General features: G+C 46.6%; 4 protein-coding genes across 6 annotated transcripts in view; 2 read left to right on the plus strand and 2 right to left on the minus strand.

Annotated features, from left to right (window-relative positions):
- Nucleotides 1-41197: 41197 nt before the first annotated feature.
- On the plus strand, nucleotides 41198-171130 carry PKN3 (protein kinase N3). Of its 2 annotated transcripts, none has more exons than XM_082263794.1 (21): nucleotides 41198-41322; nucleotides 96559-96841; nucleotides 101989-102143; nucleotides 117924-118193; nucleotides 119552-119762; nucleotides 119853-120035; nucleotides 122947-123056; nucleotides 123158-123301; nucleotides 129742-129817; nucleotides 130611-130770; nucleotides 137534-137672; nucleotides 141190-141257; nucleotides 144234-144300; nucleotides 144461-144552; nucleotides 148504-148680; nucleotides 148768-148830; nucleotides 157662-157738; nucleotides 163131-163273; nucleotides 165841-165948; nucleotides 167453-167533; nucleotides 170539-171130. In XM_082263794.1, exons 2-21 carry the CDS (start codon nucleotides 96571-96573, stop codon nucleotides 170749-170751), a joined length of 2808 nt encoding a protein of 935 aa, XP_082119920.1. In that variant the 5' UTR covers nucleotides 41198-41322; nucleotides 96559-96570; the 3' UTR covers nucleotides 170752-171130. The 2 variants fall into 2 exon arrangements, with proteins under 2 accessions (XP_082119920.1, XP_082119921.1); XM_082263795.1 differs by lacking the exon at nucleotides 41198-41322 and adding an exon at nucleotides 96333-96405.
- A 23068-nt stretch (nucleotides 171131-194198) lies between these two features.
- Nucleotides 194199-222271, minus strand: ZDHHC12 (zDHHC palmitoyltransferase 12). 2 transcript variants are annotated; one of them, XM_082263942.1, is made up of 5 exons: nucleotides 222159-222271; nucleotides 210097-210257; nucleotides 208410-208496; nucleotides 202556-202722; nucleotides 194199-194689 (listed from the first exon to the last, which is right to left on the minus strand). In XM_082263942.1, exons 2-5 carry the CDS (start codon nucleotides 210205-210207, stop codon nucleotides 194374-194376), a joined length of 681 nt encoding a protein of 226 aa, XP_082120068.1. In that variant the 5' UTR covers nucleotides 210208-210257; nucleotides 222159-222271; the 3' UTR covers nucleotides 194199-194373. The 2 variants fall into 2 exon arrangements, with proteins under 2 accessions (XP_082120068.1, XP_082120069.1); XM_082263943.1 differs by having other exon boundaries at nucleotides 222095-222267.
- Nucleotides 222272-260451: 38180 nt separating this feature from the next.
- On the plus strand, nucleotides 260452-273711 carry PTRH1 (peptidyl-tRNA hydrolase 1 homolog). The gene is made up of 5 exons (XM_082263941.1): nucleotides 260452-260636; nucleotides 266840-267059; nucleotides 268860-268959; nucleotides 270106-270151; nucleotides 273489-273711. Exons 1-5 carry the CDS (start codon nucleotides 260526-260528, stop codon nucleotides 273690-273692), a joined length of 681 nt encoding a protein of 226 aa, XP_082120067.1. The 5' UTR covers nucleotides 260452-260525; the 3' UTR covers nucleotides 273693-273711.
- Nucleotides 273712-286910: 13199 nt separating this feature from the next.
- Nucleotides 286911-288358, minus strand: part of ZER1 (zyg-11 related cell cycle regulator) — a 110453-nt gene continuing 109005 nt past the window's right edge. Inside the window, exon 16 of the mRNA XM_082263928.1 lies at nucleotides 286911-287520. Within this exon, the coding sequence (XP_082120054.1) occupies nucleotides 287463-287520 (58 nt within the window). The 3' untranslated portion in view covers nucleotides 286911-287462. The remainder of the gene's footprint in view (nucleotides 287521-288358) is intronic.

Raw genomic sequence — 288358 nt, forward strand, 5'->3', positions numbered from 1 at the left:
ATTTGGCTGCTATTGTGGCGACTTTGGTGTCAAAAATGGATGTGCTGATGTCTGAACGTGCTGCTAGGAAAAGGCCTAGGATTTCCTTTTCTTCGGAGTGTGACAAGGTTGCTGTAGGTAGCGTGGCTCTTTCAGGGTCTCTCTCTTCTCAGGACCCGCAAAAGTCCAAGGGGGGGGGCGGAGGTCGCAGGGGTGGATGAATCCCCCCCCCCCCCCCCCGGGTCGCCCGAGGAACTCGCAGCTATGGATGAGTTGATCCTAGCAGTGAAGGAAACGCTACATTTGGAGGATGAGCCCACTCCTCCGGGCGTTGTCCTCTTTTGGAACACAGGACCCGCAAGACGGCGCAGGTTTTTCCTTGCCCCGCAGAATTTCATCATAAGGTGACTGAGCTATGGCGTAATTTGAAGCACACCTTCGTGGTGCCTAAAAGTTTCAACTTCTCTACCCTTTTGCGGCTACTACGGCTGCACGCTGGTGTGTGCCTCAAGTGGATCACATGGTAGCCAGATTGAACAACGCTACTCTGGTCCCCACCGAAGACTCTCCGGTGTTTAGGGACCCTACTGATAGGAGGCTGGAATCTCTTGCCCGACATTCCTACGTGGTGGCGGGTTCCATGCTCAAGCCTATTTTTGCCTCTGTAATGGTGGGTCAGGCTTTGGCGGATTGGACCAAGGTGCTCAAACGCACCCTCGTGGCTGATTCTGCCCCCCCCCCCCCCCACTACCGTGGAGATGGTGGATCAGATTTATCAAGGGGTCATGTATTTGTGCGATGCAGCCTTAAATGAGGCCCCTTTAGCTGTGCGCCTGTCCAGTGTCAGTGATTAACCGTCAACTAATCCTGGTTGAAAAGCTGGTCGGCTGACCAGAAATCCAGGAAGACGGTGGTTGATATCCCCCTATGCGGGGTCTCGCCTTTTTGGGGAATCCCTGGATGAATTGGTTAAAGGAGTCACTGGGGGTAAGAGCACTCTGCTCCCCCAGAACCCTAAGGGTAAGTTTTTCCGCGGCAAGCGGGGCCCCTCCTTTAAACCTAATCAGGGGTCCTTTCGTGCCTTCAAGGCGCAGAACAAGGGAAAACCCTTCAAGAGCCAAGGTAGCCAGAAAAAGCCCTGGTTCGGCAAACAAAAATCCGGCCAGGCAGGGACGGCGGCTCAGTTGAATAAGTCTACCCTGTTACCCACTGAGGACTCCGGTGTTTAGGGATCCTACTGATAGGAGACTGGAGTCTCTTGCCCGCCATGCCTACACAGTGGTGGGTTCCATGCTCAAGCCTATTTTTGCCTCTGTAATGGTGGCTCAGGCGGTGGCAGATTGGACCAAGGTGCTCAAACGCACCCTCGTAGCCGACTCTGCCCCTCCCACTACTGTGGACATGGTGGAGCAGATTCATCATGGGGTCATGTATTTGTGCGATGCGGCTCTGAGGCCCCATCGATACGCCTGTCCAGTGTCGCTGTGGTTAACCGTCGATTAATCTGGTTAAAATGCTGGTCGGCTGACCAAAGGGCCAGGAAGCCAGTGGCTGACATCCCATATGCGGGGTCTCGCCTTTTTGGGGAATCTTTGGACGAATTGGTTAAAGGTGTCACTGGGGGTAAGAGCACTCTGCTCCCCCAGAATCCCAAGGGCAAGTTTTTCTGCGGTAAGCAGGCCAGTCCTTTAAACCTACTCAAGGGTCCTTTCGTGCCTTCAGGGCACAGAACAAGGGTAAACCCTTCGAGGGCCAAGGTAGCCAGAAGAAGCCCTGGTTTGGCAAACAGAAGTCCGGCCAGACCGGTGCGGCTGCTCAGTCCGCCTCTGCCTGAAGGGGTGCCCTCACCCGTTACAGGGGTGGGGGGGGGGGGTGTTTGCGCGGTTTCCTACAACCTTGGCTGCTCCGAATCACGGCCAGGTGGGTTCAGGAAATCATTCAGTCAGGGTACAAGATCGAATTTCTTTCACGGCGGTTATTACTCTAATCTGTTAACTGTGCCCAGAAAGGAGGGCAAAGTGCGTCCGATTCTGGACTTAAAAGCGCTGAACCGCTTCGTGCGTGTTCAAAAGTTCCGCATGGAGTCACTTTGTGGGGATCTGTCCTGTTCTTTTTCCTGCCTTGCCTTGTGTGCTTTTCCTTGGCCCTCGAAGGGTTTACCCTTGTTCTGCGCCCTGAAGGCACGAAAGGACCCTTGAGTAGGATTAAAGGACTGGCCCGCTTACTGCGGAAAAACTTGCCCTTGGGATTCTGGGGGAGCAGAGTGCTCTTACCCCCATTGACACCTTTAACCAATTCGTCCAAGTGGTGGCCTCCCTGAATCTGGGACAGTTCCTGGCTTCCATAGACCTGAAGGATGCGTATCTGCACATCCCCATTTTCGAGGGTCAACAGAGGTACCTCCGATTTTGCTATTGCGGTGGATCATTACCAGTTTGTGGTGTTACCTTTCTGTCTCGCTTTGGCTCCAAGGGTCTTTACAAAAGTCTTGGCGCCTGTTCTGGGCACAGGGCATCGCGGTCTTGGGATATCTGGACGATCTCCTGTTAAGATCGAGTGCCAGTCAGGACCTGCTGCGCGATCTGTCTACTACGGTCCAGCCGCTTCAGGAGTTCGATTGGACGATCAACGTTCAGAAGTCGACCTTGTCGCCTTCGGTTTGTCTCCTGTATCTGGGAATGGTTCTGGACTCTGCCCAGTTTCACACAAGGTCTCTTCAGGCGGAGATCCTCGCCAGGTGGGACAGACTACCTCAGTCTTTGGACCTGAGGGTGTCTGAGTCACCAGACCAGAACGGATCTCTTGTGGTGGCTTCAGTCCCGGGCGGTGTCAGACGGAAAATCCTTCCGGCCAATTCTGTGGACGGTGGTAACCACGGATGCCAGCCTGTCGGGCTGGGGTGGCGTCTTTGGCAACCTGTCTGCCCAGGGCACCTGGTTGAAGGAGGAGTCTTCCCTTTCGATAAACATTTTGGAATTGAGAGCGATCAGGCTGTGCCTGCTCCATTGGTCGGATCGCCTTCAGGGCCGTCTTGTGCGGGTGCAGACTGACAATGCCACTGCGGTGGCTTACATCAACCACCAAGGGGGCACCAGGAGTGCCCGGGCGGCCCAGGAGGTGACCAGTATTCTGTCTTGGGCCGAGACTCATGTCCCGGCGTTGTCGGCAGTTCACATTCTGGGTGTGGAGAATTGGCAGGCCGACTATCTGAGCTGCCAGACCTTGGACCAGGGAGAATGGTCCCTACACCCCGAGGTGTTTCAAATGCTGTGTGCGAAGTGGGGATCCCCGGATGTGGATCTGTTCGCGTCTCGGCTGAACCACAAGGTGGAAAGGTTTGTGGCAGGAACACGCGATCCTCTGGCAGACGCCTCGGATGCACTGGTGGTGCCATGGCGTCAGTATCGTCTGATGTATGCCTTTCCTCCGCTTCAGCTGTTGTCCAGGTTCCTTCGCAGGTTGGCCTCGGAACCATCACTGGTGATTCTGGTTGCACCGGACTGGCCTCGCCGGTCCTGGTATGCGGACATCGTTCACCTGGCCGTAGAGCCTCCGTGGCGGCTGCCAATGCGAGAAGATCTGCTGTCCCAGGGACCATCATCCTGCTTTAGTCGCTGGCTTTAACGGCCTGGCTGTTGAAATCCAGGTCCTGAGAGACGGGTCTCTCCTCAGAGGTTATTCCTACTTTGATCAAGGCTAAAAAAGCCTCTTCTGGTAAGATTTATTACCGTACATGGAAAGCTTACTTTTCCTGGTGTGAGTCCAGAGGTTTCCCTCCCCGTTCTTACTCAGTGTCGAGAGTGTTAGCTTTCCTCCAGACTCGGGTGGACCAGCGCCTTGCGCTGGCCACGATAAAAGGTCAGGTCTCTGCCCTGGCTGTTCTTTTCCAGTGCCCTGTGGCGTCTCATTCCTTAATTCGCACATTTATTCAAGGTGTGCAGCACTTGGCTCCTCCTAGGAAGGAGCCCTTGCCTCCATGGGACTTGAACTTGGTTCTGTCCGTGTTACAGATTTCCCCGTTTGAAAACATCAGGGAAATCTTGTTGCCTATGCTGTCAAAGGTGGCGATCACCTCTGCTCGCAGGGTGTCGGAGTTGGTGGTGTTGTCTCGCCGCTCCCCTTCCCTGGTGGTTCATGGGGATAAGGTGGTCCTGCGACCTAATCAGTCCTTCTTGCCAAAGGTGGTTTCGGGATTCCACCTGAATGAGGGCATTGTTTTGCCTTCGCTTTGCGCGAATCCCAAGCATCCAAAGGAGGTTGCTTTAAATGCCTTGGATGTTGTTCGGGCGATCAGGGTCTACCTATCGTCAACTGAATCCTTTCGGAACTCGGATTCTCTGTTTGTCCTTCCTGAGGGATCTTGGAAGGGTATGGCTGCGTCTGCAGCAACCATTGCCAAATGGATCAGACAGACCATTATACAGGCCTACTCGTTGCGGGAACGGGTTCCTCCCTTCCCTGTCAAGGCGCACTCTACCAGGTCCATGAGTACGTCCTGGGCCTATCGGCATCAGCCCTCGGTGGCCCAGGTGTGCAAGGCTGTGACTTGGTCGTCGGCGCACACCTTCTCAAAATTCTACGAAATTGATGTTCTGGCATCAGCTGATGCATCCTTTGGGCGCAAAGTTCTCTGTGCGGCTGTTCCTTAGGAAACCCTGGTTTTTATTCGGGTTCCTAGCTGTTGGGGTTTTTTCCCCTTGGTTATGTTTTCCTGGGTTGTTGCTCATGTTGAGCCTTTGTTTTTTGTTACCCAGGTTACCTTCTTGTACGTGTAAGGTTCCTTTCTCTGATGTGAGTACTACGTTGCTTTTCTGGCGGTTGCGTTGCCCACCCCTCATGTCTACACTGCTTTGGAACATCCCCATAAGTGAAGACTGTGAATGGGCGGTGACTGTCGAAGGACTTAAGAGAAAACTGAATTTTCTCTTACGTCCTCCGACAGTCGCCGCCTCCTCGAAGTCATCATTGTGTATTTTCTTCCCATCCGCAGGAGTAGCTAAGCATATAGACTTAGTCCAAAGACATTAGCATATACACACCCATGGGGGCTGTCCCATCTGGTCAATACCCCCCCCTGCATCACCACTCCCAACTCAGTTTTAATCTGCCTAGCGTCAGGAGTAGTCAGGCTTACCTTGTGCTGGGGCTTCAGTCTCAGCCTTCCTAATCTTTTCTTTTGATTTTCTTTGAAAATGTCAGTTTTTTTTCTCTTACTTTACTAGCTGTTTGTCAGCTTCTAGTGCTAGTCTTCTCTTTGGATGAAGATGGATCATGCGGTGCTGGGATTCGGACTGACCGCCCTGGTTTTCCAGGGCACAGAGGGTCAAATGGACCCCCCAACCCGCCATTGAGCGTTCAGCCATGGTTCGCCCTGGCATTACGAACGACCCATCCCTGTTTGCTACAGGGATGCAGCCGTGAGGTGGCTACCTCACAGGACTCGTCTGCGGTGCAGCGGCGTCATTTCCCTGGCTCACGGCACTCCCTGTCAGATGAGGACAGCGGTTTTCCGTGCATAGAGGCTCCCCACGCCATCTGGTACAGGTAAGTACTTCTGTGTGGGGACTCTGTCTGGGGTGGCAGTCTGTGTTGCTGTGTGTCCCCCTGTCTGTGCCTGTGTGACTCCCTGTGCGATCCCTGTTGGGATCGCTTGTGCAGATACTGTAATGTTGCCCGGGGGTCCCTGTGTCACTTGGGTGCATTGTTGGGGGTGCAGACGTTTTTGGTTATGCGGCGACCGCAGCTGTGTTTTTTTCGCGCGGTCCGCCATCTTAACTATGGGCAAACGTGTAGCTCCTCTGGGGCGATCCTGCATGTTATTTTGGCGCCATCCGCCGCTATTTTGTGGGCGGTGGAACGATCGGTCCGGCCGCATGTCGGCGGCCATTTTGGCGTAGCCTCCAATGCATCCCTATGGGGCAGCCATTTTCCCAGGGTCTGGCATATAGTCCAGCCTACTTCAGCAGCACTTCCTTTCCATCGGTAGCAACGCTCTGCAGGTTATCGCTCTCAATTTTCCTCTGTTATCGCTTCTGGCACACCGCAGCGCTCTTAAAGGGAACAGTACATTGTATTGCACTGTAGTTTGTTTTCTGATAACTTGAGCAATGGATTCTCGGGAAAGCAAGTTTCCTCCAGCTTTAGTGGGGGGGGCCCCAGTTCTCCTGTGGCCCCTCTGCGACCCGATCTGGCTGCTGTGGTGGCGATTTTGGTGGCAAATATGGAAATGCTGATGTCTGAACGCGCTGCGAGAAAGAGGCCCAGGTTGTCTCTTCTGATTCAGATGGGGATATGGCTGCTGCGAGCGTGCCCTTTTAAGAGTCCCGCTCATCCTTGGACCCCCCGGGGTCTGAGGGGGAGGCTGAGATGGAGGGGGTTGATACCTCCTCCCCGGGGTCGCCTGAAGAACGGGCGACCATGGATGAGTTGATTGTGTCTGTAAAGGACACCTTACATTTAGAGGATGAGCCCTGTCCTCCGGGCGTTGTGTCCTTGTTTGGGACGCACAGGACCCGCAAGTCTGCGCAGGTTTTCCCCTGCCCAGCGGAATTCCATTACACTGTTAATGAAATGTGGCGCACGTTAAAACCTCCATTCCTGGTACCTAGTCGGTTCAAATTGCTTTATCCTTTTGCGCCGGCTACGGAATCACGATGGTGTGTGCCTCCACAGGTAGATCACACTGGCCGTATTGAACAAGGCTACCTTGGTTCCTACTGAGGATACCCCGGTTTTCCGGGATCCCACGGACCGGCGGTTGGAGTCTCTAGCGCGCTATTCCTATACGGTGGCGGGTTCGTTGCTCAAACCCGTTTTCGTGTCCGTTCTTGTGGCGCAGGCGGTGGCTGATTGGACTAAGATGCTCAGGAGCAATCTCGTGTCTGATGTTCCGGCTGGAAATGGTGGATCAGATCCACCAAGGAGTCATGTACTTGTGTGGTGCAGCCTTGAATGAGGCCCCCTTGGTGGCTCGCCTCTCTAGTGTCGCGGTGCTTAACCGGCGACTGATATGGCTGAAGAGCTGGTCGGCCGACCAGTCCTCACGGAAAACTGTTGCTGATTTTCCCTATGCTGGCTCTCACCTTTTTGGCGAGGCGTTGGAAACCCTGGTAAAAGGCGTCATGGGGGCAAGAGCACTATGCTGCCCCAGAACCCGAAGAACAAGTCTTTTTGAGGCAAGCGGGGTTCTGCGCCTAGATCCAATCTGGGGTCCTTTCGGAACCAATCCAAGGGCAAGGCCCAGGGCAGTCAGAAGAAGCCATGGGCGGGTAAGCAGAAGCCCAGCAATGTCGGCTCGGCGGGTCAATCCGCCTCTGCCTGAAGGGGTGCCCTCACCCGTTTCAGGGGTTGGGACGTTTGCGCGGTTTCCTCCAACCTTGGCTGCTCCGGATATCGGACAGGTGGGTTCAGGAAATCGTTCGATCGTGTTACAAGATCGAATTCCTTTCCCGGCCGGCGAACAGATACTTTCCCTCCAATCTTCATCTGCTTCCGGGGCGTCTGCAGGACTTGCATCAAGCGGTGCAGGACCTGCTTGCTCAAGGAGTGATTGTTCCGGTGCCTCATCGGGACAGGTTTCAGGGGTTTTATTCAAATCTGTTCACTGTGCCCAGGAAGGAGGGCAAAGTGTGTCCTATTCTGGACCTGAAAGCGCTGAACCGCTTCGTGCGTGTTCGGAAGTTTCGAATGGAGTCTCTCTGTTCGGTGGTGGCGTCCTTGAGTCCAGGAGAATTCCTGGCTTCGATAGATCTGAAGGATGCGTACCTGCACATCCCCATTTTCGAGGGTCATCAGTGGTACCTTCGGTTTGCTATCGCGGAGGATCACTACCAGTTTGTGGCGTTACCTTTCGGTCTCCCTTCGGTACCAAGGGTGTTTACCAAAGCGTTGGCGCCGGTTCTGGGCCTGCTGAGGGCCCAGGGCATTGCGGTCTTGGGTTACCTGGACAATCTACTTCTGAGATCACGTGCCAGCCAGGACTTTGTGTGCGATCTGTCCATCATGGTACAGACGCTCCAGGAGTTTGGATGGACCATCAACGTTCAAAAATCGGCATTGTCTCCATCGCTTCGCCTTCCCTACCTGGGAATGGTTCTGGACTCTGCTCAGGCAAAGGTGTTCTTGCCGGAGGACAAGCTCCGGACTTTGCGGGACGAGCTCAGGTCCCTCAGGGACAATCCATCCTAGTCACTCAGGACCTGTATGCGGGGCCTGGGGTTGATGGTTTCGGCCTTCGAGGCGATACCCTTTGCTCAGTTCCACACGCGGGCTCTCCAGACGGAGATCCTGGCCAGGTGGGACAGACTACCTCAGTCCTTGGATCTGAGTGTCTCCTTGAGTCATCAGACCAGATTGGCTCTTCTGTGGTGGCGGAAGGCAAGTCCTTCCGTCCGTTGGTGTGGACGGTGGTTACCACGGATGCCAGCCTGTCGGGCTGGGGTGGAGTCCTGGGCAACCTGTCTGCCCAGGGCACTTGGTCGAAGGAGTCCTCCCTTCCGATAAATGTGCTGGAATTGCGAGCGATCAAACTCTCTTCCAGTGGTCGGACCGTCTCCGGGGCCTACATGTCCGCGTACAGACGGACAATGCTACCGCGCTGGCTTACATCAACCACCAGGGGGGCACCAGGAGTGCTCGAGTGGCCCGAGAGGTGACCGACATTCTGTCTTGGGCCGAGACTCATGTCCCGGTGATCTCAGCAGTTCACATACCGGGTGTGGAAAATTGGCAGGCCGACTATCTGAGCCGCCAGATCCTGGACCAGGGGGAATGGTCCCTACACCCGGAGGTCTTTCAGATGCTGTGTGTGAGGTGGGGATCCCTGGACGTGGATCTGTTCGCATTCCGGCTAAATCAAAAGGTGGAAAGGTTCGTGGCAAGAATGCGCAATCCGTTGGCGGACGCCTCGGATGCGTTGGTGGCCCCTTGGCATCAGTATCGTCTGATGTATGCCTTTCCTCCGATTCAGTTACTATCCCGGTTCCTCCGCAGATTGGGCTCGGAACCGCACCTGGTGATTCTGGTGGCTCCGGACTGGCCTCGCCGGTCCTGGTACGCCGACGTTGTTCACCTGGCAGTGGTGCCTCCGTGGCGTCTGCCTCTGCGGGAAGATCTCCTGTCTCAAGGTCGGATCTTCCATCCTGCTTTACAGTCGCTAGCTTTAACGGCCTGGCTGTTGAGACCCAGGTCTTGAGGGACAAGGGTCTCTCCCCGGAGGTTATCCCTACCCTAATCAAAGCTTATTTCGCCTGGTGTGAGTCCAGGGGGTTCTCTCCCCTCGTTCTTACTCGGTGTCGAGAGTGTTGGCTTTCCTCCAGTCTGGCGTGGACCAGCGCCTGGCGCTGGCCACGATAAAGGGCCAGGTGTCTGCACTGGTGGTCCTTTTCCAACGCCCTGTGGCGTCTCATTCCTTGGTTCGCACCTTCATTCAAGGTGTGCGACATTTGGCTCCTCCCAGGAAGGAGCCTTTACCTCCATGGGACTTGAACTTGGTTCTGTCCGTGTTACAGCGTGCTCCCTTTGAGAACATCCTGATGGTGAGGATGACACCTCCCTCTGCCATGGAACCTCCGGTCTGCAGACTGAATAAAGCTACCGTGATCACAGTGGATTCCCTGTCCTTTAAGGATTCGGCAGATAGGCAATGTTTGTGGCCTGCAATATGTTCTCCCTGGTGGGGTCTGCACTAAGACCGGTGTTTACTATTGCCCTTTTGTCACAATCCTACGCCGTGACCTGGAGGGGGTACAACTGCCCCGCTCTGCCTTTGTGGAGCAGATGGACCAGTTGGTGCAGGGCCTGTAATTTGTTTGCCTTGATGGATGTGGATCCAATATTGGCCCTACTGTCTGTTTCGCCATTGGTCCTCTGGCGTATACTTTGGCTAAAGTGCTGGTCTGCGGATCAGACCTCAAAGAAGGCCTTGACTGATCTACCTTTCAGAGGTGGTTGCCTGTTTGGGGCTACTTTTGATGACATTATCAAAGGTCTTACAGGGGGTAAGAGTACCTTTCTTCCACAGCCTAACAACCCTCGTAGATGGGGGTCCCTCCTCCTTTTCAGCACAGTTTTTCGCTCCTCGTGGACAAGTTATAATGGATTGAAGTTATTCAAGGCCTCCTCGGGTGGCACCAAGCGACCCTGGTCTGGCAAACAGAAATTGGGTTTCTTCAGACCTGTGGATAAGACCCCTTGGGCCTGAAAGTGCACCCTAACCTGTATCTGGGGTGGGGGGCATCTTTGCCGGTTCCCGGACCTGTGGCTATCCCGTATACAAGACAAGTGCGTTCACGAGGTGATTAGGTCTGGTTACAAGATCGAGTTTCAATCTGTCCCATCGGTGAGGTTTTTCCCTTCCAATGTATGACTGTCCCCGGATTGCTTACAGGCTCTTTGGGGCGGTATAGGACCTGTTTAAACAAGGAGTAATAGTTCTGCTTCTGTACTTGGAACGTTTTCAGGGCTTTTACTCCAAACTGTTTATGGTCCCCAGGAAGGAGGACAAGGTGCGTCCAATTCTGGACTTAAAGGCACTGAATTGTTTTGTGCGAATTCAAAAATTCAAGATGGAATCCGTTTGCACGGGGGTGGCTTCCCTGCAGCAGGGCGATTGCTTGGCCTCTGTAGACATCAAAGATGCCTTCCTTCACATCTGGATATGTGCAGGAAATCAACGGTTTCTTTGTTTTGCCGTGGGAGAGGATCATTATCAGTTTGGCGTTACCCTTTGGTCTCTCCTCTGCTCCTCAGGTCTTCACAAAGGTGTTGGCTCCTGTCCTGGCGTTTGTTATGCCAGCTGGCAATATCGGTCTTGGGGTACCTGGACAATCTGCTTCTCTGCTCAGTCTCCCACGGTGCTAGTGACAAACTTGGGAGAACTCTGGAGGAGTTTGGGTGGTTTCTCAACCTTCAGAAGTCGTCCCTGGATCCTTCCAAGAGACTGGACTCTCTGGGCCTGACTTTAGTTTTGTCCTCAGATAGGGTGTTTCTTCGGAAAAATGTCAAAAGCACGACTGTAATTCAGCTATTGCTGTCCAGCAAATGGTCGTCCCTTCGGACTTGTATGAGAATTTTGGGACTGATGGTGTCCTTCCAGGTGGCCCCTTTTGCTCAATTCCACACGAGAATCCTTCAGGAGGAAATCCTTCTCAAATGGAACAAAGATCCAAATTCCCTGGACAACCAGATCCAGCTGAGTGAGGGGGTCCCTGATATTATATGGTGGCTTTGGTCCCCGACACTCAATCTAGGAAAATCCTTCCCCCCCCCCCCCTATATTGGACAGTGATCACCATGGATGCCAGTTTGTCTGGGGAGGTTTTGTAGGCAAGTCTTCTGCTCTAGGGGTCTGGTCCCTGGAGGAATCCAGGTTACCGATCAATGTTCTGGAGCTGAGAGCGCTCAGGCTTTGCCTAGTCCACTGGACGTAGTACCTCCAAGGCTGGCCAGCATAACCCTACTGTTATGACTGCGTCCGTCAATGAACTTCAGAGAAAATGGAATTTAGAGTGGGACAAAAATCCATTTTTTTTAAACTAGTAATAGAGATCAGCTACTTGTAGCAGGACTGTTATTGTGGTGGACACTGACATTTTTGGGAACCAGTGACATGAATACAGTGACAGTGATCAGTGCTAAAAATTTGCATGGGCACTGGCCAAGAAGGAATTATCAAGGGTGAACTTGGACGGTGCTGGAGATGCTTTTACTAGGGGAAGACATGGATTTTAGTCCCTGCTTTGCAGAGACACAGGATCCCTGCCTTCCCTTTTGTCAGAAATAGGCAGACTGCTTCTGACTCTGCAGTATGATTGCCAGGTGCTGGTTAACAAAGTCCACCGTACCCGTTGATCAGCTCCCAATGTGTTCATGCCTCCTACTTGGAAGGGCAAGATCATGTCTGTGTATATGTGATCCTGTGCACAGCGGCCATCCTGTAACAGAAAAACTGATATAGGTTGGTTGGCAAACGGTAGGATGGTTGTAAACTTAAGACATGAAAATAGAAAAAAAAAAGGCATGTCCTATACTGTATACTTGTCAATCTCCAAATCACCAAGTGTCATTTGCTGCCTAGTTCTCTATTCGCAGTAAGAGTTCTGTCAGATTTTCTCAAAACAGTTAAAGGTGACGGAGCGGCAGCATTCCGCCTGTGACTCGTATTAATAGCTGTTCTTGTTCTCTGTGAATCTGGGCCCTCTGATCTAGGAGCAGGGCTGGGGATCTGAAATACTTTTGCAGAGTAATCTGCAGAAGAAATATCTACAGATAAACAGCTACAACTTATGTAAGGCCCTTTTCACACGGGTGATCCGATCCCCCTGTCAGTTTTTCAGGCGGACCTGATCAGATGCTCCATGCATCCCTATGGTGCAGCGGGTGTCAGTGGAGACATATCTGCTGACACCCGCTGCTATCCGATCCTGTCTGTGAATTCCGGAAACCCTATTTTCCATCCGTGTGGACTTGCTGTCAGTTTGACCCCCCTGGGAGGATCGGATGAGAATGGACAGGCGCTCCCCGTTCTCATCCGATCTCCCCATAGAGGACAATGGGGATCTAACAGCTCTGTCTCTGCACACAGCGGAGATAGAGCTGTCATCCACCTGCTCAGCGGCGGGATCGATCTGCCAATGTGAAAGGGGGCTTAGAGTTTTTGTTTAATCTGTGTATCACCTAATGCTTTTTGCTTCACTGAGTATATGTAAGTGTTTACAATTACTTTAACGCTCATTGAGTAGATGGGTTTTGAAGGAAGCTAGGTAGTAACTGCCAGGCCATCCGAATGCATCGCCCTTGTTATAGCTCAGATCTGATTGGCAACATCAGACAGCTGGGAGTTGGCTGGTTTGGTATGAACTCTGGATCATAGCAAATGGTAGAGGGTATTATTTCCACTAACCGTAGGCTAGCCATATAAGGTGCAAAAGGAAAGACTCTCAGTTTATGGGAGAATCCCTCCTGCTGAGCAATTGGGTGGGGGAAGCCAGTGATATTGCTAGCGTTCATCGCAAGACAATCGGGCAGGCTGGTTTGACCCAAGTTGATCGATCAACTTGGTACGTTCTGCCAGCCCATTGGCTGTTTGAATCTTGGCCAGTTCCTGCTGCGCTGGCCAAGATTCAGTGTGGGTCATTGGTTTAAGAAGGCAGAAACCGCCTCCAGACCCACCACCCGGTTAGCATTGAGGGTGATAGTTTGGCACGTGTGAATATAGCTACCCCTCACAGCTGACTTACAGCCAGAGTTCACCTGTTGTCAGCAGGCCATGTCTCAGTGATGGCCAAAGTGCTGGGAAAAATGGAGAAGGTTCCTAAATTCCTGTATCAGGTAGGGAGGAACCTAACAATAGCTCCCCTTCCAATAGCTCCCCTTCCAATAGCTCCCCTTCCAATAACTCCCCTGCGGGGGACCATTTAGTTCCATGTGGATCTGATTCCCTTTCAGTTATCGGGCTTTTCAACCCCATCTGCAGGGACCTTCCTCCCTCTCAGTTCCTTTTTATGTCCAGGGCAGAATTTTTTCTTTTGCTTTCTGGTTAAGAAAACTTAGCTTGCAAACAAAACTACTTCCTCTCTTCCTTTCTTTTTGCTAAAGTAGGAACCACAGAAGGAAGAACCGGGAACTGGGGAGGTAAAAAGAATATAAACAACCCTCTGGGGAGGAATCTACTGAAGACACCCAGAGCCTGTGTGCTCACTTAAAGGATATGTTGTATGTGGCAGAATCAACCAGTCATTTGACATAAAAGGAAATGTAGACTTTTATGTGATTTATATTGTATACATGGACCACCATACACAGGTTTTTATTTTTAGGGGTAACATTCCAGCTGTAAGCTTATGTCAGGCCCTCAAATTTTGGGCTTGATGGACGACACAAGCTAACATTTCTGAGCAGAGGACACACTGAATCAGGCAGATACCTGGAGGAATTCCTCTCGTGCCTTTTTCTTAGTGGATACCTTGAAAGACTATTCGACAGTTCCTCTTTTGGACATGAAGGTAAAAGTGTATTAACCACTTGCCGACCGCTTACTATATATATATATATATATATATATATACACACACACACACACACACACACACACACACACACACACACACACACACACACACACACACAGCGGCACGGTGGCTCGTACAGGCAAAACGACGTATGGATAAGTTGCTCGCCTGGTGGCAGATAGGGGCAAGCGCGCGCCCCCTCCCCTGATTGGCAGCGGAGAAGCCAATGCGTGTGTAAGGCGGCTCCGATTGCCGCCTGACACCCACGCTTGCTCCCCGCTGAGAGAGGACGGTTGGCTGTTGGTAAACACAGCTGACCGTTCTCCTTGGAATGGTCATAGAGCCCATGTGATCCTTCTATATAGGATCACATGTCTCTATGGTCATTTTAGAAGCCATGAACCCCCACAGTTAGAATCGCTCCCCTATGCTCACGTTTAACCCCTTGATCACCAACAGGGTTAACCCCTTCCCTGCCAGTGTCATTACAGTAACTGGATATTTCTCTTATGTCCTCCGACAGTCGCCGCCCACTCATACAGTCTTCACCAATGGGTATTGACTTCCTCTCCACAGGAGTAACTAGGCATAAGACTTGTTAAAAAAAACAAAGCATTTACATAGACACATCCATGGGGGCTGTCCCACTGGTCCAATAACCCCCTGCAATCAGCCATCCCAACTCAGTTTGTCTTCTGCCTAGTTAAGGAAGGAGTAAGATAGGCTTCCCTGTGCTGGGGCTTCAATCTCAGCCTTCTATTTTATGATTTTATTTTACTGCAAATGTGTTTTTTCTTTGCGTTACTAGCTGTTTATTTTGTCAGCATTAGTCAGATCAAGACGGCGTTTGCGGAACTGGGAGTCGGAAAGGTCGTCCTGGTTTTCCAGGACAGAGGGCCTGATGGAATCCCAGCCCGCCATTGAGCGTTTAGCTGGCTATGTGTTCGCCCTGGCCTCGCAAACGACCCATCCCTGTCCTCAGGGATGCAGCCTGCGAGGTAGCTACCTCGCTTGGACGTCTCCCCACGGTTCTCCGTGTATTGTTAGCGTCCTGCGTTTTTTTTTTTTTTTTTTTTTTGTAGACGGCACCCCTTCCATCTGAGATGGTGGGCGGTTTCCCGTCGAGAGGCACTCCACGCCATCGGGTACAGGTAAGTACATTCTGTGTGGGGCTGGCAGTCCTGTGTGTCTGTGCGTTTTTGGGCTTCCTGATCCCGATCCTTGCAGGGTTTTCTCTCACAACCTGTGCACTGTGGGGGTCCCTCTCCTGTGTCACTTTAGGGTGCATTGTGGAGGTACAGACACGTGCGGCGACCGTTGCGGGGTTAAAAACCGCCGGTCCGCAAATTTTAGGTGTGGGCAGCATGTCTGGCTTCACTATGGATGCTTATACAGCACTGTATGTGGTGTTTTTTGGCGCCTTGCGGTGCCATCTTGTGTGGGGCAAAACATTTGTTCCGAGCACATGTCGGCGGCCATTTTACCGAAGCCTCCTATTACTTTCTATTGGCAACCATTTTTCCTTAGCCTGCAGCCTCAGTTCAGCCTCCTGCGGTAACATCACTTCCTCCTTTTACTCTGGAGAGTTCGCCTGAGGTGGTAACACTTGTGGGGGTCTGTCTGCTGTCTTTTTACTTGTGCTATCCTGATTAAGGGTCTGTGTATCAGTCATTGTAGTGGTGTGCTGCGGGGGTCCGCGGCGCGCTCAAAGGGCCAGTACCTTATTTAAAAAAAAAAGTTTTTTTTGTGTTTTCACATGGATTCTCAGGACAGCAAATTTGCCATAGCCCTGGTGGGGGATTCAGGTTCCTCTGAATCCTCTACTCTGTCTACTTTGTCTGCTGCAGTGGCGACTTTGGTGTCCAAAGTGGAGATTCAGATGTTTGAACGTGCTGCCAGGAAAAGGCCTCGTTTGTCCTTGTCCTCTGATTCTGAATCTGATATGGTTGCCATAGGTGCCGTACCCCTTGAGGGGTCTCGCTCTTCTCAGTCTGAGGGGGAGGCGGAGGTTGCAGGGGTGGATGATTCCCCCCCTGGGACGGCCGAGGACCGCGCAGCTATGGATGCGCTGCTTGCCATTAAAGAAACTACATTTAGAGGATGAGCCCAATCCTCCGGGCATTGTGTTCTCTTTTGGCACACAGGACCTGCAAAGCGGCGCAGGTGTTCCCTTGCCCCGCTGAGTTTCACGATACTGTGAATGATCAATGGCGTCATTTAAAACGCACCTTTCTCTTACGTCCTCCGACAGTCGCCGCCGCTTCATATTCGTCACATATGGGGTATTAGACTTTGCTCCGAAGGAGTAGCTAGGCAACAGAATATGTTAACATTAAAGCTTTTAACATATCCCACCCTCAAGGGGTGGTCCCCTCAGTCAATACCCTCCTACTTCCTGCAACCATATCTCAGTTTCAATGTCTAGCTTGTCAGGAGTGGCTGGCTCTCTCTGTGCTGGGGCTTTGTGCCCCAGACTTTCTTCTTTTTTGATTTTTTGTTTGAGTTTTCTCTCTACCTTTTACTTAGCTGTTCTTTTTGTCAGCATTAGTTAGTTCTTCTGATGAAGAGGATCATGCGGGCTGGGTCTCGGGCTGATCCCCCTGGTCGCAGGTCGTGGGTCAGTGGCTTCCCAGCCTGCCATCGAGCGTTCAGCCAGGTAACGCTCCTGGCACAGTGAACGACCCATCCCTGTTCGGTGCAGGGATGATTGGTGAGGTGGCTACCTCACTGGACGCTGTGCGGTTTCTTAACCCCCATTCTGTGCGTCTTGTATGCGACTCTCCCTGCCTCATGTGCAGCGGCTTGTTCGCCTGTGCGGGTCCCCCACGCCATTGTGAGGTAAGTGTATCTATGTGGGGACCTGTCTGTCTGGGGGGGGGTGTCAGTCTGGGACTGTGTAACCTGCCTCTGTTCTCACTGTTTGTCTCCCTATCACTCGGCTGCATGCTGTGGGCTGCAAGGGGGGGGGAGCTGTGTGACACTGTGTGTCAGCCTTGTCAGTGTGAGAAGCTGTGTGCTGTGGGGCATGTTTTGTGACATGTTTGGGCACTATACAGCGATCGCTGCGGCGATCTACCATGTTTTTTTATATATGGATAACATGTGTGCATTACTGTACTGTGGAGCGGCGGTTTCGGCGCCAAACGGCGCCATTTTGCCTAACTCGCTCCGGCCGCATGTTCTACATGCATGGCGGCCATTTTCTTGTAGCCTCCCATAGGCTTTAATAGAGCGCCCTGGCCGCATCATTTCCTCTTCTCCCGGGTACACCGATCGAGGCAGCAGCAGCGGCGAGGGTCTCCTCAGGTTATATCCTTCTTATCCATTGCCTGTCAGTTTTATTGTCCCTGTGGGGGTCTCATTGTGCTTGTGTGTGGTGCGGTGGGCTGCGCTCGCCGCGCTTGTTAAAGGGGCAGTTAACCCTTTATTATCCGGCATTTGATATTGGGGCAATGGATTCTCAGGAGGGCAAATTTCCTACCGCCTTGGTGGATAGGCAGGGGACCGCTGTTTCCCCCCCAGGGGGGGATTTAGCCACTATTGTGGCCAGCCTTGCTGCTCAGGTGCAGATGCTGGTGGCTGCTCAATCTACTAAGAGACCCAGAGTTTCTCTTTCCTCTGATTCTGAGGGTGAAGGTGATGGGGCTGTTATGCCGGGGGTCTCCTTATCGGGGTCCCGCTCCTCCCTGGATCTAGTGGGGTCCGAGGTGGGAGCTGAAGTTGAAGGGGTTGATAATTCTCCCCCTGGCTCGCCTGAAGAGCTTGCAATCATGGATGAATTGATTGCTTCCATAAAACAAACGCTGCGTTTGCAAGATGAAGTCCCCCCGCTGCCTTGGCGGCTTATGGGACGCAGAGAAAACGCAGGACGCCGCAGGTTTTTCCCTGCAATGATGATTTTCAGCGCGCTGTTAAGGAACAATGGCGCAATCTACGCAAACCTTTTGCTGTGCCGAGTAGGTTCAAGCTGCGTTATCCCTTCTCGCCTTCCACTGATGAACGGTGGTGTGAGCCCCCCGGTGGATCACCCAATTGCGGTTTTGAACAAATCCACTGCGATTCCTGCAGAGGATTCCCCAGTTTTCCGTGATGCCACGGATAGGAGATTGGAGTCTCTTGCCCGTCATACTTACTCTGTTACGGGTTCTATGCTTAAGGCTCTGTTTGCCTCTCTCATGGCGGCCCAGGCTGTCGCAAGTTGGACGCAGATGCTTAGGCGCGTCCTAGTGGCCGATTCGGCCTCGCCGGCGACCCTGGATATGGTGGATCAAATCCACCAGGGTGTCATGTATCTGTGTGATGCGGACTTGGACTTAGTCCCGTTGGCTGCACGTGTGCACAGAGTGGCGGTGTTGTCTCGCCGCCTGGTTTGGTTGAAATGTTGGTTGGTGGACCAATCTTCACGTAAGACCTTAGCCAATCTGCCTTATGATGGGTCTCGCCTTTTTGGGGAGTCCTTGGATGTGTTGATTAAGGTGATCACCGGAGGTAAGAGCACACTCTTGCCCCATTTCCCCAAGGCTAAGGGGGCTTCTGGGAAGAAGCATGCTAATTTTCAGCCCCCTCAGGGGTCCTTTCGTGTCTTTCGGTCGCACTACAAGGGCAAACCGTTCAAAGGTCAAGGCTCTCAGAAGAAGCCCTGGTCTGGGAAACAGAAGTCCGGTCAGTCCGGACCCGCTGCCCATAACAGTGCGGCCTGAAGGGGCGCCCTCACCCAGTTTTGGGGTGGGGGGACGCTTGCTCGGTTTTCTTCAACCCTGGTTGGCCCGCGTGCGGGACAGATGGGTTCAGGAGATCGTTTGATCTGGTTACAAGATCGAGTTTCTCTCTCGGCCGGAGAGCAGATTTTTTCCCTCAAATCTTCAACTGTCTCCAGAGCGTTTACGGGACCTGCACCTGGCGGTGCGGGACCTGAGGGCTCAGGGAGTGGTGGTTCCGGTGCCTCATCGGGACAGATTTCGGGGGTTTTATTCCAATCTGTTCACCGTGCCCAGGAAGGAGGGCAAGGTTCGTCCAATTCTAGACTTGAAGGCTCTGAACCGCTCTGTGCGTGTTCGCAAGTTCCGCATGGAATCCCTGCGGTCGGTGGTGGCTGCCCTGGTTCCGGGGGAATTCATGGCCTCCATCGATTTGAAGGATGCGTATCTTCACATCCCCATTTTCGAGGGTCACCAGAGGTACCTTCGATTCGCCATTGCGGAGGATCACTACCAGTTCGTGGCGTTGCCTTTTGGTCTCGCCTCGGCTCCGCGGGTTTTCACCAAGGTGCTTGCACCGGTTCTGGCATTATTGAGAGCCCTGGGCATTTCTGTCCTGGGGTATCTGGACGACATTCTGGTTCGGTCTGCGACCAGCCAGGGTCTGGAGAAGGACCTGTCTGTCACGATGCAAACTCTGCAGGAGTTTGGTTGGACGATAAATTTTCCAAAGTCCGTCGGTTCGTCTTCCCTACCTGGGAATGATCCTGGACTCGGTGCAGGCGAAGGTCTTCCTGCCGGAAGACAAGCTCAGGACTCTTCAGGAGGAAGTCAGGTCCCTCAGGGACAGTCCGTGCTCGTCCCTCCGGACGTGCATGAGATGTCTGGGATTGATGGTCTCGGCCTTTGAGGCGATTCCCTTCGCCCAGTTTCACACGCGGGGTCTCCAAGCGGAGATCCTGTCCATGTGGGACGGGCGACCTCAATCTCTGGATCTTCAAATCTCGTTGAGTCATCGCACCAGAAGAGACCTTCTGTGGTGGCTCCAGTCCCCGATGGTGTCCGGGGGCAAGTCGTTTCGTCCTATCTCGTGGACGGTAATCACCACGGATGCCAGCCTGTCGGGCTGGGGTGGTGTTCTGGGCGTTCTGTCCGCCCAGGGAACTTGGTCGGAGGGGGAGTCCTCCCTTCCGATCAACATTCTGGAATTGCGTGCGATAAATCTCTGTCTTCATCGCTGGACGGACCGGCTGCAGGGCTGCCCGGTTCGGGTGCAGACGGACAATGCCACGGCGGTGGCCTACATCAACCACCAAGGGGGCACCAGGAGTGCCCGAGCGGCTCGAGAAGTGGCCGACATTCTGTCTTGGGCCGAGACTCATGTCCCGGCGATAACGGCGGTGCACATTCCGGGGGTGGAGAACTGGCAGGCGGATTATCTGAGTCGCCAGACCCTGGATCAGGGGGAATGGTCTCTCCACCCGGCTGTCTTCCAGATGTTGTGCGCGAAGTGGGGTCTTCCAGATGTGGACCTGTTCGCGTCTCGTCTCAACAACAAGGTTCGTGGCAAGGACGCGCGACCCTCGGGCAGACGCGTCGGACGCGTTAGTGGCCCCGTGGCATCAGTACAAGCTGATGTACGCGTTTCCACCGATTCAGTTGCTGTCCAGGTTCCTTCGCAGGTTACACTCGGAACGCAGCACGGTGCTTCTTGTGGCACCGGACTGGCCTCGCCGGTCCTGGTACGCAGACCTCGTGAATCTGGCGGTCGACGCCCCGTGGCGTCTGCCTCTTCGAGACGATCTCCTGTCTCAAGGGCCGATATACCATCCTGCTTTACAGTCGCTGGCTTTGACGGCCTGGCTGTTGAGACCGAGGTCCTGAAGGAGAAGGGTCTCTCCCCAGAGGTCGTTCATACCTTGATCAACGCGAGGAAGTCTTCCTCGGGGAAGGTTTATTACTGTACTTGGAAGGCCTATTTGCCTGGTGTGAGTCCAGGGGGTTTTCACCCCGCACATACTCGGTTTCCCCAGTGCTCTCCTTCCTTCAAACAGGTGTCGATCAGCGTTTAGCGCTGGCTACGATAAAGGGTCAGGTGTCTGCGCTGGCCGTTCTGTTTCAACGTCCCGTGGCTTCCAACTCCTTGGTTGGCACTTTTGTTCAGGGAGTGCGGCATCTGGTTCCTCCTAGGAGGGATCCTCTGCCCCCTTGGGACTTGAATCTCGTTCTATCTGTGTTACAACGTGCTCCTTTTGAACAGATCAGGGAAATCTCGTTGTCTGTTGTCCAAAAAGGTCGCCTTTTTGGTTGCGATCACTTCGGCTCGCAGAGTGTCGGAGCTGGCGGCTTTGTCCTGCAAGTCTCCGTATCTGGTTGTTCATTTGGATAAGGTGGTCTTGCGACCTAATCCTTCTTTTCTTCCGAAGCGAGTTTCGGAATTCCATCTTAATGACGATATTGTCTTGCCTTCGCTGTGCGCGAAGCCTAAACATCCAAAGGAGGTGAGACTACATTCTTTGGATGTTGTTCGGGCGATAAGGGTTTACCTTAAATCGACTGAGTCTTTTCGAAAGACGGACTCCTTGTTTGTTCTTCCAGAGGGTCCTCGGAAGGGCATGGCGGCGTCGGCCTCTACCATCGCCAAATGGATCAGGCAGACCATTGAACAGGCCTATGCTTTGCAGGGGAAGGTTCCCCCTGTGCCTGTGAAGGCGCACTCTACTAGATCTCTGAGTACGTCTTGGGCCTGTCGTCATGGGGCTTCTGTAGCCCAGGTGTGTAAGGCGGCGACCTGGTCGACCGTGCACACTTTCACAAAATTCTACAAAGTAGATGTTCAGGCATCGGCGGATGCTTCCTTTGGCCGCAAGGTTCTTAGTGCGGCAATTCCCTAGGGTCCCTTGTTGGGGACCTCTGGCTGTTGGGATAAAGTTTTTTATCCCCTGGTTATTTGTCTTTTCCTGGGTTGTTGCTCCTGTTGAGCAATTATTTTTCCTGTAGCCCAGCTGGTTTCCTTCCTTTGGTAAGGTTCCTTTCTTTGATGCGGAGACTGCGTTGCCTTTCGGCGCGGATGCGTTTCCCACCCCTCATATTTGCACTGCTTTGGGACGTCCCCATATGTGACGAATATGAAGCGGCGGCGACTGTCGGAGGACGTAAGAGAAAACGGAATTTTTGTAAAATCTTACCTGTAAAATTCCTTTCTCTGAGTCCTCCGACAGTCGCCGCCCCCGCCCCTCTTTTGGGGTTTGGTTGTATACTCTACTGCTATTCCACTGAAACTGAGATATGGTTGCAGGAAGTAGGAGGGTATTGACTGAGGGGACCACCCCTTGAGGGTGGGATATGTTAAAAGCTTTAATGTTAACATATTCTGTTGCCTAGCTACTCCTTCGGAGCAAAGTCTAATACCCCATATGTGACGAATATGAAGCGGCGGCGACTGTCGGAGGACTCGGAGAAAGGAATTTTACAGGTAAGATTTTACAAAAATTCCGTTTCGTGGTGCCAAAAAGGTTTCAGCTCCTTTATCCCTTTGCGTCTCCTACGGATTTGTGCTGGTGTGTGGCCCCTCAGAGGGTGGATCACACCGTGGCCAGATTTAAAAGGCCACTCTAGTACCCACCGAAGATTCTCCGGTGTTTAGGGATCCTACAGATAGGAGAATGGAATCACTTGCCCGCCATGCCTACGTGGTGGTGGGTTCCCTGCTAAAGCCCATTTTCGCCTCTGTCATGGCGGCTTAGGCTGTGGCGGACTGGACCAAGGTGCCAAGACGCACCCTCGTGGCTGATTCCGCTCCTACTACTACCGTGGCAATGGTGGACCAGATCCATCAAGGAGTCATGTATTTGTGTGATGCGGCCTCGAATGAGGCCCCACTAGCTGCGCGCCTGTCCAGTGTCGCAGTGATTTAACCGTCGCCTGATATGGTTAAAGAGCTGGTCGGCTGAGCAGACTTTGAGAAAAACGGTGGCTGACATCCCCTATGCGGGGTCTCGCCGATTTGGGGAATCCCTGGATTAATTGGTTAAGGGGGTCACTGGGGGCAAGAGCACTCTGCTGCCCCAGAATCCAAAAGGCAAGTTTTTCCGCGGTAAGCGGAGCCCCTCCTTTAAACCAAATCAGGGGTCCTTTCGTGCCTTCAAGGCACAGAACAAGGGGAAACCCTTCAAGGGCCAGGGTGGCAAGCCCTGGGCGGGCAAGCCAAAATCCAGCCAGGCTGGTGCGGCGGCTCAGTCCGCCTCTGCCTGATGGGACGCCCTCACCCGTTTTCAGGGGTGGGGGGGCGTTTGCGTGGTTTCCTCCAACCTTGGCTGCTCCGAATTCTGGACAGGTGGGTTCAGGAAATCATTTGATCAGGTTACAAGATCGAATTCCTTTCGCGGCCGGCGGATAGATTCTTTCCCTCAAATCTTCATTTGACCCCAGGGCGGTTGCAGGACCTGCTTCAGGCGGTGCAGGATCTCCTCGCCCAGGGGGTGATAGTCCCGGTGCTTCATCGGGACAGGTTTCGGGGGTTTTTACTTGAATCTGTTTACCGTGCCCAGAAAGGGGGGCAAGGTGTGTCCGAAACTGGACTTGAAAGCTCTGAACCGCTTTGTTCGCGTTCGGAAGTCCCGCATGGAATCGCTCCACTCGGTGGTAGCCTCCCTGAGTCCAGGCGAGTTCCTGGCCTCTATCAACCTAAAGGATGCGTATCTGCACATCCCCATTTTCGAGGGTCATCAGAGGTACCTCCGATTTGCCATCGCGGAGGCACACTATCAGTTCGTGGCGTTACCCTTCGGTCTTGCTTCGGCTCCAAGGGTGTTTACCAAAGTGCTGGCTCCAGTTCTGGGCCTGTTGCGGGCTCAGGGCATTGCGGTCTTGGACTATCTGGACGATCTCCTGTTAAGATCGAGTGCCAGCCAGAGCCTGCTGCGCGATCTGTCCACTACGGTACTGACGCTTCAGGAGTTCGGATGGACCATCAACGTACAACAGTCGGCTTCGTCTCCCATATTTGGGAATGGTTCTGGACTCTGCTCAAGCGAAGGTGTTTCTGCAGGAGGACAAGCCCCGGACACTGCAGAAGGAGGTCAGAGTCCTCCGGGACAACGAATCCTCGTCACTCAGGACCTGTATGCAGGCCCTGGGGTTGATGGTGTCAGCCTTCGAGGCGATACTGTTCGCACAGTTTCACACAAGGTCTCTCCAAGCGGAGATCCTGGCCAGATGGGACAGGCTGCCTCAGTCCTTGGATCTGAGGGTGTCTCTGAGTCACCAAACCAGAGTGGACCTTCTGTGGTGGCTTCAGTCCCCGGCGGTGGCGGACGGGAAATCGTTCCGGCGGTTACTGTGGACAGCAAATACCACGGATGCCAGCCTGTTGGGCTGGGGTGGGGTCCTAGGCAACCTGTCTGCCCAGGGCACTTGGTCGGTGGAGGAATCCTCCCTCCCCATAAACATATTGAAATTGAGAGCGATCAGTCTGTGCCTGCTCCATTGATCGGACCGTCTTCAGGGCCGCCCTGTACGGGTGCAGACGGACAATGCCACTGCGGTGGCCTACATCAATCACCAAGGGGGCACCAGGAGTGCCCGGGCGGCCCAGGAAGTGACCAGTATTCTGTCTTGGGCCGAGACTCATGTCCCGGCAATATCGGCAGTTCACATTCCAGGTGTAGAGAATTGGCAGGCCGATTACCTGAGCCGCCAGACCCTGGACCAGGGGTAATGGTCCCTGCACCCGGAGGTGTTTCAAATGCTGTGTGCGAAGTGGGGATCCCCGGATGTGGATCTGTTCGCGTCTCGGCTAATCCAGAAGGTGGAAAGGTTCGTGGCAAGAACGCGCGATCCGCTGGCGGACGCCTCGGATGCGTTAGTGGCCCCGTGGCATCAGTATCGACTGATGTATGCCTTTCCTCAGATTCAGTTGTTGCCCAGGTTCCTTCGCAGGTTGGCCTCGGAACCAACATTGGTGATTCTGGTGGCGCCGGACTGGCCACGCCGGTCCTGGTACGCGGACATCGTCCACCTGGCCGTCGAGCCTCCATGGTGGCTACCAGTGCGAGGAGATCTACTGTCCCAGGGCCCGATCTTCCATCCTGCTTTACAGTCGCTGGCTTTAACGGCATGGCTGTTAAAAGCCAGGTCCTGAGGGACAGGGGTCTCTCCTCAGAGGTCATTCCTACCTTAAGGCTAGAAAAGCATCCTCTGGTAAGATTTATTACCATACATGGAAAGCTTATTTTGCCTGGTGTGAGTCCAGGGGCTTCTCTCCTCGTTCATACTCGGTGGCGAGAGTGCTGGCTTTCCTTCAGACTGGTGTGGACCAGTGCCTTGCGTTAGCCACGATTAAGGGCCAGGTATCTGCTCTGGCAGTCCTTTTCCAGCACCCCGTGGCGTCTGATTCCTTGATTCGCACCTTTTATTTAAGGTGTGCGTCACTTGGTCCCTCCTCAAAGGGAACCCTTACCTCCATGGGACTTGAACTTGGTTCTGTCCGTATTGCAACGTTCCCCGTTTGAAAACATCAGGGACATCTCGTTACCTCTGCTGTCTAGAAAGGTTGCCTTCATAGTGGCGATCACCTCTGCTCGCAGAGTATTGGAATTGGCGGCCTTGTCTTGCCGCTCCTTTTACCTGGTGGTTCTTGCGATCTATCCCGTCCTTTCTTCCAAAGGTGGTTTCTGATTTTCACCGAAATGAGGGCATTGTTTTGCCTTCGCTCTGTGCGAAGCCTAAGCATCCTAAAGGAGGTTACTTGGCATTCCTTGGATGTTGTCAGGGCGATCAGGGTTTACCTGTCGTCGACTGAATCCTTTTGAAAATCGGATTCTCTCTTTGTCCTTCCTCAGGGAACTTGGAAGGGTATGGCTGCGTCTGCGGCGACTATTTCAAAATGGATCAGACAGACAATTGTGTACAGGCCTATTCGTTGAAGGAACGGGTGCCTCCGTTCCCTGTCAAGGCGCACTCTACTAGAGCGGTGAGTACGTCCTGGGCCCTCCGGCATCAGGCTTCGGTGGCCCAGGTGTGTAAGGCTGCGACTTGGTCGTCAGTACACACCTTTTCAAAATTTTACAAAATTGATGTTCTAGCATCGGCGGATGCCTCGTTTGGCCGCAAAGTTCTCTGTGCGGCTGTACCATAAGGGAACTTTGGTTTTCTTTCGGGTCCCTGGCTGTTGGGGTTGTTGACCCCCTTGGTTATTTGCTTTCCTGGGTTGTTGCTCCTGTTGAGCCTTTTTTGTTCACGTAAGGTTCCTTTCTCTGTTGTGGGTACTGCGTTGCCTTTCTGACGGTTGCGTTGCCCACCCCTCATGTCTACACTGCGTTGGGACATCCCATTGGTGAAGACTGTATGAGTGGGCGGCGACTGTCGGAGGACGTAAGAGAAAACAGAATTTTTGTAAAATCTTACCGTAAAATTCCTTTCTCCGAGTCCTCCTCCGACAGTCGCCGCCCCCGCCCCTCTATTGGGGTTCTTATACACTTAACTGCTTGCTACCAAACTGAGTTGGGATGGCTGATTGCAGGGGGGTATTGGACCAGTGGGACAGCCCCCATGGGGGTGTGTCTATGTGAATGCTTTGTTTTTTAACAAGTCGTATGCCTAGTTACTCCTGTGGAGAGGAAGTCAATACCCATTGGTGAAGACTGCATGAGTGGGCGGCGACTGTCGGAGGACTCAAAAGGAATTTTACGGTAAGATTTTACAAAAATTCAGTTTTTTAGCATTGATTACTGTAGTAACGTCACAGTTACCCCTAAAAATGTCAGGGGTCTGATCTGTCCGCCGCAATGTCACAGTCTCGCCAAAAATCGCAGATCGCCGTGATTACTGGTAAAAAAACAATAAAAATCACATAAATTTTTCCCGTAGTTAGTAGACTCGATAACTTTTGCGCAAACCAATCAAAATATGCTTATTGCAATTTTTTAACCAAAAATATGCAATTTTTTTATTTACCAAAAATATGTAGCAGAAAACAAATTGGCCTAAAATGTTAAAAAATTTTGATTTTTTACATTTTTTCTTTTGAGAATGTCATATAGCAGAATGTGAAAAATATTGTTTTTCTTTTTTTTTTCAAAATTGTCGCTCTTTTTTTGTTTATAGCGCAAAAAATAAAAATCACACAGGTGATCAAATACCACCAAAAGAAAGCTCTATTTGTGGGAAAAAAAAAGACGTACATTTTATTTAAGTACAGTGTTGCATGACCACGCAATTGTCCGTTAAAGTAACGCAGTGCCGAATCGCAAAAAAGGGCCTGGTCATTAAGGGGGCAAATTCTTCCGGTTTTACAGTGGTTAGTGATGTCCAGGATTACAAATATTCATCAACATATTATATACAATAGTTATTGTACAACAGGGTAAATAACCCTCATCTCAGGTTACAAGAAAATGGAAAGACTAGTAGTAGCAAATTCCATAAAACAATAACTAGTTGGAGATTAAAAAAAAAATGCACTCAAAATGTCAGCATTTAGCGATATAGGAGTATTCCTTCGGTGTATATCTAACTTTATAATCCAAAGGTACAGTCATCGACTATTAGAGCGTTTTTTCTGTGCATATGCGCAGGATCAATGGCTGACATGTTGCTTGGTGGACTTACCTTGTAAGGAGGTAGAATGCCTACCCTTTCAAGGGGAAAATTTGTTTAGCTCTGCCTTGAATGATTACATCCAGACAGTAACTGACTTAAAAGTAACCTATTTCTGCTCAAAAAGAAGGAAAAGCCTGTGGTGTAGAAGCCTATTCCTACTTCTACGAAGAATTCCATTTGTCAAAGGCTTCTGGCTCTAAAGGCCCATACACGTGATAAGAAAATTGGAAGTAAAATTTCGTCCGACGAACGATCTGCTGATTTTAGAATCGTTAGTATAGTGTTTTCGACAGCCGATTACAAATTTTCGTACGACAAAAACGATGTGCAGGCTATAACATTTTTATGGTACGTGAACACAACATCCGATTTTTCTTTTAATTAGTACAGTTTTTGTTCCGAAAAAAATCATGAGCAAGAATAGGCATGCTTGGAAATGAAAAAATACATCCAAAACAACACAAGACATTACTTCTGAAGTTGAATTCTGTTGTACGAGAATTTTCGTATGAAAGTAACCTTCCATATGAGACTAGCATGGAACAAAAAACTAAAGAAAATTTGTCCGATAATCTGATCGTGTGTACGAGGCTTTAACCTAAGCCAAACACCCAATTTATCAAGAAGCCTTTAACCTCAAATCAGTAGGACATGTGCTCCCTACTTGCTTTGCTTGGAGGATAATTGCTGTCCTTGGCGTACATTTGGACCAAGCCGATTGCCAACAAATGGGTCTGGAGTGTAATAACTCATGGTTATCAACTAGAATTTCTTAAGCCTCGTACAGACGCACCGATTGTTGGCCGTAAATCTTCGGCCAACGTCCGATCGGCCGATTTTCGGTTCGTTAGTATGATGCTTCCGACAACCGACTGCGACTTTTCGGCCGGACAAAATCTGGTGTGCATGCTATAAAATTTTTGTTGGCCGTCAGCAGAACGGCCGCTTGTTCGTCAGTCAGTACAGATTTCGGCAGACAAAAATCAGATGAGCAAGACTGGGCAAGAAAAAACACACGGAAAGTAAACCATCACGTGACATCACTTCTGAAGTTGGTTGTTGTTGGCCGAAAAAATTTGTGTGCAGTCTAGAGCACATTTCAACCAACACAACAACACTGCACAAAAGTCGGCCGATCGGTCGGCCAACAATCGGTGCATGTGTACGAGGATTTAGCCTTCTGCCCTCCAGGTTTTGAACTCATAAAACCTTGATTGAATCCACAAAGAACAGTCCTTTTTTAGGCTCTTGATAGCTAACGGCACTTTTGTCAGAAAGAGAAGTTTCACAGTTTCTATTTGAACCTCTTCACAGTGCCTAATCCAAACTGTTATGTCCATCCAAAATTGGATTTCATTGAACTCAACGGGTTCCTGTGTGTACAAAAATTCCAAATGGAATCTGTCCCGTCAATGGCCATGTTCCTTACAGCAGAGGGATTTGCTGTTGTCAGTGGAAATAAAGGACACATATCTACACATTCAAATTTACCTGTCGAATCAATGGTTCCTATGGTTTGCTTTGGTGAACAGGCATTTTCAGTTTGAAGTTCTGACATTTGGATTCTCCACTGCCCCCAAGGGTATTCACCAAGGGGGACGCCTGTACAGAGACCGCTGTTTGAGAAGTAATTCCTCCTCACTTTTAAAAGCTATTCATTCTATAACTTTCTTTCTGTGGCTAGAAATCGACTAACTGCAAACGCAACACATTAAAGTGGTTGTAAAGCTTTACATTTAAAGAAAAGCAGAAGATCCCAGCAGCCACACATCAGAACAAGACATGCTGTGTGTAGACAAGTGGCAGTCTCAGCCTGGACCCCCGCTAGGCTACGTCCCCCAATGCATCTCACTCTGCCCACGGGAGCTTACTCATGGGAATGAAAGCCTTAGTGAAGTGACTGGCCTATAGAAATCCTATGTACTGTAAGTTGTACCTGTTTAGCTGCAGCTGTCTTTCCCCTATATCCATTCAAAGTGCACAATTTACACTAGATCTCCAGGCTCTGAAATTCAGGGGGTGGGGAGCTGAAGTTACATCAGTTGACATTTTTGACACTTTTGGGGGTACCAGTGACATTACTACAGTAATCAGTGCTATAAATATGCACCGTTACTGTAAAAATGACACTGGCAGGGAAGGGGTTAATTTTATTGGAGAGGGAGGGGTTAATGTATGCCTGGTGCTTACTAACGTGTGTGGGGGGAGGTGACCGAGTGACACAGGGACAGATCGCAGGTTCAGCTATGCTGAACCCTGCAATCTGTCACTGTCTGTCACTTAGGAGATCGGCCCGCTTTGTTTACGCAAGCGGGCGGATCTCCAAACTCGATTCCCTGACGATCGGGGAAGAGCAGCGGCGATCGCCCCTGGCCCGACTCCCGCTGTGACTGAATACAGCGGGAGCGAGCCTCCGGCGGTGCCGCCCACAGGGGGAGGAGTCCATCGACGTAGACCAACGGGAACGAGCCACTGTGCTGCAGTAGAGGCACAGTGAGCGGTTGGCAAGTGGTTAAAGTCCATTCTTTCTCACATGGTTTCCCATATAAGATATATTTGTTTTGTTCATGTTTAGGACGTGGCATGCTCTAGGAAGCTAATTTGCTGCTTAGTTCTAATAATCTTTTTTTAGCAAAAAAATTTTTTCATTTACTATTCCTGAAGCAACTCCATAGCAGGCTTCAGCATGCTGGTGGGCCCCAAAGGACTGGTCTAATTTTTATTACTTTTCCCTAGGAGCCCATTCCTAGTAACTATGCAAAGAGCACAATAGGGAGGGAATTGTATACAACTGTGCATACACAACAAGAAAGGAATAATATGGCATAAAAGTGTTAGGGTTTGCATACGTAGATGGGCAAATGCAGCTTATGTTTAGGTGTATTTAGCTTGCACTACTGTTTGTGCAGGCTTTCTTGTGCACCATCTTCAGCAGAGGCTTCCTTCTGGGATGACAGCAATGCACACCACTACATGAAACACAAAAGTGACAAGCCTGGTTAAAAACCACTTGTCCCTTTCTCACAGTGCCTGTGGAAAAACAGTGCCAGAGGATATTCACGTAAATCAAAACATACAAAACACAAATTCTTAGCACAAAAGCAAGTAAACATAAAAAAAATTGGTTTGTCTCTTGGCAGTATTAGCAGCTGCTATATTAAGTCCAAATCATATTAGTATGCCTACATCGTCCACAAAAAATAATGTCCACATTAGCAGCACTCTTATAGAAGAAATTATACTCCTGTGCCTTTTAAGAGTCCTTTAAATTCATTAAGGGTGTCAGTGATAATAAACAATTGTGAAGCCACTGGCCCGTCACCACACCAAGTTAACACTCACCAGAGATCACATAAAATAAGCTTTTAAATATTCATCCAAAGGATCATGCAGCCTCGTCTCTGCCAGCGTGCCTCTCCTCACCAGATGGGACCCAATCTCAGATAAGCAAGCATCTGTTAGATCATCCGCAGGATCATGCAGGCTCCTTCCACCAACACTCCTCTATTTATCGGGCTGTCATCCAGGTTGTTAACCCCTTAGATCAGTGTTTCCCAACCTTTTTATCGCCGCGGACCGGTCAACGTTTGATAATTTTTCCATGGCCCGCTAGGGGTGGGGGGGAGACGTCAATGCAGAGTGACCAGCGTGCCCCCAATCAATGCAGAGTGCCACAGTGTGCCCCCATTCAATGCACAGTGACCACAGCATGCCCCCAATCAATGCAGAGTGCCACAGCATGCCCCCAATCAATGCAGAGTGCCACAGCATGCCCCCAATAAATGCAGAGTGCCACAGCATGCCCCCAATCAATGCACAGTGACCAGTGCACTTACCTGATTTGCAGCGCTGGCTTCTCCTCAGTTTCCCTGCGTCTCCTCGAGTCTTTCCTCCTCGGCCAATGGCATGGGTTTGCCTTTCGGCCAATCAGGAAACGCGTCTCGGACCCGCTTCCTGATTGGCCAGGCGGAGGATCCGTGTGACAATAGTTAATATTCATTCTCTATTGTCACACAAATGGGTGGGTTCAGGGCGCACTGCTGTGCCCCCCGGGTCCACCCTTTTCTGAAAAAAAATATTTTTTTCTAAAATGGAAATGTTCTTTGGGCGGACCGGTACCGTTTGATCCACGGACCAGTACCGGTCTGCGGCCCGGGGGTTGGGGAACACTGCCTTAGATAGTAATCACATAAATCAACAGACATCCACTGGAATAACGGCAATCCACAGATAATCCGTGTAAGTCAATTCAAAATGCAAAGTGTGTGGACAGCAAACCTCAGATCCACTGCACGACACTACATATCTGGATGCAATCAGATATAAACTCTCTTGCCACAATAATTAACCCATTAAACTATCCGACCACTTGTCCTGGATCATATACTCAGAAAAAGAGCACTAAACATATATGGGTCCATTATGTGTATATATTATATGTATATATATATATTTTATATGTAGCACCCTCATAGTCAGGTGCTAGGTAAGAGAATGTAGTTTTTGGCTCCCTCTGCTTACCAGAAGAGCAGCAGGTAAAACATTTGTGCACTCTGCTTATCAGGGAGCAGGATTGATAGTTAGGTCTGGTCAATGTGCCCAGTGTGTGATTCATCTGGTCTCAGGGAGTGTCCCCAGCAGATCCAATAGGGAGACACGTTGGATGCTGGAGAAAACCTGGCCAATGACACACAGGCTTTTGGTACTGTCCCAGGGGTTGGCACAGGCAGTGGTGCATTATGGGACAGGGTATAAAAAGCCACGAGCGCATGATGTACAGGTCTTTGGGTGGGAAGCCAGGTCCCAGAAGGAGGGTGGTGGCTGCCTCCTCTTTTGCAACAGTTGGTGGTGGTCGCAGGTAGTCGGCCTGGTGTACAAGGGGCGTGATTCTGAACCCAGAGGTCCAGGAGAAGCTGGCTACAGGAGTTGGGGCACAGCAGAATCTGGAAAAACAGTGTCCATGAGTACAGAGGATCTTGCCCAGGGGTCTGCTCAGGAAGGGGACCACTCCGGAGTGTAGAGTCAGTAGATGGGTGTCAGCTAGCCCAGGTCCTGTCTACTTTAATGAGGCCAGTGTCCAGCTGCACTGCCTCTATCTTCTCCATCAGGACAGACTGGCAGGCTGTTATCGTCACCATAACTTCAGGAATGTCCTTGAGAGAAAGAGCAGAGGTGTCATCCGCATGATCCGTCTGGGTAGCCATATTGGAACGCTTCCCGCCACACACTGCACAGGACTGGCTGGATCAGGAACACAGGGGAAAACTGAGTTTCTTACCACCCCGCAACTTCCCAAATGTTTTGTAAGGCATAGGGGATCAGTTCACCCAGCGCAGGATAAGGGCAAGCCAGGTAGGGAGAAAAAGAACGGATTCATTGCAGAGCTTCGGGAAGCACGACTGCTTACGCCCCCATCTTGGACGCGCCCCTGTATGTTGACTTTTTAGGCTTCCCTCTGATTATCTGCAGACAGTTACTAGGGGTCTTTCACATATCCCTCCTTACTCCCGATCTGCTTGTTACTTAATTAACAGTCCAGGGTATTTGGTTTTTGTATTTATTGTGGAACTTGGATGCGAGAAGGGAACAGAGGGATACTCCAACTGAACTATTCACAGTAGATAAGAGCAACTCTCATTTGGCCTCACCAGATTATTTGTGGAAGCAGACACACTGCTTTACCATACTGCCACTTGTATGGAACAATTAAGTCTTCTTGCTCTCTTTAGCAGCAGACTTGATGCAACTACTTTATTTTCAGGACACTATCTAGCATCCCCTTAACTGACACCCGTCCACTGACTCTTCCACCAGAAGGGATGACCCTCACATGACAAGCCCCATGACACAGATCTGTATTCACTGTAGGCAGAATCAGATCCTTTCCAGTGTTTCCCTTCCATGCAGTTCTGCAGGACATCTGGGTTCAGCTCCTATCTGACTTTCAGGCCTTCAGGTCGACTACCCAAGGCCGCATGGCAGCTTCTACAGAGGAGGGGAAGCCGTCACCTCCCTGCAGGACCCAGCTCTCCAGCCGAAGACCCTGAGCACATGTGTAGTTATTCAGTCACCAGCATGCACTGAGGCACTTTCCTCTGCCAATCACTAGGGCTGTAACAAAGTCTGTGCCCTCACTTGTCAGGTTTCCTTCCACTGTCCAATATGCCTTCCTATTGGACCAGTGTGAAACATTCAGACAAACTGAGCTGCACCTGAGCACCTAGAGCAGACCCTATCAATAGATCATGCTCCCTGGTAGGCAGGGTGCACTATAAATTTACCTGGCAATCTTCCTGGTAAACAGAAAGACCCAAAAACTAGACTCTCTTCTATCACCTACCTAGGAGGGTGCTACACATAAAACCATTTATGAAGAACATGACAGTCACTCGCAATAAAAGGTGCTATCCCAGCACTGAGGAAACTCTTGCTTGATCATGTAGGAGGCATCACATCACTAACCTCCATGACTGTTGCAATCTCTCCCAATTTAATGACGTCACAGTGCAAAGCCCTGCCATTACTTCTCTATGGTAGCAGTCAATACAGGTTTACTTTAATTGAAATAAGAGAATCATGTAGGCTACCACTAGTAAATTCCCTTTAAAAGAATGCAAGTTGACTTTCTTAACACTTTAAGACACTGCCGTAGAACATGCATGCAGATCAGAGTGAAGTCACGATTCGTATTCTGCATAGGGGTTTTGGGTCAGCTCTACTGAATGTACTGAAGCCACTGGAGTAGTATGACAGCCAGAAAACTAATATTTTTAGAAGATGAGGTTAGCAATTGCAGCTTCCATAATTCCATAGTAAAGGTTTCTTTTAAAATGGCTGGGCAACAGCAGTTGAGCACCAGTGTGGTGTTTTATAATAAATTAGCCTTTACATCAGCTTGTGAGATGGTGTTTGTCTGCCAGTCTTTATACACACTAGGATATTTAAAGACAGACCTGACATAACACAAGCAGAATAATTACACATTGCCAGTTTAGAGCAATTCTCTTGAGCATGTGTGGAAATGGTATTATGTTCTACTAGTAACAGAAGATTAAGCAATGTTATCACACAGAAGGCCAGTGTCTGCCAAAATGAGGTCCATGCTCCATTGGTAATATTAGGCTTCCCTGTGGTTGGTGCATAAGAAAGCTTGAAAAGACATATAATTCCCCACAGGATAATTTGCTCTTCACTGTTGGCAACCAGTGGGAGGTTTTAGAGGGATTATTTTAGGATACAAGGGAACTATAGTGGTTTTTGGTCAATTTGCATTTTTTCAGTTTTTGTTTTTAGGTTTCTAAGTTTTTAAATCAATGTTTTATATCTGCTTTTTTTTTTTTTTTTTTACTATAATTACGCAATATTTGTTTTACAAAGATTCCCAAAGTGCAGCACAGTCCTCTAACTGAGATGTCAGTTGAGGGATGTGTCACTGCAATGACTCATTCAGTTATGTATTTGCACATTTTAGCTTCAGATTTTGCAGCTTCTGTCAGCAAAATATTTAGGGATACACAGCTAAACATGTGAAAATGATACTAGAGCACCACCTGCTGTCTATACAATGGAAAATTGTTATCACACTTACCGTAATTTTCCTTTCCTGACAGACTCCATGGCAGCATACCTTTGGGGTAGCCCCGCCTCCACTCCTACCCCATAGGACCCCACTCCCATAAATCCTTGCTCCTTTTCAGCATCCGTGTTCTTTTTTTGTCCTCCTCCTGCACCAGTTTGGTGCTGAATTCCTACAAGTTATGTGATGATCGTTTTAAATGATGCAGGGTCATTGAGAGTCGGCAGGATTTGATTTCCCAATAAGCCCTTGCTACTGCGGAGTATGGGATGGGCAAGTTGAAGAGGAGCCTAAAGATGCCCGACAAAGCAGGTCAAATGGCATGGCCAATGAGCCCAGCTGCTGTTGGTGGCCTCATTGTATTGCCACAACGCTGGATTATGTATCCTGGTCGCTGGCTCTGATGTATCCCTGGTGTCTAGCGCAAGATGGAGGGGAAAGTGTTTTCCCTTTCATACTTTCTCTTATTTACCTGGTGGTCCGGAAGGCAGATTATCTCTTTGTCCTATTGTCTGGGAAGAACAAAGGTATGCGTGCCTCTTCAAGATCAATTGCCTCCTGGATAGTAGGGGCGATTCAGTGGGCTTATAGAGAGAAGGGTTTGGTTCCTCCTAAAGCGGTGACTGCGCATTCTACTCGTGGTGTCGCTACTTCATGGGCAGCTTCAAGACATTTCGCTCCGGATGTGGTCTGCAGAGCAGCGTCTTGGTCGTCCATTCACACATTTATGTCACATTATTGAGTTGAGCCAGCGGCTCTTTCCTCTGTTGCTTTTGGTACTCAAGTGTTATCTGTTGCAGGTGTTAATTAAACTTTGTCAGCATATGCCCACCCAATTGTGTTTTGGCGAGTTATTTCCCGAACGTATGCTGCCATGGAGTCTGTCAGGAAAACCGAAAATTGATATCAAATACTTACCGTAATTTTCCTTTCCTGATGGACTCCATGGCAGCAGGAGTCCCCTCCCAGGTCCTGAGTAACCTAGTTACAGAACACGGATGGTGAAAGGGAGCAAGGATTTATGGGAGGGGGGTTCTATGGGGTAGGAGTGGAGGCGGGGCTACCCCAAACGTATGCTGCCATGGAGTCCATCAGGAAAGGAAAATTACGGAAAGTATTTGATATAAATTTTCCGTTTTCCTGGCCTATCCTCACGTCAGCACACAACGGGTTAACACCTCCTCTGGAGCCCACAGGACCACCTCTTCCTAGCTAAATAAAAGACAGCCCCTCCCCCAGCTGAAGTGTTCGATAACCTAGCCTGCGACAGGCCACTAGGGAGGGAGTCCTGTGCTGACGTGAGGATAGCCCAGGAAAGAAAAATTACAGTAAGTATGATAACAATTTTCCATTTTCCTGGCCCACCTCAAGTCAGCACACAACGGGATATACCCAAGTTGAATATAGGGCGGGAGAGAACATATGAAAAGAGACACCCAAAGAAAATCTGTTAAAGACAAAAAGAATTAATCCTTCTTGTCCCAAACTTGCTTTGTAAAGTTGAAGGAGATAGACATAGTATCACTATTTCTGGTAAAAAAAAAAAAAGGAAGGACACAAAAAGGGCCCCTGCAGGAAAAGTGTTGCAATCTTCAACGTCCTTCTGTCTGAAGTAGTTGCCGGCAGTTTTTCTGTGAGGAATTTTGAGGGAAATAAAACCATTGGAGCAAAGGGTGCCAGCCTTAGGCCTCTTTCACACGGTCCGCCTCCGTAGGCGGATCCGTATTTCTCAGCGGGGATCGATCCGCGATCCCCGCTGAGCCGGCGGATGACAGCTCCGGAGAGGGAGGTGTCTCAGCCCCCGCTGCCCTCTATGGGGGATCGGATCTATGGGGGATCGGATGAGAGCGGACCGCCTGTCCGCTCTCATCCGATCCGATTACTGAACGGATGGAAAAATAGGGTTTCCATCCGTCCAGATTTCACGGACAGGATCGGATACGGATGGCAGCGGGTGTCAGCGGAGGTGTCTCCGCTGACATCCGCTGTCACATAGAGCTGCATGGAGGATCCGATCAGATCCGCCTAAAAAACTGACAGGCGGATCTGATCGGACCGCCCGTGTGAAAGAGCCCTTAGTGCTCTCAGATCCAAGCCTAAGTCCCACAGAAGGAACAAGGATCTCCTTCAATGTCATGTTTAGATTGTGGCCTGCAGAAAGCATCTGATAACTGGCTCTTCCATCCGTCTGAAGCCTGTGAAAGATAAGGTAAAGAATTGCACCTTAAATGGAGTTAAATGGAGTAGCGCTGACTGTAAAATGTCCAGGATATTGGCTAGAGCAGGGAACACAGGAGAGAAAGCTTTTGCTGAGCAAACAAAACAAACTTATTTCATATGCTCTCATATGTAGCGTTTACAGTCGATACTCTGGACACCAAGGTCTGAGCAAACTTGGATAAGAATCCCTGCACCTCTTGTCTGGTCTATTCCATAGCCAGGCTGTTAAAGTAGTCTCATTGGATTAGGGTGCTGTCACTGACATTGCCATATTAAGATTTTATTTGACCAGAAACGGGTTTGGTGGTGCTGATGACATCTGGGGAGCAGTGTAAGCCAATGCCTTCTTGGTAGGTGGAAATGACTTGTATGGCATGGACTTGTCCTGTCCAAATTTTCAGAAGCATCTTTATGTAGCTCCCTCCTAGGTAGGTGCTAGGTAAAAGCATTGTTTGCTCTGCCTGCTTCACAGGGGAGCCTGATCATTAGTTCTGCCTGTTACATGTGTCCATGTGTGATTCATTTGGTCTGAGGAAGTGTCCCCACTGTATCCAATAGGGGAGCCTGTTGGACAGTGGAGGAAACCCAGCCAAAGATGCACAGGCTTTTGTGGCTGTCCCAGAGGGTTGGCACAGGAGTGGTGCATCCTGGGATTGGTGATAAAAGCCGAGGGCACATGTGACAGGGCGTCTTTGAGCGGGAAGCCAGGTCCCAGGAGGAGGGTGACGGCTGTCTCTCCTCCTGTCAGTGTGGAAAGTGGTCACAGGCTGGCGGCCTAGTGGACCAGAAGTGTGGTGCTGAGCTAGGAGGTCCAGAGGATACTGAGGGTGCAGCAAGTGGCAGAGCAACCTGAGGAAAAACAGTGTCCGTGAGTACCAGGGAGCTTGCCAGGGCTCTGCCCAGGAAGGGGACCACTCCGGTGAGAGTCAGTGGACAGGAGCTAACACACACAGCAAGTAAGAAAGGGGGTGCCAAGTTAGACCCTGAAGAGTAACCTAAAGCATAATTCACTTTTTTATCTTCACTGCAGTGGCAAGGTGAAGAAGTGGCCTTGCCGCACACACTACAGCTGGATGTCCTCAGGATTTATGCATAGTTCTTAAGTTGGAATATCCCACTCATCCCTTCTCCCATCCCAGTTCCAAATAAAATACAAAAAAAAACAAATCCCCTGGACTGTTCATTGACTGAGCCAAGGGCTTAAAGTGATACATTTAACAGGCTGTTGCTACGGGTAACCCAGAAGAATCCATTCTCAACAGCTCCCAAGGGGGCAGTGCTACATTTATATTCAAGGACATACGAGAGAGACAAAGATCAAACATAAAATTCCATGGCACTATGAACCTATCTTGTATGACGGAGCCTTTGCATTGGTATCCTGTTGCAAATATCCGAAGCTGCATGTTCAGTGGAGTCTTCCTGTGAACTACTGCTGGAAAGCCTCATTCGGCTAATAGTGGTTTGAGGCACTTGTTGAAAATTATTTTGCCTAACCAAACCACTAGTTAATTTTGCTTTCCTGGCAAGAAGGCAACCGTTAACTAGCTGTAAGTGGCTCTCTGCCCAGCAAAAAGATTCTGTTGCAAGATGTAACAGGAAAAAAGGCTTCTGGTGTCCCCTGGGATGAAATTTAGGCTACTGCTGTCTTGTTGTCAACCAAAAAGACAGGTGTTTGCATGGGGCGGCATTTTTCAGGGGGTCGGCGTCTGTATCAGCATGCACCATCCCAGGATCATTCTTTAGAGCCGGCGGTCGGCTCTTTTGTAATACCAATCAGAGCGGCTTACTAGCTGGTATTTGCTAATACAAGCAGCTGAAGGGGATGTACCCCCCTCCAGCAGCTCTCCCATTCCACCGTGGGACCAGCTGACACATCCGCTAGGTGGCCGGACAGCCAAGCTGGTCGTAACAGTAAACCAGAACGTCACTTTATTCGGGACCCATCGGAATCAGTTTTCAAAAATTGAAAGCATTCAGAAACACCGACCTTGGTGTTTTTAATGCTTTTATGTACAGAGGAGGGACTTAGGGTTTTATAGATCCCAGATCTCCCCATAACGAGTACCTGTCATATGCCTATTGCTGTCACAAGGATGATTACATTCCTTGTGACAGCAATAGAAGTGATAAAAAAAAAAAATACAAGCAAAAGTGTAAACATAAATAAATAAAAAAAGGAACTAATATTTGGAAAAAAATGTAAAGTGCCCCCCGTCCTCCCATGCTCTCACGCAAAGTCATACGCGCTTGTCGGTATGCAATCACGCAAACAGCGATCGTCTAACACATGTGAGGTGCCACGGTGAATGTCAGATCATGGGCAGTAATTCTAGTACTAGACCATCTCTGTAAATCTAAAGTGGTAACCTGTAAAGGCTTTTGAGCACTTCAGCCTCGGAGGGTTTTTACCCCCTTAATGACCAGGCCTTTTTTTGCAATACAGCACTGTGCTACTTTAACTGTCAATTGTGGGATACACGACGCTGTACCCAAATAAAATCGATGTCCCTTTTTCCCACAAATAGAGCTTCCTTTTGGTTGTAATTGATCATCTCTGCGGTTTTTATTTTTTGCGCTATAAATAAAAAAAAAAGCGACAATTTTGATATAAAACAATATATTTTATACTTTCCACATTTACCATAAACATATCCAATAAAAAAAAAATTAAAAAATCGAATTTCTAATTGAAATTTAGGCTAATATGTATTCTGCTACATAATATTGGTAATAAAAAAAAGCAATAAGTGTATATTGATTGGTTTGCACCAAAGTTATAGCATCTATATATTTATGGAATTTTTTATTTATTTAGTAATAGCGGCAATCAGTGATTTTTACTGGGAACGTGACATTGCGACGGACAACTCAGACACCTAACTGACACTTTTTTGGGGACTAGTGACACTAATACAGTAATCAGTGCTAAAAATGTACACACTAACTGTACTAATGACACTGACAGGGAAGGGGTTATTATCAGGGGCAATAAAAGGGTTAAATGTGTCCCTAGCAGGTGTGTGTGTGTGTGAGATTGTGTGTGTAAATTGCTCTGACTGGGGGAAGACAGAGATCCGTGTACCTGCTTAGTAACACAAGATCTCCATCTTCTCCCATGTCAAAATGGCGGTCTGCCTTGTTTACATAGGCAGATCACCATTCTGCCTCTCCTGGGAACGATTGTGGGTGGCTGGTAGATATCAGGTGCACTGGACCAGCTGGTTAACATCCCCTGTGCCCAATCAGCGCGTAATCCCGCCTCTGGCGGTACTTGCGCCCCCCCCAGTGGCTATTGCATGAAATGATGTATAGGTAAGTCGTTTTGCATAATAGAGCCGACCTGCTGCAGTACATATGCGGTATGCGGTTGGGAAGTGGTTAAAGCGTTGCATATGGATAGTAATATTTATGTAGTTTACCGGCGTGCACAATTTTAAAAACCACTGCGGTGGGACAAATTTAGATGGGGGGGGGCACCCAATTTTAGTATTGCACAAAACCAAAATACACCACTAAGCGTAGCTCAGAAGAACCCACCCCCGGGGTAGGCCCTGGATGTAACATAAAAGTACGTGACAACCAGTGCCGGGACAAGGTCATCCAGCTCCCAGGGCAAGGATGCCAAATTGTGCTCCCTCTTCCCTTAGGGTTAGGGTCAATCTGTCCCCCATCCCTGCAATAAACCATTGCGCCCAGGGCAACCCTCCCTCCTGCCCACTCCTTGTCCTGGCCCTGGTGCCAACCACCCCATCACCCTACCCCTTACATACAGAAGTAAGTGTAGCGGGAACTGTGGGGTTTGGGGAGGGTATATGGTGTAAGTTTACCTTTTCATTCTTTTGTGAAAAGGTGAAATTACGCTGTTATTTATTGTTATAGTTTATATACACTTTAACTCTGCATTTCGCTATATAACCACAAGATGGCAGCATCTCCCTCTGCAAATCAATGAAGAAACAATTCTTCATTTCTCCACTAGATGCTGCTAATGAGCCATTTGTTCTTTTGCTTGCTATTGATAGTCTCTCCTCGCTGGGGGGAGTGCTTGTCCAGCCGTATAGGAGTGCAGTACACGGAGTTCCCCGCTGGGTGGAGCAGCTTTTCCCGGGAAGATTGAAGTTAGTGCGCCTGGAGGAGATCCGGGGAGAGGACAGAGGAGTCGGTGTACCGGAGAGAGGAGCGCGTAATCTATAGTGTGCTGACCCCCCTGGAGACATGTGAGCGGCACAGAGAGAAGGTAGGTGTGTACAGGTATATAGGAGGGGGACAGGTCTGTTATGGGTATATGGGAGGAGGACAGGTGTATTATAGGTATATAGGAGGGGGACAGGTGTGTTATAGGTATATAGGAGGAGGACAGGTCTGTTATGGGTATATAGGAGGAGGACAGGTGTGTTATGGGTATATAGGAGGAGGACAGGTGTGTTATAGGTATATAGGAGGAGGACAGGTGTATTATAGGTATATAGGAGGAGGACAGGTGTGTTATAGGTATATAGGAGGAGGACAGGTGTGTTATAGGTATATAGGAGGAGGACAGGTGTGTTATGGGTATATTGGAGGGGGACAGGTCTGTTATGGGTATATAGGAGGAGGACAGGTGTGTTATAGGTATATAGGAGGAGGACAGGTCTGTTATGGGTATATAGGAGGAGGACAGGTCTGTTATAGGTATATAGGAGGAGGACAGGTCTGTTATAGGTATATAGGAGGAGGACAGGTCTGTTATAGGTATATAGGAGGAGGACAGGTCTGTTATAGGTATATAGGAGGAGGACAGGTCTGTTATAGGTATATAGGAGGAGGACAGGTCTGTTATAGGTATATAGGAGGAGGACAGGTCTGTTATAGGTATATAGGAGGAGGACAGGTCTGTTATAGGTATATAGGAGGAGGACAGGTCTGTTATAGGTATATAGGAGGGGGACAGGTCTGTTATAGGTATATAGGAGGGGGACAGGTCTGTTATAGGTATATAGGAGGGGGACAGGTCTGTTATAGGTATATAGGAGGGGGACAGGTCTGTTATAGGTATATAGGAGGGGGACAGGTGTGTTATGGGTATATAGGAGGGGGACAGGCGTGTTATGGGTATATAGGAGGGGGACAGGCGTGTTATGGGTATATAGGAGGGGGACGGGTGTGTTATGGGTATATAGGAGGGGGACGGGTGTGTTATGGGTATATAGGAGGGGGACAGGTCTGTTATAGGTATATAGGAGGGGGACAGGTCTGTTATAGGTATATAGGAGGGGGACAGGTCTGTTATGGGTATATAGGAGGGGGACAGGCGTGTTATGGGTATATAGGAGGGGGACAGGCGTGTTATGGGTATATAGGAGGGGGACAGGCGTGTTATGGGTATATAGGAGGGGGACAGGCGTGTTATGGGTATATAGGAGGGGGACAGGCGTGTTATGGGTATATAGGAGGGGGACAGGCGTGTTATGGGTATATAGGAGGGGGACAGGCGTGTTATGGGTATATAGGAGGGGGACAGGCGTGTTATGGGTATATAGGAGGGGGACAGGCGTGTTATGGGTATATAGGAGGGGGACAGGCGTGTTATGGGTATATAGGAGGGGGACAGGCGTGTTATGGGTATATAGGAGGGGGACGGGTGTGTTATGGGTATATAGGAGGGGGACGGGTGTGTTATGGGTACAGTATCTCACAAAAGTGAGTACACCACCTTTTTGTAAATATTTGCTACAATGTAAAGTAGTGAGTGTACAGCTTGTATAATGGTCCTTTCACACTTGCGGACCGTTCAGATCCGCCTGTCAGTTTTTCCCATGCATCTCTATGGGGCATCGGATGTCAGCGTAGACATATTCGCTGACATCCGATCCGTCAAATCTGGACGGATGGAAACCCTTTTTTCCGTCCGTCCAGCGGATCGGATGAGAACGGACAGGTGGTCCGTTCTCATCCGATTCCCCCATAGAGAACAGCGGGGACCTGACAGCTCTGTCTCCGTACACAGCGCGGAGGCAGAGCTGTCATCCGCTTGCTCAGCGGGGGATCTGCTACTAGGTTATAGGACCTGTAATAGCTATGGCTAAATCTCCCCCACTTCATGAGCTGTTTGCCCCCTGTCCCCCGTTAATCAGGGGCCGCTTCCTAAATAGTATCATTATTCCCATCATTTGTATATATATTTTTTCTGCCATCCTGAGTATACATACTGTAGGACAGTACACCCTTTACTCAACTAATAGCATGGTTTAGGCCATCTAATTGCTTTCAGTACACTACCTCCTGCCTTGATGACCATGCTCTGCATTAAAGTTGCACCCCGGCTCATGCCAAATTCCAAGTGGGAATATATGTTTACCTTAGTGTCTATTTATGTTTCTACTTTATTTATACACTATATGGTTATTTACTAACCTGGTTATTGTTAAGCAAGAGTATAAACTACATAGACCTCGACACTATGTTTTGTGAGATGGCCTTGTTCCCCCCCCCCCTCCCGCCCCCTCCCCTGTACTGGACTTTTATTACCCTTCACCGCCAGGTCTTTTATATGGTCAAATTGACCGACATCGGGAACCAATACCAGACTGTACCGCTGTGGTAAAGTGGTGGTAGTACCACATTTATACCACCAGATGGCCTCAGTCTTAACATTTCCGGGAACATCTAATTGTTGATTGCTGTCACCATGGTTTCAGCCTATATAAACGAACCCCGGAGAACGTGATGACGTCCTGAGGAAGCGTGCGTAAGCACGCGAAACGCGTCGACATCACACGTTGACGCCCCGCCCACCCTTCGTCCCCGTAGGAGATCGCACCGGACTGGCTGAACACATCCACCGTGACCCGGAAACAGCACCAGGACTGCACCCGGACACGGAACTGAGTCTGCCCCTGCAGTTTCCTCGATGGTAGAGGCCACAACGCCACTGGCAGTTACAAACCCATCGGACAGCCGAATCATCCTTCATCTGCGTCTGCCTGCCCTGACTGTGACCTAAGTGCGGAGCACGCTACCTCCATCCCTGTTATCTTGGATGAGCACGGGTGATATCTGGTAAGACCAACACTTCCTTTAATACACATCCAACTTTGGATCATCAGTTAAACATGGTCGCTACACCTCATCCCCGAAACCTTTAGCAGCTCCAGCCAATGGTCTGACCGGGACTTCTCTCATGCAGACTCTAGACGTCTGAGCTGTCCGGGTACTGCCAACTTGTGGATCAGCCAACCAGTGAACTAGTATCTCTGGCGATAAGCCATTATTTGGGACTTTAATACAGCCCTCCCTCTACTTACACGGGAGATCCTTTTTAGGAGACAAACATTCACCCATACTGCTGTTTTAGCAAAGTGGCTGGTTAAGCCCGGATCCCCCCAACATATCCCACCTTTTTTGGTACTTGCTGATTAAGCAAAACGGCTGGTAAAGCCACGATCCCTCCAAGCACCACCATTCCGTGCACTGCCCCGTTGGGCTAGGTTTCCTTGGAGGCTCTCAGCCAGGAAATGAGACTTACATCATAGGGAGCAGGCCCGTGTTGTCTGTTACTACATGAGACAATGATGCTTTATTTTGTCCAATTTTTGTGATGCACTGATGATACTTTTTGACATGACGTCATATTAATACTTATAGTATTTTTTTCAGGTGCCTCCCCACACTTTATTGGCATCCCCATGTACTTTCCCTCTACGGGCTCACCATAGTTCCCTCCTGGCCATAGCACTGTTGCTCGGGCTTCCTGAGTGATTTTCAGGTCGTGTTTCCTCGACTAATCACACTAAGCCCGCTAACAACAGTGCATACTGGGACTGGGTGGGTGGGGACCTCAATGTGTTTTATTGCTGTCTGTACCATTCTGACCCCCAAGGGGTCCACGGAGTCAAACAGTTCACCTGATGAGCTTCCACACCTCTTTTATTGATTAGATTTACCTGTTTATATTTTTCATGTGTGTTTATCTTCACCATTAAAGCTTTTTTGTCTGCACCTATATCCCTGTGAGCCCCTCATTGCAACCATTCACGGAGGGAAAATCTTGTCCCTCCACCTCTTAACCTTTTTTGTCCTCATATCTCAGGTTGCGCTGGGTTCCCGGTCCCATCTGACCGTGTGGTACGTACCCAAGTGCTTTCTCGCCGACATACTCAGTCTGGCTTGAGAGTACCACCTTAGCTACTCAGTTTTTTATCAATATTTTTTCTGCCATGTTACCCGGATTCCCAATGAATCTACTTTAACTGAGATTAGCTGGTGGTTACTAGCAGACTCGGATGAAGATATTTTGACTCTGTGGACCCTCTCTTGGGGTTCAGACGTGTTCTCAGTGTATTTTATTACCTGGCGGTTCATAGGTTTTACTGTACTTTTTAGTCTATCATGGCATTTGTCCTTGGGGACAACTTTGATGCAGAGATTAGGGCAACATTTGGGAAAAACTTGACACCTGAAGAAACTATTGGAGAAAACCTTAAATCACAATTTAAGGAACATAAGAAATTACTAGTCAAGTCACTTAACCGAAAATGGGATATTCTCTCCCTTGAATCATATGTAGAACAGGGTATTATCCCAAGAGGTCTAAGGGAAAGAGTGATACCAGCAACACATCTGCATACGGATAGGTTTTTACAAAAATGGAAAACTGTCTGCATACAGCATGGGCTTGATGTAATGAAGCTCATTATTGAGGAAGAGAAAATCCAGCTGGCAGATTTAGAACAGGAGATTAAATTAACTACGGAAAAACTTGAACCACTGAAAGATCTCGAGGAATTCGAACAGCAGAACGAATATCTTAAGAAAGAAATCGAGAAGGTACAAAAAAATCTACGCAGCACCAAGCAATCCAAATTTCAGAGGGACTTAGGAGATTGGGAAACTGGGGAAATCTTCGATCTCACCTCTAGGAGAGGTAGGTCACGTAGAAGAGGTAGCACACAAAGGAACAGATCTTGGAACGACTCGACCTTCTCGGGAAGTGATGACGATGAGAGGTCAGTGACTTTTTTAGGACAAGACACTCAGGGAGATCTGGACAATCACCCTGCGGCCATAAAAGGTATCCTAAAGAAGACATCCAAAAAGGCAGGGGGAAGAGGAAGAGGAAGAGGAGAGGCAAGCGGAGGAGAAAGAGTGGAGATGGGAGAACGGAGAACACGATCCGGGAAGCGGAGATAAATCAACAAAATAACATGCTGGTCCCCGTTATAACTTCTCCAAATTCAAATTTGAGTTTAAATCCAACCCCGGTCCTCGCTCTAGCTCCCTCCTCGGACTCAAAGGACCAAAAAGTGATCAATCTGTCTGACTTCCCTGTGGATCAGAGACACATTGATCTACTGGAGAAGGGACTCTCCTTCTCACCAGTAAACAATATGGATCACTTTGAGGTATACAAAGATCTCTGTCTCTTCCTAAGAAAAATTTACTACAGACTACTTCACGCTACTGATATGAATACTGATGGTGACCAACAGGGGTCACAATCGAATGACCAGGAGGCCATAGAAATTCTCACATCACTACTTGACGAAAATGAATCCAGTGATGACGAATCCCTGGACTCTTCCCCTGACCTTTAGAAAGGCGAACATCCGTATACGGTCTACCACAATGCCCAAGTTTAGAAACAACAAGTGGCTAAATGTCTTTGCCACTCTTGTTGAAGAAGACCTCAAAAAGATCTGTTGGGAATGGTCGCCACCTGACAATCTTACCTGTGACGAGAGAACGGCCCTAAAAGAACTAAAAGAGGCCAAGGGGCTAGTGATCAAAAAGAGTGACAAGGGCGGTAATGTCGTTCTGCTCTCTGAGGCTTCTTATGAAATGGAAGCAAATAGACTTCTCTCAGACCAATCCACCTACAATAAACTTAAAGAGACGCCCTTCCCTAAAGTCCAGGCGAAATTGAATGAAAAACTCAAATTTGCCAGAGAAGCAGGCCTTATCACGAATAAGGAGCTAAAATTCCTGAAGGTGACTGACTACAATATCCCCACTTTCTATATAATCCCGAAAATACATAAGAACCTTCGGGACCCCCCTGGGAGACCCATAGTCTCAGCAGTAGGGGGTCCTCTGGAGAAAGTGGGGAAATTTCTTGATTCCCTCATCAAGGAGTTAGTCTGTAACTTACCCTCCTATGTCAGGGACACGGGTGACGTTTTGAATAAAATCCGGGACTTACACTTTGAAGGGGAAGTGATCTTGGTAGGAATAGACGTGGAATCTCTATACACCTCCATCCCCAATGCCTGGGGCATACTAGCCACCTATCACTTCCTCGAGAAAAAGTTCCCCCTATGTGCAGCACAAAATGAATTTCTTGTGGACGTCTTGGATTTTGCCCTGTCCCACAATTTCTTTCAGTTTGCGGGCAAATATTATCAGCAAATCAGAGGCACAGCTATGGGGGCACCTTGGGCCCCCTCCTATGCCTGCCTGCATCTGGGACTGTGGGAGGAAGAGACAGTATACGCCTCGTCTATGTACCAGAGCCATGCACTCACATGGCTTAGGTACATAGACAATGTGTTGCTGGTCTGGAATGGCACAATAAATCAGCTCCAAGAGTTTCTGACCGAACTCAATAATAATCCCCGGAATATCCACCTCACCTACACCTGGAATAAGGAATGTATCTCATTTCTTGATCTAAAAATTAATCTGGAGAATGGGAGATTAGTCACTTCCACATTTAGGAAACAAACGGCTGCCAATACCCTCCTTAGAGCTGATAGTCTACACCCTACTGCTCTGAAGAGGGGCATTCCAGTTGGTCAGTTCATAAGACTTAAACGCAATTGTACCAAATACAGTGAATACATTAAAGAGGCCAAAAAACTTTACCAACGATTTAGAGAACGAGGATATTCCCACCGCACTCTTCGCAGAGCCAAAAGACAAGCCGGACAAAGAACACGTGACCAACTCCTTACACCTAATCCCAAGATTAATGACCAAACAATGACACCACCGAGACTAATCACCAAATTTGGTACCCAATGGGGTGAAGTACGTAGTATCCTAGAACGACATTGGCACGTGCTACAAAACACTGAAAGATTGAAGAAAATTGTGGGCCCAAGACCACTTCTAGTGGCCAGGAGAGCCAAGAACCTAAGTGATCACCTGGTGCATTCAGAATTCACTAAAACTCAATCTCATGGTAACTGGCTGTCAGACCTACCCAAATTTAAGGGTATGTACCCATGTGGACACTGCCACATTTGCAAATATGTCGAAAAAAGCTCAGTCTTCTTTGATTCAACTGGCAAGAAAGAATTCAGGATAACCTCCTTCATTAATTGCAGTACATCTAAACTCCTATACCAGATCACTTGCCCATGTGGCAAACACTACATAGGCAAGACAAAAAGGACTCTGAGAATCAGAATAGGGGAACACTTAAAAAGCATAAGGCTGAAAGAGGACACCCCACTTGCAGAGCATTTCAATGAATATCACGGAGGTAACCCCAGGGGCCTAAGAGTTAAGGGGTTCTGGGCCCTCAATATTTCACCCCGCAGGGGTGACTTTGACAAAGCACTCCTTCGGGCTGAAAAAGCCTGGATTTTCCGGCTTTCCACACTTACACCATATGGGCTCAACAAGGAACTAAGCCTCAAGGTCTTCCTGGACCCCTAAACATAGCCCCTAGCCTCTTTATCCTCACTACTAGGTTATAGGACCTGTAATAGCTATGGCTAAATCTCCCCCACTTCATGAGCTGTTTGCCCCCTGTCCCCCGTTAATCAGGGGCCGCTTCCTAAATAGTATCATTATTCCCATCATTTGTATATATATTTTTTCTGCCATCCTGAGTATACATACTGTAGGACAGTACACCCTTTACTCAACTAATAGCATGGTTTAGGCCATCTAATTGCTTTCAGTACACTACCTCCTGCCTTGATGACCATGCTCTGCATTAAAGTTGCACCCCGGCTCATGCCAAATTCCAAGTGGGAATATATGTTTACCTTAGTGTCTATTTATGTTTCTACTTTATTTATACACTATATGGTTATTTACTAACCTGGTTATTGTTAAGCAAGAGTATAAACTACATAGACCTCGACACTATGTTTTGTGAGATGGCCTTGTTCCCCCCCCCCCCTCCCGCCCCCTCCCCTGTACTGGACTTTTATTACCCTTCACCGCCAGGTCTTTTATATGGTCAAATTGACCGACATCGGGAACCAATACCAGACTGTACCGCTGTGGTAAAGTGGTGGTAGTACCACATTTATACCACCAGATGGCCTCAGTCTTAACATTTCCGGGAACATCTAATTGTTGATTGCTGTCACCATGGTTTCAGCCTATATAAACGAACCCCGGAGAACGTGATGACGTCCTGAGGAAGCGTGCGTAAGCACGCGAAACGCGTCGACATCACACGTTGACGCCCCGCCCACCCTTCGTCCCCGTAGGAGATCGCACCGGACTGGCTGAACACATCCACCGTGACCCGGAAACAGCACCAGGACTGCACCCGGACACGGAACTGAGTCTGCCCCTGCAGTTTCCTCGATGGTAGAGGCCACAACGCCACTGGCAGTTACAAACCCATCGGACAGCCGAATCATCCTTCATCTGCGTCTGCCTGCCCTGACTGTGACCTAAGTGCGGAGCACGCTACCTCCATCCCTGTTATCTTGGATGAGCACGGGTGATATCTGGTAAGACCAACACTTCCTTTAATACACATCCAACTTTGGATCATCAGTTAAACATGGTCGCTACACCTCATCCCCGAAACCTTTAGCAGCTCCAGCCAATGGTCTGACCGGGACTTCTCTCATGCAGACTCTAGACGTCTGAGCTGTCCGGGTACTGCCAACTTGTGGATCAGCCAACCAGTGAACTAGTATCTCTGGCGATAAGCCATTATTTGGGACTTTAATACAGCCCTCCCTCTACTTACACGGGAGATCCTTTTTAGGAGACAAACATTCACCCATACTGCTGTTTTAGCAAAGTGGCTGGTTAAGCCCGGATCCCCCCAACATATCCCACCTTTTTTGGTACTTGCTGATTAAGCAAAACGGCTGGTAAAGCCACGATCCCTCCAAGCACCACCATTCCGTGCACTGCCCCGTTGGGCTAGGTTTCCTTGGAGGCTCTCAGCCAGGAAATGAGACTTACATCATAGGGAGCAGGCCCGTGTTGTCTGTTACTACATGAGACAATGATGCTTTATTTTGTCCAATTTTTGTGATGCACTGATGATACTTTTTGACATGACGTCATATTAATACTTATAGTATTTTTTTCAGGTGCCTCCCCACACTTTATTGGCATCCCCATGTACTTTCCCTCTACGGGCTCACCATAGTTCCCTCCTGGCCATAGCACTGTTGCTCGGGCTTCCTGAGTGATTTTCAGGTCGTGTTTCCTCGACTAATCACACTAAGCCCGCTAACAACAGTGCATACTGGGACTGGGTGGGTGGGGACCTCAATGTGTTTTATTGCTGTCTGTACCATTCTGACCCCCAAGGGGTCCACGGAGTCAAACAGTTCACCTGATGAGCTTCCACACCTCTTTTATTGATTAGATTTACCTGTTTATATTTTTCATGTGTGTTTATCTTCACCATTAAAGCTTTTTTGTCTGCACCTATATCCCTGTGAGCCCCTCATTGCAACCATTCACGGAGGGAAAATCTTGTCCCTCCACCTCTTAACCTTTTTTGATCTGTGGATCGATCCACCGCTGAGAAAAACGGAGTCCAGGCGACGGACTCCCAAGTGTGAAAGGGGCCTAACGGTGTAAATTTTCTGTCCCCTCAAAATAACTCAACACACAGCCAATAATGTGTAAACCGCTGGCAACAAAAGTGAGTACACCCCTAAGTGACAATGTTCAAATTGGGCCCAAAGTGTCAATATTTTGTGTGGTCACCATTATTTTCCAGCACTGCCTTAACCCTCTTGGGCATGGAGTTCACCAGAGCTTCACAGGTTGCACTGGAGTCCTCTTCCACTCCTCCATGATGACATCACGGAGCTGGTGTATGTTAGAGACCTTGCGCTCCTCCACCTTCCGTTTGAGGATGCTCCATATGGTTTAGATCTGGAGACATGCTTGGCCAGTCCATCACCTTTACCCTCAGCTTCTTTAGCAAGGCAGTGATCATCTTGGAGGTGTGTTTGGGGTCGTGATCATGTTGCAATACTGCCCTGCGGCCCAGTCTCTGAAGGGAGAGGATCATGTTCTGCTTTAGTATGTCACAGTACATGTTCATTGAAGAAACCATGAATGCCATCTTTAGCTCCCCAGTGCTGGCAGCACTCATGCAGCCCCAGACCATGACACTCCTACCACTATGCTTGACTGTAGGCAAGACACACTTGTCTTTGTACTCCTCACCTGGTTGCCCCCCACACACACTTGACACCATCTGAACCAAATACATTTGTCTTGGTCTCATCAGACCACAGGACATGGTTCCAGTAATCCATGTCCTTAGTCTGCTTGTCTTCAGCAAACTGTTTGCAGGCTTTCTTGTGCATCATCTTAAGAACAGGCTTCCTTCTGGGACGACAGGCATGCAGTGTGCGGCGTATGGTCTGAGCACTGACAGGCTGACCCCCCACCCCTTCAACCTCTGCAGCAATGTTGGCAGCACTCATACATCTATTTCCCAAAGACAACCTCTGGATATGATGCTGAGCACTTGCACTCAACTTCTTTGGTCAACCACAGTAAAGCCTGTTCTGAGTGGAACCTATTCTGTTAAACCACTGTATGGTCTTGGCCACCATGCTGAAGGTCAGTTTCAGGGTCTTGGCAGTCTTCTTTTAGCCTAGGCCATCTTTATGTAGAGCAACAATTATTATTTTCAGATCCTCAGAGAAATCTTTGCCATGAGGTGCCATGTTGAACTTCCAGTGATCAGTATGAGAGAGTGAGAGCGATAACCCCAAATTTAACACACCTGCTCCCCATTCACACCTGAGACCTTGTAACACTAACAAGTCACATCGGGGAGGAAAGATGGCTATTTGGGCCCAATTTGGACGTTGTCACTTAGGGGTGTACTCACTTTTGTTGCCAGCGGTTTAGTCATTAATGGCTGTGTGTTGAGTTATTTTGAGAGGACAGCAAATGTACACTGTTATACAAGCTGTACACTCACTACTTTACATTGTAACAAAGTGTCATTTCTTCAGTGTTGTCACATGAAAAGATAGAATAAAATATTTACAAAAATTTGAGGGGCGTACTCACTTTTGTGAGATATTGTATATAGTAGGTAGACAGGTCTGTTTAAAGTTTTATCTAGGAGGGGCACAGGTCTGTTTTGTGTATATAGGAGGTGTACAGGTCCTAATGTGTATGGGGGAGGTATATTATATGTATATAGGAGGTGTACAGGTCCTAATGTGTATGGGGTGTAGATGGCCATTGTGTATGGGGGGGAGGTATATTATATGTATATAGGAGGTGTACAGGTCTAATGTGTATGGGGTGTAGATGGCCATTGTGTATGGGGGGGAGGTATATTATATGTACTGTATATAGGAGGTGTACAGGTCCTAATGTGTATGGGGGGAGGTATATTATATGTATATAGGAGGTGTACAGGTCCTAATGTGTATGGGGTGTAGATGGCCATTGTGTATGGGGGGAGGTATATTATATGTATATAGGAGGTGTACAGGTCCTAATGTGTATGGGGTGTAGATGGCCATTGTGTATGGGGGGAGGTATATTATATGTATATAGGAGGTGTACAGGTCTAATGTGTATGGGGTGTAGATGGCCATTGTGTATGGGGGGAGGTATATTATATGTATATAGGAGGTGTACAGGTCCTAATGTGTATGGGGTGTAGATGGCCATTGTGTATGGGGGGAGGTATATTATATGTACTGTATATAGGAGGTGTACAGGTCCTAATGTGTATGGGGGGAGGTATATTATATGTATATAGGAGGTGTACAGGTCCTAATGTGTATGGGGTGTAGATGGCCATTGTGTATGGGGGGAGGTATATTATATGTATATAGGAGGTGTACAGGTCCTAATGTGTATGGGGTGTAGATGGCCATTGTGTATGGGGGGGAGGTATATTGTATGTATATAGGAGGTGTACAGGTCTAATGTGTATGGGGTGTAGATGGCCATTGTGTATGGGGGGGAGGTATATTATATGTACTGTATATAGGAGGTGTACAGGTCCTAATGTGTATGGGGGGAGGTATATTATATGTATATAGGAGGTGTACAGGTCCTAATGTGTATGGGGTGTAGATGGCCATTGTGTATGGGGGGAGGTATATTATATGTATATAGGAGGTGTACAGGTCCTAATGTGTATGGGGTGTAGATGGCCATTGTGTATGGGGGGAGGTATATTATATGTATATAGGAGGTGTACAGGTCTAATGTGTATGGGGTGTAGATGGCCATTGTGTATGGGGGGAGGTATATTATATGTATATAGGAGGTGTACAGGTCCTAATGTGTTTGGGGTGTAGATGGCCATTGTGTATGGGGGGAGGTATATTATATGTATATAGGAGGTGTACAGGTCCTAATGTGTATGGGGTGTAGATGGCCATTGTGTATGGGGGGGAGGTATATTATATGTATATAGGAGGTGTACAGGTCCTAATGTGTATGGGGTGTAGATGGCCATTGTGTATGGGGGGAGGTATATTATATGTATATAGGAGGTGTACAGGTCTAATGTGTATGGGGTGTAGATGGCCATTGTGTATGGGGGGAGGTATATTATATGTATATAGGAGGTGTACAGGTCCTAATGTGTTTGGGGTGTAGATGGCCATTGTGTATGGGGGGAGGTATATTATATGTATATAGGAGGTGTACAGGTCCTAATGTGTATGGGGTGTAGATGGCCATTGTGTATGGGGGGAGGTATATTATATGTATATAGGAGGTGTACAGGTCTAATGTGTATGGGGTGTAGATGGCCATTGTGTATGGGGGGAGGTATATTATATGTATATAGGAGGTGTACAGGTCTAATGTGTATGGGGTGTAGATGGCCATTGTGTATGGGGGGGGGGGGTATATTATATGTATATAGGAGGTGTAATGTGTATGGGGTGTAGATGGCCATTGTGTATGGGGGGAGGTACATTATATGTATATAGGAGGTGTACAGGTCCTAATGTGTATGGGGTGTAGATGGCCATTGTGTATGGGGGGGAGGTATATTATATGTATATAGGAGGTGTACAGGTCCTAATGTGTATGGGGTGTAGATGGCCATTGTGTATGGGGGGGAGGTATATTATATGTATATAGGAGGTGTACAGGTCCTAATGTGTATGGGGTGTAGATGGCCATTGTGTATGGGGGGAGGTATATTATATGTATATAGGAGGTGTACAGGTCTAATGTGTATGGGGTGTAGATGGCCATTGTGTATAGGGGGAGGTATATTATATGTATATAGGAGGTGTACAGGTCCTAATGTGTTTGGGGTGTAGATGGCCATTGTGTATGGGGGGGAGGTATATTATATGTATATAGGAGGTGTACAGGTCTAATGTGTATGGGGTGTAGATGGCCATTGTGTATGGGGGGGAGGTATATTATATGTACTGTATATAGGAGGTGTACAGGTCCTAATGTGTATGGGGGGAGGTATATTATATGTATATAGGAGGTGTACAGGTCCTAATGTGTATGGGGTGTAGATGGCCATTGTGTATGGGGGGAGGTATATTATATGTATATAGGAGGTGTACAGGTCCTAATGTGTATGGGGTGTAGATGGCCATTGTGTATGGGGGGAGGTATATTATATGTATATAGGAGGTGTACAGGTCTAATGTGTATGGGGTGTAGATGGCCATTGTGTATGGGGGGAGGTATATTATATGTATATAGGAGGTGTACAGGTCCTAATGTGTTTGGGGTGTAGATGGCCATTGTGTATGGGGGGAGGTATATTATATGTATATAGGAGGTGTACAGGTCCTAATGTGTATGGGGTGTAGATGGCCATTGTGTATGGGGGGGGAGGTATATTATATGTATATAGGAGGTGTACAGGTCCTAATGTGTATGGGGTGTAGATGGCCATTGTGTATGGGGGGAGGTATATTATATGTATATAGGAGGTGTACAGGTCTAATGTGTATGGGGTGTAGATGGCCATTGTGTATGGGGGGAGGTATATTATATGTATATAGGAGGTGTACAGGTCCTAATGTGTTTGGGGTGTAGATGGCCATTGTGTATGGGGGGAGGTATATTATATGTATATAGGAGGTGTACAGGTCTAATGTGTATGGGGTGTAGATGGCCATTGTGTATGGGGGGAGGTATATTATATGTATATAGGAGGTGTACAGGTCCTAATGTGTTTGGGGTGTAGATGGCCATTGTGTATGGGGGGAGGTATATTATATGTATATAGGAGGTGTACAGGTCCTAATGTGTATGGGGTGTAGATGGCCATTGTGTATGGGGGGAGGTATATTATATGTATATAGGAGGTGTACAGGTCTAATGTGTATGGGGTGTAGATGGCCATTGTGTATGGGGGGAGGTATATTATATGTATATAGGAGGTGTACAGGTCTAATGTGTATGGGGTGTAGATGGCCATTGTGTATGGGGGGGGGGGTATATTATATGTATATAGGAGGTGTAATGTGTATGGGGTGTAGATGGCCATTGTGTATGGGGGGAGGTACATTATATGTATATAGGAGGTGTACAGGTCCTAATGTGTATGGGGTGTAGATGGCCATTGTGTATGGGGGGGAGGTATATTATATGTATATAGGAGGTGTACAGGTCCTAATGTGTATGGGGTTTAGATGGCCATTGTGTATGGGGGGGAGGTATATTATATGTATATAGGAGGTGTACAGGTCCTAATGTGTATGGGGTGTAGATGGCCATTGTGTATGGGGGGAGGTATATTATATGTATATAGGAGGTGTACAGGTCTAATGTGTATGGGGTGTAGATGGCCATTGTGTATAGGGGGAGGTATATTATATGTATATAGGAGGTGTACAGGTCCTAATGTGTTTGGGGTGTAGATGGCCATTGTGTATGGGGGGAGGTATATTATATGTATATAGGAGGTGTACAGGTCCTAATGTGTATGGGGTGTAGATGGCCATTGTGTATGGGGGGGAGGTATATTATATGTATATAGGAGGTGTACAGGTCCTAATGTGTATGGGGTGTAGATGGCCATTGTGTATGGGGGAGGTATATTATATGTATATAGGAGGTGTACAGGTGTAATGTGTTTGGGGTGTAGATGGCCATTGTGTATGGGGGGAGGTATATTATATGTATATAGGAGGTGTACAGGTCTAATGTGTATGGGGTGTAGATGGCCATTGTGTATGGGGGGAGGTATATTATATGTATATAGGAGGTGTACAGGTCCTAATGTGTTTGGGGTGTAGATGGCCATTGTGTATGGGGGGAGGTATATTATATGTATATAGGAGGTGTACAGGTCCTAATGTGTATGGGGTGTAGATGGCCATTGTGTATGGGGGGAGGTATATTATATGTATATAGGAGGTGTACAGGTCTAATGTGTATGGGGTGTAGATGGCCATTGTGTATGGGGGGGGGGGTATATTATATGTATATAGGAGGTGTAATGTGTATGGGGTGTAGATGGCCATTGTGTATGGGGGGAGGTACATTATATGTATATAGGAGGTGTACAGGTCCTAATGTGTATGGGGTGTAGATGGCCATTGTGTATGGGGGGGAGGTATATTATATGTATATAGGAGGTGTACAGGTCCTAATGTGTATGGGGTGTAGATGGCCATTGTGTATGGGGGGGAGGTATATTATATGTATATAGGAGGTGTACAGGTCCTAATGTGTATGGGGTGTAGATGGCCATTGTGTATGGGGGGAGGTATATTATATGTATATAGGAGGTGTACAGGTCTAATGTGTATGGGGTGTAGATGGCCATTGTGTATGGGGGGAGGTATATTATATGTATATAGGAGGTGTACAGGTCCTAATGTGTTTGGGGTGTAGATGGCCATTGTGTATGGGGGGAGGTATATTATATGTATATAGGAGGTGTACAGGTCTAATGTGTATGGGGTGTAGATGGCCATTGTGTATGGGGGGAGGTATATTATATGTATATAGGAGGTGTACAGGTCCTAATGTGTTTGGGGTGTAGATGGCCATTGTGTATGGGGGGGAGGTATATTATATGTATATAGAAGGTGTACAGGTCCTAATGTGTATGGGGTGTAGATGGCCATTGTGTATGGGGGGAGGTATATTATATGTATATAGGAGGTGTACAGGTCCTAATGTGTATGGGGTGTAGATGGCCATTGTGTATGGGGGGGAGGTATATTATATGTATATAGGAGGTATACAGGTCCTAATGTGTATGGGGTGTAGATGGCCATTGTGTATGGGGGGAGGTATATTATATGTATATAGGAGGTGTACAGGTCTAATGTGTATGGGGTGTAGATGGCCATTGTGTATGGGGGGAGGTATATTATATGTATATAGGAGGTGTACAGGTCCTAATGTGTTTGGGGTGTAGATGGCCATTGTGTATGGGGGGAGGTATATTATATGTATATAGGAGGTGTACAGGTCCTAATGTGTATGGGGTGTAGATGGCCATTGTATATGGGGGAGGTATATTATAGGTATATAGGAGGTGTACAGTCTAATGTGTATGGACATGGCCATTGTGTATGGGGGGAGGTATATTATATGTATATAGGAGGTGTACAGTCTAATGTGTATGGGGTGTAGATGGCCATTGTGTATGGGGGGAGGTATATTATATGTATATAGGAGGTGTACAGGTCCTAATGTGTATGGGGTGTAGATGGCCATTGTGTATGGGGGGGAGGTATATTATATGTATATAGGAGGTATACAGGTCCTAATGTGTATGGGGTGTAGATGGCCATTGTGTATGGGGGGAGGTATATTATATGTATATAGGAGGTGTACAGGTCTAATGTGTATGGGGTGTAGATGGCCATTGTGTATGGGGGGAGGTATATTATATGTATATAGGAGGTGTACAGGTCCTAATGTGTTTGGGGTGTAGATGGCCATTGTGTATGGGGGGAGGTATATTATATGTATATAGGAGGTGTACAGGTCCTAATGTGTATGGGGTGTAGATGGCCATTGTGTATGGGGGGAGGTATATTATATGTATATAGGAGGTGTACAGGTCTAATGTGTATGGGGTGTAGATGGCCATTGTGTATGGGGGGGGGGTATATTATATGTATATAGGAGGTGTAATGTGTATGGGGTGTAGATGGCCATTGTGTATGGGGGGAGGTACATTATATGTATATAGGAGGTGTACAGGTCCTAATGTGTATGGGGTGTAGATGGCCATTGTGTATGGGGGGGAGGTATATTATATGTATATAGGAGGTGTACAGGTCCTAATGTGTATGGGGTGTAGATGGCCATTGTGTATGGGGGGGAGGTATATTATATGTATATAGGAGGTGTACAGGTCCTAATGTGTATGGGGTGTAGATGGCCATTGTGTATGGGGGGAGGTATATTATATGTATATAGGAGGTGTACAGGTCTAATGTGTATGGGGTGTAGATGGCCATTGTGTATGGGGGGAGGTATATTATATGTATATAGGAGGTGTACAGGTCCTAATGTGTTTGGGGTGTAGATGGCCATTGTGTATGGGGGGAGGTATATTATATGTATATAGGAGGTGTACAGGTCTAATGTGTATGGGGTGTAGATGGCCATTGTGTATGGGGGGAGGTATATTATATGTATATAGGAGGTGTACAGGTCCTAATGTGTTTGGGGTGTAGATGGCCATTGTGTATGGGGGGGAGGTATATTATATGTATATAGAAGGTGTACAGGTCCTAATGTGTATGGGGTGTAGATGGCCATTGTGTATGGGGGGAGGTATATTATATGTATATAGGAGGTGTACAGGTCCTAATGTGTATGGGGTGTAGATGGCCATTGTGTATGGGGGGGAGGTATATTATATGTATATAGGAGGTATACAGGTCCTAATGTGTATGGGGTGTAGATGGCCATTGTGTATGGGGGGAGGTATATTATATGTATATAGGAGGTGTACAGGTCTAATGTGTATGGGGTGTAGATGGCCATTGTGTATGGGGGGAGGTATATTATATGTATATAGGAGGTGTACAGGTCCTAATGTGTTTGGGGTGTAGATGGCCATTGTGTATGGGGGGAGGTATATTATATGTATATAGGAGGTGTACAGGTCCTAATGTGTATGGGGTGTAGATGGCCATTGTATATGGGGGAGGTATATTATAGGTATATAGGAGGTGTACAGTCTAATGTGTATGGACATGGCCATTGTGTATGGGGGGAGGTATATTATATGTATATAGGAGGTGTACAGTCTAATGTGTATGGGGTGTAGATGGCCATTGTGTATGGGGGGAGGTATATTATATATGTATATAGGAGGTGTACCGTTCTCTGATGGGGTGTGAACAGCTCTATTATATCTACAGTGCCTTAAAGTATTCAAATCCCTTGAAATTTTCCAGATTTTGTCATATTAAAACCAAAAACATAAATGTATTTTATTGGGATTTTATGCAATCAGCTAACACAAAGTGGCACCTAATTGTGAAGTGGAAGGAAAATGATAAATGATTTTCAAAACTTTTTACAAACATCTGAAAAGTTGTATTCAGCCCCTTTACTCTGATACCCCCTAACTAAAATCTAGTGGAACCCATTGCCTTCAGAAGTCACATAATTGGCAAATAAGAGTCCACCTGTGTGTAATTTTAATCTCAGTATAAATACAGATGTTCTGTGAAGCCCTCAGAGATTTGTTAGAGAACTTTAGTGAATAAACAGCATTATGAAGACCAAGGAACACACCAGACAGGTCAGGGATAACGTTGTGGAGAAGTTTAAAGCAGGGTTAGGTTATAAAAAAACATCTCACGGAGCGCTGTTCAATCCATCATCGGAAAATAGAGTATGGCACAACTGCAAACCTACCAAGACGTGGCCGTCCACCTAAACTGACAGGCCGGGCAAGGAGAGCATTAATCAGAGAAGCAGACAAGAGGTCCATGGTAACTCTGGAGGAGCTGCAGAGATCCACTGCTCAGGTGGGAGAATCTGTGGCCCATATGGAGTGTAATCAGTATTTGGCCCCTAGGATTTATATGGTGATTCCTGTACATGTGTGTTTTTGGGATAAGACATTATTTGGAATTTTTCTGATTTTATTTTTTTGTGTAAACTTCCTTGTACGTCAGAGTAATGTACCTCCTGCTTTTTTTTTTTTTTTATATACGTCTTGTGTGTGTAGGTAGTATAATTACATTAAAGCCTTGCTGACCCAGTTGCAGAAGATGTTGGATGGGTGCTGGTCCCCATTCCACTATCTCTACACTAAGGCCCTGTTCACACCTGAGCATTTTTCAGCTCGTAAAACGCTCCTCTCTGAAGTCTCAAAACGCCCAAAAAGCAAAATCCCATTCATTTCAATGGCCCCTGTTCACATATGAGCGTTTTGTCTCCTGAAGCAAAACGCCTGAAGCTCAAAAAAAGTACATGAGCTTCTTTTTTGGCAAATTACAGACGTTTTTATTAGATGTCACTGCCTGCCTCCAAACACCTGCAAAAAAAAAAAAGCCTGAAAATGATCCGCTCAGTTATGAATGGCGCCTTAGGGCTACAAGGCAATTCTAATCCCTGGTTACTAAGAGTATATAAACCCGAAAATGCAATGTATCGCAATTTATCAGTCCTTGGGCTGATGTCAGATGGGCGATTTCTATTGCTAGAGTCAAATTGCCAGCTGTGGGAACACTAAAGATGCTTCTGTTCTGTCTCTATAGAATAGCGCCACCTGTAGCCAGATGCATCAAGATGCCGCTGTGTTGCTGGCCTGAACATTGCTGAATGTCAATCACTAGGGATGGGAGCGCCATCCCATGGCAACAGAGGGGGCCATTCTGTTCACGTCTAGGCGTTGCTATTTTATAGGCGTTTTTACAAGCATTTTTATAGGTAAAACGCTATTTATCGCCTTTCCTGCGTTTGCATTAAGTCTATGGGGCAAAAACGCCTGTAATCTGCCCAAAAAAAAGCTCATGTACTTTTTGGAGTGTCGGGCGCTTTGTTTAAAGAGTCGGAACGCTCAGATGTGAACAGGGGCCATTGAAATGAATAGGATTTGTCTTGTTGGGTGTTTATTGAGCTGATCCTTAGAGCTGAAAAACGCCCCAAAATGCCTACATGTGAACGTAGCCTAAGGACAGACAAGCTGCCCTTTTAGTGATCCTACCGCTGGAGGTTTATAAAAATTGCCAGTAGCAGAGTTACCCGTCTGACATCAGACTTTTGGAGTTGGAGGTGGCTTCATTAGTGTCTCCTCTCTTCTTCTCTTTTATTTATTTATTTTTTTTCCAACTGGTAGTTCTGCAAATACTTTTGTGTTATTTGCACCTGTCGCTGGGGGATTGCAATTACTTCCCACTGTATCAATGGAAGCAGCCATGGTTGTAACTAGGGATTGACCGATTATCGGCAAAGCCGATATATCGAGGGCTGATCTGCACTTTCTCTGATATATCGGAATCGGCCCCGGAGGTGACCAATATTACCGATATTTCGGGAAAGTGCTGTACTGGAGTGATGCCTGAAGCTAGAGGCATCACCCCGATACCGGCGTCCATAGCAAATGGTCGGCTGTCTTGTAATGACAACCGATGCGGCTAAGGAGCGGGAGGGGACGTCCCCTCCCGCCGCCTTCCGCGGCTCACCCGGACCACCCGCAACCAGCCTGCACGGCCGCATTCGGCTCTGATCAGGTCTCCATGCAAAAACCCGGAAGTGATGTCACTTCCGGGTACTTGGCACCAGATTCCAAAAAATTACAGCATTCAAAACCGCCAAACTTGGCGTTTTGAACGCTTTTAAGTGCAGAGGAGGGGTTTAGGGTCTTTTAGACCCCCGTATCCCTCCACAAGAGTACCTGTCAAAAAATAAAAAAATAAAATGTTTTTAAATGTACAAAAATATCGGCTGATACCGATATGCATTAGCCAAAATATCGGTATCTGTAACAACAAACCGATATCGGTTGATCACTAGTTGTAACCCAGGCTGGGCTTCACATATGTTTGCGCTTTTCAGCTCACAGGAAGTGACAAGGGCACAGCATTTTTGGCAATATCAACGGTTATTTTCTGTACTTGGTTAATATGTCCTTAGCCTAAAAAAAAAAGACTAATGCAAACACCACCTCTCAGGATTGATAAGCTGTAATACATTACATTTTTATTCAGTTTCACTTTAAACCTTTACTGGCAGGCACCTAAAAACGCTGAAGCTATACAGGAGGGATTTAGTTTCTCAATGACATTTAATGGGAATGGATCAATAGGAGTAGCCAGTGATCTCTTGAGCTATTGGAATGAATGGCCCCCTATGGAGTAAGCTACACAAGTAGCATGTACTTTATGTCCTGGAGTGATCAGTTTCAGTTTGGTTACCAAATTGCTACTACACAATTCTTGTGTTTCCTATCCCACAGGAGGGATCTGTTTAATGATCATTCGATACATCTAGAACAACGTATGTCAAACACAAGGCCCGCGGTCCAAATGCAGCCCTCCAGGCCTTGTCATGTGGCCTGCACAGTTTTGCAGCCGATCATGGCTGAAACGCCATTCCGCCACCTCCGGCTCTCACCCTCTGCTCCCACTTCCTGCTGTCACTTGTAAATACAGAAGCCTGTATACAGCTTAGCCCCCAGATCGAACAGATTCCTGGACGTACTCACAGTAGGGCAGAGCGGGGACAGATCTCCTGAGAAAGAATGATCTCCCCGCAAATACACAGGTAGTAGACACACTTACACAGGGAGGTACTAGAGTTAGGCCAGGTAGGTGAAAGAGAAGCGAGGAAGCGTCATGGGGGGTTGGGGTTACAAACTCAGTGCACCCTAAACCCTGCACTCCTTAGAGAGCACACCCCTGACCGCTGCACTCTGTACATAATGCACCCCTGGACTCTGCACTCTGTACGTAGCATACTCCTGAACCTTCTACTCTACATAGTGTAGTCCTGAACTCTGCACATAATGCATTCCTGCACTCTGTACGTAGTGCCCTCCTGAACTCTGCACTCTGTACGTAGTGCCCTCCTGAACTCTGCACTCTGTACGTAGTGCCCTCCTGAACTCTGCACTCTGTACGTAGTGCCCTCCTGAACTCTGCACTCTGTACGTAGTGCCCTCCTGAACTCTGCACTCTGTACAGAACACCCTCCTGAACTCTGCACTCTGTACAGAACACCCTCCTGAACTCTGCACTCTGTACAGAACACCCTCCTGAACTCTGCACTCTGTACAGAACACCCTCCTGAACTCTGCACTCTGTACAGAACACCCTCCTGAACTCTGCACTCTGTACGTAGTGCCCTCCTGAACTCTGCACTCTGTACGTAGTGCCCTCCTGAACTCTGCACTCTGTACGTAGTGCCCTCCTGAACTCTGCACTCTGTACGTAGTGCCCTCCTGCACTCTGCACGTAGTGCCCTCCTGCACTCTGCACGTAGTGCCCTCCTGCACTCTGCACGTAGTGCCCTCCTGCACTCTGCACGTAGTGCCCTCCTGCACTCTGCACGTAGTGCTCCCCTGAACTCTGCACTCTGCACGTAGTGCCCTTTCTGACCTCTGCACGTAGTACCCTTTCTGACCTCTGCACGTAGTGCCCTTTCTGACCTCTGCACGTAGTGCCCTTTCTGACCTCTGCACGTAGTGCCCTTTCTGACCTCTGCACGTAGTGCCCTTTCTGACCTCTGCACGTAGTGCACTCCTGACCTCTGTACGTAGTGCACTCCGGAACTCTGCACTCTGTTCCGAACGCCCTCCGGAACTCTGTTCCGAACGCCCTCCGGAACTCTGTTCAGAACGCCCTCCGGGGCTCTGTTCAGAACGCCCTCCGGGGCTCTGTTCAGAACGCCCTCCGGGGCTCTGTTCAGAACGCCCTCCGGGGCTCTGTTCAGAACGCCCTCCGGGGCTCTGTACAGAACGCCCTCCGGGGCTCTGTACAGAACGCCCTCCGGGGCTCTGTACAGAACGCCCTCCGGGGCTCTGTACAGAACGCCCTCCGGGGCTCTGTACAGAACGCCCTCCGGGGCTCTGTACAGAACGCCCTCCGGGGCTCTGTACAGAACGCCCTCCGGGGCACTGTACAGAACGCCCTCCGGGGCACTGTACAGAACGCCCTCCGGGGCTCTGTACAGAACGCCCTCCGGGGCTCTGTACAGAACGCCCTCCGGGGCTCTGTACAGAACGCCCTCCGGGGCTCTGTACAGAACGCCCTCCGGGGCTCTGTACAGAACGCCCTCCGGGGCTCTGTACAGAACGCCCTCCGGGGCTCTGTACAGAACGCCCTCCGGGGCTCTGTACAGAACGCCCTCCGGGGCTCTGTACAGAACGCCCTCCGGGGCTCTGCACTCTGTACATGGCATAGTCCTGAACTCTGTACGTAATGCACTCCTGAACTCTGCACTCTGTACATGGCATAGCTCTGAATTCTGTGCATAATGCCCTCCTGATCTCTGCACTCTGTACATGGCATAGCCCTGAACTCGGCACATAATGCCCCCCTGAACTCTGCACTCTGTACATAATGCCCTCCTGAACTCTGCACTCTGTACATGGCATAGCCCTGAACTCTGCACATAACCCCTCCTGAACTCTGTACGTAGTGCCCCTCTACAATCTGTACATGGCATAGCCCTGAACTCTGCACGTAATGCCCTCCTGAACTCTGCACTCTGCACATAATGCCCTCCTGAACTCTGCACTCTGTACATGGCATAGCCCTGAACTCTGCACATAATGCCCTCCTGAACTCTGCACTCTGTACATGGCATAGCCCTGAACTCTGTACATAATGCACTCTGTACATAGCATAGTCCTGAACTCTGTACATAACGCCCTCCTGAACTCTGTACATAACGCCCTCCTGAACTCTGTACGTAGTGCCCCTCTACTATCTGTACATGGCATAGCCCTGAACTCTGCACATAACGCCCTCCTGATCTCTGCACTCTGCACGTGGCGCCCTCCTGAACTCTGCACGTGGCGCCCTCCTGAACTCTGCACGTGGCGCCCTCCTGAACTCTGCACGTGGCGCCCTCCTGAACTCTGCACGTGGCGCCCTCCTGAACTCTGCACGTGGCGCCCTCCTGAACTCTGCACGTGGCGCCCTCCTGAACTCTGCACGTGGCGCCCTCCTGAACTCTGCACGTGGCGCCCTCCTGAACTCTGCACGTGGCGCCCTCCTGAACTCTGCACGTGGCGCCCTCCTGAACTCTGCACGTGGCGCCCTCCTGAACTCTGCACGTGGCGCCCTCCTGAACTCTGCACGTGGCGCCCTCCTGAACTCTGCACTCTGTACATGGCATAGCCCTGAACTCTGTACATAATGCCCTCCTGAACTCTGTACATAACGCCCTCCTGAACTCTGTACATAACGCCCTCCTGAACTCTGTACGTAGTGCCCCTCTACTATCTGTACATGGCATAGCCCTGAACTCTGCACATAACGCCCTCCTGATCTCTGCACTCTGCACATAACGCCCTCCTGAACTCTGCACGTGGCGCCCTCCTGAACTCTGCACGTGGCGCCCTCCTGAACTCTGCACGTGGCGCCCTCCTGAACTCTGCACGTGGCGCCCCTCTACAATCTGTACATGGCATAGCCCTGAACTCTGCACGTAATGCCCTCCTGAACTCTGCACTCTGTACATGGCATAGCTCTGAACTCTGCACATAATGCCCTCCTGAACTCTGCACTCTGTACATGGCATAGCCCTGAACTCTGCACATAATGCCCTCCTGAACTCTGCACTCTGTACATGGCATAGTCCTGAACTCTGCACATAACGCCCTCCTGAACTCTGCACGTGGCGCCCTCCTGAACTCTGCACGTGGCGCCCTCCTGAACTCTGCACGTGGCGCCCTCCTGAACTCTGCACGTGGCGCCCTCCTGAACTCTGCACGTGGCGCCCTCCTGAACTCTGCACGTGGCGCCCTCCTGAACTCTGCACGTGGCGCCCTCCTGAACTCTGCACGTGGCGCCCTCCTGAACTCTGCACGTGGCGCCCTCCTGAACTCTGCACGTGGCGCCCTCCTGAACTCTGCACGTGGCGCCCTCCTGAACTCTGCACGTGGCGCCCTCCTGAACTCTGCACGTGGCGCCCTCCTGAACTCTGCACGTGGCGCCCTCCTGAACTCTGCACGTGGCGCCCTCCTGAACTCTGCACGTGGCGCCCTCCTGAACTCTGCACGTGGCGCCCTCCTGAACTCTGCACTCTGTACATGGCATAGCCCTGAACTCTGTACATAACGCCCTCCTGAACTCTGTACATAACGCCCTCCTGAACTCTGTACATAACGCCCTCCTGAACTCTGTACATAACGCCCTCCTGAACTCTGTACATAACGCCCTCCTGAACTCTGTACGTAGTGCCCCTCTACTATCTGTACATGGCATAGCCCTGAACTCTGCACATAACGCCCTCCTGATCTCTGCACTCTGCACATAACGCCCTCCTGAACTCTGCACGTGGCGCCCTCCTGAACTCTGCACGTGGCGCCCTCCTGAACTCTGCACGTGGCGCCCTCCTGAACTCTGCACGTGGCGCCCTCCTGAACTCTGCACGTGGCGCCCTCCTGAACTCTGCACGTGGCGCCCTCCTGAACTCTGCACGTGGCGCCCCTCTACAATCTGTACATGGCATAGCCCTGAACTCTGCACGTAATGCCCTCCTGAACTCTGCACTCTGTACATGGCATAGCTCTGAACTCTGCACATAATGCCCTCCTGAACTCTGCACTCTGTACATGGCATAGCCCTGAACTCTGTACATAATGCCCTCCTGAACTCTGCACTCTGTACATGGCATAGCCCTGAACTCTGCACATAATGCCCTCCTGAACTCTGCACTCTGTACATGGCATAGCCCTGAACTCTGCACATAATGCCCTCCTGAACTCTGCACTCTGTACATGGCATAGTCCTGAACTCTGTACAGAACGCCCTCCTGAACTCTGTACAGAACGCCCTCCTGAACTCTGTACAGAACGCCCTCCTGAACTCTGCACGTGGCGCCCTCCTGAACTCTGCACGTGGCGCCCTCCTGAACTCTGCACGTGGCGCCCTCCTGAACTCTGCACGTGGCGCCCTCCTGAACTCTGCACGTGGCGCCCTCCTGAACTCTGCACTCTGTACATGGCATAGCCCTGAACTCTGCACGTGGCGCCCTCCTGAACTCTGCACTCTGTACATGGCATAGCCCTGAACTCTGCACGTGGCGCCCTCCTGAACTCTGCACTCTGTACATGGCATAGCCCTGAACTCTGCACGTGGCGCACTCCTGAACTCTGCACTCTGTACATGGCATAGCCCTGAACTCTGTACATAATGCACTCCTGAACTCTGCACTCTGTACATGGCATAGCCCTGAACTCTGTACATAACTCCCTCCTGAACTCTGTACATAACTCCCTCCTGAACTCTGTACATAACTCCCTCCTGAACTCTGTACATAACGCCCTCCTGAACTCTGTACATAACGCCCTCCTGAACTCTGTACGTAGTGCCCATCTACAATCTGTACATGGAATAGCCCTGAACTCTGCACATAATGCACTCCTGGACTTAGCACTCTGTACATGGCATAGCCCTGAACTCTGTACATAATGCCCTCCTGAACTCTGCACTCTGTACATGGCATAGCCCTGAACTCTGTACATAATGCACTCCTGAACTCTGCACTCTGTACATGGCATAGACCTGAACTCTGTACATAATGCCCTCCTGAACTCTGCACTCTGTACATGGCATAGCCCTGAACTCTGTACATAATGCACTCCTGAACTCTGCACTCTGTACATGGCATAGCCCTGAACTCTGTACATAATGCACTCCTGAACTCTGCACTCTGTACATGGCATAGCCCTGAACTCTGTACATAATGCACTTCTGAACTCTGCACTCTGTACATGGCATAGCCCTGAACTCTGTACATAATGCACTCCTGAACTCTGCACTCTGTACATGGCATAGCCCTAAACTCTGTACATAATGCACTCCTGAACTCTGCACTCTGTACATGGCATAGCCCTGAACTCTGTACATAACGCCCTCCTGAACTCTGTACGTAGTGCCCATCTACAATCTGTACATGGAATAGCCCTGAACTCTGCACATAATGCACTCCTGGACTTAGCACTCTGTACATGGCATAGTCCTGAACTCTGTACATAACGCCCTCCTGAACTCTGTACGTGGCGCCCTCCTGAACTCTGTACGTGGCGCCCTCCTGAACTCTGTACGTGGCGCCCTCCTGAACTCTGTACGTGGCGCCCACCTGAACTCTGTACGTGGCGCCCTCCTGAACTCTGTACGTAATGCACTCTTGAACTCTGCACTCTGTATGTGGCATAGCGCTGAACTCTGTACATAACGCCCTCCTGAACTCTGTACATAACGCCCTCCTGAACTCTGAACGTAATGCACTCTTGAACTCTGCACTCTGTACATGGCATAGCCCTGAACTCTGCACATAATGCCCTCCTGAACTCTGCACTCTGTATGTGGCATAGCCCTGAACTCTGCACATAACTCCCTCCTGAACTCTGCACATAACTCCCTCCTGAACTCTGCACATAACTCCCTCCTGAACTCTGCACATAACTCCCTCCTGAACTCTGTACGTGGCGCCCTCCTGAACTCTGTACGTGGCGCCCTCCTGAACTCTGTACGTGGCGCCCTCCTGAACTCTGTACGTGGCGCCCTCCTGAACTCTGTACATAACTCCCTCCTGAACTCTGTATGTAGTGCCCATCTACACTCTGTACATGGCATAGCCCTGAACTCTGCACGTAACGCCCTCCTGAACTCTGTACATAACGCCCTCCTGAACTCTGTACATAACGCCCTCCTGAACTCTGTACATAACGCCCTCCTGAACTCTGTACATAACGCCCTCCTGAACTCTGTACATAACGCCCTCCTGAACTCTGTACATAACGCCCTCCTGAACTCTGTACATAACGCCCTCCTGAACTCTGTACATAACGCCCTCCTGAACTCTGTACATAACGCCCTCCTGAACTCTGTACATAACGCCCTCCTGAACTCTGTACATAACGCCCTCCTGAACTCTGTACATAACGCCCTCCTGAACTCTGTACATAACGCCCTCCTGAACTCTGTACATAACGCCCTCCTGAACTCTGTACATAACGCCCTCCTGAACTCTGTACATAACGCCCTCCTGAACTCTGTACATAACGCCCTCCTGAACTCTGTACATAACGCCCTCCTGAACTCTGTACATAACGCCCTCCTGAACTCTGTACATAACGCCCTCCTGAACTCTGTACATAACGCCCTCCTGAACTCTGTACATAACGCCCTCCTGAACTCTGTACATAACGCCCTCCTGAACTCTGTACATAACGCCCTCCTGAACTCTGCACTCTGTACATGGCATAGCCCTGAACTCGGCACATAATGCCCCCCTGAACTCTGCACTCTGTACATAATGCCCTCCCTGAACTCTGCACTCTGTACATGGCATAGCCCTGAACTCTGCACATAATGCCCTCCTGAACTCTGCACAGAACGCCCTCCTGAACTCTACGTAGTGCCCCTCTACAATCTGTACATGGCATAGCCCTGTACTCTGCACGTAATGCCCTCCTGAACTCTGCACTCTGTACATGGCATAGTTCTGAACTCTGCACATAATGCCCTCCTGAATTCTGCACTCTGTACATGGCATAGCCCTGAACTCTGCACATAATGCCCTCCTGAACTCTGCACTCTGTACGTGGCATAGCCCTGAACTCTGTACATAATGCACTCCTGAACTCAGCACTTTGTACATAGCATAGTCCTGAACTCTGTACGTGGCGCCCTCCTGAACTCTGTACGTGGCGCCCTCCTGAACTCTGTACGTGGCGCCCTCCTGAACTCTGTACGTGGCGCCCTCCTGAACTCTGTACGTGGCGCCCTCCTGAACTCTGTACGTGGCGCCCTCCTGAACTCTGTACGTGGCGCCCTCCTGAACTCTGTACGTGGCGCCCTCCTGAACTCTGTACGTGGCGCCCTCCTAAACTCTGAACGTGGCGCCCTCCTGAGCCCTGAACTCTGTACGTAATGCACTCCTGAACTCTGCACTATGTACGTAATGCACTCCTGAACTCTGCACTCTGTACGTAATGCCCTTCTGAACTCTGCACTTTGTACGTAATGCCCTCCTGAACTCTGCACGTAATGCACTCCTGAACTCTGCACTCTGTACATGGCATAGCCCTGAACTCTGTACATAACGCCCTCCTGAACTCTGTACATAACGCCCTCCTGAACTCTGTACATAACGCCCTCCTGAACTCTGTACATAACGCCCTCCTGAACTCTGTACATAACGCCCTCCTGAACTCTGTACATAACGCCCTCCTGAACTCTGTACATAACGCCCTCCTGAACTCTGTACATAACGCCCTCCTGAACTCTGTACATAACGCCCTCCTGAACTCTGTACATAACGCCCTCCTGAACTCTGTACATAACGCCCTCCTGAACTCTGTACATAACGCCCTCCTGAACTCTGTACATAACGCCCTCCTGAACTCTGTACCTAGTGCCCATCTACAATCTGTACATGGCATAGCCCTGAACTCTGCACATAATGCACTCCTGGACTTAGCACTCTGTACATGGCATAGTCCTGAACTCTGTACATAACGCCCTCCTGAACTCTGTACATAACGCCCTCCTGAACTCTGTACATAACGCCCTCCTGAACTCTGTACATAACGCCCTCCTGAACTCTGTACATAACGCCCTCCTGAACTCTGTACATAACGCCCTCCTGAACTCTGTACATAACGCCCTCCTGAACTCTGTACATAACGCCCTCCTGAACTCTGTACATAACGCCCTCCTGAACTCTGTACATAACGCCCTCCTGAACTCTGTACATAACGCCCTCCTGAACTCTGTACATAACGCCCTCCTGAACTCTGTACATAACGCCCTCCTGAACTCTGTACATAACGCCCTCCTGAACTCTGCACTCTGTACATAATGCCCTCCTGAACTCTGCACTCTGTACATGGCATAGCCCTGAACTCTGCACATAATGCCCTCCTGAACTCTGCACATAATGCCCTCCTGAACTCTGCACATAATGCCCTCCTGAACTCTGTACGTAGTTCCCCTCTACAATCTGTACATGGCATAGCCCTGAACTCTGCACGTAATGCCCTCCTGAACTCTGCACTCTGTACATGGCATAGCTCTGAACTCTGCACATAATGCCCTCCTGAACTCTGCACTCTGTACGTGGCATAGCCCTGAACTCTGCACATAATGCCCTCCTGATCTCTGCACTCTGTACGTGGCATAGCCCTGAACTCTGCACATAATGCCCTCCTGATCTCTGCACTCTGTACGTGGCATAGCCCTGAACTCTGTACATAATGCACTCCTGATCTCTGCACTCTGTACGTGGCATAGCCCTGAACTCTGTACATAATGCACTCCTGAACTCAGCACTCTGTACATAGCATAGTCCTGAACTCTGTACGTGGCGCCCTCCTGAACTCTGTACGTGGCGCCCTCCTGAACTCTGTACGTGGCGCCCTCCTGAACTCTGTACGTGGCGCCCTCCTGAACTCTGTACGTGGCGCCCTCCTGAACTCTGTACGTGGCGCCCTCCTGAACTCTGTACGTGGCGCCCTCCTGAGCCCTGAACTCTGTACGTAATGCCCTCCTGAACCCTGCACTCTGTACGTAATGCCCTCCTGAACTCTGCACTCTGTACGTAATGCCCTCCTGAACTCTGCACGTAATGCACTCCTGAACTCTGCACTCTGTACATGGCATAGCCCTGAACTCTGTACATAATGCACTCCTGGACTTAGCACTCTGTACATGGCATAGTCCTGAACTCTGTACATAACGCCCTCCTGAACTCTGTACATAACGCCCTCCTGAACTCTGTACATAACGCCCTCCTGAACTCTGTACATAACGCCCTCCTGAACTCTGTACATAACGCCCTCCTGAACTCTGTACATAACGCCCTCCTGAACTCTGTACATAACGCCCTCCTGAACTCTGTACATAACGCCCTCCTGAACTCTGTACATAACGCCCTCCTGAACTCTGTACATAGCGCCCCTCTGAACTCTGTACATAGCGCCCCTCTGAACTCTGTACATAACGCCCCTCTGAACTCTGTACATAACGCCCCTCTGAACTCTGTACATAACGCCCCTCTGAACTCTGTACATAACGCCCCTCTGAACTCTGTACATAGCGCCCCTCTGAACTCTGTACATAGCGCCCCTCTGAACTCTGTACATAACGCCCCTCTGAACTCTGTACATAACGCCCCTCTGAACTCTGTACATAACGCCCCTCTGAACTCTGTACATAACGCCCCTCTGAACTCTGTACATAACGCCCCTCTACAATCTGTACATAACGCCCCTCTACAATCTGTACATAACGCCCCTCTGAACTCTGTACATAACGCCCCTCTGAACTCTGTACATAACGCCCCTCTGAACTCTGTACATAACGCCCCTCTGAACTCTGTACATAACGCCCCTCTGAACTCTGTACATAACGCCCCTCTGAACTCTGTACATAACGCCCCTCTGAACTCTGTACATAACGCCCTCCTGAACTCTGTACATAACGCCCTCCTGAACTCTGTACATAACGCCCTCCTGAACTCTGTACATAGCGCCCCTCTGAACTCTGTACATAGCGCCCCTCTGAACTCTGTACATAGCGCCCCTCTGAACTCTGTACATAACGCCCCTCTGAACTCTGTACATAACGCCCCTCTGAACTCTGTACATAACGCCCCTCTGAACTCTGTACATAACGCCCCTCTGAACTCTGTACATAGCGCCCCTCTGAACTCTGTACATAACTCCCCTCTGAACTCTGTACATAACGCCCCTCTGAACTCTGTACATAACGCCCCTCTGAACTCTGTACATAACGCCCCTCTACAATCTGTACATAACGCCCCTCTGAACTCTGTACATAACGCCCCTCTGAACTCTGTACATAACGCCCCTCTGAACTCTGTACATAACGCCCCTCTGAACTCTGTACATAACGCCCCTCTGAACTCTGTACATAACGCCCCTCTGAACTCTGTACATAACGCCCCTCTACAATCTGTACATAACGCCCCTCTACAATCTGTACATGGCATAGCCCTGAACTCTGCACATAATGCACTCCTAATCTCTGCACTCTGCACATAACGCCCTCCTGAACCCTGTTCATAACGCCCTCCTGAACTCTGTACGGAGTGCCCATCTACACTCTGTACATGGCATAGCCCTGAACTCTGCACATAATGCACTCCTGATCTCTGAACTCTGTTCATAACGCCCTCCTGAAGTGTGTTCATAACACCCTCCTGAACCTTGCACCCTGTACGAAGCGTACCCCAGATACAACCTGCCCTTTGGGGGCAACCATACAGCTGATGCGGCCCACTATGAAATTGCATTTGACACCCTTGATCTAGAGAATTTAGTTAGTCATATCCAGCTACTGAAATTATCTTGCCGTTGCTTAGTGGTAGTCTATTTAGGGGAAATCCTTGTGGCAAGAGAATAAAATGACCCATGTAGCCCTACCAGGGCAGGAAAAGTAGGAGGTAACTAAATGGGGACCCCACATGTTCCCACACAGGGTCCCCTTGCTTGTTATGTCTGCCACAATCGATCTCTTAGAATTGTGCATCTAAAGTCGAGTTATTTTTTTTTTTTTGGTTAAAGAAGGGGAGAGTTAGAACCCTGGTCATGTTTAGTCTGCTGATTGCACCCCCCCCCCCCCCCACCTTGGAGAGATTTCCCCTTACAAGGTGCCCTGTTGATTGTAATCTTTGGGAGAGAGGGCGATGGGGAAAATATTGTAGTTGTCAATAGAACAGGAAGTGAGGGGGAATCTCTCAGTGGGGACACATTCTTGTGATCACAATCTTTTCCTTTGGAAAAATATTTCCTCAAACTTCCTGTTGTATCCCCAGGTTGGGAAGTGAAGCGAAATCCCCCCCCCCCCCCCCAATTAAACCCACAAAGCAAAATTAAAGCATCTAATAAGGGAAGGGCCAAAACAACTAATCGATTAATTGACAACTAACTGATTATGAAATAGTTGTCAACTACTTTCATAATCGATTAGTTGGCCCACATAGAGAGTGCATTATTTGTTTACATATCAGGAAATACAGTGCAGCACACATACAGCTATGTACACCTTCTGTACATGTCAGTAAGTGCCTGAACTTGTGAATGTGTGAGGAGCAATGCCTCATGGGACATATAGTCCTGGGCAGAAAGTGAGTGGTTCTAAAGGCAGAAGTTTTTTTTTACCTTGCTATAGGGGCACTCTATACTATTCTTTGCAGCTTGCTATTGGGGCACTCTGAAGGCAGGAGGAGCCAGAAGCTTTGATGGGGGACCCCAGAAGAGGAGGATTGGGGCAGCTCTGGGCAAAATCATTACACAGAGCAGGTAAGTATAACACGTTTGTTGGGAAAAAAAAAAGAAAGAAAGAAATCACTTTAACCAGTTCTGCACTGGAAGGATTTACCCCCTTAATGCCCAGGCAATTTTTTGTGATTCAGCACTGCGTTTGCGCGACGCTGTACCCAAATAAAATTGGTCCTTTTTTTTCCCCCACAAATAGAGCTTTCTTTTGGTGATATTTGATCACCTGTGCGATTTTTTTTTTTTTTTTTTTTTTTTTTTTTTTTGTTTTTATTTTTTGTGCTATAAACAAAAAAAGAGCGACAATTCTTAAAAAAAAAAAAAAATATATATATATATATATATATATATATATATATATATATATATATATATATATATATATATATATATATATATATATATATATATATATATATATATATATATAATTTTTTTTTTTTTTTTTTTTTTTTTTTTTTTTTTTTTCACATTCTGCTATATAACATTCCCCCCAAAAAAATGTAAAAATCAAAATTATTCATCCTTTAAGTCCAATTTGTATTCTGCTACAAATTTTTGGTTAAAAAAATCGCATTAAGCCTATTTTGATTGGTTTGCTCAAAAGCTATTGCATTTACAAACTAGGGGAAAGATTTATGTCATTTTTTATTTTATGTTTTTACTAGTAATGGCGGCGATCTGCGATTTTTAGCGGGACTGCGATATTGCGGCAGACAGATCGGACCCCTAACTGACATTTTTGGGGGGACCAGTGATATTACTACAGTAATCAGTGCTAAAAATTTGCACTGTTACTGTACTAATGACATTAGCAGTGAAGGGTTTAACCCTCCTCTTATGTTAGAATTCTGTTACTATCTAGGGTCGGTTTTGACCCGTGTTTTAAATCAGCCATAAAATACCCTCTGAATAATTATTTATCATCAAATTTGTTTCTTACCTCTTAGTTACCTTGTTAGGCTTCTTTATCCTTGAAAAGATTGGTTTTAATATTTTTGGTGTGACCCCTTAGACTTTTCTTTTGATAGCATACCTCTCATTTTCAAATTTAAAAAAATGGTAAAATAAAGTCAGCAACTCTGAAATGTATTGGTCCTATGTTTCTTCACTTTATTTAGAGAACCTGACAAGCAGGAAAAGAGATAGGCCCCTCCCTAACTACAGCTCACAGGGTTGAGAGGGGATTGGCTGTCACTGTTACTAAGCAGAGAGAGTGTTTATGATTTCAGTTTTGGAACTTATTAGTGTCCTAAAATCCTATATTATAACTGGGTCAGAATTGACCCTAACACCATCAACGTCTTAATTTTCACCACAGTATTTTATAATTTAGTGAAAAGGATTATTTTTCTATTACATTGTTTAAATAGAGCTTCCTGACAAAGTAAAAAAATCTTGATGCATGTATTTATGTGATACTTATAGACATTCAAAACCTGAAAACGGGTCGGTTCTGACCCTAACATAAGAGGAGGGTTAACACAGTGGTGATCAAATGGTTAAGTGTGAGCCTAGGGGAGTGTTTTCTAACTGTATGGGGGGAGGGACTTGTGAAATGAACACAGGGACCTGTGATCCTATATAGAAGGATCACAGGAGCTCTGTGATCATTTCAGCGAGAAGAATGACCAGCTGTGTTTACAACAGCTGACCATTGTTCTCTCTCAGCGGGGAGCGATCGCGGGTGCCCGGTGGCATTCGCGGCCGTCGGCCCCGTGAGTCCGCTTCCCCGCTGGCTAATGGGGGCGCGCGTGTGTGCGCCCTTAAGAACACTACCGCAAGCCGCTGTACAGGTACGGCGGTACGCGCAGCCGAGCGAGCCGGCCTGCCGCAGTATATCGCCGGCCCCGTGGATCGGCATCCCCGCTGGCAGGTGGGGGCAGGCGCGCTCACCCTCAGGTCAATGTGGAAGGTCACTTGTGATCTCCTGAGATAACATGCTGACATCTCCAACAAAAATGCCAGTAGCCTGACTGACGTGCGATGAATTGGCCGCATAGGCCAATGTGTTCCTTTACCTGCTATGTCCAAACCAAAGGAAAAAGTTTTGCCTGAAGTTGGACTTGTGCCAGTTATCCTTCTGTTACGGATTTGATTATCCTCTGCAATTAGGATCTTTAAAGCACACTGACCCACAAAAAAAGCAATTACAATTATCACTACCAGTAATTAGGTCAGCTAAATATATTTAATTGCTTGTCACGAGCTGCTGAAGCACCTTGTGTGTCACAACTGATGTTGGGTCTGGCTTGTAAGAGGAAGCTGCTGGAGGGAAAACGGTTTAGTTTTGGCAGCGAAGGGTTAAAACTATTGTTTTTGCTCTTTTGGAGATTTCTCTTTACTTCCTGTCCTGGAGGTAGAACAGGAAGTAGGAGGAAATCTCCCCAAAGTCAGAGGAAACCTTACCCTAGCTTTACAGCTATGTGTCTGCAGATGATGCATTTTATCGGCGAGGTTTGCTTTTTTAAACCCGCGTTTTTTCTTTTTTTTCTTTTTAACCAAATGAATTTACCACTTGAGCTCCGGAAGGTTTTACCCCCTGCCTGACTACGCCTTTTTATGCGATTCTGCACTGCGTTGCTTTAACTGACAATTGCGTGGTCGTGCGACGCTGTACCTAAATAAAATTGATGTATTTTTTTTCTCCACAAATAGACCCTCCTTTTGATGGTATTTGATCACCTCTGCGTTTTTTTTTTTTTTTTTTTTTTGCCCTCACTCGACTTCCTGCCTAGGAGGGGAAAGGACCGAATAGTTTTCCCCGATACCGACGGCTCCGGTAAGTGGGGAAAATAAACAGCAAGCGGCTGGAGGAAGGGGGGGGGGAACACCTCTCCCACCTCCCATAAAATAATAATAATAAAATTCGCCACTGGGACCGCTTTTATGTGAAAGAGGACCGCCCACCCGCCCAGTAAAAGAAATACCGGGGTTATGGCAGCTATCTGCTGCCATAACACCGGTATTTCACATCAAAAAGACTGAGGGGTCATTGGCAGCATTTAAGCACTACAAAGAGTGTAATAAGAAATGTAAAGATGAAATCAGGGCGGCTAAAATAGAACACGAGAGACATATAGCGGAGGAGAGCAAAAAGAACCCCAAGAAGTTCTTTAAGTATATAAACAGTAAGAAAGCCAGGCCAGAGCACATTGGCCCCATAAAAGATGATAAAGGAAAAATGGCCACTGAGGACAGAGAAAAGGCGGAAGTGTTAAATAATTTCTTTTCTTCAGTCTTCACAAAGGAATCGGGGGGCTACACGAAACCCGCTTGTAAGGCCGAACTAAATAATACACCTCAGGAAGTGCCGCCATGGCTAACAGAGGATAGACTTAGAGCTAAACTAGAGAAACTTAACATAAATAAATCCCCGGGACCGGATGGCTTGCACCCGAGGGTTCTTAATGAGCTCAGCCAGGTGATTGCCAGACCATTATTCTTGATCTTTAAGGATAGTTTACAGACGGGTATGGTGCCAGCTGATTGGAAAAAAGCCAACGTGGTACCAATATTTAAAAAGGGGCCGAGATATATCCCGGGTAACTATAGGCCGGTCAGCCTAACATCAGTAGTCTGCAAAATTTTGGAGGGGATGATAAGGGACCACATACAAGACTTTAGTAATGAAAATGGTATTATAAGTAGAAATCAGCATGGATTCATGAAAAATCGTTCGTGCCAAACCAATCTGTTAACCTTCTACGATGAAGTGAGCTGCCACCAAGATAAAGGTAAGCCTGTGGATGTGGTGTATCTGGACTTCGCAAAGGCCTTTGACACCGTTCCTCACAAACGCTTACTGTACAAACTAAGGAAGGTAGGTATGGATCATAAGGTGAGTACCTGGATAGAGACCTGGCTCCAGGGGAGAGTCCAGAGGGTGGTGATTAATGGGGAGTACTCGGATTGGGCGGGTGTGGAAAGTGGGGTCCCCCAGGGTTCTGTCCTGGGACCAATCCTGTTTAATTTATTCATAATTGATCTAGAGGAGGGGATATCTAGTACAATCTCAGTATTTGCAGATGATACTAAATTAGGCATGCCAATATCTTCTATGCAGGATGTGGAAATCTTGCAAGCAGACCTGAACAAAATAACGGGGTGGGCAACCACATGGCAGATGAGGTTTAATGTAGAAAAATGTAAAGTAATGCACTTGGGTGCCAGAAACCAGAAAGCAAGCTATTCACTAGGGGGTGAACCTCTGGGTGAGTCTAGGATGGAAAAGGACTTGGGGGTACTGGTAGACAACAGGCTTGGCAGTGGCATGCAATGCCAAGCCGCCGCAAGCAAAGCCAACAGAATACTGGGATGTATAAAAAGGGGGATTCACTCCAGAAATAAAGAGATTATTCTCCCGCTCTACAAGACTCTGGTCCGGCCACATCTGGAGTATGCTGTCCAGTTCTGGGCACCGGTCCGCAGGAAGGATGTGCTGGAACTGGAGAAAGTCCAGAGGAGGGCAACAAAAATAATTAGGGGAATGGAGGACATCGGCTATGAGGAAAGACTACAAGCACTGAACCTATTCTCTCTGGAGAAGAGACTATTGAGGGGGGATATGATATCAATGTACAAATACTGTACTGGAAACCCTAGCATAGGGAACAAACTATTCAGAGAAAGGGAATACAATAAGACACGTGGCCACTCACTAAAACTTGAGGAAAGGCGGTTTAACCTTAAAGTGCGTAAGGGGTTCTTCACTGTCAGAGCGGTAAGGATGTGGAATTCTCTTCCACAAGCAGTCGTATCAGCGGGGAGCATAGATAGTTTCAAAAAACTATTAGATGTACACCTTAAAGACCACAACATACAGGGGTACACAATGTACGGTTAAAAGCAAACACACACGCATCATGGGTTGAACTGGATGGACTTGTGTCTTTTTTCAACCTCACTAACTATGTAACTATGTAAAATTAGCAGCGTAAAACTGCGGCGGGCGGTCCAGAAGTGGTTAACTAACTGCGCGGTCGTGCGACGCTTTACCCAAATCGGTGTGCTTTGTTTTTTCCCCACAAATGGAGCTTTCTTTTGGTGGTATTTGATCAACTCTGTGGTTTTCTATTTTTTTTTTTTTTTTTTCGCTATAAACAAAAAAAATAAAATTTTGAACAAAATGTATTTTTTGCTTTCTCCCAATAAAAAAATGAAATCAGGTTTCTTTAGGCCAATATGTATTTTGCTACATGTTTTTGGTAAAAAAAAAAAAAAAATCCTAAGTAGTGTATATTGATTGATTTGCGCAAAAGTTTTAGCGTCCTCAAACGATGGGATATATTTATTGATTTTTTTTTTTTACTAGTAATGGCGGCGATCAGCGATTTTTAGTGGGACTGCGACGGTCAAATCTGACACTAAGTGGGGACCAGTGACACTAATACAGTGATCAGTGCTAAAAGAAAATGCACTGTTACTGTATAAATGACACTGGCAAGGAAGGGGGTTAACACCAGGGGTGATCAAAGGGTTAAGTGTGCTCTTAGGGAGTGCTTTCTAACTGTGGGGGGGGGAGTGGATGCACTAGTGCAGGGATCCTCAAACTACAGCCCTCCAGCTGTTGCAGAAATACACATCCCATGAGGCATTGTAAAACTCTGACATTCACAGACATGACTAGGCATGATGGGAATTGTAGTTCCTGAACAACTGGAGGGTCGTAGTTTGAAGACCCCTGCACTAGAGGAAAAGAGAGATTTGTGTTTCAGTTAAGCTGAAACACAAGATCTCTCTTTTGCTCCCTGACAGAATGGCGGTCTGCCTTTCCTCCGAACGATCAGTGGGTCCCAAACCCGCTGATTGGTTCCCCCTGTGTCCAATCACAGCGGGAGCTGCACTCACGCGCCCCCTATATTGTGTGCACATAATTACATGCATGTATAATGCAGTGGGCGAAATGGAACTGGTTAAAGTGATTGTAAAGTCTCTCTTTAATTTTTTAAAATAACAAACATGTTATACTTACCTGCTCTGTGTAATGGTTTTGCACAGAGCAGCCCCGATCCCTCTCTTCTTGGGTCTCTTCTGTGCTCCTGGCCCCTCCCTCCTGTCGAGTGCCCCCACAGAAGCTGCTTGCTATGGGGCAGCTCCTTGTGTCCCCCCCCCCCCCTCCAATCCATTCGAGTCTGGTATCAATTTTGAGGGGAACCCCACGTCAAACCTTATTTAAAAAATTGTGAGGGCCCCCCCCCCCCCCCCCACCAAAATCCATACAAGAGCGTTATCCGAGAATGCAGCCCGGCATGTCAGGAAAGGGAGGGGACGAGGGTTGTGTGGAAGAGGCCCCTTGTCCTCATCAACATGGAGATAAGATGCTTTGGGGAGGTGGGGGCAGAGCACCCGACATATTAAGGGCATGTGGACTGGTATAATTCAGAAGAGAGGAGGCGCTTGCTTGTCCCCTCCCTTCCTGACATGCTGAGCTACATTCTCAGACAAGGGTCTGGTATGGTTTTTAGAGGGGACCCTACCCAATTTTTGAAAGATTTTGGTGTGGGGGGCTGAAGGGCCTGGTATAGATTGGGGGGAACCCTACACCCCCAACCCCCTTTTTTTTTTTTCATGCCGGCAATTCCCCAATAACAGCTGACAACTCGGTTGTTAAGGATGTGGCTTAACAACCAGCTATGGAAACACGCAACACTTGCGTTTTTGGCGTGGGTCCATTGAAGTCTATTACACGCGAAACGCAATCTGCTGTGGGAAAAACAAAAGTCCCCGACCCTTTCTAAAAATGCACCGGCTGAAAAGCGCAAAGATGTGAATGTGTCCCATGGAAAACCATGTTAAATGGAGTGTAATGTGTTTCTGCAAACTGCAAAACGCACTAAAAAACGCATAGGGCCCTTTCATACCATGTGCAATTTTTTTTTTCTGCATTGGACCAGCAGAGGTCACTGTAAGAGCACATAGAGAACGTGGTAGGGGGCTTCTGGCGAGAGGTGACGGGATTTGTGTCTGACCTCATTACTGGAGTGGTCCCCCTGACAGTCAACGTTTGCCTTCTGGGGGTTGGTGGACACTTTGCAGAGCAGTGCGTACCCTGGTGGGGATTCTCCTGTTCTATGCGCAGAAGGCGATTTGTCCTGAAATGGAAGTCAGCACTCCCTCCGACACTGGGTATCTGGAAGGGTCTGGTTAACGCTGTGGTACCTCTTTTATAAAGATGCTTATACGTCCAGAGGTTGTCCTTCGACAAAGTGTGGGTGAGCTCATCTCTAACGACTGATGTCCAACTGCTTGATTTTACATATAGGCTTGTGACCCAAGCGGGGTCCGCTTGAAAGACCGCTGCGCAAATACCGCGTGGCAAAAAATATTGCAACGACCGCCATTTTGTTTTCCAGTGTCTTTGCTAAAATAAAAAAAAAAAAATATATGTATATGTTTTTTTTTTTCATATGTAAAAAAAAATGTATATGTATGTGTATATGTATGTGTGTATGTATGTATGTATGTATATATATATATATATATATATATTTGGGGGATCTAAGTCATTTTCTAGCTAAAAATAGATTTTAACTTGTAAACAACAAGTGTCAGAAATGGGCTCGGTTCAAAAGTGGTTAAAGTGTCAGAATCCCTGCACTGGTGATCCACACAGCTGCTGCCCCCAATGTGACATTTGGGTGGGTGCAGGCGCACAGTTTCGGAACATACCCCCTTATTACTGAACTTTACACAGCGGTGTGCTTTGTTCCATAGACTACAATGCACCTGTGTTCAAATCTGTATAAAAAAAAAATGGTGTTTACTCCCATGTGAGGCCTTCCAGAGACTCATCGGAGGTTATAGAAGACGTTTGCATTGTTCTTAGGTCACATGCATGGAGTACGTGTGTACAGTTGTGGACTATACATGTGACAGCCGCCCATCCCCGCTGCGCAGTATTACTCATTTATAGATATATAATTTGTTGTACTAAAATTACATCCTTGTAAAGCACTAATGTAACTTGTTAACCTGGAACGTTAGTTGGCTCGCTAACGTTTAAGATTGAAGGTTTGAATCGACACAGGGCCTGTCAGAGGCCTAAAGGACACGAGGCCTGAGGGACACAGGGCCTGTCAGAGGCCTAAAGGACACGGGGCCTGAGGGACACAGGGCCTGTCAGAGGCCTAAAGGACACGGGGCCTGAGGGACACAGGGCGTGTCAGAGGCCTAAAGGACACGAGGCCTGAGGGACACAGGGCGTGTCAGAGGCCTAAAGGACACAAGGCCTGAGGGACACAGGGCCTGTCAGAGGCCTAAAGGACACGAGGCCTGAGGGACACAGGGCCTGTCAGAGGCCTAAAGGACACGAGGCCTGAGGGACACAGGGCGTGTCAGAGGCCTAAAGGACACGAGGCCTGAGGGACACAGGGCGTGTCAGAGGCCTAAAGGACACAAGGCCTGAGGGACACAGGGCCTGTCAGAGGCCTAAAGGACACGAGGCCTGAGGGACACGGGGCCTGTCGGAGGCCTGAGGGACACGGGGCCTGTCGGAGGCCTGAGGGACACGGGGCCTGTCGGAGGCCTGAGGGACACGGGGCCTGTCGGAGGCCTAAGGGACACGGGGCCTGTCGGAGGCCTAAGGGACACGGGGCCTGTCAGGAGGCCTCAGGGACACATTCCAAGATACAGTGCCTTGAAAAAGTATTCATACCCCTTGAAATTTTCCACATTTTCTCATGTTACAACCAAAAATGTAAATGTATTTTATTGGGATTTTATGTGATAGACCGACACAAAGTGGCACATAATTGTGAAGTGGAAGTAAAATGAGAGTCTTCGGATCAGAGTTTTATCATCGCTCTGGGGGTCATGCTTGCAGCTGTCAGAACTTGTTGTTTCACTGTAGAGCTGCACAAATAATCGTTAAATCTCGACTAACCCCCCCCCCCCCCTCACAATCTAAAAACGGCATGTCTTCAATTCTTACAGAGCCGTTCTTTGCCCTTTCACAGCTGTAGAAAAAAAAAAAAAAAAGCCTCCTGCAAATGTTTATCAACATTGCTAAGGCTAAGAGATCACTATAAACACAATGTTTTACAATGTATCATTTCCTTCTTTTATTTAAATTAAAGGAATGAATTTCCATCTGTAAGTAAGGGCAGTTTAACCTCTTAGAGCCGGTGTAACGTGAGAATTACCTACCCTGTGAGAAATGCCTACCCTCGTCACTTCCGGCCAGGAACAGCTGAGCAGTGCAGCAGTGCGCATGCTCACAGCCCCGGATACCTAATGGAAGAGCTGAGGACCTGACTAGTGCGCATGCGCACTAGTAGGAAATGATCACCGTGTCCGTGAAAAAGAACCTACCCACGCCACGCTTACACTAAAACAAGTGTGCTGCAATATAAGTCATCTCCGCTCCTGTCCCTGTCACTCCCCTGATCTTGGCTAGTAAATATAAAAGCGGGTCTCGGCTCCGTGATTTATGTTCTCATACACCCGCCGCCGCTTTTATATTTACTGAGGGAAGTGACAGGGACAGGAGTGGAGATCACTCATATTGCAGCACAGCTGTTTTAATGTAAACGCTGCATTACATACAGTGCCGTGCAACCGGAAGTGACGAGGGTAGGTTTTTCTCACGGGTAGGTAATTCTCACGGAACACCGGTTCACACTGGGGCGACTTGTCACCTGACTTGGTCGCCTGACAAGTTGCCGTGGGTCGCCTGCCATAGATTAGCACAGGACCCGTTCTAATAGGAGCGACACAAGTCGCTCCGACTTAGAAAAAGGGTCCTGTACTACTTTGGGGCGACCTGGAGGCGACTTCCATTGACTTCAATGATATGAAGTCCGTGCATGTCGCTCCGAGGTCGCGGTGCGCGCTGTGCACCGCGACTTCACAGGTCGCCCCATGAAGTCGGATCGCCTCAGTGTGAACCGGCTCTACGGCTCCATTCGCACCTAAGTGTATTGTTTTCAGGTGGGTTTTTTTTTTTTGGGCTATTTTAGGCATTTTTTGCAGGTGTTTGGAGGCAGCCATTGACATCTAACAAAAACGCTGGTAATATGCTAAAAAAGAAGCTCATGTACTTTTTTTGAGCTTCAGGCATTTTGCTTCAGGGGACAAAATGCTCATATGTGAACAGGGGCCATTGGAATGAATGTGATTTTGCTTGTTGGGCGTTTTGAGACTTCAGAGATGAGCGTTTTACGAGCTGAAAAACTCTCCGGTGTGAACAGGGCCTAAGCCTTTTTCTGACACTTGTTGCTTGCAAGTTAAAATCAGTATTTTTTGATAGAAAATGACTTGGAACCCCCAAACTATCTATCTATCTTTTTTTTTTTTTATTTTTTGCAGAGACCCTAGAGAATAAAATGGCGATCATTGCAATCTTTTATGTCACACTGTATTTGCACAGAAGTCTTTCAAACATTTTTTTTTTTTTTTTTTTAAATACACTTTTAATAAATTTTAATATTTTAATAAAACTAAACAGTAAAGTTAGCCCAATTTTTTTTGTATAATGTAAAAGATGTTACACCGAGAATCGTGATCGTTTATTCTAAGCAAAAAAAAAACGCGATTCTCATTTTTTCCACAGTCACACAGCTCTATTCCACAATAACAAAAGCGATGGGGTTGCCTAACCGTGTGTTATGCGGTCCAGTTGTCTTTGTTGGTTGATTTGTTTGCCCGTGGCTGGCGGTGTATGAGCGTTTCAGATTTTATCCTGAGTCTGCTAATAGCCTAGGTCAGTCTTTCTCAACCTTTTCAACACAGAGGAACCCTTGAAATAATTTCTGGTCTTGGGGAACCCCTGGTAAAAATTAAAAATCTACAACTCATGATACATTAGTGTGACAGTCAGTGGGAAGAATGCTCCTTACTCTTGTCATCATTGGGAAGAATTACCCCCTTACATATAGCTAAAAGGAACAATGGTGTCATTGGGAACTTATCTGAGAGGCAGAAATTGCCCATTGCTCAAGGAACCCCCAGCAACCTCAGGAGGAACCCTGGTTGAGAACCCTGACCTAGCGGAACACATACCACCCATAGCCCAGAAAACGTCCCTCCTTCCCCAGGGGTCTAGGATATATATAAATCCAGTTCCTAATTATTTTATCTTGTTAGATCTCCTTGTTAGATCCAGTTTCCAGATCTGGGTTTATTAGCCTGAGCTGGCGGCGGTGGCGGCGTCCTCTCATTTATACAGAAAACAACTTTTAAATACCTTTTGTCAGGTGACTCAACCTTTTGTGGAGCTCACGCTTCCCCGGCAGGTTCTTCAGACCTTCTATCATCACATCATATATATATAGAACAGCTTTACGAGGGATACAGGCAGCAGGAATTCTATAGTACCAGGTTTATTGCAATCTACCAAGAATGCTCTGTAACTCCAGGTATTATAAATTGTATCGGTCAGCTGCATGGAGTGTGCAGCTAATTTCTATGCTATTTCTATGGAGCCTGTCAGTGCAATAAAATGGTGACATGGGGGAGGCACTGTATGACCAGGCCTGGATTCCAAGTTGTATGAAAATAGTGCTTAGCAGACTTGCTGTTTCTTGTGTTTTTTTTCTTTTATTATTATAATTTTTATTAATTTCAATCAATTTTACAAAATACTTAAAAAAAAAAAAAAAGAGAAAAATGTCTAAATCTATCCCCCCCCCCCCCCTGATTCCCAACCCCTCTATTGTCCCCCCACCAACCCCTCTATTGTCCCCCCCCCCACCAACCCCTCTATTGCCCCCCCCCCAACCAACCCTCTCTATTGCCCCCCCCCACCAACCCTTCTTTTGCCCCTCACCAACCCCCTCTATTGTCCCCCCCCCTCACCAACCCCCTCTATTGTCCCCCCCCTCACCAACCCCCTCTATTGTCCCCCCCCCTCACCAACCCCCTCTATTGTCCCCCCCCCCTCACCAACCCCCTCTATTGTCCCCCCCCCCCCCTCACCAACCCCCTCTATTGTCCCCCCCCCCCTCACCAACCCCCTCTATTGTCCCCCCCCCCCTCACCAACCCCCTCTATTGTCCCCCCCCCCCCACCTCACCAACCCCCTCTATTGTCCCCCACCTCACCAACCCCCTCTATTGTCCCCCACCTCACCAACCCCCTCTATTGTCCCCCCCCTCACCAACCCCCTCTATTGTCCCCCCCCTCACCAACCCCCTCTATTGTCCCCACCTCACCAACCCCCTCTATTGTCCCCACCTCACCAACCCCCTCTATTGTGCCCACCTCACCAACCCCCTCTATTGCCCCCCCTCCACCAACCCTTCTATTGCCCCCCCTCCACCAACCCTTCTATTGCCCCCCCTCCACCAACCCTTCTATTGTCCCCCCTCCACCAACCCCTCTATTGTTCCCCCCCCCCCTTCCACCAACCCCTCTATTGTTCCCGTCCCCCCCCCCTCCACCAACCCCTCTATTGTTCCCGTCCCCCCCCCTCCACCATCCCCTCTATTGTCCCCCCCTCCACCATCCCATCTATTGTCCCCCCCCTCCACCATCCCCTCTATTGTTCCCGTCCCCCCCTCCACCATCCCCTCTATTGTCCCACCCTCCACCAACCCCTCTATTGTCCCCCCAACCCCTCCATTGTTGTCCCGTTCCCCCTCCACCAGTCCCTCTATTCGCCCCTCCCCTCCACCAACCCCTCTTGTCCCCCTCCACCAACCACTCTATTGTCCCCCCCCCCCCCTCCACCAACCCCTCTATTGTCCCCCCCCCTCCACCAACCCCTCTATTGCCCCCCCCCCCCACTGCGGGTTCCCACATCGCATTCAACTCACAGGCAGTTCACACTGCCATATGTGAATCGCTGGGGGTGTCAATACAAAGTTAACGACACCCCCAGATCAGTTTGCATATCACAGTGCAAACTGTCAGTTCGGACATGAATCGGATTGCATAGGTGTGAACCACCATGCGATCCGATTCTGGTGTGGACCCAAAAAAGGGTCCTGTGCGAGTTGTGTCTGAATGCGATGCAAATTCAGCTATGCAATCTGTATGGCTGAATTCGCATCACACAGACATCGCATGTGATTTGCAGAGCAGTGCGCTCCGAATCACATGCGATGTCTGACATTGCACATATGTGAACCGGCACTTGGTCCCAGTTCACATATATTTGGTGACAGACATCGTATGTGATTCGGAGCGCACTGCTCTGCAAATCACATGCGATGTCTGTGTGATGCGAATTCAGCCATACAGATTGTATGGCTGAATTTGTATCGCATTCAGACACAACTCGCACAGGACCCTTTTTTTGGTCTGTACCAGAATCGGATCGCATGGTGGTTCACACCTGTGTGATTTGATTAATGTCCGAACTGACAGTTTGCACTGCGATTTGCGAAATGATCTGGGGGTGTCGTTACCTTTGTATTGACACCCCCAGCGATTCACATATGGCAGTGTGAACTGCCTGCGAGTTGAATGCGATGCGGGAACCCGCAGTGGATGTGCACGGTTCTTGCATCGCATATATGTGAACCGGGACTAAATGTCTTTCCACTTTTTTGAGAAATTATCCACACATTCTTCATCTCTTCTACACATGAATTTCATATCGTATATGTAGTCGACTCTCCTACACCCTTCCCTAACAGTGGGGGCCTTTGGCAGCATTAAGCAGATTTGGAACGATTGAATTTCTGTAAAATGTTTGTGTTCGATTAGTTTTGTGGAATAAACATACCCAGGGGGGTCATCCGCAACTTCCTCGCCTGTAATTGGTTGATAAGATATTGTATCTCTAACCAAAATACACGGATCTTGGGGGGCATTCCTTCCGTATATGGAACATTGATCCTTCAACCTGACACCCCCCCTCCAACACCAACCTGACACCCCCCCCTCCAACACCAACCTGACACCCCCCCCTCCAACACCAACCTGACACCCCCCCCTCCAACACCAACCTGACACCCCCCCTCCAACACCAACCTGACACCCCCCCTCCAACACCAACCTGACACCCCCCCCCTCCAACACCAACCTGACACCCCCCCTCCAACACCAACCTGACACCCCCCCTCCAACACCAACCTGACACCCCCCCTCCAACACCAACCTGACACCCCCCCTCCAACACCAACCTGACACCCCCCTCCAACACCAACCTGACACCCCCCCTCCAACACCAACCCGACATCCCCCCCTCCAACACCAACCTGACACCCCTCCCCCTCCAACACCAACCTGACCCCCCCCCCCCCAACACCAACCTGACCCCCCCCCCCCCCAACACCAACCTGACACCCCCCCCTCCAACACCAACCTGACACCCCCCCCTCCAACACCAACCTGACACCCCCCTCCAACACCAACCTGACACCCCCCCCCCTCCAACACCAACCCGACATCCCCCCCTCCAACACCAACCTGACACCCCTCCCCCTCCAACACCAACCTGACCCCCCCCCCCAACACCAACCTGACACCCCCCCCCCCCAACACCAACCTGACACCCCCCCCCAACACCAACCTGACACCCCCCCCTCCAACACCAACCTGACACCCCCCCCCCAACACCAACCTGACACCCCCCCCCCAACACCAACCTGACACCCCCCCCCTCCAACACCAACCTGACACCCCCCCCCCTCCAACACCAACCTGACACCCCCCCCCCTCCAACACCAACCCGACATCCCCCCCTCCAACACCAACCTGACACCCCTCCCCCTCCAACACCAACCTGACCCCCCCCCCCAACACCAACCTGACACCCCCCCCCCCAACACCAACCTGACACCCCCCCCCAACACCAACCTGACACCCCCCCCTCCAACACCAACCTGACACCCCCCCCCCAACACCAACCTGACACCCCCCCCCCAACACCAACCTGACACCCCCCCCCCCCCAACACCAACCTGACACCCCCCCCCCCCCAACACCAACCTGACACCCCCCCTCCAACACCAACCTGACACCCCCCCCCTCCAACACCAACCTGACACCCCCCCCCTCACCAGCCTGACACCCCCCCCTCTAACACCAGCCTGACACCCCCCCTCTAACACCAGCCTGACACCCCCCCTCTAACACCAGCCTGACACCCCCCCCCCCCAACACCAGCCTGACACCCCCCCCCCTCTAACACCAGCCTGACACCCCCCCCCTCTAACACCAGCCTGACACCCCCCCCCTCTAACACCAGCCTGACACCCCCCCCCTCTAACACCAGCCTGACACCCCCCCCCCTCTAACACCAGCCTGACACCCCCCCCTCTAACACCAGCCTGACACCCCCCCCCCCTCTAACACCAGCCTGACACCCCCTCCCCCTAACACCAGCCTGACACCCCCTCCCCCTAACACCAGCCTGACACCCCCTCCCCCTAACACCAGCCTGACACCCCCTCCCCCTAACACCAGCCTGACACCCCCTCCCCCTAACACCAGCCTGACACCCCCTCCCCCTAACACCAGCCTGACACCCCCTCCCCCTAACACCAGCCTGACACCCCCTCCCCCTAACACCAGCCTGACACCCCCTCCCCCTAACACCAGCCTGACACCCCCCCCTCTAACACCAGCCTGACACCCCCCCCTCCAACACCAGCCTGACACCCCCCCCTCCAACACCAGCCTGACACCCCCCCCCCCTCCAACACCAGCCTGACACCCCCCCCCCCTCCAACACCAGCCTGACACCCCCCCCCTCCAACACCAGCCTGACACCCCCCCCCCTCCAACACCAGCCTGACACCCCCCCCCCCTCCAACACCAGCCTGACACCCCCCCCCCCTCCAACACCAGCCTGACACCCCCCCCCCTCCAACACCAGCCTGACACCCCCCCCCCTCCAACCTGACACCCCCCCCCCCTCTAACACCAGCCTGACACCCCCCCCCTTCTAACACCAGCCTGACACCCCCCCCCTCTAACACCAGCCTGACACCCCCCCCCCTCCAACACCAGCCTGACACCCCCCCCTCCAACACCAGCCTGACACCCCCCCCCCTCCAACACCAGCCTGACACCCCCCCCCCTCCAACACCAGCCTGACACCCCCCCCTCCAACACCAGCCTGACACCCCCCCCCTAACACCAACCTGACACCCCCCCCCTAACACCAACCTGACACCCCCCCACTCTAACACCAACCTGACACCCCCCCACTCTAACACCAACCTGACACCCCCCCACTCTAACACCAACCTGACACCCCCCCACTCTAACACCAACCTGACACCCCCCCACTCTAACACCAACCTGACACCCCCCCACTCTAACACCAACCTGACACCCCCCCACTCTAACACCAACCTGACACCCCCCCACTCTAACACCAACCTGACACCCCCCCACTCTAACACCAACCTGACACCCCCCCACTCTAACACCAACCTGACACCCCCCCACTCTAACACCAACCTGACACCCCCCCACTCTAACACCAACCTGACACCCCCCCACTCTAACACCAACCTGACACCCCCCCCCTCTAACACCAGCCTGACACCCCCCCCTCCAACACCAGCCTGACACCCCCCCCCCCTCCAACACTCCAACACCAGCCTGACACCCCCCCCCCTCCAACACCAGCCTGACACCCCCCCCCCCCTCCAACACCAGCCTGACACCCCCCCCCTCCAACACCAGCCTGACACCCCCCCCCCCTCCAACACCAGCCTGACACCCCCCCCCCTCCAACACCAGCCTGACACCCCCCCCCCCTCCAACACCAGCCTGACACCCCCCCCCCCTCCAACACCAGCCTGACACCCCCCCCCTCCAACACCAGCCTGACACCCCCCCCCCTCCAACACCAGCCTGACACCCCCCCCCCCTCCAACACCAGCCTGACACCCCCCCCCCCTCCAACACCAGCCTGACACCCCCCCCCTCCAACACCAGCCTGACACCCCCCCCCCTCCAACACCAGCCTGACACCCCCCCCCCTCCAACACCAGCCTGACACCCCCCCCCCCCTCCAACACCAGCCTGACACCCCCCCCCTCCAACACCAGCCTGACACCCCCCCCCCCCCTCCAACACCAGCCTGACACACCCCCCCCCCTCCAACACCAGCCTGACACCCCCCCCCCTCCAACACCAGCCTGACACCCCCCCCCCCCCCCCTCCAACACCAGCCTGACACCCCCCCCCCTCCAACACCAGCCTGACACCCCCCCCCTCCAACACCAGCCTGACACCCCCCCCCCTACAACACCAGCCTGACACCCCCCCCCTCCAACACCTGCCTGACACCCCCCCCCTCCAACACCAGCCTGACACACCCCCCCCCCCTCCAACACCAGCCTGACAACGCCCCCTCCAACACAAACTAGATTTCTCGGGTTGACAGCGGTAGCAGACTTTGCTGTTTAACCACTTCAGCCCTGGATGGTTTTACCCCCCTTCATGACCACACCATTTTTTTGCGATACGACACTGCGTTACTTTAACCGACCAATTGCCGTGCGACGCTGTACCCAAATAAAAATAAAAACACCCCCCCCCCTCCAACACCAGCCTGACACCCCCCCCCTCCAACACCAGCCTGACACCCCCCCCCCCTCCAACACCAGCCTGACACCCCCCCCCCTCCAACACCAGCCTGACACCCCCCCCCCCCTCCAACACCAGCCTGACACCCCCCCCCCCTCCAACACCAGCCTGACACCCCCCCCCCCCTCCAACACCAGCCTGACACCCCCCCCCTCCAACACCAGCCTGACACCCCCCCCTCCAACACCAGCCTGACACCCCCCCCCCTCCAACACCAGCCTGACACCCCCCCCCCTCCAACACCAGCCTGACACCCCCCCCTCCAACACCAGCCTGACACCCCCCCCCTCCAACACCAGCCTGACACCCCCCCCCTCCAACACCAGCCTGACACCCCCCCCCCTCCAACACCAGCCTGACACCCCCCCCCCCCTCTAACACCAGCCTGACACCCCCCCCTCTAACACCAGCCTGACACCCCCCCCCCCTCTAACACCAGCCTGACACCCCCCCCCCTCTAACACCAGCCTGACACCCCCCCCCTCTAACACCAGCCTGACACCCCCCCCCCTCCAACACCAGCCTGACACCCCCCCCCCCTCCAACACCAGCCTGACACCCCCCCCCCTCCAACACCAGCCTGACACCCCCCCCCCCTCTAACACCAGCCTGACACCCCCCCCCCCCTCTAACACCAGCCTGACACCCCCCCCCTCTAACACCAGCCTGACACCCCCCCCCCCTCTAACACCAGCCTGACACCCCCCCCCCCCTCTAACACCAGCCTGACACCCCCCCCCCTCTAACACCAGCCTGACACCCCCCCCCCCTCCAACACCAGCCTGACACCCCCCCCCCCCTCAAACACCAGCCTGACACCCCCCCCCCCTCCAACACCAGCCTGACACCCCCCCCCTCCAACACCAGTCCTTTTTTTCCCACAAATAGAGCTTTCTTTTGGAATCGGCCCCGGAGGTTACCGATATTGCCGATTATTTGGGGAAAGTGCTTGTACCGGAGTGATGCCTGGCCAAATCGGGCCAAAGTAGTGCAGGAACTACTTTGAAGTCGGTGCAACTTCAAGTTGCACAGATATGAACGGTACTCATTGGAAATAATGGGGAACGACTTGTCTTGCGACTTTGCAGTCCAAAATCGCAGGACAAGTCGCACAAAGTGTGAGAGGGGCCTAAATGTCAGCTACACTTGTTGTAGCTGCTGACTTTTAATAAAAACACAAAAGCCAGCGGAACTCCGCTTTAAGGGGGTAAATCTTTCCGGTCCAGAAGCGGTTAAAAAGAATAGGGGGGCAAGATGTCAGTCGCATGACAAATCGCACAAGTGCGCATGGAGCCTAGGGGGCCCATTGTGTTGCGGTAATGCAGTCTAGGGGGCCCATTGTGTTGTGGTAATGCAGTCTAGGGGGCCTATTGTGTTGCGGTAATGCAGTCTAGGAGGCCCGTTGTGTTGCGGTAATGCAGTCTAGGGAGCCCATTGCGTTGCGGTAATGCAGTTTAGGGGGCCCATTGTGTTGCGGTAATGCAGTCTAGGGGGCCCATTGCGTTGCGGTAATGCAGTCTAGGGGGCCCATTGTGTTGCGGTAATGCAGTCTAGGGGGCCCATTGTGTTGCGGTAATGCAGTCTAGGGGGCCCATTGTGTTGCGGTAATGCAGTCTAGGGGGCCCATTGTGTTGCGGTAATGCAGTCTAGGGGGCCCATTGTGTTGCGGTAATGCAGTCTAGGGGGCCCATTGTGTTGCGGTAATGCAGTCTAGGGGGCCCATTGTGTTGCGGTAATGCAGTCTAGGGGGCCTATTGTGTTGCGGTAATGCAGTCTAGGAGGCCCGTTGTGTTGCGGTAATGCAGTCTAGGGAGCCCATTGCGTTGCGGTAATGCAGTTTAGGGGGCCCATTGTGTTGCGGTAATGCAGTCTAGGGGGCCCATTGCGTTGCGGTAATGCAGTCTAGGGGGCCCATTGTGTTGCGGTAATGCAGTCTAGGGGGCCCATTGTGTTGCGGTAATGCAGTCTAGGGGGCCCATTGTGTTGCGGTAATGCAGTCTAGGGGGACCATTGTGTTGCGGTAATGCAGTCTAGGGGGCCCATTGTATTGCGGTAATGCAGTCTAGGGGGCCCATTGTGTTGCGGTAATGCAGTCTAGGGAGCCCATTGCGTTGCGGTAATGCAGTCTAGGGGGCCCATTGTGTTGCGGTAATGCAGTCTAGGGGGCCCATTGTGTTGCGGTAATGCAGTCTAGGGGGCCCATTGTGTTGCGGTAATGCAGTCTAGGGGGCCCATTGTGTTGCGGTAATGCAGTCTAGGGGGCCTATTGTGTTGTGGTAATGCAGTCTAGGGGGCCTATTGTGTTGCGGTAATGCAGTCTAGGAGGCCCGTTGTGTTGCGGTAATGCAGTCTAGGGAGCCCATTGCGTTGCGGTAATGCAGTTTAGGGGGCCCATTGTGTTGCGGTAATGCAGTCTAGGGGGCCCATTGCGTTGCGGTAATGCAGTCTAGGGGGCCCATTGTGTTGCGGTAATGCAGTCTAGGGGGCCCATTGTGTTGCGGTAATGCAGTCTAGGGGGCCCATTGTGTTGCGGTAATGCAGTCTAGGGGGCCCATTGTGTTGCGGTAATGCAGTCTAGGGGGCCCATTGTGTTGCGGTAATGCAGTCTAGGGGGCCCATTGTGTTGCGGTAATGCAGTCTAGGGGGCCCATTGTGTTGCGGTAATGCAGTCTAGGGGGACCATTGTGTTGCGGTAATGCAGTCTAGGGGGCCCATTGTGTTGCGGTAATGCAGTCTAGGGGGCCCATTGTGTTGCGGTAATGCAGTCTAGGGAGCCCATTGCGTTGCGGTAATGCAGTCTAGGGGGCCCATTGTGTTGCGGTAATGCAGTCTAGGGGGCCCATTGTGTTGCGGTAATGCAGTCTAGGGGGCCCATTGTGTTGCGGTAATGCAGTCTAGGGGGCCCATTGTGTTGCGGTAATGCAGTCTAGGGGGCCCATTGTGTTGCGGTAATGCAGTCTAGGGGGCCCATTGTGTTGCGGTAATGCAGTCTAGGGGGCCCATTGTGTTGCAGTAATGCAGTCTAGGGGGCCCATTGTGTTGTGGTAATGCAGTCTAGGGGGCCTATTGTGTTGCGGTAATGCAGTCTAGGAGGCCCATTGTGTTGCGGTAATGCAGTCTAAGGGGCCCATTGCGGTAATGCAGTCTAGGGGGCCTATTGTGTTGCGGTAATGCAGTCTAGGGGGCCCATTGTGTTGCGGTAATGCAGTCTAGGGGGCCCATTGTGTTGCAGTAATGCAGTCTAGGGGGCCCATTGTGTTGTGGTAATGCAGTCTAGGGGGCCTATTGTGTTGCGGTAATGCAGTCTAGGAGGCCCATTGTGTTGCGGTAATGCAGTCTAAGGGGCCCATTGCGGTAATGCAGTCTAGGGGGCCTATTGTGTTGTGGTAATGCAGTCTAGGGGGCCCATGTGTTGTGGTAATGCAGTCTAGGGGGCCCATGTGTTGTGGTAATGCAGTCTAGGGGGCCCATGTGTTGCGGTAATGCAGTCTAGGGGGCCTATTGTGTTGCGGTAATGCAGTCTAGGGGGCCTATTGTGTTGCGGTAATGCAGTCTAGGGAGCCCATTGTGTTGCGGTAATGCAGTCTAGGGGGCCCATTGTGTTGCGGTAATGCAGTCTAGGGGGCCTATTGTGTTGCGGTAATGCAGTCTAGGGAGCCCATTGCGTTGCGGTAATGCAGTCTAGGGAGCCCATTGCGTTGCGGTAATGCAGTCTAGGGGGCCTATTGTGTTGCGGTAATGCAGCAAAACCTGTGTTGCGATGCGATTCCTTTTGATTGGCATTTCAGTTCACCGGTGTTGCAATGAGCTACAACACAGACCGTGCATTGTGGTTCAAAATTTTGCCCGCTTTCAAATTTTTTTTTTTTTTTTTTTGGATATTTTGGTGCCTTGGCAGACCGTTATTTGCAACTTTACGCAAGTTAAGACCCCCTCCAGCATGTAAATGGGCCCTCAGTCCTCGTTATTAGGAAAGTTGATCTATAAGGTGTGGTTGTATTAAGGTGGCGGTAGCGTTGGACAGTGGCGCTTTGTATGTCGCACAGTGGCTGGATGTTGTCCCGGACTGTTTGAGTAACCGGAAGAAATTCCAGGAAATGACGATCCGTCTGCTAAAGTTTTCCCAAAGCTGCGTCTTTTTTTGTTTTTTCCTTTTCCCTTCTGTAACGTCCCGTCTCCCCTCCTGCTAGGACAATGAATCCGGAGGAGTCTAAAGTTACACTTTAATTTCCTGAAAATCCAGGCAGTGTACTTTCACCCCCCCCCCCCCCCCCCCGGGGGCGGTGCAGGTGTCTGTCCGCAGTCTCCGATTCCGTGAGTCATGTTTCAGAAGTTACCTTTCTAGGTGCCGGCAGCTCAGATTTAACCCTTTCCTCTCTCTCTCTCTCTCTGTCCCTGCAGGCCAGTCTCAGGATGGAGTTCAGGAACGGGGGGCCGCAGCTGCTGGATCCCGGCTTCCAACAGCAGCTGGAGGACTCCAGAGAGCAGCTGAAGCGTGAGATCCAGAGGGAGCTGAAGATTAAAGAGGGGGCGGAGAACCTGCGCAAGGTGTCCACGGACAAAAAACATCAGAGCCATGTGGAGAGCCAGCTGAAGACTTCCAACCGCCGCTTACAGGAGCTGCACCGTCAACTGCAGGATCTTAACGGGAGGATCGTCATTATGGAGAAGGATGCCAAAGCAGGCACGGGGCGGTGGGGTTTGGGTAAACAGAAGCATGTACCAGAGCCATCTTAACGAATGGGCATGCTGGGCAATTGCCCGGGGGCCCCACTTGCCCAGGGGGCCCCACCTGCCCAGTGACCTAGCCAAGCATTAGTCCCGATTCCTTTGTGCATCCCGCAGGTGGCAAGCAGGGCCCCAGTGCACTGCATTGCCCGGGACCCTTTAATGCTCTTAAGATGGCACTGGCCTGTTCGCTGCTATTGCTAACCGATCCTTCTGAGAATGCCAGGTGCCTGGCTGTCGGGCTAACCCTGGCTTCAGTACTTCAGAGTTCATGGCTATTAATTTAGGAATCCTCATTTTACTCTTATGCTGGCCATACACTATACGAAAAATCGTTTAGTCATTTTAGAAAAAAACGAACACTCGGCCGTGAGAGCAAACGATCGTGCGGCACGTCATGTAATGACCGATAAATCGTTCAATGGATCGGCGGATCGATCCCCGCTGAGCAAAACTGAGTCTGCCGGGTGCAAAGCCCGTGTGAAAGGACCCCAAGCTTGTTTTGGGTCAGCAAAAATGCTGAAACAAGAGACAGCCAGGCATCTAGCATTTTCAGAAGGAAAGCTGCCCCATTATTCTTCTCAGTACAGGTGTCCTTCAAAGAGGGCTCTGCCTTCATTATAAAGGAAACCTGTGTGAGACGCCTCAGATAGAAGCTGTTCTCTGACTTAAGAGCTGTAGCCTTGCTCTTGGGTAGGAAGGCCAGACCTGCAGTGATTGACGTCGCTACCCAGGGACCAGTATACTACCCGGGAGCCAGTATACTACCCGGGAGCCAGTATACTACCCGGGAGCCAGTATACTACCCGGGGGCCAGTATTACTACCCGGGGACCAGTATTACTACCCGGGGACCAGTATTACTACCCGGGGACCAGTATTACTACCCGGGGACCAGTATTACTACCCGGGGGCCAGTATACTACCCGGGGACCAGTATTACTACCCGGGGACCAGTATTACTACCCGGGGACCAGTATTACTACCCGGGGACCAGTATTACTACCCGGGGGCCAGTATTACTACCCGGGGGGCCAGTATTACTACCCGGGGGACCAGTATTACTACCCGGGGGACCAGTATTACTACCCGGGGGACCAGTATTACTACCCGGGGGACCAGTATTACTACCCGGGGGACCAGTATTACTACCCGGGGGACCAGTATTACTACCCGGGGGACCAGTATTACTACCCGGGGGACCAGTATTACTACCCGGGGGACCAGTATTACTACCCGGGGGACCAGTATTACTACCCGGGGGACCAGTATTACTACCCAGGGGGCCAGTTTACTACCCAGGGGGCCAGTTTACTACCCAGGGGACCAGTATGCTACCCGGGGACCAGTATACTACCCAGGGGAGAGAATGGAGCAAAAGCCTACCTACATCCGTGATATCTGGGACCTCCTCCCTTTAGGAGAAGGGTAGGTAAACTTCCCCCCCCCCCCCGGCTGTTGTGGAACTACAAGTTCCATGAGACCTTGCAAGCATGGCCCTTATGGGCATTTTGGGACTTGTAGTTCCACAACAGCCTGGCGGGCTGAAAGTTGCCCAGTCCTATTTTAGGACCTGCAAATGTTTTAAAGTGGTTGTAAAGCCTCAAGGTTTTCACCTTAAAGTGGAGTTACACTCAAAAGTGCAGCTTCTGCTTATCTGTCAACCCCCCCCCCCCCCCTCCGGTGCCACATTTGGTACCCTGTCCCCACTTAAGTAGGACCTCGCTGTGGCGAGGTACGTCAGAGCTTCGGCCCCCTCCTCCTCCCTATGCTTCCTGGCCAATTACTGAGTGCAGCGTGCTTCATGCATGCGCAGTAGGGACCCGGCCGTGAAGCCACATAGGTAGGTAGGGTTCCCTTACCGGCAATGGCGGCGGCAGCACGTCAGAATTTCGGCCCCCTCCTTCCCCATCACCAGGCCATTTAGAAAGTGCAGCGTGCATTGCGCATGCGCAGTAGGGAATTGGCTTTGAAGGGCTTCACTGCCTGTTTCCCTTACAGGCAATGGCAGCGGCGGAAGCAGCACCCAAGAGCGATGGAAACATCGGCTGCAGTGCCGACATCGATGGACTCCAGGACAGGTAAGTGTCCTAATATTAAAAGTCAGCTGCTGACTTTAAGTTTTTGGGGTCGATCTGCTCCAGCAATGTGCACGAGCGCATCGGCTCCAGCTGCTGTCTCTAGTCTCATTGGACAAATTGATAGCAGCGGGAGCCAATGGCGTGGCCGAGACCCACTGTCTGTGTCAATGGACACAACAGTGGGACTCTGGAGCGAACCCGCACAGGTGCCCCCAGGGAAAAGCGGCTTTCCGTGGGGGTACCTGATGAAGAGGAGGGGCCTGGAGTGCCAGTGGGGTACCCCAGAAATAGGATCGGGGCTGCTCTGTGCAAAACTATTTCACAGAACAGGTATAACGTGTCTGTTATTTTTATTTAAAAAAAAAATAGGTTTACAACCCATTTTAAGGCTTTTCCTGGTCAACGGCTCGCTCGGTGGTGAAGTCAGAACCAGGATGACCACTACTGGGCTGCCGTCCTGCTGACTTCACTACCTAGTGAGCCTCTACTAGCAATGGCGGCGGAAGCACCCGACAGCCGATGGAAACATTGGCTGGGGTGCTGACATCGCTGGATTCCAGGACAGGTAAGTGTCCTAATTCAGCAGCTACAGTATGTGTAGCTGCTGGCTTTTATAATTTGGGGGGGGGGGGGGGTAGAACTCCACTTTAAGGTAAAAAATGTTGAAGCAGTATTGCACCCCCCCCTTAAATTTACCCGAGTCGCCACTTGATTCAGTGCCGTGCCCATCTGTAGCTGTTCAGCTGTTCTTACAGGCATTGCTGGGGCAGCGAGAGCCATTGGCTGCTGCTGCTGTCAGTCATATTCTGTGAGGTGGGGGCGGGGCTGAGCCATGTTGTCTATGGATGCAGGTAGCATGGCTGGGGATCCAGCCTGCATGAGTGACCCCATAGCAAGCAGCTTGCTATGGGGACACTTGCAGAAGAGGAGGAGGAGCCAGGAGCGCCATTGTGGGACCCCAGTAATGGAGGTTCAAGGCTGCTCTGTGCAGTTCCATTGCACAGAGCACATAAGTAGAACATGTTTTTTATTAAAAATAAAAATAATACTTTACAATCACTCTAACCTCTCATGAGAGATGTCACTATAGGGCCACCATTGCTGCCTTCCTTCTAAATGTGATAGCTGACTGGCTACTTTCCTGACCTTCTGGTTTAACCACTTCTGGACCAGAAGGATTTGCCCCCTTAATGACCAGGCCAAATTTTGTGATTTGGCACTGCGTTAATTTAACTGACAATTGCGCGGTCGTGCGACACTGTACCCAAAAATAATTGATGTCCTTTTTTTTCCCAAAAATAGAGCTTTCTTTTGGTGGTATTTGATCACCTGTGCGGTTTTTTAATTTTTTTATTTTTTGCGCTATAAACAAAGAGCGACAATTCTGAAAAAAAATATATATATATATATATTTATGGTTTGCGCAAAAGTTATTGCGTCTACTAACTAGGGGAAAGATTTGTGTCATTTTTATTGTGTTTTTTTTTTTTACTAGTAATGGTGGCGATCTGCGACAGACAGATCGGACTCTTATGCCCCGTACACACGTGCAGATTATCTGCAGACTTTTGTCTGCAGACTTACCAAAACCATATAATATGAGGTCAAACCTAAACACTTTCAATTTATATGCAATCCGGCAGGCCCTTGCACTACATAGAAAAGGTAAGTCTGCAGACAAAAGTCTGCAGATAATCTGCACGTGTGTATGGGGCATTAACTGACGTTTTTGACACTTTTTGGGGGTACCAGTGACATTACTACAGTAATCAGTGCTATAAATATGCACTGTTACTGTATAAATGACACTGGCAGGGAAGGGGTTAACAGTGTGGGTGATCAAGGGGTTAAATGTGAGCCTAGGGGAGTGATTCTAACTGTATGGGGGCGTGGCTTGTGAAATGACCATAGAGACCTGCGTTCCTATATAGAAGGATCACAGGCGCTCTGTGATCATTTCAGGGAGAAGAACGGTCAGCTGTGTTTACAATAGCTGACCGGTGTTCTCTCTCAGCGGGGAACGATCGCGGGTGGCCGGTGGCAATTGCCCCGTGCATGGGAGTCCCCACTGCCTGCCCCGTGCATGGGAGTCCCCACTGCCATATGGGGGCGGGAGCGAGCCGCCCCTAGCTGCAGGCGCGACGGACATATACCTATGTCGGTTTGCACAGGAGCGGCTGCCTGTCGCGGTATAACGGGGAACGATCGCGGGTGTCAGGCGGCAATCAGTGCCGTTTTCCCTGTGCATCGGAGTCCCCGCTGATGAGTGGGGGCGGGAGTGGGCCACCGGTGGCGCACACTCGCCCCCTAGCTGCAGGCGCGCGACCGACATATGCCTATGTCGCTTTGCGCAGGAGCAGCTGCCTGCCGCAGTATAATGGGGAACGATCGTTGGTGGCAGGCGGCAATCAGTGCCGCTTTCCCCGTGCATTGGAGTCCCCACTGATGAGTGGGCCACCGGTGGCACGCACTCGCCCCCTAGCTGCAGGTGCGCGACCATTGTAGCCCTACGTCAGTTCGTGCAGGAGGGCCGCCCTGCCGCAGTATATATGCGCTGGGCGGTCCGGAACCGGTTAGGAATTGACTAATATCCTGCCCACTATCAGGGATCTTCAAACTACGGCCCTCCAGCTGTTGTGGAACTACACATCCCATGAGGCATTGTAAAACTCTGACATGACTAGGCATGATGGGAATTGTAGTTCCTGAACAACTGGAGGGCCGTAGTTTGGGGACCCCTGCTGGATGGTTGTCTTGGCCCCCTGACAGCCTCCTTCCTTCAAGAAGAATCCCCCCCCCCCCCCCAAAAAAAAAAGTTTCCTTGATTTCAAGCTTTTTTAGTTGTCACAAACGCAGGAAAGATGCCAAAATCTGTATTTGTGGGGTGCTTTTTTCAGAATAATGACATCACCAGATACAGCCAGGCAATTAGCATTTTCAGACTGAGGTCAGCAATGAAGGGCTCTGTATTTCTCAATATATTTCCTTTAAACAGTAAATTGATTGATTGTGTGTGATTGTAGATGGCACGGTGTCCCCAGACTTCTGTATGTTCGATCAGAGCCAAGACCCGAAGCAGCGCAGGGTGGAAGCCTTAAAGAGACAGTTACACATTGAACACAAGGTGAAGCAAGGAGCAGAAAATATCATTCAGATGTTCTCCAGCGGAACTTTTAAAGTGAGTAACAAGACCAGTGCTGTATCTTTTTATTTTAATCTATTTGACATACAATACATAAACTAGTATGAGACTGTTTCTTGGTGGTAAATGAGCTGAAAGCTCAACTCCAGGCTAACATCTAAATACACAGATAAAATACATGGTGAGAGCTGTATTACCTGCCATAGGAGTTGTATTTCTGTCCATCCAGTCCTGATAATCACACAGCTCTGACTCACAAATGTCTGTGATTGGACAGTGAAAAGGAAATGCAGCAGACTGAAGATTGGCTAACCTCTCTGTCACTCTGCTCTCCCCTGCTATCAGCATGATGCTTGCACTGCAGCACAACTGCTTCCTTGTGCGGGGACTGCATGAGAATAATGCCAAGTCACATGCTTGCATTTAAAGATTTTATAAATTCATATTCATTAAAATTTATGATATTAATTAAAAAGTCGAATTATAATAGTTATATATAAAAATAAAATATTTATTTTTTAAAAACTAATTTTCGTTTTAGGTTTTTCGTCCAAGTGTATCCTGCATTTTCGATTTCGGCACTAAAATTTCCTAATTTACTAAAATGAATAAAGTAGTGTACCTCAGTAATACGTATGTAGGGCGCCCCAGTAATACGTATGTAGGGCGCCCCAGTAATACGTATGTAGGACGCCCCAGTAATACGTATGTAGGGCGCCCCAGTGATACGTATGTAGGGCGCCCCAGTAATACGTATGTAGGGCGCCCCAGTAATACTTATGTAGGGCGCCCCAGTAATACGAATGTAGGGCGCCCCAGTAATACGAATGTAGGGCGCCCCAGTAATACAAATGTAATGCACCCCAGTAATACGAATGTAGGGTGCCCAAGTAATACGACTGTAGTGCGCGCCTCGGTAACACGACTGTAGCGCGCGCCTCGGTAACACGTCTGTAGTGCCCCCCCGTAACACGACTGTAGCGCCCCCCCGTAACACGACTGTAGCGCTCCCCCCGTAACATGACTACATGACTGTAGCGCCCCCTACCCCCCCGAGTACCACAACTGTAGCGTGCCCCCCAGTAATACGACTGTAGCGCGCCCCCGTATTACGAGGGCGTGCTACATTTGTATTACTGAGGTGCACTACTTTATTCATTTTAGTAAATTAGGAAGTTTTAGTGCCAAAATTGAAAATGCAGGATACACTTGAACGAAAACCTAAAACTAAAATCATGTAACTGGGGGGCGGCGCCACAGTCGTGTAACTGGGGGGCGGCGCCACAGTCGTGTAACTGGGGGGCGGCGCCACAGTCGTGTAACTGGGGGGCGGCGCCACAGTCGTGTAACTGGGGGGCGGCGCCACAGTCGTGTAACTGGGGGGCGGCGCCACAGTCGTGTAACTGGGGGGCGGCGCCACAGTCGTGTAACCGGGGGCAGCGCCACAGTCGTGTAACCGGGGGGCGTCGCCACAGTCCTAAAACTGAGGCAGCAGACTTTGTGAAAACTTTGGCCACGGCTGTACATTAGGGAACCAACACTTCTGGGAATCCTTTTTTGCAAACAAAGTCAAAGAGTTCTCAAATGTCTCCTGCAGTATCATTGGATGTTTAATAAATTAGAGAGCACAATATACAAAAAGCATCTCTAGTGCTTACTTGTAGAGGATTTGCTGCTTGTACGTTGTGCTCTCTGAATTTAATGAACACCTGTCCATGCCACAGGACTCATTTTGAGGACTACCCGTCTTTGTTTTCTTGCTGATAATGGGACCTGGGAAGTGTTTATCCCCTGCGTCCATCACTTCTGCTCAGTGTTTCCTCCTGACAACCTTCACGTTAGGCAACCAGTTGTTTGTGGTTTTGCTTTGTTTTGTTTTTTAACAGGAAATCTTACTCCATTTCCTCCATCCACACACTCAATGTGGATAGGAGAATTCTCACTCCGCTGTATTCTGACAGTGCATAGATTTCCCTGCCATCAGAATGCACCGATCAGCACTGCAGGCTACAGCTGGCGGCGCTGATTGAGCTGGAAAAATCTGACAGGGTGGTTTACAGACGTCGATCCATAGAACTTCTTCTGTTCAACCACAGTGCCCCATATATGGATGGAAATTCGGCCAGTCCCTACTGAATAGGCCAAATTTTGATTCATGTATGGCTGGCTTTAGTACTTTGTCCTGTAGAGATGTGTAGGTCAGTGGGAGGAACCATTGAGTGCAGTGGGGGAATTGGTTATTATCCATGTGCACTTGGAGTCAGTAAAGCTGCAGACCTTGCCCCAAGAACCATTCTCCACAAGGAAAATCTCAATAGGGATCTATTGGGACTTTTAAGGTGCATGAATGGTATAGGAATCCAATTGAAGGAGAAAAACGCAATTTAATATAAAATCCGTAAATCTTTTTATTGTAAAAACATAACGCATTTAAAACCCATATAAAAGTACAAAAAGGCACTTGTGATAGTCGGCTCTACGCGTTTCACCATGATAATATAGCTTCCTCAGGAGACTTACGAACCAATAATACAAGTGATGTTTTCAAGATTACTCAATTTGTGCTATCTGTTGGTGGAAGGCTGTAGGTCAGGGATCCTCAAACTACGGCCCTCTAGCTGTTGCGCAACTACACATCCCATGAGGCATTGCAAAACTGACATTCACAGACATGACTAGGCATGATGGGCATTGTAGTTCCTAAACAACTGGAGGGCCATAGTATGAAGACCCCTGCTGTAGGTGAAAAAGTCACCAACGGAGAAAGCCCATCAAAGCATGTGGTAGGTCATAGAGGGAAAATGACACCAGCATAAAAAAAAACCCAGTAGTGGGATGATTCTGGATTCAGTGGTGATGGTTCAGATGATTTATTAACGTTTTCCACTAGATCCTCATCACTCAAAAGAGTAGTTGGAAGAGCTTTTATAGCGACTGAACCTCATCAAGAGGGGTATAATGTCCAAAGCTGATAAAGTCCCTGAACCTTGGGCTTCAGATCCAGCTGACTGGATGAAGCCAATAGCAGCCACAGTTAGTCCTTCCACTAAGCAATCTCGGAATTATCCACAAGCATACCTGAAGTTGAGTAGTCCCCAAATGAGTCCTTTTGCGTTGATGGATGTTCATTGAATTCGGAGAGCACGTTGTACATGCAGCACAAACCTTCTAAGTAAGCACTAGAGGTGTGAAACATGTTGAAGGTTCCTTCTAGTAGGCTGCTATTATAATGTGCTCTCTGCATTTTATAAACTCTCATGTGACAAGAGGACTCCTTGTGTTTGCTGATAATGACTCCCAGAAGGGTCCGTTACCCTGCGTACTTGCTGGGGATTTCTCATGCATGGAGCAGTGTTCTGGTGGTGTGCTCAGGGAAAAGTTAAGCAGTTACTTGTCTTTTTTTCCCATTATATTGAATAGTTAAAACCCCAATTTTTTTTTCTTTCCGGTCTTAAAAACCCAACAGGAAGCGAGGGGGAATGCTCTCTTTGGCCCCTTTCACACCAGCGGACTGATCGGGTCGGCCTGTCAGTTTTTCAGGCGGACCCATTCGGACCACCAATTGTCCTCTATGGGGCGGCGGATGTCAGAGGACATGTGTCCGCAGAAACCCGCTGGGCATCCGATCTGACAAAATCTACTGAAAACGGACGTATGTCGATACATATGCCATCCGTCCAGTGGGTCGGATGGAAATGGACATGCAGTCCGTTTCTATCCAATTGCTCCATAGAGGAGAGCGGGCTGTGTCCGTGTTTGCTCTGCAAAGGGGAGCAGACACAGACCTGTCATCCGCCTGCTCAGTGAGGATCCCCCCCCCCCCTGCTATGCAGGTGGATCCCGCTTGGACAGATCCGCCCTATGTGAAAGGGGCCTGAGACAGTTAAAGTTTTACTTAACCCAAAACAGTATAATGCAGTAAAGCATGCTTGTTATACGCACTGTGGAACCTTAGGGGTTAATCCTCTGCATAGTGTAAAAAGGCTGTTTGATCCTGTCGTTGATCCTCCTCCCCCCCCCCTCTTCTTCCACTGCCCCCAATCCATCTCCTGATAGTACAGCGCCTTGGGGGCAATCTGCACATACTCAGTTTGGTGTGTATTGCTAGATAGGTTTTTTGTTTTTGAACGGGTGCATGTAATGGGCACAGGGTCAATCAGCACTGTTCAGACAGAGGGTCGGGGGTCATACAGCCTCATCGGACAGTCAGAGGAGAATGAAAACTCCTCCTACAAGCTTTAACCATGCTTGGCCGGACACTGAAAGAAGTCACAAGACTGCTATATACTGCTGATGAGAAAAGGTATTTAGCAGTCTATATTTACTAAAGTAATTTCATTTCCATGTTCTGTGTACTGTGGGAGACCAGATATAGTGAATGCAGGCTCCTGGGGAGGCCAAATATAGTGAATGCAGGCTCCTGGGGAGACCAGATATAGTGAATGCAGGCTCCTGGGGAGACCAGATATAGTGAATGCAGGCTCCTGGGGAGACCAGATATAGTGAATGCAGGCTCCTGGGGAGACCAGATATAGTGAATGCAGGATCTCGGGGAGACCAGATATAGTGAATGCAGGCTCCTGGGGAGACCAGATATAGTGAATGCAGGCTCCTGGGGAGAGCAGATATAGTGAATGCAGGCTCCTGGGGAGACCAGATATAGTGAATGCAGGCTCCTGGGGAGACCAGATATAGTGAATGCAGGCTCCTGGGGAGACCAGATATAGTGAATGCAGGCTCCTGGAGAGACCAGATATAGTGAATGCAGGCTCCTGGGCAGACCAGATATAGTGAATGCAGGCTCCTGGGGAGACCAGATATAGTGAATGCAGGCTCCTGGGGAGACCAGATACAGTGAATGCAGGCTCCTGGGGAGACCAGATACAGTGAATGCAGGCTCCTGGGGAGAGCAGATATAGTGACTGCAGGCTCCTGGGGAGACCAGATACAGTGACTGCAGGCTCCTGGGGAGACCAGATATAGTGACTGCAGGCTCCGGGGGAGAGCAGGTATAGTGACTGCAGGCTCCTGGGGAGACCAGATATTAGTGAATGCAGGCTCCCGGGGAGACCAGATATTAGTGAATGCAGGCTCCCGGGGGGAGAGCAGATACAGTGAACGCAGGCTCCCGGGGGGAGAGCAGATACAGTGAACGCAGGCTCCCGGGGGGAGAGCAGATACAGTGAACGCAGGCTCCCGGGGGGAGAGCAGATACAGTGAACGCAGGCTCCTGGGTTTAGTAACACTTTAACAGATCACCAGGACTCCACATGGATCAGTCTGAAGAGTATTACACAGTAACTCGATGCCTACATTTCTGGTTTACTCTAGGGGGACTGATGAAGCCTACCAGTAGTGTGTGATTGGGAGCTGAAATGCGTGCATTCTATCGGCTTGTGTCAGGGTTTGCTGGTCCATGAGCAGTTTCATGAATTTTAGGCCTCATGCACACCATGCACACTGGACGTTCTCAAAACGCCAGTAGAAAGCTGTAGCTGTAGAAGGCGTATTTCTGCTTTTTTGCAGTAGGGTTTATCAGCGTTTTTTTAGCTTTTTTTTTTTTTTTAAGCTGTAGCATTTTTTAGCTTTTTTTTTTTTTCAGCAAAACTTTACTCCCACAAAAGCTAATGGCCCATAAACGTTGGTAAATGTCGAATAGCCGTGTTTTTTTTTTTTTGTCTTTTTTTAGCTTTTTATGTAGCAGAAAACAAATTGGCCTAAAATGTTAAACTTTTGTTTTTGAAATTTTGTTTTTTGGGAATCTTATATAGCAGAATGTGGAAAAAAAAAAAAAAAAAAAAAAATATATATATATATATATATATATATATATATATATATATATATATATATATATATATATATATATATATATATATATATAATTTTTTTTTTTAAATTGTCGCTCTTTTTTTGTTTATAGCACAAAAAATAATCGCACAGGTGATCAAATACCACCAAAAGAAAGCTCTATTTGTGGGAAAAAAAGGACATCCATTGTGGGGTACAGTGTCGCACGACCGCGCAATTGTCCATTAAAGTAACGCAGTGCCGAATCGCAAAATATGGCCTGGTCATAAGGGGGCAAATCTTCCGGTCCAGAAGTGGTTAAAAAGTGGTTCGCCCTCTTCCCCCCAGTTTGTTTCTGAGTTATTTGTTTTTTTAGGAAGGGGTGTTGTAGCAAGTATAGGTTTTTATCAGTGCCCATTCCTGATTCTCCAATCCTTGCCATCCTTTGCCCTGCCCCCTCCCTTCCTGCAGCTTCCTGGGGCACATCACATGCAGGACCACTAACTACCCGCCATGTGAGCGTGTGCATGTGCAGTGGGGAGACAGTTGTGGTTCCCTAGGAAGCCACACCCAGATTCTGTAGCTAAGATAGCGGCACCAGGGACCTACAGTGGTAAGAGGAACTGGCTACTGGAAGACCGTGCTGGACTCCACTGGTAAGAACCTGATTTGTTAAAGTCTGCAGCTTAAGATAAAAATCAAATCCGCTTTAAATATATTATATAACAAATATTTATCATGTGTCGGTTTAGCCAAAGTCCCCACTTAATGTGGTTGTAAAGGCAGAAGGTTTTTTTTTTTTTTTTTATCTTAATGCATTCTATACAGTAAGATAAAAAGCCTTCTATGTGCAGCAGCCCCCCTAATACTTACCTGATCCCCATCTGTAGGGCCGGGACAAGGGTTGGGCATGAGGGGCGGCTGCCCAGGGCGCGATGTTTTTTTGCAGGGATTTGGTTGCCCTGATCCTAACCGTAAGGGAAGGAAGGGGTGCAGTTTGGCATCTTTGCCCTGGGCGCCGGATGGCCTTGTCCCGGCACTGCCCATCTGGATCCCGCAATGTTGCAGGAGTGTCTCCGGTGCCTCTCCCTCCTCATTGGCTGAGACGGCAGCACACAAGGGAAGACTTGGCCAGGGGACAGGGGGGCAATTTCCCCCTGGACCACTCTGATGCCCCGTAAAAAGGCTGCACTGCTTCTGCCACAGACATGCCTAAAGGATTCCTGGTTAACAGAAGTAAAAAGTCTTTGCTGCTGACCTACTGAATGCAGGTTGAGCGCAGACCCACCCCAACATGGATGGTGTAAACTGTGTCCGAGCACAGAAATTCTCAGCACTTTGAATGACAATTGGGCAGTCATGCAACACTGTAACCCAAATTAAATTTTTATCATTTTTTCACACAAATGGAGCTTTTCTTTTGGTGGTATTTAATCACCACTGGGTTTTTTATTTTTTGCTAAATAAAGACCAAATATTTTGGAAAAAAAAAAACGTTTTCATAGTTTGTTATAAAATTTAGCATTCAGGTAATTTTTCTCCTTCACTAATGAGGCTGCTCTGGTGGGCACTGATGAGGCTGCTCTGGTGGGCACTGATGAGGCTGCTCTGGTGGGCACTGATGAGGCTGCTCTGGTGGGCACTGATGAGGCTGCTCTGGTGGGCACTGATGAGGCTGCTCTGGTGGGCACTGGTGAGGCTGCTCTGGTGGGCACTGGTGAGGCTGCTCTGGTGGGCACTGATGAGGCTGCTCTGGTGGGCACTGATGAGGCTGCTCTGGTGGGCACTGGTGAGGCTGCTCTGGTGGGCACTGGTGAGGCTGCTCTGGTGGGCACTGGTCACCAGTCTTTGATCAGCAGTGTTCTCTGTATGACGGCCTCCCAGAACTAGCCGTCCATGCTGTATCCGTCATTTGGCTATAGTGTGGTTGGCAGGAGGTTAAAGAAAGGGATTGGCTCTGAGGAAGGGTGGCTTGTCTCCCGAAACGCGTCAGCTTTCCAACTACAGCGATCTGGATATCAACTATGCTGGAGTTGTGATGTGATTTGCTTGGATCTTCTCATGTTTTTGTATGTTTTTTGCTTTTTATCAAATAAAAATGGTGTTGGAGGTAATGCACTAGGCTTTTGCGTGAGGTGGAGTGAGCGCTAAGGCTTGATTGTGTTTGTGGAATACTACTTTAAACACTTGAAGACCAGGCCTTTTCTGGCACTTTTTGTTTACATGTAAAAATCTGGATTTTTTGCTAGAAAATTAGTTAGAACCCCCAAACATTATAGATTTTTAAAGCAGAGGCCCTAGAGAATAAAATGGTGGGTTTTGCAATTTTTTTTATATCGCATGGTATTTGCACAGCAATTTTTTTGGGAAAAAAATACTTTTTTTTATTTAATGCAAAAAAAAAAAAAAAATACATAACCCAATTTTTGATCTATAAAAGATAATATTATTGCAAAGTAAATGAATACCAAGCATGTCCCGCTTTAAAATTGCTCATGCCTGTGCAGCAGCGACAGACAATGTAAATTTTACTATCCATGGGTAACCCTTTAAAAGCCTTTACAGGTGATCATTTTAGGTATACATGATCTGACGTTCGCGGTGATACCTCACGTGTGGGACGATGGCTGTTTGTGTACGTGCGGGACCTATGCTTGCGTTTGCCTTTGGGCGCGAGCACAGGGGAGACGGCAGTGCTTTTAAAATTTTGAATCCCTCTCCACCCTATTCAAAAGTAAAAAACTATTTTGTCAAGAGTGTCTCATTTGACCCAGCAAAAATGTATGTATTACTTTAGTATTAGAATTAATTAATAAGTTATTGCTAAATAAACGGGCCCATAACCTTGCTGTGCTCTATACTCCCTGTTTACTCCTTGGCAGTGGATAACTTGGCAAACACATTGTGCTGTTCATAAAAGAGATGCAGGGCTCTTATGGGCCGATTGTTTTCTAAAACAGGAACTTGGAAGTGCACAGATAAAGCCATTGGGCGTTACCACAGAAAAGCAAATCGTCATTCAAACGTATCTTTATCAGTGACGTGGCTGTAATGGTGGCTGAGATAGCACACAAGGAAAGCTGAAAACTGGCAGACAATTTTATTTTTTTTTTGTGTTTTTTATTTATTTTGTTCTTTTTTTATTTTGGTTTGTGTTTTTTATTTATTTTTTGTTTTTATTTTGTTCTTTTTTTTTTTTTTGGTTTGTGGTTTTTATTTATTTTTATTTTTTTCTTTTTTTTATTTTGGTTTGTGTTTTTATTTATTTTTATTTTGTTCTTTTTTTTATTTTGGTTTGTGTTTTTATTTTTATTTTGTTCTTCTTTTTTTTATTTTGGTTTGTGTTTGTTTTTTATTTATTTTTTGTTTTTATTTTGTTCTTTTTTTTTTTTTTGGTTTGTGGTTTTTATTTATTTTTTTCTTTTTTTTCTTTTGGTTTGTGTTTTTATTTATTTTTATTTTGTTCTTTTTTTTATTTTGGTTTGTGTTTTTATTTTTATTTTGTTCTTCTTTTTTTTATTTTGGTTTGTGTTTGTTTTTTATTTATTTTTTGTTTTTATTTTGTTGTTTTTTTTTTTTTGGTTTGTGGTTTTTATTTATTTTTATTTATTTTTTTTTTTTTTATTTTGGTTTGTGTTTTTATTTATTTTTATTTTGTTCTTTTTTTTTTATTTTGGTTTGTGTTTTTTTTATTTTGTTCTTTTTTTTATTTTGGTTTGTGTTTTTATTTATTTTTATTTTGTTCTATTTTTTTTATTTGGTTTGTGTTTTTATTTATTTTTTTGTTCTTTTTTTTATTTTGGTTTGTGTTTTTATTTATTTTGTTCTTTTTATTTTGTTTTTGTTCGGGTTTGTTTTTGTCTTTTTTGTTCGGTTTTGCTTTTGTTTTTTAAGTCTAACTACTATCCCTGTTGAGGGACACTGGTGCCTAATATAGATCTGTGGGGAGGCAGAGTATTCTTTGAGAGATGTTCTCCGGCTCAGTGAGATGTCGGAGTATACCCCAAAATAATTATTTCCTGTCAGGCTAGTGGTTAAACAGATGTAGAAAAGTAACAAAAGACCAGGCAATACATTTCCAAAAAAGAAGGGAGATTTAATAACAGCAGCAGCTGGGAACAAATTCATTATTTGTTCAAAGAAGGAAAGGCATGCAGGTCTAATTTATACTTCAGCAATCAAGATATTGTTTATTAACTGTTACATATGTACAGGTGTATACAGTGATATTGTCACTATTCAGGTCTTATTTTTTATCGTTTTTTTTTTTTTATACATTTTTATTGAAAGGTATGCCAAAAAATACAACAATTGTGACATAACACAGGAAGATAACACGCAATACAGAAATATCAGTACGAGATCTGAAGGAACGTCCGCACTGGGCAGTTAGCAACGACCCCCGGGGACCCCCCTCTTGCAGACATAAAATATGAGATGGGGTACAAAATATCAGGCACTTATAGCGACAGTCCTAGTTATGTAGAGGCATACCCTGTTTTACGTACACTCACTATAAGTACACTCGCCAGTAAGGACACAGCTTGACATTGGCATCTATAGGAAATCTTGGTCAGCTTGGTAAGGCACTGCTCCCTGTCTAACATTGGCGTTTATAGGAAATCTTGGTCAACTTGACATTGCACTGCTCCCAAACCATAAGTGACAGGGACACCAAACTTAGGGAGCACTAAGAGGGGACCCAGGACTACAACATATCCTATTTTGTGGCCGGCCAGCTTGCCTTAGCAATCTAATATGTTATAGTCCTGGGTCCCTTAATGTGCTCCCCATGTTTAGTGTCTTTGTCAGTTATGGTTTGAGAGCAGTGCCATGCCAAGCTGACCAAGATTTCCCATAGAGTTAGTGTACATACATTGAGAAGTGAAAAAAGGTATTGCTTCACTTAAAGTACATTGGCGTTTTACATACATGATCTGGTACTTAAAAGTGGGGTATGCCTGTATTATGCAAGGGTGGAAAGAAGATGTAGACCCATAGGTCCCCATACAGAGCCACGACTTCCACCGGCATTTGTCTCCTGGCCGGCATACGGAGATTATGAATTCCCGTGCATCCGGGGCAACATAGTATATGCAAAACGTTTCCACCAAGAGAGGATGCACACCATAAGTGTTTTTATTGAAGAAAGGAAAAAGAAGTATTTTGTGGTTTTAATACATGTTCAATTAAAGATATTATTTATATAGTTCTGTCTTGTGTAGTGCCATTAAAGTCCACTGTAGCAGGACGATGTCTTGCAAAGTTTTCTAGTATACAATTTATTGGGATGTGACACTGGTAAAGGTTCCCCCCCCTCTTTTTTCCCCATCTAATTTTATAAAGTTTCTTACAATGCAAGCATATTGGGTACAACATGATTGGTTGCTAACATATGCGTCATTGTAACTAACCATAAATCTGACACCTGACAAACTTATTAATTCCCACAATTCCTATCTGTTTGTTAAAATAATTTTATAAACTGCTTTTGTCTATAGCTTTACCCATTCAAAATACTTGTATAGAGACAGTATGGCACCCAGTTATAGGCGGTCCCCGGGTTACAAACAAGATACGGTCTGTAGGTTTTTTCTTAAGTCGAATTTGTTTGTAAGTCGGAACAGGTACATTTTTTAAGTGCAGCTTCAGCCCAAAAATTGTTTTTTATGTTTTTTGGATAGCTTAGGGAAGGGTGCCATTTGTTTTGCTGTCTGTGCTTCTGTTCAGAAGATTTCACCTCACTTTCTGTCCCTATGACAATTGGATTTTGACAATTTTGGGTTGTGGTGGAAACAAGGATTGGTAATAAAGCTTCAGTGGAGACACCTTTTTCCAATGAGAACGCTTACAGGAGTGAATTTCCCTTCCTAGGGGGAGATTTCTCCTCACTTCCTGTTGTCTCTCTCCGTCTGTAAGTAGGAGTCGTTTGTAAGTCAGATGTTTGTAACCCGGGGACCCCTTGTATGTTAAATCAAACCCTTCTTGTTGTAGAAATTCACAAACTCAACTCACCAACACAGTCCTTGGAGGACATTGACCTACTGCCTTAAAATCTTTAACAATTCCATCAGCCATTGTTTGACTGACATAAAGACAGGCTATTTCCTTTATAGCCTTTACAGCGGGATTTGTTCCAGGCTAGTATGGACATTTAGCCTTGCTGGAGTTTATCATCATCGGGACCTTTATATGGGGCTCTCTGTTCAATTATGGACTCTCTTATTCCGTTTGAATTCAATAGGAATTTTTCTCCCGAAAGATGTCTTTTCCTTTCAAGGTTATACTAATTTTTCCTCTGACCTATCAATTTGGGGATTCGTGGCTATCTTTATTGTTTTTAATCTAGTACTAATTAATGTTTTCCATCGCATATACTACTTCTTCCTTTGCAGTCATGATTAAAGGATTTGATATCTTTGTGTAACTTTATTGTGAAATAAAATTTGCTGGACCCTGAAGAAGCATCCTCAGCGAAACGCGTAGATCCAGCAATGTATTTACTCATGTAATGCCCTTCTGGGACAACTGTACTCTAATGATCATTATGTACATGTGTGTAATTTTAACATGATGTGACTTTTTTTTATATATATTTAATACATTTTGACATTTTTTACACAATGACTCTTTAGAAAATTTTGAGAGGAACATTTTAAATCCCCTTCTTCGAGATATGCCTTTTTTCCCTTCCTTGCTGTCCATCTCCCCTTTCCCACATGTCCTTGGCATATCTGGATCCACCGTTCCTACTGTAGTAATGTCACTGGTCCCCCCAAAAGTGTCAAAAATGTCAGTTAGGGGACTGATCTGTCCGCCGCAATGTCGCAGTCCAGCTAAAAATCGCAAATCGCCGCCATTACTAGTAAAAAAAAAAAAAAAAAAAAACAATAAAAATGACCTAAATCTTTCCCGTAGTTAGTAGACGCGATAACCTTGTAATAGAAATCGGTTTGAGAGGTCCTCTTTATTGTGAGATCTGGGGTCAAAAAGACCTCAGACCTCACAACTACACTAAAAAAGGAAAAAAAAAAAAAGTGTTGAAAAAAAAATCGTCCCTTTTAACCGTTTGACGTCGCATCAGTCCTCCAAGACCATAGTCGAGTGAGGGCCATCTTTCCCTCACTCGACTTCCTGTCTCAGAGGATCCGGGACTGGATCGTTTTACCTGCTGCCGGCGGGTCCGGTGAGCGAGGAAAGCGGCGGGGGGGGGGGGCGTTTAAGAAAATACAGGGGTTATGGTAGCTATCTGCAGCCATAACCCCCGGTATTTAGCTTTAAACGAGCGACGTAAATAGTCGGTAAGTGGATGAACTAATAACCTTTGCTTAATATTGAACTAATAATAATATTGATAATTGCACTACTACTATGATGATAATAAATATCTTAATAATTAATGATGATAATCATTATATGAATAACATATGCAAATTAATATGAATAATATGAAAAGTATGGCTTAATATGAAATTCTAAAACAGAACCTTAGGAGAACACACAACTCTCATGGCTGGTATACGCGGACTGAAAATCATCTGGTTTAGCAGGAACCAGCCAAATGTCACCACTGTCTGTCTAATGACCGGCTTTTGTTGAACAGTCATGCTGGAAAATACGCATTCGATCAGCTCTTAGAGCCAATGGCTGCAGAACTGATCTGTGACAGGGTTGGGGCGGGGGGGTATCCGCTGTCTGAATAAAGTAGCACGGTGGGGGAGGTCCCGGCATCCACATGGCTTGTTTTTTTTTTTGGGGGGGGGGGGGTTTATTAAGCTGGGTATACCCAGCTCGTTAAATAAAATAATTGATTTTCGCATCAACAAAAGCGATGTTGCTATAGGGATCTCTCCTGCTGTGTTTTTGTATTCTGACAGTGGTGACTTAATCCCCTAATTCCCCCCCCCAAATCAAAATACAGTAATCCAGAGCTTGACAAATTTGCTTGGAATCTAGGAGCCAGTTTTTTTTTTCCACGCATGCTGAACAGCCGGCTTTTGTCGGACTGGCTGCCATACACGCGGGCCGAATGGCGGCCGTTTGTAATGAACCGGCTGATGTTACCCGGCATTCGGCCCATGTGTACTTGGATTGATGGTGTGATGGGCAGTGGCTCACTAGGAAAGGACAGTGCAGCAAGGTGGGGGTGATAGGAGATCCAGTAACTCATGCCACCTTAGGCCCCTTTTACACGGGCACCTCCGCTAAGCAGAATCTGCTTGCTCAGCAGGGATTTCTCTGCTAATTTCCGCTGAGCAGGCAGATGACAGGTCTTATTTGCTCCTCTTTGCAGAGCAAACATGGACATACAGTGGGTACGGAAAGTATTCAGACCCCCTTAAATTTTTCACTCTTTGTTATATTGCAGCCATTTGCTAAAATCATTTAAGTTCATTCTTCTTCCTCATGAATGTACACATAGCACCCCATACTGACAGAAAAACACAGAATTGTTGACATTGTTGCAGATTTATTAAAGAAGAAAAACTGAAATATCACATGGTCCTAAGTATTCAGACCCTTTGCTCAGTATTTAGTAGAAGCCCCCTTTTGATCTAATACAGCCAGGAGTCTTTTTGGGAAAGATGCAACAAGTCTTTCACACCTGGATTTGGGGATCCTCTGCCATTCCTCCTTGCAGATCCTCTCCAGTTCTGTCAGGTTGGATGGTAAACGTTGGTGGACAGCCATTTTTAGGTCTCTCCAGAGATGCTCAATTGGGTTTAAGTCAGGGCTCTGGCTGGGCCATTCAAGAACAGTCACGGAGTTGTTGTGAAGCCACTCCTTCGTTATTTTAGCTGTGTGCTTAGGGTCATTGTCTTGTTGGAAGGTAAACCTTCGGCCCAGTCTGAGGTCCAGAGCACTCTGGAGAAGGTTTTTGTCCAGGATATCCCTGTACTTGGCCGCATTCATCTTTCCCTCGATTGCAACCAGTCGTCCTGTCCCTGCAGCTGAAAAACACCCCCACAGCATGATGCTGCCACCACCATGCTTCACTGTTGGGACTGTATTGGACAGGTGATGAGCAGTGCCTGGTTTTCTCCACACATACCACTTAGAATTAAGGCCAAAAAGTTCTATTTTGGTCTCATCAGACCAGAGAATCTTATTTCTCACCATCTTGGAGTCCTTCAGGTGTTTTTTAGCAAACTCCATGCGGGCTTTCATGTGTCTTACACTGAGGAGAGGCTTCCGTCGGGCCATTCTGCCATAAAGCCCCGACTGGTGGAGGGCTGCAGTGATGGTTGACTTTCTACAACTTTCTCCCATCTCCTGACTGCATCTCTGGAGCTCAGCCACAGTGATCTTTGGGTTCTTCTTTACCTCTCTCACCAAGGCTCTTCTCCCCCGATAGCTCAGTTTGGCCGGACGGCCAGCTCTAGGAAGGGTTCTGGTCTTCCCAAACGTCTTCCATTTGAGGATTATGGAGGCCCCTGTGCTCTTAGGAACCTTAAGTGCAGCAGAAATCTTTTTGTAACCTTGGCCAGATCTGTGCCTTGCCACAATTCTGTCTCTGAGCTCTTCAGGCAGTTCCTTTGACCTCATGATTCTCATTTGCTCTGACATGCATTGTGATCTGGAAGGTCTTATATAGACAGGTGTGTGGCTTTCCTAATCAAGTCCAATCAGTATAATCAAACACAGCTGGACTCCAATGAAGGTGTAGAACCATCTCAAGGATGATCAGAAGAAATGGAAAGCACCTGAGTTAAATATATGAGTGTCACAGCAAAGGGTCTGAATACTTAGGACCATGTGATATTTCAGTTTTTCTTTTTTAATAAATCTGCAACAATGTCAACAATTCTGTGTTTTTCTGTCAGTATGGGGTGCTATGTGTACATTCATGAGGAAGAAGTATGAACCTAAATGATTTTAGCAAATGGCTGCAATATAACAAAGAGTGAAAAATTTAAGGGGGGTCTGAATACTTTCCGTACCCACTGTAGAATGTCTTTAAATGGAGATTGGAGGAACCTCAAGGCAAACAGAAAACCCTTTTAATGTATTTGTGATCTTTTAAAGGACAGGAAGCTGATGGCTACGGCGCAGCAGATGCTTCAGGACACCCGGATAAAAACCGAATTGCTTCGCATGCAGATCGTGAAACTGACCCAATCACCAGGGTCCATGACTGACCTCAGCGACTCATCGGAGACCCTTTCACCCCTGGAGCTACGCGTGGAGGAGCTGAGGCGACGCTTGCGCGTGGAAGCAGCTGTGGCTGAAGGTGCTAAGAACGTGGTCAAGTTGCTAGGTGGCCGCAAAGTGCAGGACCGCAAGGCTCTAGCTGAGGTGAGCTTGTGCAGTGCTTAGGGCTCACCTATGTATTTGTAGAGAAACCCCAATCAAAAGTAACAAACTTTTGTTGCTTGCCCTGTACTTATTGAGAAGATCCTAAACTTGTATTAATGTTGGTATATCTTGTTTCATCTGTGGGGAAAATCCATTTGCTGCCATTGCAGATGAAAGGAGGCAGCAAAGTGACAGGCTGTAGTTCTATACTGTTTTAGTGTCCCTTTAAATTTCAGTAACTTTACAAGTGGAGGGACCCTTCCCGGCTGGCAGAACACAATCTAAACCGCAATGCCAAAAATCCCACAGGCTGGTTGTACTCAAGTCAATCAATCAGCCTGCCCACACATGGATCGAAATTTGTCCAGTCCCTGTTGAACTGGCTAAATTTTGATCCATGTATGGCCAGCTTTAGAGATAACACCTGGAAAAAATATATCTGATTCTAGTGTAGTGCCCTCCTAGGTAGGTGCTAGGTAATAGCATTTTTTGGCTATATCTTCTTATCAGGGGAGCCTGATTGTTAGGTCTGCCTGTTGCACGTGTCCGGGGTGTGATTCATCTGGACTGAGGGAGTGTCCCCACTGTATCCAATAGGAGAGCCTTTTGGACAGTGGAGGAAACCCAGCTAGTGACCCACAGGCATTTTGTGGCTGTCCCAGTGGGTTGGCACAAAAGTGGTGCATTCTGGGATGGGTCATAAAAGCCGGGGCATATGTGACAGGGCGTCTTTGGGCGGGAAGCCAGGTCCTAGGAGGAGGGTGACGGCTGTCTCTCCTTCTGCCTGCAAGGAAGGGCGGCCTGGTGAGTGTGGTGCTGAGACAGGAGGTCCAGGATACTGACAGTTGAGCTGAAGGCAGAGCAACCTGAGGAAAAACAGTGTCCGTGAGTACCAGGGAGCTTGCCAGGTGTCTGCCCAGGAAGGGGACCACTCCGGTGAGTCAGTGGACAGGGGCTAGCACACACAGCAAGTGAGAAAGGGGTGCCAAGTTGAGTCCCTGAAGAGTAACTTTAAAAGGAGCATATTCAGATATCTTCACTTCTGTGGCAAGGTGAAGCAGCGGCCTTGCCGCATACACTACAGCTAGTTGTCCTCAACATTGTGCTTAGTTCAAGTTGGAGTATCCCACTCATCCCTTCTCCCATCCAAGTTCTAAGATAAAACATAAAAAAACAAATCCCCTGGACTGTTCATTGTCTGAGCCAAGTCTTAAAGTGATAAGTTTTACAGACCGTTGGTATGGGTAGCCCAGGGGAATCCACACTCAGCAGCTCCCTAGGGGGGCAGTGCTACACTAGCTTAAATTTTAATTAGTAAACCGCTATTTAAATGTATTGATGATTGTCCTTTTTCCCAGGCTCAGTCCAGGTTGCATGAATCTTGCCAGAAGATTGACCTTCTACGGTTATCAATGGAGAGCTGCCTTTCTGAGCTGCCCCTAGGACATCCAAAGCAAGAGCTAATCAAGCAAGATCTACAGTGTTTTCCATCGTCAGGAGGAGTATGTGGGAAAGACCAGAGCTTTGGTCAGCCCCTAACATCCCTTATCAAGGCCACTGCACTCACAGGTATCTCAGATGTAGATGGAGAGGTACGAAGTAGACCAGTTTAAAACCTACATTTATTTTTTAACCTGTCTGGAATGCTGTCTCCTACAGGGACCTTGGAGATACACATTTTGGGCTGTCAAGGCTTACTAGAAAATGTCCCAGGACGCCCTCGTGCTGCCGCCACAAATCATGGTAGCCCTGACACAAAGCACTTCATACGCTACAAAACTGGAGGAAGCGGTTACGGACGAGGAGGCTCGGGGCGCTATCAGCGGGCAGAAGAGCCCTGTGGTACGTTGTTGTTCTGAAATTTTCTGTATCTCTTTTTATTTATTTTTTTTGCTTGGCTGTGCAAATAAAGTGTACCTGTGCTTTGGTAATGCAGGGCAAATCGGCAGGTTTGGAGGAAGGGGCAGCCTTTGGTTTTGGTTGTTGCCAGCTGCAGCATTATGTCAGGTGTGAAGCGTCTGTATAGCCAAAATAGAATATTAAAATAAATGTGCTATTGTTTTCTTGGAGTCTATTTAGGAACATAGCAGTTCATGTACGATTGGGTTATGCGGTCACTTATGGCACTTTCCCACTGCAAGTACCGGCTCGGCTCTACTCGGCCCTGCTTGGCCCGGTTTGCTTTTCCACTGCTGGTACCGCATGGTACGGTGTTGGAACGGTTCGGTACGGTATGGTTTGCTTTTCCACTAAAGTAGTACTAAAGTTAAGTGGGTGGGATAACAACGATTCTCTGACCAATCAGTGGCTAGTAGTGACTGCATGCAAAGGATTGTGGGATATGGTACGAGGTGGTACTGTTTTTGAGAGCCGTACCGTTCGGTTCCATGCAGTGGAAAAGCGCCGCCGTACCGTACCAAACCGTTCCTACACCGTACCATGCGGTACCAGCAGTGGAAAAGCACAAAAGCGAGCCGAACCGTTCGGTTCCATGCAGTGGAAAAGCGCCATTACAGAAACATAGGACACTGGCAAATGGAAAAATTGTAAGCCAACCCACTTACCAAAAGCATTCACAGCAGAAAAGGACGTAGCCTCCAATGGACTCCAAGAAAAGGATTTAACAGTAAGCATAAAAATTATATTTTACGTCTTGTCCATTGAGGCACACAGGGATTCAGATATAGTCTATATGTCCAAAAATGCTCCCAATGAGGGTTGAGAAAAAGTGCAACAACTATAACAGGCCCCACTAAGAGGACAGTGAGCCTAGGAGATGCCTGCATGATCAACACCCAAACATGAATTGGATGAGGTGGAACCCCCTATCCGATTTGGGTAACCTGCCAACACGACCAAAGGGAGAGAATGGAGAATCAACCTAATGATCCAGGATAGGATAGAGGAGGACACCACGAGAGGAGAATGGCTTCACATGCAAGAGAACTCTGAACCTGAACCAGCAAGAAGCTAATCAACCAGGACCCACCAAAACCGATACAACAAAAAAGTTTATGATTCGGGAAGAAAGACCCTCCACCAGATGTGCAACAGAAAATGCTGGGGATAACCCTCAGAAGGAACCTGAAACAGAAAATTAAGTCTAGGCGATGATCTCTGCCCACAACATTGGTTGAACTGGACGGAGTTAAGGAGAGTCCATTTCCAGGGCCCCAGTGACAGAATAGGGTACTTGGCCTCACTTGGGGGAGCTGAAGGAGACTCCAATGATGTGGACCCTACAACCAGAAGGTCTCTGGATTCCAGACTGCAGGTGTCTATTCTCTCAGAGGATACTGAGTGGATGCCCGTGGACCCAATACGAGTTGCGCCTGCGTAGTAGTGATGCAACTAGGTCAAAGGCAAGGCCTCAGGTAATAACAAACTCAAGCAAGGGAGGGCACTGAAACAATCTTAGTTATGTGGTTGGCACCTGCAAGGATTTGGGTGAGACAAAGTCTAGACAGAACATGAAGGTCCCTGATAACCAGGGAAGGGATTTGGCCTCACCCAACCAGGCCAAGGAAGATTCCAATGATGTGACCCCATAACGACTATAAGGGTACCAGGTTTCATATTGCAGGTGCCAGTTTCCTCAGAGGATACGAAGTAGACCCCCCAGAACCACTAGAAGAGTATAGGCTAGGTTAACTGTCAGTAGCAGGACTGCTCCTTCTGTGTATGTGTACTACAAACGTGTTGCATCCATGTAGAGAAAATGCATGGACAGGGACTTGCAAACCTAAAAGAGCTAATGTTAATGGAAGGTGGGCATCTGGAAGTGACCAGTTCACTGGAAGCAGATAGTGGGAATGGACCAGAGTCCCATTGGGTGCTTTGCAATAGCTTAAAAAAACAGCAGCTTTTGATGTTTTTTTTTTTTTTTTTTCTGTTTCTTGAAGGAAATAAAGGTAATTTGCCAATTGGCATAGGGAAAGCATCCTGCTGCTTCTCCTGGTTGCAGCTCCATGCACAAAAGCGCTGAATGAAAAACGCTCATTATAGCATTTTTGTAGCAGCTTTTAAGAACAGTTAGGAGCATTCAGCGTTTTTTTTTTTTTTTCTCCTGGCAAATCGCTCCCGAAAAAAAAAAAAAATTTTTTTTTCATCTGCTCCTAGAAGCTGAAGCTTCAAAAATGCTTCTAGACTAAAATAGTGTTCATGGACACATAAGATAACACTTTTTTTTTTTTTTTTAACACCTTTTTGCCGCTTATGTGTAAGGAGCCTTACTGTTATGTCTCCAGGACCAGAAGTGAAAGGGAAATAACGCCAACAGTACACAGACAACAAAATGCCTTAATGGCATTCCTAGAATGGAAGGCATTCTCTACAAAGGGGATCATGAAAAATATTTGAAGAATGGCACTATTGGCATGAATTCTTCTGAATACAAAAACTTACTGGATACAGCGTAAATTTTCTGCCCTTAGTCGGGATTGGCTTTGGTTCGCATACACTACCCGTTTATTAATTTGCATATAAATATTTTTTAAAAATTGCCTTTACATGCACTTTACGTGACTCGATAGCATCACCAGAGCAAAAAAAAAAAAATTAAGGCCTACCTCCAATTAACACGTGTGTTTTTTTTTTTTTTTTTTACAAATGTGGATAAAAAAAATATATAAAAAGGTATGGGGGAAAAAATAAATAAAAGGGGGGATTTATATAGTGAAATACCATCATTCTGATTGTCTTTAACTGTATGTAAAGTTGCTGAGTGAATAAAGATTTTGTCTTTTTCCCTTAGGAGAAGTGATGTGCTTCCTGAAGGTTGATAACAAGCCGGTTGGACACACCGGTTGGGGTTCTGTACACAATCAGTGCTGGGATCAGAGATTTAGCATTGAGCTGGAGAGGGTGAGGTTTTTATGTACACTCGTCTTCCATGCTATGCTCCTTGTGTTGTGTATTGCGTTGAGTTCCTGCGCTTACACCGGCCATTTTTACCTTTTTTACAGTCGCGAGAAATGGAGATTTCCATTCACTGGAGAGATTGGCGGGAGTTGTGTGCCATTCGCTTTGTTCGCTTGGAGGAATTCCTGGACAATGAACGCCATGGGGTGTGTCTGCCGATGGAACCCCAAGGAATGCTGTTTGCTGAGGTGAGACTGGACGGCACATGTGGTGCCCTATTGGTTGCAGAGAGCAGTCCGTTACACTTAATTGATGCTCTCCTGGTGGTTACTATTTTTATCTTCATCCCAGTGGTGGGTCATACTAAATGTGAGGTTGGTGGTGGGTCATACTAAATGTAAGGTTGGTGGTGGGCCATACTAAATGTAAGGTTGGTGGTGGGTCATACTAAATGTAAGGTTGGTGGTGGGTCATACTAAATGTAAGGTTGGTGGTGGGCCATACTAAATGTAAGGTTGGTGGTGGGTCATACTAAATGTAAGGTTGGTGGTGGGTCATACTAAATGTAAGGTTGGTGGTGGGCCATACTAAATGTAAGGTTGGATTGCTCAACAGAATGTGTTGTCTGCGGTTTTTAAAAGAAACCTGGAGGCTATTTCCAACCTTCTTTTCTCTAGCGCTCATCGACAGACGTAGTCCTCGGTGATACACCACCTTCGGGTTATGTTACCTCCGCAGGAGCAGGACTAGACAGGAAATTAAAAAGCTCTGGCCACACCCTAGGGGCAGTCCCAGAGGGTATATCCTCTCTCTCTCTGCCTCAGCAAATCAGTTTTTTTCTGTCTAGTTAGGAGTAAGGACCTAGATACCTTGCTGGGATCTTAGGTCCTGGCAAGAATTTTTTTCTAAAAGGATTTTTAGACAGCTTTTTTTTTTTTTCTCCAGTGTTCCTGTGAGATCTTCAAGCAAGAAAGCTGAACTGGGCGACGGGCTGGATGTTGAGATCCGGTGGTCACCCCAGTTCAGCCTACGAGCGCGTGCAGGCCATAGCTCCACGCTGAGTCGGCCGCGACAAAGTCCCATTAAAAGGACTGAACCCGCGAGTTAAACGTCTCGCTGAAACGCCAAAGACCATGAGTCACGGCGTCCGTATCGGTCGACAGCCCTCCCGCCCCGGTGGAGAGGGGTACTGTCAGGAGTTGGTGCCCGCCTGGTTCCGGTATGGTGAGTAGTATGTTCCCCCTTTTTCCCTGACGGGGTTTGTGGTGAACGCGGGCCCCTCTCTGTATGGTAAGAAAGAGTCCTTTCTATCCTATAACATGTCACAAATCCTCCTACTTTGAGTGTGATTTTATGTGTGCAAAAAGCCAGGAGGCTTGGTTTGGGAGCTAACAATCTATTGTATACATGTTTTAAAGATGTAATCTGTGGCATTCTGGGAATCTTATGGGTTAAGTATAAGCTACCTACCAGTCAGAAGCCACGGACATGTAGACTGCCTTCCAAATCAGATCTCCAGCTATTAGCAGGCCTCCCGAACGGCCATGCGGTCCGCCAGGGCCGGTACCGCCAACCACGCCATATCCCCATGCAGAGAGAGTGTTGTGTGCCCTGCAGCACACCGCTAGTCAGCACAGGCCGCCGCCATTTTTTTTGCTGGATCGCACGAGCCGCCATTTTGGCGTAGCCTCGTGTCTCCAGCATGGGGGCGGCCATGTTTGAGGTGATCCTACACCTCGTGGAGCTTGGGGGAGGCGCCGGAAGGCGTGCAGAGGGGCGGAGCCGCCTCCCTTCTTCCTGGGCAGCCAGCCAAAAGACTTCCTGTTTGTCAGGACAGCGCTGTAAGCTGTTGCAGTTTAACTCTGAGCATCAAGTGGTGAGCCTGGGGGTCTATCTCTCTCTCTCTCGATCGATAGGGATCCCTAGCAGGTAACACTAAGGGGCTTTTTGTGGCGCTGGGGGTCAGAAAAAAAAAAAAAAAAAAAAGTTTTTTTCTTTTGATTTATATTATCCAGGAAGTAACTGGAGTTATCATGGACCCTGCCACACATATTCCCCCACCTGTTTCCCTCGAGGGGGCCTCGGGACCCGCCGGTGCACAGAGTATAGAATCATTTACAGCAATTTTGGAGTCTATGGTGGCTCAGGTGGAGGCGGCCTGTCAGGGACGGGGGTCAAGGAAGCGACCCCCGCCTACCCCTATACTATCTGACACCTCTGACTCAGATTCAGAGATGGTCACGGCAGTTGCAGGTTCCTCTGCAAGGGCTGTTATCCCAGGTAAAGCCCCCTCAGACAGTGAGGAGGACGCTTCTTCTCCTGCTATAATTCAGGAAGAAGCATTGGTGGACGCACTAGTTGTGGCAGTGCAAGAAACCTTAAAACTTGAGGCTTTACCGGCAGAGGCAACTGAAACAGAGAGGCCTTTCGGTACTAATAAGCCCATCAAGATGGCGAAGGCTTTTCCGGTACCTAAATGTTTTGGTAATCAGATTAAAGAAGAATGGGAGCATTCTAAACGTACCTTTACTATTTCCAAGCGTATTGCTAGACGCTATCCGTTTGAGGAATCCATCATTAAGAAATGGACGGTACCACCAGTCGTGGATCCGCCTATTTCCAGGCTGAATAAAGCCACGGTTATTCCAGTGGAGGACACTTCGTCCTTTAAGGATCCGGTGGATCGAAAGATAGAAGCAGAGTCCCGCACTATCTTTTCTCTGATAGGGTCAGCTTTTAGACCAGTAATTGTTATTGGTCTAGTTTCCCAGACACTTACGGAATGGGCGGAAATGGTACGCCAAGATCTTAGGGGAAAAGATATTCCCCAGGAGACATCTGATTTGATGGAACAGATTATACAAGGGCTACAGTTTATCTGTGACGCAGCCTTGGACACAACTCCCTTATTAGGGCATGCATCTAAGTTAGCAGTAATCCTCAGACGTGTGCTGTGGTTAAAATGCTGGTCAGCTGACCTAGGTTCCAAGAAGACCTTGACCAATCTCCCTTTTCAGGGGAATCGTCTATTTGGGGCCAACCTAGATGAAATCATTAAGGATGCCACTGGGGGCAAGAGCACTTTCTTGCCACAGGCTGCAAAAGCTAAGGGACCTCGCAACAAGCGAGGACCTTTCTTTACCGCCCATAAAGGGCGCCCGGCTGGTACTAGCGGGAAAGGCAAGACTCCTCCAGGAGGATTCAAGAAGGGCTGGTCGGACAAGCAGAGGACCAACCCAGCCAAACCCGAAGCAAAGGAGTACACAGCCTGAAGGTGCGCCCCCACCCGGTTTCAGGGTGGGGGGACGTTTTCACCGGTATTCAGGACATCAGATCGAGCATCAACCACTACTACTGGTGCGATTCTTCCCTTCCAACATTTAAGTACCACAGGAAGCGGTAGTTACCGTTCCCTGAATAGATCTTTTCCTTTACCCTTTCCTAAGATTAGTCCCGATACCTCACAGGAATCGGATCTGGTTGACCAGATAGGCCAAGTAGCCTCTAGTCGGGTGACTTCGGTCCCTGAGGTTCAACCAGAAAAGATCACCCTTCCTGATAACTATCAGGTATCTGATAAATGTGTGGGAACAGAAAACGACCAGACTTTCTCGGATGGTCGGGGCCAGATACCTCTAGGGACGCCTGGTTCAGATCCAATCAGCGCCAGTGGTCCTAGAAATTCTAGGCTGGCCTCCTCAAGCCGGCCTGGCCGACTTGGACATGCTAGTCGCAGACGTTCCGTGGGAACTTCGTCTCAGGGAGTGTCTGTGGTCTCTAGGACCAAGTTACCTTCGTGCTTTACAGTCGCTGGTTTTAATGGCCTGGCCATTGAGACCCAAGTACTGAAGGACAGAGGTTTGTCTACTTCTGTCATTCCTACCCTTATTAAAGCAAGGAAAGCGACTTCCAGCAAAGTCTATTATCACACATGGAAGACTTATATTGCGTGGTGCGAATCTTTAGGATTTCCTCCACGTACCTATTCGGTGTCTCGAATATTGGCCTTTTTGCAACAAGGGGTTGAGCAGAAGCTAGCCTTGAGCACCATCAAGGGTCAAGTTTCAGCATTAGCAATCTTCTTTCAGAAGCCGTTAGCTACCAAATCCTTGGTGCGGAATTTCATCCAGGGGGTGCGGCACCTGGCTCCTCCAGTCCGCGCGCCCTTACCGCCCTGGGATCTTAATTTGGTTTTGTCGGTTCTACAGAAACCTCCTTTTGAAAACATCAGGGAGATTCCCTTGCTTACTTTATCCCAGAAGGTGGCCTTCTTGGTGGCTATTACTTCTGCTCGCAGGGTGTCAGAACTGGCTGCATTATCATGCCAGTCACCATACCTAGTGATTCATAGGGATAAGGTAGTACTTCATCCTAAGCCATCTTTTCTTCCTAAGGTGGTTTCAGATTTTCATCTGAATGAAGATATTGTACTACCTTCCTTGTGTCCTCAGCCCAAGCATCATCGGGAACATGCGTTGCATTCCTTAGATGTGGTTCGGGCAATCAGGGTATACCTGAAAGCTACGGAATCATCCCGTAAGACGGATTCACTTTTTGTGATCACGGATGGCCCCAGAAAGGGTTTGCCTGCATCTGCCGCAACCATTGCCAAATGGATTAGACAGACGGTGGTACAGGCTTATTCTATTAAGGGTCAGAGTCCTCCGTTCCCTGTTAGGGCGCACTCCAATCGAGCGCTCAGTACTTCCTGGGCCTTTCGCCATCAGGCGTCAGTGGTCCAGGTATGTAAGGCGGCCACCTGGTCGTCGGTACATACCTTTACAAAATTCTATAAAATTGATGTGACGGCATCGGCGGATGCCTCATTTGGCCGCAAGGTTTTGCAGGCCGCAATTTGAGGAGACCGGTGGTCTACCTCGAGGGTTTTTTTCTGTTTGAAAATTTTTTTGTTGAGTCTCATCATTAAGGATGAGCATTGTAAACTTCTAGTTGGCACCGGTTGGGCCTTCTAGATTGGGATTTGATTTCCATTTTCCCACCCCTCAGTTGTGATACTGCTCTGGGACGTCCCGAAGGTGGTGTATCACCGAGGACTACGTCTGTCGATGAGCGCTAGAGAAAAATGGATTTTTGTAAAATCTTACCGTAAAATCCTTTTCTCTTAGCTCATCGACAGACGTAGTCCCCGCCCCTCTGTTTTGGAGTTGGGTTGGGTTAAATTCTCTAAGCACTGCTTTTTCACATAACTGATTTGCTGAGGCAGAGAGAGAGAGGATATACCCTCTGGGACTGCCCCTAGGGTGTGGCCAGAGCTTTTTAATTTCCTGTCTAGTCCTGCTCCTGCGGAGGTAACATAACCCGAAGGTGGTGTATCACCGAGGACTACGTCTGTCGATGAGCTAAGAGAAAAGGATTTTACGGTAAGATTTTACAAAAATCCATTTTTTCCTGGCTGCTTTGCTGATCTAATGACTTAGTGTTACTAAACCCACAACAGTGAAATCAGTCTGTATATGCAGTACGGATCGACCGAATATCGGCAAAGTCGATCTATCGGGGGCCGATATGCACTTTCCCCGATATATTGGAATTGGCCCCGGAGGTTACTGATATTGCCGATATTTCGGGAAAGTGCTGTACCGGAGTGATCCCTGCAACTAGAGGCATCACCCCGGTACCGGCGTCCATAGCCGACAGTCGGCTGTCTTGTACTGACAACCGATACGGCTGAGAAGCCGCTTGGCTGTCATTACAGGGAGCGGGAGGGGACGTCCCCTCCTGCCACCTTCCGCGGCTCACATGGGTCTCCTGTTCCACCAGGAGACCCGGGCAACCAGCCTGCACGGCCACCGAAGGCCCGATCAAAGCCACTTGGCCTTTTGAATGCTTTTAAGTGCAGAGGAGGGTTTTGGGGTCTTTTAGACCCCCAGATCCCTCCACAACAGTACCTGTCAAGTGCTAAAAATAAAAAAATAAACATTTTTTTCAATGTACGAAAATATTAGCCAATATTGGCCGATACCATTATTCAATGGCCAAAATATCGGTACCGGCAATGAAAAACCGATATTGGTCGATCGCTAATATACAGTAAAACACGCTTGTTATACTTACTCTGGAACAAGGGGTTAATTCTTTGCATTGTGTATAAAGGCTGTTTGATCCTGTCTTCCTGATGCTCCTCTGCTTCCACTGTCTCCAAAAAATACCCTGATTTTTGCAGAGCCTGGGGACGGGCTGCACATGCTTAGTTTGTGTATTGCTAGAAATTTTTTTTTCTTGGGACAGTGCATGTGATAAGCACAGGGCCAATCAGCACTGTCCAGGCAGAGGGTCAGGGGAGAATGAAAACTTCTCCTAGAAGCTTTACTAGGCACTGATTGAAGTCACAAGACTGCTATATACTGCTGATGAGAAAAGGTATTTAGCAGTTTATATTTACCAAAAATAATTGCATTTCCATGTACTGTGTACTGTGGGAGACCAGATATATTGAATGCAGGCTCCTGGGTTTAGTAACACTTTAGGTGCTGATCTTTCATAAGCATGCAGCAAGTCGTATCTCCTGGTGCTTGTTTCAAGCCAGTAACTCAGGCAGTATTGCAATGTGACAGCCAGGTTTGCTGTAGGAGAGGTCAGCCATGGCAGCTACCATACTTGTTCCAGCATAGGTTTAATAAAATAAAATAAAAATGTTTGCATCTTAATGATTTATTTTTTCTTTTAGATTATGTTTTGTAATCCTGTGATTGAGAGGAGGGGCAAGGTACAGAGACAGAAGCGTATATTTCCCAAACAGAAAGGTAAGTGTGCTATGCCTTTTCTGCTGCTTTTTATCCCCCTTGGGCTTGTTAAATGATCAGAGACATGTGATCCTATATAGTAGGATCGCATAGTCTCTGTGATCATCTCAGGGAGAAGAACGGACGGCTGTGTTTTCATCAGCCGTCCATCCTTCTCTGTCTGCAGGGAGAGATCGCCGAGGTCAGGCGGCAATCGGAGCCGCCTGACACTCGCGCCAGCTTCCCCGCTGATGAGCGGGGGCGGGAGCGCCCTGGCGGTGGTGCGCGCTCGCCCCCTAGCTCCTCCCAGGCGAGTGCTGTACATGTACGGGACTTTGCCTGGGAGAGCCAGCCTGCTGCAGTACATCTGCAGCGCCTGGACGTAAAGTGGTTAATGCATTCTCTGCATTATTGTAAAAAAAAATGTCCCCCTGTGTTGCCCCCTTCACACTCCTGTATATTTACTTGAGCCCGATCTCCATCCAGCGCTGTGCCTGTCTGCAGCAGCTCTCTACCCTCCCTTTGCTCACAGAAACAGCAGCCAGAGCCATTGGCTCCTTCTGCTGTCAATCAAATCCTGTAAGGGGGGGGGGCAGGGGAGAGAAGAGGTTTGGGGCCCCCCTGTGCAATACCATTGCACAGAGCAGGTAAGTATAACATGTTTATTATTTTAATTTAAAAAAAGTTAAGCTTTGCAAACACTTTAAGTTACAAATATTAAAAGTTTCACAGGAATTGGATATTTCCAGCAATGTTGATCTTAGTTGCCCTTCAAAGCTAAAACAGTAATTTATCCTCCTCCCTGCTTTTCCAGGAAAGGATTTCCTTCGCGCCACCCAGATGAACATCAACTTTGCTACATGGGGCCGCCTAATGATGAGCATTCTGCCGCCGTGCGGCACCATATCGACACTAAGCCCGCCCCTTCCTGTCTCTACCCCTACAGAGATGAACGCAAATTCTGCAAACTACAGGTGGGTTCCCAATGCCATCACAGGCGTATGTTTTTATTCTTGATCTAAATTGGAGAAATACCCTGCCTCTCCCCTCCAATGTTGTGTTTTTTCTTTTTTCTTTCCGGGATCTGTTGCCACTTTTTGGCTTTGTTCCCTACAGGTGCATCTCAAAAAACTAGAACCCCATCAATAAGTTAATTTATTTCAGTAATTCAATTCAAAAAGTGAAACTTATATTTTATATACATAATCTTCTATTGTCCAATTTTGGTGAACCTGTGCGAATTGTAGCCTCGGTTTCCTGTTCTTAGCTGACAGGAGTGGCACTCTGTGTGGTCTTCTGCTGCCTATCTGCTTCAAGGTTCGATGTGTTTTGCATTCAGAGATGGTATTCTGCATACCTTGGTTATAATGAGTGGTTATTTTGAGTTTCTGTTGCCTTTCTATCATCTGGGAGCAGTCTGCCCATTCTCCTCTGACATCAACCAGGCATTTTCCTCCACACAACTGCCGCTCACTGGATATTTTCTCCTTTTTCGACCATTCTCTGTAAACCCGAGAGATGGTTGTGTGTGAAAATCCCAGTAGATCAGCAGTTTTTTAAATACTCAGACCAGCCTGTCTGGTACAACCATGGCAGGTTCAATGTCACCTAGAGGGGAGATTATGATCTGAGGTTTGTGCAGTGGCTGACCTCCATCTCTGAGAATCTGAGGAGAGAAAGTAGGGCATAGGTCGTGGGACTTTGAGTGAGATCAGTCACTGTATTCAACATTAAAAGAATATACAATTATCAAATATACATTTATAGCTATTTCGTGGTACACATAAAGATGTACAATACAGATATAAATAATAAATATAAATTAAAGGAGAACAAGACATAAAATCACTAAATTCAGATATATACATATCAGGGTAATAACCATAATCATAAATATTGTATATCATAAAAGGTTTTGCCAGTCTCCAAATAATGATAAATCTACAATACGTGAGCTCGACGCGTTTCGTGGCTCATAGACCACTCATCAGGAGCTATTTAGAATCCATACCTGTAAATATACATCAATATCAGAATGCAGAATAATCATATAGAAAACAGGAAATGAAATTGCTCCAAATAAATCTAGATATGAAAAATTGTCCGTTATTTACAAGAAATACGAAATGACCCAAAGTCAATGGGAGGAGCTGGAACTAGCCCAAAAGTAACTCTCCGAAGTCACCTAAATCCCCTTTTTTCCCCATTCTGATGCTTGGTTTGAACCTTAGCAAGTTGTTTTTACCATGTCTAGATGCCTAAATGCATGGACAGTGGCGGAGCCAGAGGGTTAGCTGGGGTGTCAATTGACACCCCAGAAAAAGTCCCTGCCACCCCTGTTGCCACCCCGATCCAGGCTGGCAGCGGAGGAATCACAGGCAGTGGTGGGATGGGATCAGCCGGTTCGCAGAACCGGCTGATCCCTCTAAGCTGGCGGCCAGGGTCAGGGAGCAACAGAACAGTGCGTCCCGAAGCCGAGCCCGCCCATTCTGTGACAATAGCGAATGAAAATTCGCTATTGTCACATGGATCCTCCTCCGGCCAATCAGGGAGCGGGTCCTCCCGCTTCCTGATTGGCCGAATGGCAAATGCCGTGCCATTGGTCGAGGAGGCGCCGGCGGGAGGACTGAGAAGATGCAGGGAGCCGCGGACCGATGATAAGCTGCTGTGATGACCGTCCGTCCGTGAGGTAAGTAAGCCGGTCTCATGGGGGGGGGGGGGGACGACGCTGGCACTCTGCAATGATTGCGGGCAAATGCTGTCTCACTCTGCAATAATCATTGGGGGCATTGCTGTCTCACTGCAATAATCATTGGGGGCATTTCTGTGGCACTCTGCAATAATCATTGGGGGCATTGCTGTGGCACTCTGCAATAATCATTGGGGGCATTGCTGTGGCACTCTGCAATAATCATTGGGGGCATTGCTGTCTCACTGCAATAATCATTGGGGGCATTTCTGTGGCACTCTGCAATAATCATTGGGGGCATTGCTGTCTCACTCTGCAATAATCATTGGGGGCATTGCTGTCTCACTGCAATAATCATTGGGGGCATTTCTGTGGCACTCTGCAATAATCATTGGGGGCATTGCTGTGGCACTCTGCAATAATCATTGGGGGCATTGCTGTCTCACTGCAATAATCATTGGGGGCATTTCTGTGGCACTCTGCAATAATCATTGGGGGCATTGCTGTCTCACTGCAATAATCATTGGGGGCATTGCTGTGGCACTCTGCAATAATCATTGGGGGCATTGCTGTGGCACTCTGCAATAATCATTGGGGGCATTGCTGTCTCACTGCAATAATCATTGGGGGCATTTCTGTGGCACTCTGCAATAATCATTGGGGGCATTGCTGTCTCACTGCAATAATCATTGGGGGCATTTCTGTGGCACTCTGCAATAATCATTGGGGGCATTACTGTCTCACTCTGCAATAATCATTGGGGGCATTGCTGTGGCACTCTGCAATAATCATTGGGGGCATTGCTGTGGCACTCTGCAATAATCATTGGGGGCATTTCTGTGGCACTCTGCAATAATCATTGGGGGCATTGCTGTCTCACTGCAATAATCGTTGGGGGCATTTCTGTGGCACTCTGCAATAATCATTGGGGGCATTGCTGTGGCACTCTGCAATAATCATTGGGGGCAAGGCTGTCTCACTCTGCAATAATCATTGGGGGCATTTCTGTGGCACTCTGCAATAATCATTGGGGGCATTGCTGTGGCACTCTGCAATAATCATTGGGGGCATTGCTGTGGCACTCTGCAATAATCATTGGGGGCATTGCTGTGGCACTCTGCAATAATCATTGGGGGCATTGCTGTGGCACTCTGCAATAATCATTGGGGGCATTGCTGTCTCACTCTGCAATAATCATTGGGGGCAAGGCTGTGGCACTCTGCAATAATCATTGGGGGCAAGGCTGTGGCACTCTGCAATAATCATTGGGGGCAAGGCTGTCTCACTGCAATAATCATTGGGGGCAAGGCTGTCTCACTGCAATAATCATTGGGGGCAAGGCTGTCTCACTGCAATAATCATTGGGGGCAAGGCTGTCTCACTCTGCAATAATCATTGGGGGCAAGGCTGTCTCACTCTGCAATAATCATTGGGGGCAAGGCTGTGGCACTCTGCAATAATCATTGGGGGCATTTCTGTGGCACTCTGCAATAATCATTGGGGGCATTGCTGTGGCACTCTGCAATAATCATTGGGGGCAAGGCTGTGGCACTCTGCAATAATCATTGGGGGCATTTCTGTGGCACTCTGCAATAATCATTGGGGGCATTGCTGTGGCACTCTGCAATAATCATTGGGGGCATTGCTGTGGCACTCTGCAATAATCATTGGGGGCAAGGCTGTGGCACTCTGCAATAATCATTGGGGGCAAGGCTGTGGCACTCTGCAATAATCATTGGGGGCATTGCTGTGGCACTCTGCAATAATCATTGGGGGCATTGCTGTGGCACTCTGCAATAATCATTGGGGGCATTGCTGTGGCACTCTGCAATAATCATTGGGGGCATTGCTGTCTCACTCTGCAATAATCATTGGGGGCATTGCTGTCTCACTCTGCAATAATCATTGGGGGCAAGGCTGTGGCACTCTGCAATAATCATTGGGGGCATTTCTGTGGCACTCTGCAATAATCATTGGGGGCATTGCTGTGGCACTCTGCAATAATCATTGGGGGCATTGCTGTGGCACTCTGCAATAATCATTGGGGGCATTGCTGTGGCACTCTGCAATAATCATTGGGGGCATTTCTGTGGCACTCTGCAATAATCATTGGGGGCATTGCTGTGGCACTCTGCAATAATCATTGGGGGCATTGCTGTGGCACTCTGCAATAATCATTGGGGGCAAGGCTGTGGCACTCTGCAATAATCATTGGGGGCAAGGCTGTGGCACTCTGCAATAATCATTGGGGGCATTGCTGTGGCACTCTGCAATAATCATTGGGGGCATTGCTGTGGCACTCTGCAATAATAATTGGGGGCATTGCTGTGGCACTCTGCAATAATCATTGGGGGCAAGGCTGTCTCACTCTGCAATAATCATTGGGGGCATTGCTGTCTCACTCTGCAATAATCATTGGGGGCAAGGCTGTGGCACTCTGCAATAATCATTGGGGGCATTTCTGTGGCACTCTGCAATAATCATTGGGGGCATTGCTGTGGCACTCTACAATAATCATTGGGGGCATTGCTGTGGCACTCTGCAATAATCATTGGGGGCATTGCTGTGGCACTCTGCAATAATCATTGGGGGCATTGCTGTCTCACTCTGCAATAATCATTGGGGGCAAGGCTGTGGCACTCTGCAATAATCATTGGGGGCAAGGCTGTGGCACTCTGCAATAATCATTGGGGGCATGGCTGTGGCACTCTGCAATAATCATTGGGGGCATTGCTGTGGCACTCTGCAATAATCATTGGGGGCATTGCTGTGGCACTCTGCAATAATCATTGGGGGCATTGCTGTCTCACTCTGCAATAATCATTGGGGGCAAGGCTGTGGCACTCTGCAATAATCATTGGGGGCAAGGCTGTGGCACTCTGCAATAATCATTGGGGGCATTGCTGTGGCACTCTGCAATAATCATTGGGGGCATTGCTGTGGCACTCTGCAATAATCATTGGGGGCATTGCTGTGGCACTCTGCAATAATCATTGGGGGCAAACCTGTATCCTGTCTGTATCCTCTGATCGCCACCACCTGTATCCTGTCTTTACTAGTAATGGCAGCGATCATTAGAGGGACTGCGACATTGCGGTGGACGAATCTGACACTAAATTACACTTTGTATATTGACCCCCCAAAATAATACCTAGCCACCCCTTTGCCACCCCTGTTTTAAAAGTCTAGCTCCGCCACTGTGCATGGAGTTGCTGCCATGTGATTGGCTGATTAGAAATTAGTGTTACCAAGCAATGAAACGGGTGTACCTAATATTAAAGGTGTTTTTTTTTTTTTTTACTTTTTGCAGTCTTTATGCAATCAGGTTGCATAAAAAAATGACAATCATTTTTTGTGTTCTGTCCTAGTGTTTACCTGTATTAAGCCGCCCTCTTCTGGCACCACGCTGGAGGGCAGGACCACTACCCTCACGTAGAGCGCATCAGTCCGTGTCTCCAGCAATCTTGACGCACTCCCTCTTCATTACTCAACCATGCCCCCTGAGTAAGCCTTTAATGCTGGGGGCATTCATGACACAGAATTTAAAGAGCAAAAGTTATTTCCTTTCAGAGACTGTCTCTGATTGAAACGTCAGATATGAAGGAAGTGGGAGAAGTCGCTGTAACGGATAAACTGGAACCCTGACTGGGTACCTCTGTTGACGGATGCTCCTAGTGCTTCCTGAGGGCTCCAAGCACACCACCAGACACCATATCCACCTCAGACCCCACGAACCGCCGCAGCTTGGTTGGGGTCTCACCGTCTCCTACCCACCTTGGACCTACGACAAGGCTTCAGGTTCCAGTGGGTGAACCTCTTTCCCCAGAGAGTGCAGCAGGAACAGGAACAAGCTCTTACAAGAGCTTAGTGATTATTCAAGGGAGTATGAAGAGCATAGCAATCCCTTGTAGCAGATTCCCCCAATAAGAGACAGGACTCTAGATGGAGGGTGAAATAGAACTCAAACTGTTTATTCAAACACATGCACAAAGAGATATAAACTGTGGGACAATCTCTCCTCCCCTTAGCAGCCAAAACCACATACACATATACATCCCATAATAAGTTTATCTTAAGGCAGACAGAAACAATAGAACAATGGAATACAGGCACTTACCAATAACAAACCCCACCCCATCTCACTATCTAGCAAGGGTCTATGAGACACTCCTGCAATATTCTAGCAATCTGAAAAGTCAAACCATTCATCTTCATACATTTCCTGAGAGATATTGCTGACAAATATTATTGTCCCATCTGAAGCCATCCAAACCATTCTCTCAGCGTCCCCCCGAGCATCTGTCCCCCACTCCCAGTGGCGGCAAACACAGTCACAACTTTAAATTATTTAAAATTTAAGCTTGAGCTATTTTGCTCTGTAAGCAGGCTTTTTACAACCGAAATCAAGCAGAGGCTGGAAAACAAATGAAAAATGAACCAAGAGTTCCCCCTGCTGGCTGCATATTAAAATACTAAATATTTAGTTTTGTAATCATAATGCAGAATGTTTGGAGTTTCTGCTACCCTTTTATTGGTTAGATTAAGTTTTTAAATATACATGATTTTGGCATCGCATCTACATCAGAGATGACCAGCATGCCCATCCAAGGGTTCTTCTTTAGGCTTTATACCACTAAAGCAGAAAAATATGCACTGAATTTGCTATACATCGCCTTTAATTTCCTCTGGAATCCTTTGAACTCTTCATAGGGAGCCTGACACAATCATCTGGATTTCTATTGGCTGCAGACTCCAGCAGAGATATCTACCCCATTGCACTCTCTTGCTGGTTGGTGCTGAGCCAGAGTAGGGCAATGGTACTGGTAATATGCACTAGACCAGGGGTCTTCAAACTATGGCCCTCCAGTTGTTCAGAAACTACAATTCCAATCATGCCTTGTCATGTCTGAATGTCAGAGTTTTACAATGCCTCATGGGATGTGTAGTTCCGCAACAGCTGGAGGGCCAGAGTTTGAGGATCCCTGCATTAGACAATAGGGAAAGGACTTTTTTCTCTTGCTCCTAAATACCTTTTTGTTCTCTTTCAGCAATATTCCCATAAAAAAGTTAGTATTCACTGATGAATCCTCATTCAAGCCTCCACCAAAACCTCCCCGAATCTACTTACCGCTGGAGTCAGAAAAGGTAGGGGCACCTATGGACTCTTCACCCAAACTTCCAGCAAAGGTGAGTAGTGTCACTGACACCATGATTTATTAAAGTGATTGTAAAATCAATTTTTTTTTTTTTGTATAAAAATAACAAACCTATTATACTTCCCTTCTGTGTGAAGTGATTTTGCACAGGGCAGCCCAGATCCTCCTCTTCTGGGGTCTCTCTTTGTTGCTCCTGGCCCCTCCCTCCTGCGAGTGCCCCCACAGGAAGCATTTTGCTATGGGGGCACCCGAGCCAAGCTGCAACTCCGTGTGTTAAACATTGAGCTGTAGTTCGGCCCCATGCCCTCTCTCTCCTGATTGGCTAACTGACAGCAGGAGCCAATGGCACTGCTGCTGTCACCCCAAATTTACTTTAAACAATGTGGCATCCTTTTGTTCCAAACTCATTACCCAGTCCATATCAGTATAGCTATTCAGCATGATAATTTTCCCCATTCAGATCTCATGTCTTTTCTAAGTGATCCTTTCATTTTTTTTGAGCAGTGTGTGTGTGTGTGTATGTATGTATGTATGTGTATGTGTATATATATATATATATATATATATATATATATATATATATATATATATATATACACACAGTGCCTTGCGAAAGTATTCGGCCCCCTTGAACTTTGCGACCTTTTGCCACATTTCCGGCTTCAAACATAAAGATATAAAACTGTAATTTTTTTTGTGAAGAATCAACAACAAGTGGGACACAATTGTGAAGTGGAACGAAATTTATTGGATATTTCAAACTTTGTTAACAAATAAAAAAAGCTGAAAAATTGGGCATGCAAAATTATTCAGCCCCTTTACTTTCAGTGCAGCAAACTCTCTCCAGAAGTTCAGTGAGGATCTCTGAATGATCCAATGTTGACCTAAATGACTAATGATGATAAATAGAATCCACCTGTGTGTAATCAGAGGTCCGTTTAAAGCGCAGAGAGCATCATGAAGAACAAGGAACACACCAGGCAGGTCCGAGATACTGTTGTGGAGAAGTTTAAAGCCGGATTTGGATACAAAAAGATTTCCCAAGCTTTAAACATCCCAAGGAGCACTGTGCAAGCGATAATATTGAAATGGAAGGAGTATCAGACCACTGCAAATCTACGAAGACCTGGCCGTCCATCTAAACTTTCAGCTCATACAAGGAGAAGACTGATCAGAGATGCAGCCAAGAGGCCCATGATCACTCTGGATGAACTGCAGAGATCTACAGCTGAGGTGGGAGACTCTGTCCATAGGACAACAATCACTCGTATACTGCACAAATCTGGCCTTTATGGAAGAGTGGCAAGAAGAAAGCCATTTCTTAAAGATATCCATAAAAAGTGTTGTTTAAAGTTTGCCACAAGTCACCTGGGAGACACCAAACATGTGGAAGAAGGTGCTCTGGTCAGATGAAACCAAAATCTAACTTTTTGGCAACAATGCAAAACGTTATGTTTGGCGTAAAAGCAACACAGCTCATCACCCTGAACACACCATCCCCACTGTCAAACATGGTGGTGGCAGCATTATGGTTTGGGCCTGCTTTTCTTCAGCAGGGACAGGGAAGATGGTTAAAATTGATGGGAAGATGGATGGAGCCAAATACAGGACCATTCTTGAAGAAAACCTGATGGAGTCTGCAAAAGACCTGAGACTGGGACAGAGATTTGTCTTCCAACAAGACAATGATCCAAAACATAAAGCAAAATCTACAATGGAATGGTTCACAAATAAACATATCCAGGTGTTAGAATGGCCAAGTCAAAGTCCAGACCTGAATCCAATCGAGAATCTGTGGAAAGAACTGAAAACTGCTGTTCACAAACACTCTCCATCCAACCTCACTGAGCTCGAGCTGTTTTGCAAGGAGGAATGGGCAAAAGTTTCAGTCTCTCGATGTGCAAAACTGATAGAGACTTACCCCAAGCGACTTACAGCTGTAATCGCAGCAAAAGGTGGCACTACAAAGTATTAACTTAAGGGGGCTGAATAATTTTGCACGCCCAATTTTTCAATTTTTTATTTGTTAAAAAAGTTTGAAATATCCAATAAATTTCGTTCCACTTCATGATTGTGTCCCACTTGTTGATTCTTCACAAAAAATTACAGTTTTATATCTTTGTTTGAAGCCTGAAATGTGGCAAAAGTTCAAGGGGGCCGAATACTTTCGAAAAGCACTGTATGTATACACACAGTATCTAACAAAAGTGAGTACATCCCTCACATTTCTGTAAATATTTTATTATATCTTTTCATGTGACAACACTGAAGAAATGACACTTTGCTACAATGTAAAGTAGTGAGTGTACAGCTTGTATAACAGTGTAAATTTGCTGTCCCCTCAAAACAACTCAACACACAGCCATTAATGTCTAAACCGCTGAGAGTAGGTAAGTATAAGCATCTTATTAACAGCTTAGGGTCTACACTATATTACCAAAAGTATTGGGACACCTGCCTTTACACGCACATGAACTTTAATGGAATCCCAGTCTTAGTCCGTAGGGTTCAATATTGAGTTGGCCCACCCTTTGCAGCTATAACAGCTTCAACTCTTCTGGGAAGGCTGTCCATGAGGTTTAGGAGTGTCTATGGGGATGTTTGACCATTCTTCCAAAAGCGAATTAGTGAGGTCAGGCACTGATGGATGGAGAGAAGGCCTGGCTCGCAGTTTCTACTCTAATTCATCCCAAAGGTGTTCTATCAGGTTGAGGTCAGGACTCTGTGCAGAGTTCCTCCATCCTAAACTCGTTTATCCATATTTTTATGGACTTTGTTTTTGTGCACTGGTCCAAATCATTTGGTGGAGGGGGGATTATGGTGTGGGGGTATTTTTCATGGGGTTGGGCTTGGCCCCTTAGTTCCAGTGAAGGGAACTCTTAAAGCGTCAGCATACCAAGATATTTTGGACATTCTCCCAACTTTGTAGGGAACAGTTTGGGGATGGTCCCTTCCTGTTCTAACCTGACTGCACATCAGTGCACAAACAAGGCCCATAAAGATATGGCTGAGCGAGTTTGGGGTGGAGGAACCTGACTGGCCTACACAGAGTCCTGACCTCAACCTGACAGAACACCTTTGGGATGAATTGGAACAGAGACTGCAAGCCAGGCCGCCTTGTCCAGCATCCGTGCCTGACCTCAAAAATGCACTTCTGGAAGAATGGTCAAACATTCCCATAGACACACTCCTAAACCTTGTGGACAGCCTTCCCAGAAGAGTTGAAGCTGTTATAGCTGCAAAGGGTGGGGCAACTCAATATTGAACCCTACGGACTAAGACTGGGATGCCATTAAAGTTCATGTGCGTGTACAAGCAGGCATCCTAATACTTTTGGTAATATAGTGTATTTTAAGTTTAAATTCCTAAACTACTGTTCTGGAGTGAGAGGGCAACATAAAGCTCACAAAGACCTGTCTGGGCTAGAAGAATGACTGTGAAAGTACAGACACTTCTCCTTCTCCCTGTACTTAAGGTCAGCTGTGTATGCATTTATATCCATTGATGAGTCACAAGCCGTCCTTTTTAATGTCTTTGTTCTGTTTCAGTCTGTAAAGCGCATTTTTTCTGAGGAGGGTAACACCCAGGCCGCTTCGGAGCCCCAGAAACTTCACAGGTAAGCTTAATGCACGTGATGGGGATACAGCCGGGAATACTTCCTCTACTTGACCATCGTTAACCCATACACCACAAGCATAACTAAAAATTCTGGGTTCAGAAAGGAAACTGACACTGGGGAAGTATGGATTCTGCCATTCCTTTACTTCTGAAAATGCTAGTTCCTAGGCTGTCAGTATGATCCAGTGGCTTCAATACTAGAGAAAACTACCATGGAACAAGTATGCAGATTGGATTCAGTTTTGTTTTCTTGCTCTGCATGCTCCTTTCTAATCCGCGCTTGGAATAATAATGCTGAAAACTATTATTTCCAGAAAGGCTTTGACAATCCATTCCTTTAAAGCAGGGATATGCAAACTGTGGCCCTCCAGATGTTGCAGAACCACAAGTCCCATGAGGCATCGCAAGACTCTGACAGCCACAAGCATGACATCCAGAGGCAGAGGCATGATGGGACTTGTAGTTTTGCAACAGCTGGAGGGCCACAGTTTGCATTTCCCTGCTTTAAAGCATAGGTCCAACGAAAAGAGGAAGTTCCGCTTTAAGCATTCCTCCCCCCTCCTATGCTACATGTGGCATGCCATATTTTGAGGGGGGGGAGAGAGAGAGTGAGTGGGTACCTAGTATTGACCGGTATCTGCTCCCACTTCCCTTTGGGCTGCCTAGGTGACTCAAATGGAAGTTTTCCTCTCCCAATCCCTCCCTGCAATCTTCTAGGACACATCACAGGTCCCAGAAGAATTCCCAACCATTCAGGAGGCGCAGCGTGACTCATGCATGGGCAGTGCACACCCGGCTGTGAAGCCGCAAGCTGCCACAGCCGGGTGCCCACACTTGTATTGCCGGGGAGAGGCCAGGGAGAGACACAAGGGTTCGGGCAGCTGGATCCTGGGACAGGTGAGTGTGTATTAAAAGTCAGCAGATACACTTTTTGTAGCTACTGACTTTTAATAAACACAAAAACGACTGGAGCTCCACTTTGAGTACAGCTCTCTATTTAATAAAACCCAGGTCATTTCTCTTGTGACTAATTCAATAAAAAAAATACACAGAGTTTCCCTACAGAGTTATCTGCACTGGGGAAACATCATTGCTGACACTGGTATGGGCTGTCAGGGATGGCGCCATTATGTCACAGGCTGTTGGGTGCTCCTCCTTTTTTTTTTTTTGGCAACATCTGCTTGTAAAATAGGAGTAATGACAGTGCTAATGCCAAGCACAGTGGTTGGCTGTATGCTAGGACCTACAGCCAGGGAATGTGCCTGTTTGCCCTGATTTTTAGTCTAGCCATACATGGGGAAAATGTATTTTCTGCAACCACGGGTTGCAGGAAAGAAATTCACTTGATGTCACCATCAACACACAAAGTGTTGATGCAGGAAACCCTCCTGCTGGGCCATTGTCTTCTCCCAGTGGAGGGGGAGGGGGAGCCGTCCCCGCTAAGAGAAGACACTGAGTATTGCTAGTGGTTATAGCAGCCGCTAGTGATAATTGCAGGTAAAATCCAGCACGCTGGTTGTACCCAAGTTGATTGATCGATCAACTTGAGACATTCAGCCTGTCCATACACAGTTCGAATCTCGGCCGGTTCCTGGCAAAGACCATTATTTTGCCAAGATGTTTAAAGTTGTTGTAAAGGCAGAAGGTTTTTTTATCCTAATGCATTCTATGCCTTAAGATGATAAAACCTTTTGTGTGCAGCAGCCCCCCTAATACATACCTGAGCCCATCTTTATCCAGCGATATTGCAAGAACGTCTCAGCTGCCTGGGACTCCTCTCCTCATTTGCTAGGACAGCAGCGCGGCGTGATTGGCTCCTGCTGTCAATCAAAATCCGTTAGCCAATCAGGAGAGAGAAGGGGGTGGGGCCAGGTTGGAGCTCCATGTCTGAATGAACACCAGAAGCTGTGATGCGGCTGGGGTGCCCCTATAGCAATCTGCTTGCTGTGGGGGCACTCAACAGGAGGGAGGGGCCAGGAGCAGAAGATGGACCCGAGAAGAAAAGAATCTGGGCTGCTCTGTGCAAAACCAACTGCACAGAGGAGGTAAGTATAATACCTGTTATTTAAATATATATATATATATATATATATATATATATATATATATATATATATATATATATATATATATATATATATATATACTTTGCAATTATTTAAAATGTTGTGAGAAGAAAGATAATGAGTGGGGCTAAGAGGGTAATTAGTGTAAAGTGGTTTTAAAGTGCTTCTAAAGGCTCAATGTTTATACCTTCTTGCATTCTATGCAATAAGGTAAAAAACCTTCAGGCTGCAGCTTTCTCCTCCCAGCCCACCCTTATACTTACCTGAGCCCCCATCACAGCAAGTGAGCCAATGAGGAGAGAGCAGAGGCAGGGCCAAGCCATGCTCCATCTGTGAATGGGCACATAGAGTGTAGCTCGGAAGCAGGCCTGCTCAAGTACCCCCATAGCAAAAGGCTTGCAATTGGGGGGAACTCAGCAGAGGGGAGAAACCAAGACCGCCACCGGGGAATCCCAACAAAACGGGATAAAAGCTGCTCTGTACAAAACCATTGCATGTTATACATTTCCTTTTAGAATCATTTTTAATTTCACTATAGATGATGGTGGTTGGTTGGTTTTTGAATACATGTAGCCGTGGGCAGTTCAATGTTCCTGGGCAGTTCAGTGTGCCTTGTTTCTATAATTTTACTGCCACTCAGATATTGGCTTACTGATTGACAATTATGAATGTGATCGATAATACAGAAAACCGAGAGAAGAGGTTACACAGCAAAGGCTTCAGTATCTCACTGTGAACCTGTGAGGTCTTCTCTGTATTCTGGTTGCACAGGGTTAGAGTAATCGGATTGATGCATATTTAGTACATTTTCTAGCATTCGCACAGTTGATCTGTTTAATAGCATTAGTTGCTCATTAATTGTTTCTGGGCCTTGCTCTGTAATATTACAAATATATTTATTTTTACAGAAAACATGTCCTCAGCCTGGATGACTTCTCCTGTATCTCGGTGCTGGGAAGGGGGCACTTCGGGAAGGTACATTTATGTAAACCAATCATGTAAAGCAGGATATTTTTGCATGTAGTCTTGTGATACGTGTACTTCCATTGTTTTCATATTTATTTACATAGTTCTAAATTTACTCCACACGTCAGGAAAAGTTTTTGAATTTATCTTTTTAAAATGTTTTTTTAAGGTCCTGTTGGCTGAATATAAGGAAACTGGTAAGCTGTACGCAATCAAAGCACTGAAAAAGCGCGATATCGTGAGCCGAGACGAGTTTGAAAGGTTCAAGTTCTATTCCATTCTATTATAAGAAGGGGGGGGCATATGTTTTGGCTGTTTTATAATGAAATCAAATCTATATAATCTAACATTTGTCTAATATGTATGTGACTGTGATTAAAACCCAAACCACAATAATAAATGGGATTTTTTAGGTGTGAACATTTACAACACAAATAATATGTATTACATAAAAGCACTTTTATTACATACAGTTGAATTTACAACTCAGACATTGTTAAAGCCAATGACTATTGAATAGTCATAATACATTTGTACTAGGGATCGACTGATTATCAGCAAAGCCGATTTATCGAGGGCCGATATGCACTTTCCACCATATATTGGAATCGGCCACCAAGGTGGGCAATATTACCGATATTTCGGAAAGTGCTGTACCGGAGTGATGTCTGCAGCTAGAGGGATCACCCCGGTACCGGCGTCCATAGCTGACGATCGGCTGTCTTGTAATGACAACCGATGCGGCTGAGAAGTCGCTTGACTGTCATTACAAGGAGCTGGAGGGGACGTCCCCCCCCCCCCCCTCCCGCCGCCTTCCGCGGCTCGCCCGGGTCTCCCGTCCCACCGGGAGAACCGGGCAACCAGCCTGCATGGCCGCCAAAGACCTGATCAAACCTGCATTCAGCTCTGATTGGGTCTCCATGCAAAAACCCGGAAGTGATGTCATGACATCACTTCCCGGGTACTGGCGCCAGATTCAAAAAAATTACAGCATTCAAAACAGCCAAACTTGGCGTTTTGAATGCTTTTAAGTGCAGAGGAGGTGTTTGGGGTCTTTTAGACCCCCAGGATCCCTCCACAAGAGTACCTGTCAAGTAAAAAAAAAAAATTAAAAAAAATGTTTTTTTAAACGTACGACAATATCGACACATATCGACCGATACGCGATGGCCAAAATATCGGTATCTGCAATGAAAAAACGATATTGGTCGATCCTTAAGTTGTACTTAAAAGCAAATGCATGTAGTGTGTTATATCAAAGTTTTATCTGTCATAATTCCTGTTCATAAACGATCATCATTAGCGGTTTAAAAATATATATATATACATATAATAACAATACTTTTATATCGAATATGTGTGTCTTGGCAATTAATGTACGCTTGATGCACAAATAACTCAGTTGCGATAATAAGTGCACTTTTGGATATTAATATAGGCCAAGCGCAATCAATCCAGTTGTGCTCAAAAGCACAGTTCTCAGCGCTTTTGTATAAGGTAATGGAGCGTGCTCAGCAGTACCCAGTAATACAGACACATGGGCTGCTATCACATTGGATGCTCGATAGAATGTCCTGCTTAAGGCCTCGCGCTCCGTTTTTTTTTTTATTTATGGGACAACAAAAGGGACAACAGCAGGAATTGATGGCTATCCAACATCAGCCAATCAGTTCCAAATGTACAGTCACATGACACAAATTACTCACATAGAATCAGCCAATGACACACCTGTATACATTCAAATATACAATAGAAAGGGGGAGTACATGATCGTGAAACGGCAAAAGAGCGTGCACAGCTTCCTGCCTAATACTACACAATGAAACCAGCATGTAGAACCGTGAACGCTGCTCTGATCAAACTCGTGCATGTATTTCCCGCCACTACTACTGGCATGAATCCCATTCAGCAAAGCCCAGAGAACAATGCCTAATAGGATTATACTGTTTCCATAGACGTGAGGCTATCTGCAGGGGAAGAGCCATGCTGTTTCCACTATGGTGATCAGGCACAGTAGAAAGACATGAGCGTGTATCCCTTCATGAAGGCAGATAGATATCAAAAAGATATTGACTTCACAGAGCAAACGTATCTCCGCCGAGCAGAAAAATCTCTACGTTATACAGGGGCCCCCGCTGGGGATCATATCTTTGCTGCTTGATCCCTGAACTCCACACCGCATTACACCTAGATCTCTAGCGGCAAACAGACCCGTGCATGGAGTGTTCACTGGCGGAGATGTCTATGTAGAGCGGACGCGTCTACACAGCTAAGGGAAGGTTTTCACTGTCAGTAGTCTTTCCTCAATGCCGGTTTGCCCGTACACGCTCTAATGAGCGTATTGAAAGCAAACGGACAACAGGAGCCATAATGGCAAGCCAAATAAAACATCTTGAAAAATGTCTTCACTAGTCCTAATAAAATTTCCACAACATGTGTAAATGTATTTTTGCTACAGTTTGCATTCATAAGTAGTTTCCTGATGAAGCACAAGAGCTAAACATGTTGAAACCACCAAAGATGATTGTTTATGCATGGGAATTATGACAGATAAAACTTTGATATAACGCATGCAATTGTTTTGGGGTACAAATGTATCAGGTTTATCCAGTTGTAAATAGCTTTAACAATGTACAAAACGTACCTGCACTATTGTGTCGTTGCACTGTACTGTGCAGTAAGTATGCTTTCTCTGTGAATGCACAAAAAAGCTTGTGTGTTAATACGCGCATTAGTGGGAGGGGTCCACACCAAGTCAAACAGGGTAAAGTTTGCAGGACAGCAAGCAAATACCTTGCTACAGATTGAGACAGAAAATTCAAAGCCTAGGAGGGAAGGAGAAACCCCAGAAAGAGCAGGAGCACCTACCTCTATAGATGATGGTGCTTCAGAAGAGAAATTGTGGTTCATGGGAAAGCGGAGCCAAGAGCTGTGGGAGAGTAGATGATTGGAGGCCTGGGAGAAATGCGCCAGTGCAGCTATCCCAGGAAGAATGTAGGTAACCAGCAATATACAGGTGCATCTCTTAAAATTATAATGTCATCAAAAAGTTCATTTATTTCAGTGGAATTCATATATTTTATATAGATGCGTTACACACAGTAAAATATTTCAAGCATTTCTTTTCATTTTGATGATTTTGGCTTACAGCTAGTGAAATTCCAAAATTCAGACCAATAAAAAAAAAAAAGATTTTGAATACAGAAATATTGGCTTACTGAAAATTAGGTCTATGTACAGTATAGTATGCACTCAATACTTGGTCGGGGTGCCTTTTGCATGAATTGCTACATTAATGCTGCGTGGCATGGAGGCGATCAGCGTGTGGCACTGCTGAGGTGTTCTGGAAGCCCAGGTTGCTTTGATAGCGGCCTTCAGCTCATCTTCATTTTTGGGTCTGGTGTCTCTTATCTTCCTCTTGACAAAACCCCACAGATTCTCTATGGGGTTTAGGTCAGGTGAGTTTGCTGGCCAATCAAGCACAGAGATACCATGATCATTAAACCAGGTATTGGTACTTTTGGCAGTGTGGACAGGTGCCAAGTCCTGCTGGAAAATGAAATCAGCATTTCAATAAAGCTGGTAAGCAGAGGGAAGCATGAAATGCTCTAGAATTTCCTGGTAGGGGGCTGCACTGACTTTGGACTTGATAAAACACAGTGGACCAACACCAGCAGATGACATGGCTCCCCAAATCATCACTGACTGTGGAAACTTCACACTGAACCTCATGTAACTTGGATTCTGTGCCTCTCCACTCTTCCTCTAGACTTAATTTCCAAATGAAATGCAAAACCACAGTCAGTGATGATTTGGGGAGCCATGTTATCTGCAGCCCTCTACCCAGAAATTTTGGAGCACTTCATGCTTCCCTCTGCTGACCAGCTTTATGGAGATGCTGATTTAATTTTCCAGCAGGACCTGGCACCTGCCCACACTGCCAAAAGTACCAATACCATCACTTTTTGAATTAAATTACTGAAATAAATCCTCTTTTTGATATTCTAGTTTTATGAGATGCACCTGTACATCAGGCTCACAATACAAACATGTTGTCCATAATTACCAATCTTTTTTCATTTACCCTGCATATCTGGAAGAGTGAAAATGATCATGTGACAGATGGCTTTGGAAAACAGATCTGTTCTCCAGAAGTTAGGTAGACGGTTTCAGTCTTTTGTCCTCCTTATTGCTACATTTTTTCCATTGCAGTCTGCAGTGTGAGAAGCGCATCTTCGAGGTGGTAAATGCTTCTGGACACCCCTTCCTGGTGAACTTGTTTGCCTGCTTCCAGACTCCAGAACACACTTGTTTTGTGATGGAATACATGCCTGGTGGGGACCTGATGATGCACATACATGCCAACGTCTTCTCACAGCCAGCTACCAGGTGTGTTATAGGGATGGGGGTGCAGAGGGCAGGGGGACTTGTGTCACATGACTATCACGCTTGACATGCATGTAATTCTTTTGGCAGATTTTATTCCGCCTGTGTGGTTCTTGGCCTCCAGTTTCTGCATGAGAAAAAAATAATTTACAGGTATTTAAAAAAAAAAAAAAAAAACCCACAAATGTACTGTATTATAAAATGCAACTAGCATATATACCTGATTGTGTTTTCATACTGGCCTCCTGTAGTCCCCTGCATAGCAGCACAGTGAGCCAGTAATGTAATCTTTATCCAACAACATTTAAAGCGACTCTCATCGCAGATCAAAAGTATACAGAAACATTGTAAACCTAGTTTCATTTGTTCATTTAAGGACACAGCTCCTGATCATCTTATCCACTGGGTTATACTGCCCCCTGCAGGAGTAGAACACTAGGGTAATACTGTCCCCTACAGGAGTAGGACACTAGGCTGAAAAAGTCTGGCTACGCCTATGGGCAGTACCAGGGGGTATACTCCCTCTCTCTGCTATAGGTACTCAGTTTTGTTACAAGCAGTGTCAAAAGAATTACAACTCCACAGAGCACGGTGCTGTGCCCGTCAATGAACATCAGAGAAATGGATTTTACGGTAAGTCAAAAATCCAATTTTTCTCTTTCGTTCATCGATAGTCACAGTTCCTGATCTTCTTAACCATTGGGACGTCCCAAAACATTGTTAAACATGAGGGGTGGGAACAGCGAAAAAAAGAAATTCCCAAGGCTAACTATAGCCAACCAGGTGAACAAGAGCTCAACCAAAACAATTGGAGCCCACCTGAAAAAACAATACACCCTGCAAAACCTTGCGGCCAAAGGAAGCATCCGCAGATGCCAACACATCCATTTTGTAGAACTTTGTGAAAGTGTGCACCGACGATCAGGTGGCCACCTTGCAAACCTGCTTCACTGACTCCTAATGACGGCAGGCCCAGTAGGCACTGAGTGCCCGAGTAGAGTGCGCCTTGACAGGGAAAGGAGGAACCTGACCCTTGATGGAATAGGCCTGAATCACCGTCTGTCTGATCCATCTGGAAATGGTCGCAGAGGAAGTGGGTAACCCTTTCCGAGGCCCATCCGTAAGCACGAATTGTGAGTCTGATTTCCTAAAAGACTCCGTAGCTGCCAGGTACACCCCAATCGCCTGGACCAAAGCCAAGGCATGCAAGGCAATTTCCTTTGGATATTTTGGCCTGGGACAAAGGGAAAGCAACACAATGTCTTCATTCAGATGAAAATCAGAGACAACCTTTGGAAGAAGCGACGGACAGGGGCGAAGAATCACCTTATCTCTGTAACCCACCAAGTAAGGTGAATGACAGGATAACGCCGCCAATTCCGACACCCTGTGCGCAGAGGTTATAGCCACCAAAAAGGCCACCTTCTGGGACAGCATAGGTAGGGGAATCTCCCGAAGATTATCAAAAGGGGGCTTCTGGAGGACAGAGCACCAAATTGAGGTTCCAAGGCAGTAACCAGGACAGCACTGGAGGAGCCAAATACCGAACTCCCTGAAGAAAAGTACCCACCAGAGAGTGTATGGCCAAGGGCCGTTGAAAGAAGACCGCCAAGGCTGACACCTGGCCCTTGATAGTATTCAAGGCCAGTTTCTGCTCAAACCCCCCCCCCCCCCCCCCCGTTGACGGATGGTCAAGATCCGAGCCACTGAAAAAGAGCGAGGATGAACCCCAAGAGACCCACACCACGCGGTGTACGTCTTACACGTGCGATGGTAGATCTTCCTAGAAGTAGATTTCCTAGCTTTTTACAGCGTTGGTATCACCGACTCAAACAAACCTCTATACTTCAGCACCTGGCGTTTAACAGCCAAGCTGTCAGAGCCAGCAACTGTAAAGCAGGATGGAAGACTGGCCCTTGGGACAGCAGATCTTCCCTGAGAGGAAGCTTTCCAGGGAACATCGGCGACCAGCTGCACCAGATCGGCGTGCCAAGCCCGGCAAGGCCAGTCGGGGGGCCACTAAGATGACTGGAATCCCTTCTGTCTCGATCCTGCCTAAAAGTCTGGGCAGAAGCTTGAAAGGATGGAAGGCGTAAATCAGAAGATACTGACCTCCATGGGGCCACCAGCACATCCGTGGCATCCGCCAGAGGATCCCGTGACCGAGCCACAAACCTCTGCACCTGTTGAGCCGAGGTGCCAACAGATCCACCTCAGGGATGCCCAACCAGGGACACAACTAATGAAACTTCTCCAGATGAAGGGACCCCTTGGTCCAACGCCTGCCGACTAAGGTAATCTGCCTGCCAGTTTTCCACCCCGGGAATGTGTACGGTGGAGAGGACTATAACGAAATGCTCTGCCCACCTTAGAATGCCGGCTACCGCCATAGCTGCTAGGACACTTCTTCTGCCCCCCCTGGTGATTGACACAAGCCACGGGTGTGGCATTGTCTGATAGAAATGCGCACTGGATATCCCTGAAGACGATCCGCCCAATGTTCCAGGCACAGTCTGATAGCTCGGAGTTCCAGGACGTTGATCGGTAGTCTTTACTCTTCCAGTGTCCAGACCCCCTGAGCAGAATTTTTGCCGAGGACGCCTCCCCACCCGGACAGGCTAGAATCCGTGGGGAGGAAGGATTTGCCCAGTTGAAGCACCAGAGTATAAAGCCACCATATCAGGGACTGTTGCCTTACCCGGCTCAGCCGGATCGGATTGTCCAGAGACTGCGGATTCTTGTCTCATTTGCCCAGAATCTCCCTTTGTAGGGACCCCATATGGAAGTGTGCAAACGGGAACCGACTCGAAGGTAGACACCATCAGGCCCAGCACCTGCACGCAAGTCCGGAGGGATGACCATCTGCTGGACAGCAGGAGACACATTGCAGCCTGCAGTTTCTGGTGTTTGTCCAGAGGAAGGAGCACTCTGGCTAAGGCCGAGTCCAGAGTAAGACCCAGATAGTCCAGCTTTGTGGATGGAACAAGAGCAGACCTCTGAAAATTCTGAATCCAGCTGAACTCCCTCAGAGTTCATATGGTGATCTCCAGGTTTTCCACCAGAGCAGAAGGAGGTCATCCACATAGACCAGTACCGCGATCCCGGTTGGCATAACAATGCTAGCACCGGGCCAACACTTTTTTGTGAAGACCTGAGGAGCAACCCTTAAAGCAACAGGTCTTACACATCCCCTCTCAAGCGTCTCTTCTCCAGAGAGAATAAATTCAATGCTTGTAGTCTTTTCTCATAGCTGATGTCCTCCATTCCCCTAATTATCTTTGTTGACCTTCTCTGGACTCTCTCTACATCCATTTTCTGAGGACCAGTACCCAGAATTGGACGGCATACTCAAGATGCGGCCGGACCAGAGTCTTGTAGAGTGGGAGAATAATTGCTATATCTCTGGAGTGAATCCCCTTTTTTATACATGCCAATATTCTGTTGGCTTTGCTTGCAGCGGCTTGGCATTGCATGCCATTTCCAAGCCTGTTGTCTACTAGGACCCCTGGGTCCTTTTCTATCTTGGATTCACCCAGTGGTTCACCCCCAGTGAGTATCATGCGTTCATATTTCTGACACCCAAATGCATTACCTTACATTTTTCAACATTAAACCTTATCTGCCATTTAGTTGCCCACCCCATTATTTTGTTCAGGTCCGCTTGTAAGGTTACCACGTCATATATTGAAGATATTGGCCTGCTTAGCTTGGTATCATCCGTAAATACTGGGATTTTGCTGGTTATCCCCTCCTCTAGGTCATTTATGAATAAATTTAAATGGGATTGGTCCCAGGACAGATCCTTGGGGAATCCCACTTTCCACACCTGAACAATCCGAGTACTCCCCATTTATCTCCACCCTCTGGACTCGCCCCTGGAGCCAGTTTTCAATCCAGGTACTCACCCTATAGTCCATACCTATGTACCTTAGTTTGTTCAGTAAGCGTTTGTGGGAGACTGTGTCAAATGCATTTGCAAAGTCCAAATACACCACATCCACAGGCCTTCCTTTATCTAGATGACTGCGTACTTCTTCATATAAGGTTAATAGATTGGTCTGGCAAGAACCACTCTTAATGAATCCATGCTGATTACTACTCATACAGTTTTGACTACTAAAGACTTGTATATAGTCCCTTATCACCCCCTCCAATATCTTGCAGACTACTGATGTTGGGTTAACCGGCCTATGGTTTCTCTGGATATATCTCGGCCCTTTTTTTAAATATTGGTACCATCTTGGCTTTTTTCCAATCAGCTGGCACCATTCCTGTCAGTAATTTATCCATAAAAATTAGGAACAATGGTCTGGCTATCACCTGGCTGAGTTCTTTGAGGACTCAGGTGTAAGCCATCTGGTCCCGGAGACCTATTTATGTTATGTTTTTCAAGTCTAGCTCTGAGTCTGTCTTCTGTTAACCATGAGTGTGCTTCCTGTGATGTATTATTAATTTTAACATTACAAGCTGGATTGGTATTCTTTTGTGAAGACTGAAGAGAAGAATTTATTTAGCACCTTCGCTTTCTCTCTGTCCTTTGTAGCCAGATTCCCTTCATCGTCTTTTATGGGGCCAATGTGTTCTGGCCTCACTTTCTTACTATTTATATACTTAAAGAATTTCTTGGTGTTTTTTTCTTTTTTTTTTTTACTCTCTTCCACTGTGCCTTTCATGTTCTATTTTAGCCGCCTTGATTGCGCCCTTACATTTTTTATTGTACTCTTTGCAATGTTGGAATGGTGCCAATGACCCCTCAGGCTTGTATTTTTTGAAGGCCTTTTCTTTGGTTTTAATATGCATTTTTATGTTGAAGTTTAGCCACCCAGGGTTTATTTTAGCCCTTTTAAATGTATTTCCTGTTGGAATGCACTGGCCAACACCTTTATTTAGTATGTTCTTGAAGCACTCCCATTTTTCCTCCGTGTTCTTTGTTCCTAGGGTTCTCACTCATTTTAGATTGTCTAGCAAAGTGCTCAGTTTAGGGAAGTTGGCTCTTTTGAAATTCATTGTCCTTGCATTACCCTTGTGTTTCCTATTTATTTGATTTATACTGAAACTAATAGACTTGTGGTCACTGTTTTCTAAATTGCCCCATATTTCTACATCCGTGATCAGGTCTGTATTAGTAATCAGTAGGTCTAATAACGCATTGTTTCTTGTCTGTGCATTTACCATCTGACCCATAAAATTGTCCTGCAAAACATTTAGGAAAAGTTGATTGTGTGAGCACTATTTGGCGTGCACCTGTCATTTTTTTAGGTGCTGTAAGCTGTTGAAGAAATGACTACAACCCTGAACTACAGAAACCAGCGAGGGATAGTTTTGAAGTTTATTTACTGCTTAAGAATATGTACTTTATTGTTAATAGTCTGGCCACAAGTTCTTTATCCAGTTGTAAGCTTTGGGCATGGTACACACAGCCAAACTAACTTCATAAAAGTGCACAAAGCGTGTGTAGAACATCCTGTCATTCTGCCCTGCTGCCACTACCAGGGAGCTCTGCAATACAACCCACGGCTTTCACGGTGGTCAGCAGAGTTCCTGTTTAAGAAATGCCTTGAACGGTTACACTTTTAAAAGCAAATTCCTGGTTCATCTTTGGATAAGTACATCAAGGAGATCATTGGATTTAGAGAAGGGTACTTCTTTAGTCCCTCTCAGTCTTTCAATGCGAAGTCTAAGACGGATACATATTTTTGTAAGAAGATATTGCCTTCCAAACCAGCCAAGGCTGGTACTAAGGCCCTTCACAATATCTTCTCAAAGTGGGGGGGACATTTCTCTGCCTTTTGGTCCCAGAATATCTCAGACGTCCAGGTCCAGTGTGTCATTGTCAGGGGCTAGAAACTAAAGTTTCGCACTTTGCCTCCTTCCCGCTTCATGCTCTCCAACTTGTCTCCCTCTCCTTCATGGCGGGTGGATCTGCATGCTGTTGTACAGCAGCTCTTGGATTAAGGAGTCATTACCCTGTACTAACAGAAGAATGCTTTCAGCATTTTTACTAACTGTGTTACAATTAAGCCAAAGGAAGGAGTTTCCGTAGTGTAGTGGTTATCGCGTTGGCCTCACAATTAAGCCGAAGGAAGGAGTTTAGCCCATTCTGCATATAAAACACTTTTAGGATTTTCTGGCCTCAGTAGAAGACATCTGGGATACCTATCTGCACATTCTCATTTTTTCACCTCTCCATTGCTATCTGTGTTTTTGCAGTGGACAATCGGCATTACTGATTTGTTGCGTTTCACTTTGTAATGTGCAAAATCCCCTGGGATTTCTCCAACATGCTTGCCCAGGTTTTGGCTCTGCCCCATTCCCAAGGAATTCGTTGAAGAGCATCTGGACAATCTCCTGCTAAATACGTTCTCTTATCTCTGTCAACATCCAATAGGCAGTACAGATTCTTCAGAGCTTTAGTTGGATACTTAACATCCCGAAGTCCTCACCGAACCTATCTCGCTGATTGGAGTCCCGGGGGGGGGGGGGCAGGGTGTGTCTGACTGATACTTGACATGCACTTGTCTACTTTTTCTATCCCTGGTCAGATTCCTGTCCATTCATTTGCATGTCAGGGCCCTCTGGGCCTGAAAAAAACCCTAATTTGTACCTGGATGATGGTCTTGGGGCTCATAGTTGCTTCCTTCAAGGTTGCACCGTACACCAAGTTCCATTCCAGATTTTTATAACTTAATGGACCCCGGTCCTTGAGTTTGACCCCCCAAGGCGGACTTTCTCTATTGTCACCATCTGGCTGTGGGAGAATGACCTTTCTTTTCGGAGGTCTTTCAACACCTTTGCCAAAGGTGAGAGACACCAGATGTGGACCTCCTGGCGTCCAGAATAAACATGAAACTGGACAGGTTTGCTGTAGTTTACTACCGCTTTAAGGCCTTTGATCAGGTAGTAACTGACATCTTTCCCAGTTTGTTCCCCTGTGTTCCCTTTAGTATCTCGATCTGCTTCTCTCAGCTTTTCAGAAGCCACCTTTTTGAACCTCTTAGGGAAATTTCCTTGACTGACTTTTCCCATAAGATGGGCTTTCTTATGGCTATGAGCTCCTGCAAGGAGGGTCTTGAGTTAGTGGCCTTATTCTGTAACCATTCTTTCTTAGTGTGCACAAGGACAGAGTTGTCTTGAGGCCCAAGACCTCCTTCCTCAAGGTGGTCTCTGCTCTCTACCTCTATCAAGATATTGTCCCGCCTTCCTTATGTCCTGCTCTGAAACATCCTAAGGATTTATTTCTCCATTGGCTGGACATAGTGCATGCTGTGAGAGTTACTCTCAGCTACTGGCACTTTTTGGAAAGCAGATCCCCCTACATTGTGCTTCCCGAAGGTTCCTGAAAGGATCTCCCTGCCTTTTGTTCCAGGAGGTAGATCAGAGAAGTTATCATTGAGGCCTATAGTCTAAAAGATGGCGTTCCTCCCTCCTCTGTTAGTGCTTCAGTGGGCTTTTCAGTATAAGGTATTGGTTTCTCATATTTGCAAGGAGGCCACCTTGGCTTCTGTTCACATATGTTCTACCAAATGGATGTTCTAGCCGCCTCCTGATGCTAGTTTCAAGTGTAAGCTGCTGCAAGATGCTCTGAGTTTCTAGAGCTCTTCCTGACCTTTGTTGCTCAACCCTTAGTTGGACTCCTTTTGGACACCCCAGTCGTAATGATTTAAAGAAGCCTGTTGGAAAATTTCCACATCAGCGCCGCCGGCTGTAGCTGGCAGTGCTGATCAGTGTGCTCTGATGGCAGGGAAGTATCCCTGTTGTCAGAATACAATAGCTCAGCCGGAGTGATTCCCCATCGAGTGTGTGAATGGGGGGATTGGATAATTTTTGTGGGGGGATTGGATAATTTTTGTGGGAGTCAAGTCATTAAGGCTCCAACAGTCTCAGAACCAGAGTTCGTGAACCCGGAAGCAAAACAGGTGAAGATGGGAGCCCCTGCAGCGCTGACTTCGTGGCGCGGGAGGGCTTCATTTTAAGGTAAGTTTAACATCATGTGCTAGTGTCCGATGCATACTAGCACATTATGGCGTTACCTTGCAGGTTCGCAAAAAAAGAAAGAAAAGGCCAGCGGTTTACAACTGTTTTAACTTTGCTCTGCTCCTTCAGCGCTCACTGGAGTGGAGGGCTAGGGAGGAGATGGGCACAGATGGCTCAAGCTCTCAGGCAGAGCCAGCTGTCAATCAAGCAGCCAGGGTGCCTGGAGCGGCTCTGCCTCATAAGCTGATGACAGGCAATAGCCCACTATCAGCTGACTCTGGGTCACAGAAGTACATAAGTAAATATACTCCTCTGACCCACAAGTGACTTGTGGCCAAAAAAGCTTTAAACCATACCGCTCTTTTAAAGAAACCTGTGTCTTTTATTGTACTCCAGAGAACAGATTTTACTGGTAAGTCAAAATCCTTCTTCTCTCTGGATTGCATAAAAAATTATTGTTGCAAGATGATCACCAAACCCTTTTTTCCTTTAAAAAAAAAAAAAAAAAAAGTAATAAAGTTATTGCTGAATAAATGGGCCCATTGCAAAAATGTAAAAATTGCTCTGGTCCCTACGGTAAAGGCAAACTGGTTAAAAATTTGTTTAAATAGGCCGGTCACATGGGGCCTAGTGGCTTATTTACAAGCGGTCACCTTTGTCCCTTACTCCCTGGGATGGGGACAGACCGGCAATCTGTGCTTTGTTGGGACCCTGTCCTTTTCTCAGACACTAGAGTTGGGCAAGATCAATATATAAATATGAACCTATTTGTGCCCCCGGCATGTGCACTTGTATTCCAAATCTTCTGTTTGCTGGTAGTCTGGGTTCCTTGGAAGGTTTGTTTGTGGGCTATGTTATTGTGCAGACTAAAACCTGGTTTCTTTCTCAATCTATAGAGAATGTTTGGTTGGAGTTACACTTTAGATCTCCTTCAGTTGCAATGAATACAGCTGGATATACAGAATGTAGAATACGTGTTTTATAACTGCTCTAATCTTTTATCCTTGTAGAGACTTGAAGCTGGATAACCTGCTGATGGATGCCAGAGGGTTTGTGAAGATTGCAGATTTTGGACTCTGTAAAGAAGGTGAGGGTGTGAGGCTTCTTTTATGCAGATTGTGACGGTACTCACCATCACTGGGAGTGGAAGACCGATACTTAATGGTTTGGATTGCTTCAAGTGGGACAGTAATATTTGTCAGCAATATCTCACAGGGAATATGTAGATTTAATCCCACTTTACACTGTGAGACCTATAGCCTATTGCTATGAAGTCTGACTCCTAAATAATCCTAGTAATACGTAGATGTGTATTCCATGTACTTCAATGTAGGAGACGGCAGATTGTAATTGGCAGTCTTGTCCTATTGTCTATCTATTGAGATCGAATGTGGATTGTGTTAAGTCTGCCTGTCCCATTGTTAAATGTTAATGACCTAACATTGCTCTGTCCAGATGGCTAGATAATTAGTTCAGGTTAATTCTGTTTCTGTATACAATTTCATCTGCATATGATAATGTAATCAGGCAACACCTGACCTGTGTGTGGTAATATGATCAGGAGGGGGAGGTCCATGCTGTATATAAATTCTGTGTGACTGTTCAATAAAGAGTGATTCCAGTACAGGCTTAATTGTTGGCTAGCTTTGTATGGATGCGGCTAGGATTTGATATCTATGTTCATGACTGCTAGAAAGCCGTATACTGACGGAAGACCAGAAGTACAGTGTGAGTTAGGGGTTCCGTTACACAGATTTAATCCATTTGTGTGTCCTTACACATGTCTTATTGGCAACGATTTCCTGGTTACAGCCGAGGTAAGGTAGAGACATTGGTTGCTTTTGTGACACACTCTCATGTTCTCTCTCATGCAGTGATCACTCGCATGTGTGATTACATGCAAGTGCCTGTAGTTAGCTGCGGGAAGCGGCAGCTATTCATTGCTTTTAAAGTGTTACTAAATCCAGATCCTGCATTCACTATATCTGGTCTCCCACAGTACACAGAGCATGGAAATGCAATTGTTTTAGTAAATATAAACTGCTAAATACCTTTTCTCATCAGCTGTATGTATCAATTAGAGCAATCTTGTGACTTGTATCAGTGAGTGCTGATAGTTTGTAGGAGGAGTTTTCATTTCTCCCACAATTGTCCTATCAGGCTTCAAGACCCTTAATTCTCTGTCTGAACATGTCTGGACAGTGCTGGTTGGCCCTGTGCTGATCACATGTACTCTCCCAAGAAAAAGAAAAAAAAAATCTATCAATGAAGATGTGACATCCCACCCACTGTGTTCTTTTTTACTTAATGGGCGTGGAGGAGGAGGGAGGGACTGGGCTGTCATTTAGGATCTGTATGCACGCCCACATGTGCAGTGTTAATACCATGTGACCTGAATAGCTCAGCTAAAACCAGGAAGCTTTCTTTCCAGCAATAGAGACTAAACTGAGCATGTGCAGCTGAACTACACTTACTGTGTCTTATCTGGATTGTCCAGAGTGAATGTGCAGGAAAGGGAGGATCTGTGCATACAGGATCACACAACCTTTTTACACAATGCAGAGGATTAATCACTTAAAGAGGAAGTAAACCCTCCTCAGGAAGTTGTACCTATAGGTAAGCCTATATTAAGGCTTACCTATAGGTACTGTAAATATCTCCTAAACATGCACCGTTTAGGAGATATTTACCTTTAATGCAGCCAGTGACGTCACTGGCGCATGCGCTCTGAAGGAACGGCAGATCGTGCCGTTCCTTCAGAGCCCCGTGCCGTGACCGTCGGCTCCCGCGCGCGTGCGCGACGTCACCGCGGCTCCGGCCAATCAGATGGCCGGATGCCGCGATCCCGGAAGACGGGCGACTATACATGTCGCCCGTCATACAGGTAAGCGGACGGCATGGCGGGGGCTCGTTCTAAGGTAAGTATTTCATAATGAGCTACTATGCGATGCATACTAGCTCATTATGTGTTTCTCTTTCAGGATGTAAAGAAGAGAAAAAAATTTTTTCTCGGTTTACAACCTCTTTAAGTTACACAGTGAGTATAACCAGCATGCTATTCTGCATTTATAGACAGATTTTACTGTTGTGCGTTTAGTAACACTTTAATGAGGCTGCCTCCTGCAGCTAATTGCAGGAACCCCCACTGTGGGGTTCTTACATTCAGTCCGGAGGCAGGGTGCAATCACAGATGTGAATGCACCTTGAATTGGCAAGTAACAGAGAGCACTTAATTAAGAAAGCCAAGACATAGGCCCTCATATTGACACTAAGCATAACTTAACCACTTAAGCCCCGGAGGATTTGGCTGCTAAAGGACCAGGGGTTTTTTTGCGATTTTTTACTGCGTGACTTTAATGGACAATTGCGCGGTCGTGCGACGCTGTACCTAAACAAATTTGATGTCCTTTTTTTCCCACAAACAGAGCTTTCTTTTGGTGGTATTTGATCACCTGTGCGATTTTTTGATCACGCGCTATAAACAAAAAAAGAGCGTAAATTTTTCAAAAATAACAATATTTTTCACATTTTTTTTATATGAAATTCCCCCAAAAAAAATGTAAAAATCAAAATTTTTTAACATTTTTCGGCCAATTTGTTTTATGCTACCTATGTTTGGTAAAAAAATCGCAAAAAGCGTATTTTGATTGGTTTGCGCAAAAGTTATCGCGTTTACTAACAAAGGGAAAGATTTTTGTCATTTTTGGTGTTTTTTTTTTTAACGCGTAATGGCGGCGATCTGCGATTTTTTTTTTTTGGTACTGCGACATTGCGGCGGACAGATCGGACCCTTGACTGACATTTTTGACACTTTTGGGGGTACCAGTGACATTACTGCAGTAATCAGTGCTATACATATGCAATGTTACTGCAAAAATGACACTGGCAGGGAAGGGGTTAACTTTATTGGACAGGGAGGGGTTAAGTGTGTCCTAGGGGCGTGATTCTAACTGTGCAGGGACATTCCTATTGGTGTAAAAGCTAAGATCAACCAGACAGATCTTCACTTTTACACAGGGAGAACTGACAGGCAGCTTGTTTACACAAGCCGCTCTGTCTTTCTCCCTTCACAGGAGCGATCGCAGTGTGACTGGCGGACATCGAGTCCGCCGGTCACACGCACTGACTTGTCTGTGAACGAGCCGCGGCGCGCGCGCGCCCGCCCGCAATAGGCTCGCAAGTCAGTGACAGGCGAGTGACGTACCGATAAGTCACTCTGCCTGGCCGGGGCTGACCGCCGCAGTATATAGTCATGCGGCGGTCGGCAACCGGTTAAAGGGTAACTCCACTTTCATGGTTAAAAAAAAAATAAATAAATGCGTACACAAGACATTTTGTAATTGAATGTTATTAAAAATGACCTTTCCTTTTTCAGTCTGCAGCTCTGATTTTCTGTTAAATGCAATGCAATATGGCTACCTGGAGCTGTTCTGTACATAGAATGTATACTGACCACACCCCAGAAACATAATTTCCTGCTTGTGTGATTCCCTCACTGATTTTCCCAGAAATCTGCACTAAGATACAAATCAGATTTTTGGCATCCCCTGCAACACAAATGTCATTCATAGTGAGATACTCCCAATAGGTATTCATGTCTAATGGGATGCAGACCCTGCAGTTTTCCTCAGAGCCCTACAGGTGCAGCAGCTAACTGATCATTATGAAACAACTCCCATGAGTCGCTTTCCACATGGACACAAACACACAGGGATTTCCTCAGAATAACAAACAAGGGGAATTTTTTTTTTCTCAACAAAAGTGGAGTTACTCTTTAAAGGAGAAGTAGGGCCAAAGCTCTTTGGGCCCTACTTCTCCTGAGGGTCACAGCAGTACACTTAGTTCTGCACTCCTGTGACCTGTATTCAGCCAACAGAACGATAAAAGTCCACAGTCTGCTTACGTCACTCAGAATGATGAGTCAGACTCCAGACTGAAGAGATCCACCAAGATTCCTGACTGGCAGCTGACTCAGCCTCTCAGCGTGCTGCGGAGAGGCTGAGCCAGGCGCTCCTGCCCCCTTCACTGCCTGGCACTTCATTGAGTGCTGGAGGGGCAGAGCAGAGAGCCGGTGACTGATAAGTTAACGCTCTCTGCTCAAAGACTGAAAACTGAGCAATCAGCGGTGTTTGATGCGCTCGGTCTTCAAGGCAGCGGAGGACAGAGGCAGCATTGGACCGATGCTGCATCAATCTAGGTAAGTATGTCTGTCTATTTTTTTAAATTCCACACTTGTCCAACTTTTTGAGCACAAGAATAAAGGGAAACTATAATTACTATGGGTTGTATGTATTAAATATTTTTGTTTCACATTTATTGGATTTAAACCGGTTTTAGAGCTGTTAATTAGATCTGTTATTAAATATAGTGTGTGTATATGTATGTACGTATGTGTATATGTGTGTGTATATATGTATATATATATATATATACACACACACACCATAATTAATAGATCTAAAACAGGTTTAAATCCAATAAATGTGAAACAAAAATATTTAATACATATAACCCACAGTAATTATAGTTTCCCCTTGTTCCTGTGTTCAAAAGTGGGTTACTATTGTATATTGTAACGGAATCGCCGACCCACACTGTACTTGTGGTCTTCCGTCAGTATACCGCTTTCTTGCAGTCATGAACATATATCCCAGATTTTCCCAGCTGCCCTAAAACAAAGCTAGCCAGCAACTTGGCGCGTACAAGTTTTGCAACCTTCTCCCTTTATTGAACAGTTTCACACTCAATTTATACACACATGAGCACATCCCCCTCCTGATAAAATTACTACACACAGGTCAGGGGTTGCCTGATTACATTATCCTATGCAGATGAAATTGTATACAGAAACAGAATTAACCTGAACTAATTATCTGGCCATCTGGACAGAACAATGTCATTAACATTTAAGAATGGGACAGGCAGACTTAACACCGTTCACACCCTAGCTCAATAGATAGACAATAGGACAAGACTGCCAATGACAGTCTGTCTGCCTACTACATTGAAACAGATGGAATACACATCTAGGTGTTAGACTCTATGGCAACAGGCCTCAGGTCTCACAGTGCAAAGTGGGATCAAAGCTCCACATTTCTTGAGAGACACCGTTGACAAATATCACTCTCCCATCTGAAGCCATCCAAACCATTCTCTGTGTCCCCCAAGTATCTGTCCCTCACTCAAAGTGATGGTGAACACGTCACACATATATATATATATATATATATATATAATATATATATATATATATATATATATATATATATATATATATATATATATAATCTATATTTCAGAATTATTCATTCATTCACATAATTGGTTTACATACTTCTCTCATTAAAACCTTCATCCAATATGGGGTTGCTGTTTTTCCCCAGTTCTATGTGTGCATATGCACGAACTTTGAGTTGAGCTATTGAGCTCTGCAAAATGAAAATGAGGCTGCATGATCACCTGTGTACTTTGTCTTCTAGGTATGGGATACGGGGACAGGACAAGTACATTCTGCGGCACCCCGGAGTTCCTGGCACCAGAAGTGCTCACTGACACTACTTACACCTATGCAGTGGACTGGTGGGGGCTGGGCGTGCTCATCTATGAGATGCTGGTAGGAGAGGTAAGATCTTTTAATAAGGAAGTTCTGTGTGTTAATCCAACATATGAAGGACAAACCCCTTCTTCCGGTAGATATGATTTCTGTGATGAGGCAAGTTTGTCCTGACCCATAAATTGCACAACTGTGCAGCACTACGTGGCAAGAAGCAGAGCTTGAATATATAAGGAGCAAATATGGCTGCCCCCATGTACATATGTAATTCCAAACTACAAATTGAAACAATGTTTCTAAAACATTGATTAGCAAGGTTATATACATCCATCTAATTTTTATTTACTTGTATATCTAAACTAATTAATAATATACTTTCTGTTTAATTACTTGTATGTTTATAATCATCCTGGTATTCAAGGGGTTCAAACACGCCTATGGCTGCTTCTGCAGCTGTGAGCTTGGTATTGATTTGTATGGGTGGTGATCGGCTTTCAGGTAAGTGATCTGCCTGATCACTTCTACAGAGCTATGAAGGTGCTGCTCCCTTTGTGATAGCAATAACGTTAAATGGAAAAAAATTAAAGGTAACATTTTTTTTTTTTTTTTTTTATAATAAAAGAAGAAAAAATAATGAAAAAAAATGTAAAAGCACCTCGGTCACCCCAATACATACACAAATGTAAGGGTAGATTTAGACATGCTTTTAAATGTTCCTTTCCCTAGTTATATTGGTATTAATGTATAGTTTCTCCATCGCTTGACAATTGCCATGCAGCCGTTTGACTGAACTCCCCTTACCCCTATCCTTCTATTCTCTCGCTTTTTTGTTCTCCTTATTTTATATTTATTATAAGTTTTCCTTCTATGTACGTCTATGATTCAGATGTCCTGGGCAACAACTGTGATTTACTGTGTATGTTCTTGCAGTTACATTGGTGGTCTTTCTGGGGTGCCGTGGGGGGGGGGGGCTGGGGCGTGGGGCGGCGTGTCCCGTTCTTGGGCACAGGATGATCCCAGTTGGGGTGTCCGGAAGCGGGGGGTAGTGGCCTCACCCTGGTGTCTTGGGGCTCCTGTCTGCGGGCCGTGGCTGCCTGGAGGGACGGCCAGGAGGACAGTACTCTAAGCTGGTCCTCAAAAAATGTTATGTTAGAGCAGTGGTCCTCAACCCTGGCCTACAGGGCCCACTAACAGGCCAGATTTTAGGTATTACCTTGGGGAGATGCAGACTAGAATACTGCAATCACTGAGCAGCAAATGATATCACCTGGGATGTATTTCAGTTATCTTGCAAATCTGGCCTGTTAGTGGGCCCTGTAGGCCAGGGTTGAGGACCACTGTGTTAGAGGATACCTGTCTTATGTCATTTTTCCACATCAAGGAATACCCGTGGTGGTGGTGGTGTTAATGTCATTGCTGATAAAAACCTACTGTAAAGTTTGTTTCTTTTTTTAATGAAAATTCAATAAACTTAAATGAAAATATGTGCAAAAAACACAAAAATGGCTCTGGCAGCGAAAGGGTTAAAGCATCTCCAATGGAAAGTTTTGGGTACCATATTTTTTTTACGATTTCATGGGTGTGCATCATTTTTAAAGTTTCACATGTTTGGTATCTTATATATTTTGTTTGCGAAAATTTTATTTTGTGTATTTTTTTTTTTTTTTTTTACTGAAATCACGCATTTAATAAACAATTGCGCAAATATCGTGCATCGTAAACTAGGGATCGACCGATATCGGTTTTTCATTGCCGATACCGATATTTTGGCCATCGCATATCGGTATCGGCCGATGTTTTGAAAAATAAAATAAAGACAATTTTTAACAAATCTGATACTGAACATGTTAATTTTTGTTTGTTGTTTAATGGCTGGCTTTCTGGCACCCTGTGAGGGGTGGGTGGCTGGCTGGCTGGCACCCTGTGGTGGGTGAGCGGGTTTGGCTGGCACAGGGGCTGTGGGTGGCTGGCTGGTACAGGGGCTGTGGGTGGGTGGGTGGCTGGCTGCTACAGTGCCTGTGGGTGGCTGGTACAGGGGCTGTTGGTGGGTGAGTGGCTGGCTGGTACAGGGCCGCCTGTGGGTGGCTGGTACATTGCCTGTGGCTTGCTGGTACAGGGCCTGTGGGTGGCCGGCTGACTGGTATATTGCCTGTGGCTGGCTGGCGCAGGGCTGCTGTGGGTGGGTGTATGGCTGTGATACACTCCCGCGAGACTAGTCCCGACTCCAGACGAGGCTGTCCAAGGCGAGGGAGGCGGCCTAAGAATGCAGAATGCCGTCACAAAAATATTGGCAATATCGGTAACTTCTGGGGCCGATTCCGATCTATCGGGGAAAGTGCATATCGGCCCTCGATATATCGGCTTTGCCGATAATCGGTCGATCCCTAGTGTAAACTTGGCAACTGCCACCATTTTCTTCCACAGGGCACTTGCTTGCAGAATATATAATTGTTTGGATTTTAAAGTAATTATTTTTAAAAAAATCTGATTTTAATGTGGGCAGGAACAACAAAAAAAAAAGCCCTGCTAGAAAAGTAGTTAAAGAGACACATGGCAGTTCCAGTGCTCCTCCACCTTTATTTACTAGACCTGAAGTAACAAACCCAACAGAATCCTTTACCAGTCTCTTCTTCCAGTGTCCGTTCCCCGGTGATGATGAAGAGGAGGTGTTTGACAGCATTGTGAATGAAGAAGTGCGTTATCCACGCTTCCTCTCTAATGAAGCAATCAAGCTTGTACGGAAGGTAAGTTATGACCTCCAATCGAAAAATTGGGGTGTATCTACCAACGTGCTGTGACCGGAAATGCCAGATTATTATTATTTTTTTTTTTTTTTCAGTTTTCTAGTGCAAATGTTATTGCAGCTTGGTTGATCTGGTTTGATGAAGATTGCTATGAGCACAAGAAAGGACTCATCCTCTGCTATCCCATCCCCGCTGCCCCTCATCCCATCCCATCCCATCCCCGCTGCCCCTCATCCTATCCTATCCCATTCCCGCTGCCCCTCATCCTATCCTATCCCCGCTGCCCCTCATCCTATCCTATCCCATCCCCGCTGCCCCTCATCCTATCCTATCCCATCCCCGCTGCCCCTCATCCTATCCTATCCCATCCCCGCTGCCCCTTATCCTATCCCCGCTGCCACTCATCCTATCCTATCCCCGCTGCCCCTCATCCCATCCCATCCCCGCTGCCCCTTATCCTTTCCTATCCCATCCCCGCTGCCCCTCATCCTATCCTATCCCATCCCTGCTGCCACTCATCCTGTCCTATCCCATCCCCACTGCCACTCATCCTATCCTATCCCATCCCATCCCCGCTGCCCCTCATCCTATCCCATCCCATCCCCGCTGCCCCTCATCCTATCCCATCCCCATCCCATCCCCGCTGCCCCTCATCCTATCCCATCCCCATCCCATCCCCACTGCCCCTTATCCTATCCTATCCCATCCCCGCTGCCCCTTATCCTATCCTATCCCATCCCCGCTGCCCCTCATCCTATCCTATCCCATCCCCTCCCCGCTGCCACTCATCCTATCCTATCCTATCCCATCCCCTCCCCGCTGCCACTCATCCTATCCTATCCCCTTCCCCTCCCAGCTGCCACTCATCCTATCCCATCCCATCCCCGCTGCCACTCATCCTATCCTATCCTATCCCATCCCCGCTGCCCCTCATATTATCCTATCCCCACTGCCCCTCATCCTATCCTATCCCATCCCCACTGCCCCTCATCCTATCATCCTATCCCATCCCATCCCCACTGCCCCTCATCCTATCCTATCCCCACTGCCCCTCATCCTACCCCATCCCCGCTGCCACTCATCCTATCCTACCCCATCCCCGCTGCCACTCATCCTATCCTACCCCATCCCCGCTGCCACTCATCCTATCCTATCCCCTCCCCGCTGCCACTCATCCTATCCCATCCCCGCTGTGACTCATCCTATTCTATCCCATCACCTCCACCACTACAGCTGCCATTCATTACATCACCACCACTGCCATTGATGCCACCCATCCTATCCCACCACCACCGCTGCCACTCAAACAAGGGGGGGGGGGGCAAAATGAGGTTCCACCTAGGGTGTCAATCTTTGAACCAGCACTATTTTTTGAGATGCCATGAGTGCCCCTCCTGTGATGTAAAAGGCTCTCTGATAAGACCACATTAAACCGTTTTGTAACCCGTGCAGAGTAGAAAGATAGGCAGCCAAATCATACTTTGTCTTCATTTTACATATCTAGTTGCTGCGGAAAACACCGGAGCGCCGCTTGGGGGCTGGAGTTGGGGATGCAGAAGAAATAAAGGTCCAGCCTTTCTATCAGGTATTACTAAATGTCGTCGTCTTCTCTAAGTATGTACGTTTTTATAGATCTGCAATCTTTTACATGGCAAGGATTTATATTGTATGATTAATAGATGGCACTGCTGATGCAGCACAGTGGCTACACTTGGTTATAGACTGGCAAGGGATGAGTTGATGTAGACTCAGCCTCTGTATTTCCGGGGCCTGGTACAACTTCTCCTGCAACTGGACAGACAGAATGGGCACAGGCAATATGCAACTGCCACAAAAAGTGGAATAAATCCCACTAGTCCTAACATGCTGGGAATTATGTGTGTTTGATAACAAAAAATGGCAGATACAGGCCACACTACTGCAGCATTTTTCCTCAGTTAAACGTTCTCATTCCAGCAGCCCTGGTATAGAGCATAATCATAGAGGGCCTTTACAACGGTAAGTTGCGGTAGTATGGCGTGTATTTCTTTGGAGTGAGACATGTTGGGCCCTGTGCACATGCAGCTGGACAACCCACCCACAGTCTGGAAATGGTACTTTTCTGTTTTTGATAACAGGAACTACTTCAAAGTGCCCATTATCACCCTACCACCACCAGCGTAGTCCTAAAGCGGAGTTCTGCCCCCATACTGTAACTGCTGACTTTTAATATTAGGACACCTACCTGTCCAGGCAGAGGCGTAACTAGAACCTTCAGGGCCCCGGGGCAAGAAACCATGAAGGGCCCCCCAGACCCCTGGCCGGGGCCCTTCTCTTCAAGTCTGGGGCTCTTCCCTCTGATCCTTTACTCTTGTTGCGGGGCCCTGTATTACGGTCCCGCAGCGGGACCCTTTCACAAGTTCTGCAGTGGGCCCCCTTCCTGCCATCTTGGGGCCTCCCCACGGTGGTGGAATGCCAGGGCACAGTTGCAAGTGTGACCTTTGCAATCCTGGAAGTTCACCGACTGGAGTCAGTAGTTTTTATTTTTTGGTATTTTAATTGTATTATTTTTTTATCATTTTATTTTATTTTTTTTACAATGTCACTGACTATGACTTTGTCCATTCAGAAAAGGAAGGAGCTCGTAAATTACATATTTACCAACCTCTTCCTGGTTCTCTATTGTGACACATCCCCTGCAGCAGCCAGCAGGAGAGGGAATGGAGCACAGTGGGGGGGTTAGCACAGTAGGGGGGGACCAGGGAAGCACACAGGGGCCCAGAGACAGAAGAACACAAGTGGACTGGATAGGAGGAGTGGTGGGGGCAGCATACAGAGGAACCAATCTCCTCCATTTTTCTCCTGCAGCTACAGGAGGAAAAAGAAGGACAGTGATTTTTCTACATGCTGCCCCCACCACCCCTCCTATCCAGGTGTACAGGGGAGCCGCACAGGCCCCCTGGAGCATGGGGCCCAGTTGCAACTGCAACCCCTGCACCCCCTGTAGTTACGCCCCTGTGTCCAGGGATCCCACAATGTCTGCACTCCAGCTAATTTTCGGATCGGCTCTCGGGTCCTGCCACCCCCATTCCTTGTAAGGGAAACCTGCAGTGCCTTTGGCTTCACAGCTGGTTCCCTACTGCGCATGTGTGAAGCACACTGTGCTTTCTAACTGGCGCGGTGGAGGAAGGAGGAGGGGGCCGAACTTCTGAGGGATCTCACTGTGGCGGGGTCTCACAGAAGTGGGGATGAGTACCTGTCAAAAACAGGTACCCCCCCCCCGAAAAGTTCCAAATGTGGCACTGGGGAGCAGATAGGTGGAGCGTCCACTTTTTGGTGAAACTCCGCCTTAAGTAGCTACATAGCAAAATAATGAAGTACACCACAAAATCAGGGATGGGATTGTAGTTCTTATTACTCATTGTAAATGGTTGGCAGACTTGCACTGCATCATTTGGGTCCAATTCTGAACTCCCCACTAGACATTATCTGCTTGTATTGTGTTTTATATTTTTTTTAACCTTGGCCAGGGTTTAGCAAGAAGAGGGAAGGAGCAGAGGTAAGTCACTCTACTTACTTATTTAGTCACTTATTCTTTTTAAGCCTTTTTTTTTTGTTTGTTTCAACAAGGTTAGGAGCCGTATTACACTGATCAGTTTTTTGCCTTACCAAAAGCAGAAGAAAAATGCATGACCATTAAAGCCTATGGTTTGAAATCCTATAGTGAACTCTTCCTGCCAGTTAGATGTGTTTTTAAAAGTATTTTTATTGTATTTTTGATGCATGTTTGGTGTGGTAAAAAAGAAAAAAACAAAAATAGTAACTTCCCATTGAAATAAATGTAAAACGCATAAACGTTGGAAAAAAAAAAAAAAAACACGTTCAATGGAAAATTGAATGGAAATGCAGCAAAAATGCATATTTGTTTCTACTGCATTTTTTGCAACGGAGCAGCGTGAAAGCAGCCTAAGACCCCTTTCACACGAGTGATCCGATCCGCCTCTGTTTTTCAGGTGGACCTGATCGGATGCTCCATGCATCCCTATGGGGCAGCGGGTGTCAGTGGAGACATGTCCACTGACACCCGCTGCTATCCGATCCGATCCTGTCCGGAAAATCCGAATGGATGAAAACCCTATTTTCCATCCGTCTGGAGGATGGGATCGGTTGAGAACGGACAGGTGGTCCCTTATCATCCAATCTCCCCATAGAGGACAGCGGGGATCTGACAGCTCCGTCTCCGCACACAGAGCAGAGACGGAGCTGTCATCCACCTGCTCAGTGGGAATCGGCAGATTGATCCCCGCTGAGCAGAATGGACTCCATTTTTCATCCAATCTGCTAAAAAAAAAAAAAAAAACAGATCAAAAAAATGGATGTAAATGGACGATCATCCCCTTACATCTGTTTTTCCATAGGAATGCATAGATGTCCTTTTTTTTCATCCATCAATGGATGGATGAAAAACGGACAAACGGTCCGTATGTGTGAAAGGGGCCTAAGAGACGACTTGCAATTGTTTCAGTAGCCAGTTTACATATTTTGATTTTTTTTTTTTTTTTACATTAAAGCAAAAAGTTTTCTTACAACTGAGACCTCTATTTATTACAGGAGATGGATTGGGAAGCACTTTATGCACGAAAGCTGCAGCCACCCTTCGTCCCATCCCTAAAGGACCATTACGATGTGAGGAATTTTGATGAAGAATTCACTGGACAGAAACCTATACTGTCTCCATCTGACGATCCACGGCCTGTGACCGCCATCGATCAGATCCTTTTCCAAGACTTTGACTTTGTCTCTGATTTACTTCTTGCACAATAGAAAATAGTGAAGATTCCATTGAGAGCCCAGCGAAAGTTAAGTAAAATTATTCGGCGTTCTGAAGCTTTCTCCTTGGCTTTCAGTGTTTTCTTGTCTGGGATTTTACATGTAATGGATCTGTTCACGTGAATATGCTGAGATGAACAAAGCACAGTCGTGTCCCGGGGAGACTTTCATACATCCTGGAAATTCCGGCACTTACTACCTCTGCTCTGGGATGTCTTCACATAATACTACACAAGGAAGTGTTACTCGTCTTGGCTGGTTGAAGAGCGCTCTAGTGCACTGTAAATATTTTATTTGGATTTTCAACAGTGACCGCCTCTCTCCTTGCTATAGCGCGACGCCTGCTGAAGAAACACCAGTCATCGGGATGTTTAAAAAAAAAAAAAAAAACTGCTGCAAAACCCATGCTTTCCTGAAGGAAATGCGTTCCCTGTAGGCCACCCCGTACTTAAACTAGTGGTTTAGCATTAATCCAGGCATTTCCTGATGAGCACTGGCAGCCCCAGTATTTCTCTTTTTGACAAGTTTGCTTTCAAATCTACAATGGTGCCAGTTATTTACCATGCAGTAGAAGAAGTAGTCTGTAGTCTTCAATAATAAGCACATCAGCATTAAAAAATGCAATGCATAGAAGTTATATTTATTATTTCTGTTTCTCTATTGTTCATTGACAGACGCAGCTCCATATTCTTCTTAACCATTGGGTTATGCTGCCCCCTACAGGAGTAGGACACTAGGCAGGAAAAGTCTTTATAACGCCTATGGGGCAGTCCCTGGGGGTATACACCCACTCACTTTGCTATAGACATTCAGTTTTTTTTCTGCCTAGTTCAGGAGTAGGACCTCTTTTTCGGCTGGGATTTCGGTCCTAGCATGTTTATGTAAAAAGAGAACCTTGTGTCTAACTTTTATTTTTTTAGCCTTTGGGGAATTACATTCTTTTCTGCGTTGTATTCCCACCCCTCATGTTAATACTGCTTTGGGATGTCCCAATAGTTAAGAAGAATATGGAGCTGCATCTGTCAGTGACTGATAGAGAAAACTGGATTTTTGACTTACTGTAAAATTCTTTTTCTCTGAAGTTCATTGACAGACGCAGCACCCACCCCTCTATATATGAGCTGGGTTGGGGTTTTCTTTTCTTCTGACACTTCTTGCAACAAAACTGAATGCCTATAGCAGAGTAAATGGGTGTATACCCTCAGGGACTGCCCCATAGGCATGGTAAAGACTTTTCCTGACTAGTGTCCTACTCTTGTAGGGGGCAGCATAACCCAATGGTTAAGAAGAATATGGAGCTGTGTCTGTCAATGAACTTCAAAAAAAAGGATTTTACGGTAAGTCAAAAATCCAGTTTTTACTATGTCCATGCACTGAATTAATTTGCTTATACTAAGCTCAATCTGTATTGCACCTGCTGTAATGTCTTCAGATATTATAAGGTTCATAACAGGATATGCGTAAAACTCCCCCCCCCCCCAGGTTTAATTTTGCAAAATATCATGTTACGGAGAGAAAATCTCTACAAAATTCCTCTGATCAATTGTCACCATTGGAAGAGAACCCTAAAATTTAGGATTTCTAAATTTGGATACAATTTTGGATTCTGATGACCAAACTTAAACACTTTTGGATTTTCCACCACCACCTATCTAAATGACCATGATCACCAGGACAAAAGAAAAGGTGAATATACCAAGTGGGGATAAAAACCACAGTATATAATCTTGACAGTGGGTCTAATCCCACCTGGCCAACATTAAAAAGCTTGAGCTATTCATCGACTTTAATCCTTTTTTTTTTTGTAGGCCAGGTTTCAGCACCTCTAGTAGAGGATGAATCCGAAGAACCAGGTAGTTAGTGCCTTAGTACAGTGGTCCTCAGGGCCCACTAACAGGCCAGATTTTAAGTATTACCTTGGGGAGATGCAGACTAGAGTACTGCAATCACTGAGCAGCAAATGATATCACCTGGGATGTATTTCAGTTATCTTGCAAACCTGGCCTGTTAGTGGGCCCTGTAGGCCAGGGTTGAGGACCACTGCCTTAGTACACGCAAAAGTCCTATTTCAGTTACAGGTGAAGTCACCCCACTGCCTTGATTTATATTGTGGAGATTCCAGCAGCGATATCTCATGCTCTTGGAGGGGTTTCCATTCCTCCTGCTGAATTCTCCATATTGTATGTGAAAAATCCAGCACGGAAAGTGGGAGCCCCTCTGAAGGTTTGGGAATAGTTTGCAGACCCAGGATTTAAAGCCCAGAGAGTAAAATAATAAACTAGTAAATTAATTAAAGTAGAACTAAAGGCAAAACTGTTTAGTTTTGGATAAAGTGGAGAGGGATTCGAATGCTTGTCAGTTTTTTTGCTGTCTGTGCCCCCATGAGGCAGATTCACCCTCTATATTTGTCCTGTTTACCATGATCATTGAACGTAATAGAAAATCCAAAATATGGGTTGTCCCCAGAAAAGTAATAGAGGGGAAATCTTCCAATGCGGACACTAGTTCTGGTGACCCCGGGGTCCCGAAGGAATTCCCTTAATTTGCAGGGATTTCCTCTCTTTTCCTGTTTGGCTATGATACAGGAAGTGAAGGGAAATCTCCGTTATGGGACACCGATGGTAAACAAAAAAAATCTGAAGGGGGTTATAACCCTCTTGCTCTAACCAATAACCAAAATGAAAAAAAAAATGTTTTGCCTCTAGTTCTACTTTATTCAGTATCTCCCAGAAACTGAAATTCGTTTTTGGTGAATTGGCCCCATTAAAAATGATTGCAGTTGGTACCTAGTAATTTTGAAGGATAAAATATGAAGGTTTTGAACAATTATTTAAGAAACCTGCACTGGAAGCAATACAAGGCCATTCCTGACCTCTGGAAGGTGCTAGTACCTGGCTCCAACTCCAAGTACTTCTACATTTGAGCCTTAATGCACAATTAAATGTCTGAGCATCACAAGGCATATCCAATATATGCGGCACTTCAGGGGCCGCATATATTGGTTGACAATGTAGATTTGTGGTCAGTCCCATTCAAAAGGAAGACCAATGCACTGTAAATATGCAGCACATGAACGTGCATAGGTGTACATCCAACCTTCGAAAGTAAAGAAGCTGCTCAATAAAGCCAGGGAACCAGCATTTTTCTGACAGGCTTGGCAATGGCAGAAGTTATTCCTCCACTGGACAAGTTTTCTTTAAACCGAGCCACCAACTGTTCATAGTTGCATCTGGTTGAAAAAAAGACTCAAGTCTATCTAGTTCACGGATTCTTAAACTACAGCCCCCCAGCTGTTGCGAAACTACACATCCCATGAGGCATTGAAAAACTCTGACATTCACAGACATGACTAGGCATGATGGGAATTCTAGTTCCTGAACAACTGGAGGGGGGCCATAGTTTGTAGACCCCTGATCTAGTTCAACCAATAGTAGGGACGTTGGCTAGATTTTATATAAGATTAGAAGCCCTGCCTTAAAGCATTTTCTCAAAAGTGGAAGCTCCGTTTATCTGTCTCCTACCCCCTCCAGTGCAACATTTGGGGGGGGGGGGGGGAGTGGGTACCTGTTTTTGACATCTCGGCCCCCCTCCTCCTTCCCCACCACCGGGCCATTTAGAAAGTGCAGTGCACATGCACGTTAGGGAATTGGCTATGAAGGGCTTCACTGCCGGTTTCCCCTACAGGCTATGGCGGCGGCACCCAAGAGTGATGGAAACATCGGCTGGGGTGCCGACATCGCTGTATTCCAGGACAGGTAAGTGACCGAATATTAAAAGTCAGCAGCTACAGTATGTGTATACTGACTTTTAATATTTACGTAGGGGTGGGTTGGAGGACCGTTAAAATAGGAACTTTATTTAGCGGTTTCAGGTAGATTGATGTTTTTTTAAGATCAATTGACTGAAATGGCCAACAGTGAGTTCCTTCCTTGGCAAATGCTGTGCGATGGCAAAAAGGTACACTTCTAGGCTTATATAATAGTCAGGTGACCAGTAACCACTTCACATTCTAAGCCTGGCACCCTCCATCCAATATGGCAGTGTGGAAGGAAAGAATCCGGACATAAGATAAACATGAAGGCTGTCATTGCTGATCCCTCCTTCCAGTAGTGCTAGTTGCCTGCCTATTACTCTCTAGATTCAATACTTTGTCACTTACCAGGAACAAGTGTGCACTTAAAGATTTCGGACTTTCCTAATCTGCATGTTTGTTGTGAATCATTAAAGTCCGCATAACAGCCAGGTAACTTACAGGAGGTCAGCAATGGCAGTCCGTCATATGTCTTTAATGACTGTTTTTAGATGCTTATTTATTTGTACCTTCGTTTTGGATAAGATTAGGGAAGGGTTGAAACTGCTCTGTGTGGCCCGAATATGGTACAATTCCCTCTTTCTGTCCCAGTGTTCTCAAGAGGGACAGTCCCAACCAAGCACAATGTCTCCTGCGCTTAGGAAAATGGCCCCTCCAGATGGATGAATTTAGATCTCCATTATACTTGGAAGTGGATAAACACTGACTTGCTTCCCTCAAAGACTTGGGGAAGTCTAAATCACTACAACCATAAAAACACACAGAGGGAGACAATTTATTGAATAAAAACATGGTATTATACGCACAAAGTTGAGGATGATTAAAAGCGTATCACAGATCTCAGCAATATCCCTCCAATTGTATCAAGATCTACAACAGAAACTGAAGACCCCGTGGGCTGACGTGTTTGGAGGAGATCCTCTTCTTTAGAGCCACCTCTGAAGAAGAGGAACTCTACGAAACGTGTCAGCCCTTGGGGTCTTCAGTTTCTGTTGTAGATCCAGATACAATTGGATGGATATTGCGGAGATCTGCGATGCGCTTTTAATCAACTGCAACTTTGTGAGTATAATACCTATGTTTTTATTCAATAAATTGTCTCAGGATAATGCACTAGGTCAGTGCGCCCTCTGTGTCTCTCTTGAGAACCATAAAAACACAGAGGGCGCACTGACTCAGTGCATTATCCTGAGACAATAATTTATTGAATAAAAACATGGTATTATACTCAAAGTTGCAGTTGATTAAAAGCATAGCCCAGATCTCAGCAATATCCATCCAACTGTATCAAGATCTACAACAGAAACTGAAGAATTTGTGGGCTGACACGTTCGAGGAGTTCCTCTTCTTCAGAGGTGGCTCTGAAGAAGAGGAACTCCTCGAAACATGGCAGCCCACAAGTTCTTCAGTTTCTGTTGTAGATCTTGATACAGTTGGATGGATATTGCTGAGATCTGGGATACGCTTATAATCAACTGCAACTTTGTGAGTATAATACCTATATAATAATTATAAAACCTATGTTTTTATTCAATAAATTGTCAGGATAATGCACTGAGTCAGTGCGTCCTCTTTGTGTGTTTTTATGGTTCTCAAGAGGGACTCAAAGAGCAGCAAACCAAAGTATTTTATGGTTATTTTCACACTGCTCCACTGCTAAAACATGGTAAAAAAAAAAATGCATGTGCGTTTTTCCTGCATTTCTGGTGGTTTGCACCTGTGAAAACTCAAAAATCAACCCGAAATCACAATCATGAGTGCGGTTTCCATTCATTTCAATGTGGAGGGTGCTTTTTTTTTTGGTGTGTTTTTTTTATACAGCACCAAAAATGCAGCATGCAGGCCTTTTAGGAATGCAAGTGACTGGTGTGTAGAGTTCCATAGGATTTATTGGTCATGCATTTTTCTTCCAATTTTGGTGAGGCAAAAATGAAAGAAGTACTGATAAGTGTGAAAGGGCCCTAAGGGAAGTAGGAATCCTTGCCATTGCTGCCTGGATCCCTCTACAACAGGGGTCTTCACACTACGGCCCTCCATTTGTTCAGGAACTACAATTCCCATTGTGCCTAGTCATGTCAGAGTTTTATAATGCCTCATGGGATGTGTAGTTCCACAACAGCTGGAGGGCCGTAGTTTGGAGATCCCTGCAGTAGAAGATTGTCCAATACTTCAGTGACAAAGTTATGTCTTACTATCTTGTCCATGACAACCTTCCCAACAAGGCCTCAGAGAAGCTGGAGAGTTCCTTCTCTTCCCCATTCTATCCAAAACTGAAAGAAATGTTTTTGCTGGATTTCCACTTTCAGTGATATCATTGTGATGGCAGCTAGCCAAAGGAAACTTCCAGGAGGTAGGCGACCTTTACTCCATAAAATAGGTTTGAGCTTGATTATCACTTTCAGGGGGAAACTTTGTGTTTAGCACTTTATTAACCGGCTCGAAGTTAATGAACCTGTAGAAGTAAATTTTGATTGCTTGTACTATAAATTTTATCTGCTTGACACTTTACTTTTCAGTGAAACCCAATATTCTAAATATATTGAAGCTCTTAAGGATTAAATCAGCACAGTGTGTTGGGTAGCAGAAAGTATAGGTCTTATGTTTTGTCTGTTTAATTTTCTTTTAATGTTACGATCCGGTGAGAATGTGTTTTCATTATTATAAAAGAAGGTGACTGTACAGTAAAAATGTAATTATAAATAACAAAAATAAAATGTTACATTTTCTTCTAAAAGATGTCTGGAATGTCTCAAGGTGCATACTGGTGCTGTATGTTCAGAAAACAGATATTTATCTTCTATCTGAAGGGTGTTTTGAAGCAGCTATAATGCCCCGTACACACGTGCAGATTGTCTGCAGACTTACCTTTTCTATGTAGTGCAAGGGCCTGCCGGATTGCATACAAATTGAAAGTGTTTAGGTGTGACCTCATATTATATGGTTTTGGTAAGTCTGCAGATAATCTGCACGTGTGTATGGGGCATTAGTTTGCACAGTGTGGGGGGTGGTTGTGTGTGGAATAAGACTGGCTGTCGCCTATTAACCACTTCCAGACCGCCCACTTCATTTTTACGGCGGTATTTTGGCATTAAATACCAGGGATATGGCAGCAGATAGCTGCCATAAACCCAGTATTTTTCTATGTGGCCGGCGATCCTCTTTCACATTTATGGGCAGCGGGAGAGATGTTTTCCTCGCTTACCAAAGCCGACAGTAGTGGGGAAAATTATCCAGTCAGTTCCAGTCTCAGGCAGGAAGTTCAGTGAGGGCAAGATGGCCCCCCACACAACTCTATGGCCTTGGAGGACTGGAGCAACGTCATACGTTGCTTTTGCCCAATGGCCATAAAGGGCACCTTTGCAGGAAAAAAAACATTTTATTTATTTTTTTGCTTTTAAGTGTAGATGTGAGATCGGGTTTTTTTTTTTTTTTTTTTTTTTTTTACCCCAGATCTCACATTAGAGGACATGTCCTGCTTATTTTTATTATTATACAGGATTTATATAGCGGCAACAGTTTGCACAGCACTTTACAATATGCGGGAAGATAATAGTTACAATTCAATACAGGAGGAATTGATCGGCTTTTTACAAAGGGATGTGGACATTTCTTGGCAATAAAAGTGATCCGAAAAATATTTTTTTTTAATAAAGGGACAGTGTAAGAATAAAAAGGTAAAATAAATAAGTAGAAGAAAAATATCAAGCACTCTAAGCTCACGCAAGTCGTGCCCACATATGTAAACGGTGTTCAAACCACACGTAAGGAATCACTGGGAATGAGAGCAATAATTCTAGCCCTAGACCTCCTCGAACTCAAATCTCCATAGACAACACTTTAAACATTTCTACAGGTTACAAGTTTAAAGTACCAATGTTTGTCGCCATTCTACGAGCATTTGCAATTTTGAAGTGTAACATTATCTTTCACATTGTAGAAAATTGGGCTAACTTTACTGTTTTCTTTTTTTAAATTCAAAGGATGTTTGTTTTTTTTTTCCCCAAAAAAATTGTAAGACCGCTGCACAAATACAGTGTGACAAAGTATTGCAACCATCTCCATTTTATTCTCTAGGGTCTCTGCTATATATATATATATATAATGTTTGGGGGTCCTAAATAATTTGAGCAAATAATACTGATTTTAACTTGTAAACAAGTGTCAGAAATAGGCCCGGTCCTTAAGTGGTCAAGTTGGCCCTACCCCCTTCTAAACCCTATAATATGTACCCTGTGAAAGGAAGATGTGCATCTTACCTACTCTGAAAGCAGTCTGGTCACATGATCTCCCCAACGGCCAAGTTCAGTGAAGAGGAGAGATTGCTGGCAGACACTGAAGCGCCTGGGCACCAACATCACCCATAGGCTTACTATGGGGCATTCATTGTTGGCTATCCCTCCTCCACACTGAAGCCACGGCTGGTCATGTGACCCAAACCGGATCGCTCTTACAATACATAAGTATAGACCTCTTCCTTTTACAGACTAGATGAAATATGGTTTAGAAAGGGGGTTAGAGCTAATTTAAGCTTAGTTACTGGATGAACGTCCAATTTAAAGTGTTTGTAAAGGCAATAATTGAGGGGGGGGGAACAACATTTTACTTACCTGCTCTGTGTAGTGGGTTTAGCACAGAGCAGCCCCATTGGCACTCTTGGCCCCTCCCTCCTGTTGAGTGCCCCCAAAGCAAGCCACCTGCTTTGGGGGCACTAGTGTGTGCTCGCTCCAGAGCTCCGCTTGTGTGTCCATAAGACAGCGTGGGTCGGCCCCCTCCTCTCTTTGGCTGTGATTGACATCTCAGCCAATAAGGAGGGAGAGAGCCACTGCTCCCTTGTACATCACTGGATTGAGATCAGGCTTAGGTATCGGGGGAGCTGCACACAGGTTTTTTTCCCTTCATGCATAGAATACATTCTTGAACCTTTGGAACCACTTTAACTTTGTCACATGGAGAAGATTTTTTTACAATAAATGTACACTTCAGTAGCACATAATGAAATTATTCTGTGGGGGCCCATTGTTTTTTGCGGTTTACTACCACTTTAAATCATAGAAAATAATACACAGCAGTCATTTATATTAAATCTGCAAATGCTTTATAAAAACTAGAACTTTATTTCAATTTCAGCATCAATGTTACAAAACAGTGCAATTTGTAAGATACAAATATGGCAAATATGTACAATACACATTCTGAAATACAGATCAGAAATTAATGTTTAAAAATTGTTCAAGTGCAAAAGTAACAAAAATGTAACCAAGTATATAATCCCATCAGATTTTTAATTTTTTTTATCATCTATGTCACAGCAATGACCTGTACTTTTCCTTCCCATAGTCAAAACAGGAAGTGAGAGAATCCCTCCAAAGTGGGGGAATCCCAGTGTGTCACCCCCCCCAATTGGAAAATGTCCTCTCTATTAGTGTTTTGATGTCAACCGAATATTTGGGAATTTTTGTTACTTTTGACGATAATAGTAAATAGGACAGAAAGGGGGCACAGACAGCAACAAAAACTGATAGATGTTCTGATCCAGTGATGGAACACCTTGGCACACCAGATGTTTTGGAACTACATTTCCCATGATGCTCAACTACACTGCAGAGTGCATAAGCATCATGGGAAATGTAGTTTCAAAACATCTGGGGTGCCAAGGTTCACCATCACTGCTCTAATCCCTCTCCACTCTATCCAAAACTAATCAGTACACATTTACAAAAAAGGGGAGCACTCAGAATCTGATGCAGCTGTGTATGGTCGCAAATTAAGCTTCTAACTTTGTGTTCAATTAACCACTTCAGTCCCGGAAGATTTCCCCCCTTAATGACCAGGCCATTTTTTGCGATTCGGCACTGCGTTACTTTAACGGAAAATTGCGCAGTCGTGCGACACTGAACCCAAATAAAATTGATATCTGTTTTTTTCCCCACAAACAGAGCTTTCTTTTGGTGGTATTTGATAACCTCTGGGGTTTTTAGATTTTGCGCTATAAACAAAAAAAAGAGCGACAATTCTGCTATAAAAAATTCCCCAAAAAAAATGTAAAATTAAATTTTTTTATCAGTTTAGTCCAATTTGTACTCTGCTACATATTTTTGGTAAAAAAAAAAAAAAAAACCCAAAAAGCATATTTTAATTGGTTTGTGCAAAAGTTATCGTGTTTACAAACTACGGGATAGATTTTTGGACTTTATTAGTAATGGCAGCGATTTTTAGCAGGACTGCGACATTGTAGCGGACAGATCAGACCCCTGACATTTTGGGGACCAGTGACACTAATTAGTGCTAAATAATATGCACTGTTACTGCATAAATGACACTGGAAGGGGTTAATACTGGGGGTGATCAAAGGGGTTAAATGTATGCCTAAAGTGCTTAGTCACGGTGTGGGGGAAGGGTTCAGCTTAGCTGAAACTGCTGATGTCTCCCTGCCTGTCTGACAGAAGATCCGCCTGCTTTTTTTACATAAGCAGGCTGGTCTTCTCTCGGTTTCCTGGACGATCGCAGGAGGGCAGCGGCAATCGCTGCCACTCCTCCCGCTGTGACTAAACACAGCAGGAGCACGGCCGAAACCACATGCACTCCAGTCACGTAGTACTACGTGACTGGAAGCAGTGGAGCCGCCCTGCCACAGTAATATTATGGCGGGCAGTCGGCAAGTGGTTAAAGTGATTGTAAAGTCTCTTTTTTTAAATATGTTATACTTACCTCCTCTGTGCAGATGGTTTTGCACAGAGTGGCCCGGATCCTCCTGTCGAGTGCCCCCACAGCAAGCAGCTTGCTATGAGGGCACCCGAGCTGCAGCTCAGTGTGTCCATTCAGACACTGAGCTGCTGTTCGGTCCCGCCCCCCTCTCCTGATTGGCTGAGTGACAGCAGCTGGTGCCACTGCCGTGCCTCGGTCAAGCTGGAGGTAGAGTCCCAGATGGCCAATGGACTCCTTGACTTCGTTGGATAGAAAGGCTCAGGTAAGTATTAGGGGGGCTGAAGGCGGCTGCTACACACAGAAGGCTTTTTATCTTGATGCAAAGAATGCATTATTAAAAAAAAAACCACCTGCCTTTAACTCCTTTTAAGCTTTGATAATAAAACCTGCAAGTTGATTGGTTTCAATGCAGAGCTACACCAGATTCTGCACTCTTCTGTATTCGTAAATCTCCCCCACTGGGACATCTGATAAATTCTCCATCATATTGCAGTGCAATAGACAGCAGTGTCCACGCTAGCCATACACTACCCAATAGGAGGTAAGAATGATTAACACATCGCTTGTGACAAATGTATAGTGAAAGAGACTCCGCATAACATTACATTTCCAGCTTGCTAGAGAATGAGGACTTATTTATCCAGAGGAACTATGATCACAAAAAAAAAAAAAAAGATTCCTTACACCTGATATTTGTCTTTGTAGTTCCACTGACATTGACAGTCATCAATGCTTCTATTCATATGTTGGCGCAGGTCTGACCAAACATCAAGCATGTCATGCAATGTGTCCCCCAGGACTTCTGTTCATCACAGAGATGATGGGAACTGAATGACAGTTGTCAAAGTCAGTGTTGCACAGCAGCTATGACAATCCCCGACATCTTGATTCTTTAGAGCAGGGGTCCTCAAACTGCAGCCTGCCAGGGTCCTGAACCCGGCCCGCCGGCTAGGATCGGCATAGGGCTGACTACCTGTCACTCACTGAAGCTCTAATATGCTTCAGGAAAGGGTGGACACGGGGTGCAGAGCACTGTGCCCTAGCCCACCCATTTGTGTGACAATAGCGAATGAAAATTCGCTATTGTCACATGGATCATCCTCCTGGCCAATCAGGAAGCGTGTCTGAGACCAGCCGCCTGATTGGCCGAAAGGCGAACCCATGCCATTAGCCGAGGAGGCGGCGGGAGGACTCGAGGAGACACCGCCACTGCAGGTAAGTGTACTGACTGGTCTCTGCATGCTGTGGTCACTCTGGCATTGAAAGGGGGCACGCTGTGGTCATATAAATAAAACAATATATATTGTATTGTTTTTCCTGTTTTTTTGTGCACTACAAATAAAATATGCGCATTGGAATTCGTTCATATTTTTTTCAAACTATAGTCCGGCCCCCAACAGTGTCTGAAGGACCGTGAACTGGCCCCCTGTTTAAAAAGTTTGAGGACCCCTGCTTTAGAGGATAAGATCACCTTTTTTTTCCTAAATTCCAGCTCCCCTAAGTACTAATATAGCATTGATGTACTAATAGCAAAAATAAAACAGATTTCCATTTTTTTTCTACACATTTATCTCACTGTCCTTATGGATGTTTCAAAACACTGCTGGATTACTTCTGCCTTACTTCCTGGACAGACTTTAGGTCATGACACAGGAAGGAGTTGATCAGCTGATCTCATTAGCACACACCCTGCATTATCTACCCTCAGCTCATCAACTCCTTCCTGTGTCATGACCTAAAGTCTGTCCAGGAAGTAAGGCAGAAGTAATCCAGCAGTGTTTTGATACCTTAATGAAGTGGGGTAAGTGTGCGCAGAATAAATGTACTGCTTTTGCAAAAAAAAACAGCTGTCCATTAATGCTGTATTGGTACGTAAGGGAGCTGGAATTTAGAGGGAAAAAAGAGAAACATAGCCTTTAAATGCACTCTAGGGGTCAGCTACAACATTTTTTATTGCTTTTGTGGCATGAGTCACCACTTTAGGACCGGAGGATTTTCATGCTTTACATCCAGGCCACTTTTTGCAATTCAGCACTATGCGACATTAACTGACAATTGCGCGGTCATGCAACGCCGTACCCAAACGAAATTTACATCCTTTTTTTCCCACAAACAGAGCTTTCTTTTGGTGGTATTTGATGACTTCTGCGCTTTTCATTTTTTGCGATATTAATAAAAAAAGAGCGGCAATTTTAAAAATATAACTATTTTTCTACTTTGACAGTTAAATATCCAATTAATTCAATTTTGTCATATATTTAGGCCAAAATGTATTTAGCTACATGTCTTTGACAAAAAAAAAAATCTCAATGAGCGTATTTTTAACCGCTTTAAGACCAGAAGATTTTACCCCATTCCTGACCAGGCCATATTTTGCGATTCGGCACTGCGTTATTTTAACGGACAATTGCGTGGTCGTGCGACGCTGTACTCAAATTAAATTCATGTCATTTTTTCCCCCACAAATAGAGCTTTCTTTTGGTGGTATTTGATCACCTGTGCGATTTTTACTTTTTGCGCTATAAAGCGACAATTTTGAAAAAATATTTTTCACATTTTTTTATATGAAATTCCCCCCCCCCCCCCCCTCAAAAAATTTAAAAATCAAAATTTAACATTTTAGGCCAATTTGTTTTCTGCTACATATGTTTGGTAAAAAAAAAAAAAATCGCAATAAGCGTATTTTGATTGGTTTTCGCAAAAGTTATCGCAGTTACTAACTACGGGAAATTTAGTCATTTTTATTTTTTATTTTATTTTTTTTTTAACTAGTAATAGCAGTGATCTGTGATTTTTTTTTTTGCAGGACTGCGACATTGCGGCGAACAGATCAGACCCCTAACTAACATCGACACTTTTGGGGGTACCAGTGACATTACTACAGTAATCAGTGCTATAAATATGCACAGTTACTGTAATAATGACACTGGCAAGGAAGGGGTTAACTTTATTGGTGATCAAGGGGTTAAATATATGCCTGGTCCTTACTGACGTGTGACACAGGCACAGATCGCAGGTTCAGCTATGCTGAATGCTGTAATCTGTCCCTGCCTGTCACATAGGAGATCCGCCCGCTTTGTTTACACAAGCGGGCGGATTTCCTCACTCGATCCTCGACGATCGGGGAAGAGCGGCGGTGATCACCGCCTCTCCTCCCCTGGCCCGACTCCCGCTGTGACTGAATACAGTGGGAGCGAGCCTCCGGCTGCGCTCGCTGCCCACAAGGGGAGGAGTCCAGTGACGTAGGTCTACGTTGCTGGACGATAACGAGCCACTTTGCTGCAGTACGCTCCATGTGAGCGGTCGGCAAGTGGTTAACTCCTTGTTTATTTTGGTTTCCTTAGCAATACATCTATCACAATGAGGTGATCCTCAAGAATGGGGTTAATGCTAGTCCTCTTAGTTTCACTTCTCATTTGCACAGAAATATAATTTCCTTTTCAAATGTAACAGAAATTATCTCTTACCCATTTTCACACGTGGTGGCATTGCCCGATTGCGTCCACTTTCTGAGGAAAAGTCTTTCGACTGGCCTCAAAGTTGTTTGATGTGCCATTGCTGCCAGACCCAATGATTGCACTTTTAAATACCAAACCAGATATTCTTACGCACACACAGTTTAAACTCCTTCTACAACTCCTAACAGCCGCTAAAGAGTCAATTGCCAAAGCATAGAAATCCTCTTCCTTAAACTTTTGTGAAACTAAACGAGTGAACATTTTTATGATGCATGCCAAGATGTCGGCCTTAGATAATGGCACCTTGAATAAATTAAACACTCTTTGGAAATCTTGGATTTCCAAGGTGCTTCCCCCGGACTTCAATGAAGTTGTCCTACTTTCTTGGTAACGTTTCTACACGTCTTATTATATTGTCCCCTTCAGCTTGTGCCTTATTCTCGAGAATTGCTTTCGCTTCTCTTCTCTCCTTTCTTGCCTTCTGTTTCTTTCCCTTTCCTACTTTTTATCATTTGTTTTTCAGTGATCTTTTGATACAACAATATAGTCTTCAATAGATTAGAGTACCTGTTTATTTTAAATGATTAGAGGACTATATGCCAAGCTATATCAGGTCGATATAGGAGATACTCTTTATTAGGTGAGAGATGTAATTTTTTCGGAGATCCTTTTATTTCTGGAATGTTCTTCCTGCCTGTTCTTCTGGGTCACAGTTTGAACCCATTTAGGGGTGGCCTAGAGCAGTGGTCCCCTACAGGGCCCACTAACAGGCCAGGTTTGCAAGATAACTGAAATACATCCCAGGTGATATCATTTGCTGCTCAGTGATTGCAGTACTCTAAGTCTGCATCTCCCCAAGGTAATACTTAAAATCGGGCCTGTTAGTGGGCCCTGAGGACCAGAGTTGAGGGTGGACACAGGCAGGCTGTTTCTATTAGTGCAACCCCATTGACTTCCACTTCTCCATTATTATACTTATCAACTTTTCATTATTGTCCAATGACTATCTATACCATTTGGCCACAGTCTTCTTTACATTTTTGTTATATCCTTTTTACACTTCTGATGTATCTATTGTATGTACATAATAATAAAATACTTTGATCGAGAAATTGTCTCTTGGTTACATAGATGTCCCAGCACTGGAAGCACTCCGGTTTCTCTATCAGGCTGGACTGTCACAAGCAGTGCCTGTATTCATGGGGTAATAGCCAAATGAACACATCTGTACTTGAACCTACCTGTTCTTTCTCTAAAGAAATGTTTAGGCACCAGAATTTGCTGTATTCCCCATGTAAAGGAGACAGCAGTTTAGACTTGGTACTCTGCCCACATGCCCTGCTTCGGAAAGGATCCAGCCCACCCACAGGAAGATTTCACATTGAGTTAGAAAATCTCCCCTAGTAAAAAGGAGGGCCTCTGATTCCATGATCATCCTCTAAGTCAGGGGTCTTCAAACTATGGCCCTCCAATTGTTCAGGAACTACAATTCCCATCATGCCTAGTCATGTCTGTGGATGTCAGTTTTACAATGCCTCATGGGATGTGTAGTTCTGCAACAGCTGGAGGGCCGTAGTTTGAGGATCCCTGCTCTAAGTGGTTCTCACCCTTTTGAAGAGTGAGGAGTCCACCTAAACGATCTGGTAGCTGATCATGGGGCACCATGAACTTTGGGGTTTTACCCCCAAAACCGCAAATAAACAAGCCCTTGCTGTCCTGAACCCCCTATAAAGATGCTTTCACACTGATGTGTTGCGGTTCACCTGCAGCTTTCCTGTGGGTTAGCTGCACTGAGTCTGACTTATTACATATTGTGGGTGTGGAATGCTTTCTGAAAGAGCACCAAACCTGCAGGGTATTATAGAAGTCTATGGCTCGGTGCAGAAAAGCCGCAGGTATGCACTGTGCTGTACCTGCAGACCAGGGGGAAAGCACATTAAAGTGCTAAACAGTAAGCATTAGCTTATGCAGCGCCTGCTCCATGCATTGTGATGCACTGGGATGGCAACCTGATGATCGCAATCTGAGCTTGCTGACCCACCATCCCAAAGGCATAGGCAAGCCCTTCCCTGGTTTGAGATCAGACTAAGCAGCCCCCCTTGCTTCAAGACATCAGAAATGCTTGAAAAACCACAAGCTATATTCAAAAGTAAGCAGGAATCTATGCTTTTTATCTGACTGACCCAGCCAATAACGAACGGAATGCCCTTCTATCTTTTAGACATAATTATTGGGGTATAACCATGTAGTCACTTCAGCCATTTCTATACATGAGCAGAAAAAGCAGCAACTAAAGCTATGAGGGGAAACCAATACAAATCATCCAGGAAAATTACCTTTCGTTGATCAAGTTCTTCCCAGAGAGTGGCCCATCAGGGGGGTGGCTGTAGAGCAGCCTTTCTCAACATTTTCAACACAGAGGAACCCTTGAAATAAACCCCTGCTAGAAATTAAAAATACAACTCATGACACATTAGTGTAACAATCAGTGGGAAGAATGCTCCTTATTCTTATCATTGGGAAGAATTACCCCCTTACAGATAGCTAAAAGAACAATGGTGTCATCGGAGAGGCAGAAATTGCTCAAGGAACTCCTAGCAACCTCAGGAGGAACCCTGGTTGAGAAATCTTGCTGTAGAGGCTGCAATTATTTCCTAATGCACCTGCTAGATGGAGTTATAATTATTATAGGGAAAATGTACTAAAACTGGGGCACACAGAATCTGGGGCAGCTGTGAGTAGTAATCGGCTTGTTTAATTAACCACTTCCCGTCCGCCCTATAGGGAATTGACGGCGGGAAGGTGGTTGTATTATCCTGACATGCCGTCATATGACGGCGGCAGGATAATGCGCTCTGCGTGCACCCGGGGGGCGTGCAGAGCGGCGATCGGTGCTGCGGTGTGTCACTCTGACAAACCGCATCTCCGATCTTGGCAAAGAGCCTACTAACGTAGGCTCTTTACCATGTGACCAGCTGTGTCCAATCACAGCTGGTCACATAGTAAATAGGAAGTGCAGTTGATCGGCTTTCCTCAGTTCGTGCCTGGCAGGCACGAGTAGAGGAGAGCCAATCTGCGGCTCTCCTGACGGGGGGATCTGCACTGGTAATCAGAGCATTGATTACCAATGCAGACCCTTGGGGGGGGGTTGCCACCAGGGATGCCCACCCATGACCCCAGGGAGCCCGCCGGTGCCCTCCCCATCAGTGCTGCCCACCAGTGCCCATCATTGCCATCTATCAGTGCTGCCCATCATTGCCATCTATCAGTGCCGCCCACCAGTGCCCATTGCCCACCAGTGCTGCCTCAGTGCCCACCAATGCTGCATATCAGTGCAGCCTCATCAGTGCAGGAAAAAACTTATTTACAAAATTTTTTAACAAACAAAAAATTCTCAAACTTTTTGGTCTCTTATTTGTTTAGCAAAAAAGAAAAAACCTTGCGGTGATCAAATACCACCAAAAGAAAGCTCTATTTGTGGGAAAAAAAGACAAATTTGGTTTGTCATTGAAAATGCAACAGCGCTAAAAGCTATTAATTGGCCTGGGCGGGAAGGGGGAAAAAGTGCACGGTATTGAAGTGGTTAAAGTGGAACTTTACCCATAACTACATGATAAAAAATAAAAAAAAATGGATTTTTGTAAAATCTTACCGTAAAATCCTTTTCTCTTAGCTCATTGACAGACGTAGTCCTCGGTGATACACCACCTTCGGGTTATGTTGCCTCCACAGGAGCAGGACTAGACAGGAAATCAAAAAGCTCTGGCCACACCCTAGGGGCAGTCCCAGAGGGTATATCCTCTCTCTCTCTGCCTCAGCAAATCAGTTATGTGAAAAAGCAGTCTTTAGAGATTTTAACCCAACTCAAAAAACAGAGGGGCGGGGACTACGTCTGTCAATGAGCTAAGAGAAAAGGATTTTACGGTAAGATTTTACAAAAATCCATTTTTCTCTAGCGCTCATTGACAGACGTAGTCCTCGGTGATACACCACCTTCGGGACGTCCCAGAGCAGTATCACAACTGAGGGGTGGGAAAATGAAATCAAATCCCAATCTAGAAGGCCCAACCGGTGCCAACTAGAAGTTTACAATGCTCATCCTTAATGATGAGACTCAACAAAAAAAGAAAAAAAATTTTTTTTTTTTTTTTTTCAAACAGAAAAAAACCCTCGAGGTAGACCACCGGTCTCCTCAAATTGCGGCCTGCAAAACCTTGCGGCCAAATGAGGCATCCGCCGATGCCGTCACATCAATCTTATAGAATTTTGTAAAGGTATGTACCGACGACCAGGTGGCCGCCTTACATACCTGGACCACTGACGCCTGATGGCGAAAGGCCCAGGAAGTACTGAGCGCTCGAGTGGAGTGCGCCCTAACAGGGAACGGAGGACTCTGACCCTTAATAGAATAAGCCTGTACCACCGTTTGTCTAATCCATTTGGCAATGGTCGCGGCAGATGCAGGCAAACCCTTTCTGGGGCCATCCGTGATCACAAAAAGTGAATCCGTCTTACGGAAAGATTCCGTAGCTTTCAGGTATACCCTGATTGCCCGAACCACATCTAAGGAATGCAACGCATGTTCCCGATGATGCTTGGGCTGAGGACACAAGGAAGGTAGTACAATATCTTCATTCAGATGAAAATCTGAAACCACCTTAGGAAGAAAAGATGGCTTAGGATGAAGTACTACCTTATCCCTATGAATCACTAGGTATGGGGACTGGCATGATAATGCAGCCAGTTCTGACACCCTGCGAGCAGAAGTAATAGCCACCAAGAAGGCCACCTTCTGGGATAAAGTAAGCAAGGGAATCTCCCTGATGTTTTCAAAGGGAGGTTTCTGTAGAACCGACAAAACCAAATTAAGATCCCAGGGCGGTAAGGGCGCGCGGACTGGAGGAGCCAGGTGCCGCACCCCCTGGATGAAATTCCGCACCAAGGATTTGGTAGCTAAAGGCTTCTGAAAGAAGATTGCTAATGCTGAAACTTGACCCTTGATGGTGCTCAAGGCTAGCTTCTGCTCAACCCCTTGTTGCAAAAAGGCCAATATTCGAGTCACCGAATAGGTACGTGGAGGAAATCCTAAAGATTCGCATCACGCAATATAAGTCTTCCATGTGTGATAATAGACTTTGCTGGAAGTCGCTTTCCTTGCTTTAATAAGGGTAGGAATGACTGAAGTAGACAAACCTCTGTCCTTCAGTACTTGGGTCTCAATGGCCAGGCCATTAAACCCAGCGACTGTAAAGCATGATGGTAAATTGGTCCTTGAGACCACAGACACTCCCTGAGACGAAGTTCCCACGGAACGTCTACGACTAACATGTCCAAGTCGGCCAGGCCGGCTTGAGGAGGCCAGCCTAGAATTTCTAGGACCACTGGCGCTGATAGAATCTGAACCAGGCGTCCCTAGAGGTATCTGGCCCCGACCATCCGAGAAAGTCTGGTCGTTTTCTGTTCCCACACATTTATCAGATACCTGATTCCTATCAGGAAGGGTGATCTTTTCTGGTTGAACCTCAGGGACCGAAGTCACCCGACTAGAGGCTACTTGGCCTATCTGGTCAACCAGATCCGATTCCTGTGAGGTATCGGGACTAATCTTAGGAAAAGGTAAAGGAAAAGATCTATTCAGGGAACGGTAACTACCGCTTCCTGTAGTACTTAAATGTTGGAAGGGAAGAATCGCACCGGTAGTAGTGGTTGATGCTCGATCTAATGTCCTGAATACCGGTGAAAACGTCCCCCCACCCTGAAACCGGGTGGGGGCGCACCTTCAGGCTGTGTACTCCTTTGCTTCGGGTTTGGCTGGGTTGGTCCTTTGCTTGTCCGACCAGCCCTTCTTGAACCCTCCTGGAGGAGTCTTGCCTTTCCCGCTAGTACCAGCCGGGCGCCCTTTATGGGCGGTAAAGAAAGGTCCTCGCTTGTTGCGAGGTCCCTTAGCTTTAGCAGCCTGTGGTAAAAAAGTGCTCTTGCCCCCAGTGGCATCCTTAATGATTTCATCTAGGTTGGCCCCAAATAGACGATTCCCCTGAAAAGGGAGATTAGTCAAGGTCTTTTTGGAACCTAGGTCAGCTGACCAGCATTTTAACCACAGCACACGTCTGAGGATCACCGCTGTCTTAGATGCATGCCCTAATAAGGGAGTAGTGTCCAAGGCTGCGTCACAGATAAACTGTAGCCCTTGTATAATCTGTTCCATCAAATCAGATGTCTCCTGGGGAATATCTTTTCCCCTAAGGTCTTGGCGTACCATCTTCGCCCATTCCGTAAGTGTCTGGGAAACTAGACCAATAACAATTACTGGTCTAAATGCTGACCCTATCAGAGAGAAGATGGTGCGGGACTCTGCTTCCATCTTTCGATCCACCGGATCCTTAAAGGACGAAGTGTCCTCCACTGGAATAACCGTGGCTTTATTCAGCCTGGAAATAGGTGGATCCACCACTGGTGGTACCGTCCATTTCTTAATGATGGATTCCTCAAACGGATAGCGTCTAGCAATACGCTTGGAAATAGTAAAGGTACGTTTAGAATGCTCCCATTCTCCTTTAATCTGATTACCGAAACATTTGGGTACAGAAAAAACCTTCACCGTTTTGATGGGCTTATTAGTACCAAAAGGAATCTCTGTTTCAGTTGCCTCTGCCGGTAAAGCCTCAAGTTTTAAGGTTTCCTGCACTGCCACAACTAGTGCGTCCACCAATGCTTCTTCCTGAATTATAGCAGGAGAAGAAGCGTCCTCCTTACTGTCTGAGGGGGCTTTACCTGGGATAACAGCCCTTGCAGAGGAACCTGCAACTGCAGTGACCATCTCTGAATCAGAGTCAGAGGTGTCAGATAGTATAGGGGTAGGCGGGGGTCGCTTCCTTGACCCCCGTCCCTGACAGGCCGCCTCTACCCGAGCCACCATAGACTCCAAAATTGCTGTAAATGACTCTATACTCTGTGCACCGGCGGGTCCCGTGGCCCCCTCGAGGGAAACAGGTGGGGGAATATGTGTGGCAGGGTCCATGATAATTCCAGTCACTTCCTGGATAATATAATTCAAAAATAAAAAACTTTTTTTTTTTTTTTTTTTCAGACCCCCAGCGCCACAAAAGCCCCTTAGTGTTACCTGCTAGGGATCCCTATCGATCGAGAGAGAGAGATAGACCCCCAGGCTCACCACTTGATGCTCAGAGTTTAACTGCAACAGGTTACAGCGCTGTCTTGACAAACAGGAAGTCTTTTGGCTGGCTGCCCAGGAAGAAAGGAGGCGGCTCCGCCCCTCTGCACGCCTTCCGGCGCCTCCCCCAAGCTCCACGAGGTGTTTGGATCACCTCAAACATGGCCGCCCCCATGCTGGAGACACGAGGCTACGCCAAAATGGCGGCTCGTGCGATCCAGCAAAAAAAATGGCGGCGGCCTGTACTGAATAGCGGTGTGCTGCAGGGCACACAACACTCTCACTGCATGGGGATATGGCGTGGTTGGCGGTACCGGCCCTGGCGGACCGCATGGCCATTCGGGAGGCCTGCTAATAGCTGGAGATCTGATTAGGAAGGCAGTCTACATGTCCGTGGCTTCTGACTGGTAGGTAGCTTATTCTTAACACCGTAAGATTTCCCAGAATGCCACAGATTACATCTTTTTAACATGTATACAATTAGATTGTTAGCTCCCAAACCAAGCCTCCTGGCTTTTTGCACATAAAATCACACTCAAAGTAGGAGGATCTGTGTCATGTTATAGGATAGAGAGGGACTCTATCTTACCATACAGAGAGGGGCCCGCGTTCACCACAAGACCCGTCAGGGGAAAAGGGGGAACATACTACTCACCATACCGGAACCAGGCGGGCACCAACTCCTGACAGTACCCCTCTCCACCGGGGCGGGAGGGCTGTCGACCGATACGGACGCCGTGACTCATGGTCTTTGGCGTTTCAGCGAGACGTTTAACTCGCGTGGACAGTCCTTTAATGGGACTTTGTCGCGGCCGACCCAGCGCGGAGCTATGGCCTGCACGCGCTCGTAGGCTGAACTGGGGTGACCACCGGATCTCAACATCCAGCCCGTCGCCCAGTTCAGCTTTCTTGCTTGAAGATCTCACAGGAACACTGGAGAAAAAAAGCTGTCTAAAAAATCCTTTAAGAAAAAATTCTTGCCAGGACCTAAGATCCCAGCAAGGTATCTAGGTCCTTACTCCTAACTAGACAGAAAATAACTGATTTGCTGAGGCAGAGAGAGAGAGGATATACCCTCTGGGACTGCCCCTAGGGTGTGGCCAGAGCTTTTTGATTTCCTGTCTAGTCCTGCTCCTGTGGAGGCAACATAACCCGAAGGTGGTGTATCACCGAGGACTACGTCTGTCAATGAGCGCTAGAGAAAACACGTATACCATACATTCCACAATAATTATGCTACCAAAACTATTGTGTGATGTAAATGCCTCGAGCATTGCTCCGGTTTCTATTTGCCAGAGGCTGCTATTTTACTGAAGCCCTAAGCGGCAATAAATCTTTAGGCTGTCATCAGATAGGCCTCTAGTGGCTCTAATTTTCAGCACAATGCCAAAAATGGAGAGCAATTGAGCATTTTCAGAGGAGGATGAGAGGGTATTACTAGATTTAAAGTGTAACTCCACTGGGTGATCTCTGTACAATACAAGGATTACAACAACTCTTGTTGCAGATTCCGACCTTTTGGTTTTCATGAAGAAATCCCTGTTTGTTCCTCTGTGGGAAAATTAATCTAATGGGAGTGGTTTCATAGGAAATCTGCTGGGCCTGCATCCCTTTAGACGTGTTCCTATTGGGAGTAGCTCACCAAAAAATGATTTTGTCCCCTGCAACCAATTTTGTTGCAGGGAATGCCAGAAATCTGACTTGTATCTTAGGCAGACTTCTGGGAAAATTCATGAGCCAATCACACAAGCAGGAAATTATGTTTCTGGGGTGTGGTCAGTATACATTCTGTGTATAGATCAACCTACAGGTAGCCATATTGCATTTTCTGAAAATTACAACAGCTGCTGCTTGAAAAGGAAAGGTCATTTTTAATAACAATTACAATATGACTTGCCGCAATTGTATATGCGATATTATTCTCTCCCCCCCCCCCCCCACAAAAGTGGAGTTACCCTTTAAAACCGTATAGGCACTTATTTTTAATGTTTTACATAGCTATACCTGCAAAATGGGCCAGCATGAAGTCATCTAGCAGGAGTTAATTTTCAGACTAAAGTTTCACTTTAAGCTTTGACAATAAAACCTAGAAGTGGATTGGCTACTATGCACAGCTGCACCAGATTCTCTGCACCCACTTTAGTAAATTGCTTCTGTAACGTTTGTCTTGCCTAGTAGTCCCTGGTACTTCGGGCAGCTGATCCAACTCCAGGGAAGCTGTGGCCCATTTTATCCAATTCTTTCCAGCAGTGCAATCAGTAATCCCAGCTGACAGATGTATAAAATGGACAATGTATTCAGAATGCGTATTCTGAAAATAAAAGTTAAGACTTTAGTGCTGCTGACATTCTCTGTAAAATGAAATGCAGTAACAATTGTTCTGTAAAACAATACAGACATGAAGTCAGATCCTCTTACTCATTTGGCAAAGAGTAGTCCTGTTTTTCCGGAGTCACAGGCCATGAGGGGTTTCATACCGTGTTGTAAGCATTCCTCAAATATATTCGCTCCCAGCTCACAGGACCATGGTTGCAAAAGAAGTTCCACAAATTCCGCACTATTCCTCTGTCAAAAGGGTTGAAGTCCACGTCACACTGCTTGAGGTAGGAAATGCGATAATAAGACATGAATTCCCATGTGGTGTAATTGCAGGAGATTAGGTAGAGGTGGCATGCAATCAACAGGCACACCACTGCTGTGACAATGCTGATCAGGATGAAAGCCAGGAGCAAGAAGATATTAACACGCAGCCATTCACTCCAAGTGGCCTCAGAGTGGAAACCAGACCTGTGCAATGAAAATCGCATAGTTAAGGTGTAACTAAATCCTCAAGGAGTAATTGCTTATATTCAGGGTCTAATGTAACTAACAGCATTTGTCCACTTTGCCTTAAAAACTGCAGCTCAGTACAAGGAGCTTAAAGAGGAAGTAAACCCTCCTCTGACACTTTTACCTATAGGTTAGTCTATGATAAGGCTTACCTATAGGTACTGTAAATATCTCCTAAACATGCACCGTTTAGGAGATATTTACCTTACATGCATCCAGTGACGTCACTGGCGCATGCGCTCTGAAGGAATGACCGCTGGTGCCGTTCCTTCAGAGCCCCGTGCTGTGACCGTTGGCTCCCGCACGCGTGCGCGGGAGTGACGTCACCGCGGCTCCGGCCAATCAGATGGCCGGATGCCGCGATCCCGGAAGACGGGCGACTGAACATGTCGCCCGTCATGCAGGTGAGTGAGCGGCACGGCGGGGGCTCGTTGTAAGGTATTTCATAATGAGCTAGTATGCGATGCATACTAGCTCATTATGTGTTTGTCTTTCAGGTTGTAAAAAAAGAAAAAAAGTTAAACGAGTTTACAACCTCTTTAACTTCAGGATCAGTGGACCATGTACTACAGGGGTGCGGAGCTGCTGTCAGGATAGGTGTACCATGCACCGACGGGGCGAGGCACTGCTGTCAGGATAGGTGTACCATGTACCAACGGGGGTGAGGCGCTGCTGTCAGGATAGGTGTAGCCTGCACCACGGGGGGTGAGGTGCTGCTGTCAGGAAAGCTGTATCCTACACCACGGGGGTGAGGTGCTGCTGTCCGGAAAGCTGTACCCTGCACCACGGGGGGTGAGGTGCTGCTGTCAGGAAAGCTGTATCCTACACCACGGGGGTGAGGTGCTGCTGTCCGGAAAGCTGTACCCTGCACCACGGGGGGGGTGAGGTGCTGCTGTCAGGAAAGCTGTATCCTACACCACGGGGGTGAGGTGCTGCTGTCAGGATAGGTGTGCCATGCACCACAGGGGTGAGGCGCTGCTTTCACCCCCATGGGTGCATGGCACACCTATCCTGACAGCAGGGGTTTGCATCCTCCAGCCATCTAATTGGCTGGAGCCGCGTTGTCACTCCCGCATGCACGCGGGAGCCGCCGTTCACAGCAACAGGGCTGTGAAGGAACGGCATGGGTGTCACTGGCTGCATGCAAAGTAAATATCTCCCAAACGGTGCACGTTTAGGAGATATTTAGAGTACCTATAGTTAACCCCTTATCACAGACTTACCTATAGGTACAAGTTAAAGAGGAAGCGTTACTTCCTCTTTAAAGTAGAACACATGCCAAAACACTGATCTACAGGGGAAAGAGTTTAAATATCTTTAGAAAAACTTACGGTTAGTGTACCGGTAACGGTCTTTCTATGAACCCTTCCAGGACGGCCTACATATGAGAAATTGTGGCTCCACCCTACAGGAAACACAACTATTTTGCAGCTGTTAAAAAGGTCCCACCCATCCTTGAGCTTCAGTAATAGAAAAGTAACTTTCCAACCAAACTTTCAAGGGACACAGTTATTCAATAACATACAGTTATATACATATACACATTTTTTTTTTTTAAAACTCACCACCACCTCCGGGCGGGAAGTAGGCCGGCCGTCCTGGAAGGGTTAATAGAAAGACCGGTACACTAACGGTAAGTTTTCTAATTTCACCCTTCCAGGACGGCCTACATATGAGAGGATAACAAAGGAATCCATACTGGCCTACCTTAGGGCGGGACCACTGCCTGTAAAACCTTTCTGCCAAAGGCAAGGTCTTGTTGAGACAGGACTTCCACACGATAGTGCCTTAGGAAGGTATCTTGACGACCAGGTGGCTGCATGGCGGATCTGTTCCCAGGATGCACCTGCTCTTTCGGCCCAGGATGTTGCCATGCCCCTTGTAGAATGTGCCTTTAGGTTTGCTGGTGTGGGGATACCAGACACCCTATAAGACATACTAATGGCTAGCTTAATCCACCTAGAGATCGAGGGTTTTGATGCTTGCAATCCCTTTCTTGGTCCAGAATGTAGAACCAACAGGTGACTAGACCTCCTAAATCCTTTGGTTCTTTCTAAATAGGTGAGAAGACACCTTCTTACATCCAAGCAATGGAATTTTCGTTCCTTTGCACACCTAGGCTTTTCACAAAATGATGGCAGGACCATCTCTTGCTTCCTGTGAAAAGAAGAAAATACCTTGGGTAGATACAGGGGGATCAGGTCTAAGAATCACTCTGTCTTGGAGAATTAGCATAAAGGGCTCCTTTATGCACAAACTTTGTAAATCTCCCACTCTGGCTGTGGTAATTGCCAACAGAAAAGTTAACTTAATTGACAAAATATTCAGGGTAACCTTATCCAAAGGTTCAAAGGGTTCACTAGATAACGTCTCTAGTACTTTAGTTAAATTCCATGCTGGAACATTAGCTCGATTAATCGGGGTCGCTCTTGCCCGTGCTAACAAAAATCTTTTAATTAAAGGCTCTTTAGCCAGACCTTTATCTAAAAAAAAACAGAAAAGTGCCGCTACCTGTACTCTAAGGGTGTTAACTGCCACCCCGTTATCTACCCCATCCTGTAAAAATTTCAGGATAATGGGGATCGAGGCAGAGGAATTTTTCTTTTGACTGCCAAGTACAGAATTTTTTCCAAATTTTGGAATAAATTTTCCTAGTCACTGGCTTTCTACTTAGAAGGAAGGTATCCATGACCCTATCTGAACAACCTTTCTCCTTTAGGATTTGGCGCTCACTACCCAGGCTGTTAACTGAAAAAATTGTGGTCTGGGGTGAATAAGAGGCCCTTGTAGTAACAGGTCCGGAACCTCTGGGAGTTTCCAAGGAACTGTCACTGATAGGGATACCAGAGTCGCGAACCACGTCCTCTTTGGCCACCATGGTGCAATCAAGATGAGACGTAGTTCCGGACATCCACTGAGTCTCTGTAGAATTCTTGGAATCAGATTTTGAGGAGGAAATGCATACGCTAGCCTTAAGTGCCATGGCTGTGCTAGAGCATACAAGCCCAACATACCCTTTTGTTGTGTCAGGGAGAAGAACTGGCTTACTTTTTTGTTACATATCCACCTCCGGCTGACCAAACTTTTGCACTAGAAGTTGAAATATTCTGGGATTCAGTTCCCACTCTGTCTGCTTGATGGAATGGCGACTGAGGAAGTCCGCTTCCCAGTTGTCCTTTCCTTTTATGTGTACTGCCGATAGAGAAATCACTCTTTTCTGCCCAGCCCAGTGTCTCCTGAGCTAACCTTAACAGGGTGTTTGATCTGGTCCCCCCTTGATGATTCAAGTAAGCTACTGTTGTAGTATTGTCTGAATGGATCTGGACCTGAAATGTCCCTTTCGAAAGCTCTTATGGCCTCTCCCACCGCTTTCAGCTCTCTGTAGTTGGATGAGGCCTGACTTATCTGTATATCCCAGGTGCCCTGGGCATGAGCTCCCTCTAGGTGAGCTCCCCACCCCTTGGAACTTGCGTCCGTGGTGATCTTTAAGGGTTGCTCTTGACCCCAGAGTCAACCTTTCCTCAGGTTTTGGGGAACTGTCCACCATTTTAGGGATGATATTATTTGAGAGGAGAGCGTAATTTTTTCATCTAGGGACTCCTGTCTCTTGTTCCAAGAGAGCAGGTGGAAAAATTGGAGGTCTCGTGAGTGCAATTGGGCCCACGCTACAGCTGGGATACAAGCGGTCATCAGACCCAGAATCCTCATGATCTGTCTCCTGGAACACTGAGGTTGAGAACAGACATTTTCCACCGCCGAGACCACTTTTTCCACCTTTTCTTCTGGGAGAAAAAGTTTATTTACTCTGGAATCTATCTTGTACCCCAAATAGACTTGAACCTGTGCTGGCTCCATTGAGGATTTCTCCACATTTATCAGCCACCCTACCATCTGTAGGACTGAAATCACTTTTTGGGTGTCTGCCGTGGCCTGCTTTGCTGATCTTGCAAAGATCAACATATCATCCAGATAAGGGATCAAACTTAGGCCCTGAAGATGAAGATGGCCTACTACTTCTGCCAAGATCTTCGTAAAGATCCTTGGACTGGCCGCCAAGCCAAAAGGAAGAGCTCTGAACTGCCAGTGTGCAGTCCCTTCTTCCGTCACTACTGCGAATCTGAGGAATGCTTGATGTTCCTGAAAAATTGGGACATGCAGGTAGGCATCCCTTAGATCCAGTGTGGTCATAAATATGTTCTGAAACAGATTTTTTTCTGACCGCATAAATGTTCTCCATAGAGAGTATATTAGAAATTTGTTTAATTTTTTGAGGTTTATGACTAGACTGAATTTTCCTGAGGGTTTTGGCACCACAAATATGTGGGAGTAAAAGCCTTGGAATACCTGACTTAATGGTACAGGTGTAATTACCCTCTGTTCTGCGAACTCTTAAATACCCTCTAGCAGGGCTTTCTTTTTTTGTTTTTCTTTTGAGGGGTATGTCATTGTTATTTCTGTCACCGGCTGAGACGAAAACTTCAGTCGGTAACCTTCCCGAGTGATCTGGAGAATATATAGGGGCTGGTTGAGATGTTTTCCCATTGGGAAATGAAATGGGCTAACCTGCCCCCTACCCTGATGGTGGCGTCATTAGCTCTCTTTAGCATTGGGTCCAGGTTTGAGAAACAAGTTAGTTCCTTGTTTTCCCTTTGTCGGACCACCTCTCCAGGCTTGTCCCCTAAAAGGCCTTTGTTGGTTTCTGTCTTGGAAGTTCCGAAAGGAATACCTCCCCAACTTGTCCTTCCTCTTAGTGGGGAATTTATTTCCCCTTCTCTGAGGATCTGGATAAAACATCATCCAGACCAGAGCCAAACAAAAAAGACCCTTCAAAAGGTAAGGCACAAAGTCTTAGCTTGGACGATAGATCTCCTTCCCACGCTTTGACCCAAACTGCCCTCCTAGCAGAATTCATAAGAGCTGCTGTTTTTGCAGAGGCTAATATTGACTCTACTGCTGAGTCTGCTAAGACACCGCTTTCCCAATCACAGATAGGGAATCTAGTATGTCTTGTGATCCCTCCATTGTAGAGATATGTTTTGACAGTTCCTTTATCCAGAAATCTGCATTTCTGGCCATACAGGTATCTGCTAGAGCTGTAGTCATATTATATGAGTTAGAAGCCCAAGCCTTTTTCAATAAGGATTCGATTTTGCGATCCATGACATCCTTAATGTGACCAGCATTTTCAAAGGACAAATCTGATCTCTTTGATAGCTGGGCCAAAGGTGCATCTAGTTTAGGGTTTTTTTATAAACTCCTCCAATTCCTGTTCCTCAAAAGGATACCTCCTTTGCCAGGTCTTAGGCCTGGATAAAGCATTCATAGGAAATTTCCATTCTTGGTGAATCATGTTTTTTTTAAAGACTGGTGAATGGGAATTACTCTGTACTGGGCTCTTCCCAAGCCTTTGTACACTCTATCCTGAATGTAAGACTCTTTGGCTGGAGTTGGGATCCCTTCAGTGGCATGCACAACTTTAAGGAGACCCTCCATACACTCTAAAGGAAAGACTCTTGCTCCTTTTGGAACTATCCCTTTCCTTCGGTCACTGTCTGACCCTTTGTCTGAACTGGAAGAGGATCTAATGTGACTGGTGCCTTCCCCCGGATCCTCCTGCTCCCTAGCTTGTGACGAGGGAATGGGTTGGGATCCTGACAAGAGAGAAGAGGGTCCTGCTCTTGACCACACACTATCCTTGGGAGGATAAACTATCCCTGGAGATTTCCTCTGCCTGTGTTGGGGTCTGAGGGATAGCTGCTGTAGTCCTGAATGACTATATAGTAGCTAACATCTCATCCTGCACTGATTTAAGGAAATCCTTCATTAAAACAGATGCTTCTTGTCCTGCCAATTTATTAATACATGTATGGCAAAGTGGCTTTGTGTAAGACCTCGACAACTTATCTCCACAGTTACCACACTTTTTAGACATGCTAGTGCTGGTGTTAGATTGGGGTCTGGCAGGGGCCCTCCTGTGTTGAGGGAAGACCTGTGCATAGACACAAAAAAAGAGAAAACATTTGTGTATAACAGACATCTTTTAGCCCCGTACACACGTACCGAATGTCGGCCAAACGATCGGCCGTCTTTTGTCCGGTGCTGTCCTGTCGGCTGAAAAGTGCTAAAGACTGCACACGAATTTTGTCGGTCAACAACAGCCGACTGCAGAAGTGATGTCATGTGATGGTTAACTTTCTGTGTCTTTTTTTCTCAGAGCATGCCCAGTCTTGCTAATCTGCTGTTTGTCGGCCGAATTCTGTACTGACTGAGGAACAATCGGCCGTTCTGGTGATGGCCAACAAAAATTTTATAGCCTGCGCACCCGATTCTGTTCGGCCAAAAAGCCGCTGTCGGTTGTCGGAAGCATCATACTAACAAGCCGACAATCAGCCGATCGTTCGGCGGCCGAATATTTACGGCCGACAATCGCTACGTGTGTACGGGCCTTTACACTGCGGCTGCTAATCAGGAAACAAAAGGCATGTCTGTCCTCCTATAGACAGCAGTCGGCCCCGTCACCGATGTAGTCACTTACCCGGTTTTTCTGACTTTCCTGCAGCCACCTGTACCGCCGCTTTCTCCTCTGTTGGAAGTGCGGTCATTCCGAGTCTCTTTGGGGTGTTTCAGCCCCTTCGTAGCCGGAGAATCTGCCATGAGTGCTCGTGGGTCCGGCGTCTCCTCCATCTCGAGCTTCCTTACGGGTACCGCTCGCTCCTCCTCTTCCGACCGGAACTTCCGGTCTTCAAAGCGAGGCTTGAGGCGCGCTCGTTTTGCGGGAAATATGAATTTCTTACCGTCCAGCTATAGAGGAGCAATGGAGGAGACTCTTCCTGCAGAGACAACAGGACTTCAGGTATGGAGGGACCTTCTCATTAAGGTAACCGACTACCTGGCATGTTTTGGCGACCTGTAAGTTCCTGTTCCAGGACATAGATAGGGAGGAACCACCCAGAGGCCATCCATACCTGTCTTACAGGGGTACCTATCAGACACTCATTTGCCTTTAGGTCAGAAAAAAAAAAAAACAAACGTTCCGGTGTAGGTTTCTAAACACAACTGAACTGAAGCTCAAGGATGGGTGGGACCTTTTTAACAGCTGCAAGTTGGTTGTGTTTCCTGTAGGGTGGAGCTACAATCTCTCATATGTAGGCCGTCCTGGAAGGGTGAAATGAGAAAAGGACTTTCAAGAATTAAACGGGGACCTGTTACATCACCCTCAAACTTTAGTAAAGTGGAACTTTACCTAAAACAGTGATCGTGAACCTTGGCATCCCAGTTTTGGAACTAGATTTCCCATGATGCTCATGCACTCTGCGTTGTAGTGGAGCATCATGGGAAATGTACTTCCAAAACATCTGGGGTGCCAAGGTTCACAATCACTGACCTATAATACCTTGATAACAAATAATGTTCTTTAGCACGGAACATACATTCCACCTTAATTGTGGTACCAAAATGACTGTGCTGTATATTGCTTCCAGCATTGCTCCTGTTTCTTCTTGCTGGAGCAACCATTTTGCTGAATCCCAGAGCAGCAGTAAATCTTTGCGCTGTAAGCAGATCGGCCTCTACAAATTTCACACATTGCCTTAGAATGGAGAACAACTGATCATGTGCAGAGCTGGGTGAGACCGTGTATTACTGGATATTAAACAGTATAGACACTTATTTTTAATGTTTAACATAGCTATACCTGGAAAAGGGGCCAGCCTGAACTGATCTAGCAGGACTTAATTTTCTAAATAAAGTTCCATTTAAGGAGGAGAGTAGCAACAGCAGCCTAAATATTTTCTACAAGTAAGTCGAACAGGAATAACTACTTACCAGGCCAAGCGGAAAGCCCATATGAGAACAACAAGCTGGACAATCAGATACAACATAAAGACTCGGTGGTTCTTCTCTCCAACACAGTTCTCAATCCAGGGACAATGGTGATCATACCTTCTCACACAGTGATTACACGATTTACAATGTCTGGCCCTCATTGGCTGCTGTAAAAATAGAATTAGAGTTTGTTTTTTTGTTTTTTTATTTCCATTCAGAAGTTTACAAAGTCCTACCACAAAGCACAGGCAGCCATGTGCCCTGAATTTTCTCTGCTGCGATAACAAAGCTTGATCACCTTCCTGCCCCCAGCCTGGAACTGGAAAGTGAAGGAGCAGCGATATACTGGTGAGGTCATCTCTTTGTTCTTGTATCCTTTCAGTAAGATTGTTACCAGCATGTGTGTATATACACAACCCCTGAAGACCTCAAACTGCAGGCTGGTAAAAATGTCCAGCCAGGCATAATTCATACACAGGAATTCAGAGACTGTTTGGTCATTCCACAGCTTACAGGGGAATACAAACAAAAACCATTCCCAGAATGCCTCAGTTTTTTGCTAATTTCCTAAAAAGATGGACACCTTTGCTTTGCTGAAAAAAAAAATGGAATCTTTTTGCTAGCCAATTTTTTTTTCAATCAAAATTCTTCTTGGAACTGCTGAGCTAGTCTCTAAACACAAGTATCCAGAATAGTGGCTCCTCCATACGAGGTTTGGAAACTGTACTGTACCTTGACACCCCCTGGATTGCATGATTGTGGGCCAACCTAGAATGTGACCTTCAAGCACTGGTGTGACGGTACTAACCATCACTGGGATTGAAAGACAGATACTTAACCACTTGCCGACCGCCACACGACTATTTACTGCGGCGGTCAGCCCCTCACAGGCAAAGCGACGTAGGACTACGTCGCTACTAGCTGCCGGAGGCACGCTCCCGCTCCCTCACGGAACCCCCCCCGCGCGTGTGCCCGGCGGACCCAATGTCCACCGGGCACTCGCGATGGTCTGCTACAGCGGGAAAAAGGCAGGTGGCTAATGTAAACAAAGCCGCCTGTCATTCTTCCCTGTGTAAGAATGGAGATCATACGGTTCTGCTATGTAGGACCGTTGATCTGTTCTTACACATCAAGCCACATCCAATCACAGTTAGAAGCATGCCCCTAGGGACACACTTAACCCCTCCCTCTCAAATAAAGTTAACCCCTTCCCTGCCAGTGTCATTTTTACAATAACAGTGCATATGTATAGCACTGATTACTGTAGTAATGTCACTGGTAACCCCAAAAGTGTCAAAAATGTCAGTCAAGGGTCCGATCTGTCCGCCGCAATGTCACAGTCCCACAAAAAAAAAAAGAAATTTGCAGATCGCCGCCATTACTCGTTTAAAAAAAAAAAAAAAAAAACAACAAAAGTGTCAAAAATCGTTCCCGTAGTTAGTAAAACACAATAACTTTTGCGCAAACCAATCAAAATACGCTTTTTGCGATTTGTTTTTACTAAACATATGTAGCAGAAAACAAATTGGCCTAAAAATGTTAAAAAATTTTGATTTTTACATTTTTTTGGGGGAATTTCATATAAAAAGTGAAAAATATTGTTATTTTTGCAAAATTTACGCTTTTTGTTTATAGCGCATGATCAAAAAAATCGCACAGGTGATCAAATACCACCAAAAGAAAGCTCTGTTTGTGGGGAAAAAAGACGTCAAATTCGTTTAGGTACAGCGTCGCACGACCGCGCAATTGTCAGTTAAAGTCACGCAGTGCCGAATCGCAAAATAGGCCCTGGTCAGGAAGGGGGTAAAATCTTCCGGGGCTTAAGTGGTTAAGGTAAACTGAGAAAATGGTTTGGATAACTTCAAAATAAGAGAGAGAGTAATAGTTAACAATATCTCTCAAGAACTATGAAGATTTAATCCCACTTTACACTGAGACCTATAGCCTGTTGCCATGAAGTCTGTGACAGGATAAAGTGTAGTTTTGTATTTTGTTTTAGCTTTGTTGCCGGGCAGTCTCGTCATCCCAGCTTGTTTAAGTGCGCTGATTTAAATAGCATGTGAATGATAACCTTGTCTAGATGGGATTATCGTCAGCTGTACCTCGTTATCTAACCATTGTGTGATGTTTTGGGTAAATATTCGGGTCATTGTTCATGTAGTGACTGACATACTTCTCAAGTGTATGAAAAGCCTGTTTCTTGTTCAATAAAGGAGATTATGTTTTCAGACACATACAAGCTAAGTTGTCAGGCTAGTTTTGTATGTAGGGCGGCTGGAATATCTATATATGTTCATGACTGGAAGGAAGCCGTATACTAATGGAAGACAACAAGTACAGTGTGGGTCGGCGGTTCCATTACAACTGGGCTCTCCATTGTGGTTCTCTTCATACACAAAATGACCGTTAGTTATCCATGGATCGCTTTCCGGCTCCAGAGCCGTAGCACACCTCTATATGTGACCTGTCTCAGAAGACTCACTGTTTTTAGTAGGCTGTAAGGACAAAAATTGGGAGCTAGCTCATTATTAGAAGCTGCTGGATGCCATTTAAAATTCCTTATTCCTTTGATTGCTGGATGGAGTGTCATGTGTGTGCTCTCCGCACTCTCCTTCCCAGCATTCAGCGTAGCAGCAGCACCTTGCTACCGCTGCTCCTGACTGGATTGATCCTCAGTTAATCTCTGCTACCCACCTACAGTGACCTGGTCACCTCCAGCTGCCTTTAACCTTTCCTGTTACAAGAAGCTGGTTCAGGAGTATTTAAAACCTGGCCTTGTATGCTGAACTACATTAACCCTACCATATGCTGCAATATGTCAGATCCTAGACACATGGGGATCAACCTTGCTGCCCCGGGTGCCTCCAGCTCACCAGCCACTATAATTTCTGGTTCTGTCTGCAGTGCATTCTCTGAAGGGGGCTGACAATGACTGCTTGCTTAAAGCTGGCCCTACACTGGAAGAATTTTGTATGCTTCCTGATGAATCAGCTGAAATTAATTCCATGGGTGACCCTGGCAGCTATGGTCCAACCCAACATCCTTTAACTGAAAAAAAAAAAAGTCTCAGCTGGAAATGTATCACCTGAGCAGTAGCTGGATCCAATCAGATACAGCTACTGTTCTTCGAGTATTCTGACAGGTGCCAGCAGTAAGAAAACAATACCCGCAGCAGCAGAATCCTCATCCATGCTGTATAGTGTAATTGGTGCAATCTCAATGAAAATGTATGCATGTTTGGCTGGCCTAGATCTATGCCAGCCACTGATTTTTCCTTAGTTCTCAGATATGACACCTTCCTTGGCTTTATTCTGGGAGGATTTTACCAGAGTCATGCGGGATTTTATGGACCAAATTGAAGCTTTGATTGCCTTCAGAGGTCAAATGCATTCTTCCACAACTTTCCCTACAATATCCTGATCAGATCAGCAAAAGACCATAACACCTCTAAAGCTGGATACACACTATACAACTTTTGTTGTTAGATTTACCTTCAAATATGTAGTGCAAGGGCCTGCCTGATTGCAAAAAAATGTAAAGCGTTTAGGTTTGACCTCATATTTTATTGTTTTGGTAAATCTAAATGAAAAAAAAAAAAACACGAAAGAAAATTGTATAGTGTGTATCCAGCTTAAGGTTCTATCAGAAGCTGAGCCTCTAAAGTCCTCAGCAGACGATGCTACACCTGAGGAGTTTCAGACCTCAACCATTGCTCCCAAAGTTAAAGACACTGTATTGATGCTTCTTGATACTGTTCACACCACTTTATAACTTGAGAACCAGTCTGTAGCTTCCACCAATACTGTTTGCAGCCTAGGCTGCCCAAGACTGCAGATAACTTTCTAATGCACCTGATATTTCCTGTTACCCATTACGGAGACTGGAAGAACCCTGATAAACTATTCACCCCCTTCCAAGCGACTAGCAATTCTGTACCTATCTCAAGAAACTGTTGAAAAAAATAAATAAAAGTAAACTGCTGTAAAATCAGCAGAATTCCATCTTAACCATTCCTGTAGCAAATGACCGTTTTCAAGGGCCTCAATGCCAAGCAACTAGAGGCCACTGTGGATCCAGTAGTATCCCGTCTTAACCATTCCTCTGAAGGATGCGCCTGTTTCCAAAGACCCCATTGCCAATTGATTGGTGGCCCTTTCATAAACTTTGCTTTTTCAGGCTGGGCCTGCTTTGGAACCTGCCCTAGCCACAACATTAGTCGGCCAAACTCTAGCTGACTTGACCAAGACCATCAGAAGGGATTTAGTTGCTATTCAAGCTGATTCTTTGCTTATGGAACTCATGCTTGCAGCCTTGAACTACGGTTAGGACGTAATGCTAGAAGTTTCCAGTCTCATTTTACATACAATACCATACTCCTATACCTTTTGTGCAGGTAATGGGCACAAATTGAAAATCAGTTGTAACATTTTTGGGCCAAAACAAAAATCAAAAGAAAAGTTTGGAACCTATGCCGAAGGAACAATAAATTGAAAGGTTAAAGTGTTACTAAACCCAGGAGCCTGAATTCACTATATCTGCTCTCCCCAGGAGCCGGCATTCACTATATCTGATCTCCCCAGGAGCCTGAATTCACTATATCTGGTCTCACCAGGAGCCTGAATTCACTATATCTGGTCTCCCCGGGAGCCTGAATTCACTATATCTGGTCTCCCCAGGAGCCTGCATTCACTATATCTGGTCTCACCAGGAGCCTGCATTCACTATATCTGGTCTCCCCAGGAGCCTGCATTCACTATATCTGGTCTCACCAGGAGCCTGCATTCACTATATCTGGTCTCACCAGGAGCCTGCATTCACTCTATCTGGTCTCACCAGGAGCCTGCAGTCACTATATCTGGTCTCACCAGGAGCCTTGAATTCACTATATCTGGTCTCCCCGGGAGCCTGAATTCACTATATCTGGTCTCACCAGGAGCCTGCAGTCACTATATCTGGTCTCCCAGGAGCCTGCAGTCACTATATCTGGTCTCCCAGGAGCCTGCAGTCACTATATCTGGTCTCCCAGGAGCCTGCAGTCACTATATCTGGTCTCCCCAGGAGCGTGCATTCACTATATCTGGTCTCCCCAGGAGCCTGCAGTCACTATATCTGGTCTCCCCAGGAGCCTGCAGTCACTATATCTGGTCTCTCAGTACACAGAACATGGAAATGCAATTATTTTTAGGAAATATAAACTGCTAAATACCTTTTCTTATCAGCAGTATATAGAATTGTTGTGACTTCTATCAGTTCCTGCTTAATCTTGTAGGAGTTTTCATACTGCACTGAGCTGTCCTATCAGGATCCAGGACCCCTGACCCTCTGTCTGGACAGTGCTGATTGGCCCTGTGCTGATCACATGCACTTTCCCAATAAAAAAAAAAAAAAATCAGTCTAGCAATACACACCAAAGTGAGCATGTGCAGCCTGACTCCAAAGGCTTTGTATTATCAGGACCCGTTATGGAGCCCGGGGAAGAGGAGGAGGATCTGTACATACAGGATCAAACAGCCTTTTTACACAATGCAGAGGATTAACCCCTTAGGTTCCACAGTGAGTATAACAAGCATGCTTTACTGCATATACAGACTGATTTTACTGCTGTGGATTTAGTAACACTTTGAGGTAGACTTATTATTTGGAGAAAGGACTTTTCCACGTTTATGGTTGATAGTGGAAAAACCTTACTATAACAATATGCAGGGCTGGGTTATCTAAGCAGGCTGGAATCCAAGGCATTGAATTTTTCCTTTTCCTATTAAAAAAGCATTACCATACAGTCCAAGAAATCCTGGCCTTATCTGTACATAAATATCCATGCAATGCCAGAGGAATGCATTACTCACAGACATACTTTTAACAAGCAGTATCCACACCGCCTCATTCGAACTGTGCTGGAAGTCAATGCACTCGTCTCCTGCTCCGCAAGTTCTGAAAAAATCTTTAAGAAAAAAAAAATTGATGTGTTCAGACTATTAATGGTGCTGGGCAGTAAATAGATAGCAGATGTCACAAGTAAGGATACAAACAGGGATGGATAGTGTAGGACCCACTGACAATGGGGTACTTTGACGTAGTTGTGGGCTTGCGCACGATATGGCCATATGGTGGGACCAAATCCCCATTTTTATTTATGGATTGTCTTCATATTTGATAGTCATTTCTTTTGCATGCGTGCGCTATTCTTTAATATGCATGTCACTTGGTTCATAGCTGCATCGGCTTTAGATATACATGTTCAGGGTTTGCTCCCCCAACTTTTTGCTTGTTTATTATGTATTCGGTCTGACCAGACTTCTGAGGTTGAGCACCCCCCCCCCCCCCCCCACACACCTGTACTCAATCAGTGTCCACCATCAAGTAGATATAGGAGGAGTCCCTTGTAGTACATTAGCACATCTCTCCCAGCAAGGAGTGTTGTCTCCAAGGGTTAGAGAGGCTGGATTCATCCTTTTTTATGGATAGTGTAGGACCCACTGATAATGGGGTACTTTGACGTAGTTGTGGGCTTGAGCACGATATGGCCATATGGTGGGACCAAATCCCCATTTTTATTTATGGATTGTCTTCATATTTGATAGTCATTTCTTTTGCATGTGTGCGCTATTCTTTAACAAACAGGGATGTGCCTGCCTGTAATCCAAAATGTCGTTGGAAAACTGGCGGTTGCCAGATTCTCATCTGTCAGTGGGAAACATGCAATACTTTCCTGCTTTCTCTTCCTAGTAGAAGGGCAAATAATCTGCTCTGTTTAAATAGAGATTTTTCAATTAAGGTGCTCCTTATTACCTCTTAGGAGGGCAGAGATGGCTAAATGATTACGTTTTTTTGTAATTCAGAGCATTGCTTGCTTTTATCAAGAGTCAACACCATGCAGACTGTGTTGTACAGAGGAGCAACTACTAATATAACCAGGAATAGTAGGACTCTCCATTTCTAAGACTAGAGGGTCATGGGTTCGTTAAAATTCTACACTCATAATTGAAAGGAATTAGGAATCAGCTTCTTTATTTCCCATTTCCATACTTGCCAACTGTCCCGTTTTTGCCGGGACAGTCCCGGCAAATAGGAACCTGTCCCGGGTAATTTACATTGTCCCGGATATGTACTTATTTACACTTTGCACTTTATTTATATATACATATTACATTTTTTGTATGGTCACACCTGAGCACATTTGACACTTTAGAATTGCAGGGAATTGTGATGAGAACTTTAAACTTTAGGCAGAAGTAGTGCAGCTGAATGGGAGAATTATTCCAACTCTACTACTTAGGCCTCAAGTTTAAAATTCCCTTTTCCCTGTAATTCTCTCTTTTTATTGAGTAGACCCTATAATATAAGTAGGCGGAGATTATGTGGAGTGGGCGGAGCTTTAAGGAAGTGGGTGTGGTAATTGATAGCTGTGCTGCAAAGTGAAATTTTTTTCAAATGTTGGCAACTATGCATTTCCAGTGCAGATCAGGATTATGAAGAGAAGCTGATCGGCTACTTTACACAACAGACAGTTCATCCCCCAAACATTTTTCACCAAGACATACATTGTTCTGAAAGACTGGGACCATCACCTTCTCACTGTCAGAGAGTACATAGCCTGGGTCCATGAGTGATACAGCAAAATACAGCCCCACCGAACACAGGACTGTTAACATGAAGAGAAGAGGCTTTAGGTATATCCATTTATTCTCCTGGTGATAAAGATCTGAAATAGACAAGACAGGCAAGTTTTAGGCATCAACTACTACTAAACAGTACTGGATCAAAATTCATTATCTTCATCCTTTTTAACACCAAAGGAATCCCCGAAATAATTTTCAGGTCTGGGAGAACCCATGCTAAAAAAATAATACTGATTGCAACACATTACATTAGATGTCGATATGGCATACCTAGAGTGTTTGACACCAAAGTGAGTGATTTTTTACATCCCCCTCCTTTGACAATTTTTTTCCACTAATATTCACTAAATGAAAATTAATCAAGTACTAGTAATCACCAGAAAGGAAATTCAAGTGGCTAAGACACTCTGAACTCTTCATACTATCTGTTCTGTCTCATAATGCTGTTTGCCCGTGTGTGATTTATAAAAGAAATGCCATCTATACCTGCTTTCAGAGTGCCACTCGGTGCTCACGTGACCGGCCGCCTCTCTCCTTTCCCCGTCTGACAGCGGGAGGGGCTAAGAATCCCCTGCTGATGTCAGCAGGGAGGAGAAAGGCAGCCGGTCACGTGAGCGGCACTCTGAAACCCGGTATAGACGGCATTTTTTTTTTTTTATATAAATCACACACACACAAACGGGCACACAGCATTAGGAGACGTAGATGTTATTTCAGCAGCAGGAGTGGAGGGGCGGACAATGTCTCTGACAGGTAGGGAGGGGAAAGAGGAGAGCAGACAGGAGGGGCTGCGGATGACGGAGGCACGTAAACTGACCATGGTGTCATGGCTCAGCAGCCATGATATACCATGGTCCAGGGCTCAAAATTTCAAGTCCTGAGCTACTCGCCAGGCCTTAAGAGTTACTCGCCACTACTTCATCAGTCCATCCAGTTCAACCTATGTGTGTGTGTGTGTTTGCATTGTATACCCCTGTATGTTGTGGTCTTTAAGGTGCCCATCTAATAGTTTTTTGAAACGATCGATGCTCCCTGCTGATACGACTGTTTGCAGAAGAGAATTCCACATGCTTACTGCTCTGACAGTTAAGAACCCCCTACGTACTTTAAGGTTAAACCGCCTTTCCTCTAGTTTTAGTGAGTGGCCACGTGTCTTATTGTATTCCCTTTCTCTGAATAGTTTGTTCCTTATGCTAGGGTCGCCAGTACAGTATTTGTACATTGATATCATATCCCCCCTCAATCTTCTCTTCTCCAGAGAGAATAGGTTCAGTGCTTGTAGTCTTTCCTCATAGCTGATGTCCTCCATTCCCCTAATTATTTTTGTTGCCCTTCTCTGGACTCTTTCCAGTTCTAGCACATCCTTCCTGAGGACCGGTGCCCAGAACTGGACAGCATACTCCAGATGTGGCCGGACCAGAGTTTTGTAGAGTGGGAGAATAATCTCTTTATTTCTGGAGTGAATCCCCTTTTTTATACATCCCAGTATTCTGTTGGCTTTGCTTGCAGCAGCTTGGCATTGCATGCCACTGCCAAGCCTGTTGTCTACCAGTACCCCCAGGTCCTTTTCCATGTTAGATTCACCCAGAGGCTCCCCCCCTAGTGAGTAGCTTGCTTTCTGGTACCCAAGTGCATTACTTTACATTTTTCAACATTAAACCTCATTTGCCATGTAGTTGCCCACCCCGTTATTTTGTTCAGGTCTGCTTGTAAGGTTTCTACATCCTGCATAGAAGATATTGGCATGCTTAGTTTAGTATCATCTGCAAATACTGAGATTGTACTAGATAGCCCCTCCTCTAGATCATTTATGAATAAATTTAACAGGATTGGTCCCAGGACAGAACCCTGCAGGACCACGCTTTCCACACCCACCCAATCTGAGTACTCCCCATTAATCACCACCCTCTGGACTCTCCCCTGGAGCCAGTTCTCTATCCAGGTACTCACCTTATGGTCCATACCTACCTTCCTTAGTTTGAACAGTAAGCGTTTGTGGGGAACGGTGTCAAAGGCCTTTGCAAAGTCCAGATACACCACATCCACAGGCTTTCCTTTATCTAGGTGGCAGCTCACATCATCATAGAAGGTTAATAGATTGGTTTGGCAAGAATGATTTTTCATGAATCCATGCCGATTACTACTAATAATACCGTTCTCATTATTAAAGTCTTGTATGTAGTCCCTTAACATCCCCTCCAAAATCTTGCAGACTACTGATGTTAGGCTGATCGGCCTATAGTTACCCGGGATATATCTCGGCCCTTTTTTAAATATTGGTACCACGTTGGCTTTTTTCCAATCAGCTGGCACCATACCCGTCTGTAAACTATCCTTAAAAATCATGAATAATGGTCTGGCAATCACCTTGCTGAGCTCTTTAAGAACCCTCAGGTGCAAGCCATCCGGTCCCAGTGATTTATTTAGGTTAAGTTTCTCTAGTTTAGTTCCAAGTCTATCTTCTGTTAGCCATGGCGGTACTTCCGGAGGTGTGTTTAGTTTGGCCTTACAAGCTGGCTTAGTGTAGCCCCCCAATTCTTTTGTGAAGACTGAAGAGAAGAAATTATTTAACACTTCCGCCTTTTCTCTGTCCTCAGTGGCCAAATCTCCCTTGTCTTTTATGGGGCCAATGTGTTCTGGCCTCGCTTTCTTACTGTTTATATACTTAAAGAATTTCTTGGGGTTTTTTTTACTCTCTTCCGCTATATGTCTCTTGTGTTCTATTTTAGCCGCCGTGATTTGGAATGAGTATGTTTCAGACCTACACTTCCAATTCTACCCCACCCCCTCCCCCCAATCCTTTATTTTTTAATCCTTTATACCAATTCCTCAAAATAACTCCCCCCCCCCCCAATTCAGCACATTGATGCTCTAGCCCCCCCCCCCTTTCCTCCCAGCACACATTTTGTATAATCCCCCCATTCAATGCCTCCAACCCCCTCAAGCACATGCACTGCATCCATTTACAGCACACTGTCATCATAGTTACCATTCTCCTGCAGCCACAGAGGTCAGGCATCGGTGCTCACTGAGGGCGGACCAAGGGGGTTTGACCCTGCTCACTTAGGACTGCCTTAAGACATGCACCTCTCCATTTCCTAGATGTCTTAACAGGAGGGAGTTGAAGAGGGGCGATCCCATGTGGCTGAAATGCCCATGCTGCGAACCTGTGCGGGAGGGGATGTGTGGCACGAGGGGGGTGGAGCGGGGCGGTCCCAGGGGGCTGACGGTGCCTATTGAAATACCCACGCTGTGAACTTGTGCGGGGTGGGCAGGAATGAGCAGTAGGAGGGAGGTAGAGCAGGGGGGGTCCCAGGCAGCTGTACAGATCCTATTGAAATGCCCACGCTGCGAGCATGTGCGGGGGGGGGCAGGGTTGTACACAGGAGGGAGGTGGAGAAGGGCGGTCCCAGGCTACTGTACAGTTCCTTCCTATTGAAATGCCTGTGCTGCGAGCCTGTGCACAGCTAGGGGAGCACTGGATATAAATTCCTGGGACAGCGAAGCCCTGTCCATACTCGCAGTCCTGATATTTACACTCGCCAAATGTGAGCAGGCGAGTGTAAATTTTGAGGGCTGTGGTGGTCAGTTTACAGGGGAAAGGGTAGAAACTTGCAGGATCAGCCTGTTTTTTTTAGGTTAAACAAGGGGACAAATTACACAGCACAAGCATTGTGCTGTATAACGTGCTTTATAGGGACAAGATCCTGTTTTCTTTTAGGGTTACACTTTAAGACAGTCCCCTTACTTTAGTGGTCAGTGTAGTGTTTCCTTTCATTGGTCAGTGCAAAGGATTCCCCTTACCCTGAAGGCGAGTGGGAACAATCCATCCCTTACTGGTAATGGCAATGTATCTGAGGAACAAGAGGAGAGGCCCCACTGTTGTCATGCAGATGGTTCTGCAAGTGATGTTGGCCCCAGCACCCCTTTAGGTTCCACGTAGCTCTAGAGTGAGAATGATTGGTCTACATAATACAAGATAAAAAAGCTGGAATATGGCTGGGTGCCATAGAACTGCAGGTCAATGCAATAAATAATGACAACGATTTTCTTAAAGGGCTTGCTTATCCAGTGACGGCAAACCTTGGCACTCCAGTGGTTTTGGAACTACATTTCCCATGACGCTCAACTAAACTGAAGAGTGCATGAGCATCGTGGGAAATGTAATTCCAAAACATCTGGAGTGCCAAGGTTTGCCATCACTGCGAGAGGGATTCCTTGTTTCGGGGGGGTGACTAGTCTGTTTGCTCCACCCATTCTGTGCCACACCTTGCTCAGCATTGCACAGCCAGCATGCTCTGGATTTTGCATGCATTCCTGTACAGAATCCAGTATGATTGACACCAGCTGCTAATTGGCTGGCTCCTTCTAAATGTCAACCAAGCCCCTTTGACTGAGACCACATGAACAGTGCTGTGGGGTCGGTAAAATGTGTTGTCAGAGACCAACTTCTGGTATATATTTTTTTTTTTTTTCCAATACATTCACTTCTACTAATGTTTATTAACATAAAAAATGAGGGTAATGATCTCTATTTTTATTATATTTTAACCACTTTACCACCGGAGGATTTTGCTGTCTTACGTCCAGGCCACTTTTTGTGATTCGGCACTGTGCGACTTTAACTGACAATTGCGCGGTCGTGCGATGCCGTACCCAAACAAAATTGACGTCCTTTTTTTCCCACAGAGCTTTCTTTTGGTGGTATTTGATCACCTGTGCGATTTTTACTTTTTGCGCTAACAAAAAAGAGCGTAAATTTTGAAAAAATAACAATATTTTTCACATTTTTTTATATGAAATTCCCCCCCAAAAAAATGTAAAAATCTAATTTTAACATTTTTGGCCAATTTGTTTTCTGCTACCTATGTTTGGTAAAAAAATCACAATAAGCGTATTTTGATTGGTTTGCGCAAAAGTTATTGCGTTTGGATTGTCATTTTTGGTGTTTTTTTTTTTTTTAACGAGTAATGGCGGCGATCTGCGATTTTTTTTGCAGGACAGCGACATTGCGGCGGACAGATCGGACCCTTGACTGACATTTTTGACACTTTTGGGGGTACCAGTGACATTACTACAGTAATCAGTGCTATAAATATTCGAGAGGGAGGGGTTAATGTATGCCTGGTGCTTACTGACGTGTGTGGGGGGAGGTGACTGAGTGACACAGGGACAGATCGCAGGTTCAGCTACGCTGAACCCTGCAATCTGTCACTGTCTGTCACTTAGGAGATCCGCCCGCTTTGTTTACACAAGCGGGCGGATCTCCAGACTCGATTCCCCGACGATCGGGGAAGAGCGGCGGCGATCGCCGCTGCTCCTCCCCTGGCCTGACTCCCACTGTGCGCGCCGCCCACAAGGGGAGGAGTCCAGCGACGTAGGTCTACGTCGCTGGACGGAATCGAGCCACTTTGCCGCAGTACAGTCCCAGTGACTGGTCGGCAAGTGGTTAAAGAGCAGCATCCCAAATGCAAACCCTCATCTACGCCACAAATTAGTGATAATGTCCAAAAGGTAAACCAGACCATTGAGGCCTCAACTATTGTTGAGTTCCAAGTAGGCCTGAAACAACTAATCGATTAATCGACAACTATCTATTATGAAAATAGTTAAGCAGAAGAGGAGAATCAGTGCTGCTCTGTGCAAAACCATTACACAGAGCGGGTAAGTATGACAAGTTTGTTGTTAAAAAAAAAATACAATGTTTACAATCACTTTAACCTCCCTGGCGGTCTGATTATGTCAGGATTTCTGTGCTAAAAGCGGTACATTGTTTTGCATGGAAATCGGTTTTATATTTTAAAACTCACCTTCCCTGCGATCCCCTGCCGTCCTCCGGCTGTGTGCTTGGCTGATGCCGGGACCTGTGTTCCGGTTCCCTTCCCTGCGAGTGCTGTGACACAGGTGGGTGGAACCGGCGCCAATTTCAAAAATGTAAATACACTAAATGAGATGATAGAAAGCTGTGATCCTAACAGATTACACTGTATCATCCCATTTCACCACAGGATTTCACCTGGTGACTTTTCCAGTGCTTTGTGCCTGGAAAATTGAGAACAACCATGGCGTCCATAAAGCATTCTTTTTGCGCAAAACCGCTTTTAGATGAACTGGAAAACAGCGTCAGCGAAACGGAGTTACTTGAAGAACTGAGCGATCGCGATTCGTGGGAAAATTCGTCATCAGGTACGGAAAGTGACGATTCTGATGTCTCTTTCTGGCACATCGCTTGTGGAATTTGGGAAGTATATCAAATGATTCTTCAGAATTTCCAACGGAGCGATGTGCCAGAAAGACATCAGAATCGTCGCTGTCGTCACTTTCCGTACCGGATGACGAATTTTCCCGCAAATCGCTATCGATCAGTTCAAGTAACTCCGTTTCGCTGTCGCTGTTTTCCAGTTTGTCTAAAAGCGCTTTTGCGCTAAAAAAATTTTTTTTGGACACCATGGTCGTTCTCTATTTTCCAGGCACAAAGCACTGGAAAAGCACAGGCAGTGCACTGGACAAGTCACCAGGTGAAATGGCATGATACAGCTTTGTATCATGTCATTTGGTGTATTTACATTTTTGAATTTGCCACCGGTTCCACCCCCCCTGCGTCGCAACGCTCGCAGGAGGGAACCATAAGGCAAGTGCCGGCAATTGGCCTTGCACAGAGCAGGGAGAGAGTGCGAGGACGATGGGGAGGACGGCGGGGATCGCAGGGTAGGTGAGTAACATTGTGGGGTAATCCCGAGTGTGGCTCGGGGTTACCGCTTTTGGTACTGAAAGTTAACCCCCGAGCCACACTCGGGAATACCGCCAGGGAGGTTAAGGGCTCTGTGCAGGGAAGATCAACATCTGAACCCAGAGACGCTGGACGTGGATAGATTAGAGGTGATATAAGGCATTACAATTACATTTAAAGTAAAAGTTTACCCATATTGTGCATTATATTTAAAATGATTATATCCATGAAAAAAAAAAATCAGCTTTTAGTACTACTATAATATAAAAAAGTTATTTTAACCCCTTCACCCTTCATATAGCTTCATGTAAGACCCCCAGTTAAAGAGGAAGTAAACCCTCATAAAAAAATGAGAAAGACAAAGGCATAATGAGCTAGTACTTACCTTAAAACGAAGCCCTCGCAGTGCCACCCACTCAGCGACAGGGCGGCCGACATGTCCGGCCGTCCTGCTTCCTTGTTCGCATCCTCTGGCCATCTGATAGGCCGGAGGCGCGATTATATCACTCCCGCGCATGCGCACGGGAGCCGCCGTTCACGGCATAGGGCTCTGAAGGAACAGCATGGGTGGCCGTTCCTTCAGAGCGCATTCGCCGATTACGTAATCGGCTGCATGCACTGTAAATATCTCCTAAACCAGGGGTGGGAAACCTTTTTTCTGCCAAGGGCCATTTGGATTTTTGTAACATCATTCGGGGGCCGTACAAAATGTATGCATAAATGTAATAGGCATTGCTTTGCGGCAAAAAAGGCTGTAGAAAATTGCGTGACTTTGAGGTCACAAAAGTGTGAAAGGGGCCTTAAGTAATCAAGGTATAGTGTGTCCCCCTTTCAATGCAGACTGACCACTGCGCGTGCCCCCTTTCAATGCAGTCTGACCACTGGGTGCCCCCTTTCAATGCAGTCTGACCACTGCGTGCCCCCTTTCAATGCAGTCTGACCACTGCGTGCCCCCTTTCAATGCAGTCTGACCACTGGGTGCCCCCTTTCCATGCAGTCTGACCACTGGGTGCCCCCTTTCAATGCAGACTGACCACTGCACATGCCCCCTTTCAATGCAGTCTGACCACTGCACATGCCCCCTTTCAATGCAGACTGACCACTGCGTGCCCCCTTTCAATGCAGACTGACCACTGCGTGCCCCCTTTCAATGCAGTCTGACCACTGCGTGCCCCCTTTCAATGCAGACTGACCACTGCGTGCCCCCTTTCAATGCAGACTGACCACTGCGTGCCCCCTTTCAATGCAGACTGACCAATGCGTACCCCCTTTCAGTGCAGAAAGCCAGTGCACTTACCTGCAGCGGTGGCTTCTCCTCGAGTCCTCCCGCCTTCTCCTCGACCAATAGCATGTTTTCACCTTTCGGCCAATCAGGAAGCGGGTCTCGGACCTTTCAGTTCTGTTCCGTTTTTTGGAACGGAAGAGAACCCTATTTTTCTTTTGTTTAAAAAAACGGAACAGACGCAAAAATGGATGTCAGCGGTGTCATCCGCTGATATCCGCAATGCCATTGACATGCATTATCTCTGTTTATCATCAGCAAACGGATGGGAAGATAAACGGACATACGGACTGGATGACACAAGTGTCATACGTGTCCGTAAAAAAAGAAAAAGTGCCGGAGCGGAGGGAAATACGGTCCGCTCCGTGTGAAAGGACCCTAAGCGTATTTTGATTGGTTTGTGCAAAAGTTATCGTCTATTAACTACGGCAAAGATTATTTTTTTTTTTTTTTTTACTAGTGATGGCGGTGATCTGCGATTTTTTTTTTCTTTTGCGGGACTGCGACATTGCGGCGGACAGATTGGACCCCTAACTGACATTTTTACACTTTTGGGGGGACCAGTGACTTTACTACAGTAATCAGTGCTAAAAATATGCACTGTTACTGTAATAATGACACTGGCAGGGAAGGGGTTAACCCTGGGGGTGATCAAGGGGTTAAATGTGACCCTAGGGGAGTGATTCTAACTGTGGGGGGGGGGGGCGCGACTTTTGAGATGACCACAGACATGTCCGCTGACATCCGCAATCCCATTGACATTCATTATGTCCGTTTTATCATCCGCAAAAAAATGGGATGAAAAACGGACATATGAACCGCCCGTGTGAAAGGACTCTTATTGCAATTTTGTTTACCAAAAATATGTAGCAGAAAACAAATTGGCCTAAAATGTTAAAAAATTTTGATTTTTAAATTTCTTTTTTGGGACTGTCGTATAGCAGAATGTGAAAAATATTGTTTTTTTTCAAAATTGTCGCTCTTTTTGTTTAGAACGCAAAAAATAAAAAATAATAAAAATCGCACAGGTGATCAAATACCACCAAAAGAAAGCTCTATTTGTGGGAAAAAAAGGACGAAAATTTTGTTTGGGTACGGCATTGCATGACCGCGCAACTGTCCATCAAAGTAACAGTGCCAAATCGCAAAATAGGGCCTGGTCATTAAGGGGGCAAATCTTCCAGTCCAGAAGTGGTTAAAGTGAAACTAAAATTCTGCTGTCCCAAACCGCGAGCAGGCGGGCTTTTTTGGTTTTATTGTAGAGGAGGCATGCAATGACTCTTCTCCAATTAAATACATCTATCTGCCTGATCGTTGTCTTCTCCTGCATGTAGACAGAACCACACATACGCAGCTCAGCTCACAGCCCTGGCACGGTCCCTGTGTGCCACCATGACGGACTCCTGCGCATGGGCAGGAGTGATGTCATCCTGAGCCGGCCAGTGAAGACAGCAGAAGATGGCGATGAGGGATTGGAGACTGCTGAAGGAAAGGCAAGTTCAGCTCCCTTTTAACGTGGTTTTATACCACTGGACTTTATTTTTTTATACTCGGCAAGGTAAAGTCATAATGTGCTAGTATGCATCACATACTAGCACATTAACCTCTTACCGACCGCCCATCGTAATATTACTGCAGCAGGGTGGCTCGGCTGCGCAAAACCACGTAGTACTACGTGATTTCGTGCACAAAGTTTCGGCAGCGCGCTGTTTAGACACAGGGGGGAGGCAGGAGGAGCGGCGGCGATTGCCACCGTCCAAAAATCTATCCCGTAGTTTGTAAACGCTATAACTTATTTTGAGAATAAACTCGCTTACATGACCATTTCCATGATCGTAATGATCGTCTAATAACAAAAAATATATATACTGCGGCAGGGCGGCCCGACTGTGCAAAATCGTGTACGTGATTTTGTGCACGAGATCTGGGGCGCATGCACCGCCGGAGCCCCTCTACCGCTGTGACTGGACACAAATGGCATGATGGCCGCCGGCACCCGCTGGCAGAACAACGGTCTGCCTATTTAAACAAGGCGAACCGCCGTTTTGTAAGGGAGGAAAATGGAGATCTTGTGTTTCTGCTAAGCAGAAACATGGATCGGTCTCCCTCCGGTTAGGTCACACCCCCAGTTAGTGAGCACTCCCTAGGAGCACATTTAACCCTTTGATTGCCCCTGATGTTAACCCCCTCCCTGCCAGTCTCATTCGTACAGTGATAGTGTTTCTTTTTAGCACTGATCACTGTATTGGTCTCTGGTCCCCAAAAAGTGTCACTTAGATCTGTACGCCGCAATGTTGCAGTCCTGCAAAAAAAAAAAAATCTATAAGTCTATGAAATCTTTCCCCTAGTGTGTAGACGAGGTAACTTTTACACTTAGTGGGATTTTTTTTTTTACCAACAATATGTCGATTTTTTACTGGATATGTTTTAAAGCATAGAGTAAAAAATAGTTTTTTTCTTATTTTCCCTTTTTTGTTTATAGCGTAAAAAATACAAACTGCAGAGGTGATCAAATACCACTAAAAGAAAGCTCTATTGGGGGGGGGGGGGGGGGGGGGAAAAGGACATCATTTTATTTGTGTACGAATACCTTTCGGGCTGAAGTGGTTAAAGTAGACCAATCTGCCCACTGCTAGCTCCAGCTGTGTTAGGTCTACAAACTCCATGGGAGGGCGCCGTCTGCACGACAAAACGTATATCCATGACAGCCAGGCTGATGATGAGGAGGATGGCGAGGGCGGACGATGAGGGCAAGGGCAGATGACAAGGAGGACGACGACGAGGGCGGCGAGGAGGACGGTGGCGGCGAGGTCGGACGACAAGGCCTTAGGATGACGACTACAGCGGCGAGGTCGGACGACAAGGACGGCGAGGTCTATGGAAGAGGGCGGCGAGGTCGGATGACAAGATGGAGGTCGGACGAGGACGACAGCGAGGTCGGACGAGGAGGAGGACTGCGAGGTCTGAGGACGACGGTGAGGTTGGAGGAGGAGGAGGACGGCGGCGGGGGTCGGACGAGGAGGAGGGCGAGGTCTGAGGACGATGGCGGCGAGGTCGGATGACAAGGACGGCGAGGTCTGTGGAGGACGACAAGATGGAGGTCGGACGAGGACGACGACGGCGAGTTTGGACGAGGAGGAGGACGGCGAGGTCTGAGGACGACGGTGAGGTCAGACGACGGTGAGGTGGGACGAGGAGGAGGACGGCTAGGTCTGAGGACGATGGTGAGGTTGGACGAGGAGGACGGCGAGGATGGACGACAAGATGGAGGTCAGATGAGGAGGACGGCGGCGGGGGTCGGACGAGGAGGAGGACGGCGAGGTCTGAGGAGGAGGACGGCGAGGCTGGACGATGGAGAGGTCAGACGACAAGATGGAGGTTTGACGAGGAGGACGGACGACAAGATGGAGGTTTGACGAGGAGGACGGACGACAAGATGGAGGTCAGAGGAGGAGGATGGCGAGGTCTGACGACGACGGTGAGGTTGGAGGAGGAGAAGGATGGCGAGGTCGGACGTCGGTGAGGTGGGACGAGGAGGATGGCGAGGTCTGAGGAGGACGACAACGGCGGCGAGGTCGGACGACGAGGACGATGAAGGTCGGACAAGGAGGAGGACGGCGAGGTCTAAGGAGGGCGGTGAGGTTGGAGGAGGACGGCGGACGTGATCCTGTCTGGAAGTTTCTCTAGGGCTGCAATTGGAGTGGAGGGATTGTCCATCTACATTACAAATCCTAGTCAGTTCCACAACACTACATGCCCTCCTATGGGGGTGGAAGGGGCTGCAATGCTGAGCTCATAAAGCAGAGATCTGATCCCTGGAAAATAGAACAATCTGTCTCCTAGCAACCGCTGACATACAGGAGCCATGCGAAGTACACGCGGTGTCCCTGGCCGCGCCGGATACTTGCCAGTGTCGTACAGAAACAGCACCAGCGTCACCCCCCAGGTGAGCAGCGAGTGTCCCGTCCTCACCAGGCAGCCGGTGCCCGGCACACCGCCCGCCATTCCTCTACCCCTTCCCCACCCGGAAACCCCAGGACCGCCGTGGAACGCGGAAGCTCGCTGCCATATTTGTAAATGCCGATTGGTCAGCTCAACGTAGGCTGTGATTGGCCGGCTCATCTTGATCTGTGATTGGTCAGTTCCGGCGGGAAATCCCTTTTAATTATGCAGGAAGGCTGTGAGAATTGCAGCCTTCCTTGAACTCCTTCCTTCCCCTGTATACAGCTGTATTCTCAGTAGAAATAGAACAGATTTGTTGGAGAGAGTGAAGTAATAACATAGAAGTGATCTGTAATATTTTAAATCTAAATAAAAAGGTGTAGAGGAGCATCTCAGAAAATTAGAATATTTAATATAATTCAATTTAACCACTTTAGCCCCGGAGGATTTGGCTGCTCAAAGACCAGGGCCTATTTTGCGATTCGGCACTGCGTGAATTTAACTGACAATTGCGCGGTCGTGCGACGCTGTACCCAAATGAAATTTACGTCCTTTTTTCCCCACAAACAGAGCTTTCTTTTGGTGGTATTTGATCATCTGTGTGATTTTTTATTTTTTGCGCTATAAACAAAAAAAAAAAACGACAATTTTGAAAAAATAATATTTTCCAAATTTTTTTATATGAAATTCCCCAAAAAAATGTAAAAATCAAATTTTTTTAACATTTTAGGCCAATTTGTTTTCTGCGACATATTTTTGGTTAAAAAAAATCGCAATAAGCGTATTTTGATTGGTTTGCGCAAAAGTTATCGCGTCTACTAACTACGGGAAAGATTTATGTAATTTTTATTTATTTATTTTTTTTACTAGTAATGGCGGCAATCTGCGATTTTTTTTTTTTTGTTGGACTGCGACATTGTGGCGGACAGATCAGACCCTTGACTGACATTTTTGACACTTTTGGGGGTACCAGTGACATTACTGCAGTAATCAATGCTAAAAATATGCAGTTACTGTAAAAATGACACTGGTATGGAAGGGGTTAACATTACTGTTGATCAAGGGGTTAAATGTGTCCCTAGGGGCGTGATTCTAACTGTCAGGGGGCATGGCTAGTGAAGTAATCACAGAGACATGTGATCCTATATAGCAGGATCGCATAGCCTCTGTGATCACTTCAGGGAGAATGACAGACGGTTGTGTTTACATCAGCCGTCCGTCTTTCTCTCTCAGCTGCGGGAGAACGTGTGTGGCCGGCGGCCATCGGAGCCGCCAATCACATGCGCTGGCTCCCCCCCCCCGCAAGCTCAGAGCAATATCCCGGCTGTGTCAGTCACTGACAGTGAGTGTCATGGCAGTCAGCAGGCCTGCAGTGAGAACGCCGGAGCCACTGTAGGTCCAGCTCACAGGCGGAGTGATATCACATGCACTCCGCCTGTGCGAGGGGCGGCAGAGAGGAAGCAGCGGCTTTGCTCTCTACTTCAGCCGCATGCGTCCACTCCAGGAGGCATTTTGGCGCGCGCCATCGATCGGATCGGCCACAACACAGTGAGTGACCTCACCAGGCATCTGTAGTAACCTCCTCTAACCAACTCTGTGACCTAACCCAGAGGCCAGCACGCACCAGAGAGCAAGACCAGTGAGCAGGCCAGTACCAGCACCAGGCCAGTACCCACACTAGTCACCAGCACCAGTGACCAACTCCAGTGACCAGCTCCAGTGACCAGTACCAGCACCAGTGACCAGGCCAGCACCAGTGACCAGGCCAGCACCAGTGACCAGTACCAGCACCAGTGACCAGGCCAGCACCAGTGACCAGTACCAGCACCAGTGACTAAGCCAGCACCAGTGACCAGTACCAGCACCAGTACCAGCACCAGTGACCAGGCCAGCACCAGTGACCAGTACCAGCACCAGTGACTAAGCCAGCACCAGTGACCAGTACCAGCACCAGTACCAGCACCAGTGACCAGGCCAGCACCAGTGACAAGGCCAGCACCAGTGACCAGCACCAGTGACCAAGCCAGCACCAGTGACCAGGCCAGCACCAGTGACCAGTACCAGCACCAGTGACCAGGCCAGTACCAGCACCAGTGACCAGTACCAGCACCAGTGACCAAGCCAGCACCAGTGACCAATACCAGCACCAGTGACCAGTACCAGCACCAGTGACCAATACCAGCACCAGTGACCAGTGACCAATACCAGCACCAGTGACCAGCACCAGTGACCAGTACCAGCACCAGTGACCAAGCCAGCACCAGTGACTAAGCCAGCACCAGTGACCAGTACCAGCACCAGTGACCAATACCAGCACCAGTGACCAGTACCAGCACCAGTACCAGCACCAGTGACCAATACCAGCACCAGTACCAGCACCAGTGACCAGGCCAGTACCAGTGACGAGTAATAGTACCAGTGACCAGTACCAGCACCAGTGACCAGATCAGTACCAGCACCAGTGACCAGTACCAGCACCAGTGACCAGTACCAGCACCAGTGACCAGTACCAGCACCAGTGACCAGGCCAGCACCACAGTGACCAGGTATACTGATTACATTTCATTTCATTATTCTCTGGTCGTGTTAAATTTGGAAGGGGGGGGGGTGGCGCGGCACCGGTGACAAGTACCAACACCAGTGACCAGGCCAGTACCAGCACCAGTGACCAATACCAGCACCAGGGACCAGTGCCAGGACCAGTACCAGCACCAGTGACCAGGCTAGCACCACAGTGACCAGGTATAATGATTACAGTTCATTTCATTATTCTCTATTTGTGTTAAATTGGGAAGGGGGGGGGGTGTGACGGCGGAGTGGGGGGGGGTGGGGCATGGCGGAGCCGAGTGCCACCTCCCTGAAATGACTTTTTGCAGGTTGGGATGTCTGGAATTGTTACACACAGTGATATATTTCAAGCATTTCAAAGCAACCTGGGCTTCTATAACACCTCAGCAGTGCCACAGGCTGATCGCCTCCATGCCACGCTACATTGGTACAGTAATTCAAGCAGCCAAGTAATGAGTGCATGCTATACTTACTGTACATGGACATACTTTTCAGTAAGCCAACATTTCTGTATTAAAAATCCTTTTTTTTATTGGTTTTTATGTAACAATCTAATTTTCTGAGATACAGAATTTTGGGGTGTCACTCGCTGTAAGCCTTGATTCTAAAAATTTAAATAAAATAAATACTTGAAATATATCATTCCGTGTGGAACGCATTTTATGAAATATGAGTTTCACTTTTTGAATTAAAATACTGAAATAAATGAACTTTTTGATAATATTCTAATTTTATGAGCTGCACCTGTATATCAGGCCAGTTCACATCTGTGTGATGCGTTTTTGGCACGTCACATTTTAAGCATGTTTTACGAGCATTTTTAGGCGCGCTACCAGTGAACACTATTAGAATGCGTGTTGTGATGAAAGCACAACAAGCACAAAGTTACAGCATGCAGGACTTTGATGCGTTTTCATCACAACGCACATTTTAATAGAGTTCAATAGTAGCGTGCCTAAAAACATGTGTAAAACGCACCTAACACATGAGGCACCAAAAAAAAAAAAAAAAACGCACCACACAGACGTGAATCGATCCATTTTGATTCTACACATTATGCAATAATTCTTCCTGCAGCCTCTATGAGAGGGAGCTGTTGAAACAAATGGAGTTCTAAGCCTACAGCCTACTCACTGCACAATATATGTCCTTGTCTCCCAATCCCAGTCTCCTAAATTAAAGTGGCCCTGTCAGTACAGCGTATGTACAACATGGCTACCAAAAGAATACCGCATATGCTTACCCTATTGGCATCTGGTTCCTGAAAATTCATCGCTTTGCTGCTGACCTGGCTGCTGCAGAGGATTTATACCTTTCCAGATGTGTGAATACCCTCTACATCTGAGACTTCGGGTGGTATATTCCTTTGCCTTGTATGTCACTAAGGGATGTCCAAGCTGGTGGGATGAACCATAGCGAGTGACAGGGGTAGCAGATACTCGACCCATCCAACCACTGGAATATTTGCAGAGGATGACGAGCAGTTAAAGACTGTTCACCTTTACCAAAAAGCTGCCTATGCAGATAAGGGATGTCTATTGTTGTTGTTCAGTCGTTTAGTCGTGTCCGACTCTTTGTGACCTCATGAACCATAACGCGTCAGGCTGTTCTGTCCTCCACTGCCTCCCCGGAGCTTGCTTAACTTCATTCTCATTGTGTCGATGATGCTACACATCCATCTTGTTTTCTATTATCCTCTTCTCCTTTTTCCTTCCATGTTTCCCAGCATCAGGGTCTTTTCCAATGAGTCCTCTCTTCACATTAGGTGGCCAAAGTATTCAAGTTTCAGCTTCGGGATCTGTCCCTTCCAGTGAATATTTAGCGTTGATTTCCTTCAGGATTGACTGGTTTGATCTTCTCACTGTCCAAGGGATTTTCAAGAGTCTTCTCCAACTCCATAGTTCAAAAAGCATCAATTCTTCTGCATTCAGCCTTCCTTATGGTCCAACTTTCACAGCCAAAGGTTACTACTGGGAATCCCATAGCTATGACTATACGGCACTTTGTCGGTTGGGTGATGTCTCTGCTTTTTATGATGTTGTCTAGGTTTGCCATTGCTTTCCTCCCAAGTGTCTCTTAAAGCGGAGTTCCACCCAGTGAACATTTTTTTAAATAAAAATACCCCCGGGACAGTCAGGGCTAGTGCATTCCACAATGGATAGCCTCTGATCTGTCCCGGGTTGCACTTACCTTTTAGAAGAAATACTTACCTTGAAAATGTATTCTCCAGTGCTGCCATCTCGGGTGTGGGCAGCTTGAAGCCAGCGCGATCCTCTTCTGTGTCCTCTTCCCTCTTCTTCGGTCCCACGATGCACTGCACCGGCCCCACCGTCACTTCCGGTGCCGCAGCGTCATCCCTGCACAGCTTCTGGGCATGCCCAGAAGCTGTTTTGCAAGGTATGACGGCGCCCGCACCGGAACTGACGTCGGGGCCGGTGCAGGCGCATTGATTCCTGGGAGCGATGACGTTCAGCTCCCAGGAATCATTGCATGCCAGGAAGTGACGACGGGCCGCGGCCGCCGAGGGGAGGAAGAGGAAGTAAGGTGAGTATATTTTCTTCTAAACGAGGTAAGTAAAAAAAAAAAAAATGCGATTATCCATTTGTTTTTCAGGTGACCCGGAGCGAGAAGATGGAGGTAAATATCATTTTAGGGTGGAACTCCGCTTTAATTGCATGGCTACAGTCACCTTCTGCTGTGATCTTGGAGCCTAGGAAGAAAAAATCTGTCATGGTTTCCATTTCTTCTCCTTTTATTTGCCAAGGAGCGATAGGATTGCCATGATCTTAGTTTTCTTAAAGCGGAGTTCCGGGCACAAAAACGATTTTTTTTTTGTGCCCCTCCGCTAGGTAGACCTGACCTGAAAAGGAATTGGATAGTTATTTTTATTTTTTTTGTTTACTCACCTTTTTATTGAAGATCGTAAATACTCACCTCTGACTGCTTCCTCCCTCGGAGCCACGGCTCACCCCGTCACTTCCTGCGCTGCGATGATTCCTGGGAGCTAAACGTCATCGCTCCCAGGAATCAATGCGCCGCACCGGCCCCGCTCGTCACTTCCTGGCGACGCCGCATTCCCCTGCTAAACAGCTTCTGGGCATGCCCAGAAGCTGTTTAGGAATGCGGCGCCGCGCCGGAAGTGACGAGAGGGGCCGGTGCGGCGCATTCTGGGAGAAGAAGACGCGGAAGAAGACGCAGAAGAGGACCGCGCCGGCTTCAGCTGCCCACAAGAGAGATGGAAACGCTGTGGAAGAAATTTTCTAAGTAAGTATTTCTTCTAAAAGGTAAGTGCGAACCGGGACAGATCAGAGGCTAGCCATTGTGGAATGTGCTAGCCCTGACTGTCCCGGGGGTATGTTCATCAAAAAATGACTTCTGTGCCCGGAACTCCGCTTTAATGTTCAATTTCAGGCAAGCTTTTGCGCTCTCCTCTTTAACCTTCATTAAAAGCCTCTTTAGTTCTTCACTTTCTGCCATTAGCATGGTATCGTCTGCATATCTCATGTTGTTGATATTTCTCCCAGCGATCTTAATTCTGGCTTATGATTCTTCGATCTTAGCATTTCGCACAGTGTACTCTACATATAGGTTAAATAGGTAGGGTGACAATATAAATCTTTGCCGCACCCCTTTCTCAATTTTGAACCAGTCGGTTGTTCCATGTCCTGTTCTAACTGTTGCTTCTTGACTTGCATAGAGGTTTTTCAGAAGACAGATGAGGTGGCAGGGGCGTAACTACAGGGGTTGCAATTGCAACTGGGCCCCATGCTCCAGGGGGCCTGTGCGGCTCCCCTGTACACCTGGATAGGAGGGGCAGCGGGGGCAGCATGTAGAGAAATCACTCTCCTCCTTTTTCCTCCTGTAGCTGCAGTAGGAAAATGGAGGACATTGGTTCCTCTGTATGCTGCCCCCACCACTCCTCCTATCCAATTCACCAGTGGGTGAACTTCCAGGATCGCAAAGGTCACACTTGCAACCGGGCCCTGGCATCCCCCCACCGTGGGGAGGCCCCAAGATGGCAGGAAGGGGGCACACTGCAGAACTTGTGAAAGGGTCCCGCTGCGGGGCCGTAATAAAGGGCCCTGCAACGAGAGTAAAGGGCCCCAGGATAAGTGGGAAGAGCCCCGGCTAGCGTCCAGGGGGCCCTTCATGGTTTCCTGCACCGGGGCCCTGAAGGTTCAGACCACCTCAAGGTTCTCTGTGAGGTGGTCTGGTATTCCCATTTCTTTCAGTGTTTGCCACATCTTGTTGTGATTCACACAATCGAAGGCTTTACTGTAGTCAATAAAGTAGAAGTAGATACCGTAAAAACAAAATGTTCAGCTTTGATCAAAATTGAATAACGCCCTTCCTATAGGTGTAGGCCATTTATGTACCTCATGAAACCTGACTGGACATCTCCCAGGATGTTGATAAGGACGTTGCTAAGAGGGGCCTTGTCATTACTACCTTCAAATCACACAAGTGACCTTTTTTTCTGATTCAAACCCCCTCACATGATCTTCCTTTCCCCTGATGCAGTAGCTCTGAGCTCAGCGTTTGAGATGAACAAAGCATTTTTTGTTATTTGGGATAGAGTAGGGAAGGGTTGACACCCCTGTTAGTTTTTCTGTCATCCATGTTCCATGGGGAAGATTTCCCTTCACTTATGCCTCGTACACACGCATCGATAGTTGGCCGTGAATTTTCGGCCAACGTCCGATCGGCCGATTTTCGGCTTGTTAGTATGATGCTTCCGACAACTGACACCGACTTTTCGGCCGAAAAAAATCTGGTGTGCAGGCTATAAAATTTTTGTTGGCCCGTCAACACAACGGCCTATTTTTCGGCAGTCAGTACAGATTTTGGCAGACAAAAACCTGATGAGCAAGACTGGGCATGCTCAGAGAAGAAAAAACACACGGAAAGTAAACCAGCACATGACATCACTTCTGAAGTAGATTTTTGTTGGCCGAGAAAATTTGTGTGCAGTCTAGGCACATTCCAACCAACAAAACAACACTGGACAAAAGACGGCCGATTGGTCGGCCGATAATCGTTGCGTGTGTACGAGGCATTAGGCTGGGTTCACACTGGTGCGATCACAGACATTGCATGTGATTTGAACCGCATTGCTGTGCAGATCACATGTGATGTCTGTGCGATGCAAATTCAGCCATACATTTTGTACGGCTGAATTTGGATCGCATTTGAACCAAAAATGGTACAAGACCCTTTTTTTGGTCCACTCTGGGATCTGGGGTTGTCATTACCTTTCTACTGACACCCGCAGTGGTTCACAGATGTCAGAGTGAACCGTCTGCGAGTCAGGTGCGATGTGGAAACCCGCACAGGATTGGCAGGGTTACCCGCATTGCAACAGTGTGAACCCAGCCTTAGGGTGGCAACATGAAGTGTAAGGGAAATCCATTCTAAAGCAGTTGTCACCCCAACAAATGCCCCTATTGGAAAACTCCTGCTTTATTCCTTTACTGGTGATGACTAAAAACTTTGAATTTTCCATAACTTTCAGTTCTAGTGAAAACAGGGAAAGGTATTGAGGGGTAGGGGAAAATGTTATATTATTACCTTCCCCCCCCCAGAGAATAGGTGCAGGTACTGACATGTCCCTCTACCAACTATCCCCGGTCCCTCCCACACCTTTCCCCCACGGGTAAGAGAAACATTTGTGGGAATTGCCTACCTTCCAACAATCTTTCAAGAGTAACCAGCATAATTTATCCCTCTTGACAGTTAAAGGCACTGGGAATCGGTTAACCATGTAATGCATTCAGTTGTACAGTTCTGTGCCTTGCAAATGACTGTACATTTGCTGAAAATAAAGAATTCAAAATAATTGATTTGCTCTTTGTTTGCATCTCATCCATTATTACATTTTTCATCAGTCTTACACCATCCATACCTGTTATATATATAGTAATTTTGTGTTGGGCATGAAAATCCTATGGACTGCATACTACTACAATAACTAAAAGCCAATGCTGGATAAGTTTGGCTTTTTTTTAGACTCTTCATCAGGCACAAGACTATCATGTACCTGGTCCTGAAGCTGAAATGCTGAGAGGGCTCTCCTTGCGGCTGAGTGCTCAGTGCCCCTGAAGGTGATAACAGGGAACACGAAGTCCAAAGAAGCAGGGATTGCCAGCTGTGCCACAGATGAGGGATGATGGTGTGGCAATCTCCCTGCAGGTGGATACCAGATGAGGTGTGCAGTAGGACCCAGGAGTGTGTAAACAAAGCGGGCGGATCTCCTAAGTGACAGGCAGGGTCAGATTGCAGGATTCAGCACAGCTGAACCTGCGATCTGTCCCTGTGTCACTCAGTCCCCCCCCCCCACACACGTTAGTAAGCACCAGGCATACATTAACCCCTCCCTCTCCAATAAAATTAACCCCTTCCCTGCCAGTGTCATTTTTACAGTAACAGTGCATATGTATAGCACTGATTACTGTAGAAATGTCACTGGTAACCCCAAAAGTGTCAAAAATGTCAGTCATTTCCCTGGAGAAAAGACGTCTGAGAGGGGACATGATAGCAATTTATAAATATCTTAATGGGGATCTCAGCTTAGAAGAAAAGCTGTTCATTCGAAGGAATTGCATGAGGACTCGAGGACATACAATGCGATTAGAGGAGAAGCGTTTTAACCTTAGGCAACGTGGGGGGTTCTTTACTGTTAGGGCTACAAGATTGTGGAATTGTCTACCACAAGAGGTGGTTTCTGCGGGTAGTATGGTGACTTTCAAAAGACTCTTAGACTTACATCTCAAGGATCAGGAGATTGAGGGCTATGTTAGATGATTACAGTCACACACACCTACACAGGTTGAACTGGATGGACTATTGTCTTTATTCAACCTCACCTACTATGTAACTATATGTAAGGGTCTGATCTGTCCGCCGCAATGTCGCAGTCCCGCAAAAAAAATCGCAGATCGCCGCCATTACTCGTTTTAAAAACACCAAAAATGACAGAAATCTTTCCCTTAGTTAGTAAACGCAATAACTTTTGCGCAAACCAATCAAAATACTCTTATTGCGATTTTTTTTTACCAAAAATATGTAGCAGAAAACAAATTGGCCTAAAATGATAAAAAATTGTGATTTTTACATTTTTTTGGGGGGAATTTCATATAAAAAAAATGTGAAAAATATTGTTGTTTTTTCAAAATTGTCGCTCTTTTTTTGTTTATAGCGCAAAAAGTAAAAATCGCACAGGTGATCAAATACCACCAAAAGAAAGCTCTATTTGTGGGGAAAAAAAGGACATAAATTTAATTTGGGTACAGCGTTGCACGACCGCGCAATTGTCCGTTAAAAATAACGCAGTGCCGAATCGCAAAATATGGCCTGGTCAGGAATGGGGTAAAACCTTCCGGTCATAAAGTGGTTAAAAATACGCTCATTGAGAATTTTCTTGTCAAAGACATGTAGCGAAATACATTTTGGCCTAAATATATGACACAAATTGAATATATTGGTTATTTTTTAACTGTCAAATTAGAAAAATATTGTTATTTTTTCAAAATTTTCCATTTTTTTTATTAATATCGCAAAAAATAAAAAGCGCAGAGGTGATCAAATACCACCAAAAGAAAGCTCTGTTTGTGGGGAAAAAAAAGGACATAAATTTTGTTTGGGTACGGCGTTGCATGACTGCGCAATTGTCAGTTAAATTCGCACAGTGCCGAATCGCAAAAAGTGGCCTGGACGTAAGACAGCAAAATCCTCCGGTGGTAAAGAGGTTAAAAAAAATCCAAAGTATACAGTAGCGAAAATAATTATTTGATTCTTTGCAGTTTTGTAGGTTTGCCGACTTACAAAGAAATGAAGGGTCTATATATTTTTATCATAGATGTATTTAAATGATAGAGACAGACACAATATCAACCAAAAATCCAGAAAAACACATGATAAAAATGTTATAAATTGAGTTGCAGTTCAGTGAGTAAAATAGGTATTTGATCTTAGTACTTGGTGGAGAAACCATATTTGACAAGCACAGAGGTAAAACATTTCTTGTAGCTAAATACCAGGTTTGCACACATCCCAGGAGGGATTTTGGTCCACTCTTCTATACAGATCTTCTCTAAATCCTTAAGGTTTTTAGCTGTCACTTAGCATCCCGAACTTTCAGCTCCCTTCATAAATTTACTATAGGATTAAGGTCTGGAGACTGCCTAGGCCACTCCATGACCTTAATGTGCTTCTTCTTGAGCTACTCCTTTGTTGCCTTGGTGGTATGTTTTGGGTCATTGTCATGCTTGAAGACCTATTCACGATCCATCTTCACTGTTCTGGCTGAGGGAAGAAGGTTCTCATCCAAGATTTTGCAATACATTGCCCCATCCATTGGCCTCTCAATGCGGCAAAGTCGGCCAATACTTTTAGCAGAATACCAGCCACAAAGCATGATGTTTCCACCTCTGTGCTTGACTGTAGGGATGGTGTTCTTAGGATCATAGTCAGCCTTTTTTCGTCCTCCAAACAGGGCGAGTCAAGTTAATGCCAAAGAGCTCAATTTTGGTCTCATCTGACCACAGCACTTTCTCCTAATCCTTCTCTGAATCATTTAGATCCTTTAGGCCCTTGAGGCATTATTTCTGCCACTGACACTAACAATGGGGCACAATTCCTCCCACTGACACCAACAATGGGGCACTATTCCTCCCACCGACACCAACAGTGGGGCACTATTCCTTCCACTGACACTAACAATGGGGCACAATTCCTCCCACTGACACCAACAATGGGGCACTATTCCTTCCACCGACACCAACAGTGGGGCACTATTCCTTCCACCGACACCAACAGTGGGGCACTATTCCTTCCACCGACACCAACAATGGGGCACTATTCCTCCCACCGACACCAACAGTGGGGCACTATTCCTTCCACTGACACTAACAATGGGGCACTATTCCTCCCACCGACACCAGCAGTGGGGCACTATTCCTTCCACTGACACCAACAGTGGGGCACTTTTCCTTCCACTGACACCAACAATGGGGCACTATTCCTTCCACTGATACCAGTGATGGGACACTATTCCTTCCACTGACACCAACAATGGGGCACTATTCCTCCCACTGACACCAACGATGAAGAATTATTCCTCCCACTGACACTAACCAGGCCCGGATTGGCTAATCGGGAGCATCGGGAAAATTCCCGGTGGGCTGGTCCAGTGCAGGGCCGGTACAAGGGGTGGAACAATTTATTGTAGGAAAGGGGAGGGGGGCGCAGCGGAGGTGAAGTGCTTAGGGCTCGGGTTTACTGTCAGTGTCAGCATCTTCTGTCTGCTTCTGTCCCTGTCTGTCAGCCCGCCCACCACCTGCATTGCTTTAGTATTCTTAGTTCTGTGTCCAGGTTGAGTCCCGGCATTTTCTGCATCTTCTGTCCCCGCCCACCTCCTATCAGACCTGTAGTTAATGGTCTAGGGAAGTGCTGTACGTGGTGGGTGGGCCAGTAGGCGGGGATAGAGGCCGGCAGAAGATGAAGAAAATGTCGGGACTACATCACTGGCAGAGCTAAGAATAGTAAAGCAATGCAGGTGGTGGGCGGGCTGACAGACGGGGACAGAAGCAGACAGAAGATGCCCAGATTAAACCCAAGAACACTGATGAATTACAGGTAGGTACAATGCAGTGATCTACTAATATTAAGAAGCTATTGTTTCTTGTTATCTGCAACTACTTTCTTTATTTGTTCATCTAAACTGCCTGGACACTATGCATGCATGGTGTATCAAAAGTACAAGGCCTACAACAAGGGGTCTGAAGTTAGAGAAGATACAGTACAGATGTCTAACAAGCAGAATGTTGTCTAGAGGAAACTTAGGTGATGTTTCTAATGATTACAGTAATTGTGTCACTTGCTGAAACAGCCAACTAACCAGAAGTGGGTGACATAGCAAAGGTAAAAATTACTCTAGTAGTGAAGGTGTTATACTTGGCCCCTTTACTAGCGACCAGGACAGGTGTTCCATGGATCCACTTCAGGCATTCCCATTCATGTCTATTGGGACACAGTGGCTGCACAGACACAGCTGCTGCTCCCAGTTTAACATGTGTGTGGGAGTGGGCATTAGTGTGCTCAGGTAGGTGTCCCTGAACTCGCATTGTCTGCATTTAAGGACGCACACCTGCACCCACATGGATGTGAAGTTGGGAGCAGCAGCTGTGTCTGTGCAGCTGCTGTATCCCAATTTACAGGATGGAACTGCCTGCACGCAGATGCATGGAATACCTGTAAGTCGCATGCAGGCAAATACAGACTTCACCATGCTTAAGTACATCTGTCTAATTGAGGCCGTAATCTTCCAAAAGGGATACCTGTTCTGGAGACCATTCTCTAAGAGGGGATTTCAATTAAAGTGCTTAGTGCTCATGAAATACCCAATTAAATACAATTATATATATATAACACTTCAAACAAATAAAAGTGCTTTTGTGCTCAGTGCTACTATAATTTGATCACTCAAAGTTCAGTGCAAAAAAATTGTCCAATATTCTCCCAGTGAAGTATTCGCGACCATGCAGGGGAACAGTGGTGGTGGGTATCTCCTATTCACCCGTGCAGTATTATCTGGGGTGTGCGCTTACCAGAGGGATATGATCCCTGTTTCCTTATTATCTAATATATCTATAGCACTTGCACAATGCAGTGATATTCTGCTCTTTTCAGCTGAGCACTGTGGATATGATTGATAAATAGGGGAGTACTCAGCAGAAATTTTTTTTAAAGTGACTTTGTGCTATTACAGTAAAATATGTTGGAGGCACCTTGCTGTATGTATTTTCCATTTAGGTGACTATTATATCAGGTTCACACTAATGCATTTTCTGTGACTCACATTTGCGCAGGCACAGCAGCCGATTCATTTAAATGGGCTACTGTACCTGCAGGAAACACAGGAAAAAGGTCCCTGCACCTTTATGAAAACGCAGCCGCAGAAAAATCGCATGGTGCAAACGTACCGTGTAATTTCCCGCACCAAAAAATGTGCTGCATTTTCAGATGCGCGGGAGTGCCAAAAGGAATAAATGGCAGCCTTGCGCATCTGTAAAAGAGCAGGGAATTTTTCCTGCAGGTGGTTGGGGGAATAGGTGCCATTTAAACGCTGTCCCGCACATGCAACCACCTGTAACAGTGTAAACCTAGCCATGGGCTCATTTACACTTGCAGTTGGCGGGCAATAAAACATGCTGCTGAGCCTCATTTTACAGCTCCCTATCACTCCCGCCGTTTAAGCTGCAGAGGCAGCAGCTAGAGGTTTACAGATGCCACTGCTGCAAGGTGGGGGGGGGGGTCAGTGTAGGTGTCAGTGGTGAAGGGGCCAGTGTAGGTGTCAGTGTAGGGGGGTCAGTGAAGGGGTCAATGTAGGGGGGTCAGTGTAAGGGTTCAGTGAAGGGAAGTGTCAGTGTAGGGGGTCAGTGTAGGTGTCAGTGGTGAAGGGGTCAGTGTAGGTGTCAGTGTAGGGGGGTCAGTGAAGGGGTCAGTGTAGGGGGGTCAGTGTAAGGGTTCAGTGAAGGGAAGTGTCAGTGTAGGGGGGTCAGTGTAGGTGTCAGTGGTGAAGGGGTCAGTGTAGGGGGGGTCAGTGTAGGGGGGTCAGTGTAGGGGGGTCAGTGTAAGGGTTCAGTGAAGGGAAGTGTCAGTGTAGGGGGGGTCAGTGTAGGGGGGGGTCAGTCTTTCCCTCTTTCTTTCCACCCCACCTACTTGCTCTCACCTTCCTCCTTTCTTTACACCCCTCTCTATCTCTCTCTCTCTTGCTCCCTGCCTCTCCTTCCCTCTTTATTTCACTCCTCCTTCTCTCTCTCTCTCACTGAATGAATTACAAGGCTGTAGAGAACAGTGCGCCATTGCAAACTTATATTCAGAGGTTTTAATTACATTATTTTAATATAGGGAGTCGTGAACTAAAGTGGGCCAGTCTAAGGCATGAAATTCCAGGGCTGAAAATGAGTCCCACTCCGGCCCTGACACTAACTATTTCTCCCCCTAATACCAATGATGTGGCATTGTTTACTCCCACTGGGCACAGTGTGGCCCCATAAAGTCTAAATGGGATAGTAAACTGGTCCTTTGCTATAAAGTTTGGAGTCCCCTGCCCTAGACTGTTAATTGAGCCAGAAGAGTGATGGTTGCTGTGTGCCTAGCTGCTATTGCACTAATCTAATCTATTGTTTAATCCGGGATCAGAGGTTCCCAGATTTCTCAACCTTTCAGGGTTTGCAAAGCATAGACTGTCAGATTGGAAAGCCTATATGTTAATCTGGCATTGCAGAGTGCTGTATATTAATCTGAATGTCACATGCATTTATTGGCCTGGGCTAGGCACCAATGCCAATAGATTTCTGCCAGGGGAGTAATAGCAACTCAGTCTGGTTGTTGTCCAAAATAAACTCAGCTTCTGGATGTGCTTTGCATCCAATGTCCATGCGGATGCTTTCTACCTGAGCCTGTACCCATAAAGATAACCTGCCAGGATTTAAAAAAAAAAATGGCAGCCACCACTGGCATCTAATTCTGGAATCTGTAACCCTTACCTTTTGCTTTTACTGCTTAGTGAATCTAACTCAGCACTGATTTGTAGCCAATAAAATGAGTGCTGAAGAATAGAAAGGTCTGCAGAAAGGTTGGCTGTGTGCTCTTTATGTAGCTCACTGGGTAGAGTGCTTAACAATTAGAGCTTTTGCCTTGAAGGTTGTGTGTTCAAATCTGCATGCATAAAAACCAGCTTTGTGTTTCTTGAGCCGCCAAATGTTTTTCAATTGTTCTCATCATGTCATATTTGGTAATTAGTTATAATGAAAAGCTGCATTGGGCCTGTGGTGCATGAGGTTGGTGTGCTGCTGTTGAATGCTCAAAGCCCTGGATTTCTTAGTTCGAATCCAGTATGGGACAAGTGTATTGTGGGCCACTAAATGGTTTTTAATTATTCCCATCATGTCATCTTCAGTATATAGTTCTACAGAGAAGGTGTATTGCTGGCTAAGGCATGTGTGGTGCATGGTGTTGGTGTACTGCTGTTGAATGTACAACGCCCTGGATTTCTTGGTTCAAATCTCGGGTGTGGTGATAGCTTTATATTTCAAAGGCTGAGAGAGTCTAGATGCATTATATAGGTGCACTAGCAACTCATTCTGATGTCATCTGGTTCTGTGGCGCAGCAAAGAAGGCTCCTGATGTAAGAGCCAGAGGACTGTAGGTTCGATTCCCATGAGTGAGCAAAGATGCTTCCTCAACGTTCCACCAAGCCTTTGGTGGTTGTGTGAAGGGCGGATTAAATTACAAAGACTCTCATGAAGTGCTCAGGACTTGAAAAAATTGGTGGTGCGGACCACCATTGGTTGGGCTTCACTGGGCCAGGAATACTTTGAAGGAGCTCAGAAATGGAAAAAGTTGGTGGTGCGGACCACAATTGGTTGGGCTTCAGTGAACCTGTGACCCTAGAACTGGGCCAGGAATACTGTGAAGGAGCTCAGGATTTGAAGAAGTTGGTGGTGTGGACCACCATTGGTTGGGCTTGAGTAAACCTGTGACCCTAGAACTGGGACAGCAATAAAGTGAAGGAGAAGGGGCATGTTAATGAAAATTAAGAGATAAATTGATAAAAAACCAAAAAATTAAGATGTTTAGTGTTTCTAATACTGTGTTGTTTCCTTTGTTCCACAACACAGCTTGTGGTTTTCACTCACAGGCACCGCTTGATGGTTTCAAGGCTGGAACTCACTTCAGTTAGGCTTCGTTCACATCATGTCAAGGTCGACTACCCGTCTGTAACTCACTTCAGCGATGCTTCATTCACATGGTGTCAAGGTCATCGTCCACTTCAGCGATGCTCCATTCACATGGTGTCAAGGTCGTCATCCACTTCAGCGATGCTCCATTCACATGGTGTCAAGGTCGTCTTCGTCCACTTCAGCGATGCTTCACTCACATGGTGTCAAGGTCGTCTTCGTCCACTTCAGCAATGCTTCATTCACATGGTGTCAAGGTCGTCTTCATCCACTTGATGGCTACATGGCTGGAACTCATTTCATCGAAGATCCATTCACATGGAGACGGTCCACTCATTAACCAAGTATGCCCCTTCACCTCCAAGCACTTGGTTGCTGTTCTGCTTCCGAACAGCTCTGACCAAACTCCTGTTTGATCTGTTCTGGGAATCGAACTCACGGCCTTCAGATTCCACATTCACCGCCCTATATGCTGCGCCACTGGGCTGGTTGAAAATAACCTGCCAGCAGTGCCTATACATCCTAAATGCGACCTGAAAACTGTAGTAACCATTAGCAACCAATATGAAGCAGATTTAAGAGAGGATTGGTTGCTATTGATTTCAGCAGTTTGTATAACGTTAATAAATAAAACCAGAAAGGTAATCGCCTGGGGATTTGAACTCACAACCTTCTGTTTGTGAGCACACCAACATACCCACTAGGCTATAGCCTCTGAGAGTAGGAGGCCCTGAAAACCAGTTGTAATATCATGGCATACCATATCATCAGTGGATGAATGTTAAAACATTGTACTAAATTGCCATCATCTAACAAAAACTAGTTTCCCAGTTGACCTTCCAATGGATATTCCTATCTGGTAAAACTATAATAAAATCAGAAAGATGATCGCCTTAGGATTTGAACTCACAACATTTCTGTTTGTGAGAACACTGACATACCCACTAGGCTATAGCCTCTGAAAGGGGGAGCCCTGAAAACCAGTTGTAATATCATGGCATACCATATCATCAGTGGATGAATGTTACATTGTACTAAATTTCCATCATCTAACAAAAACTAGTCTCCCAGTTGACCTTCCAAAGGATATTCCTATCTGGTAAAACTGTAATAAAACCAGAAAGATGTTCGCCTGCGGATTTGAACTCACAACAATACCGTTTATGAGAACACCGACATACCCACTAGGCTATAGCCTCTGAGAGTGAAAGGGCCTGAAAACCAGTTGTAATATCATGACATACCATATCATCAGTGGATGAATGTTAAAACATTGTATTAAATTGCCATCATCTAACAAAAACTAGTCTCCCAGTTGACCTTGCAAAGGATATTCCTATCTGGTAAAACTGTAATAAAACCAGAAAGATGATCGCTTGATGATTTGAACTCGCAACAATTCTGTTAGTGAGAACACCAACATAACCACTAGGCTATAGTCTCTGAGGGTAGGAGGCCCTGAAAACCAGTTGTAATATCATGGCATACCATATCATCAGTGGGTGAATGTTAAAACATTGTATTAAATTGCCATCATCTAACAAAAACTAGTCTCCCAGTTGACCTTCCAAAGGATATTCCAATCTAATATTTTACCTTGATCATTATCCTAATTGGTGCTTTCAAAGTACAATAACCCAAAGCTACCATAATGAAATACTACCTAGTCTGAAGGTTATTATGGGCTTCTTCGGTTTTTGGAACTTTAATAAATGAATCATGAAATGGTGATTGCTTGAGTATTTGAACTTGCAAGCTTATTGTTTGTGAGATCAGCAGCATACATGCAGAGCCATTGTCTCAGATGGTGGCTGGGTGTTGAAACTAGAGCTTTAATACAAAAAAAACGCATGACCAGGGTCTTAATATTTTACTAAATTGCTACCATCAGACCCTAGACTAGTCTGCCACTTGGCCTAGAGAAAAATTCCCATTTGGTAAAACTGTATTTTCAAGAGTCCATTGCCATGCTCCACAGAGATCTATATCTAATGCTGCCTACAAAGTACAGTAACCCATGGCAATTTATGAGAAAGGATACGTCCTCTGAAAGTTGATTGGTTGCTTTAGTTTTTTTGCAATTTTAATAAATAATTCTGAAATGGTGGTTATCTGGGGATTTGAACATGCAACCATTGTATTTGCTATCCCAGTGTCTTACATAGTAGGCCACTGCTTCAGATGGGAGGGGGGGCTCAAAATTAGACCTTTAATTTATTGAAATACCAAATGACAAGTGCATAAATATTCACACAATTTACTAAACTTCTAACATCAAGCCTAGAAAAATCTCTCTCAGCCTAGAGGAAATTCCCATCTAGTAAAACTGTACCTTCAAGCAGGGGACGAATGGCCCTTTCGGCCCAGGGGGCAAGTACAGACCAGAGGCTCATGGTGCAGCGACTTGGCCCCCCCCTCCCACTTTCTCTCTTCCTGGCCTTCTCCTAACCCCTATTAAAGACTGAAACTCTGCTCTAGGTATTCTCTACTCCCCATCAGAATCTGGTTTCCCGACCTGGCCAGTAGAGAGTGGTTGAGGAGAGCTGGGACAGCTTGGTCGAGGCTGACGAGGGAGGAGAGTCTCCAGTGGGGCATGGAACCGGCCTCTGCTCAGACACAGTTTACACCATCCATGCTGGGGGGAGGGGAGGCCTGTGCTCTGTCCTTGTCTTTATCCCGCACAAAGTAGGTCAGCGGCAGGGACTTTTGACTTCTCTTCACCAGGAATCCTTTAGGCATGTCTGTGTCAGATGCGGTGCAGCCTTTTTATGGGGCATTAGAGTGGCCGGGGGGGCAAATGCCCCCCTGGCCATGTCCTCCCCTACCTTCAAGAGTTCATTGTCATAAACCATAGGGCACTATCTCAACTGTTGCCTACAAAGAGCAATAACACATAGCAACCAATAGCACCTCGTCCCAAAGTTGATTGGTTGCATAAGGTTTCTGCTACTTTAATAACTAAATCTGAAAAAGTAGCCACCTGAGGATTAGAACTTTCAACCTTTTATTTGCTAGCTTAGTGGCATACATACAAGGGCATTTCCACTGACGGTAAGTAGTCCACAGAACTAGAGCTTTAATATCATGGAATACCATATAGTGCATTAATATTCAAACATTTTGCTTAATTGCTACCATCAGACCTAGACTAGTCTCCTACTTTGCCTCCTTCTAAATGCACTTTAAAGACTCCATTGCCTTGGACCACATGACACTATCTCAGCTGCTGCCTACAAACAAAGTGCAATAACCTCCCAGCAACCAATTACCTAGTTTGAAAGCCAAATGGTTGCTATGAGTTTCTGCCACTTTAATAAATAAAAGTAAGCAGATGATTATCTCATTATTCAAACTCACAAGCATTGCATTTATGTAATCACTGCCATACACACAACACCACCAGCAAGGGTGATGTGGGTGATGTGAGTGCTGATCCAGTAGTTGTAATATCATATTAGTGGCTTCATGTCTAAAAAATTTACCGAATTGCTATCCCCAGAGTTAGACTAGTGTCCTACTTGGTTTAAGGGATCGTCTCATCTGGTATCAGGCCATTCTCTTGAACCACAAGGCACAATCTCTACTGTTGCCTAAATATCCAATCAAAATTTTGAAAGGGTGGTTATGTGAGCATTTGAACACACAACCCGTTGCTTGTTATAATACCAGCATACTCTCAATGCCACAGCCTCAGATGGTAGGTAACCTTCTTGTGACCAAACTAGACTAGTCTCTCACTTGGCCTACTAAAAGATCTTTGCATCTGGTAAAACTCTCCTTTCAAAAGTAAAGTCCGTTGAACCATAGGACATCATCTCAACTGATGCCATTATCTTCAAGATCTTTCACCGGACATGGTCTCCATCAACAATCTCCAACATTGATCTGGTTTACTAAGGGATCTTCTCATCTGGTAAAACTGTAGTTTCAACAGTCCATTCTCAAGTTGAACCACAAGGCACAGTCTCTGCTACCTAAACCAATGCGGCCCAACACATGTGGAGTAAATGAGCCCTCTATGTGATTTTTTTTCTATTTTGTGTTTTCGATCATTATTATTGCAATCATCCTTTACAGTTATTTTATGTTTACTGTTGTTTCTTTTCCCATTATGTTAAATGCAGGTAGCCAAAATAGGCAAGTTTTTACTGACTTTTGTAGAACTTTCAGGTAGCTAAAATCCTTCAGTATAAATGTTTGGTTATTTGTGGGTTAAAACTTACAACACCTCAGCGATCAAATACATTAACTGAGGCCATCCGCCCCAGACAAGGAATCAAGCCACAACCAAAGCATTTGCATAGGGGCACACATACAGCATCGGATCAATGTTGCATCCACCTGAGTATAAATGTTTAGGTTTTTGTATATACAATATCTAACAAAAGTGTGTACCCCCCCCCTCACATTTTTGTAAATCTTTTATTCTATCTCTTCATGTGATAACACTGAAGAAATTACACTTTGCTACAATGTAAAGTAGTGAGTGTACAGCTTGTATAACTGTAAATTTGCTGTCCCCTCAAAATAACTCAACACACAGCCATTAATGTCTAAACCACTGGCAAAAAAAGGGAGTACAACCCTAAGTGAAAATGTCAAAATTATGCCCGATTAGCTATTTTCCCATCCCGTTGTATTACAAGGTCTCAGGTGTGAATGGGGAGCAGGTGTGTTGAATTTGATGTTATCGCTCTCACTCTCTCATACTGGTCACTGGAAGTTCAACATGGCACCTCCTGGCAAAGAACTCTCTGAGGATCTGTAAAAAAGAATTGTTGCTCTACATAAAGATGGCCTAGACTATAAGAAGATTGCCAAGACCCTGAAACTGAGCTGCAGCACAGTGGCCTAGACCATACAGCGGTTTAACAGGGCAACAGGCCTCACCGTAGTCGACCAAAGAAGTTGGATGCACGTGCTTAGCGTCATATCCAGAGGTTGTCTGGTAAATAGACGTATGAGTGCTGCCAGCATTGCTGCAGAGGTTGAAGAGGTGGGGGTAAGCCTGTCAGTCTCAGACCATAAGCCGCACAGTACATCAAATTGGTCTGCATGACTGTCGTCCCAGAAGGAAGCCTCTTCTAAAGATGATGCACAAGAAAGCCCGCAAACAGTTTGCTGAAGACAAGCAGACCAAAAATAGGGATTACTGGAACCATGTCTTGTGGTCTGATCTGACCAAGATAAACTTATTTGGTTCAGATGGTGTCAAGCGTGTGTGGGGGCAACCAGGTGAGGAGTATAAAAACAAGTGTGTCTTGCCTACTGTTAGGCATGGTGGTGGGAGTGTCATGGTCTGGGGCTGAATGAGTGCTGCCAGCACTGGGGAGCTACAGTTCATTGAGGGAACCATGAATGCCAACATTTACTGTGACATACTGAAGCAGAGCATGATCCCCTCCCTTCAGAGACTGGGCCACAGTGCAGTATTCTAACATAACGACCCCAAACACACCTCCAAGACGACCACTGCCTTGCTAAAAAAGCTGAGGGTAAAGGTGATGGACTGGCCAAGCATGTCTCCACACCTAAACCCTATTGAGCATCTGTGGGGAATCCTCAAACAGATGGTGGAGGAGTGCAAGGTCTCTAACATCCACCAGCTCCGTGATGTTGTCATGGAGAAGTGTATGAGGACTCCAGTGGCAACCTGTGAAGCTCTGGTGAACTCCATGCCCAAGAGGGTTAAGGCAGTGCTGGAAAATAATAGTGGCCACACAAAATATTGACACTTTGGGCCCAATTTGAACATTTTCAATTAGGGGTGTACTCACTTTTGTTGCCAGTGGTTTAGACATTAATGGCTGTGTGTTAAGTTATTTTGAGGGGACAGCAAATTTTCACTGTTATATAAGCTGTACACTCACTACTTTACATTGTAGCAAAGTGTAATTTCTTCAGTGTTGTCACATGAAAAGATAGAGTCTGGACCGGCTGAGTGACATCAGCCAAATGTGGGATTTAGACTAAAAACGAGTCACAGGAGTTCAGAATGAAGTGCATTCCTGTGACCCAAAGGAGAAGTAGGACCAAAAGAGCTTTAAACACGCTCCATGTTCTAGGGTTGTGGTCTCTAAACTGCGGGCCGGGGGCCAGATGCAGCTCTTTGATTTCTTTTATCTGGCCCTTGGGGTACTATTACATCCTCTGACACCAACAATGGGGCATAATCCCCCCCCACTGGCACCAATGAAGGGGGCACAATTCCTTCCAATAAAATCAAGGATGGGGCACAATATCTCCTAATGACACCAACAACAGGGCCCAATGACATAATGATGGGGCACAATTCCTCTCAATGACACCAATGATGGGGCAGAATATTTCCCATTACACCAATAATGGGGCAATTACTGCCAGTGAAACCAACAATGGGGCATTATTTTTCCCACTGACATCGGGACCTTTTCTAGTTCCACTGGCCACAGTCCAGCCCCCATAAAGTCTGATAGACAGTAAATTGGCCCTTTGTTTAGAAAGTTTGGAGACCCCTGATTTAGATGCTCATTGGAAAATTTCAGAAAGGTCTGTACATGTGCCTTCTTGAGAAGGGGGAACTTGCGAGCACTGCAGGATTTCAATCCATGGCAGCATATTATGTTGCCAATAGTTTAGCTTGGTAACTGGGGTCCCACTGCCTTAAGATTATTCACAAGGTACTCCTGTGTAGTTTTGGGCTGATCCCTCACTTTCTCATGATCACCCTTACCCCATGAGGTGAAACCTGAATGGAGCTCCAGACCTAGGGCGATTGATGGTTATTTTGTATTTCTTCTATTTGAAAATTATCACTCCCGTAGTTGTCACCTTCTCACTAAGCTTCTTGCTCATGGTTTTGTAGCCCATTCCAGCCTTGTGCAGGTCTATTATCTTGTCCCTGACATCCTTTGACAGCTCTTTAGTCTTGCCTATGATGGGGAGGTTTGAATGGAAGAAAGCGATTCTGTGGACAGGTGTCTTTTATACACATAACGAGTTGTCGTTAGGAGCCCCTTGTTAAATTGACAGGACTAATCTGTTTACCACATGAGCACATACTGTAGCCAGTCTGTGGGAGACAGAATTAACCACTTACCGACCAGCAACGTAGACCTACGTCGGCTGACTTTTAGTGGTTGTACTGGGGTGATGCTTCTAGCTGGTACTGTTTTTTAGAGCCGGTGGTCAGCTTTCCGGCGGTAAAGACCCATGTGGCTTGGGAGCCGCTCGATCATTACCCCAGCAAGTGTGAGGGGACGCCTCCGCCGCCCTGCCTGGGTCTCCTGTCCCACCGGGAGATCCGAGCAACCAGCCCGCGCATCCGCCGGCTGGATGGAGTCCCGATCAAAGCCAGACGTGGCTTTGATCGGGTCTCTGATGACGTAACCCGGAGGCGGCGTCCATGAAATCACATCCGGGTAATACAAAATGTATGGATAAAAAACCGCAGTGTAAATAAACATCAATGGTGGTGGACGCCGCTGTTCGCGTGCGTTCCACCGTCAATCCAGGAAGCGAACAGGAAGTTTTTTACCCATACATTTTGTAAGTACGTTTCTTTGATTTTGGGGAATTAAATTACCTTTAGATACTACACCATTGGTCCTTTTTGTTTCCTTGTCTGGGATTGACGGAGACCTATTTCGGAGCGATCCTTCATTAGGGATCCCTATTCCTGGATCCATTTAAATCAAAGAGCCTGGTTACCAATGCTTTAAGGATTTTATCAAGCGCATGAGACTCCTATCTGTGGTGAGTAGGGAACCTAGAGGGTCTGGCCACTCACTTGAGCACCGTTTAAATTATCGTTTTCTGCACCTGAGCACTTTATTGGACACTTCATAAATAAGGACTGTTATATATAAATTTTTTGCAATATTTGTATATTTTTTTTTATATGTATTTCTTATTGCATTTTATTTATCTGTCAACATGAAATGCTAGCGCTGTTTTAATTTTATTATACATTTTAATCTAAGATTTACTTGGATGCACAGCAGCTGCATTTAATTTATTTATTTAATTTATTCACCAATTTTAGTAGTAGCGTGGGTTTTAATCTAATTTAATACACACTTAGAGCAACATGTTCACATGGATCATATACCTAAACTTTGTTTGATGACTTTAGCTCAACGTTAAGCACCAGTAGTTTGGTGGTTTGTTCCATCTCCTGTCACTATACCTTTTAATAGACAACCTGGCTGGCATGTAACATGTAGAATAGTATAAATAAAGACACGTGAAATAATTTATTGTAGGGTTTGGCTGTGTACATGATCTTTATTGCCTTCAAGTTATTATGGAATCCATCACAATATATCATTAACAATTAGTTTATAATCCAATAAAAGAATCTTGCTGGTTGACTTTTTCTACATTCAGGTAATAACGCTGACTCAGTAACCACTGAGCAGGCTATGGATAGAGAGAGGGGGCATGAGACGTTGTATTGCTGAATCAGAAAATCTGTGTTTACTTAGTAGAAGCAGATAAATCACAAAATTGACTGGCCAGAATTATAACTCCTCTGACAGGGATACCTGTAAACATATTTATTTCAACTGACACTGGTCGTCATTCAACCTGGAAGACTTGTGGCAAAAAAAAAAAAAAAAGTGGACTGCTTTGGAATGAAGGTGACTATTGCAGCCTAAGCGGTTTTATTTTTTTATTTTGTACCCTTTATGGGGGCCCATTTAAAGAGAAGTGAAAAAATTCCAGGAGTTAAAAGGGTTTTAAAAACACATTCTTTCTGTTATCTTTTAATTGTTCCCCAGTTTTTCTGTAATGTATGTTGGCAATAATTCAGACTCGCATGACCCTAGACATCAGAGTTCCTTCAGATATCTGGGAGCACTCAATGAGACACAGAGACGGCAGGTGCGATGTCACAGAATGCTCGGTTTATTCAAACAGTGAAAAACTTTTTATAGAGAGAAAAAAGAGGAAGTCCCTTTTCAGTAGATTATACATAGAATTGATACACGAATAATAGTTTTAGCAGTTTACCATTATGTGCTTCAAGTCACGTACTTGCACTTAAGATAATTAAAATAAGGCATAGTTATAATTGGCATTACATCAGACTTGTTCTAAGGGTTAAGATAAGGGTCAGTTTGACCAAAAAGTGTAACATCCTGGAAACTTTCAAGGACATTTACTTAGATAGGCTTTTTAATTAAACTGAGTCTAGGGTTTAAGTAACAAGATGGAATTGAAGGAACAAAATGGAGGATAGATATTCCTTCAATGTACTCACCACTATTCCTTATTTCCTGCACTCAAGCTGATGTAAATGGTCATCTTGAGGACACCCAGTAATCATATAATCATATGGATTGGCGAGAACTGTTCACTGCCTACATTTACTCATCTTTTACTCTTTAAATGCTCAGGATTTTAGTGCCAGTGTACTTACTGGCCAGGGCCTGGTATCCAAATAGCAAAAAGAGGAAGAACAAACTATAGCGCTGCCAGCGTTGAGAATTGAAGCAAAGTTGGAAAGTTTAATGAGGGGTTTGTAGCACTCTGGACATAGTAAGTAAATCTGTACAGTGGCCAAAAAAATATACTTTTATTAGGACCCCTTTAATGAACTTCAGGTATGTCTAAATCCCTAGTTGTGCAGCCCTTGGACACCAGCAATCTATAGTTGGAGTAGGGGCATTTATTTGTCTGCGGCACATCGGGTGGACAGATTATTGGGTGGGGCTGGGGAAGACCCAGCTGTCATGGTACACGTGGGTACCAATGACATAGGCAGAGGAAGTTGGAGAGTCCTAAACGATTTCAGGGACTTAGGCGCTAAGTTGAGGATAAGGACCTCCAAGGTAGTATTTTCCGAAATACTACCTGTACCTCGAGCCACACCAGAGAGGCAGCGGGAGATTAGGGAAGTTAACAAGTGGCTGAGGAGCTGGTGTAGTAAGGAGGGTTTCGGGTTCCTGGAGAACTGGGCCGACTTCTCAGTCGGCCACCGGCTCTTTTGTAGGGACGGATTGCACCTAAATGGGGAGGGTGCAGCCGTACTGGGTGCGAGGATGGTCAAAAAGTTAGAGGGGCTTTTAAACTAGGGAATGGGGGGGAGGGTACAGATGTAGAATTAGCCAGTGGAAAGCAAGTTTCAGAGGGCAGAAATGGGGGCATTAGCGGTAGGGTGTTCGGAGCTCCTATACCCAGGGTGGGTATGGGGAAAAATCAGGAGAGCAGCCTAAAAACATCAAACGAGGATATAGGTAACCGGACAAAATTAAGAGGTTTGTATACCAATGCCAGAAGCCTGGCCAACAAGATGGGAGAGCTGGAGCTGCTGATGTTTGAGGAGGACTTAGATTTTGTGGGGATAACTGAGACTTGGTTTGACAGCTCTCATGAATGGATGGCAACCATTCAGGGGTATTCCCTTTATCGCAAAGATAGAGAGGGTAAAAAAGGAGGAGGGGTATGTCTGTATATTAAGAACAGTGTACAGGTAAATATGAGGGATGATATTAATAATGGAGCTATGGACGAAGCAGAATCCCTATGGGTAGAGCTTCAAAGGGAAGGCACGGTGGGGAAGGTAATATTGGGCGTATGCTATAGGCCCCCCAACCTGAGGGAGGAGGGGGAGGCGGACCTCATTTTACAGATAGGATTGGCAGCAAGGATGGGAAATGTCATTATAATGGGGGACTTTAATTATCCAGATATAGACTGGGCAGAAGGAACCGCACACTCAGCCAAGGCTAGGCAGTTCCTAAATGTTTTGCAGGACAATTTCATGGGTCAGATGGTGAATGCACCGACGAGAAAAAATGCAGTACTTGACCTACTGATTACCAACAATACAGACCTGCTCACGGATATAGAAATATGGGACAACTTAGGAAACAGTGACCATAGGTCGATAAGTTTCAGTATTAATTACAGTTATAGGAAGCAGAGGGGCAATATAAGGACACTGAATTTCAAAAGAGCCAATTTCCCTAAACTGCGCTCGCTGCTAGAAAATATCAATTGGGATAGAACCCTGGGAACAAAGAACACGGAGGGAAAATGGGAGTGCTTCAAGAGCATACTTAACAAGGGGATTGACCAGTGCATTCCAAAGGGAAATACATTTAAAAGAGCAAAATTAAACCCTGGGTGGCTAAACTCCAACATAAAAATGTATATTAGTGCTAAAGATAAGGCCTTCAAAAAATACAAGACTGAGGGGTCATTGGCAGCATTTAAGCATTACAAAGAGTGTAATAAGAAATGTAAAGACGAAATCAGGGTGGCTAAAATAGAACACGAGAGACATATAGCGGAGGAGAGTAAAAAGAACCCCAAGAAGTTCTTTAAGTATATAAACAGTAAGAAAGCGAGGCCAGAACACATTGGCCCCATAAAAGATGACAAAGGAAATATGGCCACTGAGGACAGAGAAAAGGCGGAAGTGTTAAATCATTTCTTCTCTTCAGTCTTCACAAAAGAATCGGGGGGCTACACGAACCTAGCTTGTAAGGCCGAACTAAACAACACACCTCAGGAAATGCCGCCATGGCTAACAGAAGATAGACTTAGAACTAAACTAGAGAAACTTAACATAAATAAATCACCGGGACCGGATGGCTTGCACCCGAGGGTTCTTAAAGAGCTCAGCCAGGTGATTGCCAGACCATTATTCTTGATCTTTAAGGATAGTTTACAGACGGGTATGGTGCCAGCTGATTGGAAAAAAGCCAACGTGGTACCAATATTTAAAAAGGGGCCGAGATGTATCCCGGGGAACTATAGGCCGGTCAGCCTAACATCGGTAGTCTGCAAGATTTTGGAGGGGATGTTAAGGGACCACATACAAGACTTTAGTAATGAAAACTGTATTATTAGTAGCAATCAGCATGGATTTATGAAAAATCGTTCTTGCCAAACCAATCTATTAACCTTCTACGATGAAGTGAGCTGCCACCTAGATAAAGGAAAGCCTGTGGATGTGGTGTATCTGGACTTTGCAAAGGCCTTTGACACCGTTCCCCACAAACGCTTACTGTACAAACTAAGGAAGGTAGGTATGGACCATAAGGTGAGTACCTGGATAGAGAACTGGCTCCAGGGGAGAGTTCAGAGGGTGGTGATTAATGGGGAGTACTCGGATTGGGCGGGTGTGGAAAGTGGGGTCCCCCAGGGTTCTGTCCTGGGACCAATCCTGTTTAATTTATTCATGAATGATTTAGAGGAGGGGATATCTAGTACAATCTCAGTATTTGCAGATGATACTAAACTAAGCATGCCTATATCTTCTATGCAGGATGTGGAAACCTTGCAAGCGGACCTGAACAAAATAACGGGGTGGGCAACTACATGGCAGATGAGGTTTAATGTTGAAAAATGTAAAGTAATGCACTTTGGGGCCAAAAACCAGAAAGCAAGTTACTCACTAGGGGGGGAGCCTCTGGGTGAGTCTAGGATGGAAAAAGACTTGGGGGTACTGGTAGACAACAGGCTTGGCAGTGGCATGCAATGCCAAGCCGCTGCAAGTAAAGCCAACAGAATACTGGGATGTATAAAAAAGGGGATTCACTCCAGAAATAAAGAGATTATTCTCCCACTCTACAAGACTCTGGTCCGGCCACATCTGGAGTATGCTGTCCAGTTCTGGGCACCGGTCTTCAGGAAGGATGTGCTGGAACTGGAGAGAGTCCAGAGAAGGGCAACAAAAATAATTAGGGGAATGGAGGACATCAGCTATGAGGAAAGACTGCAAGCACTGAACCTATTCTCTCTGGAGAAGAGACGACTGAGGGGGGATATGATATCAATGTACAAATACTGTACTGGCGACCCTAGCAACAAACTATTCAGAGAAAGGAGATACAATAAGACACGTGGCCACTCACTAAAACTAGAGGAAAGGCGGTTTAACCTTAAAATGCGTAAGGGGTTTTTCACTGTAAGAGCGGTAAGGATGTGGAATTCTCTTCCACAAGCAGTCGTATCAGCAGGGAGCATTGATAGTTTCAAAAAACTGTTAGATGGGCACCTTAGAGACCACAACATACAGGGGTATACAATGTACGGTTAAAAGCAAATACACACACATCATAGGTTGAACTGGATGGACTGATGTCTTTTTTCAACCTCACCAACTATGTAACTATATGTAACTATGTAAAGAGTTGAGGTAGTGGCTCATTCACTTCATGTAATGTCCCCAGTCTATCTTTGTCTTCTAAAGTATCATATAGAATTATCAATGGCTCGCTACGTAATTTTTTAATTTTTTCACCTTTTTTTACTTTGTTTTTCTTCTCGAGAGGGGTCTGAATCAGGCCAGTAGAGACCTGACCTGCTCTCTGCAGTAAAAGATCATTTATATGCCTCTTTGACATGGCTTTCCAATCAAGTTCACCTGTCAGATTTTCAGACCATGCAGGTCTATCGGTAGGGGAATGTAATCAGACTTGTGCTCCAGATAAAAAACTGCACCCTTTTCTGCTTTTACGGAGCTAAATGTGACAGATTGGAGGTAGCCTGATGTAAATGGTCACAAGTCCACCTATAGATACATCATGGGTCCGCCAACAAAAAAATGCCAACAAAAACTGAATGGGGAAGGTTGTCACAAAATTGACATCCTTCCTGTTCTGCTCTGAATGAGCCAAGGTATCTGCTCACGTATCCCTTGCTGAAAGAGCAATATACTGTGATTGTAATAAGTCAACAGTAGATCATTTTAGCAGTGATCTATTGCTTGTCCAGGACGCAGTATGCTCGCAATCCAAGGTTTTACTGTACTTGCAACTGATTGAGGCCTTATGGGCAAAAGTGAAGGTTCTAGTCCATTGTTCATATGAAAAAATCATATCCAAGTCCTTTTCCTGTTTGGAAATGAAATCCGGATCCGGATCCAGCAAGCAATAATCGGTATGAGAGAAGCAACGTGTGGCATGAGGGCCCTTCTGAGAGACACGCCTTATTGATTGTATTTTTGATACCTAGTAACAATACAAAATACATTTGTATTAGTGATCGAACCAATATCGGATTTTCGTTGCCGATACCGATATTTTGGCCATTGAATATCGGTATCGGCCGATATTTTTGTACATTTAAAATGTTTTATTCTTTTTATTTTTAGCACTTGACAGGTACTGTTGTGGAGAGATCTCGGGGTCTAAAAGACCCCAAACCCCTCCTCTGCACTTAAACATTCAAAACAGCCAAGTTTGGCTGTTTTGAATGCTGTCATTTTTTTTTAATCTGTCGCAAGTACCGTGAAGTCATGTCATGACATCACTTCCGGGTTTTTACATGGAGACCCGATCAGAGCCGAATGCGGCTTTGATCGGGTCTTCGGCGGTGTACTGCCGAGGACAGCGGCCGTGAAGGCTGGTTGATCGATGTTGTGCCGAAACCAGGCACTCGGCTCTGATCGGAACTCCGCCAGCTCCACCCAGCTCCGCCTCACCAGCTGAAATGAATTCCGCCCCTCCAGCCGCACTCCAGCTCCTCCCATGCTCCCTCCGCTCCATGTAATCTATAAAAGACTACACTACTTTACCAGAGTGCCTGGGAAAACTGGACGACCCGGGCGAGCCGCAGAATGCGATGGGAGAGGGGGGGGGAGTTAGTTGCGTCCCTTCCCACTCCTTGTAATGACAGCCGAGCGGCTTCTCAGCCACATCGGTTGTCATTACAAGACAGCCAACCATCGGCTATGGATGCTGGTACCGGGGTGATGCCTATAGCTGCAGGCATCACTCCGGTACAAGCACTTTCTGAAATATCGGTAACCTCTGGGGCCGATTCCGATATATCGGAGAAAGTGCATATTTGCCGATAATCTCTCGACCCCTAATTTGTATATAATGATTTTTCCAAATTTACTTGTGCCAATGCATCTTAGTTGGGTTGGAGTACCAACTGTTTTTGACCACAGTCTTTTATTGTGGTCATTTGAATTGTTTTTCATAATGGTCAATGCCTATTACACATACCACATTGCTTCTTGCACTGCATAAATCCTTCTTTGACACATTAATCTCTATTGCAAACTGTCCCTGGAAGGTATTACAATGTAAAATAAAACTTTGTATGGTGTCTCATAGATATTTGGAATAGCAATAGTTGCAGCACTGGTTCTTGTGGACTTTGTTCACCCCAGTTAATGATGTTGAGCAATTTGTTGTGCCTCACCTTTGTATGCTCTTGGCCTGTAGGTGTGGGAGGGCAGGAGGTGCCAGACTGTGCGTCCTCCTAGGAATTCCAGGAATCTCAGCTCTATTGAGAGAGAAGAGGAGGTGGAAGAAAAGTATTAGACTCCTTCTAGTTATAACTAGTAAACACGTTAACTTTTCCGTAGTGCTACGTCCAAAAGAAATGTTTGTCCACCTCCTCCTGGACAAAAAGAGAAATGTACTGTACAAACTTTTTACTAGTGACCATTTAAAACATAAGTAGGCACACTTTTTTTATGAGTCAACAAGGAGAGCAGAGTAAATAAAGTGAACGTGGCAACATAAGCAAGTTTCTCTTATTTATTCAGAGCCCTCTTCCATATGCCGCCAACATGCTGGACCAAAAAAGGGGAAAAAATAGTAAATATACTTATCTTATCCCCAGTTTCCGTATGGCAGGGGAAGACATCGCCATCATTTCAAGGAGATCTCAGAAATAGCCCAGAGCACCTTCACATGATATTTTGGCTACTCAGCATTCCCCTGGATTTTGCAGGAAGGGTGGTCAGGTCACACTTGCTTCACTAGAGTGAATATTTTTTTTTGGGGGGTGCTCCCCCCCCGGACCCATCACTGTGCCTAGGCAGGGTAGGTGGAAATTGGGGGGTAAAGGTAAGTATATAAACTAACTTTTTTGGCATTTCTTTCTTCTTTCTACAATAGACTACAATATCTGAAAAAAATAGATACCTGAAAAAAATATCTAAAAAAATAATTTAAATGGGAACAAGGAGTTCTCTGATTGGAAAAGAAGGAGATGTCCCAATCCCCACCTAATTCAAACAGATACAGTGGGTACGGAAAGTATTCAGACCCCCTTAAATTTTTCACTCTTTGTTATATTGCAGCCATTTGCTAAAATCATTTAAGTTCATTCTTCTTCCTCATGAATGTACACATAGCACCCCATACTGACAGAAAAACACAGAATTGTTGACATTGTTGCAGATTTATTAAAAAAGAAAAACTGAAATATCACATGCTCCTACGTATTCAGACCCTTTGCTCAGTATTTAGTAGAAGCCCCCTTTTGATCTAATACAGCCAGGAGTCTTTTTGGGAAAGATGCAAAAAGTCTTTCACACCTGGATTTGGGGATCCTCTGCCATTCCTCCTTGTAGATCCTCTCCAGTTCTGTCAGGTTGGATGGTAAACGTTGGTGGACAGCCATTTTTAGGTCTCTCCAGAGATGCTCAATTGGGTTTAAGTCAGGGCTCTGGCTGGGCCATTCAAGAACAGTCACGGAGTTGTTGTGAAGCCACTCCTTTGTTATTTTAGCTGTGTGCTTAGGGTCATTGTCTTGTTGGAAGGTAAACCTTCGGCCCAGTCTGAGGTCCAGAGCACTCTGGAGAAGGTTTTTGTCCAGGATATCCCTGTACTTGGCTGCATTCATCTTTCCCTCGATTGCAATCAGTCGTCCTGTCCCTGCAGCTGAAAAACACCCCCACAGCATGATGCTGCCACCACCATGCTTCACTGTTGGGACTGTATTGGACAGGTCATGAGCAGTGCCTGGTTTTCTCCACACATACCACTTAGAATTAAGGCCAAAAAGTTCTATTTTGGTCTCATCAGACCAGAGAATCTTATTTCTCACCATCTTGGAGTCCTTCAGGTGTTTTTTAGCAAACTCCATGCGGGCTTTCATGTGTCTTACACTGAGGAGAGGCTTCCGTCGGGCCACTCTGCCATAAAGCCCCGACTGGTGGAGGGCTGCAGCGATGGTTGACTTTCTACAACTTTCTCCCATCTCCTGACTGCATCTCTGGAGCTCAGCCACAGTGATCTTTGGGTTCTTCTTTACCTCTCTCACCAAGGCTCTTCTCCCCCGATAGCTCAGTTTGGCCGGACGGCCAGCTCTAGGAAGGGTTCTGGTCGTCCCAAACGTCTTCCATTTGAGGATTATGGAGGCCACTGTGCTCTTACGAACCTTAAGTGCAGCAGAAATCTTATTGTAACCTTGGCCAGATCTGTGCCTTGCCACAATTCTGTCTCTGAGCTCTTCAGGCAGTTCCTTTGACCTCATGATTCTCATTTGCTCTGACATGCATTGTGATATGGAAGGTCTTATATAGACAGGTGTGTGGCTTTCCTAATCAAGTCCAATCAGTATAATCAAACACAGCTGAACTCAAATGAAGGTGCAGAACCATCTCAAGGATGATCAGAAGAAATGGAAAGCACCCGAGTTAAATATATGAGTGTCACAGCAAATGGTCTGAATACTTAGGACCATGTGATATTTCAGTTTTTCTTTTTTAATAAATCTGCAACAATGTCAACAATTCTGTGTTTTTCTGTCAGTATGGGGTGCTATGTGTACATTCATTAGGAAGAAGAATGAACTTAAATGATTTTAGCAAATGGCTAACAAAGAGTGAAAAATTTAAGGGGGTCTGAATACTTTCCGTACCCACTGTACCTCTTTGCATTCATTGAAAAAATTCAAGGTGTTCCGTGGATGGTGGAAGGGCAGAGCGGATGGCCCCCTGTGGTCAGCGTGCAGAGGCGAAGCAGCTCGGCACAGGATCCATATGGAACTGGAGGTTCCATATCCATATTTGGGGCCTCTATGCCTCAAACCAGCAAGGACTGTAGATGTTAATGTAATCTATTCAATCCACTGGGGTCCCCTATCCCTGTAGTAATATGATGAGCTTCCCAAGTGTGACAGAGCTAGCCAGGACAGGGGCTTTTGGAGAAGACTGGGAACAAGCCTCTTACCCACTAACTATGGGTCCTGGCAATTAAGGGAACACTACTCTTTGGAAGGTGTATGCCTGGGGGATCCGTGGAGTGGTCTTCTGATTCAAGTTCATGTCTTCCCGAAACACACTGACTCTCGGAACTGGAGGTTCCATATCCATATTTGGGGCCTCTATGCCTGAAACCAGCAATGACTGTAGATGTTAAAGAGGTTGTAAACCCACCTCACAAACTTTTACCTATAGGTAAGCCTATATTAAGGCTTACCTATAGGTGCTATAAATATCTCCCAAACTTGCACCGTTTAGGAGCTATTTAGAGTGCATACTGCCGATGACGTCATCGGCGCAGGCGCTCTGAAGGAACGGCCACCCGTGCCGTTCCTTCAGAGCTCAGTGCCGTGAATGGCGGCTCCCGCGCGCAGGGAGTGATGTAATCGCACCTCCGGCCAATCAGATGGCCGGAGGACGCAAACCCGGAAGCAGGACGGCCAGACATGTCGCCGTCCTGTCGCTGAGGTAGCGGCACGGCGGGGGCTTCGTTTTAAGGTAAGTACTACATAATGAGCTAGTATGCGATGCATACTAGCTCATTATGCCTTTCTCTTTACAGGGCTTTTTTTTTCGACTTTACTTCCTCTTTAATGTAATCCATTCAAACCACTGGGGTCCCCTATCGCTGTAGTAATATGATGAGCTCCCCCAGTGTGACAGACCTAGCCAGGACAGGGGCTTCTGGAGAGGACTGGGAGCAAGCCTCTTACCCACTGACTATGGGTCCTGGCAATTAAGGGAACACTACTCTTTGGAAGGTGTATGCCTGGCGGATCGGAAAGTAGATCTTTTGTGACACATGGAGGACCTCACTGCTACCCTACATAAGAGGGAGGAGATCTTTTGTGATACATGGAGGCCATGGCAATATTTTGTATGCACTGATGCCTATTTGCAGGAGGTCCCACAACCTGGCTGAGCCACTGGGGTCTGCGGTCATTATTTGACCCTGGGCAAAAGAGATGACTTTTCCTGGTTTCTTCTTTCTTTCTCTTCTTTTTCACCTTTTCCCTCCTCTCCCTTATCCCATCCCCTTCTCTTTTTTTTTTTCAATCAATAATTATTATTGAATTTCAAATACAAATGAAAAACAGAAAATCACATCGACAGAATGTGATATAGGAAAATGACAGCAACAAGGTAGAACATTATCCAAAAGTGGATGATACAGTGTTCAAACAATAGTTATAAGCTTCGTACAAGAGTGCTTTGACATCATGCATGTAAAGGTTAACATAGTATATTCCGATGATGGGAGGAGAAGAGAGGCGTCGAACCACCCCGACTTAGAACCCCTAGGGGAACAATGTCACCAAGCCATGAGTCGTCGACATCCCCCCATCATCCCCAGGATCAGAATGAGTAGAACAAATCTGAATAAAAGGTTACATTATAAGCTTCTAGTATCAGGTGTTAAATAGGGCCACTCCGACCAAGCTTTTTGAAATTTGTGATGGGTTAATGCGTTGAAGGATAAAGCTTTTTCTAGTTTATAGTTCTCATTAACTAGGGTAATTGCCTCAGAAAGATTTGGTTTATCTTTAATATATATATATATATATATCTTTAGAAAAATTATCCCCTTCTCATATCCTTTATGAAGCATCCCTTGCAGTCTTGATAGTTCTCAGTCTATTATATTTTGTTCTTTTGGTTGTAGGCCCTGCCTGGGTTACAGTGGTCTCTGGGGTCTCTCTGACAACCCAGGTTTTCTTTCATTTCTGTTTGAATGTAGTTGCATTCCTATGCTGCACTTCATCTGTACGTTTTGGAGACTCACTTGCCACCTCTTTCCTAGACTTAAGCCCTGTACACACGTACCGATTGTCGGCCGATGGATTGTCCGTCTTTTGTCCAGTGCTGTCGTGTCGGTTGAAAAGTGCTCTAGACCAGTGGTTCTCAACTCCGGTCCTCGGGACCCACCAACAGGCCAGGTTTGCAAGATAACTAAATTACATCACAGGTGATCTCATTTGCTGCTCAGTGATTGCAGTATTCTAGTCTGCATCCCCCAAGGTAATACTTAAAATCTGGCCTGTTAGTGGGTCCCGAGGACCGGAATTGAGAACCACTGCTCTAGACTGCACACGAATTTTGTAGGCAAACAACAACCAACTTCAGAAGTGATGTCATGTAATGGTTAACTTTCCGTGTGTTTTTTCTTCTCTCAGCATGCCCAGTCTTGCTCATCTGGCTTTTGTCGGCCGAAATCTGTACTGACTGCACGAACAATCGGCCGTTCTGGTGTTGGCCAACAAAAATTTTATAGCATGCAGACCAGATTTTGTTCGGCCGAAAAGTCGCAGTCGGTTGTCGGAAGCATCATACTAACAAGCCGACAATCGGCCGATCGGACGTTGGCCGAATATTTACGGCCGACAATAGGTACGTGTGTACGGGCCTTTCCAGGTTTTATGTTGGTAGTTGTTTGATCTACAGATTGTCTTTTCTATGGTACTCATTGAAGCTGTGCGGACCTTATTGTATTGCCATTGATTTTGTTTGTCTGTATTTTCATGTGACCTTGATGCATTATTTGCATTACATGCATTATTTCTGCACTTGTTTGCAAATGCAACTACTTGCTAAATAAAGAAATTACAAAGAAAATGTAATTAGTTACAGCGGGAGTCGGGCCAGGGGAGGAGCGGCGGTGATCACCGCTGCTCTTCCCGGATCTTCGGGGATCGAGTGTGGAAATCCGCCCGCTTGTGTAAACAAAGCGGGCGGATCTCCTAAGTGACAGGCAGGGTCAGATTGCAGGGTTCAGCATAGCTGAATATGTGATCTGTCCCTGTGTCACTCAGTCACCTCCTCCCACACAGGTCAGTAAGCACCAGGCATACATTAACCCCTCCCTCTCCAATAAAAATTAACCCCTTCCCTGCCAGTGTCATTTTTACAGTAACAGTGCATATGTATAACACTGATTACTGTAGTAATGTCACTGGTACCCCCAAAAGTGTCAAAAATGTTAGTCAGGGGTCCGATCTGTCCGCCGCAATGTCGCAGTCCCGCATAAAAATTCGCAGATCGCCGCCATTACTCGTTAAAAAAAAAACACCAAAAATGACAGAAATCTTTCCCTTTGTTAGTAAACGCAATAACTTTTGCGCAAACCAATCAAAATACGCTTATTGCGATTTTTTTTACCAAAAATATGTAGCAGAAAACAAATTGGCCTAACATGTTAAAAAATTGTGATTTTTACATTTTTTTGGGGGGGAATTTCATATAAAAAAATGTGAAAAATATTGTTATTTTTTCAAAATTGTCGCTCTTTTTTTGTTTATAGTGCAAAAAGTAAAAATTGCACAGGTGATCAAATACCACTAAAAGAAAGCTCTGTTTGTGGGGAAAAACAGGACGTCAATTTAATTTTGGTACAGCGTCACACGACCGCGCAATTGTCCGTTAAATTAACGCAGTGCTGAATCGCAAAATATGGCCTGGTCAGGAATGGGGTAAAATCTTCCGGTCTTAAAGCGGTTAAAAATATGCTCATTGAGAATTTTTATGTCAAAGACATGTAGCTAAATACATTTTGGCCTAAATATATGACAAAAATTGAATATATTGGATATTTTTTAACTGTCAAAGTAGAAAAATATTTTTATTTTTTCAAAACTGTCGCATTTTTTTATTAATATCGCAAAAAATAAAAATCACAGAGATGATCAAATACCACCAAAAGAAAGCTCTGTTTGTGGGAAAAAAAAGGACGTAAATTTTGTTTGGGTACAGCATTACATGACCGCGCAATTGTCTGTTAAATTCGCACAGTGCTGAATCGCAAAAAGTGGCCTGGACGTAAGACAGCAAAATCCTCCGGTGGTAAAGTGGTTAAAGCAAACTTGTCACTAGAGTCCAGTAGCTGAGCTCAGGTGAGTGGAGGAAGGAAGGAGGAGAGATGACCAGGTGCAGAGTGTGTTGTACCTTCCAAAGGTGGTCAGCTCGGAGGATCTGCATGTATTCTGGTGCCCTAGGGAATCTCCATGTTGTTTAGAAAGCAATGCTATTGTCATGGAAATGGAAGGACCCCCTGGGCTGTCCTACGATATGCCTGTTTTCACACAACAGGAAACACCGAATGTTCATGAGGCTTATCTCGTGCCAGGCACATGTCAGGGCTGCTTACAGATGGGAGGAAGTTACAGCCATCCATGGATCATGTGGATATGGAGTTTGCTCGGTCGGTCTCGTATGAGTCAGGCAGCAGTTCAGGGTCACAGCAGAGAAAAGGTCTTCATGGTGAGTCAATGAGCTGCATTCATTGTGGCAGCTGTTCTTAAAGGATACGTCCACCCTAAAACTAAAATCCCTGCATCTATAGACCTCCACGATCTAACACTAACCTATCTTGCCCTGTAAAGAAGAAATCAGTATACTTAACTTTTTTGAAGCCGATCCGGCTTCAAAGGACACAGCTGACAACGGCTGTGAAATGAATGGGACGTGATGTCACCCATAAACTTACTACTATGGGAATTCTGTTGTCGTATGTGTCTTCTGCACCCGCCTCCACATCGAAGCCGCGGCTGACAGCTCAGCGTGGGATTGGGTCAGATCAGGGCTAGATAGGTTAGTGTTAGAACGTGGAGCTCTACAGATGCAGGGATTTTAGTTTTAGGGTGGACTTATCCTTTAAGTCATCAGTGGGATGGTATAAAATAGACTTGTTTCTTAAAAAAGAAGTATGGGATTCAGCTTTTTTCCCCATTTATACCTACCGTAGGTGGATGCAGCATTGGTCCGATGCTGCATTTGTCCCTCAGCGCTGATCGCTCGGTTCTGAGAGCTCCCCGAGCAGAGAGCTGGTGACTGTCAGTCAGCAGCTCTCCGCTGTGCTCCCTCCTTGCTCACTGGAGCGCTGGGCTGTGCAGGGGTGGGAGCGGCCGGCTCAGGCTCTCAGCTCTTCGCTGTTCTCCCTCCTCGCTCACTGGAGCCCTGGGCTGTGGAGGGGGCGGGAGCGGCCGGCTCAGGCTCTCAGCTCTTCGCTGTTCTCCCTCCTCGCTCACTGGAGCCCTGGGCTGTGGAGGGGGCGGGAGCGGCCGGCTCAGGCTCTCAGCGACTCGCTGTTCTCCCTCCTCGCTCACTGGAGCCCTGGGCTGTGGAGGGGGCGGGAGCGGCCGGCTCAGGCTCTCAGCGACTCGCTGTTCTCCCTCCTCGCTCACTGGAACCCTGGGCTGTGGAGGGGGCGGGAGCGGCCGGCTCAGGCTCTCAGCGACTCGCTGAGAGGCTGAGCTGGGTGTTGGCCCAGGCACCTGGCGGATCCCGACTCTGTGGTCGTGATGACCCGGTGCCTGGACCGACTTCAGCCTGCTCTCTGTCACAGGAACAAACTGCACTCCTGTTATCCATAGAAGTACAGCCAAATGAGCTTTGGCTGTACATCTCCTTTAATAATAATAATCCTCTCTGTATAGTAGAGTTGCCACCTCATCCCTTTAAACCCAAGCACATATTAATTACACAGGTTCTGTGGCTGATTAAGGTGGTAATTAAACTCACTTGGTGCCTTATCTGCATTAAAAAAGCCACAGAACCTGTGTAATTCATAAGTTTTCAGGTTTAAAGGGATGAGGTGACAACCCTATTATATAGTCTTCTCATCTCCTGTAGGGTTGCCCTATGAACAGCAATCTATGGAAGAGAAGTATTTAACACTTCAGTCTCCAGCAGGTGCGGAGAATGAGCCCCTAATCTCTTCTGTACACAGAGCAACATGGAACATACCCTGCCATGAACCCCTCTGTATGGACCATGAAGCCCAACAGCGGCTTCCACAAAACCTGGCCCAAAAGCAGCTTTCGGAGTAATCGCTGTCATCATGTACATAAGCTAGGACAGATGGTTCATTGAGCATGCTCCCATCATCACAGGAATGAGTATAGAACTACTGATCATGTTTAGTGGGCTTTCCCTTGTCCAATGATCCACACATGCGCATTGCACTCTCCCTCGTCCACCAATCCACACATGCATAGTGCGCTCCCCTTCATCCACACATGTATAATGTGCTCTCCCTCGTCCACAGATCCACACATTGGTAGTGCGCTCTCCCTTGTCCACCGATCCACACGTGCATACTGCGCTGTCCCTCACCCACCGATCCACACATGCATAGTGCATTCTCCCTCATCCACCGATCCACACATGCATAATGCATTCTCCCTCATCCACCGATCAACACATTCATAGTGCACTCTCCCTCGTCCACCGATCAACACATGCATAGTGCACTCCCCCATGTCCATCAATTCACACGTGTAGTGTGCTCTCCCTCGTCCAAAAACGCACATGTGCAGTGTGCTCTCCCTCGTCCACAAACGCACGTGTAGTGTGCTCTCCCTCGTCCACAAACGCACATGGGGAATGCACTCTACCTCATTCACCAAGCACACACGTGGAGTGCGCTCCCCCTTGTCCACCAATGCACACACTTGTGGTGAGCTCTCCCTCGTCCACCAATGCACATGTGTAGTGCGCTTTCCCTCAACCACCAATGCACATGTGTAGTGTGCTCTCCCTCCACCACCAATGCACACGTGCAGTGTGCTCTTCCCCGTCCACCAGTCCATACATGCACAGTGTGACTTCCCTCATCCACCAATCCACACATGCATGTTGTGCTCTCCCTTCCCCTGTTACAACAGCTCTATGTTCATTCCTCTGATGATGGGGAGCACTTAACAGACCATCCATCCTAGCTTGTATGCAGGATGATGCCAATCAATCAGAATTTCCCTTTTTTTGTCCAGGCAGTTGGCCTGCAGCTATGTAATTGAATCCCTTCCCAGCTAGCCCCAGCATCCCTTTAAGTGGGTCTTTGTGCTCTTAGGTGGGACAGACTTTCTGATCTTGTGACTACTGCTGGGATTATTGGTCATATGTTCAGAGGCCCATCCTGCCAGCTTCCGATCAAGACTAAACATAGAGAATTGTCTATGACACTGTGTTAGGAACGCGCAGTGAGCACACTGATAAACCTCAGTCTTCCATGGACACATATGGGCGGCATATGGGCGTTAAAGCCCCACTCTCTATGCTGTGGAACATGTGCATTACCTGGGCATGTAGAAAGCAGAGGGGGGGGGGGCGCCAACTACGTGTAGTATTATTGAGTCATCATTTATTGCCCGAGGCTAAAACAACTTACAAGAAATAAGGGAAGGTCATGCCCATCATTGTACTGATCGGGCTAGTATAAGGACCTATGAGCTCCGAGCGCATAGCCTCTACATTTGACAGCCCTGTTCCGGTGACGTCACTTCCACATCCGTATTCCACGCTGGTTAGTGTGGAGTCCTCTGCTACCCCTGGACGGAGAGGTACCCCATTGGGCTCACATCCTCCCCATCCTCTTAGACCTTGTGAGGAGCCTGCAGGATGGTGAAGATCGCCAGGACGCATCAGTACAATGATGGGCATGAATTTCCCTTGTTTCTTGTAAAAGGTTTTAATCTTGTGTAATAAATGATGAATCAACAATACTACACTTAGTTGGCGCCTCCTGCTCTCTCCTTTCTACATGTCTTACAGAGTTCCTGGACACACTCTGAGGTTGGCTACCTCCTTTTAGTTCTCTTTTTCCCTTCTGTTTGGACCAGTAGACTTTTATTACCCTTATTTAGCATTTTTCGCTTATTAACTACCCCCCACCCCCATAATGACTAGGTCGTTTTTTGCGATTCGGCACTGCATTACTTTAACAGACAATTCCGCGGTTGTGCATCGCTTTACCTAAATAAAATTGATGTCCCCTTTTCCCACAAACAGAGCTTTCTTTTAGTTAGATTTGATCACCTCTGCGATTTTTATTTTTTGCACTATAAACAAAAAAAGAGCGACAATTCCGAAAAAAAAACAATATTTTTCACTTTCTGCTATATACAGTATCTCACAAAAGTTAGTACACCCCTCGCATTTTTGTAAATATTTTATTATATCTTTTCATGTGACAACACTGAAGAAATGACACTTTGCTACAATGTAAAGTAGTGAGTGTACAGCTTGTATAACAGTGTAAATTTGCTGTCCTCTCAAAATAACTCAACACACAGCCATTAATGTCTAAACCTCTGGCAACAAAAGTGAGTACACCCCTATAAAAAAAAATGTCAAAATTGGGCCCGATTAGCCATTACAAGGTCTCAGGTGTGAATGGGGAGCAGGTGTGTTAAATTTGGTGTTATCGCTCTCACTATCTCATACTGGTCACTGGAAGGAATGGTTGCTCTACATAAAGTTGGCCTAGGCTATAAGAAGATTGCTAAGACTCTGAAACTGAGCTGCAGGCATGGTGGCCAAGACCATACAGCGGTTTACCAGGACAGGTTCCTCTCAGAACAGGCCTTGCCATGGTCAACCGAAGAAGTTGAGTGCATGTGCTCAGTGTTAGTCATATCCAGAGGTTGTCTGAGAAATAGATGTATGAGTGCTGCCAGCAGTGCTGCAGAGGTTGAAGGGTTGGGGGGTCAGCTTGTCAGTGCTCAAACCATATGCCACACACTGCATCATATTGGTCTGCATGGCTGTCGTCCCAGAAGGAAGCCTCTTCTAAAGATGATGCACAAGAAAGCCTGCAAACAGTTTGCTGAAGGCAAGCTGAGTAAGGACATGGATTATTAGAAACATGTCCTGTGGTCTGATGAGACCAAGATGAACTTATTTGGTTCAGATAGTGTCAAGGGTGTGTGGCGTCATGGTCTAGAGCTGCACAAGTGCTGCCAGTACTGGGGAGCTACAGTTCATTGAGGGAACCATGAATGCCAACATGTACTGTGATATACTGAAGCAGAAATGGTCCCCTCCCTTCGGAGACTGGGCCGCAGGGCAGTGTTCCAACATGATAACGACTCCAAACACCTCCAAGATGACCACTGCCTTGCTACAGAAGCTGAGGGTAAAGGTGAGGGACTGGCCAAGCATGTCTCCAGACCTAAACTCTATGGGGCATCCCCAAATGGAAGGTGGAGGAGTGCAAGGGCTCTAACATCCACCAGCTCCGTGATGTCATCATGGAGAAGTGAAGGAGGACTCCAGTGGCAACCTGTGAAGCTCTGGTGAACTCCAAGCCCAAGAGGGTTAAGGCAGTGCTGGAAAATAATGGTGGGCACACAAAATGTTGACACTTTGGCCCCAATTTGGACATTATCACTTAGGGGTGTACTCACTTTTTGTTGCCAGCAGTTTAGACATCAATGGCTGTGTGTTGAGTTATTTTGAGGGGACAGCAAATTTACACTGTTATACAAGCTGTACACTCACTACTTTACATTGTAGCAAAGTGTCATTTCTTCAGTCTTGTCACATGAAAAGATAGAATAAAATATTTACAAAAATGTAAGGGGTGTACTAATTTTTGTAAGATACTGTATGTATAGATTTACATAGACTGTATTAATTGGGTTTGTCCCTGAAAGTATGAGGTTTAGTCTTCTTGGACCTCCGATTGAATATTGTCTATTTATTTATTTTTTCTCATAGTTGTTTAAGCGGAGTTCCGGCCTTGGGGGTCAATTTTAGCTAAAAATACCCCCGGGACAGTCAGGGCTAGTACATTCCATAATGGATAGCCTCTGAACTGTCCCGGGTCGCACTTACCTTTTAGAAGAAATACTTACCTAGAAAATTTCTTCTCCAGAGCTGCCATCTCAGGTGTGGGCAGCTGAAGCCACAGCGTCCCTCATCGTGTCCTCTTTGTTACATTGGAGTCCCACAATGCACTGCACCGGACCCGCTCGTCACTTCCAGTGCAGGCGCGGCATCCCTGCACAGCTTTTGGACATGCCCAGAAGCTGTTTAGCAGTGAATACCGCACCTGCACCGGAAGTGACGAGCGGGGCCGGTGCAGCTGCATTGATTCCTGGGAGTGATGACGTTCAGCTCCCAGGAATCATTGCAAACCGGAAGTGACGGCGCGGGCCGTGGCCACAGAGGGAGGAAGTGGAAGGAAGGTGAGTATATTTTCTTCTATAATAAGGTAAGTGACCAAAAAAAAAAAGTAAGGGGTATATGCTTATTGGCACTGTACGGTTGGGTCTTGTAGCTTTGTATCTGCCTGTTACTCAATTATGGCATTGTACCTTGTCAATGTATTTATGCTGTATTGTTTTACATTTTCAATAAAGCACTCTTGTTTAAAAAAAAAAAAAGAAATGGTGTTGATGAAATTTAATATGGAATTTTAATAGGGAATATGTTCTTTTAACTGTAAAAGTACTTCCATTCTTTCTGGGTCGTGATTGACTGGCTGTCATTTGTTTATGTTGCATGTCAACTGTAAAAGCCCATAACAGCTCAGGCAATCAGTCTCAAGGGACAACTTACTGTTGTTTCAAGAGTCCTGATAGCCATGAAATCTGCACTTAAATTATATAAAAAACAGATAAGCATCATTCTGCTAATGCCTAGTATTATTTGATGCACATAAAACATTTTCTTCTATGTAGGTGGTTGGTTTGGGCAACCATGGCATGTCGGGTACCAGACATAGTGTTGGAATGGTAGCTGTCAATCTGCTGGCACGAAGACTAAAAATCGCAGATCAGTGGAAGACAGACAGAAGGACTGGAGCCGATATCATCACCACCAAACAAGATGGAATGCAGCTAGTTTTACTAAAACCCCGTCAGTTCATGAATGTTAATGGAACAAGTGTTGCCAACGCTGGTAGGACATTTATTAATACCTGTCTACTCTGTAGAAAATGTCATTTGTAGTTGGAGTCATGCCTTAAGTTTTAAACTTAACCATGGAAAAGTATTGCCACAAGGGTTTTCTTCAATGTAGACTTGACAGTACTATGCAAAGCACCAGAACTCTGATTGGCTTAGCGCAGGGGTGTCCAAACTAGTGATCAACCGATATTGTTTTTTCGTTGCCGATACCGATATTTTGGTCAATGCATATCGGTATCGGCCGATATTTTCGTACATTTAAAAAAAAAATTTTTTTTTTATTTTTTTTCTTTGACAGGTACTCTTGTGGAATGATCGGGGGGTCTAAAAGACCCCAAACCCCTCCTCTGCACCTAAAAGCATTCAAAATGCCAAGTTTGGCTGTTTTGAATGCTGTCATTTTTTTTAATCTGGCGCCCAGTACCCAGAAGGGATGTCATGACATCACTTCCGGGTTTTTCCATGGAGTCCCGATAGAGCCGAATGCGGCTTTGATCGGGTCTTCGGCGGCCGTGCAGGCGGGTTGCCCGGGTCTCCCGGTGGGACAGCAGACCCAGGCGAGCCGTGGAAGGTGGCAGGAGGGGGGACGTCCCCTCCCACTCCATGTAATGACAGCTGAGCGGCTTCTCTGCCGCATCGGTTGTCATTACATGGTACCGGCTATGGACGCCGGTATTGGGGTGATGCCTCTAGGCATCACTCCGGTACAAGCACTTTCCCAAAATATCGGTAATATCGGTCACCTCAGGGGCCAATTCCGATATATCGGGGAAAGTGCAGATCAGCCCTCGATATATCTTCTTTGCCGATAATCGGTCAATCCCTAGTCCAAACTAGGGATTAGTGGGCGTGATTTTTTTTTGGGGGGGGGGGCAGTTTTAATTTTTGGACCCAGGCAGCACAATGTCTTGGGCCAGCCCTGGCTAGAGGGCCATAGTTTTGACACTCCTGGACTGTTGTCCCTTCCTCTCCCAGTTGTGTGCTCCTATGTTAAGAAAATGAATATAAACATAGGTATTCATACATGCTGTGTTTATGTATAAATTTAAATGATTGCTTTAAAGCAGTGGTCCTCAACCCTGGTCCTCGGGGCCCACTAACAGGCCAGATTTTAAGTATTACCTTGGGGAGATGCAGACTACTGAAATCACTGAGCAGCAAATGAGATCACCTGTGATGTAATTTAGTTATCTTGCAAACCTGGCCTGTTATTGGGCCCCGAGGATCGGAGTTGAGGACCACTGCTTTAAAGGATAAGTCCACCCTAACACGAAAATCGGTGCAACTAACCTATCTAGCCCTGTAAAGAAATCAGTATACTTACATTTCTGAAACTGATCCGACCCAATCCCACGCTTAGCTGTGAGCGGCGGCTTCGCTGTGGAAGCGGGTGCAGAGGACACAGCCGATAACGGAAGCCCCATAGTAACTCTATGGGTGACGTCACTTCCCATCCATTTCACAGCCGTTGTCGGCCGTGTCCTCTGCAGAGCTTCTGCCGTTTGAGATCAGGTCAGACCTGATTTCTTCTTTACAGGGCTAGTAGATAGGTTAGTGTTAGAAGGTGGAGATCTATACATGCAGGGATTTTAGGATGGACCTATCCTTTAATGACTACAGAACTGGATAAAGTCATTTTTGTATTTTGATTGCTGTTCTGCTCTATAAAAAAGTAGGCCTAAAGGGCCATGAAAACCTTTAGTTAAAAGTTACTGCAGCACTCAAAACATCCATCTGACCCCAATGATATTGGGGAAATACTACTTTGAGTAAAATAATTTTCCTTCTCCAGCTGGAAAATTCCATCTCACCCCTGAGAATATCTATCTGCTGCATGACGAGTTAGACAAGCCTCTGGGGAAGGTGTCTATGAAGCTTGGTGGGAGTGCAAGGTAAGTGGACAATTAAAAAAAATTATTAATTAGAATTCTTTCAAAATGTTAAATATAGTTTATGGAAGGAGGTGGGGGTGTAGGGTTGTACACATCTTTACGGCCTTTATCTATCCATCTCCAATTAGTTCTCCTGGCTTCTTTAAATTAGGTGCCAGAATTCTTACTTCTCTGGGTAATTGTCCCAGACAAGAAACAACAGTGTGTGTAGTGAGAATAATTACCAAATGAACTTTATAGTGTTAAGGAAGAATTCCACCCCCACCCCCCGTGTCGATATTTTCGTACATTTAAAAAAATTATTATTTTTTTTTTTTACTTCACAGGTACCCCAAGTTTGGCTGTTTTGAATGCCGTCATATTTTTGAATTTGGGGCAGAGTACCCGGAAGTGATGTCATGACATCACTTCCGGGTTTTTACATGGAGACTCAATCGGAGCCGAATGTGGCTTTGATCGGGTCTTTGGCGGCCGTGCAGGCTGGTTGCGGGCAGGACAGGAGACCCGGGCGAGTCGCGGAAGGCGGCGGAAGAGAGGGGGGGGGGAGACGTCCCCTCCCGCTCCTTGTAATGACAGCTGAGCGGCTTCTCAGCCACATCGGTTGTCATTACAAGACCGCCGACCATCGGCTATGGACGCCGATACCGGGGTGATGCCTCTAGCTGCAGGGATCACTCCGGTACAAGCACTTTTCGAAATATCGGCAATATCGGTAACCTTGGTGGCCGATTCTGATATATCGGGGGGAAAGTGTATATCAGCCCTCGATATATCGGCTTTGCCGATAATCGGTCGTCTTCAACTTCAAACAGTAAATATATATTTTAGGTGTTTAACAGGAGTGCAGCTTCAAAGACATATCGCATGTTACCCCAGTAGTGGTGGTCCAAGGTGTTATGAAGTTATAGTAAAGAGAAAAAAAAATCAATGGCAGGGGATCTAAACTATCTTATCCTGGAATTAAGATCTGTGCATGTATGGCTGCAGCACAGGACCAGGATAAGAGAAATTTTAATACACGAGATCCCACCCTTCACGGTTTTCCAACGTGTGGATGTCTCCTTTGTTGTAATAGCCAGTGTCTTCACTTCCGTCTCTGTAGTTTTTATTTATTCATTCATTCATTCATTTTTTTTTACATTTCAGAGGCCACAAAGGTGTTCGTTCCTGCATTGACTATCTCCACTCCGATGTAAGTTTACCATTTATAATGCCTGTGTTGTGTATAGCAATCCAAGTTTATTGATTGACGAGGAACTCTGAAGGTTGTACCAAAGAAAATGTCAGACAGAAGGCAAATGACTTTAGCCAGTAGTATTGGCTATGGTCTGCCTGTAGCTGATCCTTCATTATTTTAACCACTTCTGGACCAGAAGATTTCCCCCTTAATGACCAGGCCATAATTTGAGATTCGGCACTGCGTTACTTCAACAGACAATTGCGCGGTCGTGCGACGGTGTACCTAAATAAAATTGATGTCCTTTTTTTCCCACAAACAGAGCTTTCTTTTGGTGGTATTTGATCACCTGTGTGATTTTTATTTTTTGCGCTATAAACAAAAAAGAGCGCCAATTCTGGAAAAAAACAATATTTTTCACATTCTGCTATGACATTCCAAAAAAAATTAAAAATCAAAATTGTTTAACATTTTAGCCCAATTTTTCTGCTACATATTTTTGGTAAAAAAAAAAAATTGCAATAAGCGTATTTTGATTGGTTTGCACAAAAGTTATTGCGTCTACTAACTACGGGAAAGATTTATGAAATTTTTATTGTTTTTTTTTTTTTTTTTTACTAGTAATGTCGGCGATCTGCAATTTTTTTTGTGGGATTGCGGCGGACAGATCAGACCCCTGACTGACATTTTTGACACTTTTGGGGGGACCAGTGACATTACTACAGTAATCAGTACTAAAAATATGCACTGTTACTGTAATAATGACACTGGCAGAGAAGGGGTTAACAGTGTGGGTGATCAAGGGGTTAAATGTGTACCTAGGGACGTGTTTCTAACTGTGGGGGTGTGGCTTGTGGAATGACCATAGAGACCTGTGATCCTATATAGAAGGATCACAGGGGCTCTATGATCATTCCAGGGAGAAGATTGGTCAGATGTGTTTACAACAGCTGACCGTTGTTCTCTCTCAGCGGGGAGTGATCGCGGGTGTCAGGCGGCAATCTGAGCCACCTGACCCGTGCATCGGCTTCCCCGCAGACGAGCAGGGGCGGGAGCGCACCCCCTAGCTGCCTCCAAGCGACTGACATAGCCCTACGTTGGTTTGCCTGGGAGAGCCACACTGCCGCAGTAAATATGCGGTAAGCGGTCGGTAACCGGTTAATAATTACTGACTTACTATGCCTTGTTCTGCATGCTCTGTCCAGAGGCGGACATTTTGGTAGAAGCAAAGCTTTGCTTCCTCATGTCAGACCTTCCAAAGCAAGGAGAACAGTTCAATACTAATATCATTAGAAATTGTATTGGAATAGCAGCCAGAGGCAGCAGTAGATCTCGCACTGCAGATGTACAACTATGAGGCCAGGGGAGGACTGGGCCAGGGGGGGCAATTAAGTATCCAAGGAGAAAAAGTGACCGCACTCAGAGGAAAATGAACTTGAAGTGTTTATTCCCATTCATGAAAAACAACGGTGCATCAAACAGACATGGACACGGTTATGAGTAAGCGACCCACAGAGTTGTGAAACGCGTTAACCGTGTCATGTCTGTTTGATGCACCGTTGTATTTCATGAATGGGAATAAACACTTCAAGTTCACTTTCCTCTGAGTGCGGTCACTTTTTCTCCTTGGATACTTGATTACTAGATGGCGGATCCGACCAGCACCTGGGTATTCGTGCCTCACCTGAGCGGCTTTTCCTGTGTTGTTTGAATGATCTCTCAAGGGGGGGCAATTGCCCCCCAGGCCGCTCTGATGCACTTTTTCTGCCACATACATGCCTAAAAAATTCCTGGTGAAGAGAAGTAAAAAGTCCCTCCGACTGACCTACTGAGCCGCTCTGATGCCCCATAAAAAGGCTGCACTGCTTCTGCCACAGACTGTCTAAATGATTCCTGGTGAAGGGAAGTAAAAAGTCCCTCCCACTGACCTACTGAGTGCGGGTTGAAGACAAGGACAGAGCGCAGGCCTCCCTTCCCCCAGCATGGATGGTGTAAACTGTGTCTGAGCAGAGGCCGGTTCCATGCCCCACTGGAGACTCTCCTCCCCTGGCCAGCCCCGACCAAGCTGTCCCAGCTCCCCCCAACCGCCCCCAGCTCGCCAGGTCAGGAACCCGGATTCAGTCGGCAAGTAGAGAGCATTTGGAGCAGGGCTTCAGCTTGGAATGGGGGTCAGGAGGAGGACGGGAAGAAAAAGAGTGGGAGGGGGGCCGAGTCGCTACACCATGGGCCTCTGGCTTGTACTTGCCCCCTGGGCCGAACGTTGCCAGTCAGCCCCTGTATGAGGCTGTAGGTACCCTCACATACCAAGAAGTGCACTGCTATTTTTGAAGAGAAATTCAAGACACAATACATTTTGGGGTAATGCTTAGGCATAATTAACCTTTTGTAGATGCTCTTAACCGATTGCCGACCGCCGCAGGACTATTTACTGTAGTACTACGTCGCTAGCCTGTGAGGGTCTCAGGAGCGAGCTCACGCCGCCGGAGGCGCCCACCCGTGCGTGTGACCGGCGGACCCGATCAAGCCGCCTGTCATTCTCCCCTGTGTAGAAATAGTGATCATACGGTTCTACTATGTAGGACCGTTGATCTCTGTTCTTACACCTCAAGCCACAGCCAATCACAGTTAGAATCACGCCCCTAGGGACACACATAACCCCTTCACTGCCAGTGTAATTTTACAGTAACAGTGCATATTTATAGCACTGATTACTGTAGTAATGTCACTGGTAACCCCAAAAGTGTCAAAAATGTCAGTCAAGGGTCCGATTTGTCCGCCGCAATGTTGCAGTCCCGCAAAAAAAAATTGCAGATCGCCGCCATTACGCGTTAAAAAAAAAAAACAAAAAAAAATGACAAAAATCTTTCCCTTTGTTAGTAAACGCTATAACTTTGCGCAAACCAATCAAAATACGCTTTTTGCAATTTTTTTTTTTTTTTTTTACCAAACATATGTAGCATAAAACAAATTGGTCGAAAATGTTCAAAAATTTTGATTTTTACATTTTTTTGGGGGAATTTCATATAAAAAAATGTGAAAAATAGTTATTTTTGCAAAACTGATGCTCTTTTTTTTGTTTAAAGCGCATGACCAAAAAAAAAATCGCACAGGTGATCAAATACCCCCAAAAGAAAGCTCTGTTTGTGGGAAAAAAAGGATGTCAAATTCGTTTAGGTACAGCGTCGCACGACTGCGCAATTGTCCGTTAAAGTCACGTAGTGCCGAATCGCAAAAAAGGCTCTGGTTAGGAAGGGGGTAAAATCTTCCGGGGGGCTTAAGTGGTTAATAACAAAGCAGATGCTCAGTTTTTGACGTTAGGGTCTACTTTAATTTTTTTATTTTTTTTTAACAGACGATGACCAGACTCTTGATTGGGATAGGACGTCCAGATGATAAGTCTTCAGTAACAACACATGTGCTTGGACGCTTCACAAAAGCAGAGCAGGAGATGCTACCTCAAGCTTTGGAGAAGGGTATAGACTTGTTATTGTCACATATCAAGAACAGAACAGGGATGGACTCTACGACACATGCTACGTCCCTGAAAACCACATGACCTTGATGAAATCCAACTGGGAAAAGACGTTTTAGTACAGAATTGCGCTAAATACTGCTTATACCTGTTTTACGAGTATACAACTGGAGGGTGTTCAGGACATGCAAATTTTTTGGGATTATAGTGTTTTTCCAGCCCAGAAAGGACTAAGAGGTTTGAAGGCGCTGACTAAGGCACATCTACGGTATAGGTATGGTTGTGTACACTGCAGCTGGGATTCTAGTACAGAGACTGAATTTATTTATCAAACTAGCTTTTAAAATAAGGCAGTAGAGTTTGGTGTGGTGGGAGGACACAACGTTGCCCTGGTATCAACCTTTTCCACACCCTTATGGTCTGCACACACAATCCGAAAATCAGGAGGCAGATCGTCCATTTTTCTTTGCATAATCGTCGCATATTGAAAATGAAAACTAAAATTCTCGTACAACAGAATAAAAAATCTGAAGTGAAGTAATGTATCGTAGCGTATTTGTTTTGTATTTTCCAATGACAAATTTACTGATTTAACATAGGCTGAAAAACGACCATCTGGCTCAACCAATAATAAACGAAAATCGCACGATCTGATATCGTAAGAGAAAATTTTTGTGCTTGTCTGATCAGATAATACCGGATGAACTGTTGTGATCGGCTCTCGAAAGCTCTGTACTAACAATCAGATTATGGTACGATTGCTTCTAAACGTTATTTTTCATCCGATTTTCGGATCGGGTGTATGGGTTATTAGGCTAGGTTCACACCTGTGCATTTTTAACCACGTTTCTGGAACTTTTTGATTAGAAGTTTCAATTGGTATTTTTTGCTAGAAAATTACTTAAAACCCCCAAACATTATATATTTATATTTAATTTTATATATATATATCTACATCTCTATCTATATCTCTCTCTCGTTTTATATATATATATATATATATATATATATATATATAATTTTTTTTTTTAGCAGGGGCACTAGAGAATAAAATGGTTTTGCAATATTTTATGTCACACAGTATTTGTGCAGCGGCCTTTCAAGCGCAATATTGTTGGGAAAAAATACACTTTATACATTAAAAAAAAAAAAAAAACAATAGTTACCCCAGTTTTTTTGTATAATGTGAAAGATGATGTTACGCCGAGTAAATAGATACCCAACATGTCATGTTTTAAAATTGCGCATGCTTGTTGAATGGAGACAAATTATGGTACGTAAAAAAATCTCCATAGGCGACGCTTTAAAAAAATATTAACGGTTACCTGTTTAGAGTTACAGAGGAGGTCTAGGGCTAGAATTATTGCTCGTGCACTAATTCACTAATGCAACAATTGCGGCGATACCTTACATGTGTGGTTTGAACATCGTTTACATATGTGGGCACGTCTTATATAAGCGTTCGCTTCTGCTTTTTTGCATTATTTATTTTTTTCTTAATTATTTATTTTTTTTTTTTTACACTATCGCATTATTATTTTTTTTGATCACTTTTATTCCTATTACAAGGAATGTAAACATCCCTTGTAAGAGAAATAGGGATGATAGGTCCTCTTTATTGAGAAATTTGGGGTCAAAAAGACCTCCAGATCTCTCATTTACCTTAAAAGCAAAAGAAAAAAAAAACATTTTTACTTAAAAAAAAAAAAAAATATTTTGGCCTATCAACCGGAAGTGATGTCAGATGTTGCTCCGGCCCTCCAAGGGCATAGAGACGAGTGGCAACCATCTAGGTCTCACTAGTCTTCCTGCCCAGCTAACGGCTGCATCGGATTGTTCTCAGGCTTTAGCGATGGGTCAGGTAAGCCCGGGAATGATGGTAAAGGGGGCCTCCAGCCCACAGCTTCTAAAAGTGATCCCGCGGTGAATCTGCCCACAAGACCACTTTTATCTTACAGAGAACCAGCCATAGTAAAAAATGATACTGCGGTTATGGCAGCTAAGGTGGTTTCCTATGGGTCTGCTCTGCATTGATATCTATGCAGTCTCCTGCTGTGCCTTTTTGGAAGAGGTGCAGGGACTTTTTCATGCAGGAAGGTGTGTTTTTGGGTCAATAGATTCAATGGAAGTGCATAAAAAACGCATGTACATGAGTTTTTGGTGGGGTTTTGTCTCCTCCTCCGCACCTGAAGCATAAAAACACATAACAAATGCATGAAAAGCACACGAAAAGGGGTGAACCTAGCCCCACCCTGACCCACTAAAATGTAACCTCAAAATTAAACTTTAAAGTTACCTAATGCCATCCCATAAAATAAATACATGTGCATTCTGGATGTTCTAAACTTTTTCCTTACTTTCAACATTAGCCTCCTCCGTTCCTCATTTTTCCATTGGCTGGAGCACTTTATTTTTCTTCTTCCTTCTGATTTCAGCCAATAGAAAAAAAAAGTTCCATACAATCATGCCAGGGATACTGTACATCACCATCACGCTAATGTTCCAGTTCAAAGAAATTACACTCACTGAGCACAATAAAACTTTTCACTGAAACCTGTATTTGTGTTTATAATCCTTCAACCACTTGCCGACCGCGTAATGTACATTTACTGCCGCAGGTCGGCTCTATTGCACGAAATCATGTACCTGTACGTCATTTCGTGGAATAGCCTCTAGGTGGCGCAGGCACCCCCAGAGCCTCGATCGCATGCTGATTGGAGGAAGCCAATCAGCATGTCTGACAGACCCAATTCCAACCCACTATTCCCAACCGTATTTGTAAGTGGGTGCTGGAGAGACCACCGGCTGGAAGCGTGTATATAGTCAGAGAGAGAGTAATGTCACAAACGCACCAAGATCTCCAAAAATGAGTCCAAAGCTTTAATCAGCAATCACATCATTACAGCAGAAAGCAACGTTTGAGTCATGCAGGACCCCTTAATCACATGCCTGATGAAGGGGTCCTGCCTGGCTCTGAAACATTGCTTTCTGCTGTAATGATGTGATTGCTGATTAACCACCTAAGGACTGGAAGGATTTGCCCCCTTAATGACCAGGCCATTTTTTGCGATTCGGCACTGCGTTACTTTAACGGACAATTGCGCAGTTGCGCGATGCTGTACCCTAAAAAAAAATTGATGTCCTTTTTTTTCCCCACAAACAGAGCTTTCTTTTGGTGGTATTTGATCACCTGTGCAATTTTTCATTTTTTGCGCTATAAACAAAACCTTTGCGACAATTTTGAAAAAAAAAACTATATATCCTGCTGTGAATCTTAATTGCCTTGAACCCTTTGCTCCTCCCATGAATTTCCTGATTTAAAGCAGAGTTCCACCCAAAAGTGGAATTTCTGCTCATTTGCTCCCCCCCCCCCCCTCGGTTGCCACATTTGGCACCATTCAGGGGAGAGGGGGGAACGGGTACCTGTTTTTGACAGGTACCCTTTCCCACTTCCGGGAGACGTCGCCGTCCCTCAGAAGTTTGGTCCCCTCCTCCTTCCCCCGCTGCTGAGCCAATCCGAATGCTTGCGCAGTAGGGACCCGCCCGTGAAGCCACAAGGCTTCACAGCTGGGTTCCCTTACTGGGAATGGCGGCGGCGGTGGCAGCACCCGAAACATCGGCTGCGGTGCCGACATTGCTGGACTCCAGGACAGGTAAGTGTCCTAATATTCAAAGTCAGCAGCTACAGTATGTGTACAATGTGTGTACAGTATGTGTAGCTGCTGACTTTTAATTTTTGGAGGGGGAGGCTGGAACACCGCTTTAAGCCATGTCTCTGCACTTCCTGGTTACCAGAATATTTTGCCTTCACCAGCCAATATCTCGCTTGTCTCTCCTGCTGCCGTCTGTATCTTCGCTATCAATTGTTATCGACTTTTGGCTTGTTCCTCGAATACACTTCTTCTTAATCCGAACCTGCAACTAGTCGTTACCGACCTTTGACTCCTTGACTATGCTTCTGCTTGATCCCTACCTGATATTGGACCCTTGCTTGTTCACCTCCTGGTGGGGCGATTCTGAGGACCGCAACCTGATGCTAACACGCAGAAGAATCCATCTCCACCATCAGGAGCTCTGGTAAACACTGGTTAGTACTTAGATTCCGCACCTTAGGTGAGCCTGCGTCATCTGCCAGGGTGACCTACCTGTGTTCCTATCCTGCTGGTTACTCCCTGCTATAGCTACTGCCCTGACTCCAGACCGTGACAGTGTCGGTCAAAAAACGCTTCACAGAAAGTGCTATGTGAGCGTGCGCATTGTCCTGGTGAAGAATGAAACCATTTTCCCAGTTACGGCTGTTTTTTCTGACTCTCTCTCTCAGCTTTATCAAAAGGTCAGTATAATAATGCTGGTTAACCACTTTACAACCGCCCGCCGCAGATGTACTGCGGCAGGCAGCCGCTCCTGGGCACAACGCCGTACATGTACGGTGCTCGTTACCAGGAGTCCAGGGGGCGAGCGTGCGCCGCTTGCAGCGCGCTCCTGTCCCCGCTCACCAGCGGGGAAGCCAATGCCTGTGTCAGGTGGCTCCGATTGCCGCCTGACACCCGCGATCGCTCCCCGCTGAAAGAGGACGGTCGGCTGTTGTAAACACAGCCGATCGTCCTTCTCCCTGGGATGATCATAGAGATCATGTGATCCTGCTATATAGGATCACATATCTCTATGGTCATTTCAGAAGCCACGCCCCCCCCAGTTAGAATCACTCCCCTAGGCTCACATTTAACCCCTTGATCACTCACAGGGTTAACCCCTTCCCTGCCAGTGTCATTATTACAATAACAGTGCATATTTTTAGCACTGATTACTGTAGTAAAGTCACTGGTCCCCCCAAAAGTGTCAAAAATGTCAGGGGTCCAATCTGTCCGCCGCAATGTCGCAGTCGCGCAAAAAAAAAAATCGCAGATCGCTGCCATTACTAGTAAAAAAAATAAAAAAATGAAAATGACATAAATCTTTCCCCTAGTTTGTAGACGCGATAACTTTTGCGCAAACCAATCAAAATACGCTTATTGCGATTTTTAACAAAAATATGTAGCAGAAAACAAATTGGCCTAAAATGTTAAAAAAATTTAGATTTTTACATTTTTTTTGGGGAATGTCATAGCAGAATGTGAAAAATATTGTTTTTTTTTTTCAAAATTGTGGCTCTTTTATTGTTTTTAGCGCAAAAAAATAAAAACCGCACAGGTGATCAGATACCCCCAAAAGAAAGCTCTAATTGTGAGAAAAAAAGGACATAAATTTAGTTTGGGTACAGCGTCGCACGACCGCGCAATTGTCCGTTAAAATAAGGCAGTGGCGAATCGCAAAATAGGGCCTGGTCAGGAAGGGGTCTTAAAGTGGTTAACTGTTGTGCCCTCTGGAACCCATTCCTTCAAAATTACACCCGTGATCTCGAAAAAACACAATGAACATGGCTTTGAATTTTGACTTGCTTTGACAAGATTTTTCATTTAACTTCGGCACACTACAGAAAACAAACTAAACTAAATGGAGACTCACAATTAACTGAACGTCAGAGTGTTGCTGCTTGTCATGCAGGTTCAAACATGTTACCCAGTTCTGGACCAGAAGGATTTGCCCCTTAATGACCAGGTCATTTTTTGCGTTTCGGCACTGCGTTATTTTAACAGGAAATTGCGCGGTCGTGCAACACTGTACCAAAAAAAAAAAAATATATATATAGTTGTCCTTTTTTCCCCACAAATAAAGCTTTCCTTTTGTGGAATTTGATCACCTGTGTGATTTTTTATTTTTTGCGCTATAAAACAAAAATAGCGTCAATTCTGAAAAAAGAAAAAAAAAAAAAACAATATTTTTCACATTCTGCTATATAACATTCCCAAAAAAAATAATTTAAAAATATAATTTATTCATCCTTTTAGGCCAATTTGTATTCTGATAATAATTTTTGGTAAACAAAATCGCAATAAGCGTATTTTGATTGGTTTGCGCAAAAGTTATCGCGTCTGCAAACTAGGGGAAAGATTTGTCATTTTATTATTTTTTTTTTACTAGTAATGGCTGCGATCTGCGATTTTTAGCGGGACTGCGACATTGCGGTGGACAGATCGGACCCCTAACTGACCTTTTTGACACTTTTGGGGGGACCAGTGAAATTACTACAGTAATCAGTGCTAAAAATATGCACTGTTACTGTAATAATGACACTGGCAGGGAAGGGGTTAACACGGGGCATTCAAAGGGTTAAATTTGTCCCTAGGGGGTGCTTTCTAGATGTGGGGGGGGGGTGGGGTGGACTTGCTGCATGAACACAGAGACCTGTGTTCCTAAATAAGAGGAACACAGGATCCCTGTGTTCATCACTGACAGAACAGGGGTCTGCCATGTTTACAACGGCAGACCGCCGTTCTATCTCGATGGGGAGAGATCACGGGTGCCCGGCGGGGGGGGGTTAAAACATTGCAGTCCACTAATCAAATTTTAGCTGTCACTTTTCCGATGCAGAAATAAAGGAATGATGGTTATAAGCGTTACCTCCAGTTCCCCTTTACATGCGTTTTTGGATATTATTGCCAGGGTTTTTTTTTGGCGGGTAACGCGGGGGAACGCAGTTTCGGCACCTCCAGTCTGAATGGCCTATTGATGCTGGCTGCGGGGGGATCTATTTTTTCTGGGGTGAATCTATTGTTGCTGGAGGGCATTTTGTTGTTGGAGGGGGCTATTGTTGCAGTGGAGGATTTATTGTTGCTTGGGGGAACTATTGTTGCTGGGGGGCTATTGTTGCAGGGGAGGATTTATTGTTGTTGGGGAATCTATTGTTGCAGGGGAGGATTTATTGGGGGGGCGATTGTTGCAGGGGAGGATTTATTGTTGCTGGGGGGCTATTGTTGTTGGGGGGGGTCTATTGTTGCAGGGGAGGATTTATTGGGGGGGGGGGGCGATTGTTGCAGGGGAGGATTTATTGTTGCTGGGGGGTATTGTTGTTGGGGGGGTCTATTGTTGCAGGGAGGATTTATTGGGGGGGGGCGATTGTTGCAGGGGAGGATTTATTGTTTCTGGGGGCTATTGTTGTTGGGGAGGTCTATTGTTGCAGGGTAGGATTTATTGGGGGGGGGGGGCGATTGTTGCAGGGGAGGATTTATTGTTTCTGGGGGCTATTGTTGTTGGGGAGGTCTATTGTTGCAGGGTAGGATTTATTGGGGGGGGGGGGCGATTGTTGCAGGGGAGGATTTATTGTTGCTTAGGAGCTATTGTTGTTGGGGGTCTATTGTTGCTGATTGCAGGGGATCTATTTTACAGTTTTTTCTATTGTTGCAGGAGTAGATTTATTGTTTCCAGGGGGATCTGTTGTTGGGGGGGGGTCTATTTTAATTCTATTAAAATTACCTAGAACCACAACATGATACTTAGTTCTGTATTCTCTAAAAGGGGGGGTACTGGGAGATGGGCAGAGGGTGGAACCAAAGGACAGCTCTCGGAGGTGGGTAGAGGGTTCAACCAAAGGACAGCGCTCGGAGGTGGGCAGAGGGTGGAACCAAAGGACAGCTCTCGGAGGTGGGTAGAGGGTGGAACCAAAGGACAGCGCTCGGAGATGGGTAGAGGGTGGAACCAAAGGACAGCGCTCGGAGGTGGGCAGAGGGTGGAGCCAAAGGACAGCGCTCGGAGGTGGGCAGAGGGTGGAGCCAAAGGACAGCGCTCGGAGGTGGGCAGAGGGTGGAACCAAAGGACAGCGCTCGGAGGTGGGCAGAGGGTGGAGCCAAAGGACAGCGCTCGGAGGTGGGCAGAGGGTGGAACCAAAGGACAGCGCTCGGAGGTGGGCAGAGGGTGGAACCAAAGGACAGCGCTCTGAGGTGGGCAGAGGGTGGAGCCAAAGGACAGCGCTCGGAGATGGGTACAGGGTGGAACCAAAGGACAGCGCTCGGAGGTGGGCAGAGGGTGGAGCCAAAGGACAGCGCTCAGAGGTGGGCAGAGGGTGGAACCAAAGGACAGCGCTCGGAGGTGAGCAGAGGGTGGAACCAAAGGACATCGCTCGGAGATGGGCAGAGGGTGGAACCAAAGGACAGCAGTTGGAGGTGGGTAGAGGGTGGAACCAAAGGACAGCGCTCGGAGGTGGGTAGAGGGTGGAGACAAGGGGTGACTAAGAAGAGGCGAGTACCTGCACCTATTCTCGGAGAAAAAAAGCCCTGATTATTGGGATAATGAATAAAAAAAAAACAGGCCTGTTCACTTGAACATGGGAGTTTATTGTTTTGGGTCATAAGATGAAGCTTTTACAAAACACAATGCACAGATGTACAGAGCCATTAATACACCCCACTCACCCTGCCTCCTGTAGGATGTGTGAAGACGCAAATCCAGAGATCACACCCGTTCCAATGAGCTGAGAATAATCCCTATAGGCGGTGAGAGTCTTAGTGATGGGCACAGTGAATTAATTAATGAATGCTCTCACTGAGTGCTGATCAAGGAGAAGGAAAATATGGCAAATTGTTCACATCGAAGGTGAGTTTGAAGGTGTTCAGAAGCAGTCAAAATCCTGTTTGCATTAACTTGGATGCCGATCTACCACTACACATGAAAGTTTGTATGATACTGGCTATTTGTGATGGCTCCACTCCACCACCTGCCATTAGATTCTACCTCAGGCACAATATTGAGGTAAACGCATTTTTCCCAGAAGTCCCTGGTTTACTGGATTTGCTACCGCCAGTCCATTATTGGGAAGACACAAGTGTAGACTCTCTAAGGAACACTTGAGGATGAGCAAAGAAAAAAAAAATGGTACGAAAAAAAATAATAATAATAATAAGGTGTTCAAATAAAAAAAAAAAAAAAAAAAATACTCAATATATATATATATACATGTTACCAACTAATAAAGGAAAGAATGTTATATTGCTTAGGACAGAAGACGAACACCAAAGTTGTGAGGTTTTTTTGGAGCTAACCACATTCTCAGAGCGAATATTCGGAGTAAAGTGCACCTGTTGACTGAACAAAGTGGAGAGGAAGCCATATTGTGTCAAACGGAGGTATATGCCTTAGTAAACTCACCTGCTCATAGCCAAGCAACAGGTCCCATTCTCAAAACGAGAGGCACCAGGCCACAATATTGCTGCTGCCCACTATGGGAAGGTGATGGAGCCGCTTAAAGTGCTACTAAACCCACAACAGTAAAAATCAGTCTGTATTTGCAGTAAAGCATGCTTGTTATACTCACTGTGGAACCTAAGGGGTTAATCCTCTGCATTGTGTAAAAATGGCTTTTTGATCCTGTCTTCCCTGATCCTCCCCTTCTTCCACAGTCCCCAATCTATCTCCTGTTAGAACAGAACCTGTGGAGTCACTCTGCACATGCTCAGTTTGGTGTGTATTTCTAGAGAGGGTGCATGTGATCAGCTCAGGAACAATCAGCACTGTCCAGACAGAGGGTCTGCAGCCTCATAGGACAGTCAAAGTACAATGAAAAATCCTCCTGCATCTACTTATAGAACAGAGCTTTGGGGGACAAGCTGCACATGCTCAGTTTGGTGTGTATTGCTAGAGAGTTTTTTTTTTTTTTTCTTGGGAGAGTGCATGTGATCAGCACAGGGCCAATCAGCACTGTCCAAACAGAGGGTCAGCGGTCCTGTAGCCTCATAGGACAGTCTAAGTAGAACGAAAACTTTAAACTTCTCCTACAAGCCTTAACCAGACACTGATAGAAAGTCACAAGACTGTTATATACTGCTGAGAAAAGGTATTTAACAGTTTATATTTACACAGAACTATTGCATTTCCATGTTCTGTGGGAGACCAGATATAGTGACTGCAGGCTCCTGGGGAGACCAGATATAGTGAATGCAGGCTCCTGGGGAGACCAGATATAGTGACAGCAGGCTCCTGGGGAGACCAGATATAGTGACTGCAGGCTCTTGGGGAGACCAGATATAGTGCATGCAGGCTCCTGGGGAGACCAGATATAGTGACTGCAGGCTCCTGGGGAGACCAGATATAGTGACTGCAGGCTCCTGGGGAGACCAGATATAGTGACTGCAGGCTCCTGGGTAGAGCAGATATAGTGAATGGGGAGACCAGATATAGTGAATGCAGGCTCCAGGGGAGAGCAGATATAGTGAATGGGGAGACCAGATATAGTGAATGCAGAGACCTGGGGAGAGCAGATATAGTGACTGCAGGCTCCCGGGGAGAGCAGATATAGTGAATGCAGGCTCCTGGGGAGACCAGGTATAGTGAATGCAGGCTCCTGGGGAGACCAGGTATAGTGAATGCAGGCTCCTGGGGAGACCAGATATAGTGAATGCTGGCTCCTGGGGAGACCAGATATAGTGAATGCAGGCTCCTGGGGAGACCAGATATAGTGAATGCAGGCTCCTGGGGAGACCAGATATAGTGAATATGGGCTCCTGGGTTTAGTAACACATTAAGCTGTGCAAGACAAATCAACTCAAATGTCATCATTGGATATTCAAATAGAGTTAATGAAAGCAAGTTGGTTTGGCACAATGACCTTAGTATAATCTTAAAAGCAGAGCAGAGTTTTTTTTTTTTTTTAATAGTCGTTATCCACCCAAAAACTGAAATTTTTTGGATTGCCACCCAAATTTTATAGGTGCAGTCTCAACCTCCTTGCTTAATTTCCTTATTCTTCCTTTCCCCTGCCTAGCAATTAAGGATCGGACGATATATCAAGGGCCGAAATAGATTTTTGCAGATATATCTGTATCAGCCCCGGAATGGCTGATATTGCCGATGTTCCAAATATTGCTCATGTAAGGGTAAAAGCCGTAAGTCAGACCCGCGTGATACCGCTCCGTTCGGCATCCACTCAATACTGCTCTGTCTCTCACCCGCTCCATCTCCCACCCACCCGATACCGCTCCGTCTCTCACCCACTTGCCGTAAGTGACACGTACGTGGTCACGCCCAGTGTGACCTCCGAGATAGTATGCCGGACGGAGCGGTATCACTTACGTCAAGTGGGTGAGAGACGGATCAGTATCAGGTGGGTGGGAGATGGAGCGGGTGAGAGACGGAGCAGTATTGAGCAGATGATGAACAGAGCGGTATCACCCGGGTATCACTTACGGCAAGTGGATGAGAGACGGATCGGTATCGAGTGGGTGGGAGATGAAGCGGGTGAGAGACAGAGCAGTATTGAGTGGATGCCGAACGGAGCGGTATCACCCGGGTGTCACTTATGGCAAGTGGGTGAGAGACGGATTGGTATCGGGTGGGTGGGAGATGGAGCAGGTGAGAGACAGAGCAGTATTGAGCAGATGCCGAATGGAGCGGTATCACTTACGGCAAGTGGGTAAGAGATGGATCGGTATCGGGTGCGTGGGTGATGGAAGGGGTGAGAGACAGAGCAGTATTGAGCGGATCCCGAACGGAGCGGTATCACCCGGGTATCACTTACGGCAAGTGGGTGAGAGACGGATCGGTATCAGGTGGGTAGGAGATGGAGCAGGTGAGAGACAGAGCAGTATTGAGGATGCCGAACGGAGCAGTATCACCCGGGTGTCACTTACGGCAAGTGGGTGAGAAACGGATCGGTATCGGGTGGGTGGGAGATGGAGCGGCTGAGAGACAGAGCAGTATTGAGCGGATGCCGAACGGAGCGGTATCACTTACGGCAAGTGGGTGAGAGATGGATCGGTATCGGGTGCGTGGGAGATGGAGCGGGTGAGAGACAGAGCAGTATTGAGCAGATGCCGAACAAGGCGGTGTCACTTACGGCAAGTGGGTGAGAGAAGGATCGGTATCAGGTGGGTGGGAGATGGAGCGGGTGAGAGACAGAGCAGTATTGAGCGGATGCCGAACAAGGCGGTGTCACTTACGGCAAGTGGGTGAGAGACAGATCGGTATCGGGTGCGTGGGAGATGGAACGGGTGAGAGACAGAGCAGTATTGAGCGGATGCCGAACGGAGCGGTATCACCCGGGTGTCACTTACGGCAAGTGGGCGAGAGACAGATCGGTATCAGGTGGGTGGCAGATGGAGTGGGCGAGAGACAGATCGGTATCAGGTGGGTGGGAGATGGAGTGGGTGAGAGACAGAGCAGTATTGAGTGCATGCCGAACGGAGCGGTATCACTTATGGCAAGTGGGTGAGAGATGGATCGGTATCGGGTGGGTGGGAGATGGAGCGGGTGAGAGACAGAGCAGTATTGAGTGGATGCCGAAGGGAGCGGTATCAGCCGGGTATCACTTACGGCAAGTGGGTGAGAGATATCGATCTGCCAGCAGATCTGCTAATGTGGAATTGCTTATATCTTTAATTTGTACATATTAAATAATATTTGTAAACAGAATTACGCTATGTGACGTCATTTTACCCTTACATGAGCATCACCACCTAATGGTTGGAGGAGGAGAAGACTAGTCTCGGACCCGACATAGGATGTACAAAATATCAGCCAATACTGATATGCGATGGTCAAAATATCAGTAACGGCACGAAAAACCGATATCGGTTGATCCCTACTAGCAATTCCCTTTTAGGTTGCCCACTGCCAAATTCATTACAAGGTAGGACTTGGGCTACAGCCAATCAAAACCTCTCTGCTAGATTTATAAAAATGAAATCAAAGCACCGGTCCACCTACCACTGAATCAAATATATATTCTGTGTAGACCTAACCTTTAAATCCTTGCAGTAACATCTCAAGTAATCCTAGATTTCTTTTTGGAAGATCTGGTTGTCCATTTTTATTTTTTTATTCCTCTGCTAATTATACTAAGTTGGCGCTCCTCTTAGAATCACTAGAAAAGAAGGAAAGAAAACAGTAACTGAAGTCTTCTAATATACATATGAGATAATAAAGATGTCTTAGCTACAGAACAAACAGGACAAAAACACAAAAAAAGGACAAATGCAAATCGTAATTCCAAGCTTATGCAATATCAGCTTCGAGCCAATGTCCAACCTAAAATGAAACTCTTTGGAAACTTTAGTGACAGTCTAAAAAATTTAACTTTTCTTCTATTCATTTTGGCGGGTGAGAAATCTTGGAATCCATCTTGTTCCTCCGAGTTTTGCCTTATGTTTCCAGTTGTACGTTGTCACTGTTGGATGTTGTAAACATAAGCAAGCTTAGAGTGGGCAAATTCAGTCTTTTAAGGTGACTTTGTGTTAAACACTTAATATGGAACTTTCCACATCTGTCTCACAAAAGTGAAAACCTTTGTCTAGCACCCGAATAAATAAACTGAATGATCACGCTGACCCATCCAATAGTTAATTTCCATTAACATTTTTTTTAAAATCTTCCTAATGAAAATTTCATGGAATCATTTTTTAAATATCCTCTGTTTTTTTAGGGGATCAATTTTTTGAGAAGACATAGCAAAGTAGCTTTTGGCCACCAGAGGGCACTGTAGTGTGATCAGATAACTTGTGCAACACATTGATATCCTTCCACAGTTTTCAAAGCTGATAAAAAACAATCCACGCTGGGGGCAAACTACTAGTAAAAATGTACTTTAAATATGCATATATATTTGAATTTATCTGCGCAACAATTTGAAAGATTCCCGGCAGTATCCATCAGTAAGAAAGGGAAAGCAAACATTTGGACACCATATTGTTCTGTTAGAGCCGTGTTAACAGCTTAGCAGGTTCCAAAGAGTCACGAGATCCAAGTGCGATCACTGGGACAGACATACGTTTCCGGTTTCCTTTGCTGCTACTGTATTCTCTCACGGTAATCACATCCAAATATATGTGAAATCAAGAAAAAAAAAAAAACAGTAATAAATCAGGGATAACAATATTTTATATTTTCCTGTGCAAATGAAGCCACATATGGCTGCCTGTGGTGTAAAGCTGGACACTGGGCTTTTCCTGTCTGAAGAACGGGTGGAGACCGTCATTTGGTGTCTCCCTTTTATAGTAACGTGTCCATGCTCTCTTCATTATAATTACCACAATGCTGAAGCACTTTCCTGAGAAAACAAGAAAGGGAGCATAAATAACTTACTATGCACATTGCATCAAGGTTTTGTCATAAAAGGTCTTTCAAAAGTAGAAATTAAAGCATTTGTAAGGCTTATTTTTTTATTAAAATAATAATTCATGTTATACTTACAGTGGCGTACCTAGGGTCTCCAGCGCCCTTGGTGAGGAGCTGTATCGCCCCCCCCAATGAAAAAGTAAAAAATGTAACTAAAAAAAATATATAAAAGGGAATTGAAAGTTTCTGATGTGTCCCTTGTTTGCCCAGTGTAGAGGTAGAGCTCTCTAGTGGGCAATCATTGTGTCAGGTGTGAACAACAAGAAAGAGAGGGGTGAGAGATAGAGAGAGGGAGAGAACGAGGGGGTGTGATAGAGAGAGGAGGGGGGTTGCAGAGAGAGAGGGGGGTGACAGAGAGAGAGGGGCCTGAACTTGCAGAGGGCTTGATGTAGGGCACTGAGGGGGAATCGGTGCAGGGAAAGAGGAATAAGGTAGCCACCTGCCTTGCTGACCCGAAGTGAGAGACCAGAGACATGGAAGCAAGGATGGATGTATCATTTGCAGGAGCTGTTCGTTTGTTAAAGGGGAAAAAAAATGGTAGAGCCGGAGGAATGCTGAGGCTACAGCAGTGTGTGTAAGACCGGAGGTGTGCTGGGGATGCAGTGAGAGGCAGTCTCAGTCTCCTGGTCTGCTGGCTCAGCTGCTCTCAATGTTTTAGACCTGGATGGAGCCGCATGCTGCCGGGGGGTGCCGGGGAGCGCAGGCTGAGCGGAGGGAGCAAAAATCACTAACACTGCCAATGATTTTTGCGCCCCCCCCCCCTGGCCTGC

Source organism: Pelophylax lessonae (assembly GCF_965119305.1).
Source record: "Pelophylax lessonae genome assembly, chromosome: 7".
NCBI classification, from domain to species: Eukaryota; Metazoa; Chordata; class Amphibia; order Anura; family Ranidae; genus Pelophylax; species Pelophylax lessonae.

What these genes read in the sequence shown, in the direction of transcription:
- PTRH1 (XM_082263941.1), top strand. Translation starts at nt 260,526, where the DNA reads ATGGGAGGAAGTTACAGCCATCCATGGATCATGTGGATATGGAGTTTG. An exon ending in GCAGAGAAAAGGTCTTCATG is followed by an intron (nt 260,637 to 266,839) that starts GTGAGTCAATGA and finishes TCTTCTATGTAG; the next exon opens with GTGGTTGGTTTGGGCAACCA. An exon ending in AACAAGTGTTGCCAACGCTG is followed by an intron (nt 267,060 to 268,859) that starts GTAGGACATTTA and finishes TTCCTTCTCCAG; the next exon opens with CTGGAAAATTCCATCTCACC.
- PKN3 (XM_082263794.1), top strand. Translation starts at nt 96,571, where the DNA reads ATGGAGTTCAGGAACGGGGGGCCGCAGCTGCTGGATCCCGGCTTCCAA. An exon ending in GAAGGGGGCACTTCGGGAAG is followed by an intron (nt 144,301 to 144,460) that starts GTACATTTATGT and finishes TGTTTTTTTAAG; the next exon opens with GTCCTGTTGGCTGAATATAA. An exon ending in CAATCAAGCTTGTACGGAAG is followed by an intron (nt 165,949 to 167,452) that starts GTAAGTTATGAC and finishes TTACATATCTAG; the next exon opens with TTGCTGCGGAAAACACCGGA.
- ZDHHC12 (XM_082263943.1), bottom strand. Translation starts at nt 222,191, where the DNA reads ATGGCGGGCGGTGTGCCGGGCACCGGCTGCCTGGTGAGGACGGGACAC. An exon ending in GCTGTTTCTGTACGACACTG is followed by an intron (nt 210,258 to 222,094) that starts GCAAGTATCCGG and finishes TGTCTATTTCAG; the next exon opens with ATCTTTATCACCAGGAGAAT. An exon ending in TCCCAGTCTTTCAGAACAAT is followed by an intron (nt 208,497 to 210,096) that starts GTATGTCTTGGT and finishes TTTTTCTTAAAG; the next exon opens with ATTTTTTCAGAACTTGCGGA.